The sequence below is a fragment of the Tachyglossus aculeatus genome, chromosome 9 (assembly GCF_015852505.1).
Source record: "Tachyglossus aculeatus isolate mTacAcu1 chromosome 9, mTacAcu1.pri, whole genome shotgun sequence".
NCBI classification, from domain to species: domain Eukaryota; kingdom Metazoa; phylum Chordata; class Mammalia; order Monotremata; family Tachyglossidae; genus Tachyglossus; species Tachyglossus aculeatus.
The window spans coordinates 25,870,962-26,156,554 of record NC_052074.1 but is presented as its reverse complement, the minus strand read 5'-3'; the positions used below and the strand labels follow the sequence as shown (position 1 = coordinate 26,156,554).

Sequence of the window (285,593 nt, the reverse complement as noted above, 5' to 3'; positions counted from 1 at the left end):
TCCTATTTGGAAAGGGCCCTGGGCATCAGGTGATCTGAGCTTTAATCCCAGGTGATATGGAACAATGAGAAGGTCACAACTTCTCTGTGTCTCAATTTTCTCATCTGTAAAATGGAGATTGCATACCTGTTCTTCTTCCTACTTAGCGACCCCCATTTGGGACAGGGACTGTGTCCAACCTGCTTATCTTTTCTCTCCCTCAGCAGTTAGAACAGTGCTTGGCACGCAGTAAGGACTTAAATACCGCAATTATTATTATTTCTATCCTCCAAATAAGATAATCAAGCAATAATTCTGGGAGAATCCATCACCGAGGCAGGTTTGTTGATAAGCCATACAATAGCAAAGTCAAAAGAGTTTCATGCCTCTGCAAACTGGTCCATAATGAAATCAACAGCAGAGCAGGGTCTTAGAGAAGCGATGACGATTGATGCCCAGGGGTCTACAATAGATGTATATGATTTTTTTCATGGTATTTGTTAGGTGCTTACTCTGGGCTGGGCACTGAACTAAGCTCTGGGGTAGATACAAGATTATCAGGTTGGACAAAGTCTGTGATTCACATGGGGCTCTCAGTCTTAATCTCCATTTTACAGTTGAGGTAAGTGAGGCACAGAGAGGTGAAGGGACTTACCCAAGATCACAGCAGATGAGTGGCAGAGCTAGGATTAGGATCCAAGTCCTCCGACTCCAGGGCCCGTTGTCTATCCACTAGGACCAAAAATGAAGAAGTCAATCAATCATCATTATCATCATCAATCATATTTATTGAGCACTTACTGTGTGCAGAGCACTGTACCAAGCGCTTGGGAAGTACAAAGCGCTTGGGAAGTACAATCAATTGTACTTATTTTTTTAATGGTATTTGTTAAGCACTTACTCCGTTCCAAGCGCTGCTCTAAGCGCTGGAGTAGGTAATAATAATGATGGCATTTATTAAGCTCTTACTATGTGCAAAGCACTGTTCAAAGTGCTGGGGCATTTACAAGGTGATCAGGTTGTCCCATGTGGGGCTCACAGTCTTAATCCCCATTTTACAGATGAGGGAACTGAGGCCCAGAGAAGTGAAGTGACTTGCCCAAAGTCACACAGCTGACAAGTGGCAGAGCCGGGATTTGAACCCAAGACCTCTGACTCCAAAGCCCGGGCTCTTTCCACTGAGCCACGCTGCTTCCCCTCAGATTAATCAGGTTGGACAAAGTCCATGACCCGAATGGGGCTCAAAGTCTTAATCCCCGTTCTAAAGATGAGGTAACTGAGGCACAGAGAAGTGAAGTGACTTGCCCAAAAAAATCACACAGCAGACATGTGGCAGAGGCAGGATTAAGCCTGTGAGCGCCACATGGGACAGGGGCTGTGTCCAACCTGATTAGCTCGTATCTACCCCAGTGCTTTGTACGGTGTTTGCCACCTTGTAAGTGCTTAACAGATACCATTAAAAAAAATAACTGGTCGATGGATTCACCCAGCAGGGGAAATAAGTCAAAAGGCCTTAATAATAATAATAATGGCATTTGTTAAGTGCTTACTGTGTGCAAAGCACTGTTCTAAGCACTGGGGAGGATACAAGGTGATCAGGTTGTCCCACATGGAGCTCATCGTCTTCATCCTCATTTTACAGATGAGGTAACAGGCCCAGAGAAGTGAAGTGACTTGCCCAAAGTCACACAGCTGACAATTGGCGGAGCCAGGATTTGAACCCATGACTTCTGACTCCCAAGCCCACTCTCTTTCCACTGAGCCACGCTGCTTCTTAAGACCCCAGTCTTTCACGGAGGGCTTTGCAGCCCATCTAGCCTGGATGATAACACTACTTGAGAAGCAGCGTGGCTCAGTGGAAAGAGCCCGGGCTTTGGAGTCAGAGGTCATGGGTTCAAACCCCAGCTTCAACAATTGTCAGCTGGGTGACTTTGGGCAACTCGCGTCACTTCTCTGCGCCTCAGTTATCTCATCTGTAAAATGAGAATGAAGACTGTGAGCTCCCCAGGGGACAACCTGATCACCTTGTAACCTCTCCAGCGCTTAGAACAGTGTTTTGCACATAGAAAGCACTTAATAAATGCCATTATTATTATTATCTACTTGGGCAAGGTGGGGAAGTGGTATCTGAGCCCGTTGTTGGGTAGGGACTCTCTCTATATGCTTCCCAAGTGCTTAGTACAGTGCTCTGCACATAGTAAGTGCTCAATAAATACAACTGAATGAATGTGAAGTGGTCTCTGAGTCCACTCTCTGCGACAGGATGGTGTCACTAAAGCCAAGGGCCATTACGGCTACCGCATTGCGTGGACAGACACTGACATCTAGTGCCTCCCTCCAAAGCTTACATTCCAGCTCCAAATCTTCCCAATGCCCCTGGCCCATCACTGATCGCCTTCCCAACACCGTGAAAGATTGAGGTCAATAGCGGAGTAGCCCCGGAGCAGCCGTTTTCAATCGGAAATTTCCACTCCTGACCGAAGTCTGCATGAAATCTACCTACTCCTGGCTCCAAGCTAATATTAGCGGAGCTATTTTGGCAGTCCAAGATCTGGCTTTTTGGCTTAGTGGAAAGAGCACAGATCCTGGGAGTTGGGGGACACGGGTTTTAATACACAGGTGTTGAATCCCTATTTTAAAAAAGGAAACTAAAACACAGAGAAGTGAAGTGACCAGCCCAAGGTCACACAGCAGACAAGTGGTCAGAGCTGGGATCGGAACCCAGGTCCTTGTAACTCCTATGCCTGGGTTGTAGCCACTAGGCTAGGCTGCTTCTCTACCACACATTTGGAAAACAAACCAATTCTAACCCTTAGGTCCAGACACGGCCTGTATTAGAGAATCTTATAATAATAATAATAATAATAATGGCATTTATTAAGCACTTACTATGTACAAAGCACTGTTTTAAGCGCTGGGGAGGTTACAAGGTGATGAGGTTGTCCCACAGAAGGCTCACAGTCTTCATCCCCATTTTCCAGATGAGGGAACTGAGGCCCAGAGAAGTGAAGTGACTTACCCAAAGTCACACAGCTGACAAGTGGCAGAGCTGGGATTTGACCCCGGCACCTCTGACTCCAAAGCCCATGCTCTTTCCACGGAGCCACACTGCTTCTCTATCAATGAGTAAAACATTATTTCTCATCATCCTAGTTGAAGAAAGGCTGAGAAAAGCTGAACTCCAAACTGTTCATTGTCGGGTTCCTAAGCCAATTTCCCCTCCTGTAAAAAACGCTCTGCTTTGCTCTTTATCCAGAGTCTCCCCCTCTTTACTTCCAGCCAGGCAACACAAAGGAAAGCTATTCCTATCATGCTCTTTTCCTTGTCCGTGGCAATTTACTTTTTGGAGGGATGAAGTGATCCAGATCTTGGAAAGAGAAAGGGAAATCATAAGAGCCCATAAATTTGGGAAAGCATGGACTATTGGAAAGAGCGTGGGCCTGAGTTCGGATCCTAGCTCTGACACTTACCTACTGTGTGACGTTGGGCTGGTCATAACTTCTCTGTGCTTTGGTTTCCTCCTTTTAAAATAGGGATTCAATACCTGTTGTCCCACCTACTTAGTCTGTGAGCTTTGTGCGGGGCAGGGCCTAAGTCTGATTATTTATCTACCTGAGCACTTTGCACAGTGCTTAGCTCCTAGTAAATGCTTAACTGGGGAAGCAGCATGGCCTAATGGTTAAAGTAAAGGCTGGGAGTCAGAGGACCTGGGTTCTAATCCCTGCTCCCCCAGTTACTTTCTGTGTGACTTCGGGTAAGTCACTTCATTTTTCTGTGCCTCAGTTTCCTCAACTGCAAAATGGGGATTCAATACCTGCTCTCCCTCCTCCTTAGGCTGTGATCCTTTTGCGGGACAGGGACCGTATTTGGCCTGATTAATGTGTCTCAACCCCAGTGGTTTAACAGTGCTTGACACCTAATAAGGGCTTAACAAATACCATAAAAAATAGAGCACTTAGTACAGTGCTCTGCACACAGTAAGAGCTCAATAAATGTGATTAAATGATTGAATGAATGAACCCACAATTATTACTAGAAGCAGCATGGCTCAATGGAAAGAGCCTGGGCTTAGGAGTCAGGGGTCATGGGTTCAATCCTTGCTCTGCCAATTGTCATCTGTGTGACTGGGCAAGTCACTTAACTTCTCTGAGCCTCAATTACCTCATCTGTAAAACGGGGATGAAGACTGTGAGCCCCACGTGGGACAATCTGATCACCTTGTATCCCCCCCCCCACCAGCTCTCAGAACAGCGCTTTGCACATAGTAAGCGCTTAACAAATGCCATCATTATTGAGAAGCAGCTTGGCTCAGTGGAGAGAGCCCGGGCTTTGGAGCCACAGGGCATGGGTTCAAATCCCGGCTCCGCCAATTGTCACCTGGGTGACTTTGGGCAAGTCACTTCACTTCTCTGAGCCTCAGTTTCCGCATCAGTAAAATGGGGATTAAGACTGTGAGCCCCCCGTGGGGCAACCTGATCACCTTGTAAGCTTCCCAGCGCTTAGAACAGTGCTTTGCACATAGTAATCGCTTAATATATGCCATTATTATTATTTTTATTATTATTATTATTATTATTACTACTACTTCCATAAGGATGAGGGGACACTAGGGGGCACCGTGCTCTCACACATACATGAAGAGTCAAAGAAATGTGTAGAGAATGCATCTTCCCCTTGCATTCCAGCTGCCCAAACCTGTCCCCTGCCTTCCATTTTCCCCCTTTTAGACTGTGAGCCCACTGTTGGGTGGGGACTGTCTCTATATGTTGCCGAGCGCTTAGTACAGTGCCCTGCACACAATAAGCACTCAATAAATACGATTGATTGAAGAATTACAACTCTTTCCTTCTGCCTCTCTCCCTCCCTGCTCCCTTCAACCCCACCTGAAAGGCCGACTCTCTCTCATCCCCACAAATGACCGAGAGCTCAAGGCAGCGAACAGGTGAGGAGGTCAGTCAATCAGTTGTGTTTATTGAGCGCTCACTGTGTGTAGAGCACTGTACTAAGCCCTTTGGAGAGTACAATACAGCAATAAACAGGCACACTCCCTGTCCACAAGAGTTTATGGTCTAGAGGAGGTGAACCGCTTGGGTTTCTCAATCCCAACAGCAATCAGCGATGTCGGTGCCAACCTTGTTAGAAAGCACATTTGGTAACACTATATTGTACTCTCCTAAGCGCTTAGTACAGTGTTCTGAGCCCCCTATTGGGTAGGGACCGTCTCTATATGTTGCCAACTTGTACTTCCTGTATACTTGTACCTGTACACTTGTACCTGTACACTTGTACCTGTATAGGTGTATATATGTCTGTACATATTTATTACTCTATCTATTTATTTATTTTACTTGTACATATCTATTCTATTTATTTTATTTTGTTAATATGTTTGGTTTTGTTCTCTGTCTCCCCCTTCTAGACTGTGAGCCCACTGTTGGGTAGGGACTGTCTCTATATGTTGCCAACTTGTACTTCCCAAGCACTTAGTACAGTGCTCTGCACACAGTAAGCGCTCAAGAAATACGATTGATTGATTGATTCTGAAGCGCTTAGTACAGTGCTCTGCACACAGTAAGCACTCAATAAATATGATTGAATGAATGAATAATAATAATAATAATGATGGCATTTATTAAGCGCTTACTGTGTGCAAAGCACTGTTCTAAGTGCTGGGGAGGTTACAGAGGTGATCAGGTTGTCCCACAGGGGGCTCACAGTCTTAATCCCCATTTTACAGATGAGGTAACTGAGGCACAGAGAAGTTAAGTGACTTGCCCAAAGTCACACAGCTGACAATTGGTGGAGCCGGGATTTGAACCCATGACCTCTACAATTGACTGACATGAGTGAAACTACAAGTCTTGGAAAAGCCTGTCATAAATCCTCTTGCTGGCAGCTTCAAGACTAATAGTGCTTGGCACATAGTAAGCTCTTAATACTATAATTATTGTTATTATGAACAAGGACTCCCAGCCCATTCATTCACACTGCATTTTCACCCTCCCCAGAATTTTACAAAGCACTTTGTGTGAGGTGCTGGGGCATCATGGCTCAGTGGAAAGAGCACGGGCTTGGGAGTTAGAGGTCCAGGGTTCAAATCCCGGCTCTGCCACTTGTCAGCTGTGTGACTTTGGGCAAGTCACTTCACTTCTCTGGGCCTCAGTAACCTCATCTGGAAAATGGGGATTAAGACTGTGAGCCCCACGTGATACAACCGGATCACCTTGTATCCTCCCCAGCGCTTAGAACAGTGCTTTGCACATAGTAAGCGCTTAACAAATGCCATCATTATTATTACCTTCTTGGCAGTCCAGGAAGTGAGATGAGTGGGAGGAGATGATTCTCTCCAGTTTACTGGTTGGGAAACTGAGGCATGGATGGAGAGATTAGGCGGGGCCACGTCAGGTGATGCGTGAGGCGGGCTCACCGGAGGACTCTGAAAGATCTGGATTTGTGGGGTCCACCAGGTGAGAAGATAATTCTGGGAAGTCCTGCAAGACGTGGAACAGTAGCATCCAAAACTGAAGAAGTGAAAAAACAGTTTGTGCTACTGCTACCATCTCTGGGAGCCCAGCAAAAAGGGACCCCAATGTAAACTTAGAGGAGCTGTTGGACCCTGCCGCACAAATCTGGGAGTCAGAAGGACCTGGATTCTAATCCCATTTCCACCTCTTGTCTGTTGTGTGACCTTGGACAAGTCACTTAACTTTGTGCCTCTGTTACCTCACCTGCAAAATGGGGAATAAGACTGTGAGCCACATGTGGGACAGGGACTATGTCCAACCTGATTACCTTGCATCTACCCAGTGCTTCATACAGTGTCTGGCACGTAATACCATTATTTTTATATTTAATATATTTTTATAAATATTTTATAGTTATAAAATTTTATATTTTTTATAACGCCAGCTCCTCTGGGTGTGTGTGGGAATGAAACACAGAGAGAGAGAGTGAGAGGGATGTGTGGGAAGAAACAGAGAGAGGAAGAAAGATCCCCAGCATTAGGCTCTGGAATGTGTTTCCCATATCCTTGCACAGACATTGAGACTGACGAGTCAATGAGCCAAAATACAACTCCTGCCATAGCCCAGTAGTAAACTTCAAGATGAGTCACATCACCACTATACAAATCTCACAGCCCAGAACAAACTGTTTCTCATAGTGTGAAATGGCAGAAGGGCCCCCAAGAACACACGGAGAAGAATAACCTTAAGAACAGCAGTGTGGCCTAATGAAAAGACCGTAAGTTTGAGAGTCAGAGGACCTGAGTTCTAATCCCAGCTCCATCACAGGCCTGCTGTTTGACCAGCAGAAACAACAAAAAGCAACACATGACAGTTTTTATAGCCTACCATGACATGCTTCTTTTCTGTTGACATTCTTTTCTGAAACTGCATCCTGATTATTATTATTGCTGATCATTATTATAGACAATTAGCTATTTTGGGAATCAAGGCTTAGATAGTTCATAAAGCAGCTTAATTTCCCTGAACCGCTTTGCTGCAAGCAGCTAGCGTAACTACAAATCCTTTCCTCTTCTGGTGCAATTCTTTCCATATCAAGCTGAAGACTTATTTTTAATCTTTTTTGGATCCCAAGAAAGGCATTACCCACTTACTTTGAAATTTCCTTTTTCTTGTCAAGAATACAACACTTATTCTGAGTACCTGCAAAACCCAGAGAGAAAAGAGAGTGTTAGTAGATCAATCAATCAATCAATCAATCGTATTTATTGAGCGCTTACTATGTGCAGAGCACTGTACTAAGCGCTTGGGAAGTACAAATTGGCATCACATAGAGACAGTCCCTACCCAACAGTGGGCTCACAGTTTAAAAGGGGGAGACAGAGAACAGAACCAAACATACCAACAAAATAAAATAAGTAGGATAGAAATGTACAAGTAAAATAAATAAATAAATAAATAAATAGAGTAATAAATATGTATTTATTTATTAGATGATGATTAGTAGATGAAATACAACCACGATTAGACACATAACTGCACATGTTCATATACAGCTTTTCACCCTGAAGACTCGAATCAGTCCATTAGAGGCAAATATAGAACTCTGTGCAAGCCATTCTCCAACAGATACCGATCCACCCCTGCATCAAACAGAAACTACTTACCATCAGCTTTAAATCACTCAATTAGCTTTCCCCATCCTACCTCACCTCACTAATGTCCTACTATAGCCCAGTCCACATACTCCACTCTTCTAGCGTCAGCTTTCTCTTTGTACCCCAATTTCGTCTATCTTGCCACCGATCCCCTTTCCCTCCCCCTAACCTGGACCTCCCACCCCTCCCTATAAGCCAGACCACCACGCTCCCCTCTGTCAAAGCATTATTAAGGTCACATCTCCTCCAAGAGGCCTACCCTGATAGTCCTGTTTTTCCCGGCTCCCTCTCTCTTTTGCGTCATCTATGCACATCGATCTGTAACCTTTGGGCTGTTGATATTCACCCCACAGCCCTTTTAAATTTTATAATGTAAATTATTTATGTTAATGACTGTCTCCCCCTCTAGACTGCAAGCTGGCTTTGGGCAGGAAACACGTATTGTACTCTTCCAAGGGCTTAGTACAGTTCTCTGCACGTACTAAGTGCTTAATCAATGCCATTGATAAACACCTGTTGGCCCTTAAAACAAGTAGCTTCAAGAAACAATTTTAAGGACAAAGCGGGCCTCTTGTAGTCCAAGAACTTACTTTCCATTAAAACACGGATACAGTTTTGAAAGCTTGAAGTGTTCAGAGAAGCAGCATGGCCCAGTGAATAGAGCAAGGGTCTGGGATTTGGGAGGACCTGGGTTCTAATCCCGGCTCCTCTACTTGTCCACTCTGTAACCTTGGGCATATCACTTAGCTTCTTTGTGCTTTAGTTACCTCATCTGTAAAATGGGGATTAAGACTGAACCCCCTGTTGGACGGGGACTGTGTCCAAACTGATTAACCCGTATCTATCCCAGCACTTAGTCTGGTGCCTGGCAGACTAAACAAAGTGCTAAACAAATGCCATAAAAAACAACTTTTTAAAAGCCCTAGCTAGGGCACTGTGCTTTGAAGTTGCCCCTCCCTCAAACCCACTCAACATGGCTGGTTACAGGTAGTTGGTTCTCCAGCCCAGCTCCATCCCTTGTTGGAGAGCAGATGCTAATTTATCATAGCCTGGAGACAGACGGAGCAGCCAGTGTGGGTTAGTGTGATGAGGATGCGGGTCAGGGCATTGATACAGCTGGCCGTTAGTTGGAAGAAGTTGAACGGTTGAGGAAGGGCCAAGAGAGGACAAACAAGAAGAGCCAGCCTAAACACTTCACTGCTCTAATGCCAACCTACTCACTGTACCTAGATCTCGACTACTTCGCTGCCGACCCCTCAGGCACATTCTGCCTCTGGCCTGGAACGCCCTGCCTCTTCATAGCCAACAGATGATCCAACTCTCCCTACCTTCGAAGTCTCAATAAATAGGATTGCTTGCTAAATAGATTGATTGTTCTAGTTGTTACTGCTACTTCTGCATCTAACTAGGTTAATTTTATTAAGGACCTAGGCTGTATCCAGCTTAACCCAGATTAGCTCAGCTAGTCCCCTCCTGGATTAGTACTAAAAGAAAAAGCAATTACACTTTATCAACTTGCATTGCCCTTGCAATTGGATTTGCAACCTTTATTCACCCCTCCATCTGCTCCACAGCACTTATGTCTCATCCTCTTCGGCTCTTAGCAACACCATGGGCACATATGTACATATCTGTAATTTATTTATAGTGTCTGCCTCCCCCTCTAGACTCCAAACTCCTTGTGGGTAGGGAACGTGTCTACCAGCTCTGTTACATTGTACTCTTCTGAGCCCATCGTGTAAGACTCTGCACATAGAAACCACTCAATAAATAGGATTGCTTGCTACATAGATTCCTTGTGCTAGTTGTTGCTGCTACTTCTGCATTAACTAGGTTCATTTTATTAAGGACCTAGGCTGTATCCAGCTGATAGGCTTACCCCAGATTAACTCAGCTAGTCCCCTCCTGTATTAGTACTAAAGGAAAAGCAATTACACTTTATCAACTTGCATTGCCCTCGCAATTGGATTTGCAACCTTTATTCACCCCTCCATCTGCCCCACAGCACTGATGTCTCGTTCTCTCTGACTCTTAGCAATAACATGGGCACATATGTACATATCTGTAATTTATTGTGTCTGCCTCCCCCTCTAGACTCCAAACTCCTTGTGGGCAGGGAATGTGTCTACCAACTCTGTTACACTGTACTCTTCTGAGCCCATTGTGTAGGACTCTGCACATAGAAACCACTCAATAAATAGGATTGCTTGCTAGATAGATTGATTGCGGTAGTTGTTGCTGCTGCTTCTGCATTAACTAGGTTCATTTTATTAAGGACCTAGACTGTATCCAGCTGATAGGCTTACCCCAGATTAACTCAGCTAGGCCCCTCCTGCAGTAGTACTGAAAGAAAAAGCAATTACGCTTTAATCAACCTGCCCACCTTCTATCCAGTGACCACCAGGAGCAGGAATCTAAATGTACCAGTCCATGCTTTGTAGCTCTGTTCGAAGCAAATCTCCCCCTTCCGCCTTTCTGGACCGTCCCCTTATGAGGACAGGGACAAGGCTCCAGGGAGGGATTTGGAATGCATCAAAAAAGCAAACAAGGGAATTTCTATTTCTTTTTTGTTTTTCATCTGGACCCTGTCCAGTTTCTATTTAATCCCTGCTGTCTGGAATTGAATTTGATTTCCCTTAAATTTACTTAAATCCCTTGACTAATCCTTTGCCTGGGACAGAGTGCTATTTATTGAACTCCTTTTTGAAACTGCATTTGTCTCCAGCATCATTCTTTAACCCCACCATGCCAGGATGCTCCAGGGCAACCTAAGGACCCGACCTTGGTTGAAGGTAGAGTAACTGTCTGAACTAAGTTAATCCAGCACCTGGAAAAGTGGGGCAGAGGCCCAGAAGTTTCTAAAGCAGGAAAACCGCCCACTCCTCAGCACTGAAAGGGAAAGCTGTTTGGCAAGGAATGTCAATAGCACATCAGTTGACCGACCAAGTACAGGAGAGGATTTGGGCATGGAGGAGGGAACTAGCATAATGGGGAAGAAAGTCCAGAAGAATCTTTGTCCCTCTGCACCCTAAGGGTATGAGAGGAAAAGATATGGGGGCAGATTTCCATTTGAGGTTGCTCACATGGAGTGAGTGTGAAGAGGTTTTTTTAATGGTATTTGTTAAGTGCTTACTAAATGTCAGACATTGTTCTGAGCTCTGGGGAAGTTACTTAGATCAGACACTATCCCTGTGCCACGCAGGCCCTGCATTTTAAGTAGGAGGGAGAAAAGGTATTCAATTAAGAGGAGGGAATTGAATGCTCATTTTACAGTTGAAGAAACAGACACAGAAAAGTGAATTAATTTGCCCAGTGTCACACAATAGGTAAGTGGCATAGTCGGGATTAGAACACAGGTCCTCTTACACCCAGGTCCACGAGGCTGCACTGCTCTCTGGCGCGGGGCCCTATACTAAGCACTTGGGAGAGTATAATATAACAGAGTTGACAGACACATTCCCTGCCCATAATGACCCTACAGTCTAGAGGGAGAGACAGACATTAATATAAATAACTAAATACATTAGGATGTGTATATAAGGAGGGGAGCCTGGCCTAGAGGCCACCATACTATGGTTGCTGTGAAAAGGGAAACAGTGTGGTCTAGTGGAAAGAGCACAGGCCTGGTAGCTAGAAGATCTGGGTTCGAATTTCAGCTCTTCCACTTGTTTGTTGTGTGAACCTGGGCAAGTCACTCAACTTTCCTGTGCTTCAGTTACCTCATCTGTAAAATGACTCTGAGCCCCAAGTGGGACATGGGCTGTGTCCAACCTGATTAGTTTGTATCTACCCCAGGATTTAGTAGAGTGCCTGGAACATAGTAAAAGCTTAACAAATACCATTAAAAAAAAGAAACCTTAAGTAAATACCGATTATCTGCATATAACCAAAGGCATTGTTAGAGCAGTGATAAAGCACTGTGACCTGGTGGAATGAGCACTGGCCTGAGACTCCAGGGACCTAATCTTGGTCCCACCTGCTGTGTGACATTGGACAAGTCTCTTACCTGCTCCGTGAATCAGTTTCCTCATCTGTAAAATGGGGATTCAATACTCATTCTCCCCACCCGCTAGACTATGAAACCCACGTGGGACAGGAATGATGTCTGACCTGATTATTTTGTATCTTGGTACATAGTAAGCACTTGACAAATACTGTAATTAGTTATTGTAGAGTATGTGTATGTGTGCATGTGTATATGTATGTGGTACCTAATAATTCAGAGACTCACTCTCACAGCGGGGTGGGCTTTGGGCATGCCTCCATGCCCAGGGAATAGGGGAGTGGGAATAGGGAATGGGGTAGGGAGTAGAGCACCCCCAAATCCACAGATGCTCCCTCAGGATATTTGAGATACTCCAGACTGCAGGGAGAGAGACTGCTCCAAGTTTTAAAAGGCATAGGGGTGGCATAAAGTCGTACCCAGGCAGTTCCACCATCTCCAAACTCCACCCAGGGGCTTGGCGATCTCAGACTGAGCCTATCCTACTCCGGGAGACGGGATGATCCTGAAGTCAGCACCCTTTCCAGTCCCCCCCAGCTCACCCAGGACCCTACATCCCTCCCTCCTTGAGGTAATTCTATCAACCATTAGCTCTCTTCCCTCCTTCAAAGCCCTGAGAGTTCACCTTCTCGAGGGGGCCTTCCCAGACTGAGCACCCCTTTTCCTCTGATCCTCCTTCCCTCCCCATCACCCCTACTCCCTCCCTCTGATCTACTCCTCTCTCCACCCCATAGCACTTGTATGTATTTGTACATACTTATTTTGTTAATGATGTATGTATGTCTATAATTCATTCACTCATTCATTCAATCATATTTATTGAGCACTTACTGTGTGCAGAGCACTGTACTAAGCACTTGGGAAGTACAAGTTGGCAACATCTAGAGACGGTCCCTACCCAACAGCAGGCTCACAGTCTAGAAGGGGGAGACAGACAACAAAACATATTAACAAAATAGAATAAATATGTACAAATTAGAGTAATAAATCTGTACAAACATATATACGTATATACAGGTGCTGTGGGGAGGGAAAGGAGGTAAGGCAGGGGGGATGGGGAGGGGGAAGAGAGGGAGAGGAAGGAGGGGGCTCAGTCTGTCTCCCCTCTTAGACCGTCAGCCCGTTGTGGGCAGGGGACGGGTCCGTCGGGATGGACTCTCCTGAAGGCCGAGTCCAGTGCTCCACCCAGGGCAAGCGCTTTTGATGCCAATCTACTTGTTATCTGTCTCCCCCTTCTAGACTTTGAGCCCATTGTTGGGTAGTGATTGTCTCTATCTGTTGCCGAATTCTACTTTCCAAGAGCTTAGTACAGTGCTCTGCACACAGTAAGAGCTCAATAAATACAACTGAATGAATGAAAGCTAGTCAACTTAATAAGTGGGGAAAGGATGCACTAACAGGGCCTGGAATTTTTCCCTCGCCTGCCCAGCCCATTTCCTCTCAGGGGTCCTCAATACAGAGGTCAATGGGTTGGGGCAACAACCTACTTTCAAAGAAATAAAAACACTCCCCCAAGGCAAGGCACAATTGTTTCATTTCCAAACCCGTGGACAACATGTAGTTTGGGTAGCTGCATCACGTAAGAGATTTCTGGAGATGTCTCCAGGATCCAGCTCCTCCCTCCACTCTGCGAGTTCAGGCTGTCTGTGGGGTTTCCTCTAATTTCAAAGTCACTTCAAACTCCACTGTGGAAGAGAGAACTTCCTAACTTCACTTACTGCGAACTACAACCTGGCCCCCATACTTCACTCCTCTAAAGCCAACGTAACCACTGTACCTCAATCTCGTCTATATTGTTGCCGACCTCTCACCCACGTCCTGCCTCTGGTCTGGAACACTTTCTCTCTTCAGATCCAACAGACAATTACCCTCCCCACCTTCAAAGCCTTACTGAAGGCACATCACCTCCAAGAGCCCTTCCCTGACTAAGCCCTCCTTTTCCCACTCCCTTCTGCATCACCCTGATTTGCTCCCTTTATTTATCACCTCCCCCCAACCCCACAGCACTTATGTACCCATCTGTAATTTGTTTATATTAATGTCTGTCTCCCCCTCTAATCTGTATACTCATTATGGACAGGGATTGTGTCTGTTATATTCTTATGTTGTTCTCACCCAAGTACTTATTACAGGGCTCTGCATACTGCAAACACTCAATAAATATGATTGATTGATCAGGGATGGTTCATTTGGGAAAATCTGGTCACTGCAAACTCTGCTTCAGACAAGTGCTCTGCTCGCAGTTATGATAATAATAATAATAATAGCATTTGCTAAGCACTCTCTACGTGCAAAGCACTGTTCTAAGCGCTGGGGAGGAAACAAGGTGATCAGATTGTCCCATGTGGGGTTCACAATCTTTATCCCCATTTTACAGATGAGGTAACTGAGGCCCAGAGAAGTTAAGTGACTTGCCCAAAGTCACACAGCTGACAAGTGGTGGAGCTGGGATTTGAACCCATGACCTCTGACTCCCAAGCCCAGGCTCTTTCCACTGAGCCACGCTGCTTCTCCGGTGCTTAAGCAGTTTATTAAGCAGTTGATGCTTAATAAATACTATAATGACTACGACTGCTCCAGATAGAGTATGAATCTCAGTACAGGCTGCTGAGGCTGAAGTATATCTCCAATGCAAAGAAATAGCCCCATGTGGTGCCTGGATTTTAATTAAAAGCTTGTGGGGTGGAGGGGAGGGGAGGGAAGCACTGCACTCGCTACCACAGACATAAAGAAAAGCCAAGAATTAGGAGTGGGGAGAGGCTCTCCTTTATTCTAGTCCAACTTGGTGTGCGGCCATGGGAAAATTAGAAATGGAATGGACAAGGAACAAAACATGGAACCAATGAATGGAGTTCCGCTGTGCCAGAGCAAATGAGTTTCCCGATTATTTTCTAATTATTATTTTAAGTTCAGAAATGTGAACTTCTGATCTTTATCTTGTCTCTGTCCCTCGCACTTGTCCAAACTCTCTGGTCAGTTCGCCTTTAGGGGTGCAGGGGTTGCATAAAGCAATGCCCCATACCCTACTCTGTAAATGCTCATAAATTCAGTCCTTGTTGTCCCAGTGAGTAAAATGTCTCCTTTATCTTGAAAAGGCCGTGGGTTCAAATTTCTTCAGTACTGGGGATTTAGTAAGATATCTGAAATCCTTCCTTCAGCTGGAGCAGCTCTCCCTGATTATCTAGGTTGATTGCCCCAAGGAGAAAGAGATGAAGGATCCTGGTTGAGCTGGGCGGAGGACGGGGAACAGAAGGGATTCCAGGGAGTCTTGGCTGGATCGCAATCTGGGGTCACCAAGCCCCTAAGTGAAGTTTGGAGAGGGGGGCACTGCCTGGATGCCTTTATGCCATCCTGTGCCTTTTAAGACTTGAAGCAGGCTCTCAAACCTTCTGAGGATTTGGCTGTATTCAACCTCCTACTACACTCTTTATTCCCATTTCTTTGCACTCTCTTACCTTTGCATGTTACCCTCCCTCCGACCCCTGCTTCTTCCCTCTAAAACCATGGTTCTCGGAGTCAAGACGCATATATTACAATCCCAGATCCACCACTTGCTTCCTGTGTGACCTTGGGCAAGTCTTTGAACAGATCAGTTTCCTCGTCTGTAAAATGGAGATGAAAAACTGTGCTCTCCTTGCTCTGTACACAGTAGGTGCTCAATAAATATGATAGAATGAATGAATGAATGAGTCAGATGTGGGATAAGGGCTATGACTGATTGATGAGCATATACTGTATGTACGCCAGCACTTAGTATGTGGTTTGGCATATAGTGAGCACTTTTGAAATATCACAATTATAAGTAGTAACCATCTTCTTCTTCTTCCTCCCTTATCTGCCCATCACCTTAATCTGTTCCCAGGGAAAATTTCTCAAAGATTTTCTCTTTTTTAATTAAAATTTGAAAATGCTATTTTACTCAAACTCCATTACTGCTCTCCTTGTCTGTGACCAAGTGTTCTTGTTACTCATGTCAATAGCATAGCTGATATTCATTCAATCGTTTTTATTGAGCGCTTACTGTGTGCAGAGCACTGTACTAAGCGCTTGGGAAGTACAAGTTGGCAACATATAGAGACGGTCCCTAGCCAACAACGGGATCACAATCTGATATATTCTCTGAAAGAAATGCACGGTATATCTGGACAAAAGTGTCCACTAAAAACTTGTCTGAAGTAGGAGTGGGCAGTAACATCAGGTAAAAATCAAGGACCAGAAGACACAGGAAAATTGAGGGCTTTAGAAAGCAATACTAATGATTCCCTCCATTCCCAGTAGCAGCAGTAGCCAGAGTTTATAAGCATTGCTCTTCTAAGGACTGGCTTAAAACCTCCTTCCTCAGCCTTCCTCAAGTGCCCTACAACCTCCTCCTCTCTGATTTTCTTGCCTCTGATCTTACTCTCCTCAAGTCCATACTCTGCTGCCCAGATCATTTTTCCAAAAGCCTCATTCTGCACCCATTTTCCCCCTCCTCAAAATCCTCAAATTGTCACCTATTCTTTCCACATTAAGCCAAATTCCTGAGCATTGACATTAAGGCACTCAATCAACTGACTCTCTTTCTCTCATCCACTCTCTTCTCTTACCCAGCTTGCACTCTTCATTCCGCTCCATCTCACCCACTCACCATGCCTCATTCTCCTCCCTCCCACCATCTATCTCTTGCCCCCGCCCTTCTCCCTGCTTGGAATTCTCCACATTCAAATCCTTCAGTCCGCAGCTCTCCCCAACTTCAAAATCCTTCTGAAATCACATGATCTCCAGCAGAATTTCCCCCACTAATTTCTACTCTCCCCAGTTTACATCCTCCAATTGCCACTTCAGCACTAATAGCCTCCTGTAGCACTTTACTACATGCATTACGAATGCCATTAAGCACTCTCATGTACATAGAACCATTACCCTCTTCCTCGGATCTTTAATATATGTTTTAGTATCTGTCTCCCCTGTTGGTTTGTAAAGTCCTTGACCGTCAGCTCCTTGTGGTCAGGGATCGCATCTACCAACTCCATTTTCCCAAGAGCTTAGTTCAGTGCTCTGCACAGAAGTGCTCAAAAAATACAATTGTTGGGTGTTGTGTGTGATCATATTTATTGAACGCTTGGGAGAGTACAACACAACAATAAAACAGACACAGTGCCTGCTCACAGTGAGTTTACACTGTAGAAGGGGATGGTGGGAAATCACATTTTCTAATCCTATGTACCCTCTCAGATGCTTATTACACTCTTTTGCACCAGTATGAACTCAAATATTAATGATTGTTTGACTGATTAAACTCCTGTTGGATGTATAAACGCCTGGTCTACCATACAAGCACAAGCAGGGAGATTTGGCAAAGAAATCCAACAGTGAACTACCAGGCTCGGCTCCCCGAGGCACTTAGGTGCCTATCTTTAATCTCTATTGTTTCCTCCCCCAGTCATTTGTTTTAGTGTCTGTTTCCCCAGCAAGATTATAAACTCCCTGAGGGCTGAGGGGGTGGGTAGGTTGTGTCTATTAATTTCAATGAAGCTTCCAAGCTCTTAATCTATTGCTTTGTGCTGTGCACACATTAGGCACTGAGTAAATATCACTGATGAATTTATGTCTAGGGACTCTGTAGTCTCCCAAATGCTTAGTACAGTGATCAGTACATAATACGCACTCAGTAAATACCACTGACTGATTGGAAGAATAAGTGGATAAATGAGTAGGATATGTATGGTCAATATTTACCTAAGTTCTAAGGGTTGATTGAGATTACTCAAGGGCTATAGCTGATGCAGAAATGCTAAATTGGTAGTCGAGGAGCTAGAACCTGGAAAGAAAAGAAATCTGGAAGTGATGCGATTTCAAGAGGGCTTTGTACATGGGGAGAACTGTTTTCTGAAGGCTCAGAGTTGGGTGGGAACTTCAGGCCACGGGGAGAAACAATTTAGCAAGAGCTCAGAGAAGCAGTAGAAGAGAAGGTGGCCCAAGTTCCCTTGTGAGGAACAGAGAGGATGAACTGAGTCTTAGCGAGAGAAAAGAGCAGATACGTTAGAGGGAGGGAGCTGTTTTAAGTACTGTCTTGCCAATAAATTTGCCGCAATACTGAATTGCTTGAAGCTGTGCTTTATTATGCATTTCAAATGTTTGTTCTGCCCTCTCTGTTTCCATATGTTCTTTTTCAGTACACACACACAACAGCTGCTTGCCTATTGCTATGGTAATGATCACAATCATTTTGACATTTTTAAAGTTATTACCATGTGCTAAGCACTGAGGTGGCTGCAAAGTTATGAGGTAAGTCACAGTACCAGTCTCACGTGGGACTCACAAGCTACCTTATTCCTATTTTATGGCTGAGGAAACTAAGGCCCAGAGAGGTTAAATGGCTTGTTCAAGATCTCACACCCTAAACCAGTGGCAGAGCTGGAACTCAAACTCAGCTGTGTCTTAGTATTCTGCTTGTTGGGAGACACAGTGTTCCCCAGTTCCAAATAGGAGCCCAACAAGAAGATGGTGATCGGATCTATGCAAGATCTGGCCCCAAAAGTTGTGTGTGATCTGATTCCCTCTTCTCTCTAAACTGTAAGCTAAACTTCCTACCAACTCTGTTACATGTGCTCTTCCAAGAGCTTAGTACAGTGCTCTGAACACAGTAAGCACTCAATAAATACAATTGATTCGTTGATTGATTGATTCTTCCTGCACTGAAGTTCCCTCCTAGCAAGGCTGTGAGCCCCATGTGGACAGAGACTGTGTCCAGCCTGATAATATTATATCTACTCCAGTGCTTAGTACAATTCTTGGCACATAGTAAATGCTTAACAAATACTACCGTTAGCAAATACCACAATTAAGTCACCTGTCTTCCGGTCTCGTACTTTTTCCAATTGGCCATGCTGCTATTACTCATTCTCCCACGTCCCACCCAGCAAAGCTGTGTTTCAGTGAATGTTGTGGAAATGTTGGAAAGCTGACTGCATTCTAGGACCACATCACTGATGATTCGGTTTTGCCACTTGGGGTTAAGTATGACTTATTTGTGATGATGAAACTGCTCAAGAAAACAGATGTGCCTTTTCTGACACATCTAAGTCTCACAGCAAATAGAAAGTTAAGGCAGTGCTGCAGCTTTGTTGACTTTTATACGAAGCTTAGTAACCTGTTGTCCCAGACTCTGTCAGTCTCCCTATCAGCTCTCTCTATTTATTTTTCTACCCTTTGACTACCCTCAAATCACCCATATTAGAATACAGTGACCACATTTGGCTTTGTGCTGCCAAAGGAAATCTTTGGATGTGTGGAGGGTTACCCTAGTTTATCATCATCACCTGTTTTCTTTACTTTTTTATGATATTTGTTAAGCACTTACTATATTCCAGGCACTATAATAAGGCTGGGAGTAGATACAAGCTTATCAGGTTGGACACAGCGCCTGTTCCACATGGGGCTCACAGTCTTAATTCCTACTTTGCAGATGAGAGAACAGAGGCACAGAGAGATTAAGTGACTTGTCCAGGTCACACAGCAGACAAATGTCAAAAGTTGTAGTCAGACCATTATCAGTCAAATACTCTGAGCTGCCAAGACACGGAGAAGTGACTTGCCCAGGGTCACATAGCAGACGAATGGGAGAGTCAGGCTTAGAACTAACGTCCTCTGATTCCCAGGCCATCGCTCTCTCCACTAGCCCATGCTACCTCTGATATATCTGTCCTTCACCTCCTCCACCTTATCCCAAAGACCATGGTCAATCAGAAACCCCTCAGCAGTCAGAAAAGGGAGAACAGGGGAAGGATTATTCATAAACCTGGTTAATCCACAAACCAGATAATCAACATTCAGTAGTGTTCCATTACCCCCCAGTTCTTTGGAACACAAATCATTTAGCAGATTCATTCTGATTTTTCCTTACAGCACCTCAAGCAAGTGGATGGATGGTATCCATCACGTTTTACCATGAGAAAATAAATCTGGTCCAGAGAGACAGTTAACCCCATTCCCATCACACAGTAAATCCAGTTCAGCATACAATTCCCAGTCCAACCAGAGCTCCAAGAAGCAAGATCTGTATCAATAATAACAATGATAATGACATTTGTTAAGCGCTTACTATGTGCAAAGCACTATTCTAAGGCTAGGGAGGTTACAATGTTGTCCCACAGGGGGCTCACAGTCTTCATCCCCATTTTACAGATGAGGTATCTGAGGCACAGAGAAGTTAAGTGACTCACCCAAAGTCACGCAGCTGACAATTGGCAGAGTAGGGATTCGAACCCATGACCTCTGACTCCAAAGCCTGGGCTCTTTCCACTGAGCCACGCTGCTTCTCAATCTTTTGTCCTGTGATGAGAGAGATGCTCTTCAACAGTTCTAAGATGCTCCATATCCTAGGGTTGACCTGCCGCCCCTGACAGGGAAGGAAAAGGGCCGGAAATGACATCAGCCCCTAAATAGCCTCCTGGATAAATCTAAAGCTCCTTGTCATTTGGAGATATTTTCAAAACAGAATGGGAAAGAGGAGAAGCACAGTGCCAATCTCCCTCCTTGATTCCATCTCCTCCTTGCCTCCACCCCCAGCATCTCCCCGACAGAAGGAGAAGCAACCTAATGGATAGAACACAGGCCTGGGGGTCATAAGGATCTGGGTTCTAATCCCTTCTCCACCACTTGCCGGCTGTGTAACCTTTGGCAAGTTGCTTCGCGGCTCTGTATCTCAGTTACCTCAGCTGGAAAAATGGGGATTAAGACTGTGAGCCCCGTGTGGGACAGGGATTGGGTCCAACCCAATTTGCTTGTATCTTCTCCAGTGCCTGGCACAAAATAAGTGCTTAACAAGTACCACGATTAGTACAATCATTAAAGGAAGGGAGCCAGCAGAGCTTCTCTTTATAGTGGAGTTATCCCAACTCTCGCTGCTAGGTGGTTGGGCTAATCTTTTCCTTACAAAAGACTGTAAAAAACCAAATCTCTCTGCTCTTGTGTAGAGGAAGCTGACAAAGAAATGGCCTCTCTCAATAAAGAGTTGGGATGAGGGAGATACAGGTCAGCAGCAGGCAAAGTAAATGACCAAGAGCAGGGTGGTTTAGGCCTGTAGGTGTTGGCCATCCAGTGTTTGGGGACCTGTCTCCACTGATCCAGGTTGGTGGAATATCCAAGGAAGAGGAATTCTGTTTTAGAGCAGCGTGGCCTGATGGATAGAAAACGGGCCTGGAAGTCGGAAGGACCTGCGTTCTAAATCCCAGCTCTGCCATTTGTCTGCTGTGTCACCTGGGCAAGTCACTTCGCTTCTCTGGGCCTCAGTCACCTCATCTGTAAAATGGGGATTAAGACTGTGAGCCCCATATGAGACAATGGATTGAGTCTGACCAGATTACCTTGTAACTACCTCAGTGCCTAGAACAGTGCCTGGCATGTAGTAAGCACTTAAATACCATTAAAATAATAACAATAATAACAATAATAATAATAATAATTCCTTGGAACTGTGGCCTTGAGAGATATTGGTGGAGAAAATTTCAGAGAACCGACTGATAGAAATTAAATGGTAAGCCAATACTCCCTCTCCCTGACCCAACCATGACCCAGGACACTGGAAAATTAGTCTATATGCCTGGCATGACCACTGGGACAATGGAAAATGGCTCTAGAATCCCCTCTTGCCGAACTGTGGTGAAACCTTTGAACGATTCACATTCAAAAGGAGTGACATGATTTATCCACGTTAGCCCAGAGCAAGCATATGACCATCCTGTGTGTTCTCTCTGTGAACTCAGATATCCACATATATACGCATATTTACCTTCATTGCACTCAAACATACGCCAAGTGCTACCACGTAGTTAATAATCTCTTCCTCATGGCACACCAGACTGGTCTCTCCATCACTATAATCGGCCAAGAATCCAAATGCACACCATTAAGTTTGAGGTTATTCTGTATTTTTCTCTAGTCTTTTTTCACCTTTTGGTTTCCCTGCATCAGCTCATTATGGTGGATTTCATGGGGCTGCACACTCCCCTCACATATCTTAATGATGGCATTTGCTAAGTGCTTACTCTTTGCTAAGCCCTGTGTTAAGCGCTGGTTTTGCTGGCTTAGAACCATGATCCAATGCAGTTTCTGCTCTAAACTGGACTCACAGCCTAAGGGGGAGGGAGAACAGGTATCTCACTCCCTTTAGACTATAAGCTAGACTGTGGGCTTACCACTCTGTTATAGTGAGCTCTCCCAAGCATTTAGTACAGTGCTCTGCACACACTAAGTGCTCAATAAGATGGATTCTTCGATTAGTTTAGTGCTCTGCCCACAGTAAGCGCTCAATAAATACCATCGATTGACAGATGAGGAAACAGGTGCAGAGAAGTGAAGTGACTCTCCCAAGGTCACCCAGCAAGCAAATGGGGGGAAAAAACTCAGGTCTCCTGACTCCTAGTCTATTGTTCCATTTATTGGGACACCCAGGCTGCCACCAAGTCATTCTGGCAAGCTCACTGTTGCAAAACTGGAAACCAGAATGTGTTCTGAGATTTCAGGATTCGTGGGTTTTTCTCTCCCGTTAGCATTTATTAACTGCTGATGCTAAGGAAACTGCTCAAGGAGCCTCATGAATAGTTTTGTCTACGATGATGATGATGGTGTTTGTTAAGCGCTTACTAAGCACTGGGGTAGATACAAGGTAATCAGGTTGTCCCACATGGGGCTCACGGTTCCAATTCCACAGTCAGAGAGAAGACTTAGACACTAATAATATCACACTCTGTGGTTGTGGACTTTGCTGTCAACCTCCATGAGCTAGCCTCCTATAGGTCATACAGGATTTTTTAAATTAATCCTCTACTGGCCTTTCCAGAGAAACATCAGGGGGCTGGGCTGCATCAATAGCAGAATGAATAACCCCCAGCGATTGATCCAGAATGCGAAAGGTCCACCAGAGGCAGAATATAATAGTAATAATAATAATGATGGCATTAAGCGCTTACTATGTACCAAGCTCTGTTCTAAATGCAGGGGAGGTTACAAGGTGATCAGGTTGTCCCTCGGGGAATCACAGTCTTCATCCCCATTTTACAGATGAAGTAACTGAGGCACAGAGAAATTGTGACTTGCCCAAAGTCACACAGCTGACAATTGCTGGAGTTGGGATTTGAACCCATGACCTCTGACTCCAAAGCCCATGCCCTTTCCACTGAACCACGCTGACTATGTGGCCTAATAGATAGAGCCTGGGCCTAAGAGTCAGAAGGAGCTGGGGTTCTAATCCCAGTTCCACCACTTGTCTGCTGTGTGGCCTTGGGCAAGTCACTTTACTTCTGTGTGCCTCAGTTTCTTCCTCTGTAAAATGGGGATTATGGCTGTGATCCTCATGTAGGACAGTGGCTGGGTCCAACCCGATTTGCTTGTAACACACACCCCCACCCTAAGCACTTAGTACAATCCCTGGTGCAGATTAAGCACTCAAACACCGCAATTATTATTAATAAATAACTTCCGCACTTTTATTGAAATACGATTTCTTTCAGAAAATGTCAAATGAAATTCAGTGACTGGAAAGTACGACGGGGGTATTGAGTTCTTTGGGCATGGACTTTTCTTTGCAGAGAAAGAGCTGTATGTTCTGTGGTATCTTGGCAGGGGGCTCCTAGCACTCTCCTCGGCCTTATGTTCTCATTTACACTGCAGAGTCACTTACTGCTTACAATGTCTGGCATCCCAGGGGCTTCCCTGTGATAGTTAACTATAAGTTAACTTGTGGGCAGAACAAGAGTCTGGAAACACCGGAGCCTCCAGATCAAACACAAGTGCCCTAGAAAATGCCGACCCAACATTTAAGGAGCTGGGTCAGACAGGAGAGAGCCTTTTCTGAATGCAGAGTAAAGGCTTAATAAATGCCATAGTTATTATTAATCGATCGATCAATCAGTTGTATTTATCAGGCACTTACTGTGTGCAGAGAACTGTATTAATTGTTTGGGAGAGTTCAATATAACAGTAAAAGAGTCGGTGAAAGCGTCCCCTGCCCACAGTGAGTTTACAAGTTTACAGCTTTAATTCCCTATTTATTTTCCCATTTTGCCACTCACTGCCACAAACCCAGGTACAGTCTTTTCTGGATGGAAGTAGTATTTTAAGGGCAGGTGAATGAACCGGGACAAGAAAGGAAAGACTATAGAGATGGGGGTTCTAATCCTGCTCCATTATTTACTGCTATGAGACACTGGGCAAATCACTTAACTCCTCTGTGCCTTGTTTCCTCCTCTATAAAATACCTGTTTTCCTTCCTGCTTAGACTGTGAGCCCCCTGTAGGGCAGGGACTTTGCCCATTCTGATTATCCTGTAACTCCTCCAGTGTTTAGTATAGTGTTTGGCACATAGTAAGCGCTTAACAGATACTACAGCTATTATTATAACACTTATGCTTTGCATGCACCATCCGAGGGTCAGGGCTCCACAAACCCCACATTCCTGGCATTGGTCTCTAGGCTGCTCACCTTCTGAGCACGCAGAATAGGACATCCACACCCACTCCATCCATACCTCCTTGGGGGAACAGAACAAGAAAGGAACATATCCTTCTCCCTCCAGGGGAATGGTGAGAAGCAAGAAATCTGTTGATTCAGAGGTTTCAATCAGGGTTGTTTGGTCTTTTTACAGCCCTGGTAGCCAATATTGCAAACAGTGGAGTTAGGTCAGTAGGTCTAGCGGAAAGAGCCCATGCTGGGAGTCCCAGGTAATGGCTGCAGAGTCAGAGGACCTGCGTTCTAATCCTGCCTCCTCTGTTTGTCTGCTGTGTGTATTTGGGAAACTCACTTCACTTCTCTGTGCCTCAGTTGCCTCATCTGTACAATGGGGGTTGAGGCTGTGAGCCCCATGTGGGACAGGGACTGTGTCCAACCTGGTTACCTTGTATCTACCCCAGTGCTTAGGACAGGGCCTGGCATATAACACTTAAATATCATTCTTTTTTTAAAAAAGGACTCCCCCAACTTCTTGTCTATTTTTTGACCTTTATCCCCACTCCCTCGGCAATCCGATTAGAGGTTCAATGACTCCGTCCACGAGCCAGAAATCGAAAAGTTAGACCCCCTTCGGTCTTGGATCAAAGACTAGTTTCCAACAAGCCCCACCACCCAATTTTACCAGTAAGGTTGCCTAACCCCATCAAAATTTCCCTCAGCTATTCTTTAACAAGTGTAGAAACTTTCTACCAGGGCTTATTATTCTTCCTGTGATCCTGAGACTCTCCCCTTAGAAATCATCACACTAACCAACGGAGGTGAAAAATATCTCTGACCTCCCTAATGCCAAAGCCAGAACTATTTGTAACTCTGACAGCTTCTGGGCCTCAGTGAAAAGTATGTGACCACAAAGTTTCAAACAGCCGTCCGGTGGCATGTACTTCAAGTTATTTTGTTTAGAAAGGGGAACAGAAAATAATTGCGTCAACAAGCAATGGAATGGAATTGCTCTTGGGGACCAGAAATTTCCAATAGAGCAGCAGCAGAACAGGCTGAGAAGCGACATAAAAAGAATCACTGTGGTGAGCCTGGCTTCTTTCTGCAATTACCCATATGGATATGTGGGGCATATCTCGACAACTTGTAGTATGGCCTTAAGTAAAACCTCATGCCTCCTGGCATAATAATAAAAACAGTGGCATTTGCTAAGCGCTTACTATGTGTCAGGCACTTTACTAAGCCCTGGGGTGGATACGAGCAAATTGGGTTGGACACAGTCCCTATCCCTCATGGGGCTCACAGTCTTCCCCCACTATTTTACAAATGTAATAGGCACAGAGAAGTGAAGTGAAGTGACCAAGGTCACACAGCAGACAAGTGGCAGAGTCAGGATTAGAACCCAGGTCCCTATGGCTTCCAGGCCTATGCTCTATCCTCTGGGCCCAACACTTTTTCCTGATATAGTGGTTAGTCAGGGGTATCAACCAATCGTTCGAGCCACCCTCCGCTACCCTAAAATCTCTTTCCCCACTTTCCCCCGTGGCACTGTCATGTGATAGGTGATCACCATTAGATGATTTAGCCCAAGGCTCTAACTTCAACTAACACCACTATCCTCCTTTTACTCACAGGCCTTGGCATTATCCTCAACTCGTCTCAATCATTCAAACCACATATTCAATCTGCCCCCTTATCCTGTCAGTTCGCCCTTCGCAATATCAGTTAAATCTGCCCCGTCTTCTCCATCCAGACTGCTACCATACTGATCCAAGAATTTATCCTCTAAATTGTAAGCTCATTATGGACAGGAAATAAGCCCGCTAATTATGTTGCATTGTACTCTCCCACGCTCTTAGCACAGGGCTCTGCACATAGTAAGTGCTCAAAACCGCAGATACAAACTAATCAGGTTGGACACGGTCCATATCCCACGTGGCATCCACAGTCTTAATCCCATTTTACTGCTGAGGTAACTGAGTCACAGAGAAGTGAAGTGACTTGCCTAAGGTCACACAGCAGAGAAGCAGCAGAGACAGGATTAGAACTCAGGTCCTTCTGACTTATAGGCCCCTGCTCTTTCTACTTGACCACGCTGCTTCTCGGGTTCTCTCTGCCACAGCAGGATCTGAGGAGTCTCACTAAGACACCCCCAGGGGCCTGATGATGATGGCCTTGAGATTTCTTCCCAACTGAGCACTTGCCCCAGAGATCAGGCTAAAAGGAGAGTGGACCAGATCTAGATGCTCCAAGACCTGCTAAAGATCAGAGTTTCTTTCCTAAGAAGAAAGAACCGTCTCTCCCTCCATCCTCAGGTTCAGCCTGTTAGCCTGCTCTCTCCGATTTCTTTGTCCCTCCCCGTGCCGGAGGGAGTAATTTACCCACTGCGCTTGGAATGAGCGGGGAAAACAAACCATTAGGGGAGAGAAAAAATAGCCATTCATCCCAAAATAGCGTTCTGAAAACTTGCCCGCAGTCAAAATCCCCCTTGTTTACAGCAGAGACATTTCATTATTTTGACGGAGCATAAGAGTTGATGAATCACCCACAAGTCTGCCCAGTGAGCGATGACTTTTGATGATCCAAGTGATGATAAGGCTAGGAGGGGTTTTGTCTTTCAGGTGGGGGCTCCGTTGCTTTACCCCTTTGAAATGTTCTTACAGACTCAGCATCCAGAGACGCACGCAGCAGGACAAATAGCCAAGTCGGAAACATTGATTTCCCAGGATTTCTGTCGTTGACCCTGTCTTCGATAATGATAAAACCACCTTCCCTGTGTCTCGCAGACAGATGGGCCTAAATCCAGATCTCTTAAGTGGCAGAGGCGAGAGTTGGAAGCAGTGTTCTTTGCATTGATGCGTAGGGAAGGTCAAGTTGCGGCAGACTACAGATACTCTAAGGACCTAGAGACTAGGGGACTCCTCTAAAACACATGGGATGGGCTGGAAGAGAAGACCGGCAGCTGCTTTTCTGGGTTCCCAAACTCTATCTCCATGTCTGTAAATTCCTCAAGGGCAGGGATCATGTCTATTTCCTCTATTGCACTCTCCCAAGTGCTCAGTACACAGGAAATGCTTAGTGAGTACCACTGATTTAATCAATTTCTGCAGCAGGATAGTAACAGAGTGCAGTAGAGCCATGGTAGCAAACTGTTCATGTGTGGCTGTATTTGAGAGAAAAAAGCAGTCCAGATAATGGGCTCCTTTACCTTAGGAGCAGCATACAATCTCATACCCTCCTGATCAGAGAAAATTCCTGTTGTAAGCAGGAAGGAGCACAGCAAGTAGAAAGAGCACAGACTGGAGTATCAGGAGACCTGAGTTCTAATCCCAAGTCTGCTGGGTGACCTTGGGGAAATAGCATAACTTCTCTGGGCCTCAATTTCCTCATCTGTTAAAATGAAGATTTGACCCTTAAGGAATGAGCCTCATGAGGGTTGGGGACTATGATTTGTTTATGTCAACTGGTTGGATTTACCGAGTGTTTACTGTGTGCAGAGCACTGCATTAAGTGCTTGGGAGAGTACAATGTAACAGAGTTGGTAGACACATTCCCTGCCCACAACGAGCTTACAGTTTATCTTATATCTACCCCTGAATTTAGTGGAGAGCTTGGTAACAGCCGTAAACTCCTTGTGGGCAAGGAGCATGTCTACCAACTCTGTTGTTTTGTACTTCCAAGTGCTTAGTGCTTGCTGTTTATACAGTAAATGCTCAATAAATACTACAGATTGATTGACTGGTAGTAAGCATTTAATGCTGTGTGACCTTGGGCAAATCACTTAACTTCTCTGTGCCTCAATTACCTCATCTGTAAAATGGGGATTAAGACTGCAAGCTCCATGTGGTACACAGACTGTGTCCAACCTGACTAGCTTGTATCTATCACAGCGCTTAATACAGTGTCTGGCACAGAGTAACCACTTAATAAATACCTTGTTAAAAAAACTCAATTATTATCACCCCTGAGTCATCTGTCTTGTTGTTGCTTCCATTTCCAGGGGCGCCAAAGCAGAGAGGCAGGCCTGGGCTCACGTATGGTGCTAAAGAAAGGATAGACAAAGTTTATAAAATGATATGCCCGTTGTTGTCTCTGTTGCCGAATTGTGATTTCCAACTACTTAGAACAGTGCTCTGCACACAGTAAGTGCTCAATAAATACAACTGAATGAATGTTGTGTCTATAGAGCTCTTCTACACACAACACTTTCCGTCCCTTGTCTTGTCTTATGCCGTCAAATTGTTTCTGACCCATAGCGATACTACGAGTGGACACATCCCTCCCAGAACGCCCCGCTCTCCAACTGCAATCGTTTTGGTAGTGTATCCATAGAGTTTTCATGGTTAAAATATGGAAGTGGTTTATCACTGCTGCCTTCCGTGCAGTCAACTTGAGTCTCCACCCTCAACTCTCTCCCGAGCTGCTGCTGCCCAGCACGGGTGAGTTTTGACTTGTAGCAGATTGCCTTCCACTAGCTAGCCACTGCTAGAAATGGAATGGACAGGCCTCTGCTTGACTCTCCCTCCCATAGCGGAGGCTGGTAGAGTACTGGAAACTCTCCAGGTGCGACCCTGTTCTGTTCCTAGCGGCCCTTTATTTTGAAGATGGTGATGTCTCCGGGAAAACAACTAAATTGAAGTCTCTGCAAAGACATTGGTTGAAAACTGGAGCAATCAAAGCTCAATAATGATTCAAGTTATTTCAAGAATCATCAGCCTTTCAGGGGGCTCCCTCAAAAAGGTCAGCCCTTTTGGTTTCCAAACCCCACTGCCTCACTCTCCACCATTGGCTCCACCTCATGTGGGCTCCCACTAAACCTCACCCACTCCCCACTTAATAATAATGGTGGTATTTACTAAGTGCTTACCATGTGCCAAGCACTGTACTAAGCACTGCAATAGATATAAGACATTCAGGTCCCACACCGAGCTCATAGGCCAAGTAGGAGGGGATTGAATCCTACCGGAAAGAACACAGGCTTGGGAGTCAGAGTTCGTGGGTTCTAATCCCGGCTCTCCCACCTGCCAGCTGTGTGACCTTGGGCAAGTCACTTCACTTCTCTGTGCCTCAGTTACCTCATCTGTAAAATGGGGGTGAAGACTGTGAGGCCTACGTGGGACAACCTGATTACCTTGTATCCTCCCCAGCGCTTAGAACAGTGCTTGGCATATAGTAAGTGCTTAACAAATACCAACATTATTATTATTATTTTGCAGTGGAGAGTACTGAGGCATAGAGAAGTAAAGTGATTTGCCCAAGGTCACACAGCAGGTACGTGGCAGAATTGGGATGAGAACCCAGATCCTCTGACTCTCCGGGCAATGTTCTTTCCCCCTAGGCCACACATCCCCATTTTACAGATGAGGGAACTGGGGCATGGAGAAGTTAAGTGACTTCTCCAAGATCACACAGCCAATGAGTGGCAGAGTCAGGATGTCAGGATTAGAAGCCAGGCCCTCTGACTAGACCACATTGCTTTTCATCTGCTATTATATTATATTAGGTTTCTAATGATGCCTTTTCCCCTCACCCATCCCTATTTCAAAAAGGTAGCCCACACAGACCCCCCAAATGATTAAAGCCCATCCACCAGAATGAGTCAGAATTAACCTAATTTTTCATCAGAATTTCCTTCTGATCATAGTAGGGTTCTTTTTCCACGGTCCTATTTCCATCACCTTCCATTGGATCATTCATCTCCAATGTCACAGGGTTAATTATTTTTTGTGTGTATGTGTGCGTGTTTTAATGATATTTATTAAGCTCTTACTACATGCCAGGAATTATTCTAAGCACTGGGGTGGATAATAATGATAATGATGATGGCATTTATTAAGCACTTACTATGTGCAAAGCACTGTTCTAAGCGCTGGGGAGTTTACAAGGTGATCAGGTTGTCCCACGGGGGGCTCACAGTCTTAATCCCCATTTTATAGATGAGGTAAGTGAGGCACAGAGAAGTTAAGTGACTTGCCCAAAGTCACACAGCTGACAATTGGCAGAGCTGGGATTTGAACCCATGACCTCTGACTCCAAAGCCTGGGCTCTTTCCACTGAGCCACGCTGCTTCTCAAATGAAAAGCAATCAGGTTGGACACAGTCCACGTCCCATATGGCGCTCACAGTCTTAATTACAGATGAGATAACAGAGAAGTAAAGTAACTTTCCCAAGGTCACGCAGCAGACACGTGGTGAAATGAGGATTAGAACCCAGGTCCTTCTGTCTGCCGGACCCTTGCTCTACCCACTAGGCTGTGCTTCTCTCATTTTATCCTTTCATTTCATACTCCCAACGTAACTGTAATGTAGTATTAGAGACTGTTTACATGCAGCAGTCAGAAGAAATTATCTCAGGGTTAAAGAACTGTAAAATGAAAAATATCACAAGACAGAAGGCCTGGCTTCCAAACCTCAGTAGGCAATGGTGATATTCATTCATTCATTTATTCAATCATTTAATAATAATAATAATAATAATGATGGCATTTATTAAGCACTTACTATGTGCAAAGCACTGTTCTAAGTGCTGGGGAGGTGACAAGGAGATCAGGTTGTCTCACAGGGGGCTCACAGTTTTAATCCACATTTTACGGATGAGGGAACTGAGGCACAGAGGAGTTAAGTGACTTGCCCAAAGTCACACAGCTGACAATTGGCAGAGCTGGGATTCGAACCCATGACCCCTGACTCCAGAGCCCGTGCTCTTTCCACTGAGCCATCCTGCTTGTCTATTGAGTGTTTACTGTGTACTAAGCACTGTACTAAGTGCTTGGAAATTACAATTCGGCAACAAATAGAGAAAATCCCTACCCAACAACAGGCTCACAGTCTAGAAGGGGTGAGATAGACAACAAAACAAAACAAGTAGACGAGCTTCAATAGCATCAAATTAGGTAAATAGAATTATATATACACATCATTAATAAAATAGAATAATAAATATGTACCAATATCCACAAGTACTATGGGGTGGGGAAGGGGTAGAGCGGGGGGGGGGGGGCGATAGGTAGGGGAGGAGGAGCAGAGGAAAATGGGGGCTCAGTCTGGGAAGGCTTCCTGGAGGAGGTGAGATATGAAGCTCTGCATAATTCCTACCCATTTTACCTCAGTATCAATTTAAGAAACAAGTTTAATCCCAATTAATAAGAGTTTCTTAATTGACAGCAAACAGAGAATTTCAAAAGTTGCTAGGGGCAAGCCCACAGGAGTCTTAATCTTCCCAAATACGGTCCAAGGAACCACTAGTTTACCAAGCCATCTACACTGTTAACAAAAAAAGCACTCAGCCTCTTTCTTACCAACCCCCCCAGTTGCAAAACAGAAGCAGAGCAAGGGCCAAAGAAAATCTCTCTGCTATGAGCATATATGCTCTTACACCAGATGCCCACAGAAGAGTCAAATGGCAGTGGTGGAAGAAAAGAAATTGAAACCTAAAAGCAGACTGAAACTCCTCTTAAATTCATGGCAGGGCTTCCAAAATTTCATTGACCAGAACCCAGATGACACCAAACTCCCCAACAATGCTGGAAGAAGTAGACAGACATTGGCCTTCTTCAGCTGGGAAAGGGTGATTGCAACAATTTTCTTACCTTGTAGGTCACTGATGGGTTTAAGGCTTCACGCGTGAATATTCAGGCCACAATCATCCAGCAGCGGGTGAGTTGGAATGAAGATTTTCACCCTTTTTGCACAGATGGAGGGACTCAAGCTAGCTCGGAACATACTTCCACACACACCTGAGGGACCTAATGGATCAGCTTTCCTTCCCCCTGACTCATAGGATCTCCTCTGAATTAGATCACTTCATAGCAGGGGGAGCTATTATACGAGACAGGGGCTCTCTCCAAATTTCCCCCTTTCTCCTCTAAATGATAAACTCTTTGTGGGCAGGAAATATATCTGCCAACTGGGTTATATCAAACTATCCCAAGTGCTTAGAGCTGTGCTCTATGCCCAGTAAGGACTCAATAAATACCACTGATTGGTTGATTGATTGACTCTAGGATTTTTTTCTGGCAAAGGAAAATCCAAATTAGCCAGTGTACTTTTACATGCCACGCTTTGGATCACTATCAGTTAGCGTACTGACGTTACAATAGAAACATTGACTTCGTCATTATCCATTCTTCAAGCCTACACACACTGTATCAATTATCTAATCACTCAGTAATTAACTTGACATTTACAAAGTGCCTGGAGTGTCTTCAGATAAAGGCGCTTTATTCAAATGAGATGATACTATAATTTGGCTCTTATGACACAACATTAGTAAAGAAAAAAACTGAAACGCTGCATGATATACACAACCATCAGCATTGCTTAGAAAACGTGGCAGCTTTATCCTAATCTACCTTCCTTGGGGAGGTGTGTGTTTTATAGGTGTCACGGAGATTTTGGAAGTTAATTTGGGAGATCTTCTAGATAAGAAAAGATCATGTGTGTGTTAGAGATAAATTATGGCGAATGGGACAACTTAGACTCCTGAAAAGTTCACTGCACAAGGAGACTGGGACCTACTCCTTCTTCTGAATAAGTTATTGACAGTGGATATGATATTTTTATTGGTAGCATTATGGTATTTATTAAGCAAATACAGAGACTTCCAAGAGTTATTTGAGGCAAGCCAAATAGAGTCTTAGTTTTCTTGGATGCCGCTGGAGTAGATAGAAGGTAAGGAGATTAGACACGGTCCCCTTACCATGTGAAGTCCACCATCTTTTTTTTTTTTTTAAAGTATTTTTTAAGAGCTTCCCAAGTGCCAGGCACTGTTCTAAGGTCTGGGGTAGATACAAGGTAATCAGGTTGGACACAGTCCCTGTCCCAAATGGGGCTCACAGCCTTAATCCCCATTTTACAGCTGAGATAACTGAGGCACAGAGAAGTGAAGTGACTTGCCCAAGGTGACACAGCAAGCTAGTGGCAGAGCAGGCAGTGAGTGACAGCACAAAAATAATAATACTTGTGGTATCCGTCACGCACCGTACTAAGCACTCGGGTTGATACAAGATAATCAGTTTCCACATGGGGCTCACAGTCTAAGTAGGACGGAGACAGATAGTGAATCCCCATTTCACAGACGAGGGAACTGAGGCAGAGAGAAGTTAAGTGACTTGCCTCAGGTCACACAGCAGTTAAGTGGCGGAGCAGGGATTAGAATCCAGGTCCTCTGCTTCCAAGGCCCCTGCTCTTCCAAGAGGCCACATTACTTCTCAGCATGATAGCATCCATGAATGTGTCACTGAGAGGTCACTGTGATTATGAAAATAAGGCAGTTTTTTAGATTCCATAATAATTTTTGTATTTGTTGAATGCTTACTTTATGCCAGGCGCCATTCTAATCCAGTTGGACACAGTCCCTGTCCCACATGGGGTTCACAGTCTTAGTCCCCATTTGCCAGATGAGGTAACTGAGGCACAGAGAAGTGAAGTGACTTGCCAACGATCAGCAGGCAAGTGGCATTGCGGGGATTAGAACTCAGCTCCTTCTGACTCCTGGCTCGGGGTCTATCCACTAGGCCACGTTGCTTCTCTGCTCTCTCACCCTTAGCGGAAACTCGGTTTGGAGTGCCGTGTTTTTCTTAGGACTTCATTCAATCAATGTCTAGCATGAATTGAGCATCTACTGAGGGCCAACCTCTGATTTAAGTGCTTAGGAGAACATTTAACAGAAATTTAGGCTGTGTAATCCATCTCAGCTTTAATCCCCCTTTTGCAGATGAGGTAACTGAGGCACAGAGAAGTTAAACGATTGGCCCAATGTCAAACAGCAGGTAAGTGTTGGAGCTGTGATTAGAATTCAGGTCCTCTGATTCTCAGGCCTGTGCTCTTTCCGCTAGGCCATCCTGCTTCTTAGGTGGTTATCCCAGCTTGATCAGTGCCCCTTGTCAGTCGGTCAGTCAATCATATTTATTGAGCGCTTACTGTGTGTGGCACTGTACTAAGCAGTTGGGAGAGAACAATGGAACAATATAACAGACACATTCTCTGCCCACAGCGAGCTTACAGTCTACGGAGGGAAACGGCAGTGCAGTGCAGCCTTCAAAGGAGGGGAAGATTTAGGCAGAGCTTGGTTCATTCATTCATTCATTCATTCAATCATATTTATTGAGCACTTACGGTGTGTGGAGCACTGTACTCAGCACTTGGAAAGTACAATTCAGCAATAGAGACAATCCCTGCCCACAGTGGGCTTACCCGACTCTCCCCTAAGGACTCCAGATGGCTGTCATGGGGAGCCGAAGGGGAGGGGGAGAGGGGACGAGGGCAGTTGTCTCAGGATACGTGGATCTAGTAGATTGGAGCCAATCCTTCCCAAAAGCCCAGAAACTGATTGATTGATTGATTCCTTTGCAACCAGAGCTCCTGACTTTCCAATTGTTAACGAACTGGCCTATATGGGCAAATTCTTATGGACATCCACGGAAGGGTCACCTTTCCTATCCATGTGAAATAAGAAAGGAAGAGGGGAAGGAGGGCAGGTTTGGAGGTATACATAGCATCCCGCAGTGTCAGTGTTTTCACATTACAACCAACCTCAAAAAAAATGCCCATCTTGTATTCCGTGATTTTTTAGTAAATAGAAGTCAATGTTCCTGATACCTAAGCGTAACCAGGGAAAAAAAATCCCAACAAAAAACATCCCAATCTCACAGCCACATCAAAGGCTATCAAACGCTGCAGGAAAGCAGAACACGGTTTACATCATCCTGCATCACAATTGCTAGGCAACTGGGAAATCAACATCTGTTGCCATGGAGATGTCACCTCATCCCCATTCACTACACTGATCAGATAAATGCATCCAGGAGAAGCCAACAGGCACATTGTGCCAATGAATAACAAAACCCCACCGCTCTAAGCGAAGACTATAATCAAAGTGCAAGGATTTACTCAAATTACGGAAGTGAGAGGATGTGTGTGTTTGTTATTCCACCGGGCTGTGTCGAGTGGGAAAGAAGGGAGAGGCTGAGTGGTGTGTAGCCTGTTTCCTGCTGATCATTTTGTTCTTGCCCTCGCCCCACATTTTTGGTGACTGCATCCCTTTTTCCCTAAGAGAAGAGGGTTCTTGTGCCCATCCACAATATTTCAGACAACCTGAGGGAGGTTAAGGTTCACCTGTGTGCCAATGCCTAGAAAACCTTGGTGGGAGACGAGATCATTCCAAGAACTTCTGCTCCTCCTTGAAAGCCATGGCAGGTTGGGGGACACAGTCAATGGTCAGTCCAGCGCTAGCTGGATTTATTGGGCACCTTGGAAAAAACAAAACAACAGAGTTGGCAGACACGGTCTACCAACAGCCAATTTACAGTCAAGGCAGGGAGCTGGACATCGATATGAATAAACAAATTATGGGTATATACATAAGTGCCGTCGGGCTGAGGGTGTGACTGTCAGGTGCCCAAAGGTTACAGATCCAAGCACATAGACAATGCAGAAAGGGGAGGGAGTAAGGGAAAAGAGGGATTAAATGGGACAAGGCCTCTTGGAAGAGATGTGACTTTTATAAGACTTTGAAGGTGGGAAGAGAGTAGTCTGGCATATTTGGAGGGAGAGGGAGTTCCAAGCCTGGAGGAAGATTTGGGGAAGAGGTTGGCTGGTACAAAGGTCTCCAGAAGAGGACCTCTGGTCTGACGTTTTGTTTCTCCCATAAAACAGAGACTGAATCTGCTAGCATTCAAAGTTTATACCAACACTGTTGCATTGTAGTCTCCCAAATGTTCTTCACACAGTGTCTGCACACGGTAAGTGCTCAATAAACACGTGATTGATTGATTGGCTATGGTCAGGGAGGATAGGCTTTAAGCTCCTTGTGGGCAGAGAACATCTACCAACTCTGGTACATTGCGCTTATCACAGTGCTCTATATACAGTAAGGCTCATTACATACGACTAAGTGACTGGGGAAGAGGAAGATTTCCTAGCCCAGTCTTAACCCAGGAACTTCTCTAGGTTATTTTTCCTTGTTTTATGATGTACTTCTTAAGTGACTGGGGAAGAGGAAGATTTCTTAGTCCAGTCTCAACCAAAGAGCTTCTCTAGATCATTTTTCCTTGGTCCTGGCTACTCTCATTCGCTCTCACTCCCTTTTATTTTCTTTGTTTCTTTTCTTCTCTATGCTCCCACCTTTTCTCTCTGTCTTTCTTTCTCATCCCCTGCAACTTCCTTTAGGTCCCTAGGCTCTTCCAGAATCCCAGACACAATATTATAGACAGGGCTAGCTAAAGATTAAATATATGTGGTAGAGGGTAAGGGGTGGGAAGAGCCCTCTCTCCCAGAGGTAGAATAATGCCATCCTTGAGCCCAGCCTCTCTCGCAGTGCACTCTGAGGCTTTCCAATGTCAGGAGTTCCCAGCCCTGGGAGTTCCAGTGGGTTTGGTTTGAAAAATTACTTCTCTGGTCGGTCAGTGGTCCCAGGTGAGGATTAGAGGGCCCATAATCCACAGGAGCTAAAACATCCTCTGGGAAAGCAGCCCCTTGAAAACAATGTCCCATCTAGACGGTGCTCTGCACACAGTAAGTGCTCAATAAATATAATTGAATGAATGAATAGACTGTAAGCTCGTTGTGGGCAGGGAATGTATCTGTTTATTATTACATCATACCCTCCCAAGCACTTAGTACAGTGCTCGGCACTCAGTGAGTGCTAAATAAATATGACTGACTGGCTGATTGACAATGTGGACGTTCTCACAGTTGGAAACCCCTGGGAGGAGACCCTGTGAGTGCAAAGAGCCTGAAGCTTTAAGAAATAAAATGCCTGGTGAAGGATAAAAGAAACCCTGGAAAACTTTTCTGCCAGAGTTCCTTTTCTTCTCAATGATTGACCTTTCGGCATGAAGGCTTGTACGCTGTAAGGAGGAGGTGTTAGGTCTTCCATGATTCAACATTAGTTGGTTCGGCGAAGTGAATTGTTCTCACACAACACAGGACGATTTTCTCGTAAGAGGCCACCCTCAAATTTGTATTTAAGAATTGTGGTTCATTCCACGTTGAGAGGTGAGTGAGAGCTTGCAGGGTCATCAACTGGTTTTAACAAGTTCTGAGAACTGGGTTACCTTGTGGATGGCATGGGATACAAGTGCCTCATTAGCTTACATCTCAGCAGTTACAACCAAGCAGGGCAGGTTGGGGCGGGGGGGTTCCACGTATTGCAAATTAAAATCATTATTTCAATGTGGGTAATCTTGCCTCCAAACTAAGAAGTTCCCACCACTATGAACACAATCGAGAAATGGAAAAAAAAAACCATTTCCCAGTGGCTTTATCGTTATGGCATTTGTTAAGCACTTACTATGTGTCAAGCACTGTCTAAGCACTAGTGTAGATAAAGTAAATCAGGTTGGCCACAGTCCCTGCCCACATGGGGCTCTCCATCTAAGTAGGAGGGAGAACAGGCACTGAATCCTCATTTAACAAATGAGGAAACGAGGCACAAAGAAGTGCCTCCCGTTCAATAATAAAACCCAGACACAAGCCTGGGGGTCAGAAGGTCTGGGGTTCTAATCCCTAATCCCAGCTCCACCACTTTTTTGCTGTGAGCTTGCTTGGGCATAACACTTCACTTCTCTGGGCCTCAGTTCCTTCATCTGTAAAATGGGGATTAAGGCTGTGAGCCCCATGTGGGGCAGGGACTGTGACAAACTTGTATCTACCGCAGTGCCTGGCACATTGTGAGTGTTTAGCAAATACCATTTAACATATATACAGGTGTCAAAAGAGAGAGAAAGAAAGCGGGGGGGACTGAGGGTTGAGGTGCAAGGGGAGGGGCTTATGGTTGCCCTAGCATCCACAAGTTGATCTCCCAAAATAACGGCCACCTTCCATCAGTGTCCTCAAACCCCCCTGAGGTAAAAATGTGGTTCCCCTTCTGGCCTGCACATCCCCACCCCAGTGACAATGGCAACCTGGTCTCCCTCTGCCCTTCATCTGGGCTGGAGCTGGCTTGACTCCGTCGGCTGGAAGAGAAAATATTGACACAGCCTCTTTTCTGAAGGAAAAAAGGGGAAATGACAGACTCTCTCCAGGCGCTTTCGGTTTCCCTCTCCGGGCCCGTCTGTGGCTTCTCTCAGATCCCACCACACACGCTCCCAACCCGTCCTTCCCTCTGATTCCCAGATTTTGTCTTGCAGGGAGAGTGTTTTTCTTTCCATCGTAGAAGCTCTGACCAGAACCCCCTCACCGCCCACCGCCTCCAGCTGGAGCTGCCCCGTGACCCGCCTCCTTGGAAACCAGCCGATGGGGAGGATGAGCTGGCTGCAGTGCTCAGTGAGCACTGAGGAGCATCTCTGGCTCCTCACTTGGGTGGAACTTCAGCGGGCACCGGTGGTTACTGAGAACCGGGAGAAAAGAGGAGAGGCCAATGAAGTCAGGATGTCAGCAGATAAATAATGCCCAAGCAGCATGGCCTAGTGGAAAGAGCACAGGCCTGAGAGTGGGAGGACGTGGGATCTAATCTCATCTCTGCCACATTCTAGACTGTGAGCCCGTTGTTGGGTAGTACAGAAATGTAAGCGCTTAGTACAGTGCTCTGCACACAGCAAGTGCTCAATACATATGATTAAATGAATGAATGAATGCCTGCTTTGTGACGTTGGGCAAGTCACTTAATTTCTCTGTGGCTCTGTTTTCTAAATTGAAAAATCCTATTCCCTCTCACTGAGACAGTGAACTCCAAGTGGGACAGGGACTGAGTCCAACTTCATTAACTTGTATTTCCCCCAGTGCTTAGAACAGTGCTTGGTACATAGTAAGCACTTAACGAGTACCTTGCCGCTCACCTCTCACCCATGTCCTGCCTCTGGCTTGGAACACCCTCCCTCTTCATATCCAACTGACAACTACACTCCCCCCGTTTAAAGCCTTATTCAAGGCACATCTCCTCCAAGAAGCCTTCCCTGACTAAGCCCTCCTTTCCTCTTCTCCCACTCTCTTCTGCATCCCCCGACTTGCTCCCTTTATCCTTCCCCTCTCCCAGCCCCGCAGTACTTCAGTACATACCTGTACTTTTCCTTATTTATATTACTGACCGTCTCCCTCTCTAGACTGTAAGCTCGTTGAGGACAGGGAATGTGTCTGTAATATTGTTCTATTGTAATAATAATAATAATAATAATAATAATGATGGCATTTGCTAAGTGCTTACTATGTGCAGAGCACTGTTCTAAGCACTGGGGAGGATACAAGGTGATCAGGTTGTCCTACATGGGGCTCACCATCTTAATCCCCATTTTCCAGATGAGGTAACTGAGGCACAGAGAAATTAAGTGACTTGCCCAAAGTCACACAGCTGACAAGCAGCTGAACCGGGATTTGAACCCATGACCTCTGACTCCCAAGCCCCTGCTTTTCCCACTGAGCCATGCTGCTTCTCAGTACCCTCTCTAATGCTTAGTACAGTGCTCTGCACATAGTAAAGCGCTCAATAAAAATGACTGATTAACTGACTTACTCCCATAGGCCCCACAGTGTGGATGACCCTGGAGTTGGAGAGGGCATTTCAGGACCGGCTATTGCTGCATCACACCCTCCCCCCTCCCACCACCATGGTCCTCCCCCTCAGGACTGCCCTGGCTCTCATTCCTCAGCCTTGGCCTCCATCCCCCTACCCCAAATTGCAGTCCAAGTGCCCCCACCTCCTCCCTGATGCCCGTTCTGTCAGCTGCCCCATGGCCTTCTCCGGAATCGACTCAAGGGATTGCAGTTGGTTGCTGGACACTGACCGAGGCTGTAAGCTCGCTGTGGGCCAGAATTGTGTCCTTTAATCAATAAATCGATGGCATTTATTGAATGCTTACTATATCAGTCAGTGGTCCATCATATTCACTGAGGGCTAAGCCCTGGGGAGAATCCAATACAACATAAACAGACACATTCCCTGTCCACAAGAGCTTATAGTCCAGATAGGGGGGAGACAGTCATTAATATAAATAAATAAATGACAGATATATATATATATATATATATATATATATATGCATAAGTGCTGCGGAGCTCGGAGGGGGGATGAATGAAGGGAGCAAATCAGGGTGACGCGGAAGGGAGTTGGAGTAAAGGGGAAGAGAGGTCTTCAATCAGGGTCTTGGGAGAGTACAACAAAATGATATAACAGTTACATTTCTCTGCCCACAGTGAGGGCTTTGGTCAGGACTACAAACTCTACATCTATTTTGGGGTCACCGCATCCATCCAGTTAACAGAATCATTCCCGGTTATTAATGGTATTTATTGAATGCCTGCTGGAGGGAGGATCCCCATACTAAGTGCTAAAGAGAGTCCATCAGAAGCCGAAGACACGGCCCCTGCTCTCAGAGGGTTTACAATCTAGCGCAGGGGTGTACTGGGGGACTTACAATTCCAGCTTACTATGGCTCACGACAATCAATCAATCATATTTACTGAGCACTTACTGTATGCAGAACACTGTACTAAGTGTTTAGGAGAGTACAGTAGAACAATATAATAGAATGGGTAGACACATTCCCTGTTTGTAACAAGCTTACAGTCTCTGCAGGAACTGAAGCTACTGGGGTCTGTCCAGTTAACAGAATCATTTCAACTGATTTCATCCAGGGGTATTTATTGAACGCCTAATGTATCCAGGAGTGCCATGCTAAGCACTCCATCAGAAGTTGAAGACACGGTCCCTGCTCTCAGAGAGCTTACCATCTAGTGCAGGGGTAGGCTGAGGGGTCTTACATTTCTAGCCTACCATGACTCATGTCTGTAGGAACTGAGACAACTGGGGAAAATCTAACTTGAAACCAGGTAAAAGACAGAAGAGAGGAGAGAGAAGAAATGGCTAAATCACCGAAAGGGTCTCTGGCAAAGTTCACAGTTATTTAATTATATGAACTTCATTATAATTATTCAGAAGAACTACATTATACTCTAACTATATTATGAGAATACAGCTGGGAGCTATCAATATTTAAAAGGCCGGCTGCCCTCAGAGTTTGTCATAACCAGAATTCACCTGTAAAAAAATATTAAGGGGACTCCGCACAGGCGGCTCAGTGGCAAGAGCACAGGCTTTGGGGTCAGAGGTCATGGGTTCAAATCCCAGCTCTGCCAATTGTCAGCTGTGTGACTTTGGGCAAGTCACTTAACTTCTCTGTGCCTCGGTTCCCTCACCTGTAAAATGGGGATTAAGACTGTGAGCCCCCCTTGGGACAACCTGATCACCTTGTAACCTCCCCAGCGCTTAGAACAGTGCTTTGCACATAGTAAGCGCTTAATAAATGCCATCATTATTATTATTATTATTATTAACATAGTCTTAGGGGCCTTAGGGGGTGGCTCCATTTTGTTGGAAGTGTTTAGTAGTGGAGTGGAGTAGTGCAGTAGTGTAATAGTGTATTACCATATATCGCTGCTGACCACCTGCCCGTGTACTGCCTCTGGCTTGAAACAACCTGTCTTCATATCCGGCAGACAATTACTCTCCCCTCCTTCAAAGCCTTACTGTGAAGGCTGTTCTCCTCCAAGAGGCCTTTCCAACCTAAGCTCTCATTTCCTCTCGTTTTAGTTCCTTCGGGGTTACCCTTGCACTTAGATTTGCTCCTTTTATTCACCCCTCCCTCAACCCCACAGCACATATGTGCATATGCATGATTAATTTGTTTATTTAAATGTCCACCTCTCCCTCTAGACAGTAAGCTTGTTGTGGGTAGGGAACGTATGTCCCTACTCTATTATATTGTACTCTCCCAAGTGCTTGGTACAGTGTTAATAATAATAATAATATTTGTTAAGCGCTTACTATGTGCCAAGCGCTGTTCTAAGCACTGGGATAGATACAAGGTTAACAGATTGTCTCACATGAGGCTCACAGTCTTAATCCTCATTTTATAGATGAGGTAACTGAGGCACAGAGACGTTAAGCGACTTGCCCAAAGTCACACAGCGGACAAGTGGCAGAGCCGGGATTAGAACTCTGTCTCCCAAGCCCATGTTTTTTCCACTAAGCCATGCTGCTTCTCTGTTCTGCACACAGTAAGCTCTCAGTAAATATGATTGATTGGTTGTAGCAGTAGTAGTAGTAGCAATATTTATTAAGCATTTACTATGTGCAAAGCACTATGCTCAACACTGGAAAAGAAATACCAGGGTAAAGAAGAGAGATAAGACGAGAACCAGGAGAGGACTGAGTCCGTGAAGCCGAGGTTGGATAGCATATTGAGGAGAAGGGGGTGCTCCACAGTATCAAAGGCAGCTGAGAGGTCGAGGATTAGGATGGAGTAGGAGCCATTGGATTTGGCAAGAAGGAGGTCATTGGTGACCTTTGAGAGGGTAGTTTCGGTGGAATGTAGGAGACAGAAGCCAGATTGAAGGGGGTCGAGGAGAGAGTTGGAGTTGAGGAATTTGAGGCAGCAAGTGTAGATGACTTGTTCTAGGAGTTTGGAAAGGAAGGGTAGGAGGGAGACAGGGTGATAACTAGAAGGGTCAGTGGGGTCGGGGTTTTTTTTTAGGATGGGGAGATGTGGGCATGTTTGAAGGCAGAGGGGAAGGAACCAGTGGAGAGTGAGCAGTTTAAGATGGAAGTTAAAGGAGGGGAGGAAGGAAGGGGTGAGAGTTTTCATAAGACGAGAGGGATTGGGGTCCGAAGCACAGGTGAATGGGGTGGAACTTGAGAGGAGGGAGGAGATCTCATCTGAAGATACTGCTGGGAAGGATGGGTAAGGAGCGGAGAGGGTTGTTCTTCGGCCGTTCATTCTCAGCCTCTATCGCAGGCTCCTCCTCCCCCTCCCATCCCCTTATTGTAGGGGTTCCTCAAGGATCAGTTCTTGGTCCCCTTCTGTTCTCCATCTATTCTCACTCCCTCAGTGAACTCATTCAGTCCCATGGCTTCAACTAGCATCTCTACGCTGATGACACCCAAATCTACATCTCCACCCCTGTTTTCTCTTCCTCCTTCCAGGCCCATATCTCCTCCTGCTTTCAGGACATCTCCATCTGGATGTCCAAGACAGAACTCCTTATCTTCCCTCCCAAACCCTGCCCTCTCCTTGACTTTCCCATCACTGTAGAAGGCACTACCATCCTTCCCATCTCACAAGCCTACAACCTTGGTGTCACCCTTGACTCCGCTCTCTCATTCGCCCCACATATTCAATCCGTCACCAAAACCTTCCGGTCTTACCTCCACAACATCGCCAAGATCCGCTCTTTCCTCTCCATCCAAACTGCTACCTTGCTGGTTCAATCTCTCATCCTATTCCGATGGATTACTACATCAGCCTCCTTTCTGATCTCCCATGCTCCTGTCTCTCCCCACTTCAGTCTATACTTCACTCTGCTGCCCGGATTATCTTTGTACAGAAACACTCAGGATATGTCACTCCCCTCCTCAAAAATCTCCAGTGGTTGCCTGTCAACCTTCTAATCAAGCAAAAACTCCTCACTCTCAGCTTCAAGGCTGTCCATCACCTCTCCCCCTCCTACCTCACCTCCTTTCTCTCCTTCTACAGCCCAACCCACACACTCCGCTCCTCTGCTGCTAATCTCCTCACTGTGCCTCATTCTCGCCTGTCCCACCATCAACCGCTGGCCCACGTCCTACCTCTAGCCTGGAATGCCCTCCCTCCACACATCTGCCAAACCATCTCTCTTCCTCCCTTCAAAGCCCTAATGAGAGCTCACCTCCTCCAGGAGGCCTTCCCAGATTAAGCCCCCCTTTTTCCTCTCCTCCTCCCCCCACATCGCCCCCACTCCCTCCCTCTGCCCTAAGCCTTCCCACAGCACTTGTATATATTTGTACATATTTATTACTCTATTTATTTTATTAATGATGTGTATATAGCTATAATTCTATTGATTCTGATGGTATTGACGCCTGTCTACTTGTTTTGTTTTGTCGTCTGTCTCCCCCTTCTAGACTGTGAGCCTGTTGTTGGGTAGAGACCGTCTCTATATGTTCCCGATTTGTACTTTCCAAGCTTTTAGTACAGTGCTGTGCAAACAGTAAGCGCTCAATAAATGTGATTGAATAAATGAATGAATGAATGGTCAGCCTCATAGTGAGGAAAAAGGCTTCGGGGTTGGCGGTCGTGGAGACACACTCATAAGAAAAGGGCGAACAGAAACACAAAAGACAAAGAGCACGGCAACCATCTGAGGAGCAGCCGGATTTCCGGCTACTCGCAGTTCAGGCCAACGATCCCAGTTGTCCCAGCTGCGGTTATAGTGGTGACCTTCTTAACCTTCTGAGAGTTGAGAAGGCCTCAAGCCACCACTGCCATCTCGGCTCGGAACCTGCGCTCACCCCCGAGGAAAGCCGTGGAAGCTGTCTGTGTCTCGATCTGCCCTAGAGGTCCGTCTCCCCTGACCAGTTCTGCCCTGTCCTGGCGGTGGCCGGCCCGTGGAAGCTCTGAATCACATCGAAGGGCTCCGCTTAATGCGCTTTGCAGTCCTGGATCTGCCTCTTTTTGGCTGGCGACCCTCACTCTGCCGGTCTCCCTCTGTTTATGGCTAAAAACATCTGCGGGAAAATAGGCCCCGCGGTTTCCAAAGAATGTACCGGTTCCCACTGCGGGTCCCCCCACCTGAAGTCCCGGCCTCCTCCTCCGACAACATTTATGACTGTTTGCTGTGGAAACGGTCCCTGGATCCTCCAGCCCGGGGAATCAGCAGGTGGGGAGGGACCAGAGGCCGGAGCAAATGAGTTCATGGGAAACAAGGAGTCTGTTTCTCATTCCGACAGCCCCGGGAACTAGGGGCAAGGAATCTGCAGGGCAGCCCGGAGGATGTGGAGCTCAGTAAAATGCCAGTTGGGGCTCGCCACAAGGTGTTAGGTCGTTAGGATTCTGGGTGTTAGATTGGCTCCAGATGTGGATTTTCGGGTCCCGAAACACACTAAGCCAGATCCTTAAAGAATATTCCTGCAGAGAGGAGCAGGAGTACTGAAGAGCTGAGCCGAGCCTCCTCCGCCTCAAGCTTTTCCTGGAAAGAGGCATAAATTTGATCATTTCCTCCATAGCTAGCTCTCTTCCTCCCTTCAAAGCCCTATTGGGAGCTCACCTCCTCCAGGAGGCCTTCCCAGACTGAGCCCCCTTTTTCCTCTCCTCCTCCCCATCACCTCCCCGCCCCACCTCTTTCCCCTCCCCACAGCACTTGTATATATTTGTACAGATTTATTACTCTATTTATTTTACTTGTACATGTTTACTATTCTATTTATTTTGTTGATGATGTGAATATAGCTTTAATTCTATTCGTTCTGATGATTTTGACACCTGTCTACATGTTTTGTTTTGTTGTCTGTCTCCCCCTTCTAAACTGTGAGCCTGTTATTGTGTAGGGACCGTCACTATATGTTGTCAACTTGTACTTCCCAAGCGCTTAGTACAGTGCTCTGCACATAGTAAGCACTCAATAAACATGATTGGATGAATGAATGAATAGCGATAAGCACAGTTCCTTCCACATTCTTCAACCCCTGTCTCCTTCCCCCTCAAGCCCAGGGCTGCTCATTTTCTGGTGTCTCTGGGCAAAGTACTTTGCAAAACACTTTACAGCAGTTGTTGCAACTTCCTCTTTGCAGAGGTCTGGTCCCTGATCCCTAAAATGGGCAAACTGGGGTCCCTAAAACCTCAGAGCCCGGATTTGGATGCTTCACCAGTGATCCCTAATCCTATCATGGCTCCACTGAGCCACAATGCCTTCCCAAGAAAGCGTCCTTCCGCCTGGTCTGATTGAGTCTCTGCTTCTAGGCCTGGATAGATGGAGAGGCAGGAAGCAGGAGAGGGGCTGAGAAGTGGAGGAAGAGGTCTCATCTAATAATAATAATAATAATTGTGGTATTTATTAAAGGTTTACTATGTACCAAACACTGTACTAAGCGCTTAGGTGGCTACAAGCGTGGCTTAGCGGAATGAGCAGGGACTTCGGAGTTAGGGGTCGTGGGTGCTAATCCTGGCTCTGCCACTTGTCTGCAAGCCACTTCACTTCTCTGGGCCTCAGTTACCTCAGCTGTGAAATGAAGATTAAGACTGTGAGCCCCATGTGGGACTATGTGCCAAGCACTGTTCTAAGCGCTGGGGTAGACACAAGGTAATCAGGTTGTCCCATGTGGGGCTCACTGTCTTAATCCCCATTTTACAGAGGAGGCAACTGAGGCCCAGAGAAGTGAAGTGACTTGCCTAAGGTCACCCAGCAGACAAGTGGCAGAGCCACTCTCTCCTACTCCCTCTTACTTAGACCGTGAGCCCTATGGATTGTGTTCACCCTGATTATCTTGTTATTCATTCAATCATATTTATTGAGCGCTTACTACTGTGTACTAGGCACTTGGGAGAGTACAATCTAACCCAGTACTTAATTCAGTGCTTGGCACATAATAAGTGTGTAATAAGCACCATTTCAAAAAGAAGAAGAAAAAAAACTTCCCTAATTCCAGCCACGGGTCCTAAATGGATTACATTTGTTGGCAATGCGGTTTGAAAACCTCTCATAATCATCATCATCAATCGTATTTATTGAGCGCTTACTATGTGCAGAGCACTGTACTAAGCGCTTGGGAAGTACAAATTGGCAACAAAGGGCTCCCTTGCCTGGACGTGCCTGCTGAGGGGATCGGGATCTCTGGGGAAGCTGGGACCCAAGGTTGGGGGCACCTTCTAGGGTGGCCCCGCTGCTGCCAGAGGACACAGGCTGATGTGAATGGACATTTTCCATCTCACAGCCGCACTCCCCGGCTCAGTGAGAGTACAACAGGGCTGGTGTTTAAAGCCGAGATAGCATTTCAGAGATCATATCTAATATGGAACAGCTACATTGTTCAAACAGCATCAATGTTCTTTTGCTTAATAATCTCCCCAGCACATCTTAATGAAGGTGCTACCGAGGGACGGCCTCATTTTTCCAACACTCGCTCATTCGGAGGAACTGCTGCCGCCAGCAAATGATGCCTGACATTGCCTTTAGTCTTTTCTTTGGTGACCGGACTGGCAAATTTCCCCATCCATTACGTGCACAAGTCTCCAAAAATGAGTTCTCTGGGAACAATAACTGCGGATATTCCTCTAGCACCTGGGTCCCGGAAACCTGGTTCTTGGGAAGCGGCGTGGGCTAGTGGAAAGAGTGCAAGCCTGGGAGTTGGAGGACGTGAGTTCTAATCCCGGCTCTGCCACATGTCTGCTGTGCGACCTTGGGCAAGGTGCTTAACATCTCAGTGCCTCAGTTCCCTCATCTGTAAAATGGAGATTAAGACTGTGAGCCCCATGTGGGACAGGGACTGCGTCCAACCAAATTATCTCATATCTACCCCAAGGCTTAGAACAGTGCCTGGCACATAGTAAGCACTTAATGAACACCACTATTATTATTAATTTTCAGCTTTCATTCATCCTCAACACTCCGAAGGCTGGTATTTCCACCCACCACTGAATGTTGCAGTCTGGAACTGAGACACAGAATGGCAATGGAATAGAATCCGGGATGTTCACAGTCATTCTTTCATTCAACTGTATTTATTGAGCGCTTACTGTGTGCAGAGCACTGTACTAAGCACTTGGGAAGTACAAGTTGGCAACATATATAGAGACGGTCCCTACCCAACAGTGGGCTCACAGTCTAGAAGGGGGAGATAGACAACAAAACAAAACATATAAACAAAATAAAATAAATAAGTACAAGTAAAATAAACAGAGTAATAAATATGTACAAACATATATACATATATACAGGCATATATATATATATCTACAGATATATAGGTATATATATACGGATATTCTATGAATGGAAAGAATCTGGCACTAAATTTCTCTAGAGCACTGCCACGCTCTTAACCTCACTTCGTCCTTACAGCACCGTGGTTAGTAATAATAATAATGGTATTTTTTAAGCACTTACTATGTGCCAAGCACCATACTAAGTGCTGAGGCGGATACAAGCAAATTAGGATGGACACAGTCCTTGTCCCATGTGGGGCTCACAGTCTCGCTGTCCATTTTACAAATGAATTAACTGAGGCTCAGATAAGTGAGTTGCCTAAGGTCACACAGCAGACAAGTGGAGGGGCCGGATTAGAACCCAGGTCCTTTGACTTCTAAGCCCGTGCTCTATCTGCTAGGTCATGCTGCTTCCCTTTAGGCCTGTGGAGTTCAATTTGTGGTGGTAAATCAATCAATCAGTCATATTTATTGAGCGCTTACTGTGTGCCGAGCACTATACTAAGCGCTTGGGAAGTACAAGTTGGCAACATATAGAGACAGTCCCTACCCAACTGTGGGCTCACAGTCTAGAAGGGGGAGACAGAGAACAAAACCGAACATATTAACAAAATAAAATAAATAGAATAGATATGCACAAGTAAAATAAATAAATAGAGTAATAAATCCGTACAAACATATATACACATATATATACAGGTGCTGTGGGGAAGGGAAGGTGGTAAGACAGGGGGGATGGAGAGGAAGAAAATGCCTGCAGAACAGAACCACATCTACGCAATATTCAAAGGCGAAATGGCACCCGCTGCAAACTCGCAAACACCGCAGGGTATTAGAAGGGAACAGACCACGAATTGTTAGAAGGAAATCGGCGTGGCCTAGCGATTACAGCGCAGGCCTGGAACTCAGAAGGTCCTGGGTTCTAATCCCCGCTCCACCTCTTGTCCGCTGCGTATCCTTGGGCAAGTCACTTTTGATTGATTCATTCATTCAATCGTATTTATTGTGTGCTTACTGTGTGCAGAGCACTGGACTGAGCGCTTGGGAAGTCCAAGTTGGCAACATTAAGGGACGGTCCCTACCCGACAGTGGGCTCACAGTCTAGAAGCGGGAGACAGAGAACAAAGGAACACCCACACTTCCACCTCATCTCTTGTTCCCAGACAGCTTCCGCTAGCCCCGTCCAATGCCTCTCTAATGACTATCTCTGGGTAAAGCCCCACTGGCCTCTGAGCTGCCCCTCCCAGCCCACCTCGGCTAGGTCCACGGCCGTTTTGCATCGGCAGCTATTTCTTCTGGACCCCACTGCTCAACTCCAAATATTTGCCGAGCAGGAAGGAAAAACAAGCCAGTCGGTCTGCATCCCGGGCCAGCTAGGGGCTGTTTGTTTTAGAACCTTTTCCCAGCTGGTTGGCCTAGACCTTCCACCCCAGATGACCCACGGGTCGCTCTGTAGAGACGATATTCACCGTGGTTCCTCCTCTGATTCCTTGGGATGGACCAGGCAATTATTTGGGGCCTATTTCCAAATGGCAGCTTCTAGATGAGATCCCAAGAAGGTAGCCCAGCCTGGCTTTCCAGAGCCACCAAAACCAAACCACAGGCCACGCTTTCCCCATCCCGGGCTCCCTGTGTGAAGTTTTCTCCACTTCACTGGGCTCAGGAATTTTCCAGCAGGTGAAAAATGGAAAGCAGGAGTGGGACAATTTTTTTTTATACATGGTATTGTTTAGTGCTTACTATGTGCCAAGCACTCTTCTAATTGCAGCGGTAGGTACAAAACTAGTCAGGCCAATAAAGCCTCTGTCCCATATGCGGCTCACAGTCCATATAGGAGGGAGAACGGGTTTTGAATCCCCATTTTGCAGCTGCGGAAACTGAGGCACAGAGAAGTTAAGTGACTTGCCCAAGGTCACATAGAAGGCCCGTGGTGGAGCTGGAATTAGGAACTAGTTCTTTATCCACTAGGCCATGCTGCTTCCCAGGTTTCTCTACCTGCCTCTCTGCAATCACCCTGGATCTGCCCTTGCAAATCATCTGGAGAGTTCAGGTTTCAATGTTATGGACGCTTCATATGAAAGAGTATTTTGGCTTTCTAAACCAACTGGATAATTGTCCATACACAAACACACACACACATACACAAATATACACATATGCCCACAAATACACACGTATACAAATACACCCACACGTGCATAAACTCACACTCATATACACACACGCACACATATACACGTACACCCATACTGACATACAGTCACACACTTACGCACACATGTCCGCATAAGCAGCCTGGCTCAGTGGAAAGAGCTCGGGCTTTGGAGTCAGAGGTCATGGGTTCAAATCCCGGCTCCGCCAATTGTCAGCTGTGTGACTTTGGGCAAGTCACTTCACTTCTCTGGGCCTCAGTTCCCTCATCTGTAAAATGGGGATTAAGACTGTGAGCCCCCCGTGGGACAACCTGATCACCTTGTAACCTCCACAGCGCTTAGAACAGTGCTTGGCACATAGTAAGTGCTTTACAAATACCATCATAATTATTATTATTATTATAGACAGGTGACCTCGACCATCACAGATAGTTTTTCTTTTGTGCACAAAGAAGATGCTCCTCGTGGTGACATTCTCCTCTGGAGATATGAATGCAGACAACCGATTTCCAACCTGATTACCTTGTATCTATCCTAGTATTTAGTACAGTGCCTGGCACAGAGTTAACGCTTAACTTTTAGACTGTGAGCCCACTGTTGGGTAGGGACTGTCTCTATATGTTGCCAACTTGTACTTCCCAAGCACTTAGTACAGTGCTCTGCACACAGTAAGCGCTTAATAAATACGATTGATTGATTGATTGACAAATACCACAGTTATTATTATGCCCATCTGTTCTCCCTGAGGTCTTCCTTTCCAACCCAGTCACCACTCAGGCAATATGATTAAACCATTACCAAACCGAACACTTTCTGGATCCGCGGGCGTACAGAGAAGAGGAAGGTGAAGGGAGGATGACCACTCCCTTGTTCAAGCCCGGAAAGCTTCCTGGATAAGATGGGCCCAATGCAAGACTTGCATCAGCTCCAGAGATAGGCGAAGGACAGAAAGTTTGAACGAATTCATTCTTCCCTGCAAGTCGCTTCAAGGCACCAGGGTCTGCCTCAAACAGGAAGGGCATAAAGGAAAAGGTGCAGAATGAGGCCTTGTCTCAAAGGCGCTCTGCTCTCGATGGCTAATTGGTGACTCAAGAGCGAGCGCCCGTTCCTGGAAGTACTCCAGGTTCGGAGGAGACGCAGGCCGTGTTCCTTCTCCTGTGCATCACCCAGGACGATGGCTCGAGGGCTCGGTCCTGCGTCCTGAAATCTGATTAATCTGTGGGAAAGTAGGCCACTCGGGGAAATGCGCTGCTTGGTTTTCCTAATAAGGCACCTTTCGCATAGCTTCACTCTTTTTTAAAAAAAAAAAAAACTTTCCTGGACTGTGCAAGAGCTTCAGTTTCTGCTGCCCTGCCAGAGTGTTTCACCTCCCACCATACACTGAACTTCCCTGATTCCAGTGCTGGGAAAATCCAGTGGTCTAATTAACCGGGTTTTGCCTATCACAGTGGCAACAAGATGCTTGAGTTGGAGACCATGACATGGAGGTCCTCCTGACATCCATCTTCATGGTTCAGGATGGACCACGGTTCAGGATTGACACCTGTCCCCATGTTTTGTTGTCTGTTTCCCCCTTCAAGACTGTGAGCCCGTTGTTGGGTAGGGACCGTCTCTAGATGTTGCCAACTTGCACTTCCCAAGCGCTTAGTACAGTGTTCCGCACACAGTAAGCGCTCAATCAATACGATTGAATGAATGAATGAATGAATCCAGGGCACCATTAGCCAAACGTACTGAGTTTGATGGGGCAAGGAGCATCATGAGCACAGATGAAGAGTGATTTGAGAGCCTCAAAAGCCACAAGCATCCTCTGGGGAAGGCAGCAGGGAGCCAGAGGACCCTGAGGATGAACTAAGCAACAGAATTTGGGCTGAAAGGAGGAGGGAGAAGCGGGGGCTAGCAGGAGATGGTGGGTGGCAGGTAATGGGTTAGGGCATGCACCCGGCTGAGATGGAAACACAGAGGAAACAGGAGCCAAACTGGACAATGGTTTGACTACGGGGTGAGGAGGAGAGGAGCTCTGCTCTTGGACATAGATTTCAACCACAGTGACCGAGCCAGAGTGACAACAGCCTCTATATTTCCACTTCAAAACAAAGAAAACCCTTCCTTGCTGGACTTGCCTATAATAATAATAATGACAATAATAAAATGATAATTATCCTATCCTAGCCACCGAGGAATGGCTTCCCATTACTATGGCGATGACATGGCTCCTGGAAGCCATCTTAGGAAAGTCTGGGCTGTGCATGTGTATTGGTGGCAACTAGGGATGACCTAGTCACTGGGAGTGGGAGGGCCACTGGTTATCAGGCCTCTGGTAAGTTTTAGGGCTGGCTATAAGGGTCACTGTGAAAGCCTGGGTCAAGTGAAGTTGCCCTGCATCAGGTCATGTAAGGCTCCTCATTTAGGTATTAATAATAATAATAATAATGGCATTTATTAAGTGCTTACTATGTGCAAAGCACTGTTCTAACTGCCGGGGAAGTTACAAGGAGATCAGGTTGTCCCACAGGGGCCTCAGTCTTAATCCCCATGTTACAGATGAGGGAACTGAGGCCCAGAGAAGTTAAGTGACTTGCCCAAAGACACACAGCTGACAATTGGCAGAGCTGGGATTGTGCCTGGCAAGCCCTTCCTGCCACTCACCCCGCACTGACCTTCTTTTCTTCCAGCTAATGGCACTGACGCCCTTGGCAACACTGACTCCCCAGACTCTCATTCATTCAATCGTATTTATTGAGCGCTTACTGTGTGCAGAGCACTTTACTAAGACGTGGGAGAGTACAATACAACAATAAGCAGACACATTCCCTGGCCAAAATGAGTTTACAGGCTAGAGAGGGAGACAGACATTAAAATAAATAAATTACAGATATGTACATAAGTGCTGTACGGCTGGGATGGGGGAAGAAAAAAGGAGGCAAGTCAGGGAGATTGTAGAAGGGAGTGGAAGAGGGGCTTAATCAGGGAAGGCCTCTTGGAGGAGATGTAACTTGAATAAGGCTTTGAAGAGGGAGAGAGTCATTGTCAGATTTAACGAGGGAAGCAGGACATGTGCCAGGGGTCAGCGGTGACATAGACGAGATCGAGGTACAGTGAAATATATTCTTTTCGCATCTCAATGGGAATATTGTTGCGGATGTTTCCTTCACTTTTTTTTTTAAATGGTATTACGTGCCAGGCACTGTACTAAGCGCTGGGGTAGAAACAAGGTAATCAGGTCAGACACAGTCCCATGTTCCATATGAGGCTCACAGTCTTCATCCTCATTTTACAGTCGAGGTGCAGATGAGGCCCAGAGAAGTGAAATGACTTGCCCAAGGTCACACAGCAGACAAGCGGAGGAATGGAGAACCCAGGTCCTTCCGTCTCCCAGGCGCATGCTCTTTCCAATAGGCCATGCTGCTTATGTGCAGAGCATGATCCCTACACTCAAAGAAATGACAGTATAGTGAGGGAGACAGTAAAATTAATTACCGTCTGTGTCTATTGTTACATTGTACTCTCCCAAGCACACAGTAAATAAATAAATAAATAAGTGCTCAATAAATACGATTGAATGAATGAGTTTAGCTACGTACGGCATTTACAAATACTGGAAATGAATATCACAGAGGAAACATTCGCCTCGCAGCTCCTCTTGCATGTGAATACAGCAAAACAAAACAAAAACCCATAAAAACAAAAGCTATAAGAAAGTACAAAATTTTGGAAATTGAAACCTGATTTAAAAAAAACAAACCACCATCCTGATAATCATTCTCTGAATTCTATACTTTTAACGCCCCCCAAATCCAATTCCTATTCATTAGCTCAAGTTAGAAACCCCACTAATCTCAACTCTGGGGGTTTCCTATTCATGAGCTTGAGTTAGAAACCTCACTAATCTCAACTCTGGGGGTCTGCTACTTGGATTCTTAGGAAAATACCACTCTTATTTCCTTAGTAGAGACCTGGCCCCAAAGTTCTCTACGGGAGAGGCGTGTGTGAGAGCCGGATCTGGTCTAAAAGGACAATTTTAGCATAGGATAATATTAGCATATGATAATATTCTTTGGAAACTTCTGAGTAAACGGGCTTTAGACTAGACAGTTTAACTCTAGCATTTCCTATCGCAAATAAGTCAACCCAGCAGGAGCCTGAGGAAAACTGTACAATGCTTGGGGCGGCCAATTAAACAGTGGGTGTTTGAGGACCTGTTTCTAGCTGAACTGTTTATCGAACCATTCTTCTCCAAGGCTGAGGCCAGTGAAGAAATAAAGGGGAATGAGAAACACTCTCTCAAGACTAGACTTACCCATCAAAATGACCAAAGAGCGACAGTATGGGAGGCTGTCTGAACATAAGTGGGAAAGGGGCAAGGAACGCTAATAATTATGGCATGTGTTAAGCACTTATTTCATCATCGTCATCAATCATATTTATTGAGCGCTTACTATGTGCAGAGCACTGTACTAAGCGCTTGGGAAGTACAAATTGGCAACATATAGAGACAGTCCCTACCCAACAGTGGGCTCACAGTCTAAAAGGGGCTCACAGTCTAAAAAAGTGCCGGCACTTATTTGTCAGGACTTATTCTAAGCGCTAAGCAACTACAAGCTAATCAGGTTGGACACAGCCCCGTCCCACGGTGCTCACTGTCTAAGTAAGAGGGCATACAGGTATCGGATCTCCACTTTGCATTTGAGGAAACTGAGGTCCAGAGAAGTGAAGTGAATTGCCCAAAGTCACACAGCAGCCAAGTGGCAGGACTAGAACCCAGGTCCTCCGACTCTACGGCCGATGTTCTTTTCACTAGGTCACATTGCAGGAAACAAAGTTGTTTCGAACAAGATGGGAAGATGGATTCCAGCACAGGGTCAATTATGATAGAACCGCTCCTTAGGTCTTGAATGGCCTAAGTTTAGTTTCAGGGCATTTTGCCAGAGGCAGGAGTGATGTGGGGCATTACAGACCTTAGAGGAGAATGTGTTTCTTCTAACTTAGACTTCATTCACGTCTGGCTTTCCAGTTTGGGGATGCGTGTGGAGGCTAGGATGGAGAGAATCTGCTCTTTCAATGGCTAATCAATAACAGTCTCATCTACAAGTGCGGATGACCAATTGCTTCACATGTTCAAACAAAGGCCTCCGGCCCAGGCAGGAATGCTTTGGGGAGAATGGAGTCAGTCTGGCCTAGTGGACAGAGTTTGGACTTGGGAGTCAGAGAACCTGAGTTCTGATCCCACCTCTGCCCCTTGTCTGCTGTGTGACCGTGGGCAAATCGCTTAGCTTCTCTGTGCCTTGCCAAGCATTAAAGCTTCACTACGAAACTTAGTCACTCCTACGAACTCTGCCCTCAACATCCCAGGCAAAGTGGCAGGGTGGGGAGCAGTCATTGTGGCCTAGTAAAAAAAACATGGAACAGAGTCAGAAGAACCAGTTTCTCATCCTCACCTTCCCAATGTCCTCTGTGTGACTGTGTGCAAGTCACCTGAGCAATCTGTGCCTCAGTTTCCTCATCTGCAAAATGGGGACAAAATGCCTCTTCTCCCCCACTTTCAGACTGTACAGCACAGCGTCGGATTAGATTATCTTCTATCTACTCCAGAGTTCAGGCCGTTGCTTGGCACATAGTAAGCACCTATGAAATACCACTCATTAATGGAAATGGAGAAAATAACAGATGTTGTTGGGGATCACAGGCTGGTCACAGAACAATGCTGGACTAGAACTAAGATTAGAACTCAGGTCTCTTGGCTGCTTTTAAAACCAAGTCTCCCTCCCCACTGGCCAAGTTGAGATATCATACTAGGTAATCTCTCTATTTCCCCACCTACAAGTCAGGGTGATCAATTGCTTTATACCTCTCTAGACTGCAAGCTCATTGTGGGCAGGGAATGTGTCTGTTTATTGTCATATAGTAGTCTCCCAATGGCTGAGTACCTTGCTCGCGACTCCTCTATTCATTCATTCTTTCAATCGTATTTATTGAGCATTTAATGTGAGCAGATCACTGTACTAAGCGCATGGGAAGTACAAGCTGGCAACATATAGAGACGGTCCCTACCCAGCAACGGGCTCACAGTCAAGGGGGAGACAGACAACAAAACAAGTCCAGCCCCTCTAGTCCATCCTCCCTCGTTGCGTATTTAGAGAAAATGGAATCGATTTTAGGGTAGAGGTGTGTGCACCTTACTGCAACTGTAAGGTTCCAAGTGTCTCTCTGTCTAGTGTTCAGCGCATAATAGTATTCAATAAATACTGACAATGATGATGATGAGAAAGACAACTCTGAGAGAGTAGATACAACAGCTACAAATGCAAGTCTCAGGCATGTTTTGAAGAGAAATGAGGATGCATTTAAAGGACTATTTTTTTTAAATGGCATTTGTTAAGCACTTTCTATGTGCCAGGCACTGTACTAAGCACTGGGATAGATACAAGCTAATCGGGTTGTACACAGCCCAAGTCCCGTGTGGGGCTCATGGTCTTAATCCCCATTTTACAGGTGAGGTAACTGAGGACCAGAGAAGTGAAGTGAGTTGCCCAAGGTCACACAGTAGACGAGTGGTGGATCTGGGATTAGAAACCAGGCCCTTGTGATTCTCAGGCCCGTGCTCTAGCTACAAGGCCACACTGCTTCTCCATTCCTGCAAAATGCTGCAGGGGAGGTTTAATAGTAACAGCTGCTCTCTTAATAAAAGCACGAGAGCAAGTATGTGCTAGATGTCGTGTGCGCTTGTGGGAAAACACAACAAAAACATTTCCTTCTACAAGTTGTAACCGGTCTCACTCCTGCCAAGCCAGCAAAACAGCACATACGTAAATGATATTTGTCTCTCATTTTATTTTCGGGTGGATGGTACGTTACGGATACATGACTCACAAACATCGTAACATCAGTGGACTTTTGAGAACTAGGGCTATTCTGTGGGCTATGTTTTCATATTCCAGTGTTGTCGTTTTCGTACAATGAACCTGAAAAACGGAACCAAAAAAACCCCCCAGAACCCACGATTCATTTCTGGAAACAAACCTTCTGATGGATGGAGCACAGACTTCTTTAGAGGATCCCCTCTAAGGGGATAAACACCGCTTGATAGATGAGTTTACTGTTTCTGTTCTACTCCTACTAAACGTGAGCCCCTCCAGTTTCTCCAGATGTTGCCGCGAAGCGGTGTTTTTCCACAACAGCAAGGACTAGTGCTCAGTCTCCGAGGCCGAACCTGCTTGTTTGTTTTTTTTCTCCAAATGAGTCAAAAGAAAGAGACCTTTCTCAAGAGACCTAATGAAGAAGCAGCCCAAAAGGAGAGAATCAATGGGGCCCTTAACCAAGGCACTTAGAAGCACATCATCTGTAGAAGAAATGTAAACGACTCAATTCCAGTAAGTTCGCTTTAGTAGAGTTGTCACTCTAAGTGCACAGAGGCTCGGCTAGGGCAGTCAGAGAGCTTGAAGATTGGGCAGATACCGGAGGTATCCCAGAAACAACAGCTCCTATTACTCCCCCAGCACTAAATCTTCCCATCCGGCCTCGTTGGAATGATTTCAATTCCAAAGCAATTAATGTAAAAGAGCTTACATGGAGCCGTTTGAGTAGGATTATAACCTGCATTCTTACAGTGTAATGTACAAAAGAAACCATTCCCCAAGAGCCTTAAAATAAGTCTCTCCTTCACTCCGACCGAAATGGACTTCATTTAGTAGGTGCTAAATCCTCACCTTGACCTTCAAATGCATCCCGAACTTTAACGAGGCATTTCGGCTTCCTTTGATGACTATGTATATTTTTTAAATGGTACTTGTTAAGCACTTACTATGTGCCAAGCACTCTACTAAGCGCTGGGATGGATATAAGATAATCAGGTCGGACACAGATCCTGTCCCACATGGGGCTCACGGTGTAAGGAGGAGGGATTATGATTTAATCCCCATTTTATAGGTGAGGAAACTGAGGCCCAGAGAAGTGAAGTGACCTGCCCAAGGTCACACAGCAGACGAGTGGCGGAGCTGGAATTAGAACCCAGAGCCTCTGACTCTCGGGCCTGTGCTCTATCCATTAGGCCATACTGTTTCTCGTGAATATTGCACCAACTTCACGGGTTATGTTCACTGCAGCAGCCACATCAGTGATGCCAGCTTAGATTTGGGCAAAGGACGCATGGCTTAATGGACTCCCATTCTGGCAAGCTTGGAGCAGTGGAATGCATGCATGGGTTGCGTCTCCAACGAACCAGGCTGGCTTTACTTAAAACTTCACAAAATGGTGAATGGAAGCCACCACAGTTGGACATGCCGGAGAGAAAGAACTCCCACCTTATACAGATAATTATATGAGATGTGGCGAGGGGGAGGGATTGAGTGTTCAGAGTGGGGATTTGAGAAGGAATGAGAAGTGGGGACGGCGGGAGCCAGGGGGAGAAGCGTGACAAAGCGGGAGGACTGAGACAATGTACTTGTCTTCACCATTTGCATGTTCATCAAAAAAAAACACTTTAATTTTAAAAACTACTTAGGATTCCCCAGCTGATAATGTCTATTGATTATCTTAAACGTTTAAAGGTATCTTAAAAAATCAGGAGGGGATGGGAGGAACATTTCAAAGTGGCTAAAAATGCGAACCGAGTTTCATTTTGCTGCTGGGGGAGAGGATGAGCTTTTGGCTTTGCCAAAATGGGGAGGGTTTCACTATCCTTAGAACCACCAAAACGTGACCCAGAAAGCGCGGAAAGGAGAGGGGCTCCCTGCTCTTAGTGCCTGTCACTTTTTACTCTGAATTCTGCATCTTGCCAGGGGAAAATGCTTTGCTGTTCACCTGAAGGATATTTTTCTCTGGAAAAAGAAAAAAAGACGATTTTCTCTGCAGGGGTCCAGGGAGTTAAAAGTGCATGAAATTAGATGGGAACTGTTCCCTGAACAGGGAGCTATGTGACTTTAGACGGCGGCTATAATCTCCGTTTGGGAGGGCAACATTATAAAGGCCTCCAGGGGAGAAAGAAAGGTCTTTTTTGCCTTCCCTCCCATCACAATGAAATCCTAATTGTCAAACTATTTCTGTGCTTCTAAATATAACCAGAGGAAGTTCGTTGAGACCAACCTAAATTAGAAATCACTTTTATTAAGAAGGAAGGTAAAAAAAAAAATGCACGGAGTAAAACAGATGGCTTGGAGCACAAGTGCATGATAACTAATTAGTAGCTATGAAAAACAGCTGTCCCCTTGTAAGGGACAGTTAAATATAGGTTGGTGCTTTTCTGCAGGGCCCTAGACAACATGCTCGAATTCTGATTTCCAACCAAACCCTTTCGCCAGCGGTGCCCTGCCTGGTTTAGCCAAGCCTTTCTACAAGAATGAGCTCCGTAAATTAAGCTCACAGTGTGATTACCTTTCATGGCCATGTGAGGAAGGTACTGCCAAGCAAAGAGGAGGTTAAATTAAGAGGCGCTTGTTCATGCCAGCCGAGGGCACGGAGCAATAAAATGGATTGGGAGGTTGGTTAAATGCTGAAATCAAGATGAAAGGTTGGATACCAGCTATCGGTTGCTTCATTGTTTCTGCTGCTCGTCCCTGTTATATGATGAGGCAAGGGGAGACCAACCCAAAACACAAAATTAACAATGTTCCTCCTGCTTCGCTAGGTACTGGGCAATGGGATCTTTGGACTGTCCACTGACGTCCCACCGATGGCAGTGTTTAGGTGAGTGATTGTTCGGGGTCAAATCCAACGTGCTATTCCTAGTGAGTGACGGAGTCTGGTCAAGCCCCAAAATAGTCAATGTCAAAGGGCATTCCTGTAATCTCTGGATAACCCCGTGGATAAAACCTGATTTGACAGCGTTACAGCCCGTCGAGACCCTAACTTTGGCCATCTGGTTTCAGGCAACTCACTACTGTGCTCGCTAGTTTCAGAGGGCTTCCCAAAGTCAAAGGTGCACTCTGAACCAATGGAGAAAACTCGGCATTTTCTTTCCAGGGACAAGCTGGAGAGGGTGGCAGACATGTTTTAACAGACAGGTGAGCCGATTCCAAGTCTGTGTCTCTTCCCCAACCTCCTTTCAGATAATTTTCACGTAAACGGTTCTTACTGGGAGAAGGCCGCATCTGCCAGCCAATGGCCAGCTATGCATTTGGTAGGCCGGGAAATGGGGAGGAACAAGGAAGGAAAGGAGGACAGAGAGGATAAGATATCTCCAGAGTGGGCAGCTTGGAAAGAGAAGATTGAGACTCATATGTACCTGAGGCAATCTATAATTTTCAAGTCTGGATGTCTGATTTGTGCCGGTGGTTTCAAGCCAGACCAAACTGCTCGATGGATCGTCTGGACAGCGGGGTTGGAGATTCGAAAAAACCCGCTAGCTAACCTCGCCTAGCAACAGCCTAATGATTGTTCAATTACCCGGCAAGAGTTATTTCACAGTTATAACCCTTAGTTGTTTCCTCCCTGCTACAGTAACATCGACATTCAGAGATTAAAAATCATTTGTTCATATGGAGCGATATCTAGGAATTATTTTTTTTTCCCCACAAAATCAAGTGCAAAATGTCTTAAATAATGATGGTAGTTATAAAGATTGAGGGTTTTCATGCAAAAACGCTTCCTGGCTTAGGCTATGGACATCTCAAAAAACAGCCCCAAGGAGCCTGCCCGGTGAACTCGGGACCTTCATTCGGCTTTCTTGAGCTCTACTTTCTGTCGTTTGGCTAAGAACCTGTAACATGCCAGTTCGATGAATTCCAGGCCACCAAATATCTTCTCCTGCAGGACAAAGATGAGGATCCAAGTGACCAAATACCACCTGGCCAAGCTGCTGAAGTACATAAGTACGACCATAGCAGGGCTGAACAGTGTCCAGTAGAGGAAGGATACCCACTTCACCAGCAGGACCCTGGCCTCCGACTTGCAGGGTGGAATGGCGTTCGGCCCCGAGACATCAAAATTCCTCCGCCCCCGGTAGAACGAGCGAAGCCGCTCTTCTTTCTCCTCCCATCGCTTGTGGCACCAGACCTGGAGTTCCTCTGTGGAGGCGGGCAGGATGTCCACTGGATACCGGCGGATGTGAAAGTGGATTTCCTTGGGGAAATTTCCTTCCAGGAGGTGTTTCTCCGACTGAGGGATGTTATAAGGGTAAGCCACGGTGATGTCGTGGATGGCATCGAGGTTCTGTCCTAGGGGTTTCAGAAGGAGAGAAACAAGGTCAAGGCGATGGCCCGCTTTGGTCGTAATACTTGGACGCTGGGGCTGAAAACCTTCAAGGCTTAGTAGAGCGCGAAACTGGGAGTCAGAAGGACCTAGGTTCTAACCCCGGCCTTGCCACTTGGCTGCTTTGTGACCTTGGCCAAGTCATTTCACTTCCTCTGTGCCTCAGGTTCCCTCATCTGCAAAATTGGGATTAAGACTGTGAGCCCTATTGTGGGACAGGGACCGTGCCCAACCCGTTTATTCTTGTATCTTAGAAAAGTGCCTGGCACATAGAAGACTATCTATGCACTTGGATCTGTGACCTTTGGACATTTGGTATTCACTCCACCCTCAGCCCCACGGCACTTATAGACATAACTATAAATTATATACTATAAATTATTTGTTTATAATAATGTCTGCCTCCCCCTCTAGACTGTAAGCTCATTGTGAGCAGGGAACACGTCTACTAACTTTGCTGTACTCTACTCTCCCAAGTGCTTAGTACAGTCCTCTGAACAGGGTAAGCGCTCAATACCATAATATTAAGAATAATAATGACCGCATCTGTCATGCGCTTGACAATTGATTGATATTGCTTCTACACATACTCTACCTGGAGGCCCCAAGCCTATTGTCTTCAGATCATCCACTCTGAACTGTGACAGAAAGTTCTAGTAGCGATTGCAACCAAGTGGAAGTCGAGTGACATTTTTTTTTTACTGTGCCCTTTCAATTGTCTCAGATAGACAAAGTCTGTAACACAGTGCTCCAAATGCCAGATTTCAGGTGCCATTCCAAATGTTACAAAGGAGGTTTTTATACTTGTTCTTGACTCTGCACCAGAACAGCCGATAACATTCCCCATTATAATGCAAGCCTTGAAAGGTGGGCCCAAAATAGAGCTACCAGATCAAAGAGAGTCTCACCTTAAGCAGCATAAAAGGCTGCTGGGTTGTAGCTAGAACACAAAGGTAACTCATTTGCCTTTAATTGGATTAGTGCTCTCTGAAATCATCTCCACCTCTGAAACTCTTCAGTCATAGACACTGACAATGCTAAAGAAACAGGCGGTAAAAAAGGATTTTAATTCCCTAGTCTGTAGAAGGTCAGGGTAGACGGGATGACAAATTTGAGCCAATTATTTAATAGCTGTTGAAAAGAACCCATCTCCAATCTATCTATTATTTAGGTGGTGAGCTAATGGACCCCTGTTAGGTGGCTAGGGATGACCCACTGTGAATGGCCAACCCTCTTTACAATTCGACTGAGCTGTAGAGGACCTATAGTTTTCCATTGCTTTCATTTCCCATCCCTTGGGACCAAAACACCCTGGGTGAAGTTGAAACTTTAGAAGCCCTCATCTCTTCCCCCAACCCAAGGGGGAAGGCTACTGTATACTGGGTCTAACTACTACTTTTGTTTTAAAAGGGAAAATAATCTCCTCAATGAAAGGAAAAATAACCAGTCCAAATCTAACTCTATGCAGCAGCTGCTTTCTTGTCTTTTCCCAATTCCTTTCTGTTATTTTAGTATTGTCACCAGGACTCTAGAATAAGAGAATCAGCGTGGCCTACTGGATAGAGTGTGGGCTCGGGAGTCGGAAGGACCTAGGTTCTAATCATGGCTCTGCCACTTGTCCGCTGTGTGATTTTGGGCAAGTCACTTCGCTTCCTTGTGCCTCCGTTACCTCATCGGTAAAATAGGGATTAATTCTGTGAGCCCGATATGGGACAGGGACTGTGCCCAACCCTAGTGGCACCATATTGCTTAGTTCAATGCCTGGCACACAGTAAGTGCTGAACAAATGCCACAATTACTAGTATTTACTAGAAAGGTGTTATGTTCTGCTTTGTAGCCCAGTACAGAGGCTGAATAAAGCCTGGGATAATAAGAAAGAAAATAGCTACATAAGAATTGATCAATCAGTGAAATTTATTTAGCACTTACTGTGTGCAGAGAACGAAAAGCGCTTGGGAGAGTAAAATACCATGGGATTGGTAGACATGTTCCCTGCCCACAAGGAGGGATACAATTCCAATAAAAGTTTGTTTGTATTGTACTCTCCCAAGAGCTTAGTACTCTCCCAAGAGCTTAGTACAGTGTTCTGGACACCCTAAGTGCTTAATAAATACCACTGAAGAAGAAGCTTAGAGACAAAAGCACGATGAATGAGAGACATGAGGAGCAAAGTGGTTGGGTGTCAAATATGTCTCAACTCTCCCCCTCTAGACTGTGAGCTCGATTGTATTGCATTATATATGTATGTTTTATTATGTTTTATTATGTATGTTTTATTATATTGTACTCCCTCAAGCACTTAGTACAGTGCTTTGCACACAGTAAGCACTCACTCAATAAATATGATTGAATGAATGAATGAACTCTATCGCATTATACTCTTCCAAGCCCTTAGTCTGGAGGTCTGCACAAGGTACGTTCTCAATATGACTGGTTGATTATGTTTGCAAGAGTGTCTTTTATATCTCTATGTACACTGTGTTTCAGTTCTAAATCTGCCATTAAGTTGTCACCTGCTTCTTGTGAAACTCCCTGCAATATCTAATTGTATGCTCTGTCCGCAGTGAATGAATGCACTGGTAAAACAGATTACCCTGGAAACAAATTCATTCAGTCTTATTTATTGAGCGCTTACTGTATGCAGAGCACTGTACTAAGCGCTTGGAAAGTACAATTCAGCAACAAATAGAGGCAATCCCTGCCCACAACAGGCTCGCTAACATGGCTAAACCCTAAAACCCGGGTTACAGCCTTAGTTTGGAGTTTGCAGCAAAGCCCCAGCTGCTTAGAGAGCAAATGTAGAACCTTAATTTCATCAGCCTGAGGACAGAGGAGAATTTGAAGAAAGACAATTTACAAATGCCTTCTGGCCTAATTAATATCAGCAACTTTCATTTCCAAGTGCTCTCTCCACAAGGCTGTGTGGCTTCTCTGCACCTCACTTTTTTCCTCTGGAAAATGGGTATGAAATACCTGTTCTCCCTCCGATTTAGACTGTGAGCCCCTAATGGGATGGGGACTGTGTTCCACTTGATAATCTTGTATCAAACCCAGTGCTTTGTATAATGCTTGGCCCATAGCAAAGGCTTACAAATATTATTATTACTGTTAATTGTCTACTAGAATTGTACTATAATTGTATTCAGGATTGATAACCATGTAAAACAAGGATTATTGTTAATTGTCTACTATAATTGTACTATAATTGTATTCAGGATTGATAACCATGTGAAACACGGATTCCCTGACATAGTATTCCAAATTGTGATGTGTTGTATAGTGTAGCAAGTCTGCTACTCGCAAAATTTTTAAAACTAGAACACTGACTAATGTGATTGAATTTTTCAGTACCTTACAAAAGTTATCTGTGACTACCTATGGCTCCATTAAAAGAAGGACTACAGTTTATGAACCACCTTTGGTGATTCAGAAAACATGGCCATGCCCATCACAATTTGGATAACTATAAGAAATACATTTGGTAGTATTTGTTGTCTTCTCTTTAACCCATTGTTGATTTTCAACTAAACTCCTTAACAATTGCATTCAAGAAATTTGTTACAGCCTACCCTTTATTTATTCAGGATTGTGGGAGGAGGTCTTGACAGGCCTTAGGAGAAGGCCACCACCCGATTAATCTGTTAAAATGGAACACTGTGCAGAAGATGATTCCAAGAAGGCAGCTATTAAACCCAAATTTTATAAATACAGAATCCAAGCCAATACTCTGTGGTAATTTTGTATTAACATTGGAGAACGGAAAAGGTAGCAATTAAGAGTACGACTGTGTAATTTTGCAGCATGACAGAGTGGAAACACCACAAGCATGGGTGTCAGAGGACCTGGATCTAAAATCGACTCTTCTATTTACCTGTTGTGCGACTTTGGGCAAGTCACTTCTCTGTGCCTCATTTCCTTCACCTGCAAAATGGGGATTCAATGCCTGTTCTCTTTTTTATTTTTAATGGCATTTATTAAGCGCTTACTATGTGCAAAGCACTGTCCTAAGCACTGGGGAGGTTACAAGGTGATCAGGTTGTCCCACATGGGGCTCACAGTCTTAATCCTCATTTTACAGATGAGGCAACAGAGGCACAGAAAAGTTAAGTGACTTGCCCAGAGTCTCACAGCTGACAGTTGGTGGAACTGGGCTTTGCACCCATGACCCCTGTCTCCAAATAATAATAATAATAATAATAATAATAATAATGGCATTTATTAAGCATTTACTATGTGCAGAGCACTGTTCTAAGCACTGGGGAGGTTACAAGGTGATCAGGTTGTCCCACAGGGGGCTCACTGATGGGGTAACTGAGGCACAGAGAATTTCAATGACTTGCCCAAAGTCACACAGCTGACAGCTGGCGGAATCAGGATTTGAACCCATGACCTCTGACTCCAAAGCCCGTGATCTTTCCACTGAGCCACGCTGCTGTGGGATCTGGTTATCGTGTATCTACTCCAGTGCTTAAAACAGTGTTTAGCAATCAATCAATAGTACTTATTGAGCACTTACTGTGCGCAGAACACTGTACTAAGTGCTTGGGAGAGTACAATATAGCAGTTGGTAGGAAGTTCCCTGCCTTCATGGGGCTTAGCACATAGCCACTGCTTTAATACTATTATTATTATTATTATCTTTGGAGGGGAGATAGGGACAGTAAAAATCTCGGGGGAAAAGCTGGGTTGGAAAGCATAAAGCAACATCATGAGTTCTCCTTGGACAGTTGTTCTACAGCTTGCGGGGGCATGGGGAGAAAGAAGAAGAGAACAATTTGTTACCTGACCTTAAAAATCATCATTGTTCAGTGCACTTTGAAGCACTTACTTACAGTTGGAATCAGTCATCTAATCAAACTAAAAGGGGCCACAGCGGGGAAGTCCTTTAGCTTTATTAGAAAAATATACATGATTTTACCAGACGTTTGCTTGAGCCATTCAAAATCTATTAGGTGTTCCACTTTGTAACATTTTTAACACATCTTTTGGGAAAAGGGTACCGTCTCCCATGAGATAGTACTAGACATTTTTCTTTCTATCTAATGGGAAACATAGAGTGTGCGTGTGTGATGTGAGTGAAAGACAGACTGTCCATATTAAAAGGCATTATCCTAGCTCAGAGGAAAGGCATAGACTGTGAGCCCGCTTTTGGGTAGGGACCGTCTCTATATGTTGCCAACTTGTACTTCCCAAGCGCTTAGTACAGTGCTCTGCACACAGTAAGCACTCAATAAATACGATTGAATGAATGAATAAGCCATGGGTCTGAAGTAGAAGAGTTGTGAGTGAGTTAGGAGGTCTAAGTGAGTTAGGAGGTCTAACTCTAAGCAGTTAGGAGGTCTGCTTGGGAGGAGAAAACAGTTTGAGTTGGGCTTTAAAAGAAGAAGAGCTTTGAGGGGAGTCAGGAGAACTTTGAAGCCCCAAATGAGAAGATTTTGTTTTATGCAAGAAGTAATTTGCAAAAAAAAGTGGCATAAAAGACACACTGAAAGACGGCAGACTGCCAGAAATAAGGTTCTTGAACTAGTCCAGCTAGTCGTGACAAAAACATGGGCCAAGATGGAGATTGTAAGAATGGAGAGGAAGCAAGGAGGTTGTTCGTGGTGGAAATCAGTGATAGGAAAGTTAAAAAGGACAGCCGAATTAGGAGAGAGGAGAAATTCCAAAAGAAGAGTGAATTGAATTATAAATCCATCAAACTACCCTGAAGGGAACTGTAGGAAAGTGAGGGAACTGTAGGAAAGTGAGGAAACATGTAATTCCATTTATCAAGTACAACTTCAGAATCCTCAGTGTCTATAGCTTATCACTCACATACGGGGATGTCTTTGCTCATGTTCCTCAGAAACTAAAGTTATCTCTCTGATTCTCTTGCTACCTACTTACATGTTTTTAGATTCCAGATAAAAGGCTTGGCCTTGCCATTCATGATGAAAGGTTCCTAAAGATGCATTTCATTACTAGTTAAGGCAAGGTTCCTATAGTGATTTAACACCGCTTAATGTGTGAAGAGAAGATAAACTCTTCCCATTCAGGTAGGTTGGAAGTTAATCACACCTTGAGGGAACTGTAAGCTCTGAAATTTTATGGAGCTTTTCCAGGGTAAACAAGCCCCAGGATAGGAGAGGCCAGAATCATATGTCACAAAAATGAATTTATTAGATGGGAGGGGCAGACATGCCATCAAAACTCGGATTTATTTTTAAACCGGAAATCCAACATTTGAGAAGATCAAATGTACAAAGGGAAGTGGAGTATAGGGGCCAAGAGGCATATGTGCCTCTTCAAAGAATTTTGTGTTGTGAAGATAAAGTCAAATTCCACAGTATGTGGAATTTAAAAGCTTTAAAAAAACATGTTCCAGGACTCTTAGGAAACACAAGGCCACTCTAACTTCATCATTCAATATGGTTAAAAATTTTATGTGGATATACATATATTTATATATGCTACATACACATGAGGCACTCTAACTTCATTGTTCAATTTGGTAAATAAATTATGTGGTTATACAGATATTTATATATATACTACACACACATCTTAAAGGGATGGGTGTTGTTAGGATAAAATATTAACTACATTTTCATTTTCGGCTAGATACATCTCTTGCCAAAAATAAAAATTAATAGGTGGTTCCATTATATCATCATCAATCGTATTCATTGAGCGCTTACTGCGTGCAGAGCACTGTACTAAGCGCTTGGGAAGTACAAGTTGGTAACATATAGAGACAGTCCCTACCCAGCAGTGGGCTCACAGTCTAAAAGCCATGTCCTCCGACTCCTAAGCCCGGGCTGTTTCCACTAAGTCACGCTGCTTCTCCACTGCCCCGCCACAATAAACTTTCTAATAGTCTTTCAAAGGCTATGCCATCATGTTAGATTCAATTTTCGACTTCCCCATCTGTTATCTTATCACTGGTCCTCCCAGGCTGTTTTTATTCACCAACCCCCAGGCAGCACAGAGACAGATGAAGACGATAAACAGTCATCTTGCTCCACTTAGGGTTATCCTAGATTTCAAATCAAAGGCTCTCCCAAAGTCAGCAAGGCTTGTGACTCACAAACCTTTTGAAGTGTCAAAGGGCAGAGACAGAATGAATTGACAAACTACCTTTCACACAGTCTTCAGAAATGATCGTTATATGATGTTTCATCACCCCATCCCACCTGTAGCCAGGAAGAAATACAGACTCTTCCGTGTTGGTATGCCATATTCTGATTTATATGAGTTGGTTAACATTTGTCCAGAAAATACAAACTGCCTGGCAATAGCACAGTACAAAACTCTAGCCAGTTAGATTGCTTAGAGCTAAAGATGCTTCCACATAAAATACTAATATTACTAACACCAATAATAATAATGGTAATAGTAGTAATAATTCCGGCATTCGTTACTAAGTGCCAAGCACCATATTAATTCCTGGGTAGATAAAATTTATGCAGATCGGACCTCGTCCTTGTCCCATACGGGGTTCACAGTCTTGGGCGGAAAGAGAAAAGGTATTGCATCCTTATTTTACAAATCAGGAAACAAGACATAGAGAAGTGGAATGAGTGGAGTCACCCAGCAGGCAGTGGCAGAGCCAGAATTAGAATCCAGGACCTCTGACTCCAAAGCTCTGAGCTCTTTCATCAGGCCACAAGACGACATAGAAAAGTGCATAGACTAGTTTTGTGACCTCGAGCAGAGTTCCAGGAGTGAATCCTGGCATTCTAGTCTTGGTTTCAGTGGGGATTTCCTACGTGGTTCAAATTCAGTCAATCATCCAGGTATAATAATAATAATAATAATAATAATAATAATAATAATAATAATAATAACAATGGCATTTATTAAGGGCTTACTATGTGCAAAGCACTGTTCTAAGTGCTGGGGAGGTTACAAGGTGAACAGGTTGTCCCACAAGGGGCTCACAGTCTTAAGCCCCATATTCCAGATGAGGTAACTGAAGCCCAGAGAAGTGAAGTGACTTGCCCAAAGTCACACAGCTGACAAGTGGCAGAGCCGGAATTTGAACCCATGACCTCTGACTCCAAAGCCCGGGCTCTTTCCAATGAGCCACGCTGCTTCTCAGGTATGGGGTGGGAGCATCTGTTAAAGGTGCTGAAGAAGGATGTGGGAGAAGGTGATCCATACACAACAGCAGATCCAGCTTAGAATTTAACAAAGGGAAACTGTTCCTTAGCAACACGTATTCCCGAAGCCCGAGAGGCAGTGGGGTTGTCATGTCATTCTGACTGCCCGGCACTTGGACCGGGGCATCGGATTCCAGTGGGGAGGACATTCAGTTCTCCCACTGCCATGACGCAAAGAAAGAGAAGCCTGGAATCAAGGGAGAAATCATAGAACGGGCCAAAGAAACAGACCACAGTCAGTTTTTATGAGGGACAAATTTTCATTCTACTGAGACTAGGGAAAACAGTGAAGTTATTGTTTCAAACAGAACATACCAAATGGATCACTCATTCAGGATTATATGATGCATGAAGGATTTGAAATGAAAAATTCAGGAAAAAGCGTTTTCTACTGTGGCCATAATCGTTTGACTTAACCAGCTTCGGGCCGCGGGGTTCATTCACCGCTGAGTGGGTCATCTGACCCATTTTGGGGGTCTTCTGAACAAAGGGCATCAATCTCATAATAATGATGGTATTTGTTAAGCGCTTATTATGTGCCAAGCACTGTTCTAAGCACTGGGGTAGATACAGGGTAATCAGGTTGCCCCACGCAGGGCTCACAGTCTTAATCCCCATTTGACAGATGGGGTAACTGAGACACAGAGAAGTTAAGCGACTTGTCCAAGGTCACACAGCTGATAAGTGGCGGAGCCGGGATTCGAACTCACGACCTCTGACTCCCAAGCCCGTGCTCTTTCCACTGAGCCACGCTGCTTCTCTTGGTGCCAACTCCATTCTCCAAATGGCTGCCGCTTTAGAGAGCCGGACTGATCCCCTTTGCCCCATAAGACCAGTAAGATTGTGGAGTCAATTTCTTGAGACGTCTTAATGTAAATTTCCCCATCCACTATGTATGTAGTGTCCTGATGTTCGGGGGTTTCCTTTAGGGTCAGTGACACTTGTAGGATTACACGCCAGAAGGACACAGCTTAGCCCGCCAACCTCCGTCTCCAATCAATCAATAAAATTTGTTGAGCACTTACTGTGTACTGTACTGTACCTGGGAGAGTACAACATAACAGAGTTGGTAGATATGTTCCCTGCCCACAGTGAGTTTAGTTACCCCGGTGACTGACATGCCATGGTTAAGAGTTTGGTATCTACTGGTCTTGTCTTAGGCTGTTGAGTCGTTTCTGACCCATAGCGACATCACGGACACAGCTCTCCCCGGACGCCCTGCTTTCCATCTGCAATCATTCTGGTAGTGTATCCATAGAGTTTTCTTGGTAAAAATATGGAAATGGTTTACCATTGCCGCCTTCCATGTGGAAACTCGAGTTTCCACCCTTGACTCTCTTCCACTGCTGCCCAGCGTGGGTGAGTTTTGACTTGTAGCAGATTGCCTTCTTCTCACTAGCCACTGCCCAAGCAAGGAGTGGAATGGCTAGGCCTCTGCTTGACTCTCCCTCCCGTAGCCAAGGCTGGTAGACTACTGGAAACTCCCCAGGTGTGACCCTGAGAGGGGGTACCTACTAGTACTACAATTTATTTATACTTAACAAAAAGTAATTTCTTGTTTCAAAAGCTTTGGGGTTTTCTCCAGAAGCTCTGAGTCAATGGCATTTAAATCATTCAAGAACACGTGAATCATTTATACAGGCTGCTATGTGAATGGGACTGGACAAGAGAGAATTTGCCTTATCGAATCCTACTAATAGAAAATAAAACAGGTTTAAGATTTGGGAGATATAAAGAAAATGCAGGCACAGTTACTCATTCTTGAACATATCTGTTCCCTGATGCGTCAGTGATAAGGACATACTTAAACTTTCCATCCAAACAACTGCGCTTTCTATGATTTCCCCTTTTTTCCCCTCTTTGTCTCAACCCGATTCAACCATTAATTGTGAATTGTGCTTTGGATACAATCTGACCTTTCATTATTTCATAACTATATTTATGTAAGGTCCCAGGAAACACCTCAATCAATCTATGGCATTGACTGAGAGCTTAGTGGGTGCCCAGCACTGTGCTAAGCTCTTGGGAGAGTACAACAGAGTTGGTAGATATGTTCCCTGACCACATGGAGTTTACAATCTAGAGGAAGACACAGACATTAAAACAGACTCTGGATATGCACGCAAGGGCTGTGGGGCTGAGAGTGGGGTGAATATCAAGTGTTTAAAAGGTACGAATCTAATTATCTAGGTGATGCAGAAGGGAGAGACGTAGGGAAAATGGGGGCTTAACTGGAGTTTAACTCCTCTTCTTGGAGGAGATGTGATTTTCACTGGCAGCACTGCCCCAGGGAAAGGAAGTCCTGACTAAGCAGGCCACTAAAACAGCTGTTGAGCATTAAAACTGGGTGAGTTGATAGCCTCAATAGCCTGCCATTCACGGTTCCGCAATTCAAAATGAAATGGAAAACAATGTCATTCTGGATTGATTACTGCTAGAGACAGAGTTGATCCTGCCAACAGACACAGATTACAACTTGGACGGGAAGCCATCTACCCAGACTCAGACCTTGGTTTCTTTGCTCATAATAATAATAATAATAATAATGATGGCATTGATTAAGCACTTATTATGTGCAAAGCACTGTTCTAAGTGCTGGGGAGGATACAAGGTGATCAGGTTGTTCCACGTGGGGCTCACAGTCTTAATCCCCATTTTACATATAAGGTAACTGAGGCCCAGAGAAGTTAAGTGACTTACCCAAAATCACACAGCTGACAAGCAGCTGAGCCAGCATTTGAACCCATTACCTCTGATTCCCAAGCCCGGGCTCTTTCCACTGAGCCACGATGCTTCTCAATAACTGTGGTATTTGTTAAGCATTTACTATTTTCCAAGCACTGTACTAAGCGCTGGAGTGGATACAAGCAAACTGAGTTGGACACAGTCTCTGTCCCGCATGGGGCTCACAGCCTCAACCCCCATTTTACAGATGAGGAAACTGAGCCACAGAGAAGGAAATTGACTTGCCCGGGGTCACACGGCAGACATGTATCAGAGCCGGGAATAGAACCCATCCCCTTCTGACACCCAGAATTATGCTCTATCCACTAGGCCATGCTGCTTCTCTGGAATTACGGAAGTATAAGCACAACAAAGCCTAGTCCGTTGGGAATGGGGAGACAAATATGGGAAAGAACAGCTAAACCCCGACTTGATTCCACTCTACAATCAGCAGGATTTATCGAGCGCTTACTTGAGCACTGTGCTAAGTGTTTCGTTACAAGAGAGTAAGTAGACATGATCCCTGTCCTCGAGATGCTTTCCATCCGGCACAGGAGATAGATGACAAAATAAACTGAAGGTAGGGGAGGCAACTACATATACATAACTATATATATATATATATATATATATATATATATATATATGTACCTATATTCACATATATATATACATAACTACATATAAAAACCCAGTTCCTTGGGAGTCTGTGGGGATGAGTCGACCAAGCGGAGTTTCCCCCCGGATCAGCAAAGACTTGCAGGATCAGAATATAATGACGCTAATTCCATGCTCTCCCAATTTGATTTTGTCAATCAGTGGTGTTGTGGAGTGCTTACTTTGTGAATTTACCACCTGTCTTGGCTTGGCCCTCTTGAATGTAAACTTGTTACGGATAGGGAAGCAGCATGGCCTAGTCGATAGAGCATACGTTTAGGAGTCAGAAGGACCTGGGTTCTAAGCCTGGCTCTGAAACTTGTCTGCTGTGTGACCCTGGGTAAATCACTTCTCTGTGCCTCAGTTACCTCATCTTTAAAATGGAGATTATACTTGTGAGCTTCATGTGGGACAGGGACTGTATCTAACCTGATTATCACGTATCTACCCCAGCACTTAGTACAGTGTGCCTGGCACATAGTAACAAATACCATAAAAAAGATGCAATAAAGAAGTCAAATAATAGGAAAAAGTGAAGGCATCAAGAAAAAAACCCTCCAATAAGCAGCCTCGTTAAACTATTTTAAGTGCCCTGGATATGTTATTTTTCGATACATGAGTTACTGGGTCATTATATTCGGTAACGTTCAAGGTGAGACTCACACATACGGATACAAGTGTGCATGGGTGAATGTATGCATGTAAAATCCAGATAACCTAATGCAGTGTAAAATGTTGGCTTAGACCAGTTTGACACTTCACTTGTAAGGGAAATTGTTAAGAATGGAATATCCCTTTAAATTCAGGTTCAAGAGACGACGACTGTCCATTTCTACTTGTTTGTATTTCACATATTTTCTAATCAGTTCCTGGATGCCCTGAAAACTATGTTACTAACCTCTGAACTGTAGGCACCAAGATACTATGGAATTATTTTAAATGGAGCTAGTTTACCTCTTACATGGGAACTCAACTAATTAAAAATAAAAGGTGATCTGAAACCTAAATCCTAAACAATAAGGGGAGGGTATTAATTCTAATTTCCTATATATCTACTCGAATATCCCGTATTTCAAACAATAAAAAACTCAATATATGGTTTGTGATGACTGATCTATTACTCACTATAATTTAAATAATCCAACAGGGAAACATCAGAACTAGGCTTAGAAAGCATTCTAGATAACAGACACTTAGGTCCGTGAAAGGCTGGATGGGGAAGTAATTTTATTATTCCTAATTCTCGGGTACTAAAAACAGTTTCAACCAGACTGTGATACACAAGTGGACAAATCCTATTAAGTTCATTTGGTCTGGAACTTGGGGGAACCACCTTAATCAGAAAGGGATTGAATGAAAAGCCTTATTCTTTAATTATGACAGACTAATATTTATCCACAAAGAAGAACTTGTTTCAGGATTAGTCCAAGACCTGGGAAAAGCCAGAGACATCAATTTAATAATGGGGTGTCTAATTAAATGATAATGGAGCCCTAATTATAATGCACTGCTTTGTCACGTGCATGATTTATTGAATACAATGGCTCTTCACTGGATTCGTAAAGGAAAACTAGACAGAATGAAACCACAAAGCGAAGAAGGGGATTGGAGATATTCCATGTTCAAATTTCCCTTGTTAATGTGATTGAGGGCTATTTCAATTATACTTGTTTTCTTTTTGAACACAAGACTTAAACGAACACCTGGTTAAAATGGAATAATTAACCTTCTACCATAGACTAGCATCATTTGTAAATCATGGCTAGGTACATAATTCAGGCCACCTGCTTCTTCTTAAGTCACTGCTCTATCCATTAAACTGCCAATCTGGGGGCAGCGCTGATTTTTCAAAATGTCAACGACATCCACATTCCAGCCACCCAAATCCGGTGACAGAAACACTGGAAGGATATGGAAACAGAAAGCACATTTGGCAGCTGAATGCTTGGGGGAAAAAAAAAATTCCCTGGCTCACCTGGTTACTGCAAATCCAAATTCAGAAGGCATTTTTTCATTTGTAGTTTAAAAACAAGCTACGGCAGACCACTAATCAGAGGGAATGGGGTGGGCAGAGGAATGATTTGAATGGGTTTTTAAAAACAGCTTTCCTTTTCAAATCGAAATGTAAAGCTTTTATTTGGCTCTTGGGCTTAAAGAAAGCCCCTATTTTCATATCTCCTGCTGCTGAAACCTTCTGGGACATTGAAATCCTTGTCTAGTTTGGAGTGTCACCAGCTCGAGGGATGACAACAATGTCTTCACTCCCAAAATAATACAGACAAAAGCTGCAATCTTAAGTGGGAGGGGTGACGGAGGAGAGGAAAGAGGTAAAAAAGAAAATCAACCTCAGCCTGCCAAAAAAAATTCTTGCACTTTACCCTTCTTCCTCCCAAATGAAAGAAAACAAAAGCAGCCACAGCAGTGTTAATGCCAGTGTTAGATCCTCTGCCTGTATTGAGGTAGTTTTATTTACCTGGAAAGGATGAATTGTCTCCCTTAAAGGTCTTAAATTTAAAAATGCTCAGCCATACGGACTGCTAGGGTTGCTACGGAGTGGGAAGTGGGGGAAGGAAGTGGGGACAGGGAAGTAGAGGGACAAGGTGGGGAGCTCGGAGACAGGGGGATAGGAGGAATTGGGAAGCTGGGAGGTAGGGGAGGGGCATCATTAGACTCTCACCCACCCAACCATTACCAGCATTTAGGTTGGCATAACATGAGTTCGAAAAGTTCTTCCCTCAAATACAACAGTCTTCTTAGGAGTTGGTGTGATTGACCTTACTTTGAAGCAGAACCCTCGGGACCACAGGAAGTGGAGTCAAGTAGAAAGAAGGACCTAAACCTTTGTCTCTTTTTATTCTCAGCAAAGCCCCATTCTAAGCTTTCAAAAGGCGAAAGAAAAATACTGGTCTCCTCCATATTATCTTAAAATGATCTTCTCAAAATGTCAAGGTTGACAGCAAAATCCACTTAGTGCCACTTCAAAGTCCCCGTTTTACCACAGCATGGGTTCCAGTAGCCAAAACGCTTTTCCATTTCTGAGATGCATTTTATAGCAAACACTGTTTAATCAAAATTTAACCATCATAGGGTGAACATGCTGCTCAAACAGTGAATGTGCCCAGTGAAAAAGGACTGAGTTAAGGAATACTGCCCTAAGGGCTCGTTATCTGAGTTTGAGAGAGTGCCACTGAACCATATTTGCTGAGTGGTGTAATGAATACATAATTCTATTAGAAGGGGGGCAGTATATTTGCATTTTTAAGTGACCCCTTTACTAATTATTGCAATAAAATTAGTGATGCAATGCTGGGATGGTATCAGCCTTAAAGTGAAATAAAATTGCTTCTTGCCAGCAGGGTTACACTGATTTGTCTCATTTTTTTCTTTAGCTTTTAAAACGTATTAAACTGCTAGGCATATCAATAAGTGCAATTTCCTTCAATTATCTATTTCAGCCACCATGAAATAGAAAACTGCAGGAATGTTCATAAATGGAGGGATTTGAAGGGTGACTATATGTAGAGTTTCTATAGCCCTCGCTCCATATGCACACGGAGAGATGGATGCAATTCTATATTTTCAGAGAAAGGCAACCGCTTACAGGTTTAACTAAAGTTAAATGGCACATTCTTTGACTTCACCATTACCAGTTTGAAATCATTCACCCACAGGGTTTCCGTTCTTGCTCCAGAAGAGAAAATATACCTTCCCATAGAGCTCAGCACCCTTCAGTGATTAGTTCAAGTGTTTCTTTTTCTCTTCATCCACTGGAAAATACAATTAGTCCTGAGGCTTTTTCTAAACTGAGGGCCTGCACTAATGACTGAAGAAGTCTTGCATCACTGTTATTCTTATCCTGAAGGGAAGGTGGAGGGAGGAGGGATGCAGTGAAGGAGAACAGAGGAGGAACAGTAGGAAAAAAGAAAGAGAAGGAAGGAGAAAGAAGAGGGTGTAAAAGAAAGGAGAGAGGAAGAAAAGAGGAAACAGGCTGATGAGGAGGAAAAGGGAATGAATAAAGGGGAAATTCAAGAGGGAGAAGGGAGAAAGAAGGAGCACTAGAAGTGATGAGACAAAAAACAAGTGAAAAGATTATATTTGGGAATCAGAGGTGTCTTAATTTGGAAAGATCTTTCTCTTTCATCCAGCAAGAGCAATAAAAATATGTATAGCGATCTAGTGAAAATATCTTCTCTGTTGAAAGTGAGGAGTAAGCAAGTTAATAAGGACATGAAGTGAGAAATCCTTTCAATGGTAATTCTACAGGGATTGGGCCCAGTGTGTTTATGAAGAGGGGATGGGACAGCCCCAAAGCAATCAATCAATGGTATTTTTTGAGCACTTACTATGTGCAGAGCATAGCACTAAGCATTTGAGAGAGTACGACACAACAGAATTAGCAGACACATTCCCTGTCAACAGTGAGCTCCAAATGTTCTCTGTCCTTCAGGTTGGGTTCAAGGGGAGCCCTCAGAAGCGGAAGAAGTCTTTGATAGCTCCCAAACGTGCATTATTATTCATTACATTTATTAAGCGTTTCTTTTGTGTAAAGCCCTGTAGAGTACCAGGTACTGTGAAAAGGTACAAGGATAATCCTTTCATACCAGGTTCCAGGCTTCAGTGGCTTATCCACTGGTTTTCAGTGAGCCTGTCCAATTCCAGTATGGTAAAAGAGGTTTTATATCTATTCTGAACCTTTTCAACACATTGGGAAGCAGCATGGCCTAGTGGAAAAAGCACAGGCCTAAGAGTCAGAGCTCCTGGGTTCTAATCTCGGCCCTGCTCCTTGTCCGTTGTGTGGCCTTGGGCAAGTCATTTAATAATAATAATGATGGTATGTATTAAGTGCTTACTATGTGCAAAGCACTGTTCTAAGTGCTGGGGAGGTTACAAGGTGATCAGGTTGTCCTACGGGGGGCTCATAGTCTTAATCCCCATTTTACAGATGAGGTAACTGAGGCACAGAGAAATTAAGTGACTTGCCCAAAGTCACACAGCTGACAATTGGCGGCGCCAGGGTTTGAACCCATGACCTCTGACTCCAAAGCCCGGGCTCTTTCCCCTGAGTCACGCTGCTTCTCAAACTTCTCTGTGCCTCTGTTTCCTCAACTGTAAAATGGGGATTCTATACTTGTTCTTCTTCCCCTTTAGCTGGTGACTGTGGGACAGAGACTGCGTCTGATCTGATTGACATGTACTTTTCCCAGTGCTTAGAACAGTGCTTGTCACATAGTAAGCTCTTAGCCAATATCACAGTTATGATTATTCCCTCCCTCCATAGTCGCTCTGAGGAGGGGAAAAAGCCCACCTCCCCACCACCATTTACCTATGAATCATATTAAGTGCCAGAAGACAGTTGGAACCCTGTGCTTTCAAGAACCCTGGCCTCTCCAGGATCTCTATGTGTGTGCTTTTTTAATGGAATTTGTTAAGTGTTTACTATGTACCAGGCACTGTACTAAGCACTGGGGTAGAAAGAACATAATCGGGTTGGATACAGTCCCTGTCCCACATAAGGCTCCCAGTCTTGATCTTCATTATTTTATTTTGTTAATATGTTTTGTTCTGTTGTCTGTCTCCCCATTCTAGACTGTGAGCCCGCTGTTGGGTAGGGACCGGTAGGGACCGTCTCTATATGTTGCCAACTTGTACTTCCCAAGCGCTTAGTACAGTGCTCTGCACACAGTAAGCGCTCAATAAAGATGATTGAATGAATGAATGAATTTTACAGATAAGGTAACTAAGGCACAAGTGAAGTCACTTGCCCAAGGTCACACAGCAGACAAGTGATGAGCCAGGGTGAGAATCCAGGTCCTTCTCACTCCCAGGCTCGATCCACTACGGCCACACTGCTTCTCCAGCGTGGGACAACCTGATCACTTTGTATACCCCCAAGCGCTTAGAACAGTGCTTTGCACATAGTGAGCACTTAACAAATGCCAACATTATTATTATTATTATTATTATTATTATTCTCCGCTCACGAGTCTTTGTTTGGCTGGGTGCTGTTGAGTTCTTAACCACTGCCCCATGGCCACCCTTGACCGGCGCTCACTGCAGCAGATACCTCACCCGCTTACCATCAGGAGTCGGCTCTCCTTCCCGCCATTTCAAATGTCGCTAAGGCAGACCCCTGTCTCCACCACTCTGCTTCGTGGAATTTCAGTTCCCCTTAAGTCTTTGCTTAATGCTAGTTTTTAACCCCATGCAGATCAAGATTCAGTCAATCCTTTCACCGATGGGACTCGGTGAGCACTTACTGTGGGCAGAGCACTGAACACTTGTACAGGTGTAACTGTCTACAGGGTGGTCTTGCTTCCCGGCCCACGTCATCCCCCGGGCCTGGAATGCCCTCCCTCTGCCCATCCACCAAGCTAGCTCTCTTCCTCCCTTCAAGGCCCTACTGAGAGCTCACCTCCTCCAGGAGGCCTTCCCAGACTGAGTCCCTTCCTTCTTCTCCCCCTCGTCCCCCTCTCCATCCCCCGCAATCTTACCTCCTTCCCTTCCCCACAGCACCTGTATATATGTATATATGTTTGTACATATTTATTACTCTATTTATTTTACTTGTACATACCTATTCTATTTATTTTATTTTGTTAGTATGTTTGGTTTTGTTCTCTGTCTCCCCCTTCTAGACTGTGAGCCCACCATTGGGTAGGGACTGTCTCTATATGTTGCCAACTTGTACTTCCCAAGCGCTTAGTACAGTGCTCTGCACACAATAAATACGATTGATTGATTGATTGATTGATTCTATTCCCCTCCCCTGGCACCTAGTAAGAACTTAACAAATACCACAGTTATTATGATTATTCCAGGACTAAGGCCAAGGGTCCTTTGGTGATACTGTTCGATGCCTGTTTCTCCTCAGGTAGCTGATCTTCTTACTGGTTAAACCGGAATGTGACACCTTCTACTTGATGTATGTCATTTTTGGCTTTGCCATTGGTTAGACGGCTAGGTTAGAAAACCCTAGGAAAGCTGAAAATATTTTCTTCAAGGCATCACCAGTCTTGACAAGGACAATTCACAGGCTATGCATAATGATTTTTCTTTAATCTCCATATTATCCTTACAGGCCATATCCCAAAACGCCTTGTAAGTATAGAATTTTCTAAAAATAGAAAAGATACTCCTAGAAGCCTAGGGCAATAAAAATACTAAATTCCCACCTAGAGATTGGGCTGGCCCAGAATAAATCTGCATATAGTGTCCTGCAGTGGCACATTTTACAAAGAGAATTAAAGCCATGAAATTAACATTTTAATGAAGTAGAGAGGCCATTGACGTCAGGACTACTCGCTGATTGCTGCTTCCAGGTGGTCTAATGAGATGAAAATGAAGTTTATACCCTCAGCTAGTCTAAGCCAGGGTTGTTTGGTGACTATGATTGAATTTAAATGAGATGATACTGCTGTGTGCAAACATGTCTAGGCTAGTAAGTAGTCTGTTCAAATCGAAGCATCATAAATGCTTGATTTGAAACATTTAATTTATGTGACACACCTCTCCAAATGTCCTTATTTTTCTAAGCATTTTACAACATTAAGTGGAGTCATTACATTTTGGTACACGTGAAAACTTAGCACTTTCATTATTTAGGAAGAATCACCTCATGGCCAAAAAGAAGATTTAGCGCTCTCTCACTCTCTCTCTATTTCCTGTTAATCTATGTTGCTGGAAAGCTGGTAAGGAAGGATTATTCTAACATTCTCTTTCCTGGTCTAGACTGGTCCCTCTAGATTCTAAGCTCATTATGGGCAGGGAATGTATGTGTTATATTGTTGTTTGTACTCTCCTAAGCATTTAGTACAGTGCCCTGCAAACAGTAAGCTCTCAATGAATGCAACTGATTGGTCTCTTCCTTCCTCAAGCCTCCACCCCTTTCATTCTCTCCTATATACAATTGCACGTATCATCTTAAAACAATGTTTGGGACACCTCAGAAAGTCTAATTATGATGATGCCTAATGGAAACATGGATTTTTTTAAATGATACTCATTAAGCACTTACTATGGTCCCAGGCACTGTACTAAGTGCTGGGGTAGCTATAAGCTAATTACGTTGGACACAGTCTATGTCCCACATGGGGTCAAAGTCTTAATTCTTATTTTACTGAGGCACAAAGAAGTGAAGCGACTTGTCCAAGGTCACACAACAGGCAAGTGGCACAGCCGAGATTAGAACCCAAGTCCCAGAGGCCCTTGCTCTATTCACTAGGCCATGCTGCTTCTCTATGATATATGTTCCTCTCATATATTTCCCTACAAGTTTTTTCAGGTATTTGCTTCATTCCACATCATCTTTGGAGGCAACACTCAGTTCTCAGAATGTCACAAGGACCTTTCTGAAGTCTCTTTTTCAACACGGCTCCCTCCATCTTCTCATCCTGAATGCCCTTTCTGACTCTTGGTTCCCCACACTAAATTTTAAGGATTTAGTTCAAGACTAGAAATCTTGAAGAAACAGGCAGAGGTAGCCGGAAGAAGGTGGCTCTTCTGCCTTGGCTCCCCCTGAAGGGTTTAAGAAGGCTCAGGTACTTCTAGATCAGTAGCGCTAAAGGTTTGTAAATCTGGGAACTTTCAGGCTCTGGCAAAGTCTGCTGTCTTGATTAGCTTCTTTGAAACAGTCGATATGAATTAAAGTGATCAGAGATCGGATTAGGTAAGCAAGGAAATAGGAATGATTGTTTATCTGGTAACTATATTTGCAGTAACAGGCTGTGACCCTCCTGTGGCCCAGAGAACGGTGGTTACTTACTATGTAAGTGAATTAAGTTGCTCTATTTGGCAATAAAATGTACCAAAAGAGGCTAGAAAATCAATTCGCCAAAACGATAGGTTACAGGAATATTTCCACCTTGGCCACCTTCCACCTCCCCTCTGAAAAAAAAAAAAAAGAGAAATAAAAAGTGATTTTTCTCCTACAGAAGCCATCCTCTCAGCATTTAACAGGCCTCTTGGTTAGGCCTGCTGCCATTCATCGTTTGGAAGCGGTAAGTGAAACACAATCTAGGAGTTTAGAAGGGAAAATTGACCCCAAAAGCCAAAACACAAGCAGTAGATTCCATTTACACAAGGAACTAAGCGACACTTAAAAAAGCTGAGAGAAAATAGCCGTGAGGGCTTTAGCTTACAGCTCCATTCCAGTCCCACAATAATCATTTAACAAAACCTCGTTTGCTCAAAGAAAATCTTGTTGGGACCAATCCTTTCCTCGTTTTTTTCTTTGATTGAAATAGTTTTGATTTTTTTTTTCCACCAATACAAGTTTCTGTCCAAGGCCCTCTGTCTGGATTGGAATATTTGCCCTGGCTTCCAGCGGGCTCCAGGGTCCCTTTCAGTCCCAGTTTCAAGGAGGTTACGGTGACATATGTGTCTCAGATGGAGCACTGTGTCTTCTCCCTAAAGAGCTGAGAAATGAGCACTGACATCTTTGGAGCCTCCATGCACACCAGGTGATTGCCCATGTTCCCCTCGATCCTACACAAGCTTGCTTTCACAACTTAGGCTGCACTGTGGTACCTATGAAAGCATAAAAGATTAATCAATCAATCAGTGGTACTTACTGAGTGCTTACTGTGGGCAGAGCACTCATTGTTACACTGAACTTTCCCAAGCACTTAATACGGTGCTCTACACATAGTAAATGCTTAATAAACACAATTGACTGACTAAAGCGCTTGGGAAAGTACAAGAGGGTTGGCAGACCTGATCCTTGCACATGAGGCGTTTACTGGAGGCAGAACAGTGTACTAAGCTCGTCTGCTTATCGTTATATTGTTCTCTTCCAACCACAGTGCTCTGCACACAGTATGCACTTAATATGACTGACTGACCGACTAAGTGCTTGGGAAAGTATAATACAACAGGGTTGGTAGACGTGATTCATGCTCGCGAGGAGCTTAATCCTTACATGGTGTCTTTATCCTCTAATTGCATAAAGGGTCGCATATAATAATAAATGCTATATGTTCTGTTCTCTAGTGCTCTCGAGTAGCGATGGGATGGGACGGTGGAAGGGAGGGGAAGAGGAGAAAAAACCTGGGTCCCTAATTTTCCCTCTCTGTTCAGGACTCCTCCTCCCTCTCCCCTTTTCCCCCACCTTACCTCCTTCCCCTCCCCACAGCACCTGTATATATGTATATATGTTTGTACGTATTTATTACTCTATTTATTTATTTTATTTGTACATATTGATTCTATTTATTTTATTTTGTTAATATGTTTTGTTTTGTTGTCTCCCCCTTCTAGACTGTGAGCCTGCTGTTGGGTAGGGACCGTCTGTCTCTATATGTTGCCAACTTGTACTTCCCAAGCGCTCTGCACACAGTAAGCGCTCAATAAATACGATTGAATGAATGAATGAAAGGAATCCCTAAGCATAGAAACCCAAGGGTTGATTTTTTGGCGTCGCAGGAGGGAGGTGCTGATCTCTTTCATTCCATGGCTGGAAAGGTGCAACTCTGTGTTCCCATGTTTTTAGTATAGGTTTCTTTTATTCATCAGTCAGGCTTCATTCATACTCCTTTTCAAGTGCAGTTTTTGTAACCACATCTACACTGACACTTAGAACTTAATGCCTAACAAATCTGCAACTGTCGCCTTGGAAATTTATCAAGATATTGGGGTTTTGTGTGTGTGTGTGTATGTGTGTGTGAGGGGGAGAGTATCAAGGTGCTTTAACAGGGACTGAGGTCTTTAGCTACCACTGCTCAGCGATTTATACTCTGGTCGAAGGGAAGCTTCAAAATTTATTATTTCTTCTAGGTAAAAAATTGATTTTGCGGTGGAAGTTGGAAAATAGAGGGCAAGAACAACATATTCATTGGGAAAAAAGGCAAAGACATAGATCCTGAATTTATCTAAGGGATCTTGAACTTCCTAATTTTTAAACTTTAAATTTTAAGTTTTTAGAGAAGCAGCGTGGCTCAGTGGAAAGAGCCCAGGCTTTGGAGTCAGAGGTCATGGGTTCAAATCCCGGCTCCGCCACTTGTCAGCTGTGTGACTTTGAGCAAGTCACTTAACTTCTCTGTGCCTCAGTTGCCTCATCTGTAAAATGGAGATTAAGTCTGTGAGCCCCACGTGGGACAACTTGATTACTTTGTATCTACCCCACTGCTTGGAACAGTGCTTTGCACATAATAAGCGCTTAATAAATGCCATCATAAAAAAACTGACATATAAAGTGCTTTTCAATAAACATAAAAAATCCTTTTTTGACTTCGAGGAACTGAGATAGTTGAAGTTGCTGACATAAAAACAGTCTGCCTCTCACACTGCAAGTCCCTTTTAAAAATTCTGTTGATTTGGGCAGTTTTCATCCTTTTGGTCTCTTGGAAAGAGAAAGTTTCTAGTACTCAAGCCAGCTTCCAATAATAGGACTTGTTGGTTTTTCCAAATGACAGTCTGCAAACTGAGATGCTACGTGCCAGTGTGGCATGCGATCATTCCTAAAATGTTTACTGAACGTCAACAGTTGCTGCAGTGTTTCAGGACAACTTTTCAACGGCAAACTGCTCTGAGACTAAGTACCATCGCAAAAGCACTGAAAAGACCACAGGGGAACATTAATTCCATTTTTATTCTGTGGAAACCTGTAAATTTCAATGAAGACCATAACCCGGTCTCACTATTAGGAGAGCTGTGTTCTATTTACTTATGCATTTAGTGATGGAGACAGAGACTGATAGGACCCAGTAAGGCCAGCTTTGCAAACCTAAGCCCTTTGTAATTGTTCTAATTGGATACTGTAGCCTCTCATAAATAGAATATTTGGGGAAAACACTGAATAAGAAGTTTATTAATGCCTGTCCCCGCATCTAGACTGTAAGTTGCTTGTGGGCAGGGAATGTGTTGAATATATTGTACTGAATTCTCCAAAGCGCTCAATACAGAGCTCTGCACACAGTAAACGCTCAATAAATACGATTGACTGGTTGACTGACTATTGGACACAGTTAATATTTGTAAGATTATTATTATGGCATATGTTAAGCACTTACTATCACATGTCATTAAACTGACGTAGAGACTCTTTAGTCAGAGGAATGCATTGCACTGGGCAATTTTAGAACCCCCTAATTAATACCTCCCAATAAGTACGGCAATGAACGGAAACTTCACTCTGTAATGCCTTATAATGGCATAATAAACACTTTGTAAGTAGTAGCTCAGATATGCAAATTTACACCACACAGGCTCTTAGGCACATCAGCCCAAACTCCTTAGGCTTTTCTTACAATTTAAAAAATCCACTTTGTCAAAAAGAAAGAGTGGACTATTGCTTTTGGCTTAAAGAGTGACAGAAAGTTTGGTTGAAAAAGGTAGATTTGTGAATAAATGGTATTGTGACCTCTCTTTGTTTTCTTGAGAAAGAGCTTAATATTAGTAGCTGTATTCTTACAGAAATGATCATAAATTCTAGATCTTGACTAGACAAATCATCTGATAGGTAAGAAGAATGATCCCCCATACCAAATTTCACAAGAAACAACTCCAGGAACATTTTTAACTTTGTGCGGTGTCATGGTGCTCCAGAAATCACAAAATTATTCATTCATTCAATCGTATTTATTGAGCGCTTACTGTGTGCAGAGCACTGTACTAAGCGCTTGGGAAGTACAAGTCTGCAACATATAGAGACGGTCCCTACCCAACAGCGGGCTTACAGTCTAGAAGAATTATTGCAGGAACATCTATCTTGAAGTCAAAATCTATAACAGTATCAGGCCTATCTCTCGCTCTACAATGGCCTAATTCTTTATTTTCTTATTAGAGCTACACTAATACTTTCCTAATAGAACTGTTTGCTAAGACTGCAAATTCATGATCAATCATATTTATTAAGTGCTTACTGTGTGCAGGACACTGTACTAAACACTTGGGAGAGTACAATACAAAATAATTGGTACACACGTTCCCTGCCACAACAAGCTTCAGTCTAGCAGACTGTAATGAGTAGACTGTGAGCTTGTTGTGGGCAGGGAATGTGTCTGTTATTATATTGTACTCTCCCAAGAGCATAGTACAGTGCTTTGCACACAGTAAGCGCTCTGTAAATATGACTGGATAATAAAGAGTACTTCAAGAGGTACAGTTCTGAAAGGAAAAACTGTGTCTCTGTATTTAAACAGAAACAGAAGGAGCTTTTTGTGTCTAAACAGAAGGAGCATTTTGGATTGATGCTTACATCTAAAAAACAGAAATAGCCTTTCATTTTAGCTTCGAGTTGGTATGTACTGATTTGTGAGGCGGAAACGTCAGAACTACTGGTGACTTTTTGGAAGAACATGGAAGAAATTCATCGACTGTACTAGAAGTCAGTTTCTGAGTAATGGACACGGTGGTCTGAAAAACAACTGCACTTCCAAAGGGTTAAGATTTCACTTTCCTCTCATCAATAGGATCAGGCCCAGTGTACCTTAAAAATTACGCCAAGGGAAAAAAATAAAAATAACAAGACCTGGAAAGGAATTTTTGTCTATTTCAGGCCTACCTTTGGGGCAGGTTTAATATCAGTCTATATTCATACAAATGATGAATGAGATTTCTTTACAAATCCAAGAATAGGAGATCTCACAACTTTTCTAATTCAGTCTATTCTTATTAACAATAATAATAATAATTGCGGTATTTGTTGAATGCTTGCTATGGGCCAGGGTGGATACAAGAAATCAGGTTGGACACAGCCCCTGGCCCCATGTGGGGCTCACAGTCTCAATCCCCATTTCCTCGGTTTCCTCCTCTGTAAAATGGGGATGCATTACCAGTTAATAATAATGATGGTATTTGTTAAGCACTTACTATGTGTCAGGAACGATTCTAAGCGCTGGGTCTTCTTCCTACTTAGACTGTGAGCCTCATGTGGGGCAGGGATTGTGTCCGACCTGATTATCTTGGCTCTACCCTGGCACTTAGTACAGTGCCACTGTTATCACTTCCATATGCTGTTCTTCACCCACAAGTCAAAGAAAGCTAGACTCGTCTTAACTGTGGTTCTGGTAAAACACTAAGTGCTGGAGTAACCGTGCCAGATCATTTTCTGGAACAAATACCACAATTATCAAATACAACTATTAAAGGGTTTGTTCTCTTGTCCTCTAGTAGTGGTATTTGAAATGATGTGCATCTAGTTTATTTCTATTTATTCTGATGACTTGACATCACATGTCCACATGTCCACACGTTTGGTTTTGTTGTCTGTCTCCCCCTTCTAGACTGTGAGCCCGTTGTTGGGTAGGGGCCGTCTCTATATGTTGCCGACTTGTACTTCCAAAGCGCTTAGTACAGTGCTCTGCACACAGTAAGCACTCAATAAATATGATTGAATGAATGAATGCATGAATAATTGTGTACACGACTCTGACTACTTTTACTCTGGTCTTCGTGCTATTACTTCCGTATTTGGTAAATGCTTACGATGTATCAATCGCTGTTCAAAACACTTTCAAATCATACGCAAACCACTACAAGGTGATTGGGCACCAGAGAGATCCTATGTTCAGTTGATCTTGATAGATCATTTTAAAGAACATACAATTCAGTCAATGTTTAAATTATGCAAATATTACAAGTCAAATAGTACCAGATTAGCATTTAATACAGAAAAACATCGATCTGATGAGCAGCTACAAACCATTCATAAGAAACCTACAGAGTTTTATATATATATATATATATATATATATGTATATATATATATTCTTCTGCTCATGAGAAACATACATCTCCCAGATGAATTTGTACTTACAGGATATTCCAACTAAGCAGATTACTGTTCCCTGTCAGTGACAGCTTTCTAGAAAACCCTTAGGTCTGTCAAACCAAATTTACATTTCTACAGCAATAATTAGACAGAAAAAAATGTCATATGGTTTCATTCTAGAATTTGAGTTCAGTTGACTCTCCCCAAAACATAATATGTTAGTACTGAAAAATGAAAATCTGTGGAATTCGAGGTGTTTTTAAGTCAACTAGAAAGCTTACCTTAAATAGACAGGAAGTTTTTAGCAAACAGGCAGATGTACAAAATTTCACTCATTCAATCGTATTTATTGAGTGCTTACTGGGTGCAGAGCACTACAGTAAGTGCTTGGGAAAGAACAGAAAGGAGGGGGACAGAGAAGGAGGAAGCAGTATTGGGAAGACATTTCTAAATGTTTTCAAAGTGTACAAAGGAAATAGTACATATCCTTACAATGGCATGGCTGGTTGCTTTTTGCCTGAACACTAACACAACTAAACCAATGCATTTATTTTCTTTTTTGAATACCAAAGCCAATCGGACACACAAATGGTCATCAACTTCTAATGGACCAACGATAAGAACAGCCTTCCATAACTACACTACAATGTTTTCAGTCTTTGAAAAGAGCAAAAATGAGAAAGGGAAGAAAAAGTATTAATTATTTCCTTTGCAAAAGAAACACTAGACTCTATTATAATAATGATGATGGTGATGGTATTTGTTAAGCGCTTACTATGTGTCAAGCACAGTTCTAAGCGCTGGGATAGATGCAAGCTAATCAAGTTGGACACAGTCCCCTGTCCCACATAGGGCTCACGGTCTTAATCCCATTTTACAGATGAGGTAATTGAGGCCCAGAAAAGTGAAGTGACTTCCCCGAGGTCACACAGCAGCCAAGTGGTGGAGCTGCAATCAGAATCCTGGTCCTTCTAACTCCCAGATCTGCACTGTAACCATTAGGCCACACTGCTTCTCATTTATTTCCTCTTTCCTTATTTCTTTAACATCAATTCCTTGTCCACTCTCATTGGGGAACAATAACCTAAATTTCAGCCGGGTTCATAAGCAAACCAACAGCTAAGGGTCTTCAGGGATTTCTCAAGTCTGGTATAACAGAGAATCAAGGGAATTCAAGAAAACACAAGACTTGATTTAAACCATCAAGGCCAGTGGACATAAAACATCCACGAATGAGGACCTAGTAGCGTATAAAGGGACGGTGTTCCTTTAAGATTCCAACTGCACCCATCAAACCGCTTCCCTGATTCTTGGTTAAAACATTTTTCTAAGGATTTGAGAAAACAAGGAACAGAGAGGAGTTGAACAGTATTTTTCCAAAGTCTTCTTTTCTCTTGGGCTTCTAGATGCTATTGGTATAAGCTGAATCTAGTCAAAGGATGGTACAAAGACAGCTTTTTTTTGGAAGAAAGGATTCAGAAATGATGGAGCATGACAGGACCTGTTAAGATAAGCTGGGGGATTTAGGAGAGAGGTGAATATTTTTTAGAGGGAGCAGGAAGAGGAAAGGAGGAAGGAGAAATAGAAAATAGAGGAATATAGAGGGAAGTGGACAGGCAGGAAGGAATGTGATCAGCAGTACCGCTACAGCCATTAATTATCTGCTATAAAGCGGCTGCGGAAGTCAGTGGAATACCAATCACGAGATTACTTTAGCTAAGAAATGAACCGCAAGTCCACTTGGATTCTATTCTAACAGCTTCAGATTTGAAGTTAAAGTGTGTGGGGTGGGAAGGTCATAGCATACTAGGGGAGGGGAATATACTAGAGACAGCTCATGAGGGGATTCCCTTTAAGGTTCCGAGAACCAAAAATAATTCAGGGTCTAAGCAAAAAAGGCTACTGTGTTTATTAACGCCGGAGAAAAATTAACTTTTAAAGAACTTACTAAAGGAAAAGGAGTTCAAAAGCGGTCAGCTAGGCCCTTGAGCCAAATCTTTTGGCGAAGAAGACAGAATCAGCCATTGGGATTGAGTACAGCAGGCCACGGATTTGTGGCCACCAATTCTTTCTCAGCCATGCCTTCCCCAGTGAGTGAAAGGACAAACCCCGAAAGGATCGCCCTGCCTTTTCTGGCCACCCTATTCAGTGGCTCTGGACAAGATGCTAATCGATCAAAGGCTTTTACTGACCTGTTTACTGTACACAGAGCACTGTACTAAGCACTTGGGACGATACAAGAATAGACCAGGAAGACATGATTTCTGCCCTCAAGGAGCTTGCAACCAAGGAATAACAGTTCCAAGGAGAATTACCTCATGTTTCCTGTAGTTGAAGGAGAAAATCCAGTTCAAGGTGATCAAAAGCATTTAGAACGTAAATGGGAATAGAATTTATTATGGGCAGGGAATGTGTCTGTTATAGCCTTATACTCTCCCAGGCGCTTAGTACAATGCTCTGCACAAAGTAAGCGCTCAATAAGTATGATTGAATGATAAATCCTTAAGATCCCTCGCGCCCTTCCTTCAACTTTATTACTGTTTAGATGAAGGGACCGTCTCTATATGTTGGCAGCTTGTACTTCCCAAGCACTTAGTACAGTGCTCTGCACACAGTAAGCGCTCAATAAATACGATTGAATGAATGAATGAAGGGATTGTTGGATAATATGAGACCTTTAGGAGTTAGAAAAAAATTCCAGGATCCAATAGGAAGTACTTCAGTGGGGAACATGAACAGCAAATCAAAGTTAGAGGACAGTACGAATGAGGTACACGTGCATAGAAGTTAAATCTTTTAAAAAATTGTTTGACATAACGCACAGCACCTGGAATTCTCCTCAATAAAGACTCACAACACGGTGCCACAGATTCATTTAATTCGACCATTTTGCAGATTTGTTAATGTAGAACATTCCCCAGGGCGACAAAAAGCAGTGAAAAGCACCTAAGGTTCTGAAATGACTGTTAACGCTCTTTATGACTGGAAATGTTTTAAACGAGTGTTTGAGTTACTCTTGAGCTGACTGTGAGCCCACTGTGGGCAGGGATTGTCTCTGTTGCTTAATTGCACTTCCCAAGCGCTTAGTACAGTGCTCTGCACACAGTAAGCGCTCAATGAATACGATTGACTGACTGACTGAATGAATCTAACAGAAGATCTTCAGAGCACGGCCAGGTTCCAAACTACAGCAGGGAAAGAAATCATCACTGTGTAGAATCTTTAATCTATTAGATTAAATAGAGTGACTCTAATCTATTATTCAGAGATTTCAGAACTACTATTTGCCAAAGAACAACAAATTGACTGTAAGATTCTAATTTGGTTTTCTATCCCTTGCAACCTGATAGTGTTAGAGGATTTATGTCTGAGCTGTAATTTTGGAATGCTGGTGAAGGGTAAAAATTGTGAGTGGAGTAAGAAATGAATATGTACAGTAAAAAAAAAAATAAAGAAATGAGTGAACTAGATTTAACCAAAACCATTTGAAAAGTCAAGTAGCTGAATTTAGCTTATTATATGCTTGCAATTGTGGTGAATCAACAATAAATGAATTGCTATGGAGAGGACGAGGAGAACTTAGTTGAAGGGGATCAAACAAGATAATCTGATAATACAGTGAAAGTGGAAGAGATATTAAAATGCAAATGCTGTGAAATCATTTATCAACCACAAAAATATGCCACATACAAGCAAATCTGTTGCTGCTATGGATATAATCATTTCGTATCAGTTAATATTGGCAAAATAAATAAATTCAAGATCCAAAAAGGAGGAGCACGCCCCAGTGATTGAAAATGGCAGGAATCTTTAAGAGCTTAAAATGCACAATAACTCAGACAACTAGGGATTTATAAAGCATTAAAAGATTATATAAAATGAATAGAAACAGTCAAGATTGGAATATAAAGCTAATACTAAGTGAAGCGGAAGTAGGATTTTTCCTAGTTCCCGGTGCTTATATAAATGTTACATGCTCATCCTTTCTAGACCGTGAGCCCGTCATTGGGTAGGGATTGTCTCTATTTGTTGACGAACTGTACTTCCCAAGCGCTTAGTACAGTGCTCTGCACACAGTGAGCTCTCAATCAGTATGCCTGAATGATTCCTTGGGGCCCATAAAGCCCAGTTGGTCACATCACCTGTATATATGTATATATGTTTGTACGTATTTATTACTCTATTTTATTTGTACATATTTATTTTATTTATTTTATTTCGTTAATATGTTTTGTTTCATTCTCTGTCTCTCCCTTCTAGACTGTTGAGCCCCACTGTTGGGTAGGGACCGTCTCTATATGTTGCCAACTTGTACTTCCCAAGCGCTTAGTACAGTGCTCTGCACACAGTAAGCGCTCAATAAAGACGATTGAATGAATGAATGAATGAATGTCAGACACAGTCCCTGTCCCACATGAGGTTCTCAGTCCTAAGAGAGAGGGAGAACAGGTAATCTCCATTTTATATACGAGGAAATTGAGAAGTTAAGTGACTTCCCAGTTAAGTTGAGTGACTTCTGACTCCCAGGCTGCATTTTGCTTTTCACTTGGCCACACTGCTTCCCTAAGCACTTAATAGAAACCATTACCAGCACCATATTTTCAATTATTCTTTTGCTGCTCTTTCCTCTTTCCCTTTCCAAAAATCACACAAACCCTTCCCGCCTTGCAATTCTGCCTGCGAATGAGCAGGTTTCCCTACCATTTCCCACCGATGAGACGTCCGTTTAAAAACAGATAAAGACCACAGTTGTGTGAAGGGCGGTGCGGTACTCAACAGTGTCTACTGCTGTTGCCCCACTGAGATATTCCCGTCCCTTTTCACCAAGCCCGCTCAAAATGGACCAAGTGGAGCAGATGAGGAAGTGAGGGTGGCTTTGTGCAAACCCTCACCATTCCTGGAAATAAAACATCCAACTATACGTCCTACAGACAACTGGATACCCCAATCTCCGACCCCTTCAATAAAAGTCCTGTGCAAACGGGGCATTTGAGGATGGGGTCGCACTTGTGCCCGAGGAAACTTTGGATGCCTATTTAATCAACCAATTCATGGTATTTATTGAGTGCTTACTATGTGCAGAGCACTGTACTAAGCACTTGGGAGAGTACAACACAGCAGAATTAGCAGACACGTTCCCTGCCCATAACCATCCCCAAAATGGGGGAGGGAGGAACACAAAAACATCATCTGCCTAGTAAATGCAGCTCATGAAACTTAACTTTTAGAGTTTTGGTAGTCCAGAAGAGAGCACTCATATCGTAACATAACTTGGGAACGTTATTATTAGAGATTAATGTTTAATAAAAATATGCTAGGTGTGACATTTTGAAACATTCATGATTTTCTTTTGTCAGATATATTAAAATATTCATAACTTCCCTTTTCTGAAAAAAAAAATAGAAGTTTAACTTTTAATGCTTAAGATGATAGCAACAGTACCTGACCTAATCTGAACTCCCTCCGAACAGACACATCAAAGCACTTACTAAATGATAAGCACTGGGCCGAACACTGAAGTAGATACAAGATAATCGGGCCCGACACATTCCCTATCCCACATGGGGCTCACAGTTTAAGCAGGAGGGGGAACAGGTATCGAATCCCCATTTTACAGAGAAGGAAACTGAGGGATAGAGATGTTAAGTGACTTCCTTAAGGTTTCAAAAGAGCAGGGAGGTGGCTTTCCAAGTGGCTCCCTCTGGTCCTAAGTGTTTTTAAGAAAAGTGGTTTAAAGGGAAGAGGGTTGCTGCCATCTGACTCCTTCAGAGATTAAAAGACTTACAAGTTTGCCAAAGACTTCCGGCTATTCCTCAGTCGGAATAAGCTTGACATAGGTTGAAAAATTGCATCTTTGGTGGGAGTGATGATGTTCTAAGACAACATGGAGCATGGCCGAATGGAAAAGAGCATGGGCCTGGGCGGAGGAGGTCCTGGATTTTAATCCTGACTCTGCCACTTGCCCGCTATGACTTTGGGCAAGTCAGTTTTAACTTCTCTGTGCCTCTGTTACCTCTTCTGGGAAGTAGCGTGGCTCAGTGGAAAGAGCACGGGCTGAGGAGTTAGTGGTCATGGGTTCAAATCCCGGCTCCCCAATTATCGGCTGTGTGATTGTGGGCAAGTCACTTCTCTGTGCCTCAGTTACCTCATCTGTAAAATGGGGATTGACTGTCAGCCTCCCGTGGGACAACCTGATCACCTTGTAGCTTCCCCAGCGCTTAGAATAGTGCTTTGCACGTAGTAAGCACTTAATAAATGCCATCATTATTTTATTATTTATTCTTTAAAATGGGAATTAAATCTTCCTACCTAGACTGGGAGACCCATATGGGGGCAGAAACTGTGTCTGACTTGATTATCTTACATCTACCCCAGTGCTTGGTATGTTTGACACAGTAAGCGCTTAAAAAAATGCCACTAAAATAATGCCCGGAGAGCATCACAAGGTGGATGTGTCATGGTCCAACTGGATATAATAATAATAATAATAATGATGGTATTTGCTAAGCACTTACTATGTGCAAAGCACTGTTCTAAGCCCTGGGGGGATACAAGGTGATCAGGTTGTCCCACGTGGGGCTCACAATCTTAATCCCCATTTTACAGATGAGGTAACTGAGGCACAGAGACTAATAATAATAACACTGGTATTTGTTAAGTGCTTACTATGCGTAAAGCACTGTTCTAAGCACTGGGGGGATACAAGGTGATCAGGTTGTCCCACATGGGGCTCACAATCTTAATCCCCATTTTACAGATGAGGTAACGGAGGCACAGAGAAGTTAAGTGACTTGCCCAAAGTCACACAGCCAATAAGTGGCGGAGCCGGGATTAGAACCCACGACCTCTGACCCCCAAGCCTGTGCTCTTTCCACTGAGCCACGCTGCTTATATATAAGGAATACATATATATATATATTTATATATGTGTGTGTATACATATATATATGTATACACACACATACATACATATATATGTATATATATAAGGAATGAATGGATATAATGAACCACCCCCTCCATGATCTTGCTTCTCTCCTTTCTTTACAGAAAATGAAATGTTTAATGTAGCTGCTCCCTGTTGAATTTCAGAAAGAGTGCAAACGAACAGAAGGTCAGCTGAAAAGAGAATGGCTTAAGAAACACAGGAAGTGTTTACAGTTTGCAGGAAACAGGAGAAAAACAAAGCGGGAGAGACACTTCAGAGGTCAAGCAGTAATAAACAAATAATTCCTAAGACATGTGGTGATGCTGATTATCAGGGCAGATGCATAACAAATGGTTCAGCTAACTAACAACAGATATAACCGTGATAAGTGAATGTTAGACTGAGTTTAGAAGCCCATTCATTGAGCTGTGAAGGAATTTGAGGAAAGACCATATTTAATACCGAACGGCCAGACAGTGGCAGATCTTGAAATGCAGTCAGCTTTCCAGCATCGTTGGCAGGCTCCTTACATTTCATCTTTGCTGCGAAGAACATTTTATAAAAAATGGTATTTGTTAAGCACATACTATATGCCAAGCACTGTTCTAAATATAAATGAAGTGCTTGAGTGAAATATTTTCTCAGGTCAATCTTATTGCTGGGTGTGTAATTTCACTGCACCTTCAAGTATTTCTTATTATGTACTTTCACACTTTCCACAACCTTTTTCTGCTCAGTCATTATTTTCATTACTACTACTGATAGCGTGCATTTCCCCCAAAATATTCCCTTCAACAATAATCAATTGAGCAAATGCCTTCCTAACTTTACCTGAACGATTGGTTGAAATATTCTTTTCTGGTGAATGATTTGGGTGTCATTTCTCAACATTTGTACAGTTCTGGTTTAATTTATGATCTATTGTACTTATCTTAAGATGGTGTCTTTTCTCCCCACTAGATTCTCTGCTCCTTGAGGGTAGGAATTATGTCTGTCAACTCTATTGTAAGGTACTCTCCCAAGCACATAGCATACTGCTTGGCACACAGTAAGTGGTTAAAAAAGTGCCACTGATTGATCGATTGATTGATTGGGTACTCATGGGCACGAAAAACAACTTCAGGTATACTTAATTTGGTTTTATATCCCAACCAGGGCAGTTTCAAACACACTTTACATTTCCTGTGACAATACCTGACTAGGAAAATCTGCTGTTTTATCTTGACCACTGTTAGGGAGGCTACTGCTATTGTTTTAAATCCATTATGCATGCTGCTTCCTTTGGGCTTTTGAATTCCTTTTGCTATGATGAACTATTGCAAACGGATTATATCCATCGTTGCAGTTTGCAGCACCAGTTTTTTTCCGAATGCAAGACATTTTTGTGGTTGATGACTCCTACTGCATTTCTTTACAATTTAATGTCCTTTCCATTCTCACTGCCTTACCCTGTTTTCCTATTTTCATCCACCTTGATGAAATTCCAGTTGTGTTTGCCATTTAACCTTGTCTGTTGTTTATTGTTTTCTCTCCACTTCATATGTAATGAATTTAGTTCAGCCACTTGACATATTGTAACGTTTCTTTTTAACTCCCTTCTGGCCATTTCCAGACCTTTAGGCCGTTCATCCTGGCGACTTGTTCTCATCTCACTTTGATCTCTAATGCAGGACTAGGTTAAGGGTGAAAGTCGTAATGGAGCTGAAGATGGTGCAGGAAACTGAATCGAAGTGACAAAAGAGGGTGGATGCGGTCAGGGAAAAGGCACAATGGAAAACAAAAACACTCCAGCCTGGAAAAACAAGGGCTGAGGAGGGTAATGCTTGATAATAATAATAATAATGGCATTTATTAAGTGCTTACTATGTGCAAAGCACTGTTCTAAATGCTGGGGAGGTTACAAGGTGATCAGGTTGTCCCACGTGGGGCTCACAGTCTTCATCCCTATTTTCCAGATGAGGTAACTGAGGCACAGAGAAGTTAAGTGGCTTGCCCAAAGTCACACAGCTGACAAGTGGCGGAGCCGGGATTTGAACCCATGACCTCAGATTCCAAAGCCCGGGCTCTTTCCACTGAGCCACGCTGCTTCCCACATGTTTACAACATCATGAAAGGTATGAGCAGGGAGAACACAGACTCATTTGGTCTTCAAATCAAGACACGTCTCCTCCAAGAAGCCTTTCCTGACTAAGCCCTTCTCTCCTCTTCTCTCACTCCCTTCTGCGCTGGTCTTACTTGCTCCTTCATTCATTTCTAGACTGTGAGCCCACTGTTGGGTAGGGACCGTCTCTATATGTTGCGAACTTGTACTTCCCAAGCGCTTAGTACAGTGCTCTGCACACAGTAAGCGCTCAATAAATACAATTGATTGATCCTCCCCATCCCTCCCGCCTTACCTCCTTCCCCTCCCCACAGGACCTGTATATATATTTGTACAGATTTATTACTCTTTTTATTTTACTTGTACATATTTACTATCTATTTTGTTCATGATGTGCATCTAGCTTTAATTCTATTTGTTCTGACGATTTTGACGCCTGTCTACGTGTTTTGTTTTGTTGCCTGTCTCCCCCTTCTAGACTGTGAGCCCGTTGTTGGGTAGGGACCGCCTCTATATGTTGCTGACTTGTACTTCCCAAGCGCTTAGTACAGTGCTCTGCACACAGTAAGCACTCAATAAATATGATTGAATGAATGAATGAAAATCCTCCCTCCCATCCCCACAGAACGTATGTACATATATCTTTAATTTATCTATCTATCTATCTATCTATCTATCTATCTATCTATCTATCTATCTATCCATCTATCTATATTATTGTCTGTCTCCCCCTCTAGATTGTAAGCTCACTGTAGGCAGGAAGTGCCTATTTGTTGTTATACTGTACTCTCTCAAGCGTTTAATACAGTGCTTTGCACACAGTAAGTGCTCAATAAATACAACTGAATGAATCAATGAATCAATCAAATCCCACAACACCTGGCGGAGGTGGACCCCGCTGAGGCCTGAAGGTCCTCGGTTCAAAATAAACCATGCAATACCTTAACTCATGGCTGGTGATCAATTCATCACCACAGGAAATCGAGAAGGACAAAAATATGGTAAGTTTGAGAAACGTTTGGTTAAGTTGAAGAGCAAGTGGTCTAAAATCAATCAATCAATCAATCAATCGTATTTATTGAGCGCTTACTATGTGCAGAGCACTGTACTAAGCGCTTGGGAAGTACAAATTGGCATCACATAGAGACAGTCCCTAACCAACAGTGGGCTCACAGTCTAAAAGGGGGAGACAGAGAACAGAACCAAACATACCAACAAAATAAAATAAGTAGGATAGAAATGTACAAGTAAAATAAATAAATAGAGTAATAAATATGTACAACCATATATACATATATACAGGTGCTGTGGGGAAGGGAAGGAGGTAAGACGGGGGGATGGAGAGGGGACGAGGGGGAGAGGAAAGAAGGGGCTCAGTCTGGGAAGGCCTCCTGGAGGAGGTGAGCTCTCAGCAGGGCCTTGAAGGGAGGAAGAGAGCTAGCCTGGCGGATGGGCAGAGGGAGGGCATTCCAGGCCCGGGGGATGACGTGGGCCGGGGGTCGATGGCAGGACAGGCGAGAGCGAGGTACAGTGAGGAGATTAGTGGTGGAGGAGCGGAGGGTGCGGGCTGGGCAGTAGAAGGAGAGAAGGGAGCTGAGGTAGGAGGGGGCGAGGTGATGGACAGCCTTGAAGCCCAGGGTGAGGAGTTTCTGCCTGATGCGCAGATTGATCGGTAGCCATTGGAGGTTTTTGAGGAGGGGAGTAATATGTCCAGAGCGTTTCTGGACAAAGATAATCCGGGCAGCAGCATGAAGTATGGATTGAAGTGGAGAGAGACACGAGGATGGGAGATCAGAGAGAAGGCTAGTGCAGTAGTCCAGACGGGATAGGATGAGAGCTTGAATTAGCAGGGTAGCGGTTTGGATGGAGAGGAAAGGGCGGATCTTGGCAATGTTGCGGAGCTGAGACCGGCAGGTTTTGGTGACGGCTTGGATGTGAGGGGTGAACGAGAGAGCGGAGTCGAGGATGACACCAAGGTTGCGGGCTTGTGAGACGGGAAGGATGGTAGTGCCGTCAACAGAGATGGGAAAGTCAGGGAGAGGACAAGGTTTGGGAGGGAAGACAAGGAGCTCAGTCTTCGACATGTTGAGCTTTAGGTGGCGGGCGGACATCCAGATGGAGATGTCCTGAAGGCAGGAGGAGATGCGAGCCTGGAGGGAGGGGGAGAGAGCAGGGGCAGAGATGGAGATCTGGGTGTCATCAGCGTAGAGATGATAGTTGAAGCCGTGGGAGCGAATGAGGTCACCAAGGGAGTGAGTGTATATTGAGAACAGAAGGGGACCAAGCACTGAACCTTGGGGAACCCCCACAGTAAGAGGATGGGAGGGGGAGGAGGAGCCTGCAAAAGAGACTGAGAAAGAACGACCGGAGAGATAAGAGGAGAACCAGGAGAGGACGGAGTCTGTGAAGCCAAGGTCAGATAACGTGTGGAGGAGAAGGGGGTGGTCCACAGTGTCAAAGGCAGCTGAGAGGTCGAGGAGGATTAGGACAGAGTATGAGCCGTTGGATTTGGCAAGCAGGAGGTCATTGGTGACCTTTGAGAGCGCAGTTTCCGTGGAATGAAGGGGACGGAAGCCAGACTGGAGGGGGTTGAGGAGAGAGTTGTTGTTGAGGAATTCTAGGCAGCGCGTGTAGACAACTCGTTCGAGGAGTTTGGAAAGGAATGGTAGGAGGGATATGGGACGATAACTAGAAGGTGAGGTGGGGTCAAGAGAGGGTTTTTTTAGGATGGGAGAGACATGGGCATGTTTGAAGGCAGAGGGGAAGGAACCAGTGGAGAGTGAGCGGTTAAAGATGGAAGTTAAGGAGGGGAGAAGGGATGGAGCGAGAGATTTCATAAGATGAGAGGGAATGGGGTCAGAAGCACAGGTGGCCGGAGTAGCACTTGAGAGGAGGGAGGAGAGTTCCTCTGAGGATACCGCTGGGAAGGATGGGAGAGTAGCAGAGAGTGTTGAGAGCCGGGGGGTTGGAGAAAGGGGGGAAGAGACTTTGGGGGGGTCGGACCTGATGGATTTAATTTTGTTAATGAAGTAGGAGGCCAGATCGTTGGGGGTGAGGGAAGGAGGAGGGGGAGGAACCGGGGGCCTGAGAAGGGGTTCAGATGGGAGAGTTGGAGATTCAAAGGGAAAAGTCTGATATGTTGGAGGAGTCAAGAAATATTGGAGAATCACATGGATGAAGCATGCTGACATAATGGTTATTAGAAGGAAAAGGTACATGCGCAGGGTGCATCTTTAATCTTGGTCCATACCCTAGGAAGGAGGAAGGGTCGATATCAATTACACTGTTCCTTTAAGCATCCTTTAATAATAATGATGATGGTATTTGTTAAGCGCTTACTATGTGCCAAGCACTGTTCAAAGTGCTGGGGTAGATACAAGGTAATCACGTTGCCCCAATCTTAATCCCCATTTTACAGATGAGGTAACTGAGGTGCAGAGAAGTTAAGTGACTTGTCCAAGGTCACACAGCAGACACATGGCAGAGCCGGCATTAGAACCCACATCGTCTGACTCGGAAGCCCCTGCTCTTTCCACTGAGCTACGCTGCCACTGCCAGACACTACCAGAGATGTAGGGCTGGAGGTGGCGATATAATCATTCTTTTCAGGTTCTGACAAGATCCACATTTTTTTTTGATGGTATTTGTTAAGCACTTACTTTGTGCCAGTCACTGTACTGGTCCGCCCAGTTCTCCGCAGCTGTTTTGGGCCAGCGGGGCAAGCGAGCAGAGCACTGAATGCTTCCCCGGAACCAGCGGCGGAGACTTCTTGTGAGGGGCCGGGTAAGTGTCGAGAGCGTGGGGAGGAAGGGAGCATCTCTCCAGAGACCCCCGGCTCACAGCGGGTAGATACAAGCTCATCAGGCGGGACATGTCTTATACAGGGCTCACGGTATAAATCCCCATTTTACAGATGATCTAACTGAAGCACAGTGCAGTCAAGCGACTTGCCCAAGGTCACCCGGCAGACACGTGGCAGGAGCTGGGACAGTTTCTATTCACAATCGGACAGCTTCAACCTCATCATCATCATCAATCATATTTATTGAGCACTTACTGTGTGCAGAGCACTGTACTACGCGCTTGGGAAGTACAGGTTGGCAACATATAGAGACAGTCCCTACCCAACAGTGGGCTCACAGTCTAAAAGGGGGAGACAGAGAACAAAATAAAACATACTAACAAAATAAAATAAATAGAATAGATAATGTACAAGTAAAATAAATAGTAATAAAAATGTACAAACATATATACACATGTATACATATATACATATATACAACCTCAGCCACACCACATTTACTCATATAACTGCCCCACTCTCTGCAAAATGTGATAATAATAATGATGGTATTTACGCTTAGAACCGTGCTCTGCACATAGTAAGCGCTTAATAAATGTTATCACTATTATTATTATCATTAAGCACTTACTATGTGCCAGGCACTATACTAAGCACTGAAGTAACTATAAGAGAGGAGTGGCATATGTGTGAGCCATATAAGACTAAAAATAAGGGGACGAGAAAAAAAATGATGAGGAAAGAAGAGAAAGGTACAGCCTGCTGTTTCTTACACCTATTGACTAGAGATTGCTGTGCACTCTCCCAAGGGCTGCATACAACAGACATTCACTGTAGGAACTCCTCCTTCCCTTCTCTTCTTTCTCCTCCCGACCATACTCATTTCAAAGCAGAAATTCCCAATCTCCCTCCAAATCCCGTCTCTTCCCTGTTATCACATTCTGACCTTTCCCCTCTTCCTATCCCAAGCCTGCCCAGAATCACTGCTTACAGCAAAGAAGTACCAAAACTGCTCTTTCCTTTGCTTCTCAGAAACTGGGGTGAGGAAATTATGCAGTGTGAATAAAACCATTATTTAGGAATTTTGCAAATTATGAAGCCCATCTTACCTCACTTGCTCTCAAAACAAGTCAAATCCTTCTAAATAAAATAACCCAGTGGTAAGTGGCATTTGCAGTCAGTTGCAAGTCTTAGGTTCTTTTAGCCACTTTTTATAGCTAAATAGAAAACTTTCCTCACTCACTGTACTGAATTCTGTTTTCAATTCACCCTTCCACATTATATATTCTCATTCAAAACCAGTCCAACCACTGCTTGTTTCATTCAACTATAACTTGTTTAATATTTACTTTATGTCATCTCATTCAAAACCAGTCCATTCACTACTTGCTTTACTCAACAATAAATAACTGGTTTAAGATTTAGCAATAGGCTAAATAGGCTCAAATTCTCTGCATTCTGCTGTCTCTACCGATACTTCCTTCCCCTTCTGCCACGTTTCCTCTGTCATTCCCTAAATGGCAATCTGTATCTGTGTGCTCTAAGCATCTATAAAGACAATACAGTTTTCCTTTATGTTATTATTAATACTATGAATTTTCTTGTGTTTGCAGTGATATTTTCTTGATTTCTAGCTGTGCAATGACATTTTACCTGTCACCTGGAGAAAAATAAAGAGCACTCTGCATAATGGAACAGTTACTGAAGGAGGGTGCCAAACAAAGATAAACTTGTTTTACCTCTAAAATTAAATGTACGAATTTCAACATGCTTACCTGCCATAGGCCAGTAGCCAGAAAACCAAAATCTCCTCTTGATGGCAAGATACCAACTTGGCCACAATTCTGATCACCTCTCACCTATATTGCCATTTATTACAAAAGTACTCTTTAGCAATGATATTAAGTCTGTGCTATTATTTCCATTGAGAACCCGGTTTCTCCGAATCTTCCTGGAATTTTGCCATATGCCTTGGTCTGAGCCAAAATTTAGCATAACAGGAAACAAGGAGGAGTTTTGTTTGCCATAAAGAGAGGTTCTTGGATTGACACTTTAATCTTTCTGCACTTGCATTCTGGTTGCTTAAGAAACAGTAAGTCATCAATCAGGAATAGAGCACCTTCAGACATTCACAGGGTGGCCCTTGCTTTGTGTATTTAAACAAGATGTTTTCACAGATTGATCCCCCAGTTTAAAGGTCTTTTTAATTGTTGGTTCAGTTACAGGTACTTTGCATTCAATCCACTCTACCTACTCACCCAGTAAAATCCTCCTGCAGATGTTCCATACGAAAAACCTGGGTCTTCTGCAGAAACTAAAAAATAAGGGGCTACAAAACTTCATGGAAAAGTGCAACACTACTTTAGTCAATGTTCTGTATCTGGTTATGCAATGGAAGACCTTTAGGAGGAAGCAGGTAATGATGCCCCCCCACCCCCTTTTTGATAGAATTTTTGGGGCTCTTACAATGCACCAGGCATTCACACAATCAAATTGTATTTATTGAGCACTTACTGTGTGCAGTCAGTCAATCACATTTATTGAGCGCTTACTGTGTGCAGAGCACTGTACTAAGTGCTTGGGAGAGTCCAACATTGACATGTTTCCTGCCCTCGCTGAGCTTACAGTCTAGAGGGGGTTTATATTTTAGAAGCACTGTACTAAACACTGGGGTAGATACAAGATAATCAGGTGAGCCTAAGTGGGACTCACAGTCTTAATCACTGTTGTAAAGATGAGGTAACTGAGGCCCGGAGAAATGAAGGTCACATAGGACAAGTATCAGAGCCAGGATTAGAATCCAGGTCCTTTGACACCTAGGCCTGTGTTCTTTCCATTAAGCCACATTGCTTCTCCTGCCCTTGGATCCAAGCTCATGGCTAGAGATGTGTCTCCTTCCCTAACCTTTCCCCTTAATAACCACCACGAACCTCTTATCCACTAATTTATCTACTCGCTTCTTGAACATATAGTCTTCATCTTGACAACTTACTGAGGTCAGGAATTCCATTTGCTTACCAATTTCCTTGGGTCATGGCTAGAGATGTGTCTCCTTCCCTAACCTTTCCCCTTAATAACTACCATGAACCATTAATAACCATTAATAACTTACTGCAGTCAGGAATTCCATTTGCTTACCATTTTCCTCCTTCTCGGACTTTGAGCGGGGAACATGTCTAGCAACTTTACTGTACTGTTCTCTCTCAAATGCTTAGTACACTGCTATGCACACAGTAAGCGCTCAATAAATAACACTGATGATGGTGATGGAGAGCCCTGTAGAGGGTTCCCATTTGACTATCTAGTATCTACCCTAACACTTAGCACACAGCTTGGCATGTAGTAAGTGCTTAATGAATATTGTTATTATTATTGTTATTATTAATCCTTTGGCCTGGTTTGAACTTACCACCTTCAAGCTTTGGTGGGTATTCTAGCTCGGGGATCTGTGGGAAATGTATGTTATGGCCCATGTAGGAATGAAGCCCAGATGCAATAAGTCAAGGGACATTTTGGTGGCAAACAATCCACAAAATTAAATCAAAAAGAATATGAGCACCTGCCTCCTTCAGAAATGGTTGACCATTACCCAGAGGGATGCAATTTAAAGCTTCTACTCTTAGTCTAATGCACTTAGGAGTTTTTAGAGTAGAATGCTATCATTTTCAAAGCCAACCACATAGAAAAACAGGGTACTTAGAAATGCAACTTCATAATCTGCATGCTCCCGTTGGATAAATAAGTCAAAATTTGTCCTTGGGTAGCCCAATACTTAATTCTGACATAAGTGCACAAAGGAGGGCTCGGCAAATAAATACACACTTTGGAAATACCGTCGATGTCCAGTTATACAACATATGTTTCCATAAATATTTTTTCCATTGTGGGGTATGCTGGTTTAGATACTGTCCCCTAAAAATGAAAGAAAAATTCAACCCCAAATTTGAGGCTGCAAATGCAAAGTGATGGTGATTTGGTTTGGCCTTTGTCTACAATGCAAAGAAGTGAGAAATGCTTCGCAGTAGAGTGCAGAACAACTGGTTGTAGCTCACTGAATACAGAAAGATGAGTTTAAGGGATGCAGTTTTGACCTTGGGCATATTAATCCTCCCTATTTTAAAGTCGGTGAGACTTTGGACTTAATGCTGAACACTATCACCATGAACCTAGCTTTATTTTCCTAAAAATAGACGGAGCTGGCCTTTAACACGCATCAAGAATTCATGATTAGTCTTCTATGTATATTTAATATATTTCCGTGTGACCACCCATTGCTAGATAATTAGTTCCTGGAAACCTTACTGGGTTTCAAATGGCGAAACATAAGACGATCTTATTTAATGAAAGTTTCCATTTGACAGTCAAGTTGCTCTTAGCTTTTGTTTTTCCTCCTTCATTTGCGGCACTTGCTAACCGGGGCTTTATTTGCTTCGCCAAGCCCAGGGCAAATAACGACAACCTGAACCTCTGACGAGAGGAGAATCGGGTCTTGGTAGCATGTGCAACTACATTTCATGATTGTAACAAAAATAATAAAAGTAACTGTGGCACTTGTTAAGCACTTACTAAGCAGCAAGCACTGTTCTAAGGGTTGGGGAAGATACAAAATAACAGGTCAGATATGGTCCCTGTCCCACAAGGGGCACATAATCTAACCTTCAAAGCCCTACTGAGAGCTCACCTCCTCCAGGAGGCCTTCCCAGACTGAGCCCCCCTTTCCCTCCGCTCCTCCTCCCTCCCCATCACCCCTACTCCCTCCCTCTGCTCTACTCCCTTCTCCACCCCACAGCACTTGTGTATATTTGTTCATATTTATTATTCTGTTTATTTTATTGATGACGTATATATATCTATATTTCTATTTATCTATTTTGATATTATTGCTTTGTTTTGTTGTCTGTCTCCCCCTTCTAGACTGTGAGCCCGTTGTTGCGTAGGGATTGTCTCTGTTGCCGAATTGTATTTTCCAAATGCTTAGTATAGTGCTGTGCACACAGTAAGCACTCAATAAATACGATTGAATGAATGAATAAGTAGAGGGGAAACCAGGTATTGAATCCCCATTTTACAGATGATGTAACTGAGGCACAGAGATGTTAAGTGATTTACCCAAGGTCACCCAGCAGGCACGTGGCAGAGCCAGAATCAGAACCCAGCTCCTCTGACTCCTATGCCTGTGTTGTTTCCATTAGACTTGTACATATCTATTCTATTTTTCTTTATTTTGTTAGTATGTTTGGTTCGGTTCTCTGTCTCCCCCTTTTAGACTGTGAGCCCACTGCTGGGTAGGGACTGTCTCTATATGTTGCCAACTTGTACTTCCCAAGCGCTTAGTACAGTGCTCTGCACACAGTAAGCGCTCAATAAATACGATCGATGATGATGATGATGATTAGACCAGGCTGCTCCTCATCAATTCCTCCTTTTGGAAACCAACCCTTCGATTTCTAGCGGCGAAGTCAGTCAGTCAATCATCTTTACTGAGCGCTAACTGAATGCACAGCACTGTATTACGTGCTTGGGAGAGTACGACAATAAGCAGACATAATTCCCTGCCCACAATGAATTTACGGTCTGGAAGGGGAGAACCGTCTCATCAGTCAACCCGGGGCCGGTGCCTTACCTCCGCATCTTCCTCAACTGAAAGTCACGAATTAGGACTGAGTTTTTCAGCAGCCGTGAAATAAGGATGAGCGAGGACACGACTGTGTTAACAACCTGACTTAATGGATGAGTGGCAGTGAAAAACGCCCCCCGATTCCGGATGACCCACTGGCCGTTACAGCCAAATATTCAGTATCACAGTTGTGCTGATAGTGACTGCGCCCAACCCCTATATCTCCCCATCTTAAGCTCCATGAAGGCACAGATCAAGTCTACTAATTCTATCGTACTCTCCCAAGCGCTTAGAATGGTGCTCTGCATACGCTTTTCCCTGTTTGGTTGATTGTAGAGGTTCAAGACCGACAAAGAAAGTACTTTTTCCAACGGTGGGTGTGAAAACTTCGGAATTCATTATTACAGGAGCGTGCGTGGGCCAAAAATGTTACTGTGTTCAGGCGGAAATTGGATAAATTCATGGTTGAGAGGTTCATAATGAACTAATAGATGGGAAAGCTACACTGATAGTGGAAAATAATTGGGGGTGTTATATAGTGTATCCCAAACAGAAGGGTAGATGTCATTGAGGACAACCATCCTCTTGTTCCTTTTTTAAAAAAATGATAATTGTTAAGTGTTTACAACTAAGTGCTGGGGTAGATGCAAGTTAATTCATTCGATCGTATTTACTGAGAGCTTACTGGGGGATGATGGTATTTGTTAAGCACTTACTATGTGCAAAGCACTGGGGGGATACAAGGTGATCAGGTTGTTCCATGTGGGGCTCAGAGTCTTAATCCCCATTTTACAGATGAGGGAACTGAGGCACAGAGAAGTTAAGTGACTTGCCCAAAGTCAAACAGCTGACAACTGGTGAAACCGGGATTTGAATCCATGACGTCTGACTCCAAAGCCCGGGCTCTTTCCACTGAGCCATGATGCAGAGCACTATACTAAGTGCTTGGGAAGTACAAGTTGGCAACATATAGAGATGGTCCCTACCCAACAACAGGCTCACAGTCTTCAAGTCCATGACCCACGTGGGGCTTACAAAATGAATCCCCCTTTTACAGACAGGGTAACTGAAGCACAGAGAAGTGAAGTGACTTGCCCAAGGTCAGGCAGCAGACAAGTGGCAGAGCAAGGATTAGAACCCAGGACCTTCTGACTCCCAGAACTGTGTTTTATCCACTAGGCCAGACTGCTTCTCTTCTCTTATTTCTCCAAGCATCCCAATTCTATTGTCAGAGACAGAATGCCAGATCGAACGGATCGTTATCTCTCAGCAGTGGCATTTTTCATGCTTTCATGCTTTTTAAAAAAATATTTTTAGGGCTAAAGAAAGCTTCATTTGTTTGGTCAAATATGTTGATCCAAATCTTTGTTTCTCCATGAGCCACTAGATTTGGAGCTCTAAGACCGGACAGTGTTTTATTGGAGCACTGGAAAAATAGTTATTTTCAGGAAGAACCAGCATTCTCTCCCTTTGTGGCCAGATCCATCAGAGGGAAACAGGTATCAACGTTCTTCTCTAGGTGAAACTTAAAATATCAATCCAATTCCAGTTTGCAGCTGGGGAGGTGACCTCAAAAGAGAGTCAGGCATGAGTTCAGTCAGCCCTTTGGAATAATCGGCCCTTCTGATAGCGAAAACAAGCAGGGACCAGAATTCTAAAGCTTAGTATTATCTTAAGTGGTATTCAGTCCGAACCTTTGAAGCCTTGAATGAAAAGATAGCAAGAAGAACCCACGATTGCCAGTTGAAGTGATAGTACAGACCAGGAATATTTTTTCTGCAAGATAAAATTCTGGCTGGGCAATGCCAGCTGTACAGCGACCTGAAAAAATAAAAAAAAAACACCTTCCAAACTTGCCCGTAGGTTTCGAAATAACAATTCAATTCTCCAAATTTGCCTGACCTAGCAAGTTAAAGCATCTGTGCCAAATTAATGCTGTTGCCCTACCTCTGGAAGCTAAATCTCAGAAGCCCTCCCTTCTAGGTTACTTTTTGCACAAATTAATCCAACCTGATTAACTTGTATCTACTCCAGCGCTTAGAACAGTGCTTGGCACATGGTAGGCACTTGGCAAGTACTGTAATTATCATTACACATCTTAGACTGTTGAGCCCCAGTTGGGACAGGGAACAAGCTCAGCCTAAATAACTTGTCTCAACCCCAGCGCTTAGAACAGGGCTTGACACGTAGGAAGTGCCTAGCAGATATGACAAAATCAACAATAATAATAATAGAAATGATAATAACACAGGTGAATGTATCCCCATACTCACTGTTTATGGAAGGTTTGCCCACAGAGAGGATTGCAGTGCAGAACTTGGTCTCAGAAAAAGTCCATAATAAATGGGTTCAAATCCCGGCTCTGCCAATTGTCAGCTGTGTGCCTTTGGGCAAGTCACTTAACTTCTCTGTGCCTCAGTTACCCCATCTGCAAAATGGCGATTGACTGTGAGCCCCCCATGGGACAACCTGATCACCTTGTAACCTCCCCTGTGCTTAGAACTGTGCTTTGCACATAGTAAGCGCTTAAAAAATGCCATTAAAAAAATGGCTAGTTACTTGCTGCCCGAGGCAACTAAAAATACTATTTAGGAGAGCCTATTTTACCACTTTTAAAATCAAATTATTGTCTAAAATGTTGGGTATGGGGAAAGGCATCTAGCATCTTGATATGCCCAGAAATTCTGCGTGTGGAAGACAGAATTTTCAGAGGGAATATGCTATATACCTGATTCCCCTTGACTATAATCACAAACCCTCCAGACCATACTCGACCATTCTCCTTCCTCCTTCCTCCTCCTCTGGAACAGCGGATTCATCACTTCCTTGTGGAATATTTGCTCTCTCTTTAATTTTCCTGGAAAATGTGGACTTTAAAGCTAGGCTTATTCTCTGTGATCATCCCAAATGCCCTGTATATTACTGTGGTAGTATTTCTCTATTCCTGAATTTTAAAATGTATGTTTAAATACAATCCTTACTGCTCCACCTTGATTTCCCTGCTTTTTAACTTAAATCCAACTAATATCTATTTAAACAGATTCCCTAGTGTGTTTATCTGGATCTGGGCATTTTTATAATAATAAACTCTGCTACTAAAAATAATATTTTTAAATTACAGACACAGCATGAGCAAGATGCAGTGTTTTCAGCTGCAACAAAAAATCAATTTCCTCTCTTAATATGGCCGCATGTAAATACTCTCTAAATCATCTAGAAGCTGGATACACCACTAAGGCGGGACAAAGATTCCTGAAAATAAGCGGGTGTATTTTTAGTCACCAACTTAGCTCACTGTAATTCTAATAAAACGCCTTTTCAACTGGGTGAGTTGAAGGATACCCTGCTCTTACACTGCATTATTAATACAGCCAAACCACTGGAAAACAAAGTGCAAATGCCAATCTACTTAGGGCTATCACTACACTCTGAAACATTTTCCATTTTAACCTTAGGGGGCTATGTAGCTGGCAGAATCAAAAGCGCAATCAAAGGGTAAATTGATTTCTCCCCTGCCTTAAGACTGGAAATACGGCAACATCTTTTTTTTTTTTCACATCTCCCTTAACAGACACTAATATTTTTCTTTAATGAGAGCTTCAGCATGAATATGCAGCTCTTCAAGTTAAAAATACCTTATCCCTTTTAACAAGGACTTGAGCTACACTGTTATGTTTGGGGTGGTGGTAATAATAATAATTGTGTTATTTAAGTGCTTACTATGTGCCGGGCACTCTACTAAATACTGGGGTAGATACAAGATAACTGGGTTGGACACAATCCCTGACCCACAGAGGACTTACTGTCTTAATCCCCATTTTACAAATGAGAACTGAGGAAAGGAGAAGATAAGTTTGTTTACACAGCAAACAAAGGACAGGATTAGAACCCAGGACCTTCTGATTCCCAGGCCTGTGCTCTATGCACTAGTCCATGCTGCTTCTTTGGGATTTACAGCTTTGTGGAGCAATATTCTTTGCAGCTGAATGTGTAGGAAACATGACAGACCAAGTGATTTATCAATCGGTCAATTTATTCTTGCTCTTCATGGATCAGGTGGCCAACATCTTTTTTTCAGCCCAAGATCCTGGTTTAAGGAGAATGGGCTTATAATCTTTCTCAAGTGCTTACTATGTGTCGTGCACTGTTCTAAGCGCTGGGATAGATACAAGTTCATCAGGCTGGACACTGTCTCACATGGGGCTCACAGTCTAAGAAGGAAGGAGTAGGATCTAATCCCCATTTTAGAGTTGAGGAAACCGAGGCCACAGAGAAGTTAAACGATTTGCCCAAGGTCACACAGCAAGCAATTGGAAGAGCCAGAACTACTTAGGTCTCTCTAACTCCCAAGCCGATGTTCTTTCCACTAGGCAACCCTGCTTCTTCTGATTCAGCCAGATGTTGTAAAATGGCCTGTGATCCTTGCAAATCTATCCCAAAGTCAGCAACCTGGGGCTGTAGAAGCAGGGAGGTGGGGGGAGGCATTTTAAATCACTGCCCAGGCCCTGGGGCAAAGCGGACCCCCTCCCCAAAAACCCACAAAACCCACCGGGCATCGCTTAATGGAAAGGCCACGGGCTTGGGAGACAGAGGTTCGAATCCCGGCTCTGACACTTATCAGCTACGTGACTTTGGGCAATGCTCAGTGGAAAGAGCCCGGGCTTTGAAGTCAGAGGTCACGGGTTCAAATCCCCGCTCCGCCTATTGTCAGCTGGGTGACTTTGGGCTTTAGAATCAGAGGTCGTGGGTTCAAACCCCGGCTCCGCCAATTGTCAGCTGTGTGACTTTGGGCGAGTCACTTCACTTCTCTGGGCCTCAGTTACCTCATCTGAAAAATGGGGATCATCACCATCATCATCATCAATCGTATTTATTGAGCGCTTACTATGTGCAGAGCACTGTACTAAGCGCTTGGGAAGTACAAATTGGCAACATATAGAGACAGTCCCTACCCAACAGTGGGCTCACAGTCTAAAAGGGGGAGACAGAGAACAAAACCAAACATACTAACAAAATAAAATAAAAAGAATAGATATGTACAAGTAAAATAAATAAATAAATAGAGTAATAAATATGTACAAACATGTATACATATATACAGGTGCTGTGGGGAAGGGAAGGAGGTAAGATGGGGGGATGGAGAGGAGGACGAGGGGGAGAGGAAGGAAGGGGCTCAGTCTGGGAAGGTCTCCTATGAAGACTGTGATGGGATGAAGACTGTGAGCCCGCCGTGGGACAACCTGATCACCCTGTAACCTCCCCAGTGCTTAGAACAGTGCTTTGCACATAGTAAGCACTTAATGCCATCATCATCATTATTATTATTCTCTGGGCCTCGGTTACCTCATCTGTAAAATGGGGATTAAAAATAATAATAATAATAATTCATTCATTCAATGGTATTTATTGAGCGCTTACTGTGTGCAGAGCACTGTACTAAGCGCTTGGGAAGTACAAATTGGCAACACACAGAGACGGTCCCTACCCAACAACGGGCTCACAGTCTAGAAGAAGCTGGTTTGAGTCAATCTCTGATTAGAGAAGCAGCACGGCCTAGTGAAGCAGCGTGGAACGAGCCCGGGCTTTGGAGTCCGAGGCCATGGGTTCAAACCCCGGCTCCTCCAACTGTCAGCCTGTGACTTTGGGCAAGTCACTTAACTTCTCTATGCCTCAGTTCCCTCATCTGTCAAATGGGGATGAAGACTGTGAGCCCCCTGTGGGACAACCTGATCACCTTGTAACCTCCCCAGCACTTAGAACAGTGCTTTGCACATATAGTAAGTGCATAATAAATGCTATTATTATTATTATAGTGGACAGAGCACGGGCCTCAGAGTCAGAAGGGCCTGGGTTCTAATCCCAGCTCTGCCACTTGTCTGCAGTGTGACCTTGGGCAAGTCATTTCACTTCTCTGTGCCTGTTACTTCATCTGTAAAACGGGGATTAAGACTGCGAACTCCATGGACTCTGTCCAACCCAATTATCTTGTATCTACCCCAGCTCTTAGAACAGTTCCTGGCATATAGTAAGTGCGTAATGAAAACCATAAAAAAAAATTGAAACAGCACATCATACCCAGGTCGTTCATACCTTGGCTCTGGTATATTTATGTTTACTTCTATACCGGCCTTCCATAAACCCTACCTTCAACCTCATTCCTGGATGTCTTTAATAAAACTAGCTGCAGAAATGTTGTATTAAAAGTTGGATTAAGGTACCTACTCTAAAACAGATAGTCTAGTCCTTAAAGAACAGCCATAAAATAACTTAGACATTTTAAATCTGTTTTGAATCAAGACTTTATCTTGATACAAAAGGAAAAAAAGTGTGCTCAGAATTGATGATCATTTCAGACTAAGTAGTCAGCATGTTTGTTATGGGCAGGGAATGTGTCTTCTTATTCTCTTGTACTCTCCCGAGCGCTTAGAACAGTGTTCTGTACATAGTGCTCTGATTACTTGATTACTGTTTGCAAAATAATAAAGTGGGCAAAAATAACATTGTTGACTCCTCGGACCTTCAAGAGAAAGATGTGAACCCTTTAAATTGACTCTAGGGAACAAAAGCTTAAAATGAAAATAAAGGAAGAAAACATTTCCCACTTTAACACTGAGATGGAGTGTTCACATTTCAGTATCCGCTTCCAACAATAACAGAAAAAAAGAATGATTTTTTTAACATGATAAAAACAACATAAAAAGCACTGGTTCTGTTTCCTGGTTTTAGGAATGGGTTCAACTCTTGAGAGGGGTGAAAAAAAAAAACACCACCAAAAGAGAAAAAAAAAAGTGCCAATAAGCATTTAGTACAGTGCTCTGCACACAGTAAGTGCTCAATAAATACGATTGAATGAATGCCCTTACAATCAGTGCCACTGCCTGAAAAGAAAGAGAAATAAGTTGCCTAGAAGAGGATGTAGTGGTTTGGCACATTACTGCTGCATCCTGGCCCACTCAGAGTGGTTTCTTTTCCAATTATGGGGCTTTTTGTTGTTCTTTCTACATGATTTTGAACCTCGCACAGTTATGGAACCACTGAATATTCAAGAGACCAAGATATCCCACGGATATTCAACCAAACCTCCTTCTCGCCTTGTAAAACAACCCAGAGATCCCATTCTTTTAGACTGTGAGCCCACTGTTGGGTAGGGACTGTCTCTATATGTTGCCAGCTTGTACTTCCCAAGCGCTTAGTACAGTGCTCTGCACACAGTAAGCGCTCAATAAAGACGATTGATTGATTCCCACAGTCGATCAATGGAGTTTATTGACCGTTCACTCTGTGCAGAGCACTATACTAAGCACTCGTGACAGTACAGTATGGCAGAGTTGGTAGACACGTTTCCTGCCCTCAATGAGCTCACAGTCTTGGGCTCAAGTCCCTGATTGCAGAAGTGGGAAAAAATCTGGGTGACTCTCATGGGTTTGCTCTTGTTATCTCTGCCGTGTTTCATGCATATGGTCAAAGAAACACAATTACATTCGGGGAATAGAACCCGCTGCCTTAGAGTACTCGCCATTGGAGGTGATGGGCATCTCTCTTTCTGTTTATATGTTTTTTGTTAAGCACTTACTGCGTGCCAGGCACTGCTCTAAGCACTCTTCTAGACTGTGAGCCCACTGTTGGGTAGGGACCGTCTCTATACGTTGCCAACTTGTACTTCCCAAGCGCTTAGTACAGTGCTCTGCACACCGTAAGCGCTCAATAAATACGACTGATTGATTGATTGATTGGGGTAAATAAAGGCACCAGGTTGGTCCCAGTTCACGTCCCAAATGGGGCTCGCCGTCTTAACCCCCACTTTCCAGACGAGGTAACTGAAGCACAGAGAAGTGAAGTGGCTTGCCCAAGGTCACCCAGCAGAGAAGTGGCGGGGGTGGGATTAGAACCCAGGTCCTTCTGAGTCCCACTAGACTCTCCCCACTAGACTACGCTGCTTCCAATCCTGAATTAGCCCAGGGGACCAAATCCATATGCGAAGGTGGAATTTGCTGAGACTGAAAGACACTCAACTTGGTCCCAAGATGAAAATGCTGTGGCTTGTGGTTTCTGTAGGGCAGGTGACCTTATTGAAATGCAAGGAGATCAGTGAGGTGCTTGACTTATGTAAAAAAAAAGATGGTAGGCTCCTGGAAACTAGCCAGAGTGGCTCTCAGCTGGGTAAAGTTTAGAAGTCCTGGCCACCCTCCATCATACTTTGCTACTTCTAACATTTCCATTTTCTGTAATTGCCACAGGACAACGCTGGCGCCTTTGATGTCCCCTTCCCGAATTTTCCATCCCCGGCCCAACCTTCCGACATGAGGTGATCTGCAGTTGGTACCCGCAATTCCTTCGGCTTAGCGGGGCCTGGAGTGAAGAAGCCAAGATGGAAGTCTGGGTTTATAGTGTGCTCTTGTCTTAGCACTTAGCGACTAGAAAAGACGAGGTGGAATTCATTAGACCCGAGCAAAGTGGGACACAATCAATCAATCAATCAATCAATCAATCAATCGTATTTATTGAGCGCTTACTACGTGCAGAGCACTGTACTAAGCGCTTGGGAAGTACAAATTGGCAACACATAGAGACAGTCCCTACCCAACAGTGGGCTCACAGTCTAAAAGGGGGAGGCAGAGAACAGAACCAAACATACCAACAAAATAAAATAAATAGGATAGAAATGTACAAGTGAAATAAATAGAGTAATAAATATGTACAACCATATATACATATATACAGGTGCTGTGGGGAAGGGAAGGAGGTAAGATGGGGGGATGGAGAGGGGGACGAGGGGGAGAGGAAGGAAGGGGCTCAGTCTGGGAAGGCCTCCAGGAGGAGGTGAGCTCGCAGCAGGGCCTTGAAGGGAGGAAACAACAGGATGTGAGCTTCGGGATCATTACGGAATGCTTCAGAGGGCACCGAGAGGCACGAGGCTCACAACCCGGCAATTTAAACCATTAAAAGTCATCACTTCGACGTGCGCTCCCCTAGTAGGCCTCCTTGCTTTTCGAGAAAGGACATTTTTCAGAGCACAGATGGAGATTCTTTCCAAAGTGTGCCTCCATGGAGAAGCAGTGTGGCTTACTGGGTAGACTGTGAACTCACTGTGGGCAGGAAATGTGTCCGTTTATTATTATTTTGTACTCTCCCAAGCGCTTAATACGGTGCTTTGCACACAGTAAGCACTCAATAAATATGATTGAATAAATGAATGAATAGAGCATGGGGCTGGGAGTCAGAAGGACGTGGGTTCTAATCCAAATTACCAGAAAGAAAGAAAGACAAAGAGAAGCAGTGTGGCCTAATAATAATAATAATGGTGGTATTTGTTAAGTGCTTACTATGTGCGAAGCACTGTTCTAGGCGCTGGGAAGGATACAAGGTGATCAGGTTGTCCCATGTGGGGCGCACAGTCTTAATCCCCATTTTACAGATGAGGTAACTGGGCCCAGAGAAGTAAAGTGGCTTGCCCAAGGTCACACAGCTGACAAGTGGCAGAGCGGGGATTCGAACCCATGACCTCTGACTCCCAAGCCCGGGCTCTTTCCACTGAGCCACGCTGCTTCTCTAATGGAAAGAGCACCAGCCTGGGAGTCACAAGGACCTAGGTTCTAATCCCGGCTCCTCCACTTTTCTGTTGTGTGGCCTTGGGCAAGTCACTTCACTTTTCTGTGCCTCAGTTACCTCATCTGTAATATGGGGATTAAGACTGTGAGCCCCATGTGGGACATGGACTGTGCCCAACCTGACTCGCTTGTATCTACCGCAGCGCTTAGTACAGTGCCGCTGAATAAATACCATAAAAAAAGAGAAAAGGTGTCCAGAGTGGGCCTGCAGTCCGGGCCAGAGTTCACGACCCAGCTGGTGGATGACCTCATCCGGCTCCGGGCTCGGGGACAAATCAATCGATCAATCGTATTTATTGAGCGCTTACTGTGTGCAGAGCACTGTACTAAGCGCTTGGGAAGTACAAGCTGGCAACATATAGAGACAGTCCCTACCCAACAGTGGGCTCACAGTCTAGAAGGGGGAGACAGGGAACAAAACCAAACATATTAACAAAATAAAATAAATAGAATAGATATGTACAAGTAAAATAAATCAATAAATAGAGTAATAAATACATATATACAGGTGCTGTGGGGAAGAGAAGGAGGTAAGGCGGGGGGATGGAAGGGGGAGGAGGGGGAGAGGAAGGAGGGGGCTCAGTCTGGGAAGGCCTCCTGGAGGAGGTGAGCTCTAAGCCACCTCTCGGCAGGGTCCTTGGTTCTGGGATGTCTCTGAGGCGTCGGCCGAGGACGGGGGCCAGATTTACCCCCACGTCGTGACTTTGAGGCGCGTTCCAGTTGGCTGGAAGCCTGCTGTTATTAGGTTTGGTGGGAGAAAGGATTGAATGTGATTTGGAGGATTTGGGGCTGTCTGGAGTTCTGGCAGTCCATCGCTTCCCTGGCCTCAATTCACCCCGAGTATTTGCTTGAGGCTTGGGAGATCGGGTCTGAGAAAGGAGAGCAATCCAGCATCATCAATCGTATTTATTGAGCGCTTACTGGGTGCACAGCACCGTACTAAGCGCCTGGGAAGTACAAATTGGCAACATATAGAGACGGTCCCTACCCAACAGTGGGCTCACAGTCTAAAAATCCAGCAATCAATGCTATTTTTGGGAGTGCTTACAGTGTGCCGAGTTCGGTACCAAGCGCTTGGGAGACTACAATCCAAGAACGGTGGCGGACGTGATCCCTGCCCTAACGGATAAAGCACGGGTCCGGCAGTCGGAAGACATGGGTTCTAATCCTGACTTCGCCACTTGCCTGCCCCGTGACCTTGGGAAAGTCACTTCGCTTCTCAGTGCCTCAGTTCCCTTACCTGTAGAATGGGGATTCAACACCTGTTACCCTCTGACTGTGAGCCCGCTGTTGGGTAGGGACTGTCTCTACATGTTGCCAACTTGTCCTTCCCAAGTGCTTAGTCCATTGCTCTGCACACAGTAAGCGCTCAATAAGTGCAGCGTGCCTCAATGGAGAGAGCCCAGGTTTGGGAGTCAGAGGTCACGGGTTCAAATCCTGGCTCTGCCAAATGTCAGCTGTGTGACCTTCCCAGACTGAGCCCCTTCCTTCCTCTCCCCCTCGTTCCCCTCTCCATCCCCGCCATCTTCCCTTCTTCCCTTCCCCACAGCACCTGTATAGATGTATATATGTTTGTACACATTTATTACTCTATTTATTTACTTATTTATTTTAATTGTACATATCTATTCCATTTTGTTAGCATGTTTGGTTTCGTTCTCTGTGTCCCCCTTCTAGACTATGAGCCCGCTGTTGGGTAGGGACTGTCTCTATGTGTTGCCGACTTGTACTTCCCAAGCGCGTAGTACAGTGCTCTGCACACAGTAAGCGCTCAATAAATACGATTGATTGATTGATTGATTGACTCTCCTACTTGACTCAGAACCGCATGTAGCAGCATGGCTCAGTGGAAAGAGCACGGGCTTTGGGGTTTGAATCCCGGCTCTGCCACACGTCTGCTGTGTGACCTCGGGCAAGTCACTTAACTTCTCTGAGCCTCAGTTACCTCATCTGTAAAATGGGGATTAAGACTGTGAGCCCCACGTGGGACAACCTGATCACTCTGTATCCCCCGAGAGCTTAGAACAGTGATTTGCACATAGTAAGCGCTTAACAAATGCCAACATTATTATTATTATTATTTATGTAGGACAGGGACTGGGTCCCACCTGGTTAAATTGTATCCACGCCAGTGCTTAAGACAGTGGTTGATACACAGTAAGCGCTTAATAAATACCATTTAAAAAAAGAAAAGGAAAAAAGGAATTTTTAATCTGGTGGAGTGGCCCTCAAGGAAAAAAATCCAAGTGGGCTAGAGGACCCATAGCTGTCTTTTGGACTTTTCGGAATTACTTCAACGGCAACATTGGAATCTAAATTGCCTGACATAAACAAATCCAGTGGTCCTTGTACATATTTACTATTTTATTTAGTTAATATGTTTTGTTTTGTTGTCTGCCTCCCCCTTCTAGACTGTGACCCCGCTGTTGGGTAGGGACCGTCTCTATATGTTGCCGACTTGTACTTCCCAAGCGCTTAGTACAGTGTTCTGCACCCAGTAAGCGCTCAATAAATACGATTGAATGAATGAACTCTTGGGTCCATTTGAGCATTGAAACTAATTGGTGTGGCCACAGGTGTGATGAGCCCCAGAGTCATTAACTGTATGATGGGCTGGGCTAGCAACAATTTTCCAAACTGTACAGGAAGGAAGGAAGGAAAGAAAGACGATCATTACAGTGTTCTGGTTCATGTTTTGAATGAAATTGATGTTACCACACTGTATCTCATTATAGCTTTCGCTAAATATAAAATGTAGGGCAACGCAAATTTTACAGCAAGGCAGAAATTAGTTTTTGTTTTTTTAGTTTTTTTATGGGATTCGTTAAGCGCTTACCATGTGCCAGTCGCTTTTGAGTCAATCAATCGATCAGTCGTATTTATTGAGCGCTTACTGTGTGCAGAGCACTGTACTAAGCGCTTGGGAAGTACAAGTTGGTAACATATAGAGACGGTCCCTACCCAACAGTGGGCTCACAGTCTAAAAGGGGGAGACGGAGAATAAAACCAAGCATACTAACAAAATAAAATAAATAGAATAGATATGTACAAGTAAAATAAATAAATAGAGTAATAAATATGTACAAACATATATACATATATACAGGTGCTGTGGGGAAGGGAAGGAGGTAAGATGAGGGGGATGGAGAGGGGGAGTCCTGGGCTAGATATGGGGTAACCAGTCCCTAGTCCACAGAGGGCTCCGCGGTTTTAACCCCCGTTTTATAGATGAGGTAACCGAGGAACAGAGAAGTTGAGTGACTTGACCAAGGTCACACAGCAGACAAGGGTGGAGCCAGTATTAAAACCCAGGTCCTTCTGTCTCCCAAGCCGTTGCTCTTTCCAGTAGGCCATGCTGCTTCTCATTTAGTTTCTAACTAAATGTCCCCCTATATTAATTTAGGCAAAGAGTTTTTAAGTCCTGCATTAAACTAGTAGCCGAGACCTGGAGAAGAGAAACCAGATTTTGGTGGGTTCCATTTTTCCCTTTTTGCCCATTTTCTTTCCCAACTGCCTTCCTCCTCTGATTTCCTCTTGCCTTCCCACTTCCTCTCCTCATAGTAGTGTCTTCAGGGCTCGTTGCTATGTTTTTTGCAGTCACGGAGAAGCCGTTTTCTTTCCCTTTTTTCCACTTCTAGGCTGCCATTGCAGGCATGGTTGAGAAAGTGTAATAGAGCATCCGTTGAAACATATACACGTGGCTCTGCTAACTGCTTTTAATGAACAGTCAGGAAGGAGCATGGCCTAGTCGATGTAGTACTGAGAAGCAGCGTGGCTCAGTGGAAAGAGTGTGGGCTTTGGAGTCAGAGGTCATGGGTTCAAATCCCGGCTCCACCAGTTATCAGCTGTGTGGCTTTGGGCAAGTCACTTAACTTCTCTGGGCCTCAGTTCCCTCATCTGTAAAATGGGGATTAAGATTGTGAGCCCCCGTAGGACAACCAGATCACTTTGTACAGTGCTTTGCACATAGTAAGTGCTTAATGAATGCCATTATTATTATTATTAGCCTGGGAGTCAGAAGGACCTGGGTTCTAATCCCTGCTCTGTCACACGTCTGCTGTGTGACCTTGGGCAAATCACTTCACTTCTCTGTGTCTCAGTCACCTCATCTGTAAAATGGGGATTAAGACTGTGAGCCCCAAGTGGGTGTGAGCCCGTTGCTGGGTAGGGACCGTCTCTATATGTTGCCAACTTGTATTTCCCAAGCGCTTAGTACAGTGCTCTGCACACAGTAAGTGCTCAATAAATATGACTGAATGAATGAATGAATGCTCTGCACACAGTAAGCGCTCAATAAATACGATCGAATGAATGAAGGAAGGACTGTGTCCAACCCGATTTGCCTGTATATACCCCAGTGTTTAGTACAGTGCCTGGCACATAGTAAGTGCTCAACAAATACCATCATTAACTGCTACATCACAACCTAGCAGTGTGGCTCAGTGGAAAGAGCCCGGGCTTTGGAGTCAGAGATCATGGGTTCAAATCCCGGCACCGCCACTTGTCAGCTGTGTGACTTTGGGCAAGTCACTTCACTTCTCTGTGCCTCAGTAAAATGGGGATGAAGACTGTGAGCCCCATGTGGGACAACCTGATCACCTTGTAACCTCCCCAGCACTTAGAACAGTGCTTTGCACATAGTAAGCGCTTAATAAATGCCATTATTATTATTATTATTATTATCCTAGAAGTCTTTCCAAAATTTCTTACTACAAGTGGTAAAAGATGGAAGGCATTTTAGAAATCTACTGTTCCCAGGGCTTTTCCATTTTTTACATATTGCTTGATATTATGTCCTGCTTCCAAATGATGCGCTCAATTCTCCCCTATTTTGAAGGGTGTGGAAAATCAGTCATGATTCAGTGGGGTAAATATGTTGTTAACTAGAAAACGATGTTGATGCTTACAACATCTTTGCCCTGTGCCACTTTATACAGATCGTCAAATATGGGGAGAGTCAAGACACCGTATTATCAGTCTCAGGTGCATTTATTGGGTGCAAACTAATTGTACAAAGCACTGTGCTTGGCACCATGTTAATAAATGGGTACTGTCGTTTCTGGGGTACTTTGGAGTTGGTCATAGGGTGTCTTTACTTCAGCTCTCCGAAGGTTATCAGCTCAGAATTCCCTGACATTTCATCCTTCACATCTATCCTCTGACAAGATATGTCACCCCCACAAGGAGAAACTGTCCAAGACATTGCTGTCATTAAGAACCCATTTAAGTTCTTTCCGTGATCCATTATTTTAATTGTTCAGCTACCTTATCAGTTGGCCTTTGATCATTTACACTACCTAAAGTAAACGATTCAAGGCCTCGACGGTACATTCCATTTTCACCCAGACTTCTAGAACTATTTTGTAACAACTTGAGTAATCTCTATTCATTTGGAGCCCCCGCTATCTGAACTTGAAAGTAAGCCAATGATCACAGCTAAAAATACCACATTAATTCAAATCTCAGACTAATTTTGGCAAATAGTGAACTTTCCCAAGTGCTTAAGACACTACACACAGTAAGCACTCATTAAATCCCACCGATTGATTGAAACACCAAATTGAACTCAGAGACAAAAAAAAACCTGAGCAATTACCCATATATACACCCCACCCCCCCATATCATTCAGCAGTCGTATTTATTGAGCGCTTACTGTGTGCAGAGCACTGTACTTAAGGCTGGGGAGTGTACAACACAACAATATAAAAGACACATTCCCTGCCCATGGTGAACTTACAGTCTATTGATTTAAATTATAAAAATGTGTATAAAGATCCTGTCTAAGGAGCTTCTTGGCAATATATTATCATGACTGGGATGAATTAAAGCATCTCTGTCTCTCTCTCTCTCTCTCCCCACCTTCCCAGATTTGCTTCCACATGGGCCGGTAAACTCTGGTTCTGGATCAAAGGAAATGGGTAAATGCAGTGGGCAACTACTATGGCAGGTTAACTGACTTTTACTCAAAATAAGACACTGTTTTGGGGCTTTTACTATTAAAATACAGCAGATTTACAGCAAACAGCAGAGAATTAACTGCTCATTTGGGGGAAGGAGAATCTACCATGTACAACTGAGTGCTATTTTTTTTTTACAGTCTGAATATTTGTATGAATAAAGTCGTCAAGATGATTGATGAAACTCTTGCTATTACTCAGATTCCCTTTGTCTACTTTTATATCATTCTGGATTTCCCCTTTTTGTGGAGGCAGGGATTTCTATTCAACTAAGGAAAACACCTGCACACTAAGCATTGGGGTAGATGCAAACTAATCAGTCCATCTCCCACCCGGGGCTCACAGTCTTAATCCCCATTTTGCTGAGGCAACTGAGGCAAAGAGAAGTGAAGTGACTTGCCCAAGGTCACCCAGCAGACAAGTGGCAGAGCCAGGATAGGACCCAGGTCCTTCTGACTCTAAGGGCTCTATCCATTAGGCCACGCTGCTTTCACCTGGCTGTCCTTCTCACTTTTCTTCTTGAAGACTGTGATTATGGTGGCATCCTTGAAGTTCTCTGGGACTTCTTCAGTGTCCCATATGTTGAGGAAGAGGGCGTGCAGGTACTTAAAGATTTCTACAGGGGTGTCACCAAATTAAGATGATTTATCATTTTTTTATGGCTTTGTCCATAAAACAGTTTGGAACCTCCTAACCCTTCATATCCAACAGCCTGTCACCCTGCCCACCTTCAAGCCCTCCTAAAATCACACCTTCTCCAAGAAGCTTTCCTCAACAAAGCCCGCAATTCCCCTTTTTCCACCTCCCCACCCCGCATCATCTATGTGCTTAGTCATGTACCCCTTAACATGTAGGTTCTCCAGCGCTTAGAACAGTGCTTGGCACATAATAATAGTAATAATAATGATGGGGTAACCGGGAGCAATTCACTTTGGGCAAGTCACTTAACTTCTCTGTGCCTCAGTTACCTCATCTGTCAAATGGGGATTAAGACTGTGAGCCCCCCTTGGGACAACCTGATCACCTTGTAACTTCCCCAGCGCTTAGAGCAGTGCTTTGCACATAGAAAGCACTTAAAAAATGCCATTATTATTATTATTATTATTGGCTGGGGCTATTGGACAAGGACTACACCAGAGCATTAGCCAAAGCCTCTTAGACTCCGCAACACCAGTGATGCTTTGTGCCTCTTTAGGCCACAGATGTAACCGAGCTTGGTCACCAAACGGATCTTCGGCAAAGAATGTCGCGAAAGCGGGAAATTCTTACGGCATCGCTAAGGGAATTTTCAGTTTTACCATTTCAGCACATTGCAATCAGCCTTGCATTTTTCACCCCGTTAAGTTTCACGGCTCTTCCAGGTCTTTGTTTTCATGAACTACGATCTGTCAGTATTCGAATAAAAATGAAAGAAGATCCAATTTGCAAATATGCGCCTGTACACAAAGTCGGCATTATTTCTTCTGTCCACCCACCTCGATTAAATGGGCGAAATAAGCAATTCGGATGCCATAACTGCAACTGGAAAAATCACAGAAGAAATGTTGGTGGGAAGGGTTCACTTGTGAACAGAAGAAAAAGCACAGCACACCCACAGCAAGGAGACAAACACACATGCTCATCATCAGAGAAGCATGGTGAGGCAGTTTTGAACCAACGTGGCCAAAATACCCAAATAAAAACACTGCAGGCATTATAAAAGGTGACAACTCCAACAGGCTGACACAAAATCCTGTTGACATAAATTTCTCGATTGACTGAGCCAACAAGTAAATATGCATCATATTTAAGGTCAGGTCAACATCTGAATTTGAAGGCAATACAACTTGAATGCCAGTCATAATAATAATGATAATAATTATGGTATTTGTTAAGCACTTACCATGTGCCGAGCACTATTCTAAGCAGTAAGTCATATAAACAGGATGTTAATACACGTATTGTTACATACACTTTGAGCACAACAGAATTGTGAATCGTTTTGTTAAAATGTCTTTCCTCTGCACCAATATTAAAAACACCAAGTGCTTTATCAGCCCTGTGGAACAAAATGGGCATCTGACATTCTGCAGCAGGTTTTAACTCAGCAGCAGCAAGCAAAAAGGATATTACAGCACATATAACCTAAGTAGCGGATGCTTCCCCAGACCACATACTGCTAACCTCTGAGGAGAGAAAGGGACAAGTAATATTTCAGAAATTTCATGATCTTTCCAGTTAATGGGCTATTTTTTCCATGTATGTAACAATTTTCCTAATGGAAGGTTAAGGCAACAACCCCACGGCAATTCCGGTTTTTACTTACGGTTACGGCTTCCTCAGTTATTCTGTACGTTTAAAATACACATATTTTAAAAATGTCAGCCATAAGATGTCGATGTTTCCCATCGATATGCCACATTTAAGAAGAATGATATGGTGTGGCCAAAAATGGGGATCTGGACTTTCTGGAAATCGGATAATTATTCATGAGCAAAATCTCTGATGATAAATTTAATTCCCAGCCCACGCTCAGCCTGAGATATAGACTGTCCCCTCAGTGATTCACCTCTTTGGTCCCCTGATGGGTAGGGATGGGCATGGGGGATGTGGGGAAGAAAAAATGTCCTACTTTTGGTCTGGAAATGCCTCTTCCTTCGTATCTGACAGATCACAACTCTCCCCACCTTCAAAGCCTTATCAAAATCATATCTCCTCAAGGAGGCCTTTTCTTTCCCTTCCGCATTGCCCCTACGCTTTGATTTGTACCCTTAATTCACACAAACACACACAAACGCCTGCCTTAAGCCCCACAGCACTCGTGTACACATCTGTAATAGACTGTAAGCTCGTTATGGGTAAGGAAACTGTCTGCCAATTCTGTTGTACTGTACTCTTTCCAGAAGCTGCATGGCCTTGTGGACGGAGCACAGGCTTGGGAGTCCTAATCCCAGCTCAGCCGCTTGTCGGCTGCATGACCTTGGGCAAGACACTTCACTTCTCCGTGCCTCAGTTACCTCATCTGCAAAATGGGGATTAAGACTGTGAGTCCTATGTGGGAAAGAGCCTGTGTCCAACCCGATTATCTTGTATCTACCCCAGCGTTCAGAACAGTGCCTGGCACACAGCAAGTGCGTAACAAATGCCATAATTATTATTATTAAAATGGGGATTAAGAGTGTGAGCCCCACGTGGGGCATGGACTGTGTCCAACCCCATTAGCTTATATCTACCCCAGCATTTAAAAACAGGCCTGGCACTTAGTGCTTAACAAATACCACTTAAAAAAAATGTTCTGGGAATGCTGTGAGTTCTCTAAGCCTAGCCCAGTGCCTCTCCGGGGATTCCTTAGAGATGAGAAAAGTCTTGGTGGCCTAGGGATATGAAATGGAAATCATGTTAACACCAAGGCTATAATAATAATGATAACGATGGCATTTTTTAAGCACTTACTACGTGCAAAGCACTATTCTAAGCACTGGGAAGGTTACAAGGTGATCAGGTTGTCCCACGTGGGGGTCAAAGTCTTCAACCCTATTTTCCAGATGAGGGCACTGAGGCCCAGAGAAGTGACGTGACTTGCCCAAAGTTACACAGCCGGCAAGTGGCAGAGCTGGGATTTGAACCCATGACCTCTGATTGCAAAGCCCGGGCTCTTTCTACTGAGCCACACATTAAACCCTGTTAAACCTGGCAATGTTCAAGTGTAGCTCCCATAGGCTTCAGCTCCTCCTGAGTCCCCAGAGCTCTGTCCTGAAAGGCTACTTAACCATATCATCAACCGGCTGGGATGATCCAAAATGCTGCACCTTACTCCAAATAACCAAGAAACACAGTTGTGACGAGGGGACAGCTGAACTAAGATGTAGTTCATTGGCATCAGTGCATAGTAAGAATAGTTATGATACTTGTTAAGTGCTTACTATGGGCCAAGCACTGTTCTAAGCACTAGGGTAGATACAGACTAAGCAGGTTAGACACAGTCCCCACCCGACATGAGGCTTGTACTCTTAATCCCCATTTTACAGATGGGGCAGCCGAGGCCCAGAGACGTTAAGCGACTTGCCCGAGGTCACACAGCAGACACGTGGTGGAGCCGGGATTAGAACACATATTCTTCTGAATCCGAGGCCTGTGCTCTATCCACAAGTCACGCTGTTTCTCCATCTTCCCATAGATAGATGGATGTGTGTCCTGCCAAAACTTTTGCAAAAAGTATACGTAATCCATCCATGATGCAACATTACATATGAAATAGGATCCCTGCCAAATTAAACTCTTTTTTTCCAGTCCAAAAAAAAAAAAAAAAAACCCGAAAAGAAAAAACCACAATTAAACTTAGGGATATATATATTTTTTTGCCCCTTTCTGCTAACCTGATTTTTTGTATTCTGGAGGACAGGCACTTCATGAAGAATGGAAAATTGCCTCAGGCCTCATTTTATGTACCAGAAAGTCATGGTGGAAACGGGTCGTCATCCATGTGAAATCTGAGCATAACAGTCACAAGGTTCTCTGTTCTACCTCCTTCCCTTAAGAAAATGCTGCCTTGGATGATTTTGAGAAGACTGGCAGTAAGGAAGGATAAATAGCTGGATTCCTAACGTTACCGAAGTACTATTTATCTAATGCAATCACACAATTGGGCCCCATGTGGGGCAAGGACTGTGTCCGATCTGATTATCGTGATTCTATCCTGGTGCTTACAGTGGGGCTTGGCACCTAGGAATCATAAAACCCATGATTATTTATTTGGGAAGCTAAAAACACATACGAGAAAATTCTTTTCTTTTTTTTCCACTTTCCCTGTTGGTATCTTTTCACGGTAGACACAGTAATCATAACACCTGAGGCTAATTCAATCAACTGCATTAACAATAAGTGAGGAGCCTACACATTGGAGCGTAAATGAACTTCACATTTCAAACTGCAAATGCCGTGCTGCATCTTATAAATCCCTGTCTATGTACAGTGTTCCACTTTCCTTAAAAATCACCCCCAAGAGTAACATTGCCTCGGTTTGCAGTTTAAGGCCCAGAGGAATCAGATATTGTGTATTTTTAACATTTTGAAGCAAAAATACCCATGACTCAATTGCGCTTTTAACAAAAATTTACAAGAAATTGATGTGGATCTATATAGTCTAAACTATTCCTTGTGAAAACCAGTGCTCAGTAATGAAGGCTGTTGCCTGGGGTGTGTTTCTACCTGTAATTTTTTCTTGGTTTTTCTTCATGTACTGAAATCTTAATTTTGAGATGCACAACTGTAAATACTCAGAGTCCAGAACTAGTATTTGAAAGCAGTCTAATACAGTACTGAATTCTGATTGCCACACTTTTCGTAGAAATATAGGAGAGAAGATTGTCGCGTTATATGTACTGCTTGATGAACAGATGCAGTGGTTTAACAGGTGAATGAACAGAAGGTAGATTACTTTTCATTTGTGAGGATAGTTGGTATGGTGCACAAACACAAACACAGATGCATTTAAAGGTATTCTTACCTTCCCTCAGACGTTCCACTACAAAAGTAAATCCCGTAGTCCGTGGATGCAAGACGTATTCATATTTCTGAAGTCCATTTTTTTCAGCGAATTCATTACTGCGAACCTTGCTGTTTTCTAAATAGAAATAAAAGGTTTTCAAAAAACAGACTATTGGGGGGTAAGGGCCTGGATGAAAGGGAAGAGGATTAAAACGCTGAGAACTTTGCTCGCAACAACATCATGAGAATCCAGAATATACTTGAGCTATCCACACACTGAAGGACTAAAGTCATTCCATTTTGACTCAGTTCAAATCCCAGCTCTGCCGCTTGTCTTTTGTGTGACCTTGGTCGAGTCACTTAATTTCTCTGTGCCTCAGTTTCCTCATCTGTCAAACGGGGATTCAGTACCAGTTCTCCCAAGTGGGACTTGGTTATCTTCTATCTCCCCCAGCACTTAGTACAATTCTTGGCACACAGTTAAGTGCTTACAAATACCACAATTATTATTATGATGTTGATCATTCCTAATACCAGGCGATAATGGAGGATCTCATCAACGTGGATCGTCAGTACGACAAGTTAAAAAATCAAATAAAAAGAGAAGTAATGGATTTTGCCTGCTGCTTAATGGTGTAAATGTCATGAGATACAATTACAAAACAAACTGATGGCAAGAACTTTGGTCACTTAGGATTTTTGTGGCAGTGCAACCCAGTTTAACTGACCGCTGGGAAGCTGGGCCTACATCTCTGTCCTGGAAAGGGCTGGACACTGATCTGGGCAGTAGAAAATATGGCAAGGGTTAGTTTTGTGGGGTCCACAGAGGAGATTTCTTCCACAGAGGTGTACGGCAGCCCCTTACCTCTCACCTAATCTTCCACCAGCTCGGTTATTCTGCAGAGATGGTGCTGCTTAAAGAAAAAAATAGGAAGCAAGTGGGAAATACTTCAGCTATACCCTCCCAAGTGCTCTGCGCACAGTAGGCACTCAATAAATACCACTGATGATAATGATGAGGCTGTCAATATGCTGATGGCCACAGGCTTTCAAGATTGAAGGTGTGGCTAATGATAAGTGGTCCCCAAAACACTTGCCACATTTTGATGGCGGAGGCAAGGCTGGTGTTTGTTTGGGACTGAGTCCTGGGCTTCAAAGAGCCTGCACCACGGCTTTTGGAGTAAGCTCCTTGTTGGCAGGGATCGTTTCTATCAATTCTACTGAATTATATTTTCCCAGAAGATTGGTACAGAAGTCCACACATAATAAGCATTCAATAAATACCACTGATTGACTCCCAGCCTCTCTCCACTCAGGTCCCTGTCGAGACCTTAAGACCCTAAGAGTTATAGGCATAATATGATTAGATAAATGTGTTGAATTTATATCTTTATGATTTATGAATTTCTAAGGCCACACTTTTAAAATTGAGTTCATTTGGTTTCCTGTTCTCTATACCTTTTAAAGTGGGCACAATTTTATCTGAATGGAGGTTTTTTTCCATGTTAAATGGGCAAAAACTGCTAAGAAATCTATGGGCTCTGATATCATTTAAAAGTGAATGTGAAGCGTGCACCTACACTTTTCAAGAAGTGGAAAGAGTTTAGGCCCCGGAGTCTGAGGACCTGGGTTCTAATGTCTGCTCTACCAACCTTTGGCTATGTGACCGTGGGCAAGCCACTTCTTCTCAACTGGAAAATAATAGTAATTATGGCATTTATGAAATGCTTATTATGTGCCAAGAATTGTACTAAGCACTAGGGTAGATGTCAGTTAAGTTGAACACAGTCCCTGTCCCCCATGGATCTCCCAGTCTACATGGCAGCGAGTAGGCTTTAATCCCCGTTTTACAGAAAAGAAAACTGAGGCACCAAGAAGTGAAGTGACTTGTATTTCCCAAGCACTTAGTACAGTGCTCTGCACACAGTAAGTGCTCAATAAATACGATTGAATGAATGAATGAATGACTTGGCCCAAGGTCATACAACAAATGGCAGAGCCTGAATTAGAACCCAGGCCCTTGCTCTTTCCATTACACCATGCTGCTTCTCAAATTGAGGATTTAAATACCTCTTCGCTCTCCAACTTACACCGTGAGGCCCAAGTGGGAACAGAAACAGTGTCCGACCTGATTAATTTGTATCTATCCCAGCGCTTTGAACAGTGCTTGACACATATTAAGCACTTAACAAATACCATAATAATAGCAATGATTTTTCCATCAGCTCTTTGAAGCTGCTTCATTCTAGTTCCTATTCCCATACTCCCCAAAATTCCTGTCCCCTTCTTGCCCTTGTGGTCAATCCGAAAAAATGGCACCTAGGCTTGGTTTGTCCCCTGAGGCACCGTGGCCAAAATACAAAATGCCACTGAGTTCTTTTTTTCCCAAAAAATATGTTTGCCACAGGATGACACCTGAAAGGATCCTCCATTATAAAAATAATCCATTCATTCCTCTGTCAAAGAGCATCAAGGCTCATTACATCCATTTATCTCTTGCCCCTGAAAAGTACAAAGTACATTAGGCAAACTGTTAATGGCCCCAAATTCCACCCCTCTGTCCAAGCTGCTCTGTATTGTATCTATTGGACGGCCATCCTTGGTCTCTGGAGTTTAGTGTTTGCTTTCTCACTTTCACATGCTTAGCAGGTAGGTGAAGTTTCCCTGATGAGCATTACTTGAAACCTTTTTGCATTTAACAAATGGGCAGATACATTACTGCTTGGAGTAGGGACAGAGTCTCATTCTGGATCAGCAGAGGCCAGAGTTGTGCCTAACCCTCTCCCAAGCGTTCAGTACAGTGCTCTGCACATAATAAGTGCTCAATAAATACCACTAATTGATTTATCGATGGGCCATGAGTCCGCGCTACTCCTTTCCTCTCCGTCCCTTCCAGTTTGCATCTCCGGCTACTGGAGAGTTCTCTTGCTCAGGTCAAAAAATCCCATTTTGGTTTTCTGCTGTCAGCTTGAAGCCTGCAATAACTTTCCAACCACGGCAAAACAATCTCTGTTTTGCAACAGCCGTGGGGCTGCCTTGTCAGACCACTAGCTTTGTAGCTGCAGCTTCAGACCTCCTATTCCTCTGCACCTTGGATTTGGCTGAAAGGGAGAGGGAGGAAATTCCTCGCTAATTAGTCACTTAGTTCTGCCAGTTACATAACATTATTGGCAAAGTTGATGCGCTACAGAAGACACGGAAACTGACGATAAAGCACAGCCCTTAAAGGGCAATTCTCTGAGACTGTTGTGTACATCACCCAGCAACGGTGATGGGGTAGCTAACGTGGCTGAACTGGGTTCTTCTGATTAGCATGATCCGTTATGTCATCATCTGGGAAGAACTTGGGATTCTGTTACTCGAAGCCCACCTGAACGGCTGAAGCCTCCCAACATTTGATACGGCTTATTTTTGCTGGTTTTGCGAATGTTTTTGTTGCGTGCTGGTTGCTATTGGTGGCTTTTCTTTTGCAGAACATTTTTCTGATCGTGTCTACTCAAACACGCCATGAAATGTGTCATAAGGGAGCACACTGCAACAACTACAAATACTCCATAACCGACTATAAATTCGTCAGGCCCGGGCATAAACCCCGGTCATCTTTCCAGCAAAAACTCTCTCGCCAGCAAGATGGGTGCCTCTTAGCACGTTATGTACAAGCATCTGAATTTGGTTTGGCCATTCAGTCGCATAGCTGAGTGTACATTTCAACTGTTGGCAAAAGGAAACTTTCTCTTTCCATCTTATGAGGTAACGGACTGCACATCTCCCAACAAGGACCGAGTTCCTGATTCAGCAACTCTAAAAGAGAGGAAAGTGCCCAGAACTTAGTTGGCTTCAAATGCTAGAGTCCTCCCAGCACTTTTGGATGAGTTCAACCCGGACACTTTAAAATTTGCCACATTAAAGGGCAGACAGTGAGCGGCAGGAAGACGTAAGGCCCAGTCACCATCATCTCTGGCCGATTGGCGTCTTAGTTTTATTTCAATTGAAAATCATATTGCTTTAAGCCTGCCTCCTTGGAACTCCAAGGAAGCACTTCACAGAGTTCATTATTTTTCTTCAAATGTCCCAACAACATTCTTGTAAGGTAGGAAGAGGGAGAGTATTATTATTCCCATTTTCCAATAAATCAATAGCATTTACTGAGCACTTGCAATGTGCAGGGCACTGTACTAAGCATTTGGGAGAGTACAATACAACAGAATTAGTAGACCTATTCCCTGCCCACAATGAGCTTACCGTGAAGGGGGGGGACACACATTAATATGAATAAAACATTTATTAATATACAATTTCAAGGTATCTTTTAAGTGCTGTGGGGTTGAGGGTGGGGTGAATATCAGATGTCCAAGGGTCACAGATCCAAGTGACCAGCCAATAGATGTGATACAGAGGAGAAAATGGAGGTGTAGGGAGAATAGAGACCCAAGGTAAATCAAGAGCATTTACCTCGATTTTGGTTGCAATAGTCAGTCAATCGTATTTATTGAGTGCTTACTGTGTGTGCAGAGCACTGTACTAAGCACTCCAGGGCCAATTTCTTTAACTTAGTATGACTTTATCCTAAAGCCATCTGGGGTTAAGTAAACTAGCTCAGAGACACAGCACCAGTTATTTATGGCAATTCACCTATGATTTTAGTGGTCTACACAGATGCCCACTTATCACTGTACTGAAATAAGGGTGAGCTACTTTTTCTTTTCACTTGTTAAGCGCTTACTATGTGCCAGGCACTGTACTAAGCACTGCGGTAGATATTAGCTTATCAGGTTGGACACAGTCTATGTCCCACATGGGGCTCACAGTCTTAATCCCCACTTTACAGTTGAGCTAACTGGGGCACAGAGAAGTTAAGTACCTTGGTCAAAGTCACACAGCAGACTTATGGGGAAGCTGGGTTTTGAACACAACTCCCAGGCCTGTGCTCTTTCCACTAGGCCATGGTGCTTCATCACTTAACTTTTGAAATCTGCCTGAGGTTTTGGAGGCCAAGATACTAGGTTCTCCCTCAATCCTGCCTCCTATTCCATGGAGAAGTCTGTCGGAAACTTCGGGCTGGGCGTATTGGGAAAGAAAATGCTTACTGACTCAATAGCACTTCATTCCCTGCCCTGACAGACCTGGGCTTGGATGCGATCTGCCTCGATTCACCAGATTTCAAAATGCTAGACAGTTGGATAATGCCTGTGGCTGAACTTAGCAACGAGAAGAACCCCTACTAGCAACCCTGTAACTTCTTTTCAACCTTCTCTTGATTATCATCTTCCCTTCTCCCCTCCTTCCCGCTAGTTCCTTCTCTCCCCATATTGGGAAATCATGTCATGGAAACACATGTAGGCCTCATACCCCTTGTTAAAGGCATGCAGCTAAATGCAAAACAAATGACCATAAAAATGAAGGAGAGGCAAAGAGAGGAAAAGCATGGGAAACAAATGAAAAGCCTAAAACGAACACCCGAATCGGAATTGAATAAATGCCTGCTATGTAAATATTTCTAACATCAATCACCGCAACTTAAAAACAGCCTCCTTTTTACCTTTCACCTATACAATAACCAGCATGTTTGCCATTCCTTTCTGAGTCTTTCAACCATTCACAAATCAAACAAACTGAATAGTAGTGGCCTTTTCCTCTAAACAAGCCAAAAAGAAAAAAAACCTGGCAGTTGCTACCCATAAGCTCTAAATTTAAATGTGTTATGATAAATTTAGATGACAGTTCCCAGCACATACCGTACCACTTTCTAACTACAATTCAACACTGTGAATCACAACCTCAAACAAAGTAAATTAATTCATCATAAGGGATAGTCTCGTTTATACTCTGGATAGCCAGAGTGGTTCTCATTCCGGCAAGCTACAGTCTCCCCCTCCTCAGCTATTCTTAAAACAGTTACCGTAAAAATCAAATGCATTAGGCATCTACCTTTTAATATTCCTGCATAAAGCTGTCAGAGTTGACGGCAAAAATGTGGAACGTTTTCTCCCATCCCCACGGCATATTACCCAGCTTGCCTAATTTGAAGGCAGTATGGGCTCTTTTCAGGGTTGTTGTGGTGAGCACCTTAAAGGTTGGACTACTTCATAGATGTTGGAGTAAACATAAGAGGGTAGGAGGTAGAAAATGGAGATTCTGGATCCAAGGTCTACCACAGTCTGAAAATGGCCAAGTCTCTTTGCTTCCACCTTTCACCACCTGTAAAATGGCAAATACATCTCCTATCCTCTCTAAAGGTGATAAAGAGCTGATAAAAGAACACGTTTGACTTCCCTGGGAGCCCTTGATTTGGTGTTTATTGATTTCCCTCAGTGAAAAGCAAGCATGGACTAGTAGATAGAGCACAGGCCTGGGGGCCTGAAGGGGCTGAATCCTATTCATTCATTCAATCGTATTTATTGAGCGCTTACTGTGTGCAGAGCACTGTACTAAGTGCTTGGGAAGTCCCTACCCAACAACGGGCTTACAGTCTAGAAGGGGGAGACAGACATGTAGACAGGTGTCAAAACAGAACAAATAGAATTATAGCTATATGCACATCATTAACAAAATAAATAAAATAGTAAATATGTACAAGTAAAATAAATAGAGTAATAAATCTGTACAAATATATACAAGTGCTGTGGGGAGGGGAAGGAGGTAGGGCGGCAGGGTGATGGGGAGGAGGAGAGTTCTAAGCTACCATTTGTCTGCTGTGTGACCTTGGGCAAGTCACTTTGCTTCTCTGTGCCTCAGTTATCTCATCTGTAAAATACGGATTAAGACTGTGAGCCCCATGTGGGACATGGACTGAAACCAACCTGATTAGATTGTATCTCTCCCAGCACTCAGTTCAGTGCCTGGCATGTAATAAGCACTTAACCAATAACTTAAAAAAATAAAAACATAGCCCTGGCACTATGCTTCCAGTTTTAAATAGCAATTTCAAAGGGGAAAATGCTGTAAAGGGGACAATCGGACCAAATGATGGATTAACTTGGAAGTGGGTCTCAAAAGAGAGAAGCTCTTACTTCAATAATTCAGAACTCTCTCCCTCTTATATTGGGATTATCTTGTTTCTACCCCTGCATCTTGTACATAGTACTTGCTTAATCAGTGACATAACTATTATTATGTTTCAATGACTGATTATCAGTGGAGTTAGAGTCAGTCCTGTCATAACACATGCTTTCATTACATGTTTTGGATAAAACCCGAGTGTGGATTTATGGAACATTATTCCAAAAAACATCTGTCCAGATATGACATGACGAGGTGCTGAAAGAAATGTCTTTAGGCCCAGTATTAGACACAGCGTGAGCCCAGTGTGAGTTTTCGTGAACTCAAGATTCTTCGGGAATGAAACCTCCATATCGTGGAATTGTCCGTATTTACTAAAAATGAAATATAAAAGGGAGCAATAACTCCATTTTTTAAATGGCATTTGTTAAGTGCTAACTATGCATCATTCACTTATTCATTCAATCGTATTTATTGAGAATTAACTTGCATCAAGCACTGTTCTAAAAGTTTATCAGATTGGAAACAGTCCCTGTCGCACACGGGGCTCATAAACTCCATTCCTGTCAAGTGCATTATGGATGTCCATGACTTGCCTATGACTGGTTCTGACATGTTTTATAATCAAACCTGACAGAACAGAATAATTTTTAAGAAGTGTCAGGAAGATGGAAGCAAGTGACGCCAACTGAAAGCAAAAAAAGTAGAATATTTCATATCAGATTGGGTACCTGAACTGTCTGAGATCACTAAAAGGCTAGGTTACATCTGTAGCTGGGATTATCTGCTTCTAAAGAGCTGCAAATTCCAGAAGCAACATGGCCTAGGAGTCAAAAGGACCTGGGTTCTAACCTGAGCTTCACCACCTGTCTGCTGTGGGACCTTGGTCAAGTCACTTCACTTCTCTGTGCCCCGTTACCTCTTCCATAAAATGGGGATTTTAGACTATGAGCCCCATGTGAGACATAGACTGTGTCCAACCCGACTGCCTTGTATCTAACCCAGTGGCTAGAACAGTGCCTGACACATAGTAAGCGCTTAACAAATACCATTGAAAAAAAACAAAACGAAAAAAACAACCCAATGAGTGTCTGGCTTTCAGGAGCTTGGCTAGCTCACCGTCTCTCCAGCTAGTGGAGAAACTGGCTTAAATTACAGCAGGTGGAATTTAGGTTAGCAATGAAACCGAAACACCACGGAGGCTGGAGATGTTCAAAAATAGGATATATACCATCTGTTTAAGACGCCTTAGGTACATACACATCTGGAGGCAGGAGAATGGGTTGGATCAGCTTGGGAAAAAAAGCTTATGTGACGTGTATAGAGCCTTAAAAAAAATCAAGGCAGGTCAAATGAGAAGCAGGCTGCCATCCTAATGAAAATCAGGCTGGATGCCTAATTAGAAATTTAATGTCCTCTGCCTCTCCTCTTGGACTCCTTTTGTGTGTGTTTTTTTATGGATGTTTGTGTTCGTGGGAGAATTCTGGACTGTCTTGGGCAGATGTTGGCTTGTGGATTTTTTGATTAGTGGAAAAAAGAGCTGCAAAAACCAGGAATGGCTGCGCGATTGTGTGGTATTGAGAATTTGGGATGGGAATGCATGGTGCCGATTTGGAGTGGCCAAAAATAATTTTTATGGGTTTCATGATTTTCTCAAATTAACCTCAAAGTCCAATTTCAGGCTTTGGAAACCTTCTCCAACCCTAGGGCCCAAGCATAATGATAGACTAAGATCACATACTTAAGATTTTCATGACATTCAAAATTTGCTGTTTTAAAATTATGTTGATGGTGGTGGAATTTCCCATTGACAATGCAGGTTGAGCTTCCAGCACCCAGAGCTTGGACTGGAAAACTCATTCCATGGGACCAAACACAAATAGCAATATTCCGTAGAAGGAAAGTGAGATTTGTTTATCTTTACCCTATTTCTTCCTTCCTCTGCAAAGCAGTATTATACCATTCAATCTTTGTATCTTTGAACCACACTATTATCTTCCAGTTCTAGATGCAAATGCCGAAGTGGACTGGTGTTCTCAGGGAGCTTTGAAAACCACAGGCCAGTTTTCCCAGGCCAAGGAAGAGAAACGGAGAATTATGCGTTCTAGAATTTCTGGGTCTTAACACACAGGCTGTAAAATTAGTAGAATTAACATTTTCTGCTATTGACCTACCACCGACTCCTGATACGTGCAAAGCCATGATCATATTATCAGAGCAAATATTTCAGAGAAGAAACTGGGAGAGAAAAGAACACTAATGGGCTACTGTTAATTATGCTACCATCAGTTTATCTCAGTATTTTGAAACACTGCAGAAATAATGCCTGAGGTATTAATTATTACCCTGATTGTATCTGAGCAGGGAGAGTGTCTACCAACTCCGCTGTATGGTACTCTCCCAAGAGCTTAGAACAGTGTTCTGCACACCGTAAGGGCTCAATATATACTACTGATTGAATCCTTGCTCAGGTGAATGATATGAAAAAAACAGGCCCTCCTCTGAGGTGACTGACTCAGGCTTACTTTCTGTGCTTACGAAGAATTATCTTTTTCTCTTTATATTCAACATATTTTCCATAAACACTTATGTATCTGTTCACTTTTTGTAACTCTAAAACTCTAGAATTACTTTTGCAACTCTAACTCTAAAACAGGAGAGGGGCTACTAAACCAGGAATTATATTTAGCAGTACGAGGAGCAGGAAAAAGAAGAGGAAAAAAGAAAAAAAAAACAGAGGAAAAGAGGGGAGAAGGAAGAGAGTAGCAAGGAGGCACTTGATACTGTGTATGAATTCACTGAATTATAGTAATCCTTTTCTCCGCACCCTTCTCCTCTTTCTAACTCAGAGTTTATAGGTCTTTTTGAGTCTGTATTCATCAGCAGTCTAATCCTAGTTACTCTTCTTACTCTGGCCCACGCCTCTATAATGGCTTGAAAATAATATTTTATTTTCTCCTTGAAATCAAAAGGGGAGGTTATGTGGTGGAAGCAATTAAGCTAATGCATCTGGTAATGAGAAGAATGTTGGTATTTCTCAAGGGCTTACTATGTTTAACTGTGCTAAGCACTGAGGTACATTTGAGACAGTCATTGGACACCATCCCTGTCCCACACAAGGCTCGAAGTCGAAGAGAGACAGAGAACAGGTTTCTTGTGGGATGACTTTGTTTATAGACTGGGCTCAGGAAACACTCAGGAGAGAGTGGCACAGTCCCACATATTCATGTGGGATGGGAAGGGATCACTTTCTACCTCAAGTAGAATGTAAAGTAACCGTCTTCCATAATACCTCTCAGCCAGTCGTATAATTGATTGTAAGAAGGCACAGAGTAACTTCAGTGATTCTAAAGTCCTTGGAAGGAGCTAACATACCTAAATTTCGAGCTAATATAGGCAAAGAGCAACTCCAATGACTTACCTGTGAGGTCAGTTCCTTCTGGGAATATGAGGAGTTGAAGAGGTTCATGGATGTCACAGAAATAATCCAGCATGGCTTCAAAGTGATTTTTGTCATCTTTCCATCGCCTATGGATGAATATATAGGCAGCACTCTGCATTGCCCAACCTAGAATAAATTCAACAAGTCTTTTAAATGTAATATAACAACAATAATAATGGCATTTGTTAAGTGCTTACATTGTGCCAGACACTGTACTAAGCACTGGGGAGGTATGTGTTAAGCGATTACTATGTGCTAAGCACTATTCTAAGCACTGGGGTAGATACGAGGTAATTAGGTTGTCCCATGTGGGGCTCACAGTCTTCATCCCCATTTTACAAATGAGGTAACTGAGGCGCAGAGAAGTGAAGTGACTTCCCCAAAGTCACACAGCTAACAAGTGGCAGAGCCGGGGCTAGAACCCATGACCTCTGACTCCCAAGCTCACGTTCTTTCCACTAAGCTACGCTGCTTCTCACAATAGCATCACTCTGAGCAGGGAGTGGTCAGTTATTCTGCCACCCTGCTCTCAGTTGCTTTGGTAAGGGTAGGGACTGTCTCTATATGTTGCCAATTTGTACTTCCCAAGCGCTTAGTACAGTGCTCTGCACATAGTAAGCGCTCAATAAATACGATTGATGATGATGATGATGAGGTGGTAACAAGCAACACCCTCATATCAAAGCCCCACTGCGACCAGCAGAATGACGTACAGGGAACTACGGTGCTTGCGGATAGACATTATAACAAGAAGGAGCCTGGACATAATTACGATGAGAAGCGATGTGGTCTAGTGGATAAAGCACGGAGCTGGGAGTTAGAAGGACCTGGATTCAAATCTTGCCTCTGCCGCTTCTCTGCTGTGTGTTCTTGGGAAAGTCATTTAACTTCTCTGTGCCATTTGTAAAATGGGGATTAAACCTGTGCAAACCAATTGGAACATGTACTGTATCCAACCTCATTACCTTTGATCTACCCTGGTGCTTAGTACAATGCCTGCCACTTAAAAATGTGCTTAAAAAATACCACACATAAAAAAAATTAGAAGTCACTCCCCAATAAACTAAAGTGAATTTCCTTATGGGCTAATTCTATCCTAACCTACTCATTCCTCCATTTAAGTGTGTTTGTATAATTATCTTTACTACGAGCTAAATCACTAAAAAGCACAATTGAAAAAAGCTTCTATATTGTTTCTATCGGTGACTGGGCACAGTTTTAGGTTTCTTGATGGTAACTGCAAAAACAAACTATCAGTTAAAACAGGAAAAAATAGTGGAAGACATTGACTGAAAGCTACAACTTGATTATAAATAGAACACTTTGCCTGGACAGGATGGGTACAGGCCATGGAACAAGATCTGTAGTGAATGTAAACAGGCCAAACTAGGCTTTCCTCATAATTTTTCATAATACCTCTTACCCGTGAAAGCGTTTTCCCACTTTTTCATCTCGAATCCTCCCTCACTTTATGAAGCTATTTCAACCCAAGACTCCTTCTTATCAATAACGCACAAAAACTATCCCGCCGGTTCCTGAGAGGGTCTTTTCCATTAGAGGTGAGTTTCTTGAGGGTAGGGTTCATATCTACCAACTCGAGTGTATTGCACTCTCCCAAGCACTTAGTACAGTGCTCTGTACCTAGCTAGCGCTCAATACGTACCACTGATGAATTGTTTCCAGTGACCCGGAGAATCAGCAGAGTCTAGTGGAGAGAACACGGGCCTGGGAATCAAAAGGACCTGGATTCTAAACTGATCTCTGCCACTCATCTGCACCATGGGCAAGTTATCTTCTCTGCACCTCAGTTCCCTCATCTGCAAAATGGGGATTAAGACTGTGAGCCCCACATGGGACCGTACTCACCCTGATTACCCTATATCTACCCCAACACTCAGAACAGCCTGGATGATTGTCAGAGCTTAACAAATACCATTAAAACAAAAAACAAAAAAACCTCAAGAAATTCCCACAGAGTCTAAGATCTCTCCCCCATCTCTGTGAAGAATCAGAGGGTAATTTTATGTCAGGATCCCTCTTCTCTCTAAAGCCCATCATAGTGCTATATGGTGCTTCTAAACTCTAAACTCTCCATGGAGCTCTTGTTTGACATTTTGCTGACTTTCCTAAAGCATTGTAATTTTAAAATACCATCACAATGTTCAACAACCAAGTGGGCAAGTTATCCATTGGGTTAAGCAGTAGTTTTAATATTACAGACTAGTCACATACTGTTCTCTAGCACAATAGCAAACTGCTGATTTGAGATCATTCCTAAGCTGAAACGAAGATATTTCACCAAGATGTGGCAGGCTTGTGGATTTAAGAGATATTTGGCTACCTAAACTGCTTGGAATTTAGCTTGTATATTCTTCAGAAAATCAGAGTCTAAATAAGGAGGCATTTTAATGCTCACTCTTCCAAATATTTTTTCCAGACTGTCAATGTTTTATTTATTTGGTACTTCAACCTCGGGATAATGAGCAGTAAAAAAAAAAAAAAAATAGAATCGGAACTTAATATAGTAATTCTTTAAAATGGGATGTTTTTGAAGTTATTAATAAACAAAGGATTACTGTGAAGAGACATATTTACACATCATCTTTCATTTAGAATGAATTTATTTACATAATACTCTTCATAGCCATGTGGACACCATGACAACAAGGGCCTGTACCCCAAAGTTTATGTGAATGAAACTACCTTGGGGGTCCACCGAACACAACATCACATTTTTATAAGAGGGCTCTAAAGTATTTACAGCTAGGGCACTCTAAAATTACAAGTTAAAATCCTGACTTCCAAGTAACTTTTAAATTCCCCAAACAAATTCTGGGACTAGTTCAGAATTTTGCTTTCCTAATCTAGCTTTTAAAGTTTGACAGCTATCTTATTTAAGGATTTTGGTATTATGAAGATATAATAATAATGAATAATAATTATGGTATTTGCTAAGAGCTTACTATGTGCCAAGCACTGTTCTAAGTGCTGAGGTAGATATCAGGTAATCAGGTTGTTCCACGTGGGGCTCACAGTCTTAATCCCCATTTTACAGATGAGGTAACTGAGGTGCAGAGAAATTAAGTATATATGTATATATATATATATGTGTGTATATATGTATATATGTTTGTACATATTTATTACTCTATTTATTTATTTATTTATTTATTTGTACATATCTATTCTATTTTATTTTGTTAGTATGTTTGGTTTTGTTCTCTGTCTCCCCCTTTTAGACTGTGAGCCCACTGTTGGGTAGGGACTGTCTCTATATGTTGCCAATTTGTACTTCCCAAGCGCTTAGTACAGTGCTCTGCACATAGTAAGCGCTCAATAAATACGGTTGATGATGATGATTAAGTGGCTTGCCCAAGGTCACACAGCAGACAAGTGGAGGAGTCAGGATTAGAACCCACATCCTCTGACTCCCAAGTTCATGCTCTTTCCACTAAGCCATGCTGTTTTTCTAAAGATAAAACAAGAAATGGAGAACCCAAGAACTGAATACACAGAGTTGCTATTTATAAGAGGTATAAAAGTACCTCATTAAGAACCACAGGTGACTTGAGGAACTTTGAAAGTAAAAACGGTAAGAACATTTGGTTTTTAGCAGAAGTACCATTTACGCAGTTTCTCCAAACTCTAGTAAAAGGGGCAGAAGAGTAGAAAATGAAATCCGGAAAGAAACATCTGCCTGAGGCCTCTGCTCCCTGTTTGCTTTCAATGCGGTCAAAGATGAAGATATCCTGCTGTTCCTTTATCCCACCCCCTAGTCCTGGCTGGGAGTTGAGTTCCTGAGGCAGCATCTGGTTCAGATCCTGGTTGTCATCCAGGAGAAGGAATTGGGATTTTAAGGGACGGGGACCGGGTTCCCTTCTTGGGTGTTGGTTGCCGTAGCAACTGGTGTTGTTCTTCCTACTGCTGTATGCACATCATCCATGTCACAAAACTATTTTGACCCATCTGTCACAGGCAGTTCCAGGGTCTGGACTGTTGGAATTTAAGAATGCAAGCAGACACGTATTAGAAGGACTACAGCCTGCTCAAATCCAATATGAAAGACTATCAATTCAAACTGCACTCTGAAGTGCAAAAATTGATGTAAAGTTTTAAGTTATTGTATTGATTTTTCTGACTGAACCTCTCACTTTAGACTACAAGCTTCTTGAGGGCAAGAACCTTGTCCTTCACTTTTATTCATTCATTCAATCACATTTATTATTATTTATTATTATTTATTAATATTTATTTATCAATAAATATGACTGATTGATTAAGCGCTTACTGTGTGCAGAGCACTGTACTAAGAACTTGGGAAGTACAAGCCGTATGCTCTCAAGTGTCTAGTACAGTGCTCTGCTTAATGTTGGCAGCTCGGTAAGCACTATTGTTTGATATGTTGTTTTTTTTAAAAAAAATTGGACTTGACTTTGGTTTGTTTGCTTTTTTAAAATAAAAGAAAGACCACTTAAAATGGCAGTAGCATTAATTTGGCAGAGTTAGGGAATTATCACAGTTAGGAAATATCAACAAAAGAATATCAGCATTAACTGGTGCAGAGAAGTGAAGTGACTTGCCCAAAGTCACACAGCAGATGAGTGGCAGCGCCAAAATTAGAACCCAGGTCCTTCTGACTCCAGGCCCAAGCTCTATCCACTAGGCCCTTCTGCTTCTCCAAAATTGTAAGATGCATGTCACCTTCTTTTCTGGGTCGCTCTTATTAAGGTGAAAGGTCTCAAATCCAGCCAACTTCTATTAGAGAAAGGCACAAACCAAATGTCCAGAGATGTGACCACAACCTTGTAATTCAGTTATGTCGCCTCGGCCCTTTGGGTAGCAAAAAAGCTTTTTGGCATACTGATAAATCATTTTGCAAGGAAAAAAAATTTGCTCTGGGCAGTGGCTTTTCCATTGTCAATGGCAGTGCTAAAAAGTCAATCTACATGGAAAACCTAAAACTCCATTTAGTAAAGTGGGAATATCTGAAATTTACCCCTTCATGAAAATAATCTTGCACGAGGTTTCCTACTGCTCATCGTAATCCGTACTTTGCATGGTTGGGTAGGGACCGTCTCTACATGTTGCCAACTTGTACTTCCCAAGCGCTTAGTACAGTGCTCTGCACACAGTAAGCACTCAATAAATACGATTGAATGAATGAATGCATAGATATCCACTTAAATGTTTGCCATTTAGACTGCATTATCTTTGCTTTGAAATACAGGCTACTGACACTATTTGTATAGATTCTCGTAGTTTCCCATTTGTGACTTGCATTTTTTTCACACTTTTGTATATTCTACATAGCTTCCTCTAGTTGCCATTTGTTTTGTATCAGTATGAGTTTGTGTATCATCTTAATTTTAATAAATATTAGATCTTTGCCCCACTTGTAAACCCACAGCACTTATTTGCAGATATCTTTATATATTATAAATCACATATTTTAATGGCATTTGCCAGGTGCTTACTACATGACAAGCACTATACTGAGCCCTGGGGTAGAGAAGCAACATGGTTTAGTGGATAGAGCACGGGTTTGGGAGTCAGAAGGTCATGGGTTCTAATCTCGGCTCCACCATGTGTTGGCAAGTCACTTGACTTCTCTGTGTCTCAGTTACCCCATCTGTAAAATGGGGATTGAGACTGTGCCCCATGAGGGAGAGGGATTGTGTCCAACCTGATTTGCTTATATCCACCCCAGCGTTTAGTACGGTTGCTTGGCACTTAGTAAGTGCTTAGCAAATGCCACAATTATTATTAATATTATTATTATTATATAAGATCATCAGGTCCCACTCAGGACTCACATTCTAAGTAGGAAAGGTAGTGACTCCCCATTCTGCAGATGAGGGAATAGAGGCACATAGAAGTGACTTGCCCATGGTCACCAAGCAGATAAGTGATGGAGCCAGGATTAGAACCCAGGTCCTCTGAAATCCAGGCCTGTTCTCTTCCCACTAGACCACTCCGATTCTCAATGCTTCCCTGCCATTCTGCCATTTGAATAGATTGCCTGACGAGAATGTAAGGAAAACTACAGATGTGTTATCCTCAAAACTTTATTTCTTGAGCAAGACAAACAGTATATTAATAGCATCTATTGAAGGACTACCCAGGGGTTTTGTGAAGGAGACTATCTTAGGAGACCCAAGACTGGAAACCAGAAGTTTCCAGCTGCTGATGTCAGCTCGCAAATGAACCCAAATGCAATCACTAACCTACATTATACACAATCATTCATGAGTGCTTCCTAGACCGTTAGCCTTGCCAAAACTTCTCAATTAATCAGCATTGTGTGGCTGAAACTGTAATAGAAGCAAGGTTTCCAAAATAGAATTAAACCCACACAGAACTGAATGACAAATGTTCGTTTTCTGGCTTTTAGTTTTGGCTAAATACACGTGCTACTATGCGTACTTCTAAATATACCTTTCCAGTGGCATTTCTCATAGGCTAAAGTGGCCCACGATATTGTTTTGGGGAAGAAATGCATATGGAAGGGAAGCAGTGTGGCCTAGTGGAAAGAACATGGGCCTGGGGGGGGGGGGGGGGGGTCACAGGATGTGGGTTCTAATTCCGACTCCTCCATGTCTGCTGGGTGACCTTGGGTAAGTCACTCAACTTCTCTGTGCCTCAGTTACCTCATCCGTAAAATGGGGATTAAAACTGTGAGCACCATGTGGTACAGGGACTGTGTCCAAACTGACTATCTTGTATCTACTCCAGCAGTCAGAACAGTAATTGACACACAGTAAGCACTTCAGTAGCAGAATTATTATTATCAATTAAAATGGAAGAAGCAAAACCCAACCAAAAGAAAAATGTCAACTCTCCAGTGCAATAGCCCAAATCTTCACTGTAAACTGTCACGAATTTGTATTTGAACACAGCCCAGCCGCTAATTCACTGAACTGTCCTGCTTTTCTCAGTTCATAGGTGGATTTATTTTCAAGGGAAGAAGTCTGGTCAATCCCCAAATCCCAACAGTTGATACAGCTGAGGCTCGCCTACAGATAGCTCGGATTTGGGGGAGGCTGGGAATGAGACATAAGGAATATGCAATAAGAGGTCTCGGTTTCGAATCCTGGCTTCGCCACCTCTGCTGTGTGACCTTGGGCAAGTCACTTAACTTCTCTGAGCCTGTTACCTCATCTGTAAAATGGGGATTAAGACTGAGTTCCACGTGGGACAACCTGATCACCTTGTATCCCCCTCAGCAGTTAGAACAGTGCTTTGCACATAGTAATCAATCAATCATATTTATTGAGCACTTACTGTGTGCAGAGCACTGTACTAAGCACTTGGGAAGTATAAGTTGGCAACATATAGAGACAGTCCCTACCCAACAGTGGGCTCAAAGTCTAGAAGCACTTAACAAATGCCATCAGTATTATTATTATTATTATTATTATTATTAATTGACTCATTCCCTCCCCCACCCATCCAACCACCCACAATCAATAGCAAAGCCTACAAACTGGATCCAGGATAAAGAAACCCAGGATCGGAAAGCCTGAATTCCACTCTTCCAGGCCACAGTAACCCTCAGGATTTTCCCTCAACCTCCTCACCCAACTCCAGTGGAAGTTCCGCTCAGGAAAGGTGAAACCTCGGCAAGACGGCCCTGCCTGGGGAACTAAGGACTAAATTAGATTTTTTTAAATTTACTATTATCATCAATGAATTTTTGAGTGTCGTCATTCCCTCCCCTACCCTCCAAGGTGTGTCCTCCTACCTTTTAGATTGAGAGCTTTCTACGGGTCAGGGACTGTGTCTATTTCAACATCATTGTTCCCCTCATTGATGTTTAATAATGGTGGTATTTGTTAAGCGCTTACTATGTGCAAAGCACTGTTCTAAGCGCTGGGGGGATACAAGGTGATCAGGTTGTCCCACTTGGGGCTCACAGTCTTAATCCCCATTTTACAGATGAGGTAACTGAGGCACAGAGATTTTAAATGGCTTGCCCAAGGTCACACAGCTGAAAAGTGGCAGAGCCGGGATTTGAACCCATGACCAGTTTACCTGGTTTACCTCAGGTTCTCACACACAGTGGTTAGAGAAGCAGCGTAGCTCAGTGGAAAGAGTACGGGCTTTGGAGTCAGAGGTACTGGGTTCAAATCCCACCTTGCCAATTGTCAGCTGTGTAACTTTGGGCAAGTCACTTCACTTCTCTGAGCCTCAGCTACCTCATCTGTAAAATGGGGATTAGGACTGTGAGTCCCTCCGTGGGACAATCTGATCACCTTGTAACCACTCCAGTACTTAGAACAGTGCTTTGCACATAGTAAGCGCTTAATAAATGCCATCGTTATTATTATTATTAATCAGCCTGTATCGATTGATCCATCAGTTCTCTGCTGAGACCAGCATGAGGATGGGGGAAGTAGTTCAGAAGTGGGAAGCTAAGACTACTAAAGAAGCATTCATTCATTCATTCAATGGTATTTATTGAGCGCTTACTGTGTGCAGAGCACTGTACTAAGCGCTTGGGAAGTACAAGTTGGCAACATATAGAGACAGTCCCTACCCAACAGTGGGCTTACAGTCTAGAAGGGGGAACCCAGTGGTTCGAGCAGGAACCTGGGAGTCAAAAGGACCTGGGTTCTAATCCGGGCTCTGCCACTTGTCTGCTAGGTGACCTCGGGCAAGTCACTTCCCTTCTCTCGGCTTCAGTTACCGCATCTGTAAAATGGGGTTTAAGATTGTGAGCCCCATGTGGGACAGGGACTGTGTCCAACCTGATTAGCTTGTACTTACCCCAACCCTTAGCTTAGCCCTTAGCCTGGCACATAGTAAGCGCTTAACACATACCATAAAAAACAACAACTCACGCTTGAAAAGATGTTGGGTCCCACGTCACTGGCTCAAACCATCATATAAGTACCCAACCCTGTAGCTCTCCCTTCTTGGAGTATGGAGGCGTCATACATTCTAGTTAGGCAGAAATGCTTCAGGGATTAGGGAGGACCAACCCTCACCTCAGACATTCAAATGCTGCGTTCTGCTGAGAAGCAGTGTGGCCTAGTGGAAAGAGCACAGGCCGAGGAGCCAAAGAACCTGGACTCGAATCCCGGCTCTGTTATACTTACCAAACAATCCATCTGTTATTTATTGAGAGGTTACCGGGTGCAGAGCACTGTACTAAGCACTTGGGAGAGTATAAATCACACGCTTACTGTGTGACCATAGGCAAGTCACTTACCTTCCTCATGCCTCAGTCTCCTAATCTGTAAAATGGGGATGAAATACTTGTTCCCTTTAGACTGTGAGCCCCACTTGGTACAGGGACTGCCGGATCTGTTTATGCTGAATCTACCCTAGCACTCAATATGGTGCTTAAGAAATCCCAAGTTTATTAGGATTCAGGGAGAAAAGTGCTACCCCATGGAACCACTGGCCTAAATTTAGCCTAACTGCAGACACTGAATCACAAATCCTGGGAATCCAGACGGATGCATTCTAGAGAGCTCTGCCTAAGTGGTTTCAATGATACCAGATAGCACGTACCTGAATTAGCAGAGGCTTCTGCAGCAAATTGCCCTTGGATCTGTACCCTTTAAACACTTAATATTCACCCCCTCATCCCCACGGCAGTTACGTCCATATCTGTAATTTATTTTAATGTCTGCCTTCCCCCCTAACTATAAGCGCCACGTGGGCAGGGACCAGGTTATACCAATTTTGTTATACGTGCCCTCCCCAAGCAGTCAGTACAGTGCTCTGCACGCAGAAAGTGCTCAATAATTACCATTGATTGATCGACTGACTAGGGAGGAAGAATTTCTGAGCGTTCAAACTTGCCAAAAAGAGGGGGAATCAAGTATGACGGCTATTTATCCATAGCCCGGAATCAGACAATTACTCATATTTACTGAGTGCTTACCTCAACCCCACAGCACTTCTGTACATATTTTTCAAATTTATATTGTACATAATTTATATTAAAGTCTGTCCCCCTCTAGACTGTAAGCTTGTTGTGGGCAGGGAACTTGTCCGCCAACTCTGTTGTATGGTACTTTTCCAAGCACTTAGTATAGTGCTCTGCACGTAATAAGAGCTCAATGAACACCACTGTTGATGATATTAAGTGCTTGGGAAGACTTATTCGTGTGGCTGTTCTTCTCCAAAGTCATTCTCTTCACCCATGTGCTTCAAATCCATAGAGATATGAGAGAATTATTGGTAGATGCCCAGTCATTAAGTCTTTGTGGAATCTAGCAAAATTTCCATCAGAGACAGTTCAGTGTTTTTTGGTCTGCTGTGTTTCCAAAACAAACAAAACACTAGAAAAATTATTCACCACACTCTGATGATTGGTTAAATGTGGTTAATTGCAATCTGTGATATAACTGCAGATGGGTAAACTAATGAGTCTGGTTCCACCTCTTTGGGCTGTGAAATCGTGTTTTCTCCTTGGAGGACGTCTGGCCAACTGAGAAAGTAATGGGGCTGAGACGCAGCCAAACCGAAAATAGATGAATAAATTCACAATAAAGTCACGGAACAGAGAGGGCCAGTAGCTCACAATAGGGTCATGATATAATGCGAATGGTGTATGCCAATTTTTGAGATTCCTTATTATAAATATAATACAAGCTGATCAGTATGAACAGTCTTGCAATCACTTTTACCATCAACCCTAGAATGAAGTTCATTTTAACATGTGATTGCTTGCACATTAGGTGCATTTGTTAAGTGCTTACTATGTGCAAAGCACTGTTCTAAGCGCTGGGGGGGATACAAGGTGATCAGGTTGATTCACGGGGGACTCACAGTCTTAATCCCCATTTTACAGATGAGGCTCAGAGAAGTTAAGCAACTTGCCCAAGGTCACATAGCAGATATATGGTGGAGCCAAAATTAGAACCCATGACCTCTGACTCCCAAGCCTGTGCTCTTTCCACTGAGCCGCAAATGTGCGGCGATGTTTGAAATCCATTGAAAAGGGAGTATTTTCCCTAGGAGAGAGAGAAATGCCATCCAATGAACTGCAGTTTCCCTCTCTGACCTCATTTATTCCAAGACACATAAAGGGCACTAGAACAGTCAGTAACTTACAGCTTGAAACAATCTCATCAACTATCCCAGATGGGTAACGAGAATCATTTAACCAAAGTTGAAATTACAGTTCATTTCAAACAGTGGCATCTACGGAGCACTTTACTAAGAGTTCTCTACAAGAGGGATGGTAGACACATTTCCTGCCCACAAGAATCTTACAGTCCAGATTGGGAGACATTACTATACATAAATTATGGATAGGTACAGAAGTACTGGGGGCTGGGTGTAGAGGGGATATCAAGAGCTTAAAGAGAACAGATCCGATGGCACAGAAGGGAGAGTGAATAGGGGAAAAGTGGGCTTAATTGGGGAAGGTCTCTTGGAGGAGATGTGATTTTAATTAGGCTTTTGGAAGGTGAGGAGAGTGGTGGTTTGTCAGATATGGAGGGAGAGGGAGGTCCAGGCTAGGACTGTGAGCCCACTGTTGGGTAGGGACTTTCTCTGCATGTTGCCAACTTGTACTTCCCAAGCGCTTAGTACAGTGCTCTGCACACAGTAAGCACTCAATAAATACAATTGATGATGATGATGATGATGATGAGAGTGTGGGAAAGGGGTCAGCAGTGAGATAGATGAGGCTGAGGTAGAGGGGGGAGATTGGCATTAGAAGAGAGAAATAAGCAGGCTGGGTTGTAGCAGGAAGCCAGCAAGATAAGCGTGGCTTAGTGGAAAGAGCCCGGGCTTTGGAGTCAGAGGTCATGGGTTCAAATCCCGGCTCCGCCAACTGTCAGCTGTGTGACTTTGGGCAAGTCACTTAACTTTTCTGTGTCTCAGTTACCTCATCTGTAAAATAGGGATTAAGACTGTGAGCCCCCCGTGGGACAACCTGATCACCTCCCCAGGGCTTAGAACAGTGCTTTGCACATAGTAAGCACTTAATAAATGCCATTATTATTGTTAATAATAATAATAATAGGGAATGAGCCTGAGTTCTCTAAAGCCAGTGGTAAGGAGTTTCTGTTTGATGCCGACGTGAATAGTAATAATAATAATAATGGCATTTATTAAGCGCTTACTATGTGCAAAGCACTGTTCTAAGAGCTGGGGAGGTTACAAGGTGATCAGGTTGTCCCACATAGGGCTCACAGTCTTCATCCCCATTTTACAGATGAGGGAACTGAGGCCCAGAGAAGTGAAGTGACTTGCCCGAAGTCACACAGCTGACAAGTGGCGGAGCTAGGATTTGAACCCATGACCTCTGACTCCAAAGCCCGGGCTCTTTTCCACTGAGCCACGCTGCTTCTCTAATGAGCAACGTGAATGAGCAACAATTGGACTGTGAACCCGCTGTTGGGTACGGACCCTCTGAATATGTTGCCAACTTGTACTTCCCAAGCGCTCAGTACAGTGCTCTGCACACAGTAAGCACTCAATAAATACGATTGAATGAATGAATGGGGAGATGTGGACTGGACTCTTTTTTAGAAAAATGATTTGGGCATCAGAGTGAAGTATAGACTAGAATGGAGAGAGACAGAAGGCAGGGAGGTCTGTGAGGAGGCTTATGCAGTAGACAACATGGACATACCTAATTTCATTGTCTGCAAAGCATCGGGTACACTGTGTGCAGAGATGGAAATTGAAATTATTATAGGAATCCCATGTTGCTTTTAAGCAAACATGCCCTTAGATATCTCATCAACAGTATTTATGTGTTGCTATGCTAGATCACCATAAAGTATGCAGCAACCATTATTCAATAAATGGCCATTTTTATTCGTATTGTTATCATATTTAAGTAGAGACTTAATAATTCCAGCATTTTCTTTTGGCAATTTCCCCATCCCAGTTCTCAGGGCTAAAAATTGAATGTGAGGAGGATAAGAAAATAATGAGTTGAAGTTGGCTCTGGAGTTCTTGTTCTTTGGGGACAGGACAGACAGGAAATTACATTTTCTATGGTCAGGAGGCGTGCAGAGGACAAGTAGGGGACAGGTCTCCCAGGAGAAAGAAAAAAATGCTGCCTTTATCACATTCAACATTGGGCCAGACAAAAAGGTACCTGAGTAAAGATGTCCTGAAGATGGGGGAGGCAGAAATGGACCGAAAGAAGGGAGGACCTACACAGTGTCAGTCAATGTAATTTATTTATATTAATGTCTGTCTCCCCCTCTAGACTGCAAGCACACTGTGGGCAGGGAACGTGCCTGTTTATTGTTATATAAATGCTTGGGAGAGTGCAATATAACCAATTTGGTAGGCACATTCCCTGCCCACCACGAGCTAACAGTCTTAAGGGAGTGGGAGTGTTGGGCTCCATTAGCCCACACAGGCTTAATGAGAGTCAGCCCAGGGCCACATGTGGCTATCAGTGAATGGCTCCCCACAGCTCCTTTATTTCCAGGCACACTAAGGGAAAGGACCTTCCCCTCCCGAAACCTCCTTCCTCTCCACTGTCAAATGTTTCTCTTGCAATTTCCCGCTATAAATTTCACAGCTACTGTAGTCCCGGTCGGATAAGAGGAATAAGAATCAAAAGACGGAGACCTGTGTAATTTTTCAAATAGAGTCAATAGTAGGTTGTGTTTTTGAAGAACCCGAGGTTAAGGAAAACTCACGCCACAGTACTTGCGCTTTGCACAGAGCCATGCATATGTGCACAGCTGTTTCTTCTGACACCGCTAGCATTCTGTGTGAATGGAAGTGCCCTGTCGGAAGAAATGGACCCATTTTCTTCTGTCGCATTTTATCCAAGATGCCCAATGAAAACACCTGCTACAGCGGAATTTACTGTATTTTCATTCGTGGTATCTTTGGGTCCCCTGAGGTGAACTGTCTCAACCCGATTACATAATTCTATTTATCTATTCTGATGACATTGATACCAGTCTACTTGCTTTATTTTGGTGTCTGTCTCCCCTATCTAGACTGTGAGCCCGTTGTTGGGCAGGGAATGTCTCTATCTGTTGCCAAATTGGACTTTCCAAACGTTTAGTACAGTGCTCTGCACAAAGTAAGCACTCAATAAATACAATTGAATGAATGAATGAATGAATCAGCATTATTATGGTATTGGTAAGCACTTACACTGTGTGTCAGGCATTGTTTTAAGCGCTGGGGTAGATATGAGTTAATCAGGTCGGATATGGCCCCTGTCCCACAAGGGGCTTACAGTCTAAGTAGGAGGCCCAGAATTTTAGACTGGTCTGTGTGCTTACGTTGTAATTGGCCAATGGTGCTTGCAAGAGATGACTGGGAACTGTGAATTGTCAATGGACTAAATAGTTGTAAGAAACATAACCTAGAAGACTGTTCAAAAATGTGAAATACTTCAAAAGGGGCAAGCTTTTTGAGAATTAGGGTCTGGGATGGTTTGAAAAACTAAATCACATATTTGGTCCTTTCCTTCTTGGTTTCTGAGTTAACTTTGGAATTTGGTTGGCCAGGCTGACATGGAATGCCATGAATCTTTCCGGGAGGATCCGAGCCAAGGCCTCTGCATATCTACTGGGCTTGTGCCTTGATGTGACTGAGCCTGCTAAGCAAGACGAGTCAAGTAAACCGTCTATTTCCTTTCCTTTCCATTTCACATCCTGTAGATAATTTAGAGCACTTCAATACAATGACTTTATGGGATGAATTTTTAAATCCAGGGCTCTGAAGAAAACTATGAGTTGAGATTAGGGACCGCAAATCTTGCAGTTTCAAACCTTCACAGTAGCTCCCCAATGTTGTTTTTTTTTTTTTTTAAAGGAGGGAAGAACAAGGGAACTATTCAGACTCACTCCAGGGATGAGGTGGGGCCACAGGAAGAGAGGAAATTCAGTCTTCATCAGAGATGATCCTGGGAAGCAGCATGGCCTAACGGAGAGTGCCCAGGCCTGGAGTCAGAGGATCTGGGTTCTAGTCCCAGCTTCATCGCTTACCTGCTGTGTGACCTTTGGCAAGTCACTTAACTTCTCTGTGCCTCAGTTCCCTCATCTATAAAATAGGGGTTCAATACCAGTTCTCCCTCCCTCTTGGTCTGTGAGCCCCATATGGCGTGGGACTCTCTGTCAAACCCGGGGAACTTGTACCTACTCCATAGCTTAGTACAGTATTTGGCACATAGTACAAGCTTAACAAATACCACAATTATCACTACCCTGATGTGAAGCTGAGACTCACTCATCCAACGTTGATAATGGCACTCTGAGTAGGAACGGCAATAGAATCACAGAGAAGAAAACAGATCGGCTTGTGATCTATTTGGTATTTACTTTATCACTTAGCAAATTGCTGTTTTTAAATGAGAACAGAATAAAAAATTCCACTGTGGGATCCAAGCATCCCATATTGCTGACCCAGAGAAGTAGCAGTATTTAATGCAATTTAAATGCTAACGATGGACAATAGTCCTGCCCACAGTTATTGGCAAATTAAAGAGTCGTTTAGTATTTCTACTTCACTTCCCTCCAGCACCAAAGTTCGCCACAGCCTCAAACTTGTCCTTCAACCAAACAATCAAGTGGGGATCACAAACAGATGTGGCAGTAGCTACGGCCCTCCACCGATAACAGCTCAAAATTTCAGGACCCAAGTAATCAAGCCTGACGGTTTTTGCTTAAATAGCTGGAAGACATCAAATGTGAAGGCCTAAAACAAGAGACTCATCTAGTTAGGGAAATACAGAGGGGGTGGAAGAGAGAAGAGGAGGGTGGAGAAGAGAAGCAGCTTGCCTCGGTGGAAAGAGCCCGGGCTTTGGAGCCAGAGGTCATGGGTTCAAATCCCAGCTCCACCAACTGCCAGCTGTGTGACTTTGGGCAAGTCACTTCACTTCTCTGTGCCTCAGTCATCTCATCTCTAAAATAGGGATGCCCTCCGTGGGACAATCTGATCACCTTGTAACCTCCCCAGAGCTTAGAACAGGGCTTTGCACATAGTGACCGCTTAATAAATGCCATTATTATAATTATTATTAAAGAGAGGGACTGAGAGAGATTGCATGCATGTGGATCGACATATTTTATAAGAGCTGAAATGGGGAAACTGAAATCAAAGAGGGCAGAGGAAGCATTTTAAGGACACAGTAAAGCAAGGCCTCAAATGATGCTGTCTTCTAGCTGAAAACTGGGAGTCATCTGCTGAAGACACTGACTACCATGGATCACTTGCCATCAAGAAGGGAATAGTTCTCTTTGAGCCAAAGTTTCATACCGAAAGAATGACATAGAGGCAAAAGAAAAAAATAGGCCCTAAAAACCACTAAGTACAGCAACACATCAAACAACACACTTCTTGTGTGTCCCATGTGGCCGGGCCTGTGAATCCCCTTTTCAGCCACATATGCACTCATTTGGAGGTTAAACAACACCATAAGTGGTGTTTTCCTCAAAAATAAAGCACAACTGTATCTATAAAATATAATATATGGATGTTCTTCATTTTCAAAGAAGGCGCTATTGATGTTAGGAGCCCTTCTAAGTGTGCGACCGTGGCTAAAAAGGCAATATGTGCCATCCTGCCACACTGCATTTTTTTAAATGTCTTTTGTTAAGTGTTTACTGTGTGCCAGCCTCTGTACTAGAGAAGCAGCGTGGCTCAGTGGAAAGAGCCTGGGCTTTGGAGTCAGAGGTCGTGAGTTCAAATCCCGGCTCCGCCAATTGTCAGCTGTGTGACTTTGGGCAAGTCACTTCACTTCTCTGGGCCTCAGTTACCTCATCTGTAAAATGGGGATGAAGACTGTGATCCCCCGGGGAACAACCTGATCACCTTGTAACCTCCCTAGTGCTTAGAACAGTGCTTTGCACATAGTTAGAACTTAATAAATGCCTTTATTATTATTATTACTAAGCACTGGGGCATACACATGGTTGGACACAGTCATGTTTCACGTGGAGCTCACAGTCTTAATCCCCATTTTACAGATGAGGGAACTGAGGCATAGAGAAGTTAATAAAGGTACTTGCTAAGTGCTTAATATGTGCCAAGCACTGTACTAAGTGCTGGGGTGGATAGAAGCAAATTGGGTTGGACCGAGTCCCTACTCCACATGGGGCTCATTGCCTTAATTCCCATTTTTCAGATGAGGGAACTGCGGCACAGAAGTTACGTAACTTGCCCAAAGTCACACAGCGGACAATCAATCAATCAATCAATCGTATTTATTGAGCGCTTACTGTGTGCAGAGCACTGTACTAAGCGCTTGGGAAGTACAAGTTGGCAACATCTAGAGACAGTCCCTACCCAACAGTGGGCTCACAGTCTGAAAGGGGGAGACAGAGAACAAAACCAAACATACTAACAAAATAAAATAAATAGATATGTACAAGTAAAATAGAGTAATAAATATGTACAAACATATATACAGGACAAGTGGCAGAGTGGGGATTAGAACCCAGATCCTCTGATTCCCAGGCCCGTGCTCTTTCCCGTAGGCCATGCTGCTTCTTGAGAATAAACCCTTGCTGTGTTAATTGGTTTGTACCCACAAGACCTGTCTCTGTATCCTTATCTTCATAAAACCTTTGCTTAAGGAGACCAGCCTCTCTCCCTGCTGCCACGCTCTGGGCTGGACTCTCCGCTTTAGCGGTCTCCCATCCGTCCCCTTTCACACTGCAGTGTTTGAGAGTGTTTATCACTATGTCCTGCTATCACTTACTCTGAGATCACTGCCGCTCCTTTCAGGTCATCGTACAACAGCTGCTTACAGATTCTACTGTCCTCCAATCTTCTCACGGGTCCCGCGGGGCCGATCAAGAGGTATTTATTTCTTCAACGCGGGCGAACTGTGTTCCAGAACCTCACTTTCAGTAACTCTGACCTGGCATTCGAGGGTTTGTAGATGGTGCAGCTTGTCCAGAGGCTGCTTGTTTTTTTTTTTTTTAATGGTATTTGATAAACATCTACTACGTGCCAGGCACTGTACTAACTCCGGATACACATCATCATCATCATCAATCGTATTTATTGAGCGCTTACTATGTGCAGAGCACTGTACTAAGCGCTTGGGAAGTACAAATTGGCAACACATAGAGACAGTCCCCGCCCAACAGTGGGCTCACAGTCTAAAAGGGGACGACAGAGAACAAAACCAAACATACTAACAAAATAAAATAGAATAGACATGTACAAGTAAAATAAATAAATAAATAATTTATAAATAATAAATTTATATATATAAATTTAAATTTATTTATATTAAAATATAAATAAATTTATGAATAATTTATAAATAAATAAATAGAGTAATAAATATGTACAAACATATATACATATGTTTATCCTTCCTATCCTTCCACAGTGGATAGGCCCCAGGCCTGGGAGTCGGGAGGACCTGGGTCTCATCCCGGCTCTGCCCCTTGTCTGCCGGGTGACTTTGGGCCAGTCACTTCACTTCTCTGGGCCTCAGTTTCCTCATCTGGAAAATGGGGATTAAGACTGCGAGCCCCATGAGGGACAGGAGCCGTGTCCACAGCAGTCAAGTTGAATGTGGCCTATGCCCCGCAAGAGGCTGGCAGTCAGTCAATCATATTGTTTGAACGCTTACTTTGTGCGGAGTACTGTACTAAGCACTTGGGAGAGTACAGCATATCAATATAACAGACACATTCCCTGCCGACAACAAGCTTACAGTCTTAATCTCCATTTTACAGCTGATGAGGTGTAGAGAAGTGAAGCGACTTGCCCAAGGTTGCAAAGCAGACAAGTGGGAGAGCTGGGGTGAGAACGTGATGTAGTTAGTTCTGGTGTCACAGCCATATCCCGGTTCTGCCAATTGTCAGCTGTGTGACTTTGGGCAAGTCACTTAACTTCCCTGTGACTCAGTTACCTCATCTGTAAAATGGGGATCAAGACTGTGAGCCCCCAGTGGGACAACCTAATCACCTTGTAACCTCCCCTGCTTTTAGAGCAGTGTTTTGAACATAGTAAGCACTTAATAAATGCCATCATTAATTAATTAATATCAGAAGGTTGATGCTATAAAGGCCTTATAGGCACCTTCGTCTCGATGTGGAGTGTTTGTAGTCAAACTCTGCCTTGTCATTACCCGAAAGCCATAATGGTACATTTTGAAAAAGGTATAAAATGCTAGGGGAGGGAGAGGAAGTAAAATGAACAGGGAAAGAGCCTGGGTAAGGGTGGGAATGTCATGAGGAAAAGGGAAGAGGAAATGGTGGGGGGAGGATACTGACAGAAGCAGAGTGGGAGGAAAGGGTGGGATGCAGGGCAAGAATGTGACCCCAAGGAGCGCAGAATGGGCTGGAAATTTATCTGTATTTTCTTTTGAGTTGGGCACGGTGACAAGCTGCGAGACCTCTCACCTAAGAAGATTACCAATCCTAATTATATGAGTTGCTTGGTAATACTTAAATGGAGAAAATTATTCAATATGTTCAGCCTGTTGGCGTAAATGTAATTAAGAAATCACAATAATATCAAGGTTTCTTAAATCTATTTGGGGGAACCTCTAGCAATTTACATTTTAATATTTTTCAAGCACTTTTTTAAATATATTGCTATAAAAACTACAATCTTGACCACATGAAAATACATTTCCTTTTGAATTTCGACAGTAGAAATTGATTACAGCAACGTGAACTGGAATCATCTCTTATGTACTGTCCTGACAAGGTGCGCAATGAATTTTAAATTGCTTCTACTTATGACCTCAAAAGGCAAACACTTATACAGCTTTTGAAATACAATTGCAGATATTCTGTAAATCAAATTCAACATAGATCTTTTCCGGGTTTGGCAGACAAGTTCTGCTCTGTGGGGACTGGATGCCCAAATAACCTCCTCCCCAGTTCCAATTTCCCTAAAGACACAGACCACTGTAATACAGGTGCTATCTTTTCACATCATCAGCAAATGGAACTGGAAAACAAGATCTACGAAAGGCATAAACTATCGTCGATTTTCTTTTGATCCTATTATCAGTAGTCTAGAACCCTCGAATTTAGCTGTCTTCTCTAATTCAGTACAACAATTTCAAGTTTCAGTCATTTATTTATTTATACTCTGTCTCTCCTTCTAGACAGCAAGTTCTTTGTGGGTAGGGAATTTGTCTATTTATTGTTATGTTGTACTCTCCCAAGCACTCAGTACAGTGATTTGCACAGCGTAAGCGCTCGATAAATACGACTGAGTGAATGAACGAATAATTGGCTTTTCAGTTTGCTAATTGAATTCCACTGCTCCCTTCTGTTTGCTAGATTGGGGCCACTACACTTTACACCCAAGTACCCCTGTTCCTTTATCAACTTCTCCAACTTCGGCTGCTTAACTGAACACACCATCCTTCTCCCCAGTGCTACAGGCTTGGAGCAATAGACATCAACTCTGCAGATGCTGTCTCCCCAGACCATAAGCACCTGCCCTCTTCCTGGCTTTTTTAAGTCTTGTCACTCTGGTTGGACATGTGTGAGAGTTCATATGCCAGAGGAACTACTCCCATAACTATTTCTTGAACCGAGCTGGGCACTAAGGACTAAGTAATGGGCACTTGTTAGCGATAATCATCATAACTGTCATATTTGTTAAGCACTTGCTAGGTGCCACAGCATTGTTCGGTAGACTGAAAGCTCCTTATGGGCAGGGAACATCTTTACTAAGTCTGTTATACTGCACTCTACCATGCACTTAGTGCAGTCCTCTGCACACTCTCAATAAACGCCATTGGTTGCTTGATAGGGTAGGTGAGTGGAAACGAACCTGTCCGTCTAAATCCGCTACTCTGAGCCGAAACGGCAGGGTGAAATCTCTAAGTAAGCAATTTTTTGGCCTCCAGCTTCATGCTCCTATTCAAATTAAGAAAGTTAATTGGCAGGAATTCTGACTTGGGGAGGAATATTAGTAAGACCAAAAGTTGTCAGGGGATTGAAGTATCTGAAGTCCTGTAGGGAGTAACAAGCATTATGGCCCAGAACACCGAGGCCCAGCGAACAGCTGGAGTTACACAGGAGCAAGGAATGATGACAGGATGTGGTTGATGCCAAAGTGTTTGTGTCTCGCCAGAGCTGATCTCTCTCCCTCCCTACTTTGGCTGCCGTAGAGAATGGTCATCTTGGGGGTGAGTGGGGGATTTTGGGGTGGAGAGAGAAAGAAAGAGAAAGGTTCACTAGTCCCACTAGACTGTACACTCACTGAAGGCAGGAAATGTGTCTACCAACTCTGTTGTATTGTCCCCTCCCAAGTGCTCTACACAAAGGGAGAGCACAATAAATACCACTGACTGGTTGACTGATAAGAAGGGGGTCTGGATGGGAGGGGCGTTTGTGAAACGGGGAGAGGAGAGCTCATGAGCTGGAGGAATGGAATAAGGGGTGAATTTCAGGTGAAACCCAACTACTAGGACATGTTTTTTTATGGTTTTTATTAAGCACTTACTATGTGCCAGGCACTGTACTAAGCCCTGGGATAGATAGATACAAGATAATCGGTTTGGACAAGGTCCCTGGCCTACATAAGGCTCGCGGTCTTAATCCCCATTTTACAGATGAGGTAGCTGAGGCACAGAGAAGTGAAGTGACTTGCCCAAGGTCACGCCGCAGACAAGTGGAAGAGCCAGGATTTGAACTCAGGTCCTTCCAACTCCCAGGATCCATTCACTAGGCCACGCTGTGTCCCAATTCCTTAGAGAGGATGGAACCTCACCAGTTGTGTTTCCCCTCAACCTGATATAAACAAATAAAGAAATGATAATGATCAGTTTTTCCATTTCCTGCCCCTTTCTTGCCTCTGCCTTCCCACCAACTTGTCCAACTCTTTGGCCAAACATATTGTAAAGGGTACACCCTCTAGCTCAAAACTTTCAGCCACAAGGAACTGAGCAGCTATTCATATCATTGGAAGGCCAAGAATATAATTAATTTGGTCTGCAAAAATAGCATGGAGGCTGAGGAATGTTTCTAGGTGGCAATCTGCAGTCACTCATAGGATCGTGCGGCTGGTTTACTTTTAATAGCTGGCTGAATCTAAAATACTTGGAAGCAGCTCTCAGCTGTACACTAAAATACAATTTTACTAACCCTGAAGTTATGCATCAGTTCTTTTTCCATTCTCTCATTCTTTCCTACCAGCTCCTTCAGTCTTTTCTTTACATCTTCTTTCTGCGACAGGATGTCCTTGCTGTGTTTCTATGTCCTTACACCATTGGAGGCCCTTTTAAAGCTGAAGCAGCCTGTCCCGGAGGATAAAGCACGAGCCTGGGAGTTAGAAGGACCTGAGTTCTAATCTCGGCTCCGCCCCCTTGTCTGCTGTGTGACCTTGGGCAAGTCACTTAACTTCTCTGGGACTCAGCTACCTCAACTGAAACTGCAGAATGGACATAAAGACTGTGAGCCCCGTGTGGGATACAGACGTGTCTGACCCGATTAGCTTGTATCGGGACCTGCCAGATGAACAACCAATCAAAAAATCATATTTATTGAGTGCTTACTGTGTGCAGAGCACTGTACTCAGCTCCTGGGAGAACGCGACACAACAATATAACAGTCGCTTTCCCTGCCCACAGTGAGCTTTCAGTCTAGAGGCGGAGAGAGACATTATTATAAATAAATGAATTATGGATATATACATAACTGCTGTGGGCCTGGGGGCGTTGGGGAGGGTCGTGAATAAAGGGAGCAAGTCAGGGCGATGCAGAAGGGAGTGGGAAAAGAGGAAGCGAGGCCTTGCTTACACAGGAGATGACAGTGGTATCTGCCCCGATATGCCATCAGTTTTCAACTGGCACTGAAGAGGCAAGGCTTTTCAGACGTGGCAGAAAGTGACTGTTCCAGCCATATCACTGGTGAGAGGAAGGAGAACTGGTTAGAATCAGAGCTCCTGCCCTCTGATCAGTGCCTCAGCGTTTAGGACAGTGCTTGGCACATAGTAAGCACTTAACAAGTACCATTATTATTATCATTATTATTATTATTACTGTTATCTCCTTTTTTAAAAATTGTTGCTTTGTGCCAGGCACTGTACTAAGCGCTGGAGCCAGTACAAAACCCAGTCTCAGTCCCACAAGGGGCTCACAGTCTATGGGGAAGGGAGAGCCGGTATTTCAACCCCATTTTACCAATGAGATCACACAGCAGGCTTGTGGCGTGGCTGGAATTAAAACCTAGGTCCCCTGTCTCCTAGACCCTTGCTCTTTTCGCTAGGACCTTGACGCTGAGGGTAACCTACCATGGCACAAACATTTGAAGGGCGGGGCAAATTTTCTTTTCAATCAGAAGCTCTAATCCCCAAGGGTTCTGTCAATCAATCAATCAATCAATCAATCGTATTTATTGAGCGCTTACTATGTGCAGAGCACTGTACTAAGCGCTTGGGAAGTACAAATTGGCATCACATAGAGACAGTCCCTACCCTACAGTGGGCTCACAGTCTAAAAGGGGGAGAATCTGTCTATCGCAGAGTGGCCATTAGGGTTCTATAGTTCTGCTTCTCTGTAGGTGAGAACCAAACTCTAGAACCGAGGTGAAATACAAATCAATTTCGAGTATGCCATTGTTTCTAGAATGCCTGAAATATGGTTGATGGCAGGGGTAGCTAAGTGGGAAAGAAGAAAAATGGAAGTAGGCGAAAAGTTAAAAAAAAAATGGTAAGGAGAGGGAGAGCCAGGGGCGTGAGGCTGGTAGGAAAACTGCAGATGCCACAGACTTTGAAATATCGTGTTGCCGATTGCTTTTTAACCTCAAACATGCAGCCAAAGCACAAAAAAGGACATCAACCATTTTGGTATTGACCAAGCAACGTAGGAAGTCTCCCAATTTTTCTGAAGAAAACACAAGAATCTGACTTCCTGGTACTGAGAGCATTCCTGGAACATTAACAAAGATTCTGAAGCACCCATTGACTAATTTGTCGCTTTTTATTTTGAAGACGGTGAATTGGATATGCTTTCTTTTATTCTTTAAAGACACTTTCAAGGCCCTCTAAACCCAAACAAGTTTCCAGCTTAAATCGTTATAAAACGGTATGCAAAATGAAGATGTTTTGCTGGTAGTGCCTGAAGCCCGGGATTCACTTAAACCTACAGAGATTCTAGAAACTTTACTCACACGTCTCAAAAGAGATTTAAAATAAGGCAACAAAAGAAAACACTTCTGAGTTGTAAGATCCTGAGGAACAGGGTCAAACAACTGCTTCTGTAATAGAGTTGTGGGGAAATGGAAAAGCTTTTAATACCTAAGAGGGTTTTGATGAGTCATTTGATGGAGTAGTGGAAAAGGAACAGGACATCTAAATTAAATGCACTATTCATTTCTCTGGGATGTGGGAATAACCTACCGAATCCGGGAACGCTTTTGAGGCTGGATTTGAGGCAGATTTTCTCAAGTCTGAGGTAGCTGTATCTTAACAGGCAATTCCAAAGGAACATCCAATCCATTCTCGTCCGGTGGTTCATAATGATGACACTCCTTTCTCCAGGAATGAAGGCATCACCGGTTATGATCACCTTGACGCCAAATACGATCTCCAGCAATGCCTACGAGAAATAGCAATTGAAAATAAAGACATCCGCCAACGCTACTGCTGATCAAACAATGGTATTTATTAGTATGTGCAGAGCACTGTATTAAGCAGTTGGGAGAGAACAATACATCAGACATGGTAGAAACTTTTCCTGCCCACAATGTGCCGTGTGCCTTTACAGACCACACTTCAATATCTAACTCCCAAAGGAAAAGGCATTTTAACAAGTTTCCTAGTCTGGGAACTGCCCTGCTGCTGGCCAAATACGAAGAGCATCATTCTATGAATGAGGAGATTTGGATTCAAGTCGTGGTTCTGTCTACAGCTGGCTACTATGGGCAGCAGAAAGCACTCAATAATTACAATTGATTGATATATTGATTGATTTATTCCACTCACAATAAACGTCAACGTGACTGGAAAGGGAGTGTGTGAGCAGCACTGAACAAGCTGCTGACACTATAATCAATTCTTCCGTGCCTATTCTGGGACCTGAAGGCTCAACATTCGTTCCCAACAGGGAATTCCAACCAAGTCTGGGAATTGTAATCCCAAATCCTCATCCTGGCTGTTCTAATTCTATGAACCTGAGCCTCGGTTTGTTAAATTGTGCAAAGCATGAAATAACTTCAGGGATACCAACGATAGATTACAAAGTATACGTGAACCACATTAGGACATACCTGGAAGAAAAGCCCTATAAAAATTATATTCAGACAAATTCAATCCACAGAGTGTTCATCAACTCACTTTAATCAAGTGTTTCCATTTCTCCCCAGATAAAAATTTTCCATACAGCAAAAATGAGTCGTTACTGGGTTGTTGTCTTTTGGGGGGTGGTTTTTCGGTTTTTTATTTGGTGGAACATACTAGTGGAGCAGAGAAATGGCCAAAACTCTGGGAACAGGAAATTGAGAGAAAAGATCCCAAAGGAATAGAAGGATTGGGATATCATTTAGAGTCAGCAATGCTGACAGTACAATCTGTACAGGTGTCTGAGGAGTTCTGCCTTGCCATAGGAAGGATACGCTCCTATCCACCTCCCATTCCCTTCCCTCTAATGGGATTCCCCCCGCGTAGGGTATGTTCTGCTTCTCCTGACTCTGCAGAAGCAGTGCATTTTGTTTGTTTGTTTTGTTTTTATGGTATTTGTTAAGCTCTTACTAATTGCCAGGCACTTTACTAAGTGCTGGAGTAGATACACGATAATCAGGTTGGACACAGTCCATGTCCCACATGGGGCTCACAGGCTGAAGTCCCATTTTATAGATGAGGGAACAGGGCATAGACAAGTGAAGTGACTTGCCCAAGGTCACACAGCAGACAGTGGCAGAACCGGGACTAGAACCCAGGTCCCTCTGACTCCCAGGATGTGCTTATGGGCCACGAACATGTCTTATCAATTCTGTGTATTGTACTTTCCCAAGAGTTTAGTACAGTGCTCTGTACACAGTAAGTGCTCCATAAATACCATTGACTGAATGAGGTAATTTCATCTGCTTACCAGGTCTCTGATTTTCAGTTTAGGAATAACAAGCATTTTACATTTCAGAAAAAAAAAATAGCTACTCTACAAATTTCTGTAAGGAAAATTGGAGACATCAAAGCAAGCTCTTCCTTGAATATGTCTAAAATATATAATAACCTGAAGGCTTTCTAACTAAAATATTATGCAAAAATCATCAAATGGAGAACTAAACTGGGCTAAACAAGTTATTGTTTGAAAATAATATCTTCTCAGTCAAACTTCATCATGCTAAGGCATACACCAGAAATACAAAGAGTCCTTTCAATGGACCAGATTTCTAGTTTGCATTTCACTATTTCATAACCAGACAAGACAACATGAAAATCCAATTACAGCTTCAGGTAATGGTAAAATACCAGATATACAATGCAATCATAGAGAGAGAATTTTTATTTTCCTGCATAATCATACTAGTGGAAAGAACAAGTTTCAAGCAGTCATATACCATCTAATTCTGTCCCCAGAAAAAAGGAGGCAGCAAGAATTTGAGCATCTTTGAATAAGTATGGTCATTCTGAATGCTTTAAAAACCAAATGGTTCCAGGCAGTAAACACTCAGATTAATGAGGAATGACTTTCTTAAGGGCTTGTATCTCAAGGTTGATTGATTATTAAGTTGACTTCTACCATTATATTCCCTCATCTCCAACACTTTTATGGTCTCATTAAAGAAAATTTGCTTGAGATCCGTTGTTGCAGCCAGGAGACTAAATATTGGCCCAGAGGGGGATAAAAAGTTACAGCTGCCACAGAATCAAATTCTAAGATTAACACTGATATTTTTTCAAGAAAGTCATTGCCTGGGGTAAAACCTGCAGTTTTAAAGACTGTGAAGTAAAAGCTTCACTTAACTGAGCGAGAACTACTAGAAAAGGACCACCCGATCCTAAAAAGAGGAATTAAAAAGGCCGAGATGAATTACTTCTTCATTCTATTGACCAACAAAAAATGAGACTCTACTCTCCAATCCTCTTTTCTACAAGTGGCATGTCATCTTTAGGAATTAGGAATTACCCCAATTAAAATGAATCTGCCCTTTCTTCTCTATCCAAACTGCTATCCCATTTATCCAAGCACTTATTCTATCTCATCTTGATTATTGTATCAGCCTCCTTGCTGATCTCCCGGCTCCAGTCCATACTTCACTCGCTGCCCAGATTATTTTTCTAAAAAACTGTTCAGTCCATGTTCCCCACTCTTCAAGAACCTCCAGTCGTTGCCCATCCACCTCTGCAACAAACTCTTACTACTGGATTTAAAGCTCTCAACTACCTTGCTCCCTTCTATATTAGTTCACTGATTTCCTTTTACATCTCAGCAAATTCTCTTCATTCCTCTAACACCAGCCTACTCACTGCACCTCGGTCTCATCTATCTCAATGGCAACCACTCACCCATATCCTGACTCTGGCCTGAAACTCTCCCCTTCATAAATGACAGACCACGGCTCTCCAAACCTTCAGAGCCTTATTAAAATCACATCTCCTCCAAGAAGCTTTCCCAGACTAAGCCCTCCTTTCCCCTACTCCTTCTACCTTCACCCTTGTGCTTATTAACAATTAACAATCAATTATTAATCCCGCCCTCATCCCCAGAGCACTTAGGTACATCCTTGTACTTTATTTTAACATCTGCCCCCACAAAACCTACACTGCAAGCTTCTTGTGGGCAGGGACAGGTCTACCAAATCTCTTATACTGTACTCTCCCAAGTGCTTAGTACAGTGTTCTGCATCCAGTAAGCGTTTAATAAAAGACATTGGTTAGTTGATTGAACAGGCCTCCTGCATTTTCACGCTGGAGCCTAGACCATCTCTGTAGCAAATGGAGCTCCTGGAAAAGTCCCAGGATGAGTACTTATAATTCTGAAGAAGTCTATACATTAGATGCAGAAGAGAAAGTCAGCCAGATCTACCCAGAATACAGTTCCAGTTAAACGTTAAGTTCTGGAGCAGCCTTTCCAGTGTGACTTACTTCAAAGCAATGGCCTTTTTTTTTTTTCCAATCCCTTTATTGGAGGCTCCTGAGGGGGGCTTAACCACGGTTGTTGGACTGGAAACTCTGGCCCTGGGACTCCCCAGTAGCTGGAGGGGATGAAGCTATGGACTAAGGGGAACAGCAGTAAAAATAAAACTGGGAGAGTCCATCATATTTACTGAATGCTTACTGTGTGCAGAGCACTGCATTAAGCGCTTGGCAGAATGCAATCTAACATTATAACAGACTCATTCCCTGCAAGAAGATTTGACACCACCAGACAGGTGGGGGTGGGCCCAGGGGATGGAGATGCAGTGTAGCCTAGTAGATAGAGCACGGGCCTGGGATTCAAGAGGACCTAGGTTCTAATCCCGGCTATGCCACTTGTCTATTGTATGACCTTGGACGAGTCACTTCACTTCTCTGTGCCTCAGTTCCCTCATCTGTAAAATAGGGATTAAGACTGTGAGCCCCATGTGGGACATAGACTTGTCCAACCTGATTAGCTTGCATCTAATCCAGTGCTTAGTACAGTGCCTGGCATTAAGTGCTTACCAAATACCACTGAAAAAAAAAAAGGTTCCACAGTCCCACCCCAGTAAGGGAGCAGCGAACAAGAGCACCGCCTCACATCAGCCAGAAAGGGCCTCACCTCTTACACCAATGTGATCACTCCAGGACTGGTCGGAGGTGGAGGCAGGATTAATTTAACTCGCCAGCTGGGAACACCATCCCCTAGCAAACACAGTACATGGCACTGCTCTGAATGATCATTCATTCATTCAACTGCATTTATTGAGTGCTTACTCTGTGCAGAACACTCTACTGAGCACTTAGGAGAGTACAGTAAAACAATAAACAGACACATTCCCTACCCACAACGAGCTCACAGTCTAGAGATCCAAAGGAATCACGTGGCTTTGGAAATCTCTGGATGTTGCTGGGACTCAGAAGAGCCCCAAAGGACAAGCACACAGATGCAGTATACCATATGGAAAGCACCTCATTTCCTCCTCTAAGTGAAGCTAGGCTCTGGGTCAGCTGGGTCTTGGCATCACTCATGGCCCCTCACTTCGGGGACTATATTCTGGCTGGCCCCAGTGGCCAGGATTTGAGACCTTGCACGGCTCTACACAGCTTTTGCTGGTAGATTGGACGCCGGGGCAGCTCAATGACCACTCAGTCCACCCACCACACAATTATTCTCTCCCCTTCAAAGCCTTATCGAAGGCACATCTCCTCCAAAACGCCTTCCCTGACTAAGCCCTCCTTTCCTCTTCTCCCTCTCCCTTCTGAATCCCCCTGACTTGCATTCATCTCCCCTCTCCCAACCCCACAAAACTTACGTACATATCTATAATGTATTTATATTAATGTCTATCTCCCCCTCTAGACTGAAAGCTTACTGGGGGCAGGGAATGCTATATTGTTATATCATACTCTCTCAAACGTTTAGTACAGTGCTAGCTCAAGAAATATGACTGACTTACCTACAGCTTCTTATATTTACCATTCTCTCTCACACAGAGAAAAATCTATTTCTTAGCTCTTCACCTCCTCAGCCATCATTCCGTCTCATCCTTAATTCAAACTGGGGAATCAATCAATCAATGGTATTTACTGAGCACTTACAGAGTGCACAGCGCTGTACTAAGTGCTTGGGAGAGGACAATCTAACAGAGTCGGTAAACCCGTTCCCTGTCTACAACAAGGGCAGCCTATTGGGGAATCAAAAAATTCATATATCAAAGCTGGGAAGGGACCTCAAGAGATCATCTGGCCCAGCAGTTTGTCTCTGGATAGGTGACTTGCTAAACCACCCAGGGGCCATGCCTGTCAAGTTTTATTTTAAATATCTACAGAAACTGAGACTTTACAAGCTCCACTGGCAGCCCGTTCCAGGATTTTATCCCCATGATAGTCAGGACATTCTTGCTTATATTCAACTGAAATCTTTCATCATACATCTACAGTAAACCTCTGAGTAAAGACTGAACGACTTGAGTTCAGAGATGAAAAGAAAAAGATTAAATCAAAAGAAAACAATGTGTGTGGATGCATCTGGACTCGCCGGATCGTGTCCTTTTAGATTTTCGTCCACAGAGCCCTGCAAAGCACATTTTGGGGTACTCTAATTCACTGATAGTGATTTTCTTGCTAGTAGCTAAGAAACAGGAAGACTGCTATTTATACAACTCGCTTAGGATTCTGAATTTTTCACATAAGTCAAAACAGGACTGGAAGAAGCATACACTTTAAGATATGACTGCTTCTGGAAGTCAAACCGCAAGACACTTTTGTGGGGGGTTTTGCAAATGTTTCATTTTTAAAAGCTGAACTTTGCAAAATATACAGAAGCTCCCCATCCTTGTTTAAAGAGAATAGTACTTAACTGAAACGCTAGCAAAAATGAGCAAAGAAGGATGTTACAGCATTGAATACCTCCAGAATGTCATACATTTGAGGACGAAAAAGTATTTTTTTATTAAATTATCCTTTAATGCCTCCACAAGAGATTGCCATTTATTTTTATTCTACTATGCCATTCTTCCGAGTAAGGAGATATTTCCACTCTGCTGAGGTAAAAAGAAAATCCTCATCCATGACATCTTTCCCCTTTCGATTCCCAATTTCTGTTCTTCCGTAGCAATCAGGACCACTATGCTCCAAGCTCAATGCATACATTTCATTTGGGTAATTTGGAGTTTTCCATAGATCTAGAGAATCTGGGCACGTCTCAGTGTCTTTCCTAGTACGAAACTGAAGGTGAGACCTTCACCTAAACTTATATTTTGACTCTGAAACATGTGACTCACCCTCGTTTTTTGCTGATCTGATTCTACAGCAGTGTATTACAATTATTTACACAGATACCTCCACAAGGGTGGCTGGTATTTATTATGTGTTCCATTTTATGGAACACTTAGTAAAGAGCCTTCATTTCTAATCAGATTATTCCTCACAGAACGTCAACATGAGTCATCGTTTTCAACAATGGAAAGGACCGGGAATTAAATATTACAACAAGGAGATTTTAACATCGACCTTATTTGCCAAGTGGCATTCTGCGAGTCGGAAATTTCTGAATTGAATTCTAGGCTCTCAGCCGACTGTCTTCGGTTCCCTGACGGTCGAATGAGTGAACCAAGAAAGGTGGGAAGCAGCTTGGCCTAGTGGAAAGATCGCGGGCTTGGGAGTCAGAGGGCCTGGATTCCCATCCCGGTTTCCCAGTCTGCTGCGTGACCTTGGGCCAGCCACTTAACTTCCCTGTGCCTCAGTTTCCTCAACTGTAAAATGGGGTGAAGTTCTGTTCTCCCTCCTATTTACGCCAAGTGCCTCGGGTGGGACAGGGACTGTGTCTGACCAGATTAGATTGGATCGTTCCTCTCAACGTAGCCTATTCACTGTGTTTCAGCCTCATCTCTTGCTGTTGGAATCTTCCCTACTCCTTCCTTCCTGCCTGGATGAAGGGAGAGACAGAGGCAGAAAGACACCTAATTTAGCTTCACTCACACACACTGCTCCCTCGGCCACGATCTAACCCCGAGATTGTCCTTCCTGAAACTCACATGTCCGCTGAGATACGCCCTTGGCCCAGAGTGGAGCCTCGCCGGTAGGAAAAGATGGATGAAACTGCAGGTAGGTACTGCTGCTGTTGTCATCTAGTCTACTGCCTCTGGGGATCCCTAGTTTAGTGCCCCTTACCTTCTCCAGAGAGGTCTCGAGTTCTAGTTCTCCAGAGTGGTCTAGCTTCCAGTCCTCTAGACTGTGAGCTCGTTGTGGGCAGGGAATGCATCTTCTATTGTTCAATCGTCCTCTCCCAAGCGCTTAGAACAGTGCTCCGCACTGAGTAAGGGCTCAATAAATACCATCAACTGACTGACCGGCTGGTCTACTTCTCTGCACCTCAGTTACCCCATCTGTAAAATGGGGATTAAGACTGTGAGCCCCACTTGGGACAATCTGATCACCTTGTATCCCATCCCCAGTGCTTAGAACTGTGCTTCGCACACAGTAAGTGCTTAACAAATGCCATCATTATTAGTATTACTTGTCAGTGCTGCCAAAATCTGGCAACGCTGGCCACCCAGTCTTCCTTGGGGTCTGGGATGGGAGTTCTGGACATTCAACAGTGGAAGCTGTCATAGCAACTGCACCTGATGATGCTGAATTTCCATCAGTCAGGGCAAGGGTGAGGTCAACTGCTGGAGCAGTTCCCTTCTTCCCTGCTTCCCTTTTGAATCCCAAACTGGTAATCAGAGGGGAAGAAGCTGCTGGATCAGAAGCAGCAGTAGACGTAAGCGGAGAAGGAGAGAAGATCTTCAAGCCAGACATGCTTCTTCGGCCTAGCAGCAAGAGATCAAATACTGGCAAGCAGAATATTGACCTGTGGCTGTATCTGCACAGTTTGGCCACTTTTTACTTTAACTTTGCTGCCTCTCCTCTCTTCTCAAGAACCCCTCACATATTACACTCTCCCAAGCACTCAGCACAGTGCTTTGCACACTAACCCCTCGATTACAACTGAATGAATGAATACAAGAATTCAAGTGCACTGCAACAAACTCTCTTCTTACATATAATAATAATTACAATGGCATTTATTAAGCACTTACTATGTGCACAGCACTGTTCTAAGCGCTGGGGAGGTTACAAGGTGATCAGGTTGTCCCACAGGGGGCTCACAGTCTTCATCCCCATTTTACAGATGAGGTAACTGAGGCCCAGAGAAGTGAAGTGACTTGCCCAAAGTCACACAGCTGACAATTGGCGGAGCCGGGATTTGAACCCATGACCTCTGACTCCAAAGCCCGTGCTCTTTCCACTGAGCCATGCTGCTTCTCATATCTGTCACCAGTCCCCTCTCCATTTTATTTTTAGACTGTAAGTCCCTCGAAGGACAGCAACCATGTCTAATTCCCGCCCATGTAATCTTTTCTAGCCCTTGAGTACAGTATTCTCGACATGTTAAGTGCTTAATAAATACCACTACTACTACTAACTTGAAAAACACAAAGCCTTCCTCCTTTGCATCTGGATGAAATATCTATCTCTGTATTTTTCTGTGTCCCAGTGAGCAGTGATTGCCTCATTTTAGAGTCACTTTTTTGCATAGTACCATGTAGTTAAAGGATTTAAAGAATAGTAATTTCACTGCCTTTCCACACTCATAGATTTCTCTGCAGATTCCTCCTGTCTCAGAGAATGCTAAATTAATTTTCCCAGTCCAATTCCACCGTTTTTATTTTCTTTATTCACTCCACATCTGTCACTGCCACATCCCAATTTATCACCAATTATATTGCCATAACGTTAAAGCGATTACCTAAAATCAAACCTAATATAAATCCCCATACTGAAACCTTGGAGAAAGACAGTCCTACTGACAAGGTGTAAATACTACTCTTTTGCATCATTCAATAATATCTGCTGTACATGGTTTTACATATTAGTGGCTTTGAGAGTAAGCACTCAATAAGTACGATTGATTGATTGATTGATTTGAAATAATCACTGTTTTATAATAAGATTCAACTACAATTGTCTTTTTCACCAACTCAATCGACTATTCCAAATTGTCCCTTGGTTGAAAGTTCAAGTTCATTCTGTGGCTCTTGTATCCAACAGATCACTGGCATTCTTCATCCCGAAGCTTACGATTCCAAATTTCACTAACTGGAGGATCAAAGTTGTGGGATAGCTACTTCCAGGTTTTCCTTGCTTTTAATCAGACTGCATTTGGTGTTTCCCCCACCGTTTTCAACATCCTCCTCTTCTCCTCCAAGGTTCTGATCAAAAAATAATTTAGGGAATTTCAACAATTGGCTTTTCTAGTTACGTCAGTGCTATGGCAATTACCGCCTGTTCAGATTCTTAACACCTGGTTAATTCTGGCCTCATTACATTTAGGAGCAAGAGAAGTTTGCCGGGATGAGACAACTGAAATGGAATGGAAACAAATGCCACTTCCATACTGTCATAATTTTTGCCGTAGTCCAGTGAAAAAGGGGGCTGTTCTGGGAATCAGAAGACCTGGGTTCTAGTTCTAGTTCTACCGGCTGGCGCTACAACATCAGTGCTGCGAGTTTTTCCCGGACGAGTCACTTCGGTGGATAGGCTCGGCAGGACCGCTGAAAAACAGCTCTAGACTACAACCTCCTTGTCGGCAGGGAACGTGTCAGCCTATCCTTCCATACTGTACTCTCTGGCGCTCTGCACACAGTAAGCACTTGAAAAATATCGTTCATCAATGGATGGAAATAGCTGGCTAACACGGGCGGTCAAGGCCACAGCAGCTATAAAAGCCGGACTGTGGGACCAGAGCACATCGTGACACGGCACAGTGGATAGAGCATGGGCCTGGGACTCAGAAGGTCGTGGTTTGTAATCCCAGCTCCGCCACTTCACTTCTCTGGGCCTCAGTGACCTCATCTGTAAAATGGGGATTGAGACTGGGAGTCCCATTTGGGGACAGGGACTGTGTCCAACCTACCTGTCTCCATGTTTTGTTTTGTTGTCTGTCTCCCCCATCTAGACTGTGAGCCCGTTGTTGGGCAGGGACCGTCTCTATATGTTGCGGACTTGTACTTCCCAAGCGCTTAGTATAGTGCTCTGGACATAGTAAGCGCTGAGTAAATACGATTGAATGAATGAATGTTGCTGACTCTACTTCCCAAGCGCTTAGTACAGTGCTCTGCACACAGTAAGCGCTCAGTAAATATGACTGAATGAATGAATGTTGCCGACTTGTACTTCCCAAGTGCTTAGTACAGTGCTCTGCACACAGCAAGCACTCAATAAATATGATTGAATGAATGAATGTTGCCAGCTTGTACTTCCCAAGTGCTTAGCACAGTGCTCTGCACACAGTAAACACTCAATAAATACGATTGAATGAATGAATGAATTTGCTTGCCTCCATCCTAGCGCTTAGTACAGTGCCTGGCACATGGTAAGCACTTAAACACCACAATTTTTATCATTATTATTATTATTACTATACTGTGGTCGCTTCAGTCTTAAATAGGTCCTGCATGTTAACAAAAAAACATAACACTGCTGTCTTGTGTACACTTTACCATGTGATGTTACCCCTGCTTGCTTCAGATAGCGTAGAAAGGCACAAAAATATTTACAACTAGAGTGGACCAAGTAAATAGTTGAATGTACAAGTGAAGAAACCTCTCCTCAAAAAGATGTGCGTGGAAGATTCCATCACATTTTTCGGGGTAATGGAAATTACATCACGGCTTTGCTCTACAACGATCAATCGCCCCATCTGGGTTGCAAGCTACAAACCAAGGCACAGTGGCCTGACGCTCAACTTACCACTGGAAATGTGAGCCAGGATGCCACGAGGCGACTGGTCGTCCAGCGATACCAGGATGGCGAGACGAACATCAGAGGTATAAAAGGACTCAGCATGAAAATACTGCCGAAAAAGCTTCCCCAAAACAGCGTGAGTATGAAGTAAATCCCCTTCCATGACACCATGGCTCTGAAAGACAGTAAGACCAACATACATTGTTACTCTTCATTCTGATTCCCAAAATGTGCTGTCTTAGTAATAATAATAATAGCGACGTTCGTTAAGCACTATGCGCCAACCACTGTATCAAGCACTGGAGTGTGGATAAAGGAAAATCAGCTTGGACATTGTCCCTTATCCACATGGGTTCACTGTCTAAGTATGAGGAATAAGAGGTATTTAATCTCCACTTTACAGATACGAAAACTGAAGCACAGAGAAATTGAGTCACTTGCCCGGTGGTGGAGTCAGGATTAGAACCCACTTGGAGACGGGCAATCCTTGACCTACATTGCTTTGAGTGTGAGCAACGACAAGAGAGCCGATGACGTTTCTCAGGGTACCCAGACTAAGTATGAGGAATAAGAGGTATTTAATCTCCACTTTACAGATAAGAAAACTGAAGCGCAGAGAAATTGAGTCACTTGCCCAGTGGTGGGGTCAGGATTAGAACCCACTTGGAGATGGGCAATCCTTGACCTACATTGCTTTGAGTGTGAGCAACGACAAGAGAGCCGATGACGTTTCTCAGGGTACCCAGGTTCTGCTTTACCACACAATTAGGATCCAAATTGACAACACTAACGTCCTTTATGCCACCAGGGTTGTCTGCTGCCTACAGTTCTCTAGGTTGTGCAGATAATGTAGACGGGTAACATTCCTTGGTGACTCCAGCCGGTGACCAGGAAGCTCAGCCCCTCAGCAACCTTGCATTTCCCGCTCTGCTCTTCTACTCAATCAATCAATCAATCGTATTTATTGAGCGCTTACTATGTGCAGAGCACTGTACTAAGCGCTTGGGAAGTACGAATTGGCAACATATAGAGACAGTCCCTACCCAACAGTGGGCTCACAGTCTAAAAGATAAATATGTACAAACATATATACATTTATACAGGTGCTGTGGGGAAGGGAAGGAGGTAAGATGAGGGGGATGGAGAGGGAGACAAGGGGGATTTTCCAGATGAGGTAACTGAGGCCCAGAGAAGTGAAGTGACTTGCCCAAAGTCAAACAGCTGACAATTGGTGGGGCCAGGATTTGAACCCGTGACCTCTGACTCCAAAGCCCGGGCTCTTTCCACTGAGCCACGCTCCTTCTACTCCACTTTAAACACTCCCTCCTTTCCCCCCCAAAATTGTTGCCCTGTGGCTTCCGTGCCGCCTCTCCCCTCACATCTTCAAATCCACCCCCAGGGCCGCTATTTGAATTTTTATTTTTTTAAGACTACAGTATGTACTTGTTTCAAAGCCACACTGGCCACTTCCCTATCTACAGCCCACAAGGGAGGGCCTTCATCCCTTCCCTGCTCAAATCGCCGGATCTCCACAGCCATGGAGGAAGGTGAAGACCACTGGGGTCAGTCAATCAATCAATCAATCATATTTATTGAGCGCTTACTATGTGCAGAGCACTGTACTAAGCGCTTGGGAAGTACAAATTGGCATCACATAGAGACAGTCCCTACCCAACAGTGGGCTCACAGTCCCGTCCAGTCCCCATGGCTGTGGCAGTGAAGGGGGGTAGGTGGGATTGAGGGGCTGCCTGGAGAGGATATTGGTCCAGCTGAGAAAAAGATCTGGAAGAGGATATTTCAAAAAGTGGTTCTAAGCTGGGAAGCGGGGTGGAGTGCTGCCGGGGGATTAGAGAACTGTGTGTGTCGTCAGAAATACATACAGGATTCTGAGGAAACCGAATTTGAAAGTTGTGCCTGGAGGGATTGCGGGGGAAGTAAAGGAATATTTAAAGAGGAACCGAGGGGGAGAGGCTGGGGCTACCTAATCACCAGGTGGAGTCACCAGGAGAAGCCAACACCTTCATATCTAGCAAAATTTGGCTACCAAATGGAACATCTCCAACTCAATATATCACTGTAGTTTGACTCCACAATGCTGGGTAATTCTGAGAAAAACTGGTTATCTGACCTTGGTTCAAGAACATATCTTCCATTTATGACACTGCTCCTATAGAGAAAACTCATTCTGAAATACGATACTCTGACCTACAAAGCAAGCTTCAGGAACCAATTGTTGCCAAAGGTCTGAGGACAGACTGCTTGTACAATATTCTTTTATCCCACGCAGATCTGCTAGAATATCATACGCTGGAGTAATCGAAAGATTAAGGGCATTTAAAGATGACCAGTATTAATTTCCATCCTCAAGAAGAATGAGCCTGTGAATTATTGGCAGGAATTACACAAACTAGCAGAACCTAAAAGAGAGTTCAGAATCAGTAAGTGCTTTGACAACCACAACTTCTGGAGGAGAGACAGCATGGGGTTTCATTTAGGAAAATCAGACTCACTGAACTGTTGATGTTCTTAGAAGGGATCAATAAAGTGTGCTATTGAAGATAAAAATGAACCAGTAGAACATAATGTATTTATATTTTCAAAAAGCCAGTAACAAGATCATTCATCCCATATATATATATATATATGTATATATATATATATATATACATATATATATATAAAGAATTACCATCAGCAATGGAAACAAGTGAAAAATAGGAAGTCAAGGGTTGAAATAACTGGATTCTTTTTTGGATGGAAAAGTGTAGATACTAGGATCCTACGGAATCCATACTAAGACTGGTTTCATTTCCCAGTTTTTCAAAGTGATCTACAAGAGGAATCACCAGTGAAATCATCACATTCGTAAAGTTCTGCCACGTCATGACATACCAGCTGCTGAGGATTAAGTACGGGATAATCTCATAAAGCTGGATGGCCAGAAAAGTGGCAGATCAGCTTCAAATGCATAAGCATAATATCTGCAGAAGAATTGTACTTTCCAAGTGCTTTGTTCAGTGCTCTGCACACAGTAAGCGCTCAATAAATGCGATTGAATGAATGACTCCAACTTCAACTTTGGGAAGATAGCTCAGGGCTTATCCATCACGACTCAAAGAAGGGAGCTCAGCTGTGACGTTGAGTGGATGTCACAAAAGAGGTAGAAACTTGATAAAAAACATAATTTTACATGGATATGCATCTATCCATTAACTGATATTCAGCTGCCCTATGTATATGTAGATGATGCTACTGCAAAAGACGTCTTGGCCCTGGTTTCTCCAAAAAAAATTAAAAAAGCCTTATATAACCACCAGGCCTTTGCCACATTTATATTGCCACTTGCAGCAAGTCAACCTTTTAATCTTAAATTCTTTCCAAAATCTCTTCTTCTTTCCAAAATCAGTGCCTGCTTGCACTGGGGTCTCGTTAAAGCTTCCTACTTCACACACTGGGACAATATTTCACTAGGCCTTTAGTATCTCCGTCCTGCTTGCTTATGTCCAACTTCAGTTCACTTGCAGCAGCTGTTATTGCCCAATCCTCTCACACATTTCCTGGCCTTGCAGATGTTACTGGAGGTGAATCAAAAATAAATGTGAATAAAGGTACTTTCTAGAAGAAAATTCTCAACAGGATAAAGTGGGGAAAGGGGGAAAAAAACGATCAATCGCATTTACTGAATGTACTAAGCACTTGGGAGAGTTCAATGTAACATGTAACAGACACATTCCCTGCTCACAACCAGCTTGAAGTCTACAGGAACACAAGAAACCATTTTGTACCAACTACAAAAATATCCCCAAACTGTTCCTGTTTCATTATTAAGGGATAACTTGGGGCCAGGTGAAGAGTTTGGGTTAAAAAACAAACAAACAAAAAAACCGTAAGTGCTCACTGCTTTCATTCATTCAATTGTATTTATTGAGCGCTTACTGTGTGCAGAGAACTGTAATAATAATAATAATAATAATAATAATAATAATAATGATGGCATTTAAGTGCTTACTATGTGCAAAGCACTGTTCTAAGCACTCTTTTTTTTTAATGCCATTTGTAAAGCGCTTATGTGGCTCAGTGGAAAGAGCCCGGGCTTTGGAGTCAGAGGCCATGGGTTCAAATCCCAGCTCCGCCAATTGTCAGCTGTGTGACTTTGGGCAAGTCACTTCACTTCTCTGGGCCTCAGTTACCTCATCTGTAAAATGGGGATCAAGACTGTGAGCCCCCAGTGGGACAACCTGATCACCTTGTAACCTCCTCCGCGCTTAGAACAGTGCTTTGCACATAGAAAGCGCTTAACAAATGCTGTCATTATTATGTGGCAGGCATTGTTCTTCCAGCGCTTAGAACAGTGCTTTGTACATAGTAAGCGCTTAATAAATGCCATTATAAAAAAAAAAGCGTTGGGGAAGTTACAAGCTAATCAGGTTGGACACAGTCCCTGTCCCACATGGGGCTCACAGTCTTAAAACCCGTTTCACAGATGAGGGAAAGAAGGCAAAGAGAAGTGAAGTGACATGCCCACGGTCACACAGCAGACAATTGGCGGAGCCGGAATTAGAACCCAGGTCCTTCGGACTCCAAGGCCATGCTCTATCCATTAGGCCACGCTGCTTCTCCAAAGCAGCTGAAAAGCTGGGTTATAAAGACCTGTCAGCATTATCACCACATGACAGCAGCAGAAATTCTGGTGGGGTTGGATGGATGTTACCTCCTTCCTTTCCCCACAGCACCTGTATATATGTATATATGTTTGTACATATTTATCACTCTTTTATTTATTTATTTATTTTACTTGTACATATCTATTCATTTTATTTTGTTAGTATGTTTGGTTTTGTTCTCTGTCTCCCCCTTTTAGACTGTGAGCCCAATGTTGGGTAGGGACTGTCTCTATATGTTGCCAATTTGTACTTCCCAAGCGCTCAGTACAGTGCTCTGCACATAGTAAGCCCTCAATAAATACGATTGATGATGATGATGATGATGTTACTGCCTCTATAGAATGGGATGAAGCTACCAGACAGCTTTTGCAACCTTAGAAAGCTTCTCCACTGACGACTTGGGGTGACATTTCACCAGCTATTAACCACAGAAGAGTGGAACAAGGCAATAACGGACACCGATATTCTCAACGAAACAGGCTTGAATCTTATCATCATCAGTGGGATTTATTGAGCGCATACTACGTGCAGAGTTCTGAAAGTTTATGAAACTATATTCCCTTTTCCTAGATCTGTGATACCAGAGATCCACTCTAGCTAGAACAATTATGTAGATTCATGTGAATGCATGGGTAGCAAAACAATAACCGAGAAGCGGGTTTGAAGGAATAAAGTTCAAAACAATTCCCCAAGGATTGCTATGGACTAAAAGTTTTGGCAATTTCACAGACAGAATGGAGATTTAAAAAAAAAATGTCTGGAAATGATCGTTCTCTAAATTGGACTCTAAAAATAGCTAGTTTTTAGACATTTGGGCCATCCAAACCAGCTTATTATGAACTGGATGGTTAAGTACAAATCAAGCCCTTCGGTTGGTTTGCTAAATTCTTCATCAAATGATAGTGTTTTGGGATCCTTATGAACTTGAAAAACAGGAAACTGATGTTTGGAAATAAAGCAGGGAAAGACAGTTCAAAAGACAAATTCATTAAATTTTGTATCCTGAAACCCACATGATGCATTTTATATATATAAAATGTTTTTTCCAAGTTATTTTTTATGATGCCAAAGCTCCCTTTCTCTACAGTGTGATATAAAAAGAAACGAAGGACAGTTATAATGAAAAAGAGCATTTCAAAACAAAATATTTTCCCTAAATCTCTTTGAATGGCAACTACAGGAAAAAGAGGGAAAAAAAAAAACCTTCAATGGTCATGACAGAATTTTTTAAACACTGGTAAGGTAGATCTAAAAATAAACATTTGCTTCCCTAATTTTCTGTTTTCAACATGAATTCCTTTATTAAAATAACAGTTCATGTAAATCAACTGGAGGAGAAGAGGCTGGAATATGGGAAGAAAGCAGAGAAATGAGGTCCCTATTTACCATAAAACTTTGAAATCTACCATGTAACATTCTCTGAATTATATTTAGTCATTCAAAGGAAGCAGTGAGTTAACCTAATTGCTCAGTTACTGCAAAATAATGCATGCTATTTTGTGGCTACAGTTAACTTCTCAGGGTAATGGTCCAGAAACCAACAAGAAATATGAAAAGTAACCGGGGAATAATCCTTATATATCAAGAAGGAATTGGCACCGCCCTAATATTCCGATTTCCAGGAAAGTTTATTCAGATGACTAAGACAGAAATTCTGTGGCTTGTCTATCTATTTGGTTTTATGACCCCTGTCGTTATGAAATGGTCCAAAGGTGATCAAAAAATTGAGAAGCAGTGTTGCCTAGTGGAGAGAGCCTGGGCCTAGGAATCGGAAGGACCTGGGTTCTAATCCTGGTTCCACCACTTGTCTGCTGTGTGACCTTGGGCTACTCACTTCACTAGGCCTCAGTTACCTCACCTGTAAAATGAGAATTAAGACTTTGAGCCCCATGTTGGGCATGGGCTGTGTCCAACCTGGCCAGCCTGTAGCTACCTCAGAGTTTAGTACAGTGCCTGGCACATAGTAAGTGCTCAACAAATACCATATCAAAAAAAAAAAACCAACCAAACCCCCAGAAAAGTGTCATCTGACAAAAGTGTCAGATGACAAGTGTCATCTGACAAATGCCAGATCATGGCAAACAGGAGAATCGTAAAAAAATGGTACGGTGAAAAAAAGGACCCAGAGAATGTTTATACATCTGAATCCATACAAATGTGCACCTATATTTATTCTAAAATCAGCAGGGTACAAAGCCAATAGTTATTTATTTTTTCAAATTGATGATTTCTGAGTTATCCGTCTAGAAAGAACCAAATGCTGAAATCTAAATAGGCTTCAGGCAGGGGTTCTATCCCAAATGATACACATGAAAAGAATTATGAGAAAATGTTGTATTCATGGCAGAAGGTGCCATTCTATTGCTTGGCCATTGTTCACGTTTCCACTCCAGTCTCCGCTGTCATTTCAGGTAAAAGCCCAGGCATCGGTGCCACTCTGCCCCAAACCTGAACAGAGCTGAGCACGATGTCCTGATATTACTGAGCTGGCAACTGGTGGCCATCGACAGTTTTGGAAGAAGTCGAGGGTCGGCGGGACAAGTTTGGAAAGGTGTTTTAAAAGGATGATCTTTGCAGAATCGGAGAAAAGAGACCCAAGTGGGAAGAAACATGAGGCAAGGGAACCAATGAATCCCTCTGTGGTATTTTCTGGAGCCATGCTGTTGGGCCTCTGAAAAGGACGGGAACTTATTTCAAACAACTAGACTATAAGCTCATTGTGGTCAGGGGATGTATCTGTTTATTGTTTATCTGTTTATTGTTTATCTGTTTATGGATTGTTAGACAACAAAACCGAACATACTAACAAAATAAAATAAAATAAATAGAATAGATATGTACAAGTAAAATAAATAAATAAGTAGAGTAATAAATATGTACAGACATATATACATATATACAGGTGCTGTGGGGAAGGGAAGGAGGTAAGATGGGGGGATCTATAACCTGTATATATGTTTGAACATATTTATTACTCCATTTATTTATTTATTTATTTTACTTGTACATATCTATTCTATTTATTTTGTTAGTATGTTTGGTTTTGTTCTCCGTCTCCCCATTTTGGACTGTGAGCCCACTGTTGGGTAGGGACTGTCTCTATATGTTGCCAACTTGGACTTCCCAAGCGCTTGGTACAGTGCTCTGCACACAGTAAGCGCTCAATAAATACAATTGATTGATTGATGACCTCTGACTCCAAAGCCCGGGCTCTTTCCACTGAGACACGCTGCTTCTCTATATCATCTATCTATCACCTGTATATATGTTTGTACATATTTATTACTCTATTTATTTATTTTACTTGTACATATCTATTCTATTTATTTTATTTTGTTCTCTGTCTCCCCCTTTTAGACTGTGAGCCCACTGTTGGGTAGGGACTGTCTCTATATGTTGCCAACTTGTACTTCCCAAGCGCTTAGTACAGTGCTCTGCACACAGTAAGTGCTCAATAAATACGATTGATTGATTGATTGATGTTGTTCTCTCCCAAGCACTTAGTGCAGTGCTTTGTACACAGGAAGCACTCGATAAATACAATTGAATTGAATTGAACTGGATTAATATATGCTCCCCAAGAACCTAGTCAGTCAGTCAATCATATTTATTGAGTGCTCACTGTACTAAGCACTTGGGAGAGTACACCATAACAATATTACAGATGCATTCCCTGCTCACATTGAGCTTACAGTGTAGAGCTGAGCAGGAGCCCTGTCCACAGATGGCTCTGAATAAATGCTGTTGATGAAAATATTGATGATGATGACATTCATTCATTCAAACATATTTATTGAGCGCTTACTGTGTGCAGAGCACTGTACTAAGTGCTTGGAAAAGTACAGTACAACAATAAACGCAACACATTCCCTGCCCACAACAAGCTTCTGATCTTTTAGGGCAGCAGCAGAGGTATGGTGTGGAATTCTATAATGTTATATTAAGTTTTGTAGAAAGCAACTCCGCTTTCTCTTGGTCTTTCTCCACACGACTGATCAGATGGTCACACTGAAAGAAGGGAAAATCAAGTCATATTCCACAGGGGTTAGACGTGGAACTTAATAATGATCTATGGCACTGAAAACCTGCTCATTATGTTTTAACGTGATACCAAACTGGACTACTGCTACAGAAGATAGGAATAGAATCTGAAGAGACCTTGTCAGTTTAGATAACCGGCCCAAGTGAACAGACGGAGGTTCAGTAGGAACAAATTTAAGTTTTAAGATAGTTTAAAATCTCTGCCCCCACATTTGCCAATCATGGTATGCCTGACCTCAGCACTCCTGAATTGATGTCTATTTACTTCTACTGCCATACTTACCACACTCCATAATGCACTGGTCAATCTATATGTATTGTTTCCACTATTAGACTATCTATTGCCATACTTATCACACTCCATAATGCACTGGTCAATCTATATGTACTGTCTCTTTATATGTACTGTCTCTATATGTACTGTCTTTTTAGACTGTGAGCCCACTGTTGGGTAGGGACTGTCTCTATGTGTTGCCAATTTGTACTTCCCAAGCGCTTAGTACAGTGCTCTGCACATAGTAAGCGCTCAATAAATACGATTGATTGATTGATTGATTGTCTCCACTATTAGACTATACAGTCCTTGAGGGTAGGGATGACAATTCCACTGTATGCTCCTAAAGGTTTTAGTAAAGCTCTTTCCAAACAACAGGTGATCTCTAGACATAAACTTGTTGTGGGAGGGACTGTGTCTATCAATTTCGTTAAAAGTCACTTAACTTCTCTGTGCCTCAGTTACCTAATCTGTAAAATGGGGCTATGGGGATTAAGAGTGTGAGCCTCATGTGGGACAGGGACTGTGTCCAACCTGATTACCTTGTATCAACCCCAGTGCCGAGAACAGTGGTTGGTACATAGTAAGCGCTTAACAAATACCATAATTATTATTATTATTATTACTCTTTACACAGAGCACTTCATAAGTACCACTGATTGACTGACAGCTCCATAGATGCTCTTAATAATGGTTAAAAGAAAAAAATCTCAATTATACCATTACAAGCTGGGGATGACAAAACAATCTGTGGGGTCTTGCAAGCAAAGTACGGGTGTGTATTAAGAGGAGTTTGACATAAAAAAAGTCAGGAACAACCCTTCCATTATATGAGGCACTGTTCAGGCCTCTATTAAAATAAGATCTTCCTCATTTTAAGAAAGATGTAGAGTAGGCAGAGGGAGTCCAAAGAGGAACAAAATGATTAAGAAGATGGAAAATTGGTAAAGGTTAAAGGGGTTGTTTAGTTTGAAAAGGAGAAGGCTAACTGGTGACTCGAGTTGTCCAAGAATATAAAGAGTTATTACAATGAGTTCCTTGACCTTTCAGTCTCCAACTCTCTGGAAAGTTTCGTTAAACACAAGGGAGAATTTCCTAAAGCTGAGGGTGATTAGACACCGAAACATGCCCCCAAACTGAAGTTCTGGATTGTTCAAAATGGGAGGAGGAAGGAGCCACAAAAATACAGCAGATAGCAAGAAGCCCTTAATACAAGGTTATGTGCTCCATAAATACTCGTTGAAGTCACAAATGCACAACCTGATACCGTTTCTGTTTTCCAGAAAGCTCTCTGAAGCAGGTCCATTCTTGTATGGCAGTTTGTTCGAGACCAACCCAAAACTTTCAATCTTTGCTTTTAAATGTACGGGATCCAAGTATTGTGCTGAAACACCACAATTCCATAGATGGCTCAGGACTAAGTTCAACCTAAAGAAACAATTAAATCCTCCTACTCCAAAATGGCACTTGGAGAATATTAAAATTATAATTGTGGCATTTGTTAAGCTCCTATTATTCATTCATTCATTCAATTGTATTTATTGAGCGCTTACTGTGTGCAGAGCACTGTACTAAGTGCTTGGGAAGTACAAGTTGGCAACATATAGAGATGGTCCCTACACAACAGCGGGCTCACAGTTTAGAAGGGGGAGACAGACAACAAAACAAAACATATTAACAAAATAAAATATATGTACAAGTAAAATAGAGTAATAAATATGTACAAACATATATACAGAGCTAGCAACATCAAAGTGCACATTCTGCTTATTATGTGGCAAGCACTGCACTAAACGCAGGGACGGATAGGAGTTAATCAGATCAGACACAATCCCTATCCTACAAGGGGCTCACAGTCTGAGGGAGTGGGACTTAATCCCCATTTTACAGATGAGGAAACAGATACAGAGAACTTAAGTGACTTGCCCAAGGTCCCACAGCAGCCAAGTGGCAGGGCCAGAATTAGAACCCAGGACCTCCGACTCCCATGCCTGTGCTCTTTCCGCTAGGCCATGATGCTTCCCAAATTTCAATTTTCTCAAGGCAAGTTGATTTTTCGCGCCTGAACATAGATTGATTTCTTCATCATCAATAGTATTTATTGAGCGCTTATTGTGTGCAGAGCACTGTACTAAGCGCTTGGGAAGTACAAGTTGGCAACATATAGAGACAGTCCCTACCCAACAGTGGGCTCACAGTCTAAAAGACTTCTTGACCAACTGAAGAGAAGTTGGGCTACAACATAACGTGGTCATACGAATGGCGTTAACTAGGAGCATTTTGATACCCTACTAAACTGTTTTTGTCTGGATTTATCCTAGTGCTTTGTTTCATTTTTCCTTATGTGCCTGTGCCCTCTTGCTCTTTTAATTTTTAGATTTAAGTGACTCACCCCAAGGGAGAGGGACCAGGTCTAAATGCCCACCTGTGTATTCTCTCCCACCGCTCGGCACAGTGCTCTGCACACAGTAAGTGCTTAGTAGAGAAGCAGCGTGGTCTAGTGGTTAGACCACAGGCCTGGGAGTTAGAAGGACCTGGGTTCTAATCTTGGCTCTGCCACTTGTCTGTTGGGTGCCAGTGGGCAAGTCACTTCACTTCTCTGTGTCTCTGTCCCCTCGTTTGTAAAATGGGGACTAAGACTGTTAGCCCCATGTGGGACAGGGACTGCGTCCATCCTAATTATGTTGTAGCTACCTCAGTGCTTAGGACAATGCTTGCCATATGGTAAGCGCTTAACAAATACCATCATTATTACCATTATTATTTCTCCCCCACGACCCAGGCAACCTCCCTGGCCTTATTTCTGCTGTCTTCCAAACTCTACCCACCGCCCACGTCCAGGACTTCATCTGGAGTGTCTGTCCATCCCTGGGATACTAAGTAACTGCCCAGTTGATAAAACTGAGCACCCACTATGTGCTGAACACCATACTACCAACTTTAGAGAATTTAACTGAGTAAGAGACACGGTTCCTTCCAACGAAAAGAGGGGAGACCAGCTGTAAAAAGAGATGTTTCATACAAAAGGCACCCACACCCTGCGATGTATGCTGTTGGCTTGAATGGGAATCAGGAGGAACGGCTAACAACATCAAAGCGCACATCCTGCTAAGGGCAGGGTATCAATCAATCAATCGTATTTATTGAGCGCTTACTGTGTGCAGAGCACTGTACTAAGCACTTGGGAAGTACAAGTTGGCAACATATAGAGACAGTCCCTACCCAACAGTGGGCTCACAGTCTAAAAGGGGGAGACAGAGAACAAAACCAAAACATACTAACAAAATAAAATAAATAGAATAGATATGTACAAGTAAAATAAATACATAAATAAATACATAAATAAATAAATAAATAAATAAATAAATAAATAAATAAATAAATAGAATAATAAATATGTACAAACATATATACATATATACAGGTGCTGTGGGGAAGGGAAGGAGGTAAGGTGGGGGGAAGGAGAAGGGGACGAGGGGGAGAAGAAGGAAGGGGCTCAGTCTGGGAAGGCCTTCTGGAGGAGGTGAGCTCTCAGTAGGGCCTTGAAGGGTCTTGAAGGGTATCCCTTCCTGCCTAAACCATACGACTTACATAAAGGGGAGGGACAACATTGGTGTCAAAAAGCATCTTTCACCAGTCACCTTGGTATCTGGGTGGCTCTACAGGGAAGCCCAACTCATTGTCTTTGAGCAAGGAGACTGACAAAAGTGCTCGTCTGTCTTTCTTTGTGTACAAAAAGAGACTTCCTTTCTCAACCCCCAACCCACGAAGAGATCACCGATCACTGTCAGCTGTGTTATCTTTGGCCATGGAGAGCATTTTTGTTGTTGTTTACACATTTGTGTCGTTTGCGTTATGTTCTTTTGAATGTTTTACGCTTCTGCTTTGCATGTGTAGTTTCTGTTTGTGTTCATGTGTTTGCCCTCTCTCTCCTCCTTTAAACTGTTGTGGCCTAGGAATCATGTAGCTTCTTCCCTTTGTAAGCCACCCCCCACACACACCCACTCACAACCACCCCGGGCACCTAGCGCAGTACACCAAGTAGGGCCTCAGTAGACGCTCTTAACTGACTACCGACGGAGACTTCCTGTCCTTTCAGGATCTTCTGAAGTCGCACATCTTTATGGCTCAATTGTTGATTCCAATTTATCTTCAAACTGAAAAGTAAGCAAAAAGGGCTTTGTACATCAGCACATGTTTTCCTTTAACTTGGTCTCTCAAAATATGCCTTTTGAAGTGATATTGCCAAATGCTTAGAAGCTGCGATAAATCAAATTAATTTGGAAAGGAAGACCTCCTTTGCTCAGCCTCAGTCAACAACATGAGATTTTCTGGAGCGATCTGTGCAAGAAAAATGGCAGTCAGCTGTGTTTTCTCCAACTCTCCCTATCCTGTGATTTTTTGGACTGTGGTCCGGAGCAAAATGTACTAAAAGAACTTCTGTAGGAAGACGGTCTGAAAACTTGGAGATAATGAAGTGCGTTGGCCTTTGTGCATTAGTACTGTGTATGGTAAAGACCATAATTTAGAAGTTTAAATAGTTTCCAAATACTAACTTAAGGAGAAAGTGCCTCTTCCAGTCGATTTAGAGAATTCGAAAAACTCAGCAATGTCTTATCTTACAGCAGGTATCCCGCAGTTACCGAAGATAGATAGCCTCTCTCATGCTGCAATACTGTAATCGAAATCCACAGATGTTTTTCAATAGTTTGCTGCCCTACCCCAGAGCCTTAAATTACAACACACCGCTTACTTGCTCACTTTGTATTGTAAAAGAGCACGTAGAGAAGACTGGATCCGCAGAAATCAATTTTAATCACAGACACTGAATGGAGAGGGGCTGAGAAAGCATAAAGGAGCTGGGCCCAGGCCTTCCCAGTGATGTACAGTGTTCTGCACAAAGCATGCACTCAATAAATATGACTGAATGAATGGAGGTTAAGGCCAAGCGACCCTTGGTTTCACCATGTTCTCCATAATTCATCACTATCAAAACTATCGAGTGCCAACGTTGTCCAGATCGCCGTACTCGCGGCTTGGGAAATGTTCAGAGAAGAATAATCAGTCAGAGCTCCGGTCCACTAGGAGTTCACAATCCAGGGAGGAGATTGAGAGACAAACATAATAATAATTAACAGTACGGGCCACAGATCAATGTTTGAACAAGTTTGTCCTGGAGAAGCCCCTGAGAGCAGCGGAGCCCAACAGCGGCATGAGCAGGAAAGAGAAAAACGACCGAAGTACTACAAGGGATGACTGCTCTTTCACCTGAGGGAAGAAGGAGTTTGGGCTGTGATGGAGCTGTGCCTAATACAGTACACCGCGTCAAGAGAGCACTCAATATATGCTGCTGCTACTACTATAACCAACACCACCGAGGCCTGCATACAGCACGACTTTCCTCAGGATGAACCTGCCAAATGACTTTGTACCTCAGAGCCCCCAGCCTTCCACTCCATGTTAAGGAGCATTCCCCGGCATCCCCTCTCACCATCCAGCTGTGTGAATTTTATCCCTGAAACCAAAACCGGGATCCGTTTCAGTTCACCTGCCTGGCCCAGTACTTTGGCTGAATTGAGCTGCTTTCCAGAAAGGCTATGTATTGTGGGGTCACGAAGATGTAGATGCGCAAACACTAGCAAAGCAAGTATTCCGTTTAATAGAAAAATTCACTTTAGTAGGCTAAAGGAAGGATTCCATCAAGGTTACTTAGCCCAACCAAGCCCCGTGTAGGTTGGAGACTGCAATATCGCAAAGGACTTTCCTCACAGGATCTCGGAATTGGTTTAACATTTGTTTGCGCTGGTACTGGGGAAACCTTGAAAAATCCAAGCCACTTACGGCGAAGCTAAATTCCACTGGCAAGACCTATCCCTTGCAGACTTTTTCAGAAATGGGCCTTTCTGTCACCGGTGACTTAGACTAAGAGACTCTACAAACCACTGCTTTGTAACTCAGGGGGCAAAGACCCCAAGTTGCACGATCGGTCGGTCTTCCAGGAGGGACAGTTAACAATCTTCGAGTGGAAAATCAAAACGCTCTGAACGAGGCCAATCCATTTACATTAGAGAAGCCAGAAGCAGCGTGGCTCAGTGGAAAAGAGCCCGGGCTTTGGAGTCAGAGGTCATGGGTTCAAATTCCGACTCCGCCAATTGTCAGCTGTGTGACTTTGGGCAAGGCACTTAACTGCTCTGGGCCTCAGTTACTTCATCTGTAAAATGGGGATTAAGACTGTGAGCCTCCCATGGGACAACGTGATCACCTTGTAACCTCCCCAGCGTTTAGAACAGTGCTTTGCACATAGTAAGCGCTTAACAAATGCCATTATTATTATTATTATTATCTAAAGCGAGCAGCTAAGCAGATGATCCTTACTCTTTCTTACTGAAGCAGGCATGGCAGTCATTTCATCTAAGGGGTTTGAGTATCACCACTCAGTAGTTCTGATATACTGATGTAGTTTGAGGTCCTCCCGGAAAGTTGGTCGCCTGCCTTCACCTCTAAAGAGCCCCAGTCAAAACACGTTTACTTACATTTAATAAAGCGTATGAGACACGTTAAATGAAATCTGTATCACTGTAAACCAAAAGTGAAGGGATGGGGTGATTATGCTGGCCTACCATACAGAGTGCTATTTAACGGATTCTCCGACTTCACAAATACTATTTGCGTTTGGGTCTGGTCGTTTACTTAAGCAAATGCTTATAAAAGGTTGCTCAAGTGTGTTCAGAGCTGCCAAAAAAGGAAATACATTCCTCTCCAATTCTGCCTGGTTTCCAAACGAGAGGCCCACGGCTTAGAGGATACGGGCTGCCACAGTAGATGGCAGTAGTTTCCGCCAGAAAAAGCGGAAAAAAACGCATTAGATTAAATTAAAGGCAACACTACTCTGCTCTCCGATCTAGCCGGAGAGGCTGGCAACGCAATCCGAGATGCAGTGTTGTCGAAAGTTAATAGAGTACCAGGTTAAAAGACTACCATTCTGCTCCCAGCTCCTCTACTGATTTCATGTCCCTCTTAGCAAATGCAATTCACTCTGCATTACTTCGCTTTGATTTCTCCATCCATCCATAAAATACAAAAATAAAAAAAATAATAATAATAATAATGGCATTTGTTAAGCGCTTACTATGTGCAGAGCACTGTTCTAAGCACTGGGGGGGATACAAGGTGATCAAGTTGTCCCACTTGGGGCTCCCAGTCTTCATCCCCATTTTACAGATGAGGTAACTGAGGCTTAGAAAAGCTAAGTGACTTACCCAAGGTCACACAGCAGACATGTGGCAGAGTCGGAATTCGAACCCATGACTTCTGACTCCAAAGCCCGTGCTCTTAAATCTAAAATATAGATATAAAATATAGACTAAAATATAGGTAACGAGAGGGTACGAATGCCACCATTTAAGAGTTTCTGCCCTCTCCACTCCTCAATATTGCCACCATTCCAAATTCAGGGAGTGGAGAAGAAGAGCGAAGAGAAGGCACAGAAGGTGCTCAAGAAATTATTTTACTATGGTAGTTATTAAGCACTTATGTGTCAAGCACTTTTCTAAGCACTGGGGTAGATACAAGTTAATCAGATTGGACACAGTCTCTGTCCCACATGAGACTCACAGTTTAGGTAATAATAATAATGGCATTTGTTCATTCATTCATTCAATCGCATTTATTGAGCACTTACTGTGTGCAGAGCACTGTTCCAAGCCCTTGGAAAGTACAATTCAGCAACAGAGACAATCCCTACCCAACAACGGGCTGTAAAGTGCTTACGATGTGCCAAGCACTGTTCTAAGCTCAGAGGTGGATACGAGGTTATCAGGTTGTCCTATGTGGGGCTCAGAGTCTTAACCCCCATTTTACAGATCATCATCATCATCATCAATCGTATTTATTGAGCGCTTACTGTGTGCAGAGCACTGTACTAAGCGCTTGGGAAGTACAGATTGGCAACATATAGAGACAGTCCCTACCAAACAGTGGGCTCACAGTCTAAAAGTGTGTTAGTGTGTTTAGTGTTTCATTGTTTCATCACTTCGTGTGTGTAGCTCCAATTGCCCCCACTTATATTATTAAATTGAAAGCCCCTCCACCCCCCCACCAAGGGACAGGAACCAAGTCTAATTGCCACCCATATATTCATTCAATGGCATTTACTGAGCGCTTACTGTGTGCAGAGCACTGTACTAAGTGCTTGGGAAGTATATAATAATAATGGCATTTATTAAGCGCTCACTATGTGCAAAGCACTCCTCCAAGCGCTGAGGAGGTCACAAGGTGATCAGGTTGTCCCACGGGGGGCCCACAGATGAGGTAACTGAGGCACTGAGAATGTAAGTGACTTGCCCAAAGTCACACAGCTGACAAGTGGCGGAGCCGGGATTAGAATCCACAACCTCTGACTCCCAAGCCTGTGCTCTTTCCACTAAGCCATGCTGCTTCTAAAAGAGAGTCCAGGTATTGACTCTCCATTCTACAATTGAGGAAACTGAGGCACACAGAAGTTAAGCGACTTACCCAAGGTCACACAGCAGCAAGCTGGCGGAGCTGGGATTCGAACCCAGGTCCTCTAACTCCCAGGGTCATGCTCTTCCCACTAGGCCATGGTGCTTCTCTACCACTGACTGATGGACAGAAATGATCAGCACTTAGAACAGTGCTTTGCACACAGTAAGCGCTTAATAAATGCCATCATTATAAGTGATAGCAGTGGCAGGGGTGGGAACAGGGACTCTAAACCAGGACAAAAAAGAGGGGAGGGATGAAGATATTTGCATAGTCTGCCTATTAATTTCCCAACCAGTTAAGTGTCATCAATTCCTGGTAACTGTCCAGAGTAGCTCTAGGAAAAACAGAAAATGATCCTAATATATTCCTACCTCCGAGGGATGTGGTGACGATCAGAGAGGGTATATATGCAAAACATTTTGACTAGAGCTACTCGGATTAATAGGGCTACAAAAGTTTATTTTCTTTATAATGAATTTTTCCTGTCATAATAATTGCAAGGCCTGGGCCCAGTCATGTAACCAGAGAAAAGGAAAAAAAAAAAAAAAAAGCATCTCTCATTTTCCAAGATTGCTGAGTATGCCACTCTTCCGACGGAGTCATTTTTATCACTTTACTCAAGGGCAAATTTGAAATTCTAAAAAAAGAACTCGGGGTTTGGGAAAGCTTCGTCTCCGTGATTTTCTTTCCATTCATTCCTCGCGAAGTATTTTTCGGGCGCCCACTGAATGCAGAATGCTGCACTACGAGCGTTGATAATGAAAGTATCATACATGGTCCCCAACCTCGGAGACTGTAGAATATAATGGGGGAGACAATCGTCATAATTGATGGCATTTACTGAGCTCCCACTGCACTAAGCCCTTGGGAAATTGGAACAGAAGCAGAAAACTTGCCTCCTGCCCACAGGGAGCTTATGCTCACTTCTTGAATGCTGAGACTGAGTCTTAGATACCTAAGCACCTAGTCGTCTATTCATTCATTCAATCGTATTCATTGAGCTCTTACTGTGTGCAGAGCACCATATGAAGCACTTGGGAGAGTACAACAGACTGTGAGCCCACTGTTGGGAAGGGACCGCCTTTATATGTTGCCAGCTTGTACTTCCCAAGCGCTTAGTACAGTGCTCTGCACACAGTAAGCGCTCAATAAATACGATTGAATGAATGAATGAATGAACAGACACATTCCCTGACGACACAGGGTACCCACAGCATACTGTTGGCATGTTCCACACAGTAAGTGCTACATACTGTTAGACTTTTAGACTGTGAGCCCACTGTTGGGTAGGGACTGTCTCTATATGTTGCCAATTTGTACTTCCCAAGCACTTAGTACAGTGCTCTGCACATAGTAAGCACTCAATAAATACAATTGATGATGATGATACTGTTGATGCGCTCTTTGTGGGCAACTATGTTATCCTGTACTCTCCCAAGCGCTTCGTACAGTGCTCGGCACCCAGGAAGTACTCAATAAGCACAACTGACTGACTGATGTGTCCTTTCTACTGAAGCGCTAAGAAAAAAGCCACCAATGGACTCAATTGCAAAAACCGGGGAGTAGGGAAGCAGCGAGGCTCAGTGGAAAGAGCCCGGGCTTTGGAGTCAGAGGTCGTGGGTTCAAATCCAGGCTCCGCCAGCTGTCAGCTGTGTGACTTTGGGCAAGTCACTTAACTTCTCCGGGCCGCAGTTTCCTCATCTGTAAAATGGGGATTAAGATTGTGAGCCCCATGTGGGACAACCTGATTACCATGTATGCCCCCAGCACTTAGAACAGTGCTTTGCACATAGTAAGCGCTTTACAAATACCATCATTATTATTATTATTCTCTGTGCCTCAGTTACCTCATCTGTAAAATGGGGGTTAAGACTGTAAGCCCCCCGCGGGACAACCTGATCACCTTGTAACCTCCCCAGTGCTTAGAACAGTGCTTTGCACATAGTAGGCGCTTAATAAATGCCATCATCATTATTATTAATACACTTCCTAATCACTACTCCAGCCAGATGATGCCACCGCTGCAAAAAAAAATGTTGAATCAGGAGTCAATTTTGGGATTATTTCTTGTTTTCTGGTTAAGGTAAAATGAGCTTTTTCAGCTGAGACTGACGAAGGGAAAGAAAATGCTATAAGGATCTGGAAAGATGTGTTAAAGAGAGCTTCCAACATCTGACAAACTGACTGTTACAAGAGATTTCAACATATATGAAAGCAGCTATTTTGAAACACAGTGGGGGGCATTTAGCCACAAAACACTGGAAAGCTATATATGGCCTATTCATACTCGGTGACTTGGTAATTATTAACATAATCTGCCTCTTACCAAATAAAAGAAAGGCACCATGGTTACACAACCAAGATCTAAACAGAGAACATGCTTTGTTTAACAAGACCTGAAGGATGCTCGTATTTTCTGCTCCTTTGCCCAGTGCTAGGTGCTGAACCAATCGCTTGATAGGATCCAAACATCTTGTTGGAAATAAACCCGTTGCATTGCAAATTGGCAACCGAACCATCTGAATAGTTTAATGCCAAATTCTGGGTGAATGAAGACGCTTGCCAGGAATTTTACGACAAAACGGCAGCGCTGCTTCTGGAGGATGAAACGCTATCTGCCACTATCAATGTGGAAAAAAAACTTGGGTTTGCCTGACACCCTGTCTTCCAAGCAACCATTAAGCCTCTGGGCAGTGTGATGGGAAACTACCAGACTTGGTTTGATAAGATTGATCCAAAAGCAAAGACCTACTTGGACAAAGGGGTTTATTCGTAACACCCTCTAACTTCCCCCAATTCCGTGAGCAAGGTTCCTAGGGGAATTTCCGAACTTGCCCCATGAATAGTGGGATTCTCATGCTGAAAGAGACTCGTGGGACACTTCCCAAACGGTACACATCTCTAAAGTGTGTCTATATGGATTTCTACACAATCTCTCAGCAGCGGAGTTGTTCTCGGATTTGAAGATGCCACTGCTGGTAGTAATATGGCAACTTTGCGTCCACGAATGTGAGCATCTCTGAGGGCGGATACCACCCTCAACTGCACACCTTGTCCAAGAAAATACAAGAATGAACTCTCCTGGCCCCTGGCCATTTGGGATGAACAGTGCTCTGACATCCATGGGGAAGCATCGTGAACTAGTTGGAGTTGAAGGATCTGGGTTCTAACCCTGACTTCACCATCTGTCTGTCGTGTGACCTTATTCAGGTCACTTCACTTCTCTGAGCCTTAGTTACCTCATCTGTAAAATGAGGATTAAGACTGTGAGCCGCGTGTGGGATGTAGCCTGCATCCAACCCGATTAGCTTGTACCTACCCCGGCGTTTAGAACAGTGCCTGGCACATACTAAGCACTTAACAGATACATAAAAAGTAAAAAAGGGCAAAGCTATGTCCTACTAACAGCATGAAACGCACTTTAGTTGTTTTTGGAGAGTCTAGACTGAAAGCTCCTTGTCGGCGGGACCATGTCTACCAAATCTGTCATTCTGTACTCTCCCAAACACTTAGTATGGAGCTCTGCTTAGTAAGTGCTCAATAAGTGTGCTTGAGAAAAGAGGCTGCTAGAATTGCCGGGCTAGGTGCTTCCAGGAACTTCAAACAGGGTGGTAGTTCACCTGGAAAGGAAGGGTCATACCTGTGCAATATAGATCTATGAAATAAAACAAGCAGGATTTAGAGACAAGTGTGGCAGCAAGCTAAATGATAGGAAGGAGTCAAATATGCCACCGAGGATAAAAGTTTCTGGGACCCAGAGAATGGTAACCCTAAAGACACATTCATTCATTTATCTTTATTGAGTGCTTACTGTGTGCAAAGCACCGTGGAAGCACTTGGGAGAGAGTGCAATATAGCAACAGATATAATTCTGCCCACAACGGGCTTATAGTCTAGAACAACGAGCTCATGACTACAAGGCACGTAATTAGCCTCGTAATATGACAGTCAATCAATCAATCAATCGTATTACTGAGCACTTACTGTTTTTCAGAGCACTGTACTAAGCGTTTGGGAGAGTATAATATAGCAATAAACAGACACATCCCATGCCCACAATAAGTTTACCATCTAGAGGGGGAGGCAGACATTAATATAAACCAATAAACTGCGGATATGTATTTAAGAGCTGTGAGGCTGGAAGCAGGGATGAATAAAGGGAACAAGTCAGAGTGATGTAGAAGTGAGCGGGAGAAGAGGAAAGGAGAGCTTCATATGGGTAAGTGATAGTGGGAGGTGGAGGAAGATTCTAAGTAAAGTCTTGTTGAAAATATTCCAACAGATGGACACTTAAGGAAAACAGGTTTTAGCCTATCTGCAAGGTTTCACTGAATACTATTAGCAGATGGGGGAAAAAACTGGTCAAAGTCTAAATTGTCCAGACATAAATACTCATTCATAGCAAGGAACGTGAACATGGCTTTAATTCACATTTACCCAGCAACCTAGCCTAAAGGCCCTAGCCTTTCTTCATCATCACTAAATATTTCTAAATACTTCTCTCCTAGAATGATGAACCCGGATTAGAACCTTATATCCCATTACTCAAGAAAGGAACTTGGCATGTAAGCCACCAGTACATAAATTACACAGCTCAGAAAAAGAAAAACTACGGAAACCCTCCCCAAGTTCTTTCAATGTTGGAAAACATATGACTTCGTAATACTCTGTGGTTTCTATGCATCTCCCTCTGCAGAACAAATAAATAGCAGTTTTATTCCAACACTCCCTCCTACTTAGACAGTAAGACATATGGACAGAATCTGTGTCCAACCTGATTATCTTGTATCTACCCCAGCACTTCACAGTGTGTCTGGCACCTTGTAAGGACTCACATACCATAATTATAACAATAATAATGATAATTGTGGTATTTCTTAAGTGCTTACAATGTGTACTAAGAGCTGGGATGGATACAAGCAAATCAGGCTGCACCCAGTCCCTGTCCATTTGTGGGGCTTGCAGTCTCATTCCCCATTTTACAGATGAGTTAACTGAGGTACAGAGAAGTGAAGTGACTTGCCCAAGGCCACAGAGCAGACAAGTGGCAGAGCCAGGATAAGAACCCCTGATCTTCTGATTCCCAGGACCCTGCTCTATCCACTACGCCACGCTGCGTCCCATAATTATTAGTAAGAACACTTGATTGGGCTGTAGACCGTAAACTCATCTCTAAACTGTAAGCTCGTTGTGAGCAGGGAATGAGTCTGCTAATTCTGTGTAGTGTGTGCTTAGAACAGTGCGGTAAGATCTCAGTAAATGTCATCAATTACAGGGACCGTCTCTATATGTTGCCAACTTGTACTTCCCAAGTGCTTAGCACAGTGCTCTGCACACAGTAAGCGCTCAATAAATACAATTGATTGACTGATTAAGACATTAATCTCTCTCCCCCTCGTCCCCCTCTCCATCCCCCCATCTTACCTCCTTCCCTTCCCCACAGCACCTGTATATATGTATATGTGTTTGTACATATTTATTACTCTATTTATTTATTTATTTACTTTAGTTGTACCTATCTATTCTATTAATTTTATTTTGTTAGTATGTTTGGTTTTGTTCTCTGTCTCCCCCTTCTAGACTGTGAGCCCACTGTTGGGTAGGGACTGTCTCTATATGTTGCCAGCTTGTACTTCCCAAGCGCTTAGCACAGTGCTCTGCACACAGTAAGCGCTCAATAAATACGATTGATTGATTAAGGCGTTAGTTCGGTTTTCATTTCTTTTTTTCCGAATACTAGTGCCTTAAGCCTTTTTTTTTTAGTTTTTGGTTTTCAATCACCAGGTAAGGAGTAGAAATGCCAGTACACATAAATTTCTCATGCATTCCTTTTAGCTTGCGGATACATTTTTTCCATTCCTAGACGTTTTCCTTCTTTTTTTTTCCTAGGAATCAAATAGAAATAGAGAAACGTTACATATTCAAGAAAGAAATAGCTTTCACGAGTTTACTGCTGTTATTCTTCAATTGTCACATGGACAGCTGAAACCACTTTCTTTACAGAAAAACGACGGCTACCACATAGGCCACATTCCCTTTGACTACAAAACTGCCTCAAATGGGAGAATTTAGGGTGAGCACAAAAGGAAAAAAACAAAAAAACAAGAGATGAAGGAAAAGGAGAGACCAAAGAAGGCAAGACCATGATGTTATCATTCAGATGCTAAGATACCTAATACTTGGAGTTTTCCTATAAAAGCTCATGAATTTGGTGGCAGAACTCCAAATCATTGATGTCTGAGTTCCCATACTCTAGTAACCATAGCAAAGTCCAAAACAGGAAACACTAATTCCTAAAATACAATTCTGGTCTTGCATTTCAGTTATTTTAAACACACTTGACTCGGGACAAATCACTTTTCAGAACAGTTGCGTTCTTATAAACTGCTGTTTAAAGTAGAAGCCTTTCTTGGCCTTTATGCAAATCATTTTTTGAGGGGGGGGAAAAAAAGCCAGAGGTTTCAAATCTTGCTTTGGCTTCCACTTACGTTTCAAAATTAGACTGGAAACTAAATGCTTTCATTCAAAGTACAAGTAAATCCACTATTAAATCAAGGCTTATTAAGGTGGGATTTCCGTAATACCTTATGCAGAATCTAAAAGTGGAGGAAAAAAAGAAAAGGTCTGTTCTCTGCTACAAATGACAGTGTTGACAACTGAAAAATCCCTGGCTTGGGCAGATTTGAAAACTATTTCTTTATAGCTGATGAAATGGATTAGATGGTACAGTAATTCAAAGGGTTCAGAAACAATGCTCAGATTCAAGTTAGTGACTTCACAGATCACTGCTAAGGCCCGAGGGATTAAAAGTTTTCAAGTAATAAAAAAGATCGGAATGATCTTTTTCAAGCTATAAATCAGATATGCTCCAAAAGGGATCCAGTGGAGTAGCAACAGGATCAGGGTTTACTTGGTTCTTTCCAGAGCTCGGTCGAATACTTTGGTGGCATTTCAGAACACTTAAATTCTGGTGTGGCTCAATGTTTTTCATGCACCAATCACGATGTGAAGAATTCAGGGAGTGCCCGGTTAATAATATTCTTCAGAAGACAGTCCGGAAGGATCCTGTTAGCATTGAACAGCAGTGAAACGCCCCGTAGCACAGAACTATAGATCTACTTTAAGCCTGAAGAAGTCCAACTGAAACAGGAAGACTTCAGATCAAAGATTTTCATCAGCAACCTTTCAGACCCAATATTCTCTTTCAGTGACATTCATGGATACAATTCCACCATTGGCAGGGTTAACCCAAAGAAAAATCTATAGTTTGTATATGGACGTTTTCTTATTAAGTTAAAAGTGTATATGTAACCCATACAGATACATATAATCATTTAGGGACAAAATATCTACGTCCCCCTTTATTCTTCAACTTAAGTCCAGCACTGAAAACGGCAGAGTCCACAAAACCGGCTTTATTCCATCATTAATACAAAATTCTTTACTGCTTCTAGACCAACGATACTTGGATGTATTAGGTCTCTCTGGTCACTAATAAGAATTCGGGTTAATAGACATTGGCAATAAAACTGCAGTCTCATTAAATCTGATTCTGAGGGGAATACTATAGTTTCTGATTATTTTTATGGTCAATGGAAAAAAGTCAACAGTGGTTATTGAGAATTGCATACCACCACGGGTCATTTCCGTCTGTTAAAACAAAGGTCGCAAGTTTAGATCTAAACTGAATTCATTTTCACAAGAAAAAAACTGAGTTCACGGAAGTACATACGTAATAATGGATTTTAACACTTCTCCGTCTAGCTTTAGTTAGTACCTTGTGAGTTCCCCTAAAATGGTTTCATCGATACTTTACGTTAATCTCCACCTCAGTACTGGGTTCCTGCGAAAAAGACATTAAACCAGAACTGAGGATAACTGGAGAAAAAGCTTACCCACCTTCTGCTCTTTTCTCTTACCTGTTAAGGGTGGGGAGGTAGTTAAAAGAAAGAGAGATGGCCAAGGGGGAAAAGGTTGCTAACAGGTCTGTTCTTCTCTATTCCCCAATCCCCAACCTCAACAACACATACCACCTTTCTAACTCCTGTTCCATTAATGGAGAAGCAGAGTGGCTAACAGAGAAGCAGCATGGCTTAGTGGCTTGGGAATCAGAGGACGTGGGTTCTAATCCCGGTTCTGCCACTTGTCTGCTGTGTGACCTTGGGAAACCACGCAACTTCTCTGTGCCTCAGTTACCTCATCTGTAAAATCAATCGTATTTATTGAGCGCTTACTGTGTGCAGAGCACTGTACTAGGTGCTTGGGAAGGGCAAGTTGGCAACATAAACCCCATAAAATGGGGTTTAAGACTGTGAGCCCCAAGTGGGACAACCTGATTATTGTAAATTCCAGATCCTTGAATCACGGCCATGGCTAAATTAAAAGTATTCATTGGAGGATGCTACAAATAGATCAGATCCAATTATTCTGGTGACCTAATCCTCAAATCCACATGAATTTAGTGAAAGTAAGGCCTAGGTTATATTCATATCCTCGGAAAAAAAGCAATGCATAATATTCCCACGACACACACACACACACACAAAACTCTATTTTACATGTAAATGAAATTTCTTCAATTCCACTGGACCAGCTGGGGAGTTCTGGGGATTTCCCATATTGTGCAAACAAAAGAAATATCATAACTGAAAAACCATACTAGGAATCCTCTATTAATATTTCAAGACGAATCCAAACATATGCCCCAGATGAAACAGATTTTCCAAACACTGAAATAGACAACACTACCCTTGTCCTTAGAAAAATTATAGATTGGGTCCTCGGGGCCGATAGCAAAATGCTTTCCCACCAAAAAAGCAAAATGCACAATCTCTCTCTCAAAGGAAAAAAATAAAACACCTTATTCCAGATAATGTCAAAGGATTAGATTTCCTTTTACCAAAATCAGGTGACAGAGGCTAAAAAAATAAATCTCCCTAGGGAATGCTAAGACGACGTGATTATTTTTACATTATTTTCCCAAGGGCTGCTTTATACAAGATAATTCCTTATGAAACCCCAGGACAGTCAAAATAATAGGCAACATCCTTTAGTCTAGCTATAGGAGTGTTAAAATTTGGGGATCTAGGAATATGAGCTTCAGTGATTACCCAGCACTCGAAAGAAAAATTGGAACCAACTGGAAGCATAGCAATTGTACAAACTCCAAGGTTGTGTTGTACTGTAATCTCCCAAGCGCTTAGTACAATGCTTGGCACACAGTAAGTGTTCAATAAATGCCACTGATTCATTGAACAAAGGGATACTAACCCCAGCTGAAGTTTGATGATCATATCAAGTTTGATGATCGTATGATATATCATATCATATGATAAGCACTTAGTACAGTGCTCTGCACACAGTAAGCGCTCAATAAATACGATTGATGATGATCACATTCACTTTTCATGGGTATGTTTCCTTCAGTATTTAGCTTTGTATGTGTCTTACTTTAATGGTTTGTCAAATTGTAAACAAATTGATCTTTTTTCTAGATTACTCATCTCACCGCACAAGGAGGCAGTGGATACCTATCCTTATCTATTCTATTTATTTTATTTTGTTAGTATGTTTGGTTTTGTTCTCTGTCTCCCCCTTCTAGACTGTGAGCCCACTGTTGGGTAGGGACTGTCTCTATATGTTGCCAGCTTGTACTTCCCAAGCGCTTAGTACAGTGCTCTGCACACAGTAAGCGCTCAATAAATATGACTGATTGATTGATTGATTGATCAGGGTTTCAATCATTCATTCAGTCGTATTTATTGAGCACTTACTGTGTGCAGAGCACTGTACCAAGCGCTTGGGAAGTACAAGTCGGCAACATATACAGGGTTCATGATCTGATCACTGAAATAGCTACGTATTAGGGGAAATAAAATATGGAATCCAGCCTTCGGTGGAAAATTCAGCAGGTTTTTCCTGCGCAAGATCTCCCAGGTTGTCTCCACTCAAACTGCCACCCACCTGGTTGCAGTTCTGGTCCCTGCTGTGGCTAGACTATTATTGCATTAGTTTCCTAGCCTCCCATCTATTATGCTGCTGCCCAGATCATCTTTCCAAGGCATCTCTCTTCTCAGAATCCTCCACTGGCTTCCTATGTCTCTTCGCTTCCAACAATAACTTCTCATAATCAGCTTCGAGGCTACCCACCGTCTTGTTCCCGCCTAACTAAATCGCTCCCTGCACCCATCCCAACTCATCTTCTTCGTTTCTCTCACTCCGACCGCACCGCCGAATCATGCTCTTGACTCTCATTCACTTGGTCCTCCTGGCTCCCTCAATTTACGCTCCCCGACAGACCCTAGGCCCACACACTGGTCAAGCACATAAACATTAATTCTTTCCACGTATGTCGGTGCGTCCTCTTAATCCTAGTGCTTCTGGCGAGGAACTTTTCCTTCTCCTCTCCATGACTGCTTTTCACTGTCTAGGCCAGAAAAGGAAACCTGCTTGGATGCTTCCCTTATTTACCTACCTTGCTCCTTTCCCCCCCCCAATTCTGATTACTTCAATCATCAGCCCCAAATAATCGAAGAGCAGGAAACGTTAGGATTTTCAGTTCATGCCTTTGTTAACTTTTGTTAACTTATTTTATTTTATTTTGTTGGTATGTTTGGTTCTGTTTGGTTCTGTTCTCTGTCTCCCCCTTTTAGACTGTGAGCCCACTGTTGGGTAGGGACTGTCTCTATGTGTTGCCAATTTGTACTTCCCAAGCGCTTAGTACAGTGCTCTGCACATAGTAAGCGCTCAATAAATATGATTGATTGATTGGTTGATTGATTGATTGGAAACATCGTGACCTAGTGGAAAGAAGATGGCCCTGTAAGTCCGAAGACCTGGGTTCTACTCCCGGCTCCATCACTTTCCTGATGTGTGACCTAGGGCGAGTCACTTTATTTCTCTGTGCCTCAATTCCCTCATCTGTAAAACGGGGATTAAGAGTGAGCTCTGTGTGGGACAGGGACTGTAACCAACCTGATCATCTTGTATCTACCCCAGCACTTAGTACAGTGCCTGACACATAGTAAGCGCTAACAAATACAGCGTGGCTCAGTGGAAAGAGCCCAGGCTTTGGAGTCAGAGGTCATGGGTTCGAATTGCGGCTCCGCCACTTGTCAGCTGTGTGACTTTGGACAAGTCACTTCACTTCTCTGGGCCTCAGTTCCCTCATCTGGAAAATGGGGATTAAGTCTGTGAGCCCCACGTGGGACAACTCGATTACCTTGTATCTACCCCAGCGCTTAGAACAGTGCTTTGCACATAGTAAGCGCTTAATAAATGCCATTATTATTATTATTAAATACCATTTTTTAAAAAAGTATAATCAACAGGCAAATCTTACCCTCACCACGTGCAATTTTTCCGAGCACCTCATCCATCTGGCAAGCACTCGTTTACTGGAAATGGTTAACGTACAGCTCAGTCACACAAGATTCAATTGACAACGCGAATGCTTTGCATTACGGCCCAGCTTAGAGAGATATTCGAAACATCTGAATTACGGCTCTCTGGTATTCCTGAAACACAAAGCAGTCTATTTGACCTTGGTGGCCGTGTAAAAATGGGAATAACACGACCACCTTCTGTCCAAAGATAAACGGGGATTTCCTAAATAATGACCTGAGGAGATTTGGAAAATCCAGTTAGGTAAGTGACTATGAGGGTTGTCTGTAAAATATTGGCCATTTTCAATGGAAATTTTAAATTTATATATAGGACTGCTATGAATTACAATTGAAAAATAAAGGCAAACATTGACAAGACTGTCAAGGATTTGAGAAGCAGCACTGCCTGGTGGAAAGAGCATGGGCCCCTTCCTTCCTCTCCCCCTCGTCCCCCTCTCCATCCCCCCATCTTACCTCCTTCCCTTCCCCACAGCACCTGTATATATGTATATATGTTTGTACATATTTATTACTCTATTTATTTTATTTGTACATATCTATTCTATTTATTTTATTTTGTTAGTATGTTTGGTTTTGTTCTCTCTCTCCCCCTTTTAGACTGTGAGCCCACTGTTGGGTAGGGACTGTCTCTATATGTTGCCAATTTGTACTTCCCAAGCGCTTAGTACAGTGCTCTGCACATAGTAAGCGCTTAATAAATACGATTGATTGATTGATTGATTGATGTCAAAGGACCTGGGTTCTAATCTTGGCTACGCCACTTGTCTGCCGGGTGACCTTGGGCAAATCGCTTTACCTTTCTGGGCCTCAGTTACCTTATCTGTAAAATGGGGCTTCAGGCTGTGAGCCCCATGTGGGACATATACTGTGTCCAACCTGATTAGCTTGTATTTATTCGTTCAAACATATTTATTGAGTGCTTACTGTGTGCAAAGTACCGTACTACGTGCTTGGGAGACTAGATATAACAACATTCACTGCCCACAACGAGCTTTCTGACTATAGACTAACTTCTATCTATCCCAGCACTTAGTACAGTGCACTAAATAGATACCATACAAAAAATTTAATGTTCTTTTTATGCTTCATAGCCCTGCTGCCAGTCCAGTAGAAAGAGAACTGCTCTGGGAATCGGGGAAACCCAAATTTTGTCCTCAATTTACCTGCTGCTAACTTGAATAGAGATCACCCTTTCACTTAGCAATGTGCTACACACTCGCTCGCCTAATTGCTCTGAGGCCCAGATAGAATATGACTGGTAAAAGTGAGTAAGTGGGAAAGGAGCTGGCTACTATCAATCAATCAATCGTATTTATTGAGCGCTTACTGTGTGCAGAGCACTGTACTAAGCACTTGGGAAGTACAAGTTGGCAACATACAGAGACGGTCCCTACCCAATAGTGGGCTCACAGTCTAGAAGGGGCTCACAGTCTAGAAGATAGAATAAATATGTACAAATAATATAGAGTAATAAATATGTATAAGCATATATACATATATACAGGTGCTGTGGGGAGGGGAAGGAGGTAAGCCGGGGGGGGATGGAGGGGGGAGGAGGGGGAGAGGAAGGAGGGGGCCCAAAGGACGATAAGCGGGAGGGCGGAATTGGGGGGAACCATGGGGGGTAATAATAATAATGTTGGCATTTGTTAAGCGCTTACTATGTGCAAAGCACTGTTCTAAGCGCTGGGGGGGGATACAAAGTGATCAGGTTGTCCCACGTGGGGCTCACAGTCTTAATCCCATTTTACAGATGAGGTAACTGCGGCTCAGAGAAGTTAAGTGACTTGCCCAAGGTCACACAGCCGACATGTGGCGGAGCCGGGATTCGAACCCATGACCTCTGACTCCAAAGCCCGTGCTCTTTCCACTGAGCCACGCTGCTTCTCATAAGGGGATGTTCCTTATAGGACAGCAAACGGAAGGTAGGGAACCAAAACATTTCCCACAGGACGACTGAGCGGGAAGTGATTTAAACACGGGGAGACAAGGGGCCTTTGGCTCCCTTGTTGAACTGTGGTGGTCGGGAATCCATGAAGACGCCAGGAACGAGGAGTGAAGCGATCCTGCTATATGGACGGGCGTTCCTTTGTAGCTTCACCCGTGGCTTAGTGGAAAGAGCCCGGGCTTGGGAGTCAGAGGTTGTGGGTTCTAATCAATCAATCAATCAATCGTATTTATTGAGCGCTTACTGTGTGCAGAGCACTGTACTAAGTGCTTGGGAAGTACAAGTTGGTAACATACAGAGACAGTCCCTACCCAACAGTGGGCTCACAGTCTAAAAGGGGGAGACAGAGAACAAAACCAAACATACTAACAAAATAAAATCCCAGCTCCACCACTTATCAGCTGTGTGTCTTTGGACCAGTCAGTTCACTTCTCTGTGCCCCGGTTACCTCATCTGTGAAATGGGGATTAAGACTGTGAGCTCCACTTGGGACAACCTGATTACCCTGTATCTACCCCAGAGCTTAGAACAGTGCTTGGCACATAGTAAATGCTTAACAAATACCATGTCTTCAAATAGAAATGTGCATTGTCATTGAGTGTTCTTCCGCAACACTTAATAATGCTCTGATAAGATATTACAGATGTCTAGCTGACAAATCATGCATTTGCCCTCCTCCCCGCAAAAAAGTACCTCATCATCATCATCATCATCAATCGTATTTACTGAGCGCTTACTATGTGCAGAGCACTGTACTAAGCGCTTGGGAAGTACAAATTGGCAACATATAGAGACAGTCCCTACCCAACAGTGGGCTCACAGTCTAAAAGGGGGAGACAGAGAACACCACCAAATATACTAACAAAATAAAATAGAATAGATATGTACCTCTTTCTACTTCAAAATCAAGACTCCTTAGCACCATTTTCCTTCGCACCAAAGTAGGTTTTAAAAAAAAATCTTTAAAGAGGCACTATCTTGAAGAGATCATGGTTCTTTTGTTTGATTGCTAGGGCAATACAAGATTACAAGCTAATCTTCCCGAATATTGTCTGGTTGCCAGAATTCGGCACCATGAGGAAAGGACAGGAGAAAGATGATCCTTACAAGGAAATAAAGACAAAGAGATAAAATCTGCTTCAATCCAATTAAAAACAGGCATTCCAAGTCCGCCATGCAAACATTGGGTCTCTTTCCTTGTAGCATGCCTTCTAGGAAAACGGCTCATCTTCCTTCACACACGGCACCTGAGAATAAATAAATGGCACAGCCAGTAGTGAGTCACCTAGTGTCCCTCTCCCTTAGGAGGATCTGGGTTCCTGCATGGAGGAGGCAGTGGGATTATAGAGCTCCCATCTCCCCCACCCCACCCTGTTCTTCCTAATAATAATAATAATAATGGTATTTGTTAAGTGCCTACTATGTGCAAAGCACTGTTCTAAGCACTGGGGAGGTTACAAGATGATCAGGTTGTCCCATGGTGGGGGGGACTCACAGTCCTAATCCCCATTTTACAGACGAGGTAACTGAGGCACAGAGAAGTGACTTGCCCAAAGTCACACAGCTGACAATTGGCGGAGCCAGGATCTGAACCCACGACCTCTGACTCCAAAGCCCGGGCTCTTTCCCCTGAGCCACGCTGCTTCTCTATTGAGAAGCTTCTCTACTGAGCGCTTACTGTGGGCAGAGCACTGTACTAAGCGCTTGGAAAGTACAATTCAGCAACGGACAGACAATCCTCTTCTCTCTACTTAGACTGTGAGTCCCGTGCGGGACGGAGATTGGGTCCAACTTTTTTTATCCTATATCTTCCCCGGGTTTTGAAGAGTGCTTGACTAATATTAAGCACTTAAGTACCACTATTATTAATATTAGATTCAAAACCATCATCTTGGACACAGTTCTTATCCCACATGGAGCTCCAAGTAGGAGGGAGTAGGATTTAATCCCTACTTTACCAAGGAGGTAGCAGAGGCACGGAGAAGTTAAGAGAGCCCCCTTTTAGACTGTGAGCCCACTGCTGGGTAGGGACTGTCTCTATATGTTGCCAACTTGTACTTCCCAAGCGCTTAGTACAGTGCTCTGCACACAGTAAGCGCTCAATAAATATGACTGATTGATTGATTGATTAAGAGACTTGTCCAAGGTAACAGATGGGAGAGCTGGGATTAGAACCCAGGTCCTCTGACACCCAGACTCTTCCCACTGGTAACCAGATATCAGCGTGTCTGTATGAAGAAACGGCAGCTTATGCATCCATTTCCTTTGTTCTTCAAGATGAGAAAATGGTTATGAATGGAAAAGTACTGAAACTTTAGAGAAACAGATGAATCTTCCCCAAAAAAGTTTATGAAAACACGGGAGGCAACCTCTTTTTTTAATACCTATTGCATTTTCCCTTATAGGTTGGTTACCTTTTAACTTCCTTACTTGAGGCAACTTGTACTTCCCAAGCGCTTAGTACAGTGCTCTGCACACAGTAAGCGCTCAAGAAATACGATTGAATGAATGAGGAGAAATCTGAGAGGAAATCTCTGAAATTCATATCAAGCACAGAAGAAAAATGAAGGTGATCAGGTTGTCCCACAGGGTGGGGGGGTGGGTGCTCACAGTCTTAATCCCCATTTTACAGATGAGGTAACTGAGGCACAGAGAAGTGAAGTGACTCAGCAAAGAAAAACACAGCAAAGTAACTAGGAAGGGGAGAAAACTGAAGAGGAAAATACGTGCTCTGAACATGAATTCAAAGGCTACAACAGTGCCAGGCACAAAGCAGGGACCTGGGTTCTGTTGAAGGTAACATCATCATCATCATCAATCGTATTTATTGAGCGCTTACTATGTGCAGAGCACTGTACTAAGCGCTTGGGAAGTACAAATTGGCAACATATAGAGACAGTCCCTACCCAACAGTGGGCTCACAGTCTAAAAACAATACGAAAGGCTCGCAGCATCACACTTCTTCTTCAAAAAGGTGGAAGAAATTAGGAGTGACAAGAAGCACCACGGAGTGACACTACGGAAAAGGAGGGGGTTAAACAAATCTTGAACAACAGCAGCAAAATAAGCTCCACGAAGACAAAACTTGGCGAGAACTACGAACAAATTCATCACGTCTCCTGTGGCCAACCTGCCTCTTGAAATTCCTCGTGAAAGATATGGAATTCAACCTTGGCCATGGAACGATCTTAGGAACGTGCCTAAGATCCCCGATTTCAAAATCAAGTCCGAAAAGGGCTAGAGGAAGGGGTGTCCAACTCTTTTGAACCAAAACGCTTTGTGCCATACTTTTAAACCCAGAAGTTTATTTTAGAGCCCTATTAAAAACATCTGAAAACACGGTTTGAAATAGAAATGATGAAGGACCTTTTCTGCACTACAGTAGCACCAGCGGGGATTGCTAGAATAACAAAGGCCACCCAAAACCGTGTGACTCTATGGCATTTATTTCGGTTCACTTGGAGTTTAAAACTGTTGATTTTTTTTTCCCCAAGAGACAGGAGGTTGACAATAAAATTTATAGTTGAGGATCAGACCGAGGGATTCTGAAGTATTTGTGAATCCCAGCCAGGAAGCCGGGAGAGATACAGAGCTCACGGTGTCAAAAGGATACAAAATTCATGTTCAGAAAAATAAGAAACTGAACAAACAAAAGAAAGTCAGTTAACAAGACAAACTTGTAGCTTACAACTTTGTAACTTTGGCAGAGGACCACAAGACCTTATTTGAGTTGTTACCATTAACAGGATGTTTGCTTCTCCTTATTCTCTACATTAGTCCAAAAAAGAGACGTATTCTTCGATTAATCAAGGGTATTTATTGAGCATTTTACTTTGCGCAGAGAAAAGTACTAAGCACTTAAGAGAGTACAATAAATTAGAATGGATAAACACGATCTTTGCCCTACTCTTAACGAATTTTGAGATTTGATTTATCATTACAAGTAAACGACCCAAATTTGACTAGACCTTTAAGACTGTGAACGCCAAATGTTCATCACGATTATCTTCATTCATTCATTCATTCAATCGTATTTATTGAGCGCTTACTGTGTGCGGAGCACTGTACTAAGCGCTTGGGAAGAACAAGTTGGCAACATATAGAGACGGTCTCTACCCAACAGCGGGCTCACAGTCTACAAGACTTATCTTGTATCTACCCCAGCCTTCAGAACAGTGCTTGGCATTGTAAGTACATAAATGCTATAAAAAAATAAATTACAGGTTTCAATAATAACAGATATAAGTGAAGAATGCCTATATCAGAAACAAGATAGTGAGAAGAACATGGGAATGAGAGCCAGTCCCACCTCCACCAGAGTTCTGTCGGGTGTATGTGTGACCTTGGACAAGTCACATAACCTTACAGCGGCTCAATTTCCTTATCTGTAAAATGGGTTTAAGATATTTGCTCTCTATAGCTCATAGCTTGTGAACTCCAGGTGCGACAGAGGCTGTGCCTGATCTGATTTTCTCATTTCTATCCCCGCACTTACCACAGTGGCTCAGCACGTAGTGTTTAATAAATAGCATAATTAATAATGTTCTGAGTTCCCACACTGCTTCGCACTAGGCCACGCTACTTCTCCTGTGTCTGGGTATTTATTACACATACATAAGACATATGCATATGAGAAGCAGTATGGCCTCGTGGAAAGAGCAGAGGCCTGGGAGTTGGACGACCTTGGTTCTAATCCTGGCTCTGCCACTTTGCTGTGCAAACTTGGGTAAGTCCAATAATAATAATAATAATAATAATAATAATAATAATAATAATAATAGCATTTATTATGCAATTACTATGTGCAAAGCACTGTTCTAAGCGCTGGGGAGGTTACAAGGTAATCAGGTGGTCCCATGGGAGGCTCACAGTCTTCATTCCCCTTTTACCGATGAGGTAATTGAGGCCCAGAGAAGTGACTTGCCCAAAGTCACACAGCTGACAATTGGCGGAGCCGGGATTTGAACCCATGACCTCTGACTCCAAAGCCCGGGCTCTTTCCACTGAGCCATGTTCTGTGACTCGGTTACTTAATCTGTGTGTCCTACGTGGGACAGGCACTGTGTCCAACCCGACTAGCTTACATCCACCCCAGCGCTCAGTACAGTGCCTGGCACATAGGAAGCACTTAAATACCATTGGAAAAAATACATAAACTAGTTTTTGAAATAATGATCACTCTCACAACTGGCAGATTTCCTATATAAACTGCTGGAGCAGAAGAATTTGCAAGACAGAATTTCTGTTGAACCTCAGAATTGCTTTCAACATATCTAAGAAGTGCTTCCAAATGACAACAATGACCCTATATTCACCTTCTGTCCGTTCACTGGAAAACAGTTCCTGGATAATCCGGTTATGTACCTACTCCCTTCATCTACATCCCTCAATAAAATTCAAATTGCTATGGCCTACCCCCCTGAAAAGTGACTTTGCTCTACAGTTTCACAGTTGGAAACTTTGTCCTCCCGTCCAAAGGCAAATATGAAACCTAGGAGATAATAATAATATCCCTCTCCCTTAGGGATATTAACAAATACCATCATCTTCAAATAGAAATGTGCACTGTCATTGAGTGTTCTTCTGCAACACTTCATAGTGCTCTGATATTACAGATGTCTAGCTGACAAATGCCAGTTCTATCGAGAACTGAGGCCCAGAGAATAATAATAATAATGATGGCATTTATTAAGCACTTACTATATGCAAAGCATTGTTCTAAGCACTGGGGGGATTACAAGGCGATCAGGTTGTCCCACGGGGGGCTCACAGTCAATCCCCATTTTACAGATGAGGTAACTGAGGCCCAGAGAAGTGAAGTGACTTGCCCAAAGTCACACAGGTGACAAGTGGAGGAGCCGGGATTAGAACCCATGACCTCTGACTCTCAAGCCCGGGCTCTTTCCACTAAGCCACACAGCTTCTAGATATGGGCCAACTTGGCAAAACAGGCCTGGGAGTGAGCTGGGTTCTAATCCCGGCTCCGCCACTTGTCTGCTGTGTGACCTTGGATGAGTCACTTCCCTTCTCTGGGCCTCAGAAACCTCGTCTGTACAACGAGGATTAAGACTGTGAGCCCCAGGCGTGACAGGGACTGTTTACAACCCAATCACCTTGTATCTACCCCCAGTGCTTAGTACAGTGGCCGACACATGGTAAGTGCTTAACAAACGCTAGAATTGTTATTATTATTATAAAGACATTATTATTATAAAGACAATGAACAATTAGCTTTGATTTTCTTGAGTCTCTCAATGGGTTCGTCATCCACATGTGAATCCTAGGCAACTGCTTCAAAGACTATAATAAACTGCAGGCTGCTCAGGTAAAGGAGCCTTCTATAAGAGCCAAAACAAACTTTCACTTTTATAAGATATACCACTGTATATAATAATAACAATAATGATAATAATAATAATAATAATAATAATGGCATTTATTAAGCACTTACTATGTGCAAAGCACTGTTCTAAGCGCTGGGGAGGTTACGGTGATCAGGTTGTCCCACGGGGGGCTCACGGTCTTCATCCCCATTTTCCAGATGAGGGAACTGAGGCCCAGAGAAGTGAAGTGTCTTGCCCAAAGTCACACGGCTGACAGTTGGCGGAGCCGGGATTTGAACCCATGACCTCTGACTCCAAAGTCCGTGCTCTGTTTTGTTCTCTGTCTCCCCCTTTTAGACTGTGAGCCCACTGTTGGGTAGGGACTGTCTCTATATGTTGCCAACTTGTACTTCCCAAGTGCTTAGTACAGTGCTCTGCACACAGTAAGTGCTCAATAAATACGATCGATTGATTGATTGATTGATTGATTTCCACTGAGCCACGCTGCTTCTCAACCACTGTATATATCAACCACTGTAGAATAACAAGGCTTAAGCATTTCCTATTGGTAGCTCTACTTAACACCATTAATAATGGAAAAGGGGACTAACAGGTAGGGTCGATACTACATTGGTGTGTTATTTCATTCATTCATTCATTTGTACTTATTGAGCGCTTACTGTGTGTGGACCTATTTCAGAATGCCGATGAACGTCATCAGTTGGCCAAATTAATGAAACATTGGCCGTGGGCATCGTCGTAAGAACTTTCAAATACCATAAGCATGAAAATCTTACCAGACCTCATTTAAAAGAAAAATATTGAAGAGTTTCTTCCCAGAGTAGATATAGGAGTTTATCCAACATATTTGACGTCCGTTATTATTTATTCACAGTATAAACCGTGTCACCCTCAGCATCTGGCTTTTCTTTTTTCCCAGGATTGCTAAGCGCCTCGCTGCACCACCCAAACACGACAGAAGGCATTCTCTGCCATCTGGAAACTTCAACTCTAAAACAGACGGCACAGACGCGGACATCCAGGAGGGAGATCTTCATCAGCTTTTTCAAGAGCTTTCCATTTTGTCAAAGGGCTTCAGAAAATCTAAATATAACAGGTACACTGACTCCCCTCCATCCACCTTCAAAGAACTCCGGCATATTAGTGAGGCACCATTTCCCCTCACAGAAACCATGCTATCTTTCTCTCCACAGATGGTGGTTTTCAAAGCACTCACTGATCCTGAGCTTAATTATCTATTCTCCCAATGTGTCAGCTACAGAAGTCGGATTTACTTGTCTGGGGGGCCCAGGTTCACCTCTGGAATCAATCAATCAATCGTATTTATTGAGCGCTTACTGTGTGCAGAGCACTGGACTAAGCGCTTGGGAAGTCCAAGTTGGCAACATATAGAGACAGTCCCTACCCAACAGTGGGCTCACAGTCTAAAAGGGGGAGACGGAGAACAAAACCAAACATACTAACAAAATAAAATAGAATAGATAGGTACAGGTAAAATAAATAAATAGAGTAATAAATATGTACAAACCCTTTTATAGGCGGGCATTACACTGGCACTCCACTAATTCTCCGGTTCCGTGGCCGTTTGTAAAGAGAAGCTGAATGACTTTTAGACTGTGAGCCCACTGTTGGGCAGGGCCTGTCTCTATATGTTGCCAATTTGTACTTCCCAAGTGCTTAGTACAGTGCTCTGCACACAGTAAGTGCTCAATAAATACGATTGATGATGATGGTGATGATGACTGTGAGCCTTGCCTGGGACTGTGAAAGATTGTGAGCCCGTTGTTGGGTAGGGACCGTCTCTATATGCGGCCGACTTGTACTTCCCAAGCGCTTAGTACAGTGCTCTGCACTCAGTAAGCGCTCAATAAAGAGAGAAGCAGCGTGGCTCAATGGGGAGAGCCCGGGCTTAGGAGTCAGAGGTCATTGGTTCAAATCTCGGCTCCGCCACTTGTCAGCTGTGTGACTTTGGGCAAGTCACAACTTCTCTGTGCCTCAGTTCCCTCAACTGTAAAATGGGGATTAAGACTGTGAGCCCCCTGTGGGACAACCTGATCACCTTGTAACCTCCTCGGCGCTTAGAACAGTGCTTTGCACATAGTAAGCGCTTAATAAATGCCATTATTAACTAATAAATACGACTGAACGAATGACTGAATGACAGGCACACTGCCTGCCTAATTAACTTGTACCTAACAGCGCTTAGAACAGTGTTCAGAACAGTAAAACCTTAAGAAATGTCATGGGGTTTTTTTTAAAAAATGCTCTTGCCCAAAATTTGACAACTTCTCCGTAAGTTCTTTCCTCTGAACGCTCATGTCGATTTCATAAAGTTGCCAGAATTTATATCGAATTCGTGGTTTAAAACGTTCTGGGTGGATACCTCAATTTGATCCAATTTCCCCCTTCGTTCCCAAGTAGGCCCTCATTTCCTCTTCTCCCACTCCTTTCTAAATCACCCTTGCACTCAGATTCGCATCCTTTATTCACCCCTCAACCGCACAGCACTTACATAAATAAATACAATTGATTGATTGATTGATTACATACATATCTATAATTCATTCAATTAATGTCTGTCTCCCTCTCTAGACTGTAAGCTTCTTGTGTGAAGGGACCGTGTCTACCAACTCTGTTAAACTGATCTCTCCCAAGCGCTGAGTTCAGTGTTCTGCACACAGTGAGTGCTCAATAAATGATTAATTATCAACTAAAAATAAATTGGATGTGAGAATCTAACACCTTCCTTAGTCAAAACCAAAGTAGAAAATCCATTGCCTTCATCTGACTTTTTTTTCCACCCGAGAGCACCTATTATAACACAAGAATCAGGAGCTCACTGGTTTTCTAGCCAGCTTCACTAATCAATCAATCATATTTATCAATTGTAATTTACTGAGTGCTCACTGTGGGCACAGCACTTTAGTAAGAGCTGGAGAAAGTACACTTTAACAGATTTAGCTGATACATTCCCCGCCCACAGGGAGCATACAGTCTAGAGCTTCACGTTTTTGATGTATTTAAAGAATTTTTGGTTGTCGGCTTTGACAACTCTTGCAACGTACGTCTCAAAATCCTGTCTGGCCCAAGTTTGTTTACACCTGACCTTCTTTTATTCAATCATTCATTCAATCGTATTTATTGAGCGCTTACTGAGTGCACAGCACTGTACTAAGCGCTTGGGAAGTACAAGTTGGCAACATATAGAGACGGTCCCTACCCAACAACGGGCTCACAGTCTAGAAGAACCTTTTAATGAACCTTCTTCACCTCCTCCCATTTGACGTCACATGGATGGGCCTTCTGTTTTCCTAAAGGGTGAACTTTTCCCTCCGATGAGCACTTTTAGCTGTGGAGGGCTTCTGTTTGGTCACCTCCCTTTTGGTTTGGTTTTGCAACACACATTTTCCCTAGTCCTCTAAGCTGGTGTTGTAAATGAATGATTAAAGACAATATTAATAATAGTAATGATTGTGGTTATTTTACAACTGCTTACCGCCTGCCAAGTCCTTTGCTAAACACTGGCATACGAACAGAGAGAATCGGATCAAACGCTGCCTATGATCTTTGCGTGGCTCAGAGTCTAAAGGGGAGGGAGTTCCATGAGGAAACTGAGGCACAGAGAAATCCGGGTGGGCAAAGAGCAGAGCTGGGATTGGGATCCTGTTCTTCACACCCTAGCTCTTTCCGCTAGTCCACACCAGTCTCCTCTAGACTGTAAGATTGTTGAGGGGAGGGAACGTGTCTGTTTATTGTTATAGTGTACTCGCCCAAGCGCTCAGTACAGTGTCTGCACACAGTAAGCGCTCAAGAAACACAACTGACTAGTTACCAGCCTTCTAATAAGTCACTTTGTGCTTTTAAACCATCCTTCTCGGTTTTGGTAATTGAAGGCAACCGAGAGTCAGAGAGAAAGTATAAGGAGAAAAAAGAGTTATCCAAGCTATTGGTTGGTTACATCAACAGAGTCTGATGTTGTTCTTGGCGGCAAATGCCATAAAGAAATGTTTTTGTTTGGGTGTGTTTGTGTGTGTTTTTTGTCCTCTCCAAAGCTCTAACACCGCTAGCAGGATCTCTTTGAAATGAAAGTGTCACAAAGAGGATTTCTAGTGAATGGCAAGTGTCATCTTTACTTAAGGCAGAGGCATCTCACTTTTTCTTCAAGTGCAATAACAGGAAACTGGTAACAGAATTTGCCATACACACCCACAGTGGCACACTACTACATACGGGCTGACTGGGGTTTCTCTATCGTCGCTCTTTCAAGATGCTATCGGTGAGGTCCCCCTGACCTTTTTAAGTATCAAAATAACCCGCCCCTGTTAGAACTGTCTGCAAAATTCCACCTAAAATGACTGCCTTTAAGACCTGCCGGGGTTTTCTGCATCCACCCAGTATTGCATGGAAATTTAGATTAATAATACCATATTCAAAGTGCCCTCTCGCCAACATAATATACAGTCATTTCTGCATCAGCAGGGTAGTTGTGTTCTTGAAGAACGTCGTATTATGGGAAAATCACCATTACAGCACCCACTGATTCGGGTGGGAATTAATAGGTAGATGGCTCAAAATTACCAGCAAAACTGACATTTTTCCATACGAATTTTCGGCACGATTATGCCCACATATTCAGGAGGGCCACTCGTTCATCGCCGCTTTTCTATTTTAAAGACCTAAAAGTTATAAAAACAGAAAGAAACACAAAGTACTACATGGCAGAGAGGCTGGGACAGAGTGGCATCATGCATTGAGTGGCACAAACATGCAAGCGCACCACTATTTCTTCCAGCATCAAATCCACTTGGGTCAATCTGTGGATCGTGCTGCACCCAGAGCACACTTTTAATAATAATGATGGCATTTGTTAAGCGCTAACTATGTGCGAAGCACTGTTCAAAGCGCTGGGGGGATACAAGGTGATCAAGTAGAGAAGAAGCGTGGCTCAGTGGAAAAGAGCCCGGGCTTTGGAGTCAGAAGTCATGGGTTCAAATCCCGGCTCCGCCAATTGTCAGCTGTGTGACTTTGGGCAAGTCACTTCACTTCTCTGTGCCTCAGTTCCCTCATCTGCAAAATGGGGATGAAGACTGTGGGACAACCTGATCACCTTGTATTCTCCCCAGCGCTTAGAACAGTGCTTTGCACATAGTAAGCATTTAATAAATGCCATCATTATTATTATTATTACTGTGTACAAAACAGCAACAGCCAAAAGGTATTCAGCCCTAACAGTAAATGTTTTGGGTTTTGATTTGTTTGATTTTATTGCATCTCTCTTGGTGGACATAACCTTAACTGAAATAGCTCAATGTGAGCCGGGATACCTTTGGATACTTGCAGTAGCTTTGCTATTTTCCAAACTTTGGAAAGCGTTTTGCACTTGGCACCGAGGATTCAGAACTGGCCATTTTTTTCTGTTAAAAAAGCTACCACTAAAATGACCTTCTTGTAACACCGACTGCAGTGACATAATACTGAGTTCTGGAAATGGTTGTGATGGCAAGACTGAGGTTTATGACTTCAGAAGGGAACTGAAACAGCAAGAACCTAATACCCCTACGGAAAACTACAGTGTGAACAAAAGAAGAACAGCAGAGCTTGCTCTTTCTTAGGTTTTAATCTCATCCTTAAACCTTAGTCAAAACACTTCTGAAAATATCACTGCTGTATATGAATGGAATAAATAGACCAGCCCAAAACAGTAAATCTTTCAATTTCTTACACCTTCAGTAACAGAAATAACTGACTCATTCAGAGATAATACCAGACAAAGAAAGTCGGCCTAATTCCCTTAGAAACCTAAATAAGCCTAAAGATTTTTTAGAGTGCTACTAACCTATACCATTCTAGGCTGATAATTATTTATGATGGCATTTGTTAAGCGCTTACTATGTGCAGAGCACTGTTCTAAGCACTGGGGGGGATACAAGGTGATCAAGTTGTCCCACGTGGGGGCTCACAGTCTTAATCCCCATTTTCCAGATGAGGGAACTGAGGCTCAGAGAAGTTAAGTGACTTGCCCAAGGTCACACAGCAGACATGTGGCGGAGCCAGGATTCGAACCCATGACCTCTGACTCCAAAGCCCGGGCTCTTTCCACTGAGCCACGCTGCTTCTCTAGCGTGGCTGTGAGAAGACTGTGAGCCCACTTTTTAGACTGTGAGCCCACTGTTGGGTAGGGACTGTCTCTATATGTTGCCAATTTGTACTTCCCAAGCGCTTAGTACAGTGCTCTGCACATAGTAAGCGCTCAATAAATACGATTGATGATGATGATTTATCCAGTTATTAAAAATACTCCTGGAAGGAACTTTTTGTGATTGTAGCCTCCAATAATTCAGGGCCCTTAAAATTAGAAGATTTTTCTGTACATCTAATTGAAGTCCCACTTACTGAAGCTATAAACCGTGAGAAGTAAGATGTTTCTGTGAGCACCCGCGGCCAACCCAATTTGCCTCGGTTTGTCTCCGAGAACCTGCGGCATAATCGGTTCCGTTTACCTTCCTCTGGATCATCTCCCATTCCTCCTCAGGGTGGGAGCCACAGTTTGGAACACTATTCACAAAGACCAACGGACTGGAAAGGCCAAGTATGGAAATCCCTCTTATCACAGGAGAGGGGAGTAGCCTGTAAACTCCACCCTGTAAACTCGTTATGTGTCTGCTGATTCTGTTGTATTGTACTCTCCCAGGCGGTTAATACGGTGCTTTGCAAATATTAAGCGTTCAATAAATATTCATTCATTCATTCAATCGTTTGTATTGAGCGCTTACGGTGTGCAGAACACTGTACTAAGCGCTTGGGAAGTACAAATCGGCAACATCTAGAGACGGCCCCTACCCAACAACGGGCTCACAGTCTAGACGGGGGAGACAGACAACAAAACAAAACAAGTAGACAGGTGTCAATACTATCACAATAAATAGGTCATGGGCTCTAATCCTAACTCCTCCGCTTGTCTGCTGGGTGACCTTGGGCAAATCGCTTCACTTCTCTGGTACCTCACCTGTAAAATGGGGATTAAGACCATGATCCCCACGCAGGTCAGGAGCTATACCCAACCTGACAATATTTTCTCTATCCTAGCACTTAGTACAGTGCCTGGCACATGGTAAGCACTTATACAGAAAAACAAAAAACCCTAGAGGAAGTCTGAGCTGAGCCACAGGCTTGGCTTCCCAAGCACCGTGTCCTCTAAGGAGCTCCTCGTCTCCACAAACCAAATATACTTGCCCTGACAAACCGTCTTCTTGTAAATAATGCATGTTCATTTCCTTTCTGGAAGTCAGCATTTTCTGGAACTAAGAATCCAGTTCTCCGTAACACTTCATTTGAGGAGAGGAATCGACCATGATAAAAGACGCACTCCCCTTCAAGTCCCAAAACATCACGGGCTGGGCTCTAACCATCTACTATTATGAAGAAAAAGATCACGGCAGATGTGGCTGGAATGAATGAGGTGAAAAAACACATCTGGCCATCGTAAATAACTGACTAGCTCTAGGAAGATCTTTGCTCTAAGTTTTTCTTAGGCTTGAGATGAAAAATGCATCAGTTACTTCTTCGGACTCCTCTTTGGCCACCCTCCACATCACAATAAGTGAACTCTGGTGTTATGCAGAGAACCGATACGAACGAGGGATGAACCGAAACCCGCATCCAGATTAACAAAAATAGGAAGAACAAGCTGAAGAGCTGCCAAAGAATGAAAACAAAAAGACTGTTATGCTAAATGTTTGTTTTTAATACTTGCATAATAATAATAAAGAACAGAATGTTAAAACAATAATTTCCTCTCTTTTGATTTGTTCAGTGTGCCAAGTAGAGAACACAACACATTGACAGATAAATCTCTGAAGGGGAAACAAAATATTGTGGGATGTCTAGGAAAGATTAAAAGTGAAAATCAGGAAAGCAAACTTTTTTTCTATAAAAAGACATACACCTTTTTAAATAGCTATTTTACGGGCAATTTCCTTGTACACCAAGCACAATCTATCTCTTCAGCCAGTGGTAGGTCAAGAGTACGTTATCTTGCCACCTTGTACTTCCCAAGCGCTTAGTACAGTGCTCTGCACACAGTAAGCGCTCAATAAATACGATTGATTGATTGATTGATTGATTACCCATCAGGGTCAGAGGGGAAATACATGTCTGTAGAGAAGGGGCTTTCCCCTTTCTACAGAAACATAAACCTGACAGCTCAATAGTCAGTGGAAGTATTCTCCTGGCTGTACCCAGGCTTCTCCAACTCCCTTCAGTCCGTTGCTATTTATTAATCGCCTACTGTAAGCCCCGTACTATGCGTTTGGGATGAGTTGGGAGAAGCATCCTAACCTGGTGGATAAAGCACGGGCCCGAGAGTCAGAAGAGCTGGGTTCTGATTCTGGCTCCGCCATGTACGTGCCTGCTGTGGTGACCTTGGGTAAGTCACTTCACTTATCTGTGCCTCAGTTCCCTCATTCATTCAATCATATTTATTGAGCACTTACTGTGTGCAGAGCACTGTACTAAGCACTTGGGAAGTCCAAGTTGGCAACATATAGAGACGGTCCCTACCCAACAGTGGGCTCACAGTCTGGGGGGGGACAGACAACAAAACAAAACATGTGGACAGGGGTCAAGTCCTCAGAATAAATAGAAGTAAAGCTAGATGCACATCATTAACAAAATAAATAGAATAATAAATGTGTACAAGTAGAGTAATAAATCTGTACAAACACATATACAGGTGCTGTGGGGAGGGGAAGGAGGTAGGGTGGGGGGGGATGGGGAGGAGGAGAGGAAAGAGGGGGCTCAGTCTGGGAAGGCCTCCTGGAGGAGGTGAGCTCTCAGTAGGGCTTTGAAGGGAGGAAGAGAGCTATTTTGGTGGATGTGCGGAGGGAGGGCATTCCAGGGGGAGGACGTGGGCCGGGGGTCGACGGCGGGACAGGCGAGAACGAGGCCCAGTGAGGAGGTGAGCGGCCGAGGAGCGGAGGGTGCGGGCTGGGCTGGAGAAGGAGAGAAGGGAAGTGAGGTAGGAGGGGGCGAGGGGATGGACAGCCTTGAAGCCGAGAGTGAGGAGTTTTTGCCTGGTGCATAAAATGGGGATTAAAACCGTGAGCCCTAGGTGGGACAGGGACTGTGTTTAACCCGATTATCTTGCATTTACCCCAGGGCTCAGAAAAGTGCCTGGCACATAGTAAGCACTTAACAAATATCATAAAAAAAAAACCCAAACAGGAATGACAGCAGAAACAGTACCCTGACCCAGGAGCAACTGCTCTGCTCATCCACTCGACCTCTTGCTGGTTTCCCCCAGAGCCGCTGCTGGACTGACCACAGGGGCCACAGCCCCATCAAAGACGTTTTTTAAAAAATCACCACTTTCCACAAAATGCGTGATCTTCAGTAAATACGGGGGCATCGTTTGTAGGACTTTTAGTAATATGAGTCATTAAAGGGCTTATTCAATCAGTCAGTCGGATTTATTGAGTGCTTACTGCGTGCCAAGCACAGTTCTAAGTACTTGGGAGTGTACAGTATAGCAGAATTGGTAGAAATGTTCCCTGTCCACAGCGAGCTTACAGTCTAGAGGGGGAAACAGACATTAACATAAATATATAGTCAGTCAATCGTATTTATTGAGCACTTACTGTGTACAGAGCACTGTACTAAGCACTTGGGAGAGTACGAATATAACAGACATACTCCCTGCTCACAATGAGCTTACGGTCTACAGGGAGAGACAGGCATTAATATTATTATTAATATAAATAAATAAAATGACTGATATATCCATAAGTCCTGTGAGGCTGATGGGGGCAGAGTAAATCAAAGGTGCTTATTGTGTGCAAAGTACTAAAGTATAGAAAGTTGAAAGTAGGGACCCAATTCTCATTTTCTCCTCTTCCTCCCAAAATGCCTCTAATGCAGAGTGTGCAAGGAATACTGTGGAATGAACAAATGCGGCTAATCCTGTTTTTCCTCATCTAGATAATGTGTTCTAGTAACAGCCTCACAAAAGATGCTCATTAATCACATGCACTAGCAACAGTATAATGTACATACAGTGTTCAGAAAGATGCAGAAATTGATTCGCAAAGGAAAACCAGGCTGGAAAACCAACTTCCCTTAAGTCTTTTCCAAAATGCAGCTTAATGGGATATATAATTAAAAAGTAAGGATGATCAATCAAGATGCTTCAAGGTCAAGTACTCCAAACCCTAGCTGCAGTGCAGACTGTAAGACTATAAATAATGCCATCACAGATGAGCCCGTTGTTGGGTAGGGACCGTCTCTATATGTTGCCAACTTGTACTTCCCAAGCGCTTAGTACAGTGCTCTGCACACAGTAAGCGCTCAATACGATTGAATGAATGAATGATTAGGAATATATTTCCTCATATCCTCAAGTTTCCCTCAAGAATCTATCACCCTTGAAACCACTTTAACCAATCAGTCAATCAAAATCAATCAAATTCTAGATTGTGAGCCCGTTGTTGGGTAGGGACCGTCTCTATATGTTGCCAACTTGTACTTCCCAAGCGCTTAGTACAGTGCTCTGCACACAGTAAGCGCTCAATACGACTGAATGAATGAATGATTAGGAATATATTTCCTCATATCCTCAAGTTTCCCTCAAGAATCTATCACCCTTGAAACCACTTAAACCAATCAGTCAATCAAATTTAATCAAATTCTAGACTGTGAGCCCATTGTTGGGTAGGGACCTTCTCTATATGTTGCCAACTTGTACTTCCCAAGAGCTTAGTACAGTGCTCTGCACACAGTAAGCGCTCAATACGATTGAATGAATGAATGATTAGGAATATATTTCCTCATATCCTCAAGTTTCCCTCAAGAATCTATCACCCTTGAAACCACTTAAACCAATCAATCAGTCAATCAAATTTAATCAAATTCTAGATTGTGAGCCCGTTGTTGGGTAGGGACCGTCTCTATATGTTAAAACTTGCACTTCCCAAGTGCTTAGTACAGTGCTCTGCACACAGTAAGCGCTCAATAAATTTGATTGAATGAATGAGTGCTTACTGTGTGCAGAGCATTGTACAAAGCACTTGGGAGGGTACAATATAACAGAGTTGTTCGATAAGCTCCACGTCCACAGTGAGCTTACGGTCTGGAGTGGGAGAGAAGAAATCACATAAACGCTTCTCCCAGGCCCCCCAAAATTATTTAAATCACCTAATCATACTTGTCATAAAAATCTCTAATGCTGGAGATTTCATAATACACTAAAATGGTTGTTTTAGGCACTGGATCACTGCATCTTTAAATGCCAAATTTAAACGTTTTTGGTTGTAGTTTTAATCCACTCCTCTTTTCAAGGCTCCTCCTACAAATCATCATCATCATCATCATCAATCGTATTTATTGAGCGCTTACTGTGTGCAGAGCACTGTACTAAGCGCTTGGGAAGTACAGGTTGGCAACATATAGAGACAGTCCCTACCCAACAGTGGGCTCACAGTCTAAAAGGGGGACTATCTTTGGACTGTTCTTTCAGCAAGAGGTCATTTGTTAAGGTTGAAGCAGTGTGGCCTATTGGATAGTGCACGGGCTTGGAGTCAGAAGGTCCTAGGTTCTAAACCCGGCTCTGCCACGTATGCTGAGTGACTTTGGGCAAGCCAGTTCACTTCTCTGTGCCTCAGTTACCTCATGTATAAAACGGGGATTAAAACACGAGCTCCACGGGGGATAAGGGCTGAGTCCAACCTGATCAGCTTGTAAATACACTAGCACTTAATATAATGTCTGGCACATAGTAAGCGTTTAACAAACACCATAAAAAAAGACTTAGAGGCCTTTAAATGATTAGTTTTGTAGATTGTGCATACTATATTAAAGCAGCGTGGCTCAGTGGAAAGAGCATGGGCTTTGGAGTCAGAGGTCATGGGTTCGAATCCTAGCTGGGCGACTTTGGGCGAGTCACTTAACTTCTCTGTGCCTCAGTTCCCTCATCTGTCAAACGGGGGTGAAGACTGTGAGCCCCCCGTGGGACAACCTGATCACCTTGTAACCTCCCCAGCGCTTAGAACAGTGCTTAACAAATGCCCTCACTATTATATTAAAGTGAGATTTATTCATTTTTTCCCTGGCTCATTCTAAGAGACAGAGATGGGTTTTGGTCCATTAAAATATACACATCTTGTAGAAACAATAAGCAGGGTTAATGTTTGAAGCAGCTGCTTAGCCATTAAGATACAACTGACGTGATTTGTTTTTTTCTGGGCCTGCACATATCAAAATAAATAACAGATGGACAATGACCCAACAGCTCACTCCATGTATTTGAACAAAGTTTCATATAGCATGTTCTTGCCCTTAGCAAATCAAAATAGGTGGGGCGATTCATATGACGTACCACTGAAACTGTTTCACTTGATAACAAAACCAAATGGAGAGTCAAGAAATGTAATGAATGTTTACAAGGATAGTTTTTAAAGCTTTTCCAAGCTCCTCGGTATTAGCCGTACTGCTTGAATACTGCAGTAAAAAAAAAAATCATACACCTTGAGGCAGAGTAACACTTTTAGACAACGAACTGGTGTCACTAAAGCCTTAAAGGAAATATTTCAAAAAACATGACTGACTACAGCCAGAATTTCATACTCCCTTTTATTTATTGGACAGAGCAGCTTATCCCTTCCTGCTGTGTAGTGGTCACCTGAAATTAACATATTTTAAAATTTGATTTGGGAGGAAACTTGTCGGCCAAGGGAATTAGGACTTCAGATGGAGAAAAATAAGCGACTTGAAGAAAAAGTCCCAAGAAATCAAGACCTAAAAGAGAGGAGGACGCTTCTTCCCCCAAATTCCTGTCGGTTATATTGAAAGTCAGTCAAACAATGGTATTTATTAACAATAATAATAATAATGATGGCATTTATTAAGTGCTTACTGTGTGCAAAGCACTGTTCTAAGTGCTGGGGAGGTTACAAAGTGACCACATTGTCCCAAAGGGGGCTCACAGTCTTAATCCCCATTTTACAGATGAGGTAACTGAAGAACAGAGAAGTTGTGACTTGCTTAAAGTCACACAGCTGACAATTGGAGGAGATGGGATTTATTGAGTGCTGGCTGTGTGCAGAGCACTGTACTAAGCATTTGGGAGAGTACAGGCTCCCTAGACTGTCACCTCATTGTGGGCAGGGATCGTTTCTACCAACTCTGTTATATTGTACTTATAAAAATATACAATATAACTACATTGGCAGGGGTGTATATTCATTCATTCATTCAACTGTATTTAGTGAGCGCTTACTGTGTGTAGAGCACTGTACTAATTAAGCACTTGGGAAAATACAATAAAACAATAAACAGACACAGTCCCTGCCCACAATGAGCTGATAGTCTAAAGGAAATATATATATTTCCTTAAGTGTCTGGTTGTCACCCCTTCCCATCCCTTGCCTGGTTTTTGCCTTATCTGTAAACTGGAGATCGAATACCTATTATCCCTCCTGCTTGGACAGTGAGTCCCATGTGGGACAAGGACTATGTCCCACTTGTTTGGCTTCTATCTACCCCAGTGCTTTGAACAGTGTTTGACTCATAGGAAGTGCCTAACAAGTACCTTAAAAAATAAAATAAGGAAAAAATGAAGTGGAATTAGGCAAGTTAGCCTTGCCACTTCAGAGAACCCAAGAAGAGTCCGAGAGAGCAGCTTCCCTCCAGGCCCACAGGGAAGAGAAACTGAGCTCCGCAATTCCCTCCGGCCCAAGGGAACAGGTTCTGGGCCCCATTCCTTGAAATGACTAAAGATTCATCTCTAACTCTTTCACCTAAGCATGCCCTCTTTTTTATTAATAATAATTGCACATCTGTTAAGCGCTTACACAATGCCAGGCACCGTATTAAGCGCTGGGGTAGATACAAGGTAATTGGGTTGGACACAGTCCCTATCCCACATAGGGCTCACAGTTTTATCCAGGTTATAGATGAGGTAACTGAGGCCCAGAGAAGTGAAGTGATTTGCCCAAGGTCACACAGCAGACAAGTGGTGGAGACTGGATTAGAGTCCAGGTCCTTTCTATTCCCGTGAGCGCGTGGACTGCTGACAACAGGGCTTGATTCTACCCCCGGGTATCCTCTTTTCCCTTGGCATGTACTCCCTCGGGAAACTCATCTCCTGCGTTGGCTTCAAAGACCATCTCGGCTAGCCCAGACCTCTGACCCCTCTGCAATCTCACATTTCCTTCTTCGCTAGGGCATCTCTCTCATCCCGCTGGCACCTAATCCTCAATATGTCCAAAATTCAATTTCTCGTCTTCCCTCCCGCTTTCTCTCCCCCAGCTAACGCTCCCATCCAGGCTGACAGGACACCAACCTCTCCTTCTTTGGAGCCGAAACCTGACATCATCCTTGATGCCTCACTCTCAGTCCCCTTATTAAGTCAGTCCACAAATCCTGTGGGATTTTCCTACCTTTCCAGCATCCCCTCACCTCTCCCTCCAAACAACCATCATACTGCTCCAGGACCCTTTTTTATGGTATTTAAGTGTTTACTATGTGCCAGGCACATAGTAAAGATACAAGATAATCGGGTTGAACCCAGATCACACCCCACATAGGGCTCGCGGTCAATCCCCATTTTACTCCCGAGGTAACTGAGGCCCAGAGAAGTTAAATGACTTACCCAAGTTCACTTAGTAGACGAGTGGAAGAGCCAGGATTAGAAATCACGTCCTATGACTCTCTGACCTGTGTTTCTTCCACTAGGCCACTATGCTTAGTTTGATTACTTGCTCATCTCCCTTACTCCAGTCTCCATCCCCCACTCCATTTCATTCTTAACTCTGCTGCCAGGGTTATTTTTCCAAAATGCTGCTCTTCACACTTCTCCCTCCTCCTAAAGACCTCCAAAGGCTTTCCATTTCTTTACCCATCGAATGGAAATCCCTGACTTTAAAAGCACTCAATCAGCTCTCTGTTTCCCACTTTTCTCCGACTATAGCTCAGCTCATAATCTCTGTTTCTCTCAAGCCAACCTCTTCTGTGGCTTGTTCCCAATTTCTCCCATCATCCACGTATTGTTCATGCCCTTTCCCCAACCTGGAACTCCCTGCCCTTTTAACAGACACCTGCTCTTCCCCAACTGCAAAGCCTTATTGAAGGCTCATCTCCTCCAAGAGGCCTTCCCTTTTCTTCGACTCCCTTCTGCGTCACCCTGACTTGCTCCCTTTATTCATCCCCCATCCCAATCCCGCAGGATTTATGTCCATCTCTGCAATTTATTTATTTGTATTAATGCCTGTCTCCCCCTTTAGACTGTAAGCTCGTTTGGGCAGGGAATGTGTCTGTGATATTGTTGCATTGTACTCTCCAAAGTGCCTAGGACAGTGCTCTGCACACAGTAAGCGCTCAATAAATATGACTGATTGACTTTAAATTCAGCCACTCATGCACCCCTTCCACTTGGGCACGCATGACCTCCTAGAAAAATTATATACGTATAATAATACTGGTATTGTTAAGAGCTTACTATGTGCCCTTATAAGCTCAAGCACTAACATGAGTAGTATTTGTTCATATTCCCTTTTCTTTCATGCTCCAATCTGTAAATCATTTTAGTGTCTGTCTACCCAATTAGACTGTAAATTCCTTAATAGCAAGGTTCATGTCTGCCAATTCTACTGTACGCTCCTAGGTACTTACTAATACTACTAATAATAATGGTGGTATTTGTTAAGTGCTTACTATGTGCAAAGCACTGTTCTAAGCGCTGGGGGAGATACAAGGTGATCAGGTTGGCCCACTTGGGGCTCACAGTCTAAATCCCCATTTTCCAGATGAGGGAACCGAGGCCCAGAGAAGTTAAGTGGCTTACCCAAGGTCACACAGCTGACAAGTGGCAGAGCCGGGATTCGAACCCATGACCTCTGACTCCCAAGCCCGTGCTCTTTCCACTCGGCCACGCTGCTACTACAGTGCTCTGCACGCAGGAGATACTAAATGCCACTGATTGATGATTCAGTTGAGGCAGGGTGAAGGAGAGTGGATCTGGGCAAGGAGGTTGAGAACTTGTTTTTGATCCCTTTGACACAAAGTGGAAAAGGGGGCTGGCTTCCTAACGCAGTGTGGCTTCATTCACGATTTACGAAAACTTAATTCTCCTTCAAACTCTAGCTACAACCTCCCGGATCGATAGCAGCATCACTCAGAAAAAGTCTCAAAAGTGCTTAATGAGTGGGGTAAGTAGCACCCCTTATAACCACGAGCTGGGGTTTCCCTAATGCTTCAGTATACAAAAAAAGGCTGACTTTCATTTAAAATTGACCGTTGGCTCCGGGAGCAATGAGTGATCCCATCAAGGTATTCAGCCAAGAAGAATGCCTAATTCGACTTTATAAGCCAGCCGCCACTTCATCATGGGCCGAAGACATGGGAGAGAGCCTTTATCCGTTTTCTTAATTACCTCCATTTCACACTATTTGTACAAAGCGAATGCCACAGGCACACTAAAAAACCGCATAAGACCAATACAAACAAGTAGATTAATAATGAGCCGATAGACGGAGAAGATCCAACATCAAAGCTGTAATTAACCCAAAAGCTTGCTTTTCAGGCCAAACGCTTCTGTATGCAGAGCGTGATGCCTTAAACGACAGTCTAGACTGAACTTTAAAAATAGCTAAATCCTATCATTCCCAGTAAGATCTACAACTTCATTTTGCTTTTTAACCTAGATCCTAACTCATTCTATTTTGTGGGTGTCTAAAAGTAACACTTCATCGTCTTCCAAATTAATAACAAAATTCCCTAGTGTTGCTAGAGAATGGGAAAATTTAGAACCTGGCCAGCCAGTAAATTGAACTGAATATTACTTCATAAACGCAAAAAGACACAAAATAAGCTTTGGAGGCACAGGGTTTGGTGGGAAGAACACGTGACTAAGATTACTACGGGAGATCAATCCATAAATGGTATTTATTTATTTATTGGTATTTATTGTGTGCAGAGCACTCTAACTGCTGTGGAGAGTACAATATAGCCAATTGATAGACATTTTCCTTGCCCACAAAGAGCTTACAGTCTAGAGAGCTTGTTTCCAATCCCGACTCCGGCATATGGAAGCAGGGTGGCTCAGTGGAAAGAGCCCGGGCTTGGGAGTCAGAGGTCATGGGTTCAAATCCCGCCTCCTCCAATTGTCAGCTGTGTGACTTTGAGCAAGTCACTTCACTTCTCTGTCCCTCAGTTCCCTCATCTGCAAAATGGGGATTAAAACTGTGAGCCCCCCGGGGGACAACCTGATCACCTTGTAACCTCCCCAGCGCTTAGAACAGTGCTTTGCACATAGTAAGCGCTTAATAAATGCCATCATTATTATTATTATATCATTGCTGCGCACGTCAAGTTTCCTCATCTCTAGGCTGTACACTCACTATGTGCGGGGAAAGTGTCTGCCAACGTATTGTACTCTCCCAAGCGCTCACAACAGTGCTCTGCACATAGTAAGCGCTCAACAAATACCACTGATTGACTGATCTGTAAAATAATAAGATATTTGCTCTTGCCACCTCCTAAAGGGAGCACTCCATGTGGGACAGGGACTGGGTTTAATTTGATCATCTTTCGTCTAGCCCGGCACTTGGCACTTACTTAGCATTTAATATCATTATCTTGATGATGATGATGAAAAAGGCAGGCTAATATTGGAGCTGTAACACAACAGGGAACCCACAAGGGCTTGGCTGCACCTTACCCAAAGGCTGCACCTTCCTTCCTTTGTCCAAATTGTATTTAAGTTAAAAAAAGAAGAGTTTTTAGCTTCGATGAGTCCCAGTTTCCATGCCCTTTCCCAACCCACCCTGTGCGGTCTCTATGTTACAGCATTTCAAAATGCCAACCACATTACCAGAACACTCAGTTATGCCTTATGTATTTTCACTACCTATTTTGGCAAGAATATTAGAGAAGTAGGCCCACGTTCTTTTTTTTAAGGTATTTGTTAAGCGTTTATTATGTGCCGGGCACTGTACTAGGTGTCCCCGTGTCCCACCTGGGGATTACAGCGCTAATCCCCATTTTACAGATGTGGGACAGCATTTCAAAATGCCAACCACATTACCAGAACACTTAGTTACGCCTTATGTATTTTCACTACCTATTTTGGCAAGAATATTAGAGAAGTAGGCCCACCTTCTTTTTTTTTAAGGTATTTGTTAAGCGCTTACTATGTGCCAGGCACTGTACTAGGTGTCCCCGTGTCCCACCTGGGGATTACAGCGCTAATCCCCATTTTACAGATGTGGGACAGCATTTCAAAATGCCAACCACATTACCAGAACACTTAGTTACGCCTTATGTATTTTCACTACCTATTTTGGCAAGAATATTAGAGAAGTAGGCCCACCTTCTTTTTTTTTAAGGTATTTGTTAAGCGCTTACTATGTGCCAGGCACTGTACTAGGTGTCCCCGTGTCCCACCTGGGGATTACAGCGCTAATCCCCATTTTACAGATGTGGGACAGCATTTCAAAATGCCAACCACATTACCAGAACACTTAGTTACGCCTTATGTATTTTCACTACCTATTTTGGCAAGAATATTAGAGAAGTAGGCCCACCTTCTTTTTTTTTAAGGTATTTGTTAAGCGCTTACTATGTGCCAGGCACTGTACTAGGTGTCCCCGTGTCCCACCTGGGGATTACAGCGCTAATCCCCATTTTACAGATGTGGGACAGCATTTCAAAACGCCAACCACATTACCAGAACACTTAGTTACGCCTTATGTATTTTCACTACCTATTTTGGCAAGAATATTAGAGAAGTAGGCCCACCTTCTTTTTTTTTAAGGTATTTGTTAAGCGCTTACTATGTGCCAGGCACTGTACTAGGTGTCCCCGTGTCCCACCTGGGGATTACAGCACTAATCCCCATTTTACAGATGTGGGACAGCATTTCAAAACGCCAACCACATTACCAGAACACTTAGTTACGCCTTATGTATTTTCACTACCTATTTTGGCAAGAATATTAGAGAAGCAGGCCCACCTTCTTTTTTTTTAAGGTATTTGTTAAGCACTTACTATGTGCCAGGCACTGTACTAGGTGTCCCCGTGTCCCACCTGGGGATTACAGCGCTAATCCCCATTTTACAGATGTGGGACAGCATTTCAAAATGCCAACCACATTACCAGAACACTCAGTTATGCCTTGTATATTTTCACCACCTATTTTGGCAAGAATATTAGAAAAGTAGGCCCAGCTTCTTTTTTTTAAGGTATTTGTTAAGCGCTTACTATGTGCCAGGCACTCTACTAGGTGTCCCCATGTCCCACCTGGGGATTACAGCGCTAATCCCCATTTTACAGATGTGGGAACTGAGGCACAGAGAATTTAAGTGGCTTGCCCAAGACCATACAGCAGATAAGTGGTGGTCGGGATTAGAACCCAGGTCCTTCAAACTCCCAGGACTGTGCTGCTTCTCAACACTGCTTCTGAAGCTCTTCTGACAACGAGTACCTGTTTGGATTTGTCATAATGGGGGTGTCACAAGAAAAGGTTGTACAGAGGAGTTGATAGAGTGAAGAGTTTCAAGTAAGACTTCTAAAAGCATTGATAACAACTGTTAATACTGTAGAGGAAGGAAGAGTTAGATCTCAGTGATCTTGAAGGAGAACGGAAATTAATGGAAAAGCCTATTTATTTATCGGACATGTTTTAATCTAAACTCACGCCATATGGATGAGTGTATTTACCTTAAACAATTTTCTCCACACTCCCTCAATTCTTATTAGTGCTGAACTATCATTGACACCTCTTCATGAAGTTCCACCTTTTCTTACCAGCATTCCATGTGAATTGAGCTTTACTTTGCCAAAAAATGTAGGTGCTTTCTCATCCAGCACTTAGAACAGTGCTTTGCGCATAGTAAGCGCTTTATAAATGCCATTATTATTATTATTATTCAAAGATAAGAGTCTTGAATTCCACCTTCAGCTTTAAAGCTTCAAAAGGTCTTATTACAGAGTGCTGTCTGCTCAGTGGAGCCAAGCTTCATCCTTCAGCCTTTTAAAAATATGGTTTGCGAAGGCTAAATCTACCCAATATGTGGTCCTTTAAGTGTTTTCAGTGTTCAAAAACCAACTCAAAATATTCGGAGAACAATGTTCACTTACGTAGTGATCCAACTGTTTCTCAAGCTTCTTTTCACTCGGGGAGTGTGTGGATAAAACAAGAGTTCCTGGAAGTTTTGTTGAAAAACAATCGCATGAATATATGCCTTTATTGGGTGTGGGAGGGCGGAGGGGTGGCGGGGAGAAAGGGTAAGGCTTTACTGTTGATTGTGTTCAGAATTCATCATAGTCCTGGGGCAACAGAATACAATTCCCCAAGATATTATTTCCAGGACAATCCAGGGCATTTGCTAAATTCAGGATGGGATCCCTCAAGAAATACTCATACCAGGAACAAATGCTTCCTCTAATTATAGAGCTTGAGGACCCAGAGCTGAAAGCAAAGGAACTGACCACAATCCTCCCTGGACCACTTAATGGATTTTCCCATTCAGTTACAAGGCTGCTTCCTTGTCCAAAATAGAATTCATCTTCCCACCCAAACCCTGTCCTCTCCATCTTTCCCATCACGTAGAAAACACCACTATCCTCCCTGTCTCACAAGCCTGTAACCTAGGCACTATCTTCAACTCATCTCTCTCATTCAACCCATGTATTCAATCTGTCACCGAACCTCGTCGGTTCTACCTTCACAACTTCTCTAGAATCTGCCCTTTCCTCTCCATTCCAGCTGCTACCGTGATGATCCAAGCACCTTGACTATTGATTAGCCTCCTCACTGACCTTCTTGCCTCCCGTCCTTATTTCGATCTGCTGCCCAGATAATTTTTCCAAAAAAACCATTCAGTTCACGTCTACCCACTCCGCGTGAACCTCCAGTGGTTACTCAACCACCTCCACAACAAACGGAAACTCGTTACCATCAGCCTTAAAGCATAATGAGCTCACCCCATCTTACCTCACACCTCCAACTACAACCCTGCCCACAGACTCTGCTCCTCAATCGCCAGCCTGCTCACTGCATCTTAATCTCGCCGACGCTTGTCTACGTCCACCACTCTTCCCACCTTCGACGTCTTGGTAAAAACTACTTTTCCAAAAGGCCTTCTTCCCCAAATAAGTTCTCATTTCCCCTCTGTCTGTATCGCCTATGTGCTTAGATCTGTGTCCTCTAAGCACTAGATATTCACTCCAGCCTCAGCCCCAAAGCATTTATGTACGTACCTGTAATTTATTTCACTGGCTGTTTCCCACTCGAGTCTGGAAGTTCCCCGTGGGCAGGGAACGTGTCTCTCTATTCTGCTGTACTCTCCCAGTAAGTGTTCAATAGATGGATTCCTTCCAACCTTCTTTTACATTCACATTTCAATACAGTAGCGTGCTTGCTCTCTCTCCAGGCCCCTCTGCTCCATCCCTTCCCAAACGGTGGTACAAAGGTGTCACAAGTTGCCTCTCATTTTGTGTTTTGCATTTCCCCTGCCATTTCTTTTCTTCATGAGCAGAGGTAACACAGAAGCAGCATGGCCTAGTGGAAACAGCTCGGGAGACAGAGGGCCTGGGTTCTAATCCCAGCTGTGCCGCTTGTCTGCTGTGTGACCCGGGGCAAGTCACTTCATTTATCAGCATTTAGAACAGTGCCTTGCACACAGTAAGCGCTGAACAAATGCCATCATTATGATTATTATTATTATTTTTACGTGGGCCTCAGTTACCTCACCTGTAAAGAGAGGACTAAGATTGTGAGCCCCATGTGGGAAAGGGACTAAGTCCAACCTGATTAGCTCACCGCACAGCTCTGTACAGTGCCTGGTACATAGTAAAGTACTTAACAAATAGCACTAAATAGAAAAGTTGACTGTATTTCCAACATTTTCCGTGCAAGGAATATGCTCAGAAATCCCCTGCGCTCTTTTGGCTGCAACCTCAGTCAATTCTAATTTAAGCAGAGCACTTTTCCCTCTGGAAAAATGTACAGGTGGATAGCGCATAGGCAGACCTGCAATTTGAGGAAGTTCTCTTTCAAACCACGATTTACTTCACCCTGTTCTTAGAAAAGAGAAGTGTAAGGACAACAGTCCACTCGCTTTCACTCTGCATTCTGGATAGTGAGTTAATCATATTTATTGAGTGCTTACTGTGCAGAGAGCATTATACTAAGTGCTGGGAGAGAACAACACAACAGTATAACAGACGCATTCCCCGCCCCAGGGATAGGAGATGGTGGCAGAATTAGGGAAGGGTCCTCTGATCCCACATGCTTGTCGGGACACAACGGTGTGATGTGGTGTCAGAAGTGGTTGTCTTCACGTATGGAGTGTCATCCGTGGGGAATCATTCATTCATTCATTCAATCGTATTTATCGAGCGCTTACTGTGTGCAGAGCACTGTACTAAGCGCTTGGGAAGTACAAGTTGGCAACATATAGAGATGGTCCCTACCCAACAGTGGGCTCACAGTCTAGAAACTGTGCATCACAACATGTGCATTCCTTAAAGGCGGTTCCAAAAGCCCACAACTCCTGTGTTAAGGGAGAGCTCGGTGCACCTTCACTGACTGATGCTTTGGATTCAAAATTGTACCATTTTTTCATATTATGAGCCCGCCGAGGGACAGAAACCATGTGTAATTCCCACCTATGGTTTCTTTCTCAGTGCTTAGTAAATATTAATACTATCACTTGTTCACTACATCTCCTGAAATCTCCATTTTGGTGCCATTTCTCACTCCTGCATTCACCCCTCCTTTCTTGCCAAAGGAGAAGCGGTGTATTTTTTTTTTTTATGGGAAGCAACGTGGCCCAGGGGCTGGAACACGGGCCTGGGAGTAAGAAGAACCTGGGTTCTAATCCCAGCTTCATCATTTATCTGCTGTGTGACCCTGGGCAAGTCAATTAGCTTCTCCGTGCCTCAGTTGGCTCATCTGTAAAATGAGGATGATGACTTTAAGCCCCATGTGGGACGTGGACTGTGTTCGACCCGATTACCCTGTACCTATCTTAGTGCAGTGAGTGGTGCATAGTAAGCGCTTAAATATGCTAAAAGAAGAAAAAAAGAAAAGAAAAAGGAAAGCATGAATTTCCTACTGTTAACAGCCTAGGTAGTCGAACCAGCAAAGGTTGGTGAAAGACCCGATACGATGATAGGGGCTAATTACAGAAAGGTTCAATAGTGAAACAGCTTATGTTCTCAGTCAAAAAGTTGAAGGTGATTTTGCAGGAACTCCAAATAGGGAGCTCCAGAATCTGTTATTAGCGAGCTGCTGTTTTGCCAGATATGCAATAACGTGTTTTTTCACTTCTGCTGAGCTAACTTTGCATTCAAAGTCAATGAAGTCTAGGAGGGCTGCTGGGTATTAGTCATTTAATAGACAATCAAGCAGCCAACATTATTCACTTGAGCTCTCGTTGGGTGCCAGGCCAGGCACTAGAGGCTTGAGGAGCTTCAAAAACGAGGACAAGTTTCAATCCCTGCCCAAAAGACACTTAAAGTCTATTGAGGCAAACAGAAGAAACCACCATATCAATGAAGCCATCATTAGAAATCAGCAGTGTGGCCTGGTGGGTAGAGCACGGTCCTGAGAGTCAGAGGATCTGAGTTCTAATCCTTGCTCTGCCACTTGTTTGTTGTTTGACCTTGGGGAAGTCACTTCCCTGCTCTGTGCCTCGGTTCCCTCATCTGGAAAATGGGGATTAAATCCTCCTCCTGACTTGACTGTGGACAGAAACTGTGTCCAACCTGATTATCCTGTATCTATCCCAGCGTTTGGTAAGTGTCTGACACACAGTAAGTACTTAACAAGTGTCATGATGATGATGATGATGGCATTTATTAAGCGCTTACTATGTGCAAAGCACTGTTCTAAGTGCTGGGGAGGTTACAAGGTGATCAGGTTGTCCCACATGGGGCTCACAGTCTTCATCCCCATTTTCCAGAGGAGGGAACTGAGGCCCAGAGAAGTGAAGTGACTTGCCCAAAGTCACCCAGCTGACAATTGGCGGAGCTGGGATTTGAACCCATGACCTTTGACTCCAAAGCCCGGGCTCTTTCCACTGAGTGCTTTGCTACATACCAAGCACAAAACTAAGCACTGAGGTAGACCAAGCGCTTAGTACAGTGCTCTGCACACAGTAAGCGCTCAATAAATATGATTGAATGAATGAATTCAAGATGATCAGGTCTCACGTGGGACTCACATTCTAAGTGAGAGGAAGAACAGATATTAAATCCCCATTTTGCAGATGAGGGAACTGAGGCACAGAGAAGTTTGGTGATCTGCCCAAGGTCACAGAGCAGGTACGTGGCAGAGCCAGGATTAAAACTCAGGTCCTCTGACTCCCATTCCCTTGCTCTTTCCTCTAGGCCACGCTGCTTCCCGTAAAAAAAAAAGGACCATAAAAAATACAAAAATAAAGCAGCTTCAAAGGGCAGCTGTTTCCAAGAGTACTGAAAAGACAGTTGCCAGTTTAAAAGGAAAATGAGGAGGAGGGGAAATCAGTCTCTGAGACGGCTGCCAAACCAAAGAGGTTGGGCCAGGTGTGTGGCAGAGAGGGCGGGGGAAGTTTGTGGATGATTTCTCCCAGGTGATTTACCGGACTGTGTCTAGTACAGTGCTCTGCACACGTAAGGGCTCAATAAATCCGACCGAATGAATGAATGGAAAACAGCAGCATTCAGGAAAGAATAAGTCAACCGTCCGTGGCACGGTCTTAGCAGATGCAACGTCGGACCATCCGGGCTGTCCTTGGAAAAACGGTTCATTGTATCTCTACCGAGACCTTCCCTGAGGGACAACTTTTGGAAATAACCAGTTTCCATTCCAAGCGGTGTTTATGGGAACTGTCAGAAGTGAGAGTTTGGGGGGCAAAGTCCTGCCCTTTCATCTGGAAACCCTACCCCATGAAAACTCACCTTGCTTTCATTCCTCTGCTTCACCGAAGTTTTCACAAGGGGTATGAACGATCGTTAGTGAGCCCCTGAAATCAGCAGAGCCCTACACTAGGTGCTTGGAAAACCTGTCCAAAAAGCAGAAGGGGGCCCTCCTACCCATGAGGATCTGACCATTTAGTTCAAAAGGCTAATGCCACTGTCTAGTGCTGAAGATCTTTTCATCTTGGAGATATTTTCATCCATGCGGTCTTGGTGTTGTGATGGGACAACTGTGCGCTCGAGACAAATGTACAATGTGACCTGCACGCCATTATGAATCCCTTCAAAGAGGAAGCAGTGTTAAATCATTCCATGTGTTTACTGAGTACCTACTGTGTGCAGAGCCCTGTACTAAGCCACATAATAATAATAATGGCATTTATTAAGCGCTTACTATGTGCCAAGCACTGTTCTACATCTCTGCCCACAAGGAATTTGTGAAGCACTTACTCTATGCCAAGCACTCCATTAAGCGCCAGGGCAGATACAAGGTAATCAGGGCAGACACAGACCCTGTCCCACGTGGGGCAGGCCACCTAAGGGAGAAGAAGAACCTTCTTCTGAATGAATTCCCATTTTTCAGATGAGGAAACTGAGGCACCTATAAGTACTGTGACTTGTCCAAGGTCACCGAAACCAGCTTCTCTAACTTCTAGGCCTGTTCTCTTTCCACTAGGCCACGGTGCAATCTAAATGCAACACAGCTCCAGCTGGGCAACGGCACCTCTCCTTTACTTATTGAAAGTCTGCTTCCCCCTCTAGACTGTACGCTCACTGTGGGCCGGGAATGTGTCTGTTATATTGTTATATAGTTCTCTCCCAAGCGATCAGTAGAATGCTCTGCACGTGATAAGCGCTCAATAAATATGAATGATTGACTGGCTGACTTACTCCTTCCCCTCCCCATCAACTACTACCAGGAAGAAGCCCTATCCTAAGGGAACAGGACAAGGACTGCAGATATCAATCCATCACTGGCATTTATTGAGCACTCACTATGTGAAGAGCACTTGCCTAAGCACTTGAGAGCTTAGTACAGTGCTCTGCACACAGTAAGCGCTCAATAAATACGATTGATGATGAGAGGATATAATGTAAAAGAAACAGTAAGCATGTTCCCTGCCCATAATGTGGGCCCTTATTCCCAGCCACTGGACCCCTAGGTTAAAAGACAAACAAAATAGGATCTACCGGAGCGCTTAGTAGGGTGCCTGGTACATAGTAAGCGCTTTACAAATACCAGAATTACTACTATTATTATTGTCACTCTATCTCGCACCACATTTCTGCCATTCTCACCACCTGGAAAGGGATTTTTCTGAAATAAAAATGATTCCTTTAAAAAACCCACAGGCATCACAAACTAAGGCAAATGACTGGGAAAACAACATAACAGTAACTGATGCTTTTGTTAAACAAGTTTCAAGCACACGTGCAAATGTTAATCTTGCGTCTTTCCAGTCAGTTTGGAATTATTCAATTGAGGTGGATTAAACCAAATGAAACAAACCACGAATGGAAAACATCTGCTGATAATTTTCTGAAGTTAATGGTTTCCACTGGTAGAAGATATCTTATCATGCTACTCTTCATGGAAAATGTTCAAGTATTCATTGGTGAAACACAAGCCTGATTAAAGTGGAACCACTATCAAAACCACTTGGACCACAGAGCAGCCTACTAATGTTTGGGGAATTTCATTAGTGGGGTCCTATGCAATCCTCTGCTTCATCAAAATGGTAGGTATAATTAATAAAAGTTTTACCACAGTTTTTCCTGACATCAGAAAAAGACCTGCCGCCTTAGACATAATCGTGCATATGAAATACTTCTTTTTGAATTCAAATAAAAGGATTGAATATGATCACTGGTGGACTTTAAACTAATCGATCTGTAAAACCAGAAAGGGTACCAAATCAGAGGCTGGCTCGTAGGGGAGTGGCTTGAGATCAATAAAATTCCTTACGAGATGTGTCAGGTGACAGGGAAGCACTTGGGAACTGTCTTTAAGCGTCTGCTTCCTAAAAGACAAAAAAAAAAGAAGAAAAACCAATATGAGCACTCGAGTCAGGAGAGCTATATTCACTTTGGCATGCGTTAGATTTTAAGAACTGTGTTAACAATTCGGAGTCATTTGGGGCTGATTCTTCCGGATTTCGTAAACTTGGATTTTAAGAAGAGGATAAATAGTAGAAACGTTTGCCAACTAAAAAGAACAAAGACGGCCAGCTTTCATTCTGGTAAGCACCAAAGTTACAAACACTAAGCAGAGCAACAGAGCGTCCGCAATGCCTCTGGTTTGGCAAACCACTCTGTACAAAACGCACTCCCCCAGCGCTTAGAACAGTGCTCAGCATACAGTAAGCGCTTAACAAATACCATAATTAACTAATCTTCTCACCAATACACACAATTCCAGTTCCACCTGAACCCAAAGTTGGGAATTTAGGGCAGGGGTCACAACTGCCACTAGTTTTGTAGTCTCCGAAGCACTGAGCACAATGCTCTGCACACAGTACGCGCTCAGTATCATCCAGTCAATAGTACTTCATTCATTCATTCAATAATATTTACTGAGCGCTTACAGTGTGCAGAGCACTGAACGATGCACAGGGACAGGCTAAAAATTCATGAGCATACCAAGCTATATCGATCAATCAATAGTATTTACTGAACGCTTACCTTTTTTACGGTATTTGTTAAGTGCTTAGTAGGTGTTAAGCACTGTTCTAGGTGCTAAACACTACATAATAATAATTATGGCATTTCTTAAGCGCTTACTATGTGCAAAGCACTGTTCTAAGCGCTGGGGAGGTTACAAGGTGATCAGGTTGTCCCACGGGGGGCTCACAGTCTTCGTCCCCATTTTCCAGAAGAGGTAACAGACGCACAGAGAAGTGAAGTGACTGGCCCAGAGTCACACAGCTGACAATTGGCAGAGCTGAGATTTGAACCCATCACCTCTAACTCCAAAGCCTGTGCTCTTTCCACTTCACTACGCTGCTTTTCTACTTAATGTGTGCTATGCCCTTGGGAGAGTACAGTACAACAAAGTTGCAACATAGGTTCCCTACCCACAAGGAGCTTACTGTCTAGAGGGGGAGACAAATGGTAAAATAAATTATGGATATAATAATAATGATGCTAATAAAGTTATTAGTAATCATAATAATAATGATGGTATTTGTTAAGTGCTTACTATGTGACAAGCACTACTCTAAATTAAGTGCTTACTATGATGCAAGCACTGTACCGAGTGCTGGGGTGGATATAATACTGCACAATGAAAACTGATACGTAAATAAGTGTTGTGGGATTGAGGGAGGGATGAATAAAGGGTAACAGTAATAATAATGATGGTAGTTGTTAAGCCCTTACTATGTGCAAAGCACTGTTCTAAGCGCCGGGGCGATACAAGGTGATCAGGTTGTCCCACGGGGGGCTCACAGTCTTAATCCCCATTTTACAGATGACGTAACTGAGGCACAGAGAAGTTAAGTGACTTGCCCAAAGTGACACAGCTGGCCTCAGTTACCTCATCTGTAAAATGGAGATTAAGACTGTGAGCCCCACATGGGACAACCTGATCACCTTGTAAATTCCCCAGCGCTTAGAACAGTGCTCTGCACATAGTAAGCGCTTAATAATGGCATTATTATTATTATTATTAAGTGGCAGAGCCGGTTACAAATCCAAATGCAAGGGTGACACAGAAGGGAGTGAGTCCGCTATTGGGCAGGGACCGTCTCTATATGTTACCAACTTGTACTTCCCAAGCGCTTATTACAGTGCTCTGCACACAGTAAGCCCTCAATAAATACGATTGAATGAATGAATGAATGAGTGGGAGAAGAGAAAATGGGGGCTTAGTCGGGGAAGGCCTCATGGAGGAGATGTGATTTTAAAAGGTCTTGAAGGTGGGAGAGGGGGAGTCAGGTGTATTTGGAAGAGGAAGAAGTTTCCATTCTAATGCCTTTCGTGATAGGGCTCATTTTCTATCCCTTCGACAGTGAATGCTACACCGCCTCTTATCAGCGCGTCATTTGTAAAACACCCAGATCAAAAGTGGACTTTTGAGAACAAGGGTCTGCACGAGCATTACTCTCGCTTGTAAGAGCGACAAACCGACAGGCCTATATTGCCTTTTATCCTACAAGACTCCCACACTCAGCTCGTCATTCACTATGATTCGCGGGTCTTCTTTCACCCATCAATAAAGGAAGAAAAGCAGAGCGAGCACTGGAAGTCTGGTCTTTTTCCGTCTAGCTTACACAAATATACTGGAAGCGACGACAAGGGAACTCAAAAATCTCCAGTGGCTACCAATCAATCTGCGCATCAGGCAGAAACTCCTCACCCTGGGCTTCAAGGCTGTCCATCACCTCACCCCCTCCTACCTCACCTCCCTTCTCTCCTTCTACTGCCCAGCCCGCAACCTCCGCTCCTCCACCACTAATCTCCTCACCGTACCTCATTCTCGCCTCTCCCGCCGTCGACCCCCGGCCCACGTCATCCCCCGGGCCTGGAATGCCCCCAATCCCTCTGCCCCTCCGCCAAGCTAGCTCTCTTCCTCCCTTCAAGGCCCTGCTGAGAGCTCACCTCCTCCAGGAGGCCTTCCCAGAGTGAGCCCCTTCCTTCCTCTCCCCCTCACCCCCCTCTCCATCCCCCCATCTTACCTCCTTCCCTTCCCCACAGCACCTGTATATATGTATATATGGTTGTACATATTTATTACTCTATTTATTTATTTATTTTACCTGTACATTTCTATCCTATTTATTTTATTTTGTTGGTATGTTTGGTTTTGTTCTCTGTCTCCCCCTTTTAGACTGTGAGCCCACTGTTGGGTAGGGACTGTCTCTATGTGTTGCCAATTTGTACTTCCCAAGCGCTTAGTACAGTGCTCTGCACATAGTAAGCGCTCAATAAATACGATTGATTGATTGATTGATTGATTCACTATGATTCGCGGGTCTTCTTTCACCCATCAATAAAGGAAGAAAAGCAGAGCGAGCACTGGAAGTCTGGTCTTTTTCCGACTAGCTTACACAAACATACTGGAAGCGACGACAAGGGAACTGGAAGGCTCGCCTTCCGACTAAACCACCAAACCCTCTGGGTGATACTTTCTGTGACTTGCAGGAATGATCCAAAGTCAGAAGCAGTGTGGCCCAGTGGATACAGCACGGGCCTAGACGTCAGAAGCTCCTGGGTTTTAATTTCTGCTCCGCCACGTGTCTGCTGTGAGACCTCGGGCAAGTCGCGTCGCTTCTCTGTGCCTCAGACACCTCATCTGCAAAATGGAGATTAATCATCATCAGTCGTATTTATTGAGCGCTTACTGTGTGCAGAGCACTGTACTAAGCGCTTGGGAAGTACAAGTTTGCAACATATAGAGACAGTCCCTACCCAACAGTGGGAGCTTCACGTGGAACGGGGACTGTGCCCAACCTCGTTAGCTTGTATCTACCCCATCGCTTATTACAGTGTCTGGCACATAGAAAGCGCATAAACACCATAAAAAAATGAGTCCTTGGGTCACTCAGAAGCTACAGCAAGGGAAACACACACACACACAAGAAACTACACAAGATACCACACCAGAAATCTGGGGGGGAATTGTACAGGGTGAGCACAGCGCTAAAAAGGTGATGATAAAATCTTACGACAACCAAAATGCTGAATCAACTAGCATCGTTTTCACTGGCAATGTCAAGCTGAAAGCTCCCCCTGAATTTTACTACTTTCAAACACATTGTCGAATGATGTGTTGATATTCAAAGAATTTCTAAACAGAATCAGGAGAGCCAGCCTGCCTGTTGGGAGGCAAACAGAGTTCACTGTCAAAACGGCATCAAGCTCCAGAGTTAAACTGTAGTATTCCACCTCTTTTTTCCACCCCACAGCTTCAAAAAAACCCGAGTCCTTGGGTCACTCAGAAGCTACAGCAAGGGAAACACACACACACACACACACACACACAAGAAAATACACAAGATGCCACACAAGAAGTCTGGGGGGATTTGTACATGGTGAGCACAGCGCTAAAAAGGTGATGATAAAATTTTACGACAACCAAAACGCTGAATCAACTAGCATCGTTTTCACTAGCAATATCAAGCTGAAAGCTCTCCCTGAATTTTACTACTTTCAAACACACTGACGAATGATGTGTTGATACTCAAAGAATTTCTAAACAGAATCAGGAAAGCCAGCCTGCCTGTTGGGAGGCAAACAGAGTTCACTGTCAGAACAGCATCAAGCTCCAGAGTTAAACTGTAGTATTCCACCTCTTTTTTCCACCCCACAGCTTCAAAAAAAACCGAGTCCTTGGGTAACTCAGAAGCTACAGCAAGGGAAACAGACACACACACAAGAAAATACACAAGATGCCGCACAAGAAGTCTGGGGGGGTTTGTACAGGGTGAGCACAGCGCTAAAAAGGTGATGATAAAATCTTACGGCAATCAAAATGCTGAATCAACTAGCATCGTTTTCACTAGCAATATCAAGCTGAAAGCTCTCCCTGAATTTTACTACTTTCAAACACATTGCCAAATGATGTGTTGATATTCAAAGAATTTCTAAATTCAAAGAATTTCTGCCTGTTGGGAGGCAAACAGGGTTCACTGTCAAAACAGCATCAAGCACCAGAGTTAAACTGTAGTATTCCACCTCTTTTTCCCCCCACACAGCTTTAAAGCTTGGACTTTGCTTTTAATTGTGTTTGTCAGGCACTTACTATGTGCCAGGGACTGTATGAGCTAATCGGGTTGGGCACGGTCCGTGTACAGCACTCTTAATCCCCACTTTACAGATGAGGCAACTGAGGCCCAGAGAAGTGAAGTGACTTGCCCAAGATGACACAGAAGACAAATGGCGGAGCTGCTTCTCACCGGCCATAAATGTCATCTGACTTCTAAAGGAGTTTCAAACTGCCTCCTAGACGGGGCATTCTTGTCATCAAGTAGCCTGATGAAATCACCAAAAATAAGATTCTGGACTGTAGTTAACCCACTGGCGCTGCGCGGCTGGGATTCCCTCAAATTCCCTTAAGAACACGGGCTTGGGACTGGGAAGCCGTGGGTTCTCATCCCAGCTCCGCCACTTGTCTGCTGTGCAACCTTGGGCCAGTCACTTTAACTTCTCTGTGCCTCAGTTACCTCATCTGTAAAATGGGGATTGAGACTGTGAGCCCCACGTGGGCCTGTCTACTTGTATTGTTTTGTTGTCTGTCTCCCCCCTTCTTGGCTGTTAGCCCATTGTTGGGTAGGGATTGTCTCTATTTGTTGCCAAATTGTACTTTCCAAGCGCTTAGTACAGTGCTCTGCACACGAGTGCTCAATAAATACGACTGAATGAACAGCCTGATTACCTTGGATTTACCCCAGGCTTATAACAGTGCTTGACACATAGTAAGCACTTAAATACCATCATCATCATTATTATTATTATTACTATGATCTTCTATGAGGTAAAAGTAGAACCATACAAGTAGAGCACGTAAGGGGAACTACAAGGAGACAAAGTAAGAAGTAACAGCAGAAGAGAGTGTTTTGTTCAATGCCTTAAGGTAATAATACTGATACTAATCATAATAATAATAGTATTTGTTGAGCACTTAATAATAATAATACTGATGATGGCGTTTGTTAAGCACTTACTGTGTGCAAAGCACTGTTCTAAGTGCTGGGGAGGTTACAAGGTGAAGAGGTTGTCTCACGGGGGCTCACAGTCTTAATCCCCATTTTACAGATGAGGTAACTGAGGCCCAGAGAAGTTAAGTGACTTGCCCAAAGTCACACAGCTGGCAACTGGCAGAGCCGGGGTTTGAACCCACGACCTCTGACTCCAAAGCCCGTTCCAAGCACTGTTCTAAGAACTGGGGTAAATACAAGATAATTAAGTTGTACACAGTCCCTGTCCCACATGGGTCTCACAGTCTAAGTAGGAGGGAGAACCTCTATTTAATCCCCATTTTACAGATGAGGAAACTGAGGCACAGAGACGTTTAATGACCTGTCCATGGTTACACAGCAGGCAAGAGGCAGAGCCAGAATTAGAACCCGGGTCCTCTGACACCCAAGCTCTTTCCACTCGGCCACCCTGCTTCTCATACTAGAAGATGGCCGCTGCATCTTGGAAAACTTCCCGGTTTTCCGGGTCCCATGCACCGAATCGCCACAGCACTCCCAAATGCTTGCGTTCTTTCCAGATCCTCTGACTCTCAGACTTGGGCTCTTTCCACTAGGCCGGGGCTGGGAGTCAGGAGGACCCGGATTCTAATCCCGGCTCGGCCACTTGTCTGCTGCGTGACCTTGGGCAAGTCGCTTCACTTCTCTGGGCCTCAGTCCCCACATCTGTAAAATGGGGATTAAGACTGTGAGCCCCATGTGGAACAGGAATCGTGTCCAATCTGATTAGCTTGTAGATACAAGTACTTAGATACAAGTACTTACCCCAGTACTTAGAGCAGTGTTTGACACAGTAAGTGCTTAACAAATAACATTATTATTATTATTATTATTATTCTCACACAAGGAGATGCATCTTGGAAAACTTTGCAGTTTCTTCTTATTTTTCAGGATCAAGCCCCACCAATTCTTCTCATTATGCCTGTGTCCTTTCCAGACAATAAGGCGCTAGATAAGCCCATCAACTGAATCAGGCCTCAAGGGTGGAATAGAGTGTATTTCTGCTGCGGCGAATTAGATGATATCCTGGCAGCTGAGCCAGTGATCTTGCCTCCTTAAGCAACTAACTTTTCAGGGAAAGACTTATGTCATTGGAAAACAGCCAATTATGGGGTGGGGGGGGGGGGGCGGGGGGAGGTATTTTTTAATGAAGTTATACGGGCTTTGAAAGATTTTCATGGAAAACACGCACTCAAAAATGTCAAAAATGTTCAGAGACTACATTTCACTTTCATTTCCCGGCAAGTGGGCTAGTAAAAAATATATTCGATTTCTACACATTGGAGGATTAAACTACAGCTAATGCTAATTTTAACATGCCTGGAAAAAAAAAGCTCAGCCTACGCTGATTAAATCTATATTTATAGAGGAAAATTGTAAACCACAGAAACTGTGCTTACTTTAGAAAAAGAACATGCACGCTATTGCCAAAATGCAGTCCCCCCCTGTTTAGATGTCTGTCTTCCTAAAACACTGTAATTATGAGAAACCAAAATGTATTTCTAAGTGCTTCAAGATGAAACAACCACTGGGTAATTTGCAAGGCGTGTAATTACCTGCTTGGAAAGGTAAATATCCTTCCTTTCCATTACAATACCGATTTGAAAAGTTAAGCGGGATTTCGCATTCCAATGTACTTGCTGATCTAAGTCACCTATGTGAGCTGGCACCTTTAAAGCCGATAAAGGGGTCCGAGAAACCTCAGGAAAATAATTAATAAAATAAATCACACGTAATGAAGCTATCTGCTATACTCCTCCACCCTGCCACATCCTGGATTTATTATGCTCCTTCAAGGTGCATTTTCTAAATATATTCAGTTAACGTGCCTCCAGGTTACTGATATAGGCCAAAAAGGAAACACTCAAGAACACAGAAGAGCTTTGCTTCAATTATTAAGTTTTTCTACCTACAAAAGGGCAAACGGTCGAAAAGTGATACATTATTCTATTGCATGCTTACAAAATGGTCTCCAGAGAGGTGAAAGGTTGCAGAGAAACATCGTATAGCATTTGATTACTTATTAATCAGCTGGACTTTTTTTTCCCTTTGTGTCCAGGAGAGTGGGAGCGATGACCACAGAAGACAGACAATCCTCTCCCCGGGGCAGTTCCTTCAGAGATTTTCCATTAATGCTGATTTTCTCCAGAGCTTGTGGAAAGAATAGCCCCCCTACCGCCCTCGCCGTCACAGCTGCTTCCACTGCTAGAAGAAAAATGGCTTTATGGTGCTTCAAAAGCATTCTATGGTAGCATGCAGCATGCTACAGAACTGGAAAAATGTGCTGATGGTGAAGTCCAAAGCCCTATTCCCAAAGCGCTCACGGCCCCCCTGGAGGGATGGGTGTCAGCACAGCGTGGGGGGAAAGTGGGTGAGCGGGAAAAATGAGTGGGAAAAGTGAGCGGGAAAAGTGAACGTAAGCCGGTTGTGGCCAGGGAATGGGTCTGTTCATTGTTACCTTGTACTCTCCCTGGCACTTAGTCCAGTGCTCTGCACACAGTAAGCGCTCAATAAATACCCCTGACTGCCTATTGCCACTGCTTAGCTGCGGACAGAAAAATATCCCAAAGGGTCTGGGATGGGGGTGTGGGGAACAGGATGAGGGGAGGAAAACCAGGTGATAGTCTGCAAGGCCTAGAGCCCAGAAACTATCATAATGTTTATTTTGGAATTTCCTTTGTAAACAAAGTTTGTTATCGTTTCTGGGTCTCTTTCCATTCCGCTGGTGAAGCTCTATGACAAGGAGACTGTAACAAAGTCTGCTTACGGAGAGATTCGGAAATAAAAATCAGGATCAGGAGCTCCGGTCTCTCCCTCGCATTTGGTTGTTTGCAAAATACAGAAGAACATAGCAAATGTGAAGAAAACAAACACAGTCAACTTCAATGCACAGAGCCATCTGCCTCTTGAAAATAACAGAGCAAGAAGCAGATACAAACATATACGTGAGATGGACGAAGATAATACATGCGAGCTCCACAAGATGATGAAAAAGGAAATCGAGGAGCCGGAAAATGAGGTTGATGAGGACTCAAGATAGGTATCGCAACGGGCTTGAAGCTTATCTGCAGACGTTAATATGAGACCAGGGGTGAAAAATACCCTTCCCTCCAACTTGCCCTTCAGAAACTGATCAAGAAGACCAGGGTTTCACCATCATCAGTGATATTTATGCAGCATCTATAAGTATTTATTGAGCACCAATGGTATTTACTAAGTACCAATGGTATTTATGGGGCGCTTACTCTCATCATTAATAGTATTTATTGAGTGCTTACTCTCATCATCAATGGAATTTATTGGGCTCTCTCACCATCAATGGTATTTATTGGGTGCTTACTCTCATCAGTGGTATTTATTGAGTGCTTTCTCATCATCAATGGTATTTATTGAGTGCTTACTCTCATCATCAATGGTATATATTGGGCGCTTACTCCCATCAGTGGTATTTATTGAGTGCTTACTCTAAATGGTAATTATTGAGTGCTTACTCTCATCCCTAATGGTATTTATTGAGTGCTTATTCTCATCACTAATGGTATTCACTGAGTGGTGAATGGATGCTTTCTCTCATCAGTAATGGTATTTACTGAGCACTTACTGTCATCACTAGTGGTATTTATTGAGCACTTACTCTCATCATTAGTGGTATTCACGGAGCACTTTCATCAATGGCATTTACTGAGCACTTACTCTCATTGTCAATGTTAATAACAATAATGATAGCATTTATTAAGCACTTACTATGTGCAAAGCACTGTTCTAAGAGCTGGGGAGGTTACAAGGTGATCAGGTTGTCCATGTGGGGCTCACAGTCTTAATCCCCATTTTACAGATGAGGTAACTGAGGCACAGAGAAGTTGACTGACTTGCCCAAAGTCGCACAGCTGATAAGTGGCGAAGCCGGGATTAGAATACTACTAACAATGCCCTTTAGCCAAAACTAAAGTCACAGAAGATACACGTATCTTTAAAACGGCTACACTAACGGGCAAAATTCAACAGCCAACGGGTTCACACTACACACGAGCCATGGTTTTATTAGTGCTGGAAAATGATAAACGCATCATCAGCAAAATCTTAAGGGTCTGTCTGCCCAACAGTCTGGGGATGGATTTATTTCCAGAAATGGCTAGCTCAAGAATTTCATAAATGCTTTGTCAAACCTACTAATCACACAGCTAGATGCAATTACTGCAGAGGAATATTATACTGAGCTCAAACTCATATGGAATGTTAAACTGTCAGAACATCTTCCTGACTCTCCATTCATTTTCGACCAAAAAAGCTCTGTTTGGAGAAATACATCCAAGTGTCATAAAAGACCTTTCCTTGGATTTCTGGAAAACCTAGAAGTGAGAAATAAGAAGTTGAGATTAGGTGACGCTGAAGGAACCCACCCCAAAATATAGAGGAAGGATAACAAAAAAAAATCCAGAAAACACGCCATGTTTCATTTGTTGAGCGTATAGCTCTTGAAGGAGGAAACTGAGTAGCTATCTAATAATTATGGCATTTATTACATGCTTACTATGAATCAAGTACTGTCCTGAGGGCTGAGGTAGATATAAGTTAATCGGAATGGATACATTCCCTGTCCAAGGAGACTCACAGTCTACGTGGAGGAAAATGAGGCACAGAGACATTAAGTGATTTGTCCAAGGTCACACGGTGGGTAAGTGGGGGATCTCGAATTAGAACCCAGGTCCTCTGACTCCTATTTATTTGTCCTTTCCATTAGGCCAAGCCGCTTCCCAATCTCTATTTACTTACTGTACCATAATTCTTTGTGAGAAAGGTTTGACAAAGAAAATAGAGTAACCTTTGTTCAACATCCTCTGCCTCCAAGTTGGGCATAAAAAGACACCTTCAGCAAAAAAAACCCCAAAACATATTGCTTTAATACTGAATTAAAGACAACTTGTCAGTTATCCAAAATAGTTATATACAACATAGTATTTGCGGGAATGTAGCTTCAGTAACAGGAGAAATATTCAGAGTGCTTTCTCTGGGTGCAACTGCAAATTCCAGAAAAAAAAAAAATCCCATTCAACATAGATCTAAATATGCCCTACAAATGACATAAAATATCACTTCTTAGTTGTTTTATAAATCTGATCAGTTGTTTAACCCTAACTTTGCAAACGACTCGGCTGAGTGTTTTTCCACGAACTTAAATGCATCAAATTGCCTCATACCTAGTCTTTGTTGTTATAAAAATGTATCAAAGAAGTCAACATCAAAGGCATATATAGAACAGCTAGCACCCAGGTGTTAAGTGTCTATGTTTTAAAGTGTATACAGAAGGCTTAGAATAAATGCTTGACAAATTATTTTACTAACCAGCGGACTGTCAAATTTATTTTTACTCTCTATATTCTTCCGGACATGAAATTTCAAAGCCAATTTAAGACCCTTGAACTTCTAAAAGAATTATGAAGCCGGGGGATTAGCAGGCTCTGATCAGCTCTCAAGATCTTTAGTTAAGCCTATAAATAACGCTGCACCACATGCCTTGGAATTACAGAGTGGCTGACGATTCTGAGGAATTTTGGGGGTGGGACCGAGGATGCAGGAAGAACACTCGGAAGGAAAAAAATTGGACAATGGCAAATAATTAATCAACTGGTGGCATTCACTGAGCACCCAGAGTGCGAATCAGGGTACTAGGCACTTGAGAAGAAAGCAAATATTCTTGGCCCACAAGGAATTTACAATATCGTGGCAGAAATGGATGAAAATTACGTCAAATAGCAAGAGGAGGAGAAAAAAGGGGGATAGGTGAAGGTCGCACAGATATGATGGGATGACAGAGTTGACTGTAAAAAGAGAAACATTCATAGGTGTAGAGAGGCCCTGAGTATTGGAATAAAATACATCAATCATTCATATTTACTGAGCGTTTGCTGTGTGCACAGCACTATACTAAGCTATATTAGCACAGCTATACTAGCACAGCTATACTAAGTACAATATAACAGTTGGTAGACACATTCCCTGTCCACAGTGAGCTCACGGTCTGGAGGGGGAGACAGACATTGACATAAATAAATTACGAATATGTATGCAAATGCTGTGGGGCTGAGGTAGGAGTGAGAAAAAGGAGAAAATAAGTGGTAAGGACGGGTTGAGGGAAGGCCTCGGGGAAAAGGTGGGATTTTAGGAGGCCTCTGAAAACCAAGAGAACTGTCATCTTGCTGACCTCCCTGCTTCGGTCCATACTTCACTCTGCCGCCCAGATGATTTTTCTACAAAACTGTTCAGCCCGTGTTTCCCCACTCCTCAAAAACCTCCAGTGGTTGCCCATTCTCCCTCTGCATCCAACAGAAACCCCTTTAAAGCACTCAATCACCTTGCCCCCTCCTACCATACCTCCCGGATTTTCTACTAACACCCAGCCTTTACGCTTTGCTCCAATGCCAACCTATTTAATGTACCTCTATTTGATCTATTTTGCCGCCAACCCCTCGCCCGCAGCCTGGCTCTGGCCTGAAATACCCTCCCTCTTCATATCTTCCCACCTTCACAGCCTTACTAAAAAGTGCATCTCTTCCAAGGGTTCTTCCCCAACTAACCTCTTATTTCCTCTTCTCCCACTCCCTCCTGCATTGCAAATAAATAAAGGATTGGCAACCTTTATTCACCCCACCCTCAGCCTCCAGCACTTAAGAACATAGCAGTAATATAATTACATTAATGTCCACCTTCCCCTCTAGACTGTATGTTCGTTGTGGACAGGGAGCATGTCCACCGACTCCGTTACGTTATAACATCAAAATTGTCTCGAACTTGGGACTCTGGAGACACTTGATTGAACACTTTTTTTTTGTTCTTATTTTTTTTAACCAAGAACAAAGTCTAGAAGTGAACGACCACTTGGACCATTAGAAAATCCCAGCTCCGATGGCCAGAACACCTGCCACCGACCAAGGTTTTCACCCTTCCCACAAGTTCGGGTAACTGGCCGTACCGCTTTACGGCACCATCGATCCAATTCGGACCGAAGCCAACCCTTTCGGGATCAATTAAATTGGAAGGTTTTAACCGTTTTCACTGGCGTTATCTTCCAAACGAAAAAGAATTCATTTTCTTCCACTGATTGAAGACCAACTTTTGGCTGTAAAAATCAGATACAAAAAGTTGTTTTTACTCTGAGAAAATAAAAACGTTGCCATCGCTAACAGGAAACGACTTCCAAATACAATTCCATGTATTTCTCCCCTCTTTCTGAATCACCGGGACCAGACACCGATATCCATCACAAAATAGAAACTCAATTTTGAATCAAACAAACAAAAAACACACAAAAATAACCCAGGCCGGGTGCTTGGTCACCTCGGGAGTTTTTCAGTTAACAGCAGCAAACATTCCCAGAACTCACGCAAAACACAAGTAAATAATTCATTTCTCTCATATGAGCAAGATGTAACTATGGCAACCTTCCAAAAACAGCATGAAAACAATGGGAAACCGTATAAATTCAGGAGTAACACAAAGTGCCCAGGTACACGAGGAAAAAAAAAAGAAATCAAACAGAGCTTCGGAAATATTTTTGAACAGACTTTTGAACAGAACGGGATAAATCGGGACCTGGAAAAAGTAAAGAATAAATGTCACAGGGATCAACTGAACAGCGTGGAGCATTCATTCATATTTACTGAGCGCTTACTGTGTGCAGAGACTGTACTAAGCGCTTGGGAAGTACAAGTTGGCAACATATAGAGACAGCCCCTACCCAACAGCTGGCTCATCATCATCATCATCAATCGTATTTATTGAGCGCTTACTGTGTGCAGAACACTGTACTAAGCACTTGGGAAGTACAAGTTGGCAAAATATAGAGACAGTCCCGACCCAACAGTGGGCTCACAGTCTAGAAGGGGGAGACAGACAACAAAACAAAACATATAAACCAAATAGAATAAATATGTACAAGTAAAATAGAGTAACAAATATGTATAAACATATATACATATATACAGGCGCTGTGGGGAGGGGAAGGAGCAGTGTGGCCTAGTGGAAAGAGCACAAGCTGGGAATCAGAGGGCCTGGGTTCTAATCCCCGCTCTGCCACTTACCTGCTGAATGACCTTGGGGAAGTCACAATTCTCTGGGCCTCAGTTCCCTCATCTTCAAAACGGGGATTAAGACTGTGAGCCCCATGTGGGAGACGGACTGCGTCCAACCTGATGAGCTTGTATCCATCCCACTGCTTAGTACAGTGTCTGGTACATAGTAAGCGCTTAATACAATTTTTACAAACCCAGACGCAGACTACGTGCACAAAAACTATTGCTCATTCCTTCTTTACTGTTCCCAAACACTCTTTATTTGACGGCTACTCAAAACTCCACAATAAAGAATAAAACTCCACAACTAGAGAAGCAGTGTGGCCTAGGGTATAGAAACAGGGCCCAGGAGTCTGAAGAACTCAGCTTTTCTACTTGTCTGATTTGTGACCGTGGGAAAATCGCTTCACTTCTCATCAATTGTATTTATCATCAATCGTATTTATTTATTCCCTGGGCCTCAGTGACCTTATCTGTAAAATGGGCTATGAGCCCCATAGGAGACCTAATTAGCTGTGTGACTTTGGGCAAGTCACTTCACTTCTCTATGCCTCAGTTCCCTCATCTGTAAAATGGGCTATGAGCCCCATAGGGGACCTAATTAGCTCTGTGCCTCAGTTCCCTCATCTGTAAAATGGGGATTAAGACTGTGAGCCCCCCGTGGGACAACCTGATCACCTTGTAACCTCCCCAGCACTTAGAACAGTGCTTTGCACATAGTAAGCGCTTAATAAATGGCATTATTATTATTATTATTACCTAACCCAACACTCAGAACAGTGCCTGGCACAGAGTAAGCGCTTAACAAATAACCATTTTTAAAAAACAAACCAAAAAAAACCCCTTAATTTATCCCATTTGGATCATTTGAGGCTTTGGGCCTCTGAACTTAAATAGTTTTTACCTAGAGGAAATTTTCCACTGAAGTTAATTTAAAACAAAGGAATATTATTTCTATTTCACGATAAAAACCATTTCTTCTGGGATTGGGGTATTTCGAAACCCAATGCCATTCTTTCGCATTCATGTTGCCAACTTGTAGTTCCCAAGCGCTTAGTACAGTGCTCTGCACACAGTAAGCGCTCAATAAATACGATTGATTGATTGATTGACACAATACAGCCACTCTCAACCAATTGTTGAGGTCTCGGGAAATCCAGTCCTTTCCCTCATCCCCATTTTGCTGACTTGCCTCCTAATTTTATCCTTAATGATGGCTAATCTTCTGGAGCTAAAGAGGACTGGTGAACTGTTGCAAATCCTCATTCCACCCAATTTCTCCCTACATTGTAGGCAGGGAATATCTCTGGAATAATGTTGTATTTACTCTCCCAAGTGCTTATTTCAGTGCTCTACACACAGTAAACGCTCAATAAATACCATTGACTGACTAGGGTGTTCTCCCCTTCTAACTGTCCTAGCTAAAATACAGCCCCTCTCACCAGCCAAACCACAAGTTGAATCAATTTCCAACCAGTCTCTTCCTTGGGAAATTTGTGTACATATCCATAATTTATATTAATACCTGTTTCTCCCTCTAGACTGTAAGCTCATTGTAGGCAGGGAACATGTCTACTGACTCTCAATCGTATTTATTGAGCGATTAGTGTGCGTAAAGCATGAGAAGCAGCATGGCGTAGTTAGAAGGTCGTGGGTTCTAATCCCGGCTCCGCCACCTGTCTGCTGCGTGACCTTAGGCAAGTCACTTCACTTCTCTGGGCCTCAGTTACCGCATCTGGAAAATGGGGATTGAGACCGTGAGCCCTACGTGGGACTGCGGCTAACCCGATTTGCTTGTATCCATCCCGGCGCTTAATCCGGTGCCCGGCACAGAGTGAGTGCTTAACAGATACCATTATTATTATATATGTATATAATAATAGGTATATAATAATATAATATACATAATATAATAATATGTATATAATAATATACATATATTATGTATATATGTATATCCTGTACATATGTATATATGTTTGTACATATTTATTACTCTATTTATTTATTTATTTTACTTGTACATATCTATTCTATTTATTTTATTTTGTTAGTATGTTTGGTTTTGTTCTCTGTCTCCCCCTTTTAGACTGTGAGCCCACTGTTGGGTAGGGACTGTCTCTATATGTTGCCAATCTGTACTTCCCAAGCGCTTAGTACAGTGCTCTGCACATAGTAAGCACTCAATAAATACGACTGATGATGATGATGATGATGATCACTGTTTCAAGTGCTTGGGAGAGTAATAATAATAATAATGGCATTTATTAAGCGCTTACTATGTGCAAAGCACTGTTCTAAGCACTGGGGAAGATCCGGTTGTCCCACGGGGGGGGCTCACAATCTTAATCCCCATTTTACAGAGGAGGTAACTGAGGCACAGAGAAGTCATACTGAAGAATTTTGCACTTTCGACACCAACCAACACTGTGTTTCCTTGTCTCTCTTGCCTTCCCAACAGTGGGCTCACAGTCTAGACCTGACTGATTCCCTTCTTTCAGATTCCTATTTCCTTTCTTTTACAATTTCCCAGGATCTTCCGTGACGATTTTATTTATTTATTTTACTTGTACATATCTATTCCATTTATTTTATTTTGTTAGTATGCTTGGTTTTGTTCTCTGTCTCCCCCTTTTAGACTGTGAGCCCGCTGTTGGGTAGGGACTGTCTGTATATGTTGCCAACTTGCACTTCCCAAGCGCTTAGTACAGTGCTCTGCACCCAGTAAGCGCTCAAAAAATACGATTGATTGATTTTGAAGAGAAAATCTCGGTCCACATCGCATTTATTTTTCCAAGCATGGAAAAGAACTTCTCAGAATTGTTGATTTCCAAGTCCAAGCTTAAGATGTAAATAAGTGCTCCGGGGGCTGAGGGTAGGGCGGATTTCCGCTTAAAAGAGGAAAGATCCAAGTGCACAGGTGACAGAGGAGAGAGGGAGTAGGGAAAATAAGGGCTTGGCAGAGAAGGCGTCCTGAAGGAGATGGGATTTTAGTAAGGCTTTGATCTTCCCATCGCAGATTCCCCGCCGTTCACGCCTTCACTGAAAGTTCTGCGAGATTGATTCATTCATTCAATCGCATTTATTGAGCGCAGAGCACCGTACTAAGCGCTTGGGAAGTACAAGTTGGCAACATAATATTACCATAATGCGAGATGTGAAGCAGGGGTAGAGACGGCCAGAAGTAGAAGCAGGAGTGGTATTTACTAAACCCTTGCTCTGTACAGAGCACTGTACTAATCTATTTATATTAACGTCTGTCTCACCCCCCTAGGCCGTAAGCTCATCGCGGGCAGGGAACATGCCTCCCAACTCTGTTATAGTGTAGCTTCCCAAGCGCTTAGTACAGTGCTCTGCACACAGTAAGCGCTCAATAAATACAAACTGATTGACTGGGGTCTGAGGCAATCTTCATTCATTCTTTTAGACTGTGAGCCCACCTTTTAGACTGTGAGCCCACTGTTGGGTAGGGACTGTCTCTATATGTTGCCAATTTGTACTTCCCAAGCGCTTAGTACAGTGCTCTGCACATAGTAAACGCTCAATAAATACGATTGATGATGATGACGATTCAATCGCATTTATTGAATGAGAATCTATTGAGAAGCAGCGTGGCTCAGTGAAAAGAGCCCGGGCTTTGGAGTCAGAGGTCATGGGTCCAAATCCCGGCTCTGCCAATTGTCAGCTGTGTGACTTTGGGCAAGTCACTTCACTTCTCTGTGCCTCAGTTCCCTCATCTGTAAAATGGGGATGAAGACTACGAGCCCCACGTGGGACAACCTGATCACCTTGTATCCCCCCCAGCGAGTGCTTTGCACATAGTAAGCGCTTAAATACCATCATTATTATTATTATTATTATTTATTAAGCGCTTACAGCGTGCAGAGCACTGTACTAAGCTCTTGGAAAGTACAATTCAGCAACAGAGAGAATCCCTGCCCACACCGGGCTTACCGTCTAGAAATCTGCACGTATCCCTCGATCTATTTCCTTATTGCAAGTGAAGCCCAAGCAATTTCTCTAGTTACAGTCAGGGGAGATTTTATGTTTTGAGAAAAGGGAAATGGATTGGGCAGAGAAGATGCAGTGCAATAGTTTCTCTGACCAAGGGGAATCTTGCCCATGCCCGGAATAATTTTTGGCTTCCTTGTTTCATCCTGAATGTCACAATAAGGATTTTGTGAGGGGAGCCCCTAAATATGAACTCGCAGTTGAATGAAAATAAAGGATCCCATAGAAATTACCTCGGCGGCATTGAACGAGAGTGCTGTGAATACCAAGACCCCAGAGCTTCCGATGCTAATTTACTCTTTCTTGCTCCTTTCATGTCACTGGACAATTCAGAATGAAGTCAGATTAGTACCGTGTTTAACGAACACCAGGGTTTATTTCAAAATACGTATCAGTAACACAATCATAAATTCCCTCTTCAGGAGTTCTCATAAGTTATTCATTTTCAGAGTTGAATAAAAAAATAATTGAATTGTTTTAATGATCAATTTATGTACCACGTTTTAAAAAAATGAGTCACCAAAACTTATTAAGATGCTTTTAAATCGCGGCTGGAATAATGGAAACCAAAGACATGAAGGGCAAACATTCCACCTCCTGACAATTTCCAACAAGTTTTGAGCAGCGGAGATGCTACTTTTCCCCACAGCAAATTGAAGTCATTACCCTATAAAAATCTCTGGTGGATGCTAACGAAATGAATCATTGTTGTTATTTACACAATTAATGCAAATACTAGTCCCTAAATATATAAGCGACTTGGTTATTTGAACACCCAGTATGTAATTTCAGCCTGTGTGAATCACTTCATTAAGCTCTAAAGCTGCAACATCTTGTCTGGTGACAAGATTAAAAATGAATTTGGAAATGATGATTCACGGATTAGTGAAAGGAAACATGAAAAAAGGAACGTGAGGACCGGCCGGGTCTGATCGGCTACTTATTGATTAGCAATTGGGAAGCAATGTGAGCTGTTGGAAGGAGAGGGAGGGGGAGACAGGTGGAAGTTTTAATCATTTAACTTCTTTGGATCCCAGTTCCCTCACCTGTAAAATACCTGGTCTCCCTTCATCTTTAAACTGAAAACCCCATAAGGGACAGGGACTGTGTCCGAGCTGATGACGTTGGATCTTCCCCAGTGCTAGTCCCAAGTAAACCCTTTGAAGTCATTACCATAGAAAAATCTCTGGTGGATGCTAACAAAATGAATCACTGTTGTCATTTACACAATTAATGCAAATACTAGTCCCTAAATATATAAGCGACTTGGTTATTTGAACACCCAGTATGTCATTTCAGCCTGTGTGAATCACTTCATTAAGCTATAAAGCTGCAACATCTTGTCTGGTGACAAGATCAAAAATGAATTTGGAAATGATGATTTACGGATTAGTAAAAGGAAACATGAAAAAAGGGAACGTGAGGACCGGCCGGGTCTGATCGGCTACTTATTGATTAGCAATTGGGAAGCAATGTGAGCTGTTGGAAGGAGAGGGAGGGGGAGACAGGTGGAAGTTTTAATCATTTAACTTCTCTGGATCCCAGTTCCCTCACCTGTAAAATACCTGGTCTCCCTATTTTACCCTATAAAATTCATTACCCTATAAAAATTTCTGGTGGATGCTAACAAAATGAATCACTGTTGTTATTTACACAATTAATGCAAATACTAGTCCCTAAATATATAAGCGACTTGGTTATTTGAACACCCAGTATGTAATTTCAGCCTGTGTGAATCACTTCATTAAGCTATAAAGCTGCAACATCTTGTCTGGTGACAAGATTAAAAATGAATTTGGAAATGATGATTCACGGATTAGTGAAAGGAAACAAGAAGAAAGGAATGTGAGGACCGGCCCAGTCTGATCAGCTACTTATTGATTAGCAATTGGGAAGCAGTGTGAGCTGTTGGAAGGAGAGGGAGGGGGAGACAGGTGGAAGTTTTAATCATTTAACTTCTTTGGATCCCAGTTCCCTCACCTGTAAAATACCTGGTCTCCCTTCATCTTTAAACTGAAAACCCCATATGGGACAAGGACTGTGTCCAAGCTGATGACGTCGCATCTTCCCCATTGCTAGTCCCAAGTAAACCCTTTGAAATCATTACCATAGAAAAATCTCTGGTGGATGCTAATGAAATGAATCACTGTTGTTATTTACACAATTAATGCAAATAATAGTCCCTAAATATATAAGTGACTTGGTTATTTGAACACCCAGTATGTAATTTCAGCCTGTGTGAATCACTTCATTAAGCTATAAAGCTGCAACATCTTGTCTGGTGGCAAGATTAAAAATGAATTTGGAAATGAAGATTCACGGATTAGTGAAAGGAAACATGAAAAAAGGAACGTGAGGACCGGCCGGGTCTGATCGGCTACTTATTGATTAGCAATTGGGAAGCAATGTGAGCTGTTGGAAGGAGGGGGAGACAGGTGGAAGTTTTAATCATTTAACTTCTTTGGATCCCAGTTCCCTCACCTGTAAAATCTCGGCTTTAAATGGAAAACCCCACGTGGGACAGGGACTGTGTCCGAGCTGATGACGTGGGATCTTCCCCAGTGCTAGTCCCAAGTAAACCCTTAAATACCACCACCATTACTGATATTTTCACTGAAACTTGTGCCCCGTCAACCGGCCTTCAGAGTTGGGGAAATGTTCTCGGGTGACCTAAACCGTCTTCATCCTGAAGTACAAGAAATGTTATTGTATATTTTTCCATTACTGAGCACCACAACTTTGCCAAGTCCAGATTCTCACCTATTCCACACATTCGGGTCTCCTAAAGAACCACCTATTGTGAGAAAATTGTGTTAGGGTCACACTTTCTGCAAAAGGAAGTAATGGGTCAGGGGCTAAATGGTCTGAAAATCCACCATAGCTGACTTTTTCCAGTAGAGATCCCAGGATTACGTCCACCTCTCTTTAAATGCTTTGCAGCCTTGTCACTGTTACTTTATACTAACACGCTAACAAAAAAAAAAAACCAAAACCACACAGAATCTCCAAATACTGTACCTTACGGCGTGGCTCAGCGGCAAGAGCACGGGCTTTGGAGTCAGAGGACATGGGTTCAAATCCTGACTCCGCCAATTGTCAGCTGTGTGACTTTGGGCAAGTCACTTCACTTCTCTGTGCCTCAGTTGTCCCCAAGGGACAACCTGATCACCCTGTAACCTCCCCAGCACTCAGAACAGTGCTTTGCACATAGGAAGTGCTTAATAAATGTCATTATTATAATTATTATTATTAATGCTGAGAAACATAGCAGCATCACTTTCTCACCAATGTAACCTAGTAGTAGTAATGGTATTTACCGTGGACTCAGCACTGAATTAAGTGTTGGGAAAGACGATATAGGTGGATATTTTGTACATATTTATTACTCTATTTATTTATTTATTTATTTATTTTACTTGTACATAGCTATTCTATTTATTTTATTTTGTTAGTATGTTTGGTTTTGTTCTCTGTCTCCCCCTCTTAGACTGTGAGCCCACTGTTGGGTAGGGACTGTCTCTATATGTTGCCAATTTGTACTTCCCAAGCGCTCAGTACAGTGCTCTGCACATAGTAAGCGCTCAATAAATACGACTGATGATGATGATGATATTTTAATAGTATTTACAGTAAGCACTCAATAAAGACGATTGAATGAATGAATGAACTAAGCCCTGACTAGGGGTTGCGCACTGTACTACATGCTGGGGTAGATACAGTGCTTAGAACAGTGCTTGGCACATAGTAAGCGCTTAACAAATACCATCATCATCATCATCATTACCATTATTATTATTATAATTACAAGCTAATCAGGTTGGACAGAGTCCCTGTCCCACATGGGGCTCCCAACCTTAATCCCCATTTTACAGATGAGAGAACCGAGGGACAGAAAAGTGAAGTGACTTACCCAAGGTCACCCAGCAGACGGTGGCAACGCTGGAAATAAAAACGAGGTTCTCTCCCAGGCCCTCGCTCTTTCCACTAGAGCACGTTGCTTCCCGACACGGTCCCGACTTCTTCCACCACTAAATCTACTGGTGCCAACAACTTATCGATCATTTTATATTAGCACCGGATCCTACTGTGGAAACACTCCCATTGTTTGGATGCCGTATCCAAATTGAGCAATAAAACCATGTGTTCATAACAGAACTGACTTCACTCGATTATCTTATCTGATCATCCTGCAATGACCCCAGCACTCAGCATAGGCGCTCAATAAATACGATTAAATGAATGAATGAATGTTGAATGAATGAAGGAATGAATGAGTTACTCTACTTTACTTGTACATATTTAGTCTATTATTTATTTTATCTTGTTAATATGTTTTGTTTTGTTGTCTGTCTCCCCCTTCTAGACTGTGAGCCCGCTGTTGGGTAGGGACCGTCTCTATATGTTGCCAACTTGGACTTCCCAAGCGCTTAGTCCAGTGCTCTGCACACAGTAAGCGCTCAATAAATACGAATGAATGAATGAACGAATAGTGCTTGGCACAGAGTAGGTGCAAAATCTACCACTGATTGAACAAACACGGCAATATTTATTATTCTCATTACTTCCCAAGCGCTTAGTACAGTGCTCTGCACACAGTAAGCACTCAATAAATACGATTGATTGACTGATTGATTGATTGATTACCACTATTACCCAATGCATTTGGCCGTCGAACCACTGTGGCTGGAAAAGCTATAACCAGATGTCGGTTACATTGCTAAATGTCGGTTAAATGTTAAGCGTTTACTACGTGCCAAGCACTGTTCTAAGCGCTGTATCTACCCCAGCGTGGAGTACAGTGCGCAACCCATAGTAAGGGCTTACTAAATACTATGCACATTACCCTCTGAGTTTTTTGGTTTTTTGAGTTCAGCGAGTCTCAGTAGAGGTAAAGGGTTAAGGAAGAAGGATTGGAGACCTTTATTAATAATAATAATAATGATAGCATTTATTAAGCGCTTACTATGTGCAAAGCACCGTTCTAAGCGCTGGGGAGGTTACAAGGTGATCAGGTTGTCCCACGGGGGGCTCACAGTCTTAATCCCCATTTTAATAATAATAATGATGGCATTTATTAAGCGCTTACTATGTGCAAAGCACTGTTCTAAGTGCTGGAGAGGTTACAGGGTGATCAGGTTGTCCCACGGGGGGCTCACAGTCTTAATCCCCATTTTACAGATGAGGTAACTGAGGCCCAGAGAAGTGAAGTGACTTGCCCAAAGTCACACAGCTGGCAACTGGCAGAGCCGGGATTTGAACCCATGACCTCTGATTCCAAAGCCCGGGCTCTTTCCACTGAGCCACGCTGCTTCTTTAAGTGGAACTGGGGGAAATGAAGTGAAGTGACATACCCAAAGTCACACAGCTGGCAATTCTTAGAGCCAGGATTTGAACCCATGACCTCTGATTCCAAAGCCCGGGCTCTTTCCACTGAGCCACGCTGCTTCTTTAAGAGAAACTGGGGGAAATGAAGTGAAGTGACATACCCAAAGTCACACAGCTGGCAATTATTAGAGCCGGGATTTGAACCCATGACCTCTGATTCCAAAGTCTGGGCTCTTTCCACTGAGCCATGCTGCTTCTTTAAGTGGAACTGGGGGAAATGAAGTGAAGTGACATAAGAATGATAATAATAATGGCATTTATTAAGCTCTTACTATGTGCAAAGCACTGTTCTAAGCGCTGGGGGGGATACAAAGTGATCAGGTTGTCCCACGGGGGGCTCACAGTCTTAATCCCCATTTTACAGATGAGGGAACTGAGGCTCAGAGAAGTTAAGTGGCTTGTCCAAGGTCACACAGCAGACATGTGGCGGAGCCGGGATTCAAACCCATGACCTCTGACTCCAAAGCCCAGGCTCTTTCCACTGAGCCACGCTGCTTCTCTAGTCACATACCCAAAGTCACACAGCTGGCAATTATTAGAGCCGGGATTTGAACCCATGACCTCTGATTCCAAAGCCCGGGCTCTTTCCACTGAGCCACGCTGCTTCTTTAAGTGGAATTGGGGGAAATACAAAGCTTCTCCCCTGACCCGCCATGGCTAAGAGCCTTAGGAAAAATGTCTATAATATATTTTGTTTTGTTGTCTGTCTCCCCCTTCTAGACTCCGACCCACTGTTGGGTAGGGGCCGTCTCTAGATGCTGCCGACTTGGACTTCCCAAGCGCTTAGTCCAGTGCTCTGCACACAGTAAGCGCTCAATAAATACGACTGAATGAATGAATGAATGTCTCTTTTGCCCAATCTCATAAACCTGATGATCTGTCACCTACAGCGTGGGAGAAGCAGCACGGCTCATTGGAAAGAGCCCGGGCTTTGGAGTCAGAGGTCATGGGTTCGAATCCCGGCTCCGCCACACGTCTGCTGTGTGACCTTGGGCAAGTCACTTAACTTCTCTGAGCCTCAGTTCCCCCATCTGTAAAATGGGAATTAAGACTGTGAGCCCCCCGTGGGACAACTTGATCACCTCGTATCCCCCCCAGCGCTTAGAACAGTGCTCTGCACATAGTAAGCGCTTAACAAATGCCATCATTATTATTATTATTACAGCGACGGCCGATCCGACGTGCACCGATCCCATTTCACCTGCTGAATCACCACGAACGCCCGACGTTAAGGTCGGAAGCCACAAGGCGAGCAGTCTTGCAGATCAACCACTCAATCAATCAATCGTATTTATCGAGCGCTTACTGTGTGCAGAGCACTGTACTAAGCGCTTGGGAGGTGCAAGTTGGCAACATATTGCGGATGGTTTCCGTATTTCCACCTAGCCGGTCGAAACCCACCTCCGTTTTCAGAAACGCCCCAACGTAAGCGTTGAACAAATACCGTCCGAGACCCACCTCACCGTCGCCGTGCTCAGCCGGGGGCGAGCCGACTTTTTCCGCGGTCGGGAATCCTTCCAAACCCGCCGGGCCTTTGGCAACGCAACGGGAGTTGAAGACGCGAGCGGCAATTTGGCTCCTGCTCTTGTTTTTCCTTCTCGCGGAGGGATGGGCGGGAGACAGCTGGGAAGGAGAGAAAAGAGGCCCTGCTGTTCCTACACTTTGCAATTAGCTGCTTTTCATTCATTCATTCATTTATTCATTCATTCATTCATTCAATCGTATTTATTGAGCGCCTACTATGTGCAGAGCACTGGACTAAGCGCTTGGGAAGTCCAAGTTGGCAACCTCTAGAGACGGTCATCATCATCATCAATCGTATTTATTGAGCGCCTGCTGTGTGCAGAGCACTGGACTAAGCGCTTGGGAAGTCCAAGTTGGCAACCTCTAGAGACGGTCATCATCATCAATCATATTTATTGAGCGCTTACTGTGTGCAGAGCACTGGACTAAGCGCTTGGGAAGTCCAATCAATCAATCAATCAATCAATCAATCGTATTTATTGAGCGCTTACTAGGTGCAGAGCACTGGACTAAGCGCTTGGGAAGTCCAAGTTGGCAACCTCTAGAGACGGTCATCATCATCATCATCAATCGTATTTATTGAGCGCTTACTGTGTGCAGAGCACTGGACTAAGCGCTTGGGAAGTCCAATCAATCAATCAATCAATCGTATTTATTGAGTGCTTACTAGGTGCAGGGCACTGGACTAAGCGCTTGGGAAGTCCAAGTTGGCAACCTCTAGAGACGGTCATCATCATCAATCATATTTATTGAGCGCCTGCTGTGTGCAGAGCACTGGACTAAGCGCTTGGGAAGTCCAAGTTGGCAACCTCTAGAGACGGTCATCAACATCATCATCAATCGTATTTATTGAGCGCTTACTGTGTGCAGAGCACTGGACTAAGCGCTTGGGAAGTCCAATCAATCAATCAATCAATCAATCGTATTTATTGAGCGCTTACTAGGTGCAGGGCACTGGACTAAGAGCTTGGGAAGTCCAAATTGGCAACATCTAGAGACAGTCCCTACCCAACAGTGGGCTCACAGTCTAAAAGGGGGAGACGGAGAACAAAACCAAACGTACTAACAAAATAAAATAAATAGAATAGATATGTACAAGTAAAATAAATAGAGTAATAAATATGTACAAACATATATACATATATACAGTCCCTACCCAACAGTGGGCTCACAGTCTAGAAGGGGGAGACAGAGAACGAAACAAAACATATTAACGAAATAAAATAAATAGAATAAATATGTACAAATAAAATAGAGTAATAAATACGTACAAACATATGTATATATATATATACAGGTGCTGTGACCGACTGGGCTGTATGGGCCCCAAGGATTCATTCAGTCGCATTGATTGAGAGCTCGCTGTGTGCACAGCACTGTACTAAGCGCTTGGGAAGTACAATTCGGCAACAAATAGAGACAACCCCTACCCAACGACGGGCTCACAGTCTAGAAAGGATGGGCCTCTCATTCATTCATTCATTCATTCAATCGTATTTATTGAGCGCTTATTGTGTGCGGAGCACTTCCTTCCTTCAATCGTATTTATTGAGCGCTTACTGTGTGCAGAGCACTGGACTAAGCGCTTGGGAAGTACAAGTTGGCAACATCTAGAGACGGTCCCTACCCAACAGCAGGCTCACAGTCTAGAAGGGGGAGACAGAGAATGAAACAAAACATATTAACGAAATAAAATAAATAGAATAAATATGCACAAATAAAATAAAGAAATAGAGTAATAAATACGTACAAACATATATATATATATATATATACCACCATATATATAACAAAATAAAATAAATAGAGTAGATATATACAAGTAAAATAAATAAATAAATAAATAGAGTAATAAATATGTACAAACATATATACATATATACAGTCCCTACCCAACGGCGGGCTCACAGTCTAGAAGGGAGAGACAGACAACGAAACAAAACATATTAATGAAATAAAATAAATAGAATAACTATGTACAAATAAAATAGAGTAATAAATACGTACAAACATATGTACATATATACAGGTGCTGTGACCAACTGGGCTTTATGGGCCTCAAGGATTCATTCAGTCGCATTGATTGAGAGCTCGCTGTGTGCACAGCACTGTACTAAGCGCTTGGGAAGTACAAGTCGGCAACAAATAGAGACAACCCCTACCCAACGACGGGCTCACGGTCTAGAAAGGATGGGCCTCTCATTCATTCATTCATTCAATCGCATTTATTGAGCGCTTATTGCGTGTGGAGCACTTCCTTCCTTCAATCGTATTTATTGAGCGCTTACTGTGTGCAGAGCACTGGACTAAGCGCTTGGGAAGTCCAAGTTGGCAACATCTAGAGACGGTCCCTACCCGACAGCGGGCTCACAGTCTAGAAGGGGGAGACAGAGAATGAAACAAAACATATTAACAAAATAAAATAAATAGAATAAATATGTACAAATAAAATAAATAAAGAAATAGAGTAATAAATACGTACAAACATATATACATCTAACTGAAAACGGTCACTCGGTCTCCACTGAGGCCTGGGGAAAGACCCGAGCGATCCTTCAACGTCCCGGGCTGAACCGTGGAGCCAGTGTTCGCCATTCAATCAATCGTATTTATTGAGCACTTACCCCGGGCAGACCACTGTACTAAACGCCTGGAAAACCATGATGCAACATTCATTCATTCAATCGTACTTATTGAGCGCTTACTGTGTGCAGAGCACTGGACTCTAAGCGCTTGGGAAGTCCAAGTTGGCAACATCTAGAGACGGTCCCTACCCAACAGTGGGCTCACAGTCTAGAAGGGGGAGACAGACCACAAAACATATTAACAAAATAAAATAAATAGAATAAATATGTACAAATAAAATAAAGAAATAGAGTAATAAATACATACAAACATATATATATATATATATACCACCATATATATAACAAAATAAAATAAATAGAATAGATATGTACAAGTAAAATAAATAAATAGAGTAATAAATATGTACAACCATATATACACATATACAGTCCCTACCCAACGGCGGGCTCACAGTCTAGAAGGGGGAGACAGACAACGAAACAAAACATATTAACGAAATAAAATAAATAGAATAAATATGTACAAATAAAATAGAGTAATAAATACGTACAAACATATGTACATATATACTGGTGCTGTGACCAACTGGGCTTTATGGGCCCCAAGGATTCATTCAGTCACACTGATTGAGAGCTCACTGTGTGCAGAGCACTGTACTAAGCGCTTGGGAAGTACAAGTTGGCAACGACGGGCTCATGGTCTAGAAAGAATGGGGCCTCTCATTCATTCATTCATTCAATCGTATTTATTGAGCGCTTACTGTGTGCAGAGCACTGGACTAAGCGCTTGGGAAGCCCAAGTCGGCAACATCTAGAGACGGTCCCTACCCAACGGCGGGCTCACAGTCTAGAAGGGGGAGGCAGACAACAAAACAAAACATGTGGACAGGTGTCAAGTCATCAGTAACTAAACGCTCAGCGGGGCTCAGTGGAAAGAGCCCGGGCTTTGGAGTCAGAGGGTGTGGGTTCAAATCCTGGCTCCGCCAATTGTCAGCTGGGTGACTTTGGGCAAGTCACTTCACTTCTCTGGGCCTCAGTTCCCTCATCTGTAAATGGGAATTAAAGACTGTGAGCCCCCGGTGGGACAACCTGATCACCTTGTAACCTCCCCGGTGCTTAGAACAGTGCTTTGCACATAGTAAGCGCTTAATAAATGCCATCATTATTAGTATTATCATTACTACTGATCGCTATTCTCTTGTCTTGTCCTCTTCCAAGCGCTTAGAGCAGTGCTTTGTACGCAGTAACCTTAACAATAATAACACACATCAATTCCAGCGCTTAGAACACTGCTCTGCACATAGTAAGCGCTTAATAAATGCCATCATTATTATTATTATTATTATTACTACTGATCGCTAGTCTCATCTTGTCCTCTCCCCAGCGCTTAGAACAGTGCTTTGCACATAGTAAGCGCTTAATAAATGCCATCATTATTAGTATTATCATTACTACTGATCGCTATTCTCTTGTCTTGTCCTCTCAGCGCTTAGAGCAGTTCTTTGTATGCAGTAAACTTAATAATAATAACACACATCAATTCCAGCGCTTAGAACAGTGCTCTGCACATAGTAAGCGCTTAATAAATGCCACCATTATTAGTATTATCATTACTACTGATCGCTATTCTCTTGTCTTGTCCTCTCCCAAGCGCTTAGAGCAGTTCTTTGTACGCAGTAAACAATAATAATAACACACATCAATTCCAGCGCTTAGAACAGTGCTCTGCACATAGTAAGCGCTTAATAAATGCCATCATTATTATTATTATTACTACTGATCGCTTTTCTCTTGTCTTGTCCTCTCCCCAGAGCTTAGAACAGTGCTTTGCACATAGTAAGCACTTAATAAATGCCATCATTATCAGTATTATCATTACTACTGATCGCTATTCTCTTGTCTTGTCCTCTCCCAAGCACTTAGAGCAGTTCTTTGTACGCAGTAAAGTTAATAATAATAACACACATCAATTCCAGCGCTTAGAACAATGCTCTGCACATAGTAAGCGCTTAATAAATGCCATCATTATTAGTATTATCATTACTACTGATCGCTATTCTCTTGTCTTGTCCTCTCCCCAGCGCTTAGAGCAGTTCTTTGTACGCCTTAAACTTAATAATAATAACACACATCAATTCCAGCGCTTAGAACAGTGCTCTGCACATAGTAAGCGCTTAATAAATGTCATCATTATTAGTATTATCAGTACTACTGATCGCTATTCTCTTGTCTTGTCCTCTCCCCAGCGCTTAGAGCAGTTCTTTGTACGCAGTAAACTTAATAATAATAACACACATCAATTCCAGCGCTTAGAACAGTGCTCTGCACATAGTAAGCGCTTAATAAATGCCATCATTATTAGTATTATCATTTCTACTGATCGCTATTCTCTTGTCTTGTCCTCTCCCCAGCGCTTAGAGCAGTTCTTTGTACGCAGCAACCTTAATAATAATAACACACATCAATTCCAGCGCTTAGAACAGTGCTCTGCACACAGTAAGTGCTTAATAAATGCCATCATTATTAGTATTATTACTACTGATCGCTATTCTCATCTTGTCCTCTCCCAAGCGCTTAGAGCAGTTCTTTGTACGCAGTAAACTTAATAATAATAACACACATCAATTCCAGCGCTTAGAACAGTGCTCTGCACATAGTAAGCGCTTAATAAACGCCATCATTATTATTATTATTACTACTGATCGCTATTCTCTTGTCTTGTCCTCTCCCCAGAGCTTAGAACAGTGCTTTGCACATAGTAAGCGCTTAATAAATGCCATCATTATTAGTATTATCATTACTACTGATGGCTATTCTCTTGTCTTGTCCTCTCCCAAGCGCTTAGAGCAGTTCTTTGTACGCAGTAAACTTAATAATAATAACACACATCAATTCCAGCGCTTAGAACAGTGCTCTGCACATAGTAAGCGCTTAATAAATGCCATCACTACTAGTATTATCATCATTACTACTGATGGCTATTCTCTTGTCTTGTCCTCTCCCCAGCGCTTAGAGCAGTTCTTTGTACGCAGTAAACTTAACAATAATAACACACATCAATTCCAGTGCTTAGAACAGTGCTCTGCACATAGTAAGCACTTAATAAATGCCATCATTACTAGTATTATCATCATTACTACTGATCGCTATTCTCTTGTCTTGTCCTCTCCCCAGCACTTAGAGCAGTTCTTTGTACGCAGTAAACTTAATAATAATAACACACATCAATTCCAGCGCTTAGACCAGTGCTCTGCACATAGTAAGCACTTAATAAATGCCATCATTATTAGTATTATCATTACTACTGATCGCTATTCTCTTGTCTTGTCCTCTCCCCAGCGCTTAGAACAGTGCTTTGCACATAGTAAGTGCTTAATAAATGCCACCATTATTAGTATCATCATTACTACTGATCGCTATTCTCTTGTCTTGTCCTCTCCCCAGCGCTTAGAGCAGTTCTTTGTACGCAGTAAACTTAATAATAATAACACACATCAATTCCAGCGCTTAGAACAGTGCTCTGCACATAGTAAGCGCTTAATAAACGCCATCATTATTATTATTATTACTACTGATCGTTATTCTCTTGTCTTGTCCTCTCCCAAGCGCTTAGAGCAGTGCTTTGCACACAGTGAGCAACATAATAATAATGATAATAATAACACAATAATAATACCAATAATGCCCAATCAATAGCCCTGATCACTATTCTCTGGCCCTCTCCCCAGAGCTTAGAGTAGTGCTTTGCACACTGTGAGCAACATAATAATAATAATAATAAAAATAATGATAATAATAATGATAACGCCCAATCAATAGCCCTGATCACTATTCTCTTGTCCTCTCCCAAGTGCTTAGAGCAGTGCTTTGCACGCAGTGAGCAACACAATATTAATAACATAGTAAAGATAATGATAACAATAACGTGCAATCAATAGCACTGATCGCTATTCTCTTGTCTTGCCCTCTCCCAAGCGCTTAGAGCAGTGCTTTGCACACAGTGAGCAACATAATAATAATGATAATAACAACACAATAATAATACCAATAATGCCCAATCAATAGCCCTGATCACTAGTCTCTGGCCCTCTCCCAAGCGCTTAGAGCAGTGCTTTGCACACCGTGAGCAACATAATAATAATAATAATAATAATAATGATAACGCCCAATCAATAGCCCTGATCACTATTCTCTTGCCCTCTCCCAAGTGCTTAGAGCAGTGCTTTGCAGGCAGTGAGCAACACAATAATATTAATAACATAATAAAGATAATAACAATAACGTGCAATCAATAGCACTGATCACTATTCTCTTGTCTTTCCCTCTCCCAAGCGCTCAGAGCAGTGCTTCGCACACAGTAAGCAACGTGATAATAATGATAATAACAACACAATAATAATAATACCAATAAAGCCCAATCAACAGCCCTGATCACTATTTTCTGGCCCTCTCCCCAGAGCTTAGAGTAGTGCTTTGCACACCGTGAGCAACATAATAATAATAATAATAATAATAATAATAATAATAATAATGATAATGCCCAATCAATACCCCTGATCACTATTCTCTTGCCCTCTTCCAAGCGCTTAGAGTAGTGCTTTGCACACCGTGAGCAACATAATAACAATAATAGTAATGATAATAATAATGATAACACCCAATCAATAGCCCTGATCACTATTCTCTTGCCCTCTCCCAAGCGCTTAGAGTAGTGCTTTGCACACCGTGAGCAACATAATAAGAATAATAAAAACAATGATAATAACAATGATAACGCCCAATCAACAGCCCTGATCACTATTCTCTGGCCCTCTCCCAAGCGCTTAGAGTAGTGCTTTGCACACCGTGAGCAACATAATAATGATAATAATAATAATAATAATAATAATAATGATAATGCCCAATCAATACCCCTGATCACTATTCTCTTGCCCTCTTCCAAGCGCTTAGAGTAGTGCTTTGCACACCGTGAGCAACATAATAACAATAATAGTAATGATAATAATAATGATAACACCCAATCAATAGCCCTGATCACTATTCTCTGGCCCTCTCCCAAGCGCTTAGAGTAGTGCTTTGCACACCGTGAGCAACATAATAATAATAACAATGATAACGCCCAATCAATAGCCCTGATCACTATTCTCTGGCCCTCTCCCAAGCGCTTAGAGTAGTGCTTTGCACACCGTGAGCAACATAATAACAATAATAGTAATGATAATAATAATGATAACACCCAATCAATACCCCTGATCACTATTCTCTGGCCCTCTCCCAAGCGCTTAGAGTAGTGCTTTGCACACCGTGAGCAACATAATAAGAATAATAAAAACAATGATAATAACAATGATAACGCCCAATCAATAGCCCTGATCACTATTCTCTGGCCCTCTCCCAAGCGCTTAGAGTAGTGCTTTGCACACCGTGAGCAACATAATAATAATAATATAACAATAATGCCCAATCAATAGCCCCGATCACTATTCTCTTGCCCTCTCCCAAGCGCTTAGAGTAGTGCTTTGCACACCGTGAGCAACATAATAATAATAATAAAACAATAATGCCCAATCAATAGCCCCGATCACTATTCTCTTGCCCTCTCCCAAGCGCTTAGAGTAGTGCTTTGCACACCGTGAGCAACATAATAACAATAATAGTAATGATAATAATAATGATAACACCCAATCAATAGCCCTGATCACTATTCTCTTGCCCTCTCCCAAGCGCTTAGAGTAGTGCTTTGCACACCGTGAGCAACATAATAATAATAATAATGATAACACCCAATCAATAGCCCTGATCACTATTCTCTTGCCCTCTCCCAAGCGCTTAGAGTAGTGCTTTGCACACAGTGAGCAACTTAATAATAATGATAATAGCACAATAATACCAATAAAGCACAATCAATAGCCCTGATCACTATTCTCTGGCCCTCTCCCAAGCGCTTAGAGTAGTGCTTTGCACACCGTGAGCAACATAATAATAATAATATAACAATAATGCCCAATCAATAGCCCCGATCACTATTCTCTTGCCCTCTCCCAAGCGCTTAGAGTAGTGCTTTGCACACCGTGAGCAACATAATAACAATAATAGTAATGATAATAATAATGATAACACCCAATCAATAGCCCTGATCACTATTCTCTTGCCCTCTCCCAAGCGCTTAGAGTAGTGCTTTGCACACCGTGAGCAACATAATAATAATAATAATGATAACACCCAATCAATAGCCCTGATCACTATTCTCTTGCCCTCTCCCAAGCGCTTAGAGTAGTGCTTTGCACACAGTGAGCAACTTAATAATAATGATAATAACACAATAATACCAATAAAGCACAATCAATAGCCCTGATCACTATTCTCTTGCCCTCTCCCAAGCGCTCAGAGTAGTGCTTTGCACACCGTGAGCAACATAATAATAATAAAAATAATGATAATAATCAATCAATCGTATTTATTGAGCGCTTACTATGTGCAGAGCACTGTAATATGTGCAGAGCACTATAAAAATAATGATAATAATAATGATAACACCCAATCAACAGCCCTGATCACTATTCTCTGGCCCTCTCCCAAGCCCTTAGACCAGTGCTTTGCACACCGTGAGCAACATAATAATAATAATGATAATAATGATGATAACGCGCAATCAACAGCCCTGATCCCTCTCCTGCTGTCCCGTCCCAAGCGCTTATCACAGTGCTTTGCAGACGGTAAGAGCTCAATAAGTGCCGCTGATGGCTACTGTGTGGCCCCCTCCCAAGCGCTTAGCGCAGGGTCATTGGTGGGGGCGGTGGGGGCCGAGGCCTCCCTGACCTGAGAGGGGTCAGAGGTCAGAGGTCAGGGGTCAGGGGTCAGGGGTGGGGGGGGAGCGGACTCCTCTTACCCGCAGGCGCCCCCGCCGTCGCCTTAGAAATGCGTGCCGCGCTGCCCCGCGCTGATTGGCCGCTCTCCGCGGTGACGTCATCGTCCCGCCCCCTCGGGCCGCCCGTGATTGGCGCAGGCGGGAAGCCACGCCCACCTCCCCGGGACACGCCCCCTTCCCCGCCCGTGTCCCCGCCCCCTTTCTCGGATCTAGCCTATCCCCGCTCTCCGTTCCGTGGCCACGCCCCTTTCCTCGCCGCTAACCTGATCCGTGGCCACGCCCCCTTTCCTCGCCGCTAGCCTATCCCCTCCCTCCGTTATGTGACCACGCCCCCCATCCCCCCGCCCCTCGCCCCCCCTCCGCTGAGGGCGGGGCCCGTCACGTGATCCGCGCTGAACCAATCCGCAGCCGGGATTCCTACTTCGTTCATTCATTCATCAGCCGTGATTCCTACTTGTCATTCATTCATTCGTTCATTGACCAATCCGCAGCCGGGATTCCTACTTCGTTCATTCATTCATCAGCCGTGATTCCTACTTGTCATTCATTCATTCGTTCATTGACCAATCCGCAGCCGTGATTCCTGCTTCGTTCATTCATTCATTCATCAGCCGTGATTGCTGCTTGTCATTCATTCATTCGTTCATTAACAAATCCGCAGCCGTGATTCCTACTTGTCATTCATCCGTTCATTGACCAATCCGCAGCCGTGATTCCTACTTCATTCATTCATTCATTCATTCATCAGCCGTTATTCCTACTTGTCACTCATTCATTCACAAATCTGCATCCGTGATTCCTACTTTTCATTCATTTGTTCGTTCATTGACCAATCCGCTGCCGTGATTCCTACTTGTCATTCATTCGTTCATCAGCCGTTATTCCAACTTGTCATTCATTCATTCGTTCATTAACAAATCCGCAGCTGTTATTCCTACTTGTCATTCATTCATTCGTTCATTGACCAATCCGCAGCCGGGATTCCTACTTCATTCATTCATCAGCCCTTATTCCTACTTGTCATTCATTCGTTCGTTCATTAACCAATCCACAGCTGTGATTCCTACTTTATTCATTCATTCATCAGCCGTTATTCCTACTTGTCATTCATTCATTCGTTCATTGACCAATCCGCAGCCATTATTCCCACTTGTCATTCATTCGTTCGTTCATTGACCAATCCGCAGCCGTGATTCCTACTTCATTCATTCACTCATCAGCCGTTATTCTACTTGTCATTCATTCATTCGTTCATTAACAAATCCGCAGCCGTGATTCCTACTTGTCATTCATTTGTTCGTTCATTGACCAATCCGCAGCCGTGATTCCTACTTCATTCATTCATTCATCAGCCGTTATTCCTACTTGTCATTCATTCATTCGTTCATTAACAAATCCACAGCCGTGATTCCTGCTTCATTCATTCACTGGCATTTATTGAGTGCTTACTGTGTGCAGAGCACTGTACTAAGTGCTTGGGAAGCACAAGTTGGCAACGTATTCATTCATTCAATCGTATTTATTGAGCGCTTACTGTGTGCAGGGCACTGTACTAAGCACTTGGGAAGTACAAGTTGGCAACATATAGAGACGGTCCTTACCCAACAGTGGGCTCACAGTCTAGAAGAATTAGGCCGGACACAATCCCTGTCCCGTATGGGGATCCCAGTCTTGAGTCGGAGGGAGAACAGGTATTGAGCTCCCATTTTATAGTCGAGGAAACTGAGGCAGGGAGAAGTTAAGTGACTGGCCAAGGTCACACAGCAAGCAAGTGGAAGAGCCAGGATTAGAATGTAAGTCCTCTAACTCTAAGGTCCATGCTCTTTCCACATTGCTTCCCCCCCGCCATACCTCCTTCCCTTCCCCACAGCACCTGTATATATGTATATATGTTTGTACATATTTATTACTCTATTTATGTATTTATTTTACTTGTACATATCTCTTCTATTTATTTTATTTTGTTAATATGTTTGGTTTTGTCCTCTGTCTCCCCCTTCTAGACTGTGAGCCCACTGTTGGGTAGGGACCGTCCCTATATGTTGCCAACTTATACTTCCCAAGCGCTTAGTATAGTGCTCTGCACACAGTAAGCGCTCGATGAATACAATTGATTGATTGATTGATTCTCAAAGGGATAGGGAGAAAACAGGAGGGCTTACAGACCAGTCACCTTATGGGGTCTTTTTGGAGAGCAGAGGTGAGCAAACCTGAAAGTCCAGCTCAAAAACCTATGGGGGCCATCACCTCCATTGCCCCAGAGGCCTGAGCTCCTTTGACTCTTACAAGGATTCCAGATCTTTTAGGTTAAGAGGTTGTAAAAAATTAAAAAAAACCCCAAAACTCTGAGGTGAGAGGAATTCCTATTTTACATTTGAAATTTTCAGAGAAATCCTCTTTAAATTGGAACAATAATAATAGTTTTTGTTCAATGCATACTATGTGTTAAGCACTATTTATTTTATTTTGTTAGTATGTTTGGTTTTGTTCTCTGTCTCCCCCTTTTAGACTGTGAGCCCACTGTTGGGTAGGGACTGTCTCTATATGTTGCCAATTTGTACTTCCCAAGCGCTTAGTACAGTGCTCTGCACATAGTAAGCGCTCAATAAATACGATTGATGATGATGATGCTGGGATAGGTACAAGTTAGTAAGTTCAGACACAGTCCCTGTCCCGCTTGGGGTTCACAGCCTAAGCAGGAGGGAGGACAGGGATGGAAACCCCATTTAACAGGTGAGGAAACTGAGGCACAGAAAAGTTAAGTGACTTGCCCAAGATCACACAGCAAGCAATTGGCAGAACTGGGATTCGAACCCAGGATCCTCTGATTCCCAGACCCAGACTCTTTTCACTAGGCAGTGCTGCTCCTTAGAAGAAAATCAGGATGACAGCCTAGAACAAATGAAATTGAGTCTGGGGAACAAACGATGAGGAGGGTCTAAAATGAGTTAAGGGGGAAGGATATGTAAGAGGGCAGGACTTGAGGATATTCAGAACCCTAAATGAGCAATCAACGGGCCTATAAACCCATACCAGCGTAGTCCTGTGGAAACTGGACTAGCTAGTTATCCCAGATGAGGGAAATGGGCACTGAAAATGAGTGGTTTTTAATTTTTTTATGCGGGGGAGGAAGCAATATTGTGTGAGAGCAACAGAATTGGCTTTTCGGGTCACAGCATGAAAGACAATGTCAAACGCTTATTGTAGGTAACTAATTATGGGTGTCTTAGGTGGGTTTGGATGCCAGAGCAGGAAATGAGCCCCTTCCTTATCATTACTAGGCTTTTATGGAGCATGTTATGAGTGCCAAGAGCTTTACAATCATTCTTTCACTCACTATATCCTGTTTAGTGATCAAGTTCCCCCTTCATATCCGACAGACCATCATTCTCCCCACCTTCAAAGCCTTATTAAAATAACCTCTCTTTCAAGAGGCCTTCTCCAACTAAGCTCTCATTTCCCCTACTCCGTCTCCTTTCTGCATCACCCTTGCACTTGGATTTGTACCTGTTAAGCACTTGATATTCACCCCATCCACAGCCCCCTAGCATTTATGTACATAGCCAGAATTTCAGGGCTTACTCATTCGTTAATTAATTCAATCGAATTCATTAAGTGCTTACTGTGTGCGGAGCACTGTACTAAGTGCTTGGGAAAGAACAGTACCGCACATACCGGAATAAGCTGGGCTTCCTTTAGATCAATATCATCATCCTCATGATCTTCCAATATTTAATGAACATGCTCTGGAACAGGTGCTATGGAGGGTTTTCAGAGTGTGGAGCTTTTAGGCTGTGAGCCCACTGTTGGGTAGGGACTGTCTCTATATGTTGCCAATTTGTACTTCCCAAGCGCTTAGTACAGTGTTCTGCACATAGTAAGCGCTCAATAAATGCGATTGATGATGATGATGATGGAGAATTTGGGGGGAAGTCCTGCGTCATAAAGAGGAAGACAAGCCAGCCCAACCTGAAGAATATTGAATACATCAATCAGTGGTATTTGTTGAGCGTTCACCGTATGCAGAGCGCTTGGAGAATACAATACAATAGTGTCGGTAGACATTTCCCTGCCCACAGTAAGCTTGAAAAAGGTACAAATAGACTCTGTACAAATATCTGCAAAATGATTCAACTTGTGTGGCGATATTAAGGTGGTGAGTGTGGTGACGTTTTCTGCTTAGTCCAAAAAGCCTAATGGAAAGAACGAGTAATAATCATAGTAAAAATTACGGTATTTGTGAAGTGCTTAGTTTGTGCCAGGCACTGTACTAAACGCTGGGGTGGTTACAAGCAAATAGGACTGGACACAGTCCCTGTCTCACGTGGAGCTCTGTCTCACTTCCCGTTTTCCAGATGAGGTAACTGAGGCCCAGAGAAGTGAAGTGAGTTGCCCAAGGTCAAACAGCAGACAAGGGGCAGAGTCAGGATTAGAACTCGTGACGTTTTGACTCTCAGGGCCGTGCTCTATTCACTACACAGGTGCTTAATCTCCCAGGCATCGATGGCAACAGAGACAAGCGAGAGAAAAATCTCAGACAGAAAGGCGTTAGAAGGTAGAAGCTCCTTGAAGGCAGGGATTTTGCCTACCAATTCTGTGGTACGATACTATTCCAAGAGCTTAGTTCAGTGCTTTGTACACAATAAGCACTCAGAAACTACAGCTGATGGATGGATTGACAAGATTTGAGACACGGGGTAAGGCCAACCGGTGAAGGATTTGAAAGTCGAGATCAAGAGTCGGCCCTTGAAGATGTTACCAAGTTGGGCCATGACCAGTTAATAATAATAATAATTATGGTATTTGTTAAGCGCTCACTATGTGCCTGGCACTGTACTAAGCACTGGGGAAATGAACGGTAATATTAATTAGAGAAGCAGCGTGGCTCAGTGGAAAGAGCACGGACTTTGGAGTCGGAGGTCATGGGTTCAAACCCCGGCTCCGCCACTTGTCAGCTAGGTGACTTTGGGCAAGTCACTTCACTTCTCTGGGCCTCAGTTCCCTCATCTGTAAAATGGGGGTTAAGACTGTGAGCCCCCCGTGGGACAACCTGATCACCTTGTAACCTCCCCAGCGCTTAGAACAGTGATTTGCACATAGTAAGCGCTTAATAAATGTCATCATTATTATTATTATTATTATTACTGGGATGAATGCAAGCAAATCGGATTGGATATAGTCCCTTGTCCCACATGGGACTCACAATGGGAAGCAGCGTGCCTCAGTGGAAAGAGCATGGGCTTTGGAGGCAGAGGTCAGGGCTTGAAATCCCGGCTCCGCCACTTGTCAGCTGTGTGACTTTGGGCAAGTCGCTTAACTGCTCTGTGCCTCAGTTACCTCATCTGTAAAATGGGGATGGAGACTGTGAGCCCCCCGTGGGACAACCTGATCACCTTGTAACCTCCCCAGCTCTCAGAACAGTGCTTTGCACATAGTAAGCGCTTAACAAATGCCATTTAAAAAAAAAAAATCTAATCCCCATTTTACAGATGAGGTAACTGAGGCACAGAGAACTTAAGTGACTTGCCCAAACTCAAACAGGAAATGGCAGAGCTGGGATTAGATTTAATTAGAGTAGAATTAATGAGCAATCATCAGCATTTCTAACATCTTGTTGTTCCCCAGAGGTTGAAGACTCGGAATAGTGGCCATGCCTAATATTTAACCACGCTTTATATATAGTATTTAGGGATGGGATGTGTCGGAATGAATGGGAAACCCAGAAGTGGAGTTCTCATTCTGTCTCTACCAGGGGCTTTCTTGGGGAACTGTTCTTGGTTAGGTGTTTCCTCCTGTCTAAAATGAGGTAGTTATGGAGTCCAGAGTGTTTGAAATAACAGACCTTAGAAGGGGACACAAACAAATGCTCTGCACACAGTAAGCGCTCAATAAATACGATTGAATGAAATGGGCTTACCGCCCTCCTGCCCACCAGCTGAGGAAATGGAACTAAGCTCCCATGCTTTAAAAATACAGTAGGAGCCCACCTCAGCATAGCAACGGAGTGTTTGCACATCAGTGACAAACAATCAAGCCTAGTGATTTGAAATAAAGGAAGGGAGGGAAGCAGTGTGACCTAGTGGAAAGATCACAGGCCGCAGAGTCATCACCATCATCATAAATAATAGTTATGGCATTTGTTAAGCGCTTGCTATGTGCCAAGCCCCGTTCTAAGCGCCGGGGTAGATACAAGGTGAGCAGGTTGTCCCACATGGGGCTCACAGTCTTCATCCCCATTTTACAGATGAGGGAACTGAGGCACAGAGAAGTCGAGTGGCTTGCCCAAGATCACACAGCAGACAAGTGGCAGAGCCGGGAATAGAACCCACGACCTCTCACCGTCACTGATGGCATTTTTTGAGTACTTATGACGTGCGGAGCACTGTATTAAGCACTTGGGGGAGAATGCCGAGGACCTGCGTTCTAATCCCAGCTCTGCCACTTGCCCGATGTATGACCTTGGGCGAGTAACTTCGCTTCTCTGTGTCTCCATCATCTCAACTGTAAAATGGGAATTCAATACTTGTTCTATCTCTTATTTAGACTGGGAGACTACACTTGACCTGACTAACTTCTATCTACCCCAGCACTTAGAACAGTGCTTAAAAACATAGTAAGTGTTTGAACAAATACCATTAAAAAAAAAACCTCTCCTTAACCAAGAGCTCTGGAGAAACCATGTTATCATAGGAAATACCCCAAACACCTCTAGTTCCTGAAAATATCAAATGTAATAACATATATATGTGAAAATACTGTATACTATGTACCTGGATACTACATACATTATTAACCATCAGTGGTATTTATTGAGCGCTTCCTGTGTGCAGAATACCATACTAAGTGCTTGGAACAGCACAATATAAAAGAGTAGATACCCACATTCCCTGCCCACTACAAGTTTACATATAAACATGCAGTAACATACATACATACATACAGTTGTCCTTCAACTTCAAAGATAGGATAATTTTTCCCAGGGGTAATAATAATAATGATGGCATTTATTAAGCTCTTACTATGTGCAAAGCACTGTTCTAAGCACTGGGACTGGTCTAAGCGCTGGACAGGTGCATTTGGGGGAAAAATGTCCCTGTAAAGGACAAAATGTAAATGTAAAAAATGTAAAAAAATGTAAAAATGTAAAAGACTGTCTTCACATGAATCCAGAGAGGAATAAAGATTTTTGCTCCGGGTTTTTCAGCTACACCAGCAGACACGGGTAAATTTCACCGTAAATGGTGCCATCTTGGAATCACATGCAGATGCAATAATGAAGCTGATAATAATGAAAGAAACAGTTTCTGCCTCTAATCCAAATTTGCTCCATAAGGTACTATTGACTAATATTTCATAACAGTACAGGCCGCATTGTTGTATAACTCTGTGAGGATTGAAATGCAGGGATTCAGCTACGACTTCCTGAAGAGAGCCTAAAAGCGGTTTTATTAAAAAGATAGAGATCTCTCTGATAGAATTCTGTCACGAAGGCAGAGTTGACCTCCGGTCATTAATTAATCCACACAATTCTCCTCAACGTAAATATTGCTGCGGTCAAAGATTAAGGAGCCACCCTTATGAAGACCTTTCAGTACACAGGATATGAGTCCCAGCATAGGGAAGTAGGGTGGTCTAGCACAAAGAGCCTGAACCTGAGAGTTAGAGGATCTGGGTTCAAATCCCTGCTCTTCCACTTGCCTGCTGTGTGACCTTGGACAAGTCCCTTAACTTCTCTGGGCCTCAGCATCCTCAGCTATAAAATGTGGATTAAGTGCCTCTTCTCCCTCCGATTTAGATTAGGAGCCCGTGTGGGACAGGGACTGCGTCCAACCTGATTAATGTGTGTCTAACCCAGTGCTTGGCACATAGTAAGTGCTTAACAAATACCACAAGTAGGTGACGGTGTTTTTAATGTGGTCTGCCACCTCTCCATCTTTCAGGCTGCGCAGCCATATCGGAGACCCGGATTGAGGAAGGAGGAGAGCCGGAATGAAAGAGTGTATAACCATGTGGTTCCAACATTTTGGCCCTGATATCTTATGTGATCCCTTCCCCCTGCCCACCTGTCCAGAGTCCAAATTGAAAAAAAGAGCAGAGAAGGGGTTCATTTTGACTCTGTGCCAATGGGAGAGAACCATGAGGCTGGCTTCTTTGGCGACAGAGGAATTCTAGGAGTCCATAATAATAATAATAATAATAATAATAATGGCATTTGTTAAGCACTTACTTTGCACATAGTAAGATACGTAAGAAAGTAAGTAAGTAAGGGCTTTGCCTTGGTTCTAAGCTCTGGGGAGGATACAAGGTGATCAAGTTGTCCCACGTGGGGCTCACAGTCTTAATCCCCATTTTGCAGATGAGGGAACTGAGGCACAGAGAGGGATTTGCCCAAAGTCACACAGCTGACAAGCCGGAGAGCCGGGATTTGAACCCATGACCTCTGACCCCCAAGCCCGTGCTCTTTCCACTGAGCCCCGCTGCTGCTCTTGTTCATCCTTGAGGAAACCAAAAGAAGTACCAGCGTGGCTCGGTGGAAAGAGCACAGGCTTTGGAGTCAGAGGTCATGGGTTCAAATCCCATCTCCACCAATTTTCAGCTGTGTGACTTTGGGCAAGTCACTTAACTTCTCTGTGCCTCAGTTACCTCATCTGTACAATGGGGATTAAGACTGTGAGCCCCCTGTGGGACAACCTGATCACCTTGTTACCTCCCCAGCACTTAGAACAGTGCTTTGCACACAGTAAGTGCTTAATGAATGCCATTATTAAGTACCAAGGTGTGTCCTCCCTCCTCTGAGGCCAAGCGAGGGTGTTCCCAGAATTTCTCCTTACCCAGATTCAAGGGAGAACGTTAGGGACCACCCTTCTAAAATTTCAGGATGAAATCGGGATTTGAATTCGGAACGTTTGACTCCCACGAAATAAGTCAAGCCTACCACTTCAACTGATATTGGTACCAACGGAAGTTTTTGGAGGAGACTGCCGCTTTAAAAACAATTCTAAAATAGGTAAACTCGACAACCACCGCCAACTGCATTCTCATGGGATTTCATAGATGTAGCTCTCTATTAATCTACACACTATTAATCCCACGTCTTAGATATCATCTACATCATCAACAGTATTCATTGAGCACCTACTTATTATAGTATTTTTTAAGCACTTACTATGAGCCAGACACTGTTCTAAGTGCTGTGTTCACAGCTACTGTATGCAGGGCACTGTGCTAAATGCTAGGGAGAGTGCAAAAAAGTTAGAAGGCACAATTCTTTCCCTCAAGGAGTGTATAGTCTTGCAGGGGAGACAAACACTTCAATTAATTATAGGAAGGGGGGAGTAATAGAATGTATAAGCTACACACTTTTTTATTTATTTATGATGGCATTTATTAAGCACTTACTATGTAAAAAACACTGTTCTAAGCGCTGGGGAGGTTACAAGGTGATCAAGTTGTCCCACGGGGGGCTCACAGTCTTAATCCCCATTTTACAGATGAGGTAACTGAGGCAAAGAGAAGTTAAGTGACTTGCCCAAAGTCATACAGCTGACAATTGGTCTTCTAGACTGTGAGCCCACTGTTGGGTAGGGACCGTCTCTATATGTTGCCAACTTGTACTTCCCAAGCGCTTAGTACAGTGCTCTGCACACAGTAAGCGCTCAATAAATACGATTGAATGAATGAATTGGTGGAGCCAGGATTTGAACCCATGACCTCCGACTCCAAAGCCCCTGCTCTTTCCACTGAGCCACGCTGCTTCTCTAAATATGTACTTATATAAGATAGTTAATTGTTATTAAGGGTTCTAATCCCAGCTCTGCCGCCCGATTCCTGTGTGACCTTGGGCAAGTCACTTCACTTCTCTGTGCCTCAGTTACCTTATGGGGATTAAGACTGTGGGTCCCATGTGTGATTACCTTGTGTCTACTCCACTGTTCAGAACAGTGCTTGGCACATAGTAAGCACTTAAATACCAAAAACATTATTATTATCAAATAATGTCACCAAATCTGGTGGTGGAGATCAATCACTTTTCACTTCCTAATGAAAATTTCAGTTTGGTTTTAGAGAGAACAGTATGCAACAGCGAACTTGGAGGACACAGAGTTTTTGGATGAATGGAGACTTGAGGGTTACCAATCCTTTAAAGCATTTTCCTTTCACACTGAAATATTACTCAACATCATCTTGATGAAAGCAAGTCAGGCTTCCAGACTAAAGGACAAACGAAAGTTAAAAAAAAAAAAGGCGCAGCAGCAGACTCTGTCTAAAGGAGATCTTAGATCTAAAAGGTCGCAGATATGAAAATACAAACAAAAGCGAAGGATCGTGGATTATTCAGGTCTCCAAGAAATCCCTAATAGGTTCGGCCGGTTGCCCGGTGATGGGAGGAGGTTCCCGTGAATGAATAGGAAGCAAATTTATGGAAGATGCCCCATAATTACAAGCGCTAACGAGAAGAAGCATGAACTAGTGGAAAGAACACAGGACTGGAAGCCAGAGGGCCTGGGACCATTAATCTGCCGTGTGACCTTGGGCAAGTCACTTCACTTCTCTGTGCCTCAGTTCTCTCATCTGCAAAATGGGGGTTTAATACCTGTTCTCCTTCCTACTTAGGCCCATGTGGGATCTGATTGTCTTGTATCTACCTCAGAACTTAGTACAGTGCTTGGCACATAATAAGCACCAAACAAATATTATTATTATTATTATTATTCAATCTTCATTCTTCCTGTTCCTCATATCATCACATTAGCTTCATTGTCAGTCCAACTTTCGGACAACGACGACTTTCCTTTAGCTCACTCTCTCCTTTGCCGCTTGGCTTCAAATTCAATTCCACGCACGCAGACGCACGCACGCACACTCACCCATTAGCCCTTGCTCTAATAACTTGTTATCCAGCATTTATTTGCATTGCATGACATCTACCATTTGCCAGTCCAGGTGATTGAAGGAATGAATGACTTGTTATTATCATTATTCCCATCTGTGACTTATTTTTAATATCTGCCTCCCCCTATACTCTGCAAGCTCCTTGAAGGCAGGGATCATGTCTACCTACTCTGTGGCACCATACTTTCCCGAGCGCTTCATACAATGCTGTATACATGGTGAGCACGCAATGAATTCTAGACTGTGAGCCCGTTGTTGGGTAGGGACCGTCTCTAGATGTTGCCAACTTGTACTTCCCAAGCGCTTAGTACAGTGCTCAGCACATAGTAAGCGCTCAGTAAATATGACTGAATGAACGAATGAATGCCATTGACTGATTCACTGACTGAGAGAGGAGAAAGCAGCACAGAAAGGCCGCGGAGCTTCGGAGAGGAGGATAAAATTGGGCTCCTGCTGCCAGCTTCCGTCACCGCTGCTTCAGGAGTTCATCATCATCATCATCATCAATCGTATTTATTGAGCGCTTACTGTGTGCACAGCACTGTACTAAGCACTTGGGAAATACAAGTTGGCAACATATAGAGACAGTCCCTACCCAACAGTGGGCTCACAGTCTAAAAGTGGGAGACAGAGAACAAAACCAAACATACTAACAAAATAAAATAAATAGAATAGATATGTACAAGTAAAATAAATAGAGTAATAAATATGTACAAACATATATACATATATACAGGTGCTGTGGGGGAGGGAAGGAGATAAGATGGGGGGATGGAGAGGAGTTGGAAGGGGTTGGGCTCGCTCATCATAATGCTTCCTGCCTGCAGGCTGGAATGAAACCTCGGTGGAAATAGGGATTCTCTGGTTTGGAAAAATAATGATCTGAGGTTGAACTGTTCCTGCCGAAAACAGAACAGCAGGCGCAGGTGTGTTTCGAGATGGGCCCCCGGGAAACGGCAAGTCGGAGTCAGATTAAGGGGCCCGCGGAGAGACGGTGATGCCTAGGTATGAGACTTCTGATCCTGTGAGCAACCTGAGCTGGGGGATCGGGTTCTTAGATTCGGAAATCATTTGCAGGCGGCTCGCCGAAAGTGGCAGTGGAAAATGATTAGACGAAAGGGAAAGCGTACGGGCAGTGAGGGGGAAAAGCAAGAGCTTGGATAATAATAATAATAATAATGATGGCATTTATTAAGTGCTTACTATGTGCAAAGCACTGTTCTAAGCGCTGGGGAGATTACAAGGTGAACAGGTTGTCCCATGGGGGCTCACAGTCTTAATCCCCATTTTACAGATGAGGTAACTGAGGCACAGAGAAGTGAAGTGACTTGCCCAAAGTCACACAGCTGACAATTGGCGGAGCCTGGATTTGAACCTCTGACCTCTGACTCCAAAGCCCATGCTCTTTCCACTGAGCCACACTGCTTCAGGGACCCTGTGACCTGGGCTGTCTCTACCTCTGTTTCCTCAGCTGCGAGATGGAGATGAAATGAATCCAGTTCACTGAGTTGGGAGGAATAATTAATAAGGAGAATGGTCAAGCCCTTCAAAAAATACACAGTTATTAATAATAATAATAATGATGGCATTTGTTAAGCGCTTACTATGTGCAAAGCACTGTTCTAAGTGCTGGGGGGAATACAGTGTGATCAGGTTGTGCCACGTGGGGCTCACAGTCTTAATCCCCATTTTTACAGATGAGGTAACTGAGGCTCAGAGAAGTTAAGTGACTTGCCCAAGGTCACACAGCAGACTTGTGGTGGAGACGGGATTCGAACCCATGGTCTCTGACTCCAAAGCCCGGCCTCTTTCCACTGAGCCAAAATGCCACTAGATAATGGATGAAGGAAAATGCAGTGGATCTAAGTGCTATTGTACCAGAGTAGATGTCCCATAGGGGCCCAAAATTTTAGATTAGTCTCCTCTGCTCTCATTAGGCTATAATAGTCATCATCATCATCATCTTCACTGTGTTATTTGCTAAGCACTTCCTATATAGTAGGCACTGTAGTAAGCACTGGGTTGGATACAAGCAAATCAGGTTGGACACGGTCCCTGTCTCACATGGCGCTCCCGGTCTTAATCCCCATTTAACAGATGAGGGAACTGAGGCCCAGAGAAGCTGAGTGACCCAAGGTCACTCGTCAGACAATTAATGAAGCTGGGATTAGAACCCAGGTCCTTCTGACTCCCAGGCTGTGCTGCCAGTGCTTTATAACACATTGCCTCCTGGGGAACAATGACGATCACTGATTCCACAGTTTCCAGAGTCGCATGAAAAAGAAAATCCTGCCTAAGAGAATCTGAAAGTGAGATCGGATGCCAAGCGTGAACAAAAGATATTCACGTGCGATGAAGGGAGCGGAGATAGAAGATACCGCCTCTCAAGAGCATGTGGAGTTCACCAGCTAAAATACTCCAGCTGGAGAGAAGAAGATTGAGTGGTTATTGCCAAAGCTCTGGGATCTAGATAAGGGCCAACAGCTACCCTAGGAAACTTCAAGTGAATTATTGTAACTCGTTGAGGATGCCGCTGGAACAATGGATCGGAAGTCAGGAAAGTGACAGCTCTTACATAAATAGAGCTTCCAAGTTTCACATCGGAGATTAAAAGTCTAGCAGGCAAAGTCTGTGGGACAGGAGGAAAATTGGCACGTTGGAGGGGGAGTTGGCCAAAGGGCAGGAAACAAAAGGTAGCAATAAAGCTGAATGTTTCGAGTTAGGAAGGGATTGTTGGTTGATGAACTGCAGGAAAGAGATTTGGGGCTGCGACGTTTTATTAGTTTTGGATGCTGAGAGCCAAAGCATCTTATCCAAGTTTCCAGAGATTATAGTAATACGAAAGGCAAAGCAATAATAAGGGACAAAACCATCAAATAAAAAAAAAGATTTATCCCGTTTAGTCACCTGGGATGGCAAATGGTAGATGTCATGCAATGCAAATAAATGCTGGATAACAAGTTATTAGAGCAAAGGCTAATGGGTGAGTGTGCGTGCGTGCGTATGCGTGCGTGGAATTGAATTTGAAGCCAAGTGGCAAAGGAGAGAGTGAGCTAAAGGAAAGTCATCGTTGTCCGAAAGTTGGACTGACAATGAAGCTAATGTGATGATATGAGGAACAGGAAGAATGGAGATTGAATAATAATAATGATAATAATACTATTTGTTCGGTGCTTATTATGTGCCAAGCACTGTACTAAGTTCTGAGGTAGATACAAGACAATCAGATCCCACATGGGCCTAAGTAGGAAGGAGAACAGGTATTAAACCCCCATTTTGCAGATGAGAGAACTGAGGCACTGAGAAGTGAAGTGACTTGCCCAAGGTCACACAGCAGATAAATGGTCCCAGGCCCTCTGGCTTCCAGTCCTGTGTTCTTTCCACTAGTTCATGCTTCTTCTCGTTATTACTGGGGCAAAGGGAAAATCTGAATATTTCTCTAGTCTTGATCCTT

At 43.4% G+C, this 285,593-nt stretch overlaps 1 protein-coding gene across 3 annotated transcripts; it reads right to left on the bottom strand.

The window, feature by feature from the left end:
• Positions 1 to 58,343: 58,343 nt before the first annotated feature.
• LCLAT1 (lysocardiolipin acyltransferase 1) lies at positions 58,344 to 271,319 on the bottom strand. 3 transcript variants are annotated; one of them, XM_038751453.1, is made up of 8 exons: positions 271,268 to 271,319; positions 261,725 to 261,889; positions 237,074 to 237,128; positions 172,982 to 173,150; positions 161,963 to 162,161; positions 137,666 to 137,812; positions 127,265 to 127,381; positions 58,344 to 61,502 (listed from the first exon to the last, which is right to left on the bottom strand). In XM_038751453.1, exons 4-8 carry the CDS (start codon positions 173,144 to 173,146, stop codon positions 61,000 to 61,002), a joined length of 1,131 nt encoding a protein of 376 aa, XP_038607381.1. In that variant the 5' UTR covers positions 173,147 to 173,150; positions 237,074 to 237,128; positions 261,725 to 261,889; positions 271,268 to 271,319; the 3' UTR covers positions 58,344 to 60,999. The 3 variants fall into 3 exon arrangements, with proteins under 3 accessions (XP_038607381.1, XP_038607382.1, XP_038607383.1); XM_038751454.1 differs by lacking the exon at positions 271,268 to 271,319 and having other exon boundaries at positions 261,730 to 261,798; XM_038751455.1 differs by lacking the exons at positions 161,963 to 162,161; positions 172,982 to 173,150; positions 237,074 to 237,128; positions 261,725 to 261,889; positions 271,268 to 271,319 and adding an exon at positions 141,232 to 141,512.
• Positions 271,320 to 285,593: the final 14,274 nt, after the last annotated feature.

Excerpts from the sequence above, each read along its gene's own strand:
- LCLAT1 (XM_038751453.1), bottom strand. The coding sequence starts at position 173,146 with ATGGTGTCATGGAAGGGGATTTACTTCATACTCACGCTGTTTTGGGGA. Across the intron at positions 127,382-137,665 it reads AGAAGGAACTGACCTCACAG|AAAACAGCAAGGTTCGCAGT; the intron begins GTAAGTCATTGG and ends ATTTCTATTTAG. Across the intron at positions 61,503-127,264 it reads AGTGGAACGTCTGAGGGAAG|GACAGAACCTCGATGCCATC; the intron begins GTAAGAATACCT and ends TGAAACCCCTAG.